At 39.0% G+C, this 288,358-nt stretch overlaps 1 protein-coding gene, 2 long non-coding RNA genes and 3 pseudogenes across 3 annotated transcripts; 3 read left to right on the forward strand and 3 right to left on the reverse strand.

Moving 5' to 3' along the window:
- Positions 1–1,924: 1,924 nt before the first annotated feature.
- LOC109452331 (uncharacterized) lies at positions 1,925–3,901 on the reverse strand. The gene is made up of 2 exons (XR_012498785.2): positions 2,701–3,901; positions 1,925–2,253 (listed from the first exon to the last, which is right to left on the reverse strand). It is a non-coding gene; the product is annotated as an uncharacterized LOC109452331 (long non-coding RNA).
- A 5,545-nt stretch (positions 3,902–9,446) lies between these two features.
- Positions 9,447–120,329, forward strand: MIB1 (MIB E3 ubiquitin protein ligase 1). The gene is made up of 21 exons (XM_019741227.3): positions 9,447–9,675; positions 35,428–35,599; positions 37,606–37,735; positions 43,468–43,572; positions 45,756–45,822; positions 47,132–47,336; positions 52,344–52,527; positions 55,809–55,953; positions 57,551–57,684; positions 60,912–61,019; positions 69,688–69,885; positions 72,369–72,520; positions 94,596–94,728; positions 97,528–97,614; positions 99,031–99,192; positions 101,430–101,611; positions 103,148–103,340; positions 107,839–107,917; positions 109,182–109,295; positions 110,560–110,660; positions 113,748–120,329. Exons 1-21 carry the CDS (start codon positions 9,447–9,449, stop codon positions 113,886–113,888), a joined length of 3,021 nt encoding a protein of 1,006 aa, XP_019596786.1. The 3' UTR covers positions 113,889–120,329.
- On the forward strand, positions 15,974–17,795 carry LOC141573159 (large ribosomal subunit protein P1 pseudogene; annotated as a pseudogene).
- On the reverse strand, positions 79,037–85,023 carry LOC109452368 (uncharacterized). The gene is made up of 3 exons (XR_002138131.3): positions 84,742–85,023; positions 84,064–84,233; positions 79,037–82,937 (listed from the first exon to the last, which is right to left on the reverse strand). It is a non-coding gene; the product is annotated as an uncharacterized LOC109452368 (long non-coding RNA).
- An 18,673-nt stretch (positions 120,330–139,002) lies between the features above and the next one.
- LOC109452336 (RNA-binding protein 3 pseudogene) lies at positions 139,003–139,465 on the forward strand (annotated as a pseudogene).
- Positions 139,466–146,956: 7,491 nt separating this feature from the next.
- On the reverse strand, positions 146,957–147,894 carry LOC109452324 (heterogeneous nuclear ribonucleoprotein A1-like; annotated as a pseudogene).
- Positions 147,895–288,358: the final 140,464 nt, after the last annotated feature.

Raw genomic sequence — 288,358 nt, forward strand, 5'->3', positions numbered from 1 at the left:
CCCTTCACATCGAACACACTTATCCCATCATTCTTGCCACTTTCTGGAGTCCTGAAAGTCCTCTTTCATGAGTGTCTTTAGTTGCGCTGTTGTGACTGCCTCAATGTTCTAAACCATTTTGACTTTGGGGAAGAGCTAGAAGAACTAGAATAAGGTGGATAAAGATACACAGTAATGTTTTTATTTGATAGAAATTGCTGTGTACCAGAAGAGATGTGTGATATGGAGCTTGTCATGGTGGAGGATGATTTACAGCACACTATAAAACACGCCTTCTCTCAATCACAGCTCACACCCAACTAACTGTACTGAACAAGTTGAAACTTGTCACACACTGTTACAAGGTTCCACATGCCACTTCCCATATTGAAGATCCCTGCCTTTTTGTTGGATGGCACTTGGCAGCAGCATTCACCGTATAATTTGATCACCGATCATAATGGAAAGGCTCTCTGTCACACACTTTGATTCTGGCATGGCGATTTCAATCAAATAAAAACATCACGATGTGTCCTCACCCACCTTATTCACTGAATCTGGCATTGTGTGACTTCTGGCTCTTTCCCAAAGTCAAAATGACCATGAAAGGTAAATGTTTTGAATCGATTCAGGACATCAAGGCAGCCATGATAGCGCAACTAAAGACACTCATGAAAGAGGACTTCCAGAACTGCTTCTGAAAGTGGCAAGAATGACTGGATAAGTGTGTTCGAAGCAAGGGGGAGTATTTTGAGGGGGGTTAATGGGTTAATGGCAATGTGTCTTTTACTGTAATAAATTTTTTTAAATTTAAGCATTCACCATATTTTTTCATCACACCTTGTATACCTAGGAGTGGACTTACTGGATCGTGTTATAATTCTTGTTCCTTTTTTTTTATTGTGCAAAACATACATGGAATTGATCATTTAACCATTTTTAGTATACAGTGTAGTGCCATTAATTACATTCAGATTGGTATGCAACCATCACCACCATCCATCTCTCTGTAACTTTTTCATTTTCCTCATAGAATATTTCAGTGAAATGTTATGTGTGGTGCATCTTGGAGGTAGAGAAGTAACGGAGAAAAGAAAGTTTGTGCAGTTTGGCACTAGGAATTATAATTGGATCCACTGCCAATTTGCATATTTATCTGCAACAGAATGCCTGAGAACACTCAAAAGGGTTCATGGTAACATGAGAAGTTGCTGGAATTTATGTTGAATGTCTGATCACATGCCAACAGGAAGAGAAAAATTGCTCTGTAAAGTCTTCCTGGGGAAAACAAAACAAAACAAAACAGATCTAAGATTTCATAAGAGTGTTGTTGCATTCTTCAAGCTCTCACTATTGGTGAATCTCACTTAGGAAGACAAAGGAAAAGAAGTGCTATTTGTTGGTTGGGATCTGAGGTGTTGGTACAAATGTTTGGGGATGATGCAAGTATGCCTTAGATCACAAAGACAGATTCTGACAGGCCAGGGTGTGTGGGAGGCTTACGTGGTCCCTACTTATGAGCAGAGTGCCTTCCAGAGGCAGGTTGGCACAGGTCAAAGATTGTGGCCCCTAACATGCTTGAATTTCTGACATTTGCCCACAGAAATGTTTTCTGTGCTCCTCAGACACAAAACCTTGGCACTTCTCAAACCTAAGTATGTTATAGTAAAAAAAAATGAACCAAGAATCATTGTATGTACAAATATTATTAATTCCTTTGTCTTACATGTGAGGCAACTGGAACCAGAGAAGTTAGGTGATTTGCTGAAGCTTATAGAGCTAGTAAGCCTCACTGTTAAGCTAGAACCAAAGTCTCCTGACTTCAGTGCTCATTTTTTCCCACCACATTGTTTCTATTCAAAAGGCTGACACTGTCTAAAATGTCAAATGACTTCCTCTAAATCTGTTTGAGAATTCAAACAATGTCAGTTTAAGCACTGCCAGATAAGTTTAACATAATCAATCATATTTATTTCCAAAACATTTTTTTCTTGTGAGAATTTATTCCACTTTCTTTGGCACTGGTTTCCTTGCTTCTATTCTTGGACCACGTGCTTTGGATAGAGCTGACATCACACCCACCTGAAGAGTGACGGAAGCCCAGGCCTATCATGACCTCAGAGTTTGATTCAAGGATAGGTAGAGGATCCATTCAGAGTCATTGTGTCACAAGGAGACCTCTGCTGAGACTGTTGGGAGAGTAGGTAACTCTTTCCTGCTGGAGCTTCTAACAGTGAGGATGAATGAAGCCAGGAGCTTTGGGCTACTTGGTGACTACAAAAGAAGCCAAGAAAAGGAAAGACAGAAATGAGAATTGGAGGAAAACTGAATCCTAAAGATGCTGTTTGAGCTCCCAAGGCAGTATACACATTAATTAGAACTTCCATTTTTTTTCAGTGATACGATCTAATAGATTTTCCCTTTTGGTTAACCCAATTTGAGTTGTTTTCTGTCCTTTGAAATAAAAAAGTTCTAACTAATATAACATTATGCTGATTATTTAGAAAAATAATTCTAGAAAGGAAGTCACTAGAGAGCAAATTTGTTAAGTAATACAATGAGTCAAGAATTGGAATTAGTTGGGATTGCTTTCAGCTTCAATTTAGAAAAACAATTGAATCTAAAAACAACTTAAACAATAAGGACATTTATAATCTCATATAAAAGTCTAGAAGCAGAGAAGCAAGGAAATTTTACCATGGAAAAGGTCCGGTTACTCACCGCACGAAAGCCAAAGCTCGAGAGGCGCGGTTGATGGAAAGAAAAGCAGGTTTTATTCCAAAATGCCAGCATTAAGGGAAGACAGTGGACTCCCTGTCATAAAGACTGCCTTCCTCTCTTAATACTGCCAAAAGGTTTTATAGGCATGCAAGGAGGGGCAGAGCAAAGGAAGGAGTAGTAGTGGGCCAGGCAACTCCAGGAAAAAGCGCTTCCTAGAGGCTGGTTTGCCCCAGGGTCAGGAGTGAATCCCATACAGATGGAAAAAACCCCTCCCAAGTTACCAGGCGTGGTGTGTACACTGGCCGGAAGTAAACAGAACCACTGAAACTGGTATGCATGGTAAATACATAGCAAACAGAATTATTAAGATTTGGTGGGGGAGGGGGGGTAAAAGAAAAAAAACTTTCAAAAATCTCAAGCCAAACCTCAATCAGATTGAATTACATCAGAAGTTTAAATTTCAAAATTAGAAGATATAGGGTCACTGTTACAGAAATACCAGGGTTGGTTAATTCATCAGTACAATAATATCATCGAGGACCCAGAATCCCTTTTATGTAAAAATTGGGGCATAGATTAGGAAAAAGGGGGACACTGAGACTTAGAATGAAGACATCTGGGTAGATTCAGACAAATCTGAGAAACTTGAATCCCCAAGTCCCTCTTAGAACCATCCCTCTCTCCCTCCCTTCTTTTTCCCTTCCTTCCTTCCAACCTCTCTCTTTCTGTCTCTCTCTCTCTCTTTAAATTCTTTTTTAAAAGTAGTTTAAGATTCATAATAAGTTGCAAAAATAACGTAGAGTTCCCATATACCCTGTGCCCAGTTTCTTCCAATAATATCTTATATAACAATAGTACTTTGTAAAAAGTAGGAAACTAACATGGGTACAAATAGTAACTCAGGTACAGACTGTATCCAGATTTTGCCAGTTTTACACATGCTCTTTTTTGGGGGTGTACAATTCTATAAAATTTTATTACGTGTGGCTCCATAGTAACTATCATTATGTCGCTGCGCCATTTGTTGTGCGCGGAGGCCTTCTCGCCGCGCCATCTTTCAGGCGGGGCGGCCTCCGGGGTCTCTGCTCCTGCTCCCCACACAAGAACGCAGGATATGGTGAGGCTGAAAAGGAACACCCACGGAGCCATAGGTAGGGGAGCCATACCACCACGGTCTCACTGGAGGCTGGGCCCACCGGACACCGACCTGCCGTCCGCTTTTCCGCCAACCGACCGACCGACGACTCTCCTCCACTCTCTAGACTCTGTTCCTCTCTCTCGGCCCTCCTCTTCCGCTCTCTTCGGCTCTGCTCAGCTCCTCGGCAATCCTTTGTAGCCGCAGCAGTTATACCAGCAGCCAATCGGCTAACCTGCCACAGCCGACGGCCAATCAGCCACAGCTGACGGCCATTCACCACCCGAGCCAGCACCTTTCCATGTGAGGCCGAGAGCCTGTAAACTACTTTCTGGGGCTCTGTCCCCACACATTACAATAGGGAATCAGAATTGTTCCATTGCCACAAGAAAGTTTTGTGTTACCCCTTAAGGGTCACATCCTTCCCTCAGCTCTACCCCCTGACAACCGATGATCTGTTCTCTATCACTATAATTTTGTTATTTCAAAATGTTATATACAGGGAATTATATAGTATGAAACCCTTTGAGATAATGCCCTTGAGATCCATCCAAGTTGTGTGCATTCAGTTTGTTCTTTTTGCTGAAGAGTAGTATTTCATTTCCCTGATCTTTCTTAGCCAACCAAAACATTCCTTTTCTCCATGTCTGAGGAGACTAGCTTTCCCTTGATTGAAGACCCTGTAGCAAATTCATCTGAAGTAGTTCCTTGTCTGATCTAGGAGAAAGTAGATTATAAATCCCCAAATTGCAAGATTTTGCAAATTTATATTGCCAGAAACCTAAGAATATGTATGGAAATGGATTCTACAAGTGCCAGAAAAAGAACAAAAAAGAACAGAACTTAACATTGGACTGGACTGCACTCATCAATATGGGAGCACTTACCAGATTTTTCAGATAGAATGTGTAGCTCAAGCAGCAGGTCAGTTGCCTGAAAAGAGGACTTCATGGCGGCTTACTTTCAGTAGGTTGAGACACCAAAACTTCCCTGGTATAGTCTCAGGGATGGAACACAAAAGCTTCAGGCGCAGGAAAAGTAGTCCCAGAGAACACTGTTTTCACTAAGACATTGAGAAATGCATTGATGAGGGGAGGGGATCACCAGCATCTTTAAAAAACTCAGGCCAGGGATCATAGTGGGAGATTTCACCACTGAAATAGGTTCCTTGATTTCAAGCCAGAGTCACAGAGGGCAGGTGTCAGGTCTTAACCCCCAGAGACTAGATAAATGCAGTTACTAAAATGGGAGCTAGGACCAGAGTGGCAGTAAGAATGTTTTAACTCACATAGATCTTCGATGGTGGCTTTTAATCAGAGTGGATTAAATAGATAGGCACCTTACTTTAGTCGTTTTTGATCTACACAATCAGAAAAACTCTAGTTCTGGTAGTCAGATGCCTTTTCTTTTGGAGGAGAGAAAGGGTGAAGGTATCTTCATATTAAGTGGAATGGTTGCATCGTGTTAGGCAGATGCATACTTTTATTTCTTTGTTATATGGAAATTTAATGACAGTAGAATGGTGCTGGGTACTCAATAGGGTAGACTATTCCTGTTACTTGTGGGAGACTAATGGGAGACCATCTGACAAGAGGAGAAGCCATTTTTTTGTTTCCCGCTTCTGTTGGAATTTCCAGCAGCTTCTGCAGTTCTAGGCACTGCAGTGGTAGAGTACGCCTGCATTCATGGAGCTCTGACTTTGGCAGTAAGTGACAATGGTAGGCAACTTTGGACTCCTGGTACCCTGCAGCATCACTGTAAGCCTGGGCTCCTGTCTTAGTGCAAAACAACAGCAGTTACAATATTAGCAGCCTCAATGGCTGTGATCATGGGTCCTAGGTAACATCGATTTCTCTTTTCCTCCTCTAGTCCTGGAGGATAGTGTTTTCCAGTAGTTATTACTCTTTTTGTTTCTGCATCCCTTCGAACACTTTGGCAAACAATTTGCTGTATTAAATTCCTTTTGTTTGACTATTTAGAGTGATCTATGTTTTCCTAAGTGAACACTAGATGATATACTTTTCTTCTTGGGCATCCAGCTAAGCTACACTTTTCCTCCCTTTCAGTTAGATGTAGCTGAATTCTAAACTATGGAATGTGACTAAGTGATATATGCCAGATATAACTCTGACTTTTAACACTCTCCAAATACTATACATTTCTATAGACTGTAAAGCAGCCACAAATTCATTTACAATAGTAAAATAGTAGATGAATACCAAAAACTACTTCATTTCTGTGGCAAGGATTTATTTCTTTTATCTTATGGTTGGAATAAAAATTGTACTAGCTTTGAATGACCCTAAATATTTCTGTACAAATGGGCAGACAAGCAAACATATGCACAAAATGACTGGGTTCTAAACATGACAGACACGTCTGACACAGTGGTCAAAGTGGGGTGTGTCTACTTTGGAGAATACCAATATAAACATCTGGGGAAGAAGAAGACGATCTACTGGAGTGAGAGAGAAACTATCAAACTTTTCCATATATTTTGTATCTTATCCTCTTATAATTTCTATTTTGAGTATGTTTTATAACATATGTAACATGGTAGTACATATATAACTTAAATATAAATAAGTACATATATTGGAAGTACATATCCCAAAATCTTGTACTGAAAGGATGTATGATCAAAAACATTTAGAGACCACTGGCAAACTATATTAATTTACAGGTCTGAAATAGTATTAGCAACATGATAGTGTTACAAATTCACAACATACAGAGGGTGCCAAAAAAATGTATACACATTTTAAGAAAGGAAAAAACTGTACTAAAATTGTAATACTCAATATATACCTATAACAAAGATGAATACAAGTCACATTTGACTTCTGCAATTATAAGAGGTGCTCAAAGTGGTTACCATCAGTGTAATTTTAACAGTTTTTCTCCTTTCTTAAAATGTGTATACATTTTTTTGGCACCCTCTGTATTTAATAAGGGGGTGGGTGAATGGATAAGAAAATGTTTAATGTGGAGAAATACATCTAGTATTAGATGGGTTATAATTTTAGCTCTATCTCTCCCTCTGTTTTACTGGACAAGTTAATCAGCCCTGACCTCATTTTTCATCTTATCAAGTATGATTGGGCTAATTTGAGGTTTTCATATTTGTGCTCAGTGTACTCCAGAGATTTTAAAGAGTTTCTGTAGAGCCCCTGTAAAGGCAGGAGGAAAGGAAGATGACAGGTAGCTTCTAGCCTTGCTATATTTCTTTATCTAGAGTATCTAGCTCCCTTTGTACAGAGTAAGAGCCGAAGGGTTGAAAAAGGGGGTAAGAGAAGAAAACCATGGGGCTAGATCACTTCTTAAGATCTTTTTCCATTTTAAGGGCAAATAAAATTTAAAGTTATTATAACTAGTCTCTGGTATTAAGAATAAAAGCCTATCTAAATATTAGATTGTATCTTAGTAAGTGTAAAACTCTAGGGTGAGATAAAACACAATTAAATACATGAAAGCCATTATTAATATACTGTTTGATGTAAAATGCAAGGTTGCACTATTAATAGTCTAACATCTCAGTTGGCCTTTACTTGACTCAACTTACTTTACAAAGTCAGTGACAAGTATAACTTCTGCAGTGGCTATATTTTTTTCTAAAATATTTTTATCAACTTATTCATTTATGTGATCAATTTAACTGGTTAATAAGGAAAGAAGGAAACCGGAAAAGATCTCAAAGAGAGAAGAAAGAGTTGGCAGAGCAGGAATACTTAACAGTGTCCTTAATTGAAAAGTTGCAGTTGAGCAGCTCTAGCAATAGCACATTACAAATTTCCAGGATGACACCTGAAACTAATAAAAAAATAATTTCCAGGATGAAAATATTTGAAACTGACTAGAAAGTTGGCTGGCTTGCTTTGAGCAAATATTTTATGTTTAGTTTCTAAAGATAGCTGTACGTCGCCTTTGAGACTCCATATTGGTATTTTCCTGTTTCATTTATATGCAAAATTGAGAACGTTTTATTTATTTCACTGTATAATTCATTGGTTACATTTTACACCCCTTTTCCACTTAATTATTCAGTTCTACTGGAGTGTTCCTGTTCCCTTGACTCTTAGAAAAAGCACCAGTATACTTACAACGCATCCGTGTTGGGCAATGAAACAATGATTTTAAATCCTATACATCACCGTGTCATTTAAGTAACAGCAGCAGCAGTTCCAATATTGGCAGCCAGAAACCACTCTTACAGTCCTCTTACTTTCCTTTCAAAGTTGTATTTTGCGATTGGGGTTGAATTATGTCGGGGGGTGTTATCAATGGGCAAGGTGCTTGTGAACTCTTTCCCCGAAGCTTGCGCTGTTTGGAGTTTACTTACTCCGCATGAAGGCAAGACACATCATCATTCAGTACCGTTTTGCTCAAATCACCCACTCTCGTTTGAAATGTTTTCAATTTACACACACAAAAATACAGGTTGCCCTTAATCTATGCCATAATGTGTCCTACTCCCCTCCCCGTTTGAAAAGACTGAAACAACACAGAATCCCAAATTCACACTTAGTACACCCAGGAACACTGGAATTTAATAAAAGACTGACCTCATAGTTATCCAGCTTCGGCAGCTGGGATCACATCTCAAGCCTCACTTCCTCCAGCCCCACCTCCAAGCCGGCCTGACAGAGTTCCTTGCCCCGCCCCTGTCCTCACATGAGCCAATGGGGCGCGCCGCACCACCGGTAGGCAACTCCAGGGAGCCGCCCCTTCATCGCCCCAGGCTGAAACTGGGCATATACCCCCACCTTTTCCCGGCCGCGCGCATGCGCACTCTCACTGGGCCCCGAAGAGACGCTTAGGGATCGATTTCTCTTTCCTTTCTTCCCGGGTCGCGCGACTCTCCAAAACCCTTTCCACCCTACTGTTGCTGAGGATCCCTCTCTTATTCTCTCAGAGAAGGTGCTGCTGCGGCCTTGGGTGTGTCAGTACCCGGATGTGGAGCCGGTCTCGCCTGGCGGGGACTCTGTGGCTGGGCGGAGCGCGGCGGCGTGCGTGGGGGCAGAGAGAAGGGGGCCCCTGGGCCGGGGCGCTCGCGGGACGCCGGGAGGTACCACCGCTGCCCACGGGGGAGGAAGCGGCCCCGGCCCTCGGGCGCCCATCCCAGAGCGAGGGGCCGGGGGAGAAAAAAGGCCAGCAGTTAAGCTTGCTCCCCGCTGCCCTCGTCGTCCCCCCCGGGCTAGCCTCCCCCGGCCCACTGCGCTCCCCGCGCTCCCCGCCGGGGGAGAGCGTGGTTTCCTGGCGGCCGTCGCTGTAGCCCGGCCGGGGAGCCCGGAGGAAGCGGAGGAGTCCCCGCCCACGACCCTCTCCCCTCTGCCCGCCCGCCGCCGCCGCCGCCGCCGCCGCCGCCTCCTCGGAGCCGCTGCGGTCCGGTCTCCAGTCTGAGCGGGGGGCGCGGCGGCGGCGGCGGCGAGGGCAGGGGAGCGGCTGTGGGCTCGGCGGGGATCGCGCCGGCGGCCCCCTGAGTTATTCCCACGTCCCCCGGGGCTCGCTGCCGCCCCCGCCGGCGCCGAGAATCCGGCCGGGGCCCAACTCCCTCACGGGCCCCCCGGCGGCAGCGGCGGCGGCAGCAGCGGAGCCCACCGCTCGGGCCCCGATGAGTAACTCCCGGAATAACCGGGTGATGGTGGAAGGGGTCGGGGCCCGAGTAGTGCGCGGCCCGGACTGGAAGTGGGGGAAGCAGGACGGCGGCGAGGGCCATGTGGGCACTGTCCGGAGCTTCGAGAGCCCGGAGGAGGTGGTGGTGGTGTGGGACAACGGCACCGCCGCCAACTACCGCTGCTCCGGGGCCTACGACCTGCGCATCCTGGACAGCGCGCCCACGGGTAAGCCACCGCCACCTGGCCCCCGGCCTGCGCGCGTGGAGGGAAGGGGCGAAGCTGGGGTGGGTGTCGGGCCGGCTGGGAGAAGCCTTTGGTGGAACGCTTCTTCCGCAGCGCCAGGCTGGAGTGAGCGAAAGGGAGAGCCAAAGGGAATTTTGTTTACCAGGTTAAATACCTAGTAAACAAAAACTTGCAGAAAAGACCCCCTTCCCCCAGTCCCCAAGGGAACTGATGGCAACACCATCACCAGGATGCTTTCAAGTCTGGAAGGCACAAAGCTCCGGGAAGACAACAGGCAGTTCCCCTCCTCCTCCTCTAGGGAAGTGATCTGGAGAGATCTGTCTAATAAGCCATTGAAATTAATCAGCCACCAAATGATAACTGTCTAAAGGGGGGCTTGCCTTGCCATATGGTGTTTAGTTGACCGGTTACAATTGCCGAGGGGCCCTTGGTACCTCAGATTTGTTGTCTTCCCCCCCTCCCCCCCCCACACAAAGACTTAGAGTTCAGTAGCCAGTGCTTCTTGGGACCCTGTGGGATGATTTTTCATCTAAATTGTTTCATTTTGTATCGCTATGGCAGTAGAGGGAAAAAGGTGTAAGCTGGTAAATCATTTCACTGTGTTAAATACTTTTTCCAAGTGGAAGATAGGCATAGGGGACACCTTATACATATTGTTTGTTAACATCTCATTTCCCATGTATAGTTATGTCAGAGACTTAACTGATTAACAGCAATGAATCAGTTTCCTTGATTCATAAAATTTCAGGGATCTGTTACTGACTCCAGAATTTTTACATAATATAAACTGAAGGCTTGCTCTCACAAAATAAAGATCTAATTTATTTTAATCAAATTAATTTTCACAGATTTATCCTTAACACTCTATACAGTAGAAAATAGTTCAAATTTAAAGTTTGATACTTGTTAGAATGTATAAATAAGATACTTATAAGGCTTTGTGATTGAGTCTGACAAAGCCTAACATCCTGAAATGGGTACATAGTTATTGTTAGCAGGAATAAAAAGGGAAATGAACACAAGCCAACTCAGTTTTTGAATAAATAATTCATAAAATTGTGTTTTTTTGCTTACTTTTTAAACATTGAAGAAGATGAATATACATGCAGGACCAAAAGAATAGATTCACGCGACAAAAAGGGGCAGCCATTGTTAACAGTTTCTTGTGTGTTCTTACACAATACTCAATTCACTGCAAGCATATATATTAATATACTGTAAATATGCTACCCGTTTAAAGTACAAATGGTAAGAAACTATTTTCTTATGCACTTTTGTTTTTTAATACATGTTGGTGACTGTTCCATGTTAGCACCTTATTCTTTCACAGCTGCATAGTCTTCCAGTAACTGGATACAGTATTTTATTTCACCAGTGCTTTTTTGATGGACATTTATATATATATATATATATATTTTTTTTTAAATAAGTAAATTTATTCTTTTTTGTTTGATGGACATTTATATTGTTTCAGATATTATTTACAATGATGCAGTGAATAAATCCTTGTACATGTGTCCTTATGCATATGTGCTGAGTACTGCTGAAGTGGAATTGCATCAAAGGGTACACATATTTAACATTTTGACAGATGTCAACTAATTGCCCTCTGAAGACATTTCAGCAATTTACACTCCAACAACACTGTATGAGGCATGTACCCGTTTCTGTAGACTCTTAAAATTTTATCATGCTAGCTCAAGCTAAAGTTTGACCACAACTCAGTAATTTGGAGGCCTCTTGGGATCAATAATTCTAGGTTTATGGGGAAATTTAAACACCTTTCCAGGGTAAAGGTAAGGTGTAACACATCCTGTACTACAGCGACTTTTTAAGGGATATTAATGTTGTCTATATGTTTTGTAGTATGGAGTATATCTGTTATATAAATAGTTTTATTATCTTATATAAAGTAGGTATTTTTCAGAGGTAACTTTTAAAATCTTAGTTTAATTTACAAGGTAATTTTGCACTTTATTTAATTTGTTGCTTTGTAGCAGTTCATCTTGTTCATCTGATTCTTTTAGTAAACATTTTAAAGGCACTTCTAAATACAGGGTGGCTAGCCTTCTTATGAAATGCTGGAACAAATTACAAACCCTTGGCTCTGGCTTTGCCCCAGGACTATCATACTACTTTCACTGTTTTTCTTTTTTCTTCAAAATGTTTAATAGTTGATGTCCACTGGCATTTTATTACATTCTCAAGATTTACTAAATATATTTATTATATACAGTACTTGATATTTATTTGCATAATAGTTAAGATAAAAAAAGTGACCTTTCATTCTGAAATAATTTTAGGCTTACCAAAAAAATGACAAAACTAGTAAAAAGAGTTCCCTTTGGCCTTTCAGCCATCTTCTTCAGATGTTAACATCTTATAAAGTATTGAAACCAGAAAAATAACATTGATGCAGTATTCTTAACTAAAATCTACATATCTTATTCAAATTTTACTAGTTGTCCCTCTAATTTCCTTGTTCTGGTCCCGGATCCAATCCAGGATCACACATTGCGTTCAGTTGTCATTCGGTCTCTTCCAATCAGTACCTCAGTCTTTCTTTGTCTTTCATGACCTTGACACTGACCAACAATTTTATAGACTACCCGTCAAATTGGGTTCGTCTAATATTTTCTCATGATTAAATTCAGATTACTTTAGGGGCAAGAATACCATAGATGTGATGTTTTGCACTAGGAAGAACGTCATATCAGGAGGTACATGCTACTCATTTCTCATTAATGAGGGTGGTAAACTTGGCTAAATCACCAATATTTTTACCCCCCATTGTTTTGGACCATCAGTGCCATGCCAGCATTAAAAACCGAAATATAGTCTTGGTATTGTTTTGAAAATACTTTTGACCCGTGAAGTACCTGAATAGACTACCCTAGGGGTTCAAGAACCACACTTTGAAAATTACTTCCCTAGATAGAATCTCTCACAGAGTATCAAGAAGCTTGTATAAGAATGTTCACAGCAGTGCTGTATGTAAAAGCAAACAATTGGAAAGAACTTAAAGGTGCATCAACAAGAGAAGGGATAAACAAACTGAATTTTTACAGAAGTGGAGTTCTATACAGAAGAGAAAAATTAATGTTAAGCCAATAAGCAAGAAAATAGTTGCTTGGAAAAGAACACCTATTGGGTTATAGTGAAAAACAGTACTGTTTATTGTTTAAGGTAGGGTTGCTATTTTGGACTGATGAGATAATTTCTTTGGTGTAGGGGGCTGTCCTGTGCGTCGTAGGCCAGCATCCCTGGCCTCTACCCACTAGTTGCAATCATGATAACCCGAAGTGTTTCCAGACATTACCAATATCCCCAGGGAGTACAATTGCCCCCGATACTCATTGGTATAGGGATATGATTGAGACTCATTGGTTTAGAGATATGTACATGTGGTAAAAGTATACTAAAAAATTAATGATAAATGCTAAATTCCAGGGAGTGGATATCTTCATGTTGAAGGAAGTAGAATGCAGTTGATAGTAGGACCCCAAGGGCTATGTCTAATTTGGTAATATTTTATGTCTTAAACTGGGTGGTGGATGCATAGGTGTTTGTTATATTTCTATGTCTTTTTGTGTGCTTGACATGTATTTCATAGTTAATTTTTAAAAGTGTAATGATATTACCAGAAAGACAACTGAGATTGTTTGAGTATTCATTTTTTGTTCCTTATACCCACATTATGTGAACAGAAAATTGATTGCTGTATGTTTGGGAATTAAGAAATGGGGTAACCTTTAAAATAAAATTCTGTGAAACTTTACTGAAAGTTAAGGATTCTGGAGTGGTTGGGTCGTTATGAATCTTTCTAATATTCCCTTATTGCATGTTGGAGATTTTGTGTCGAGGTTGTATGTGGGGTCTGTAATATTTTGGCATATAAGCTTTATTTTTTTCTCTTAAGTGACATATAAAAGTTTAAATTTATGGTCTAGGATTGTCAAACCTTGAGAGGAGGAGCATTTAGTATATATTTGAATGATACAACTCCTATCTTGTATGCAGATATATTTGGCTACTTTGTAGTCAGCAAGATGATGGTGCAAATATCAAATATATATGTTATTTCTGAATTAGTTTGGAGTTAATTTTGTGAAATCTGTAATCAAGTAGGTATAGTTGACCTCTTATCATTTAGGTACTGTTTGTATAGGATTTGGGGAGAAACATGTTTTTACTTAATGCTTGTTTTGTGGACCTTGACTACAGTGCTGTATTGTTAGCAGAGAAAGAGTGGAGATAATGAATTTGGGTTTCCTATTAAGGTTCTTTCTACTCTCTTTGGTATGGATAAGAAAAGTTAGGGGTATGGATGATTAGGTTTATTCAGAAATAGCTTCCTGTATTGTTGGTCCAGGCTGACTTGGGGGCAGTTCTTTGTACTTTTTCTTCCACCCCTAGCAAAGAGGACTTTCTGGGTGCTTCTAACAAACACCTCAGATGTTAGTACTCAGTTGAAGGTCTAAAAGTGCTCATGTTGGATACAAAAATGAAATAGATAAATAACCTTCAGCTTTTCCTTTCTGAACCCCCCTAATTCTCTTCTGATCTGTTTCTAGACCTACATGAAAAAAAGAGAATTATTAAGGAACAGAACCTTAGGAAAATGCAGGACTTGTGGGAACAATGGGGAAGACGATGCCAGACCTGCTAAGGGTGAAATGTTGTGAGATGTTTCTTACTAATGGCATCTGTAAGGAAACTTTGATTTTCCTATAGATCCTATTTTTTTTAAAAAGACTTATGTGAAATGTCTTTTCCTGTTTAATCTCCATATGCTAAAACAATGGTTTAAATTGTGAAAGTCCACCTGATTTTAATACTCCCTGTAGATTGCAGCTTGGTTGAACTCAAGAAAACTAGTAACCACATCTATTAGTACTTCTCAAACTTAAGTCAGCACAGAGATTACTTGAGGACTTTTAAAAATGCAGATTATGATTCAGTAGATATGGGATTCAGCCAGAGTAGTTCTAAGAAGCTCTCAGGTGATAGAAAGGGTGCTGGCTTGTGGACACCTTGAACAGCAGGATGCTGGGTGCCTGCTTGTCCACTGAGATGCTCAGGCTCTGTGTCTCCTTTTCTTCTGAGCTGATTCCAAGCCTTGATTGTCTCTCTGTAATAGATGTTCTCAGTTTTAGAGATTGATGTTACTGGGCAGGGCGAAGAGAAGTGTGTGTACAGCTGAAATAAAGGAACATGGAACAGCTTTTTTAATATATGTATTTGTTTGCAAATATAATGCTATCTTATTATATATTTCTGGTTCTATACTGCCGTATCCCTCTGGTTGGATTAGATATTTCTTTTTGAATGTGTTTCCAGGTAGCCACCCACCAGGGTCTCTCCTCCACTTCTTTTTTAAAAAAATTTTTTTATAGGGGATTATTGAGGAACAGTGTGTTTCTCCAGGGTCTATCAGCTCCAAGTCGTTGTCCTTCAGTCTAGTTGTGGAGGGCACAGCTCACTGGCTCATGTGGGAATCGAACCGGCAACCCTGTTGTTCAGAGCTCATGCTCTAACCAACTAAGCCATCCGGCCGCCCTCTCTTCTACCTTCTTTAATTGCTAGGTGGTGTGATTCCAATGTACTCTGTGCTTCTGTTGCCACAGGTATGCTGTGTTATAATCATCTTTTGCACTACATTATTAGTTTGAGGGTAAGAAGTGTGTGTGTGTGTGTGTGTGTGTGTGTGTGTGTGTTTTCGTTCCTTGTATCCATTTCCTAGTAAAGCCATGGCTCTGAATGAATGTTTTCTGAATAAAATGCTCTTTTCAAAGAGTTTTTCTTTTCTTTTTTTTTTTTTAAACTTCTTATTTATTTTTAAGTGTGTTTTTCCAGGACCCATCAGCTCCAAGTCAAGTAGTTGTTTCAATCTAGTTGTGGAGGGTGCAGCTCACACTGGCCCATGCAGAGATTGAACCGGCAACCCTGGTGTTACGAGCTCTAACCAACTGAATTAACTGGCTGCCCCTCAAAGAGCTTTTGACTCGTTTGTTCTGAGGTTAGATTCATTTAGATTGATATTATCCTAAAAAAGAAACTGAGTTTCAAAGAGATTAAGAAACTTGTCCAGTGACAGAGCTGGTGAATAGCAGATGTAGTGATGAACAGTCAGTTATTACTTTTCCCTATCATTCTCTCTTCCATTTATAATATAATAGTTACAAAATGATCACCATTTGTACTACTTTTCCTGAGGGAAGATTGATTAGGAAATTTAAAGAATTTATGCTAGTCTGTGTTATGGTTGTTTGATTCATTTAACGTAACACTTGTTGGACGTTAGTAGTTTTTCTGTGTGTTTTTCTGTGTGTGTGTGTGTGTGTGTGTGTGTGTGTGTATACAGTATGTAACAGATAGTTTATATAATTACACTCAGCCTCCTGTAAGAAAACATATCAGATCCCGTGAGCGATTTGCTGTCAAAGCAAGCAATTGAGCTGCAAATGAGGCTGTCAGATTCTCCAGCTGGTCAGCCTTTACTATCACAGTATTGTATTTTTACTTTACGGGGGTTCTTAATCTTTTATGTTTTTTTTGTTCCAAACAGTGGTTTAAGGTCCATCATCCTATACTCTTGAAGCCAGGCTGGGCCCTTGGCAGAAGATATGACATTGTCATATCTGCTAAACTATCAGATCTTACCCAATATCCAAATTAAAGAAATCTCACTTTGATACTCGTATATAAAGTTTCTTTTGTGAGAAAAATTAGCCCGTCAATATTTATTTTTATATGTGTGTGGTAAGGGGCAGCATAGATAATTATGTCACCTTATATGGGAGAATATTTTCAGTTAGAAGTTAGAAGCCAGCTGGCTGGCTTTTTCCTTTATCTATGAAATAAATGGATTAGATTAAATATAAATTTTCCTTCAGCTTTGCGCTATGAAGCTGGGCTGAGACTTTGCACACAATATTTCTCCTTTGCCAGCTACATCCCTGTTGGCTCTGCTAATAGGGGATGCTGGAAGGAGACTGGAAGGCTTCGGGGGAGAAGGGACTTCCTTTTTCCCGTTTTGTTTACTTTTTCTGTTGGCACCATCTCACACAGCAGGATTTCAGTATCACTATTTGATTCCAGTTTGCTGATTTCCAGAAACAGTCTTGATGTTTCCCCGTCCCCCTCAGTGACCCCAGCACCAGCTATTCACAACCCCTCTTTAAAGGTCTGGATCACAGCTCTTTGGGGCCCCTCTTTTAAGCCCCTTAGATTTTAATAATTACATTTTTCCCCCATTTTTTATTCTATTTCTAGAGGTGATGAATTGGTGTGGTTTCTGGCTCCTGACTGAACCCTGATAATATTATACAATGTGTTTATCAAGTTTTGATCTTGTTTTTCTAACCTATTTGCTAGTTAAGTAAAAAAATTTTGAGGACTTTCGGCCAATATGGTGCAGTAGGTAAACACTGTGCTAACCTCCTCTCACAACCACACCAAAATTACAACTAAACTACAGAAAAACCTTCATGAGAACTGCCTGAAGTCTAGCTCAGCCAAAGTCCTACAACTAAGGACATACAGAAGAAGCCAACTCGAGACTGGTAGCAGGGGCAGAGATGCAGAATGGGCTGGTCCTATAGCCATATGTGACCATTAAAAATTGGGAGGGATATCTTGCTTTCCTCAGATGCCGGTAAAGTGCTCAGTCCTTCTGAGGAAGCTAAGGCTGCATTGGGGAAAGGCCCTCACTTCATCTGGTGACTAGCACCGCTCGCCCAGCGCTCACCTGCACCATGGCCTCTGTCTTGGAGCTTGCTTGCATCTACTCTGCCCTCATCCTGCATGACAATGAGGCGACAGTCATGGAGAATAAGATTAATGCCCTCATTAAAGCAGTTAGTGTAAATGTTGAACCTTTCTGGCCAGGCTTGTTTGCAAAGACTTTGGCCAATGTCAACATCGGCAGCCTCATCTGCAGTGTAGGGGCTGGTGGACCAGCCCCAGCATATCTGGCGCTGTAGCAGCAGGAGGTCCTGCCCCCTCCACCACTGCTTCCCCAGCTGAGGAGAAGAAAGTGGAAACAGAAAGAAGAATCTGAGGAATCTGATGATGACATGGGTTTTGGTCTTTTTGACTAAACCTCTTTTGTAAGTAACATGTTCAATAAAAAGTTGAACTCAGGGGAAAAAAGAAAAGTCGGGATATTTTGGCAGCAGAGGTTCCCCTCCCCCAATGAGTGAGGGGTCTCAGCCCCACACCAGGCTCAGTGTCGGGGAGAGAAGTCTCCATAACTTCTGGCTGTGAAAACCAGTGGAGATCATGGCTGAGTGAGATGAGGGCGGTTGCTGTCCCAGGTGCTCCTCTTAAAGGGCCCGAGCTCAGACTTATTCACTGACAGACTCACTCACTCTGAGCTTCAGCACTGAGGCAGCATCTCAAAAGGCACCAGGGACACACAGGGAGGAACTTAATTGTCTGGCTGCAGGGCGAGTGCTGGAGGGGTAGCATTCTCCTGGCCTGAGGAGCTGGTGGAACCCTTTGTTTGTTGATCTGTCCCCGCCTCCCGGTGTGTAGATGCAGGTGGCTGCCATATCTGAGTCTCTATTAATCAGGCTAACACTGCTTACCTTGCCCTGGTGGTTCTGAGACCCTGCCCCACCCCACTTTTGGGCAAACCCAAGCTGCTTCCAGTGGCTTTTCCCTATAAACAGCATGCCTTAGCTCATGCTGTAGACTTTCCTAAAACCTCTCAAACCCAAACAAGCAGCATTCGGCGTGTCCCGTACCTCTGGCTGAGCAGCTCTAGCCCGGCCTAGTGACAGCTGGCTTTGGTTTGCAGCTAGGACTCTCAAGGCACCTCCAAGCATAGTGCAGGTGATGGCCATCCGTGGATTGCTTTGTGGCTCATGCCAGGTGGCCCTGGGCAGAGTACAGACTATGACTGAACTTGCCCTGCAGCAGGTCCTCTCCCTGGAGGCCCCGGGGCTGGCACACCTAATGGCCAGCTTCGGACCAAGCCTGGGAATCACACCACTGCCTCCAAGGATGACACACCCAAAGGGCAGACTGGGCCCGCACCAGCACCCTGCTAAAGCGATCCTGTTCTCTAGGATCAGCCCCTGCACCACAACTCCACTGTAGTCATGGCCAGCCAGCCATCACCAATAAGCCTGAGGGTCAGTCCCTCCTATTTACGTGTAAACTGCAACCAAGGCTCAACTACAACAGAAGGGCACACACCACCCACAAAAGGCACACCTGGAGCACCCAGCTCAGGTGACCAGTGAGGCTGCACCACTGGGCCCCACAAGACACTTAATACATAAGGCCACTCTACTAAGACCAGGAGACACAGCAGCCCTGCCTACTACATAGAAACAAACACAGGGAGGCAGCCAAAATGGGGAGACATGTCCCAAATGAAAGACTAGAATAAAGCTCCAGAAAAAGAACTAAAAACAAAATGGAGACAAGCAATCTACCAGACATAGAGTTCAAAAAACACTGGTTATAAGAATGCTCATGGGCTGGCCCGGTGGTTCAGGTGGTTAGAGCTCCATGCTCCTAACTCTGAAGGCTGCCTGTTTGATTCCCACATGGGCCAGTGGGCTCTCAACCACAAGGCTGCTGGTTCAACTCCTCGAGTCCCGCAAGGGATGGTGGGCTCCACCCCCTGCATCTAAGATTGAACACAGCACCTTGAGCTGAGATGCCTCCCGGGTGACTCGGTTGGAGCGCATCCTGTCAACCACAAGGTTGCCGGTTCAACTCCCGCAAGGGATGGTGGGCTGCACCCCTGCAACTAGCAATGGCAACTGGACCTGGAGCTGAAGCTGAGCTGCGCCCTCCACAACTAAGACTGAAAGGACAACAACTTGACTTGGAAAAAAAGTCCTGGAAGTACACACTATTCCCCAATAGAGTCCTGTTCCCGCCCCCCCAAAAAAAATGCAATGTTCTCAGGGAGAAATTCGGGAAAGAGATAAGAAACATAAAAATGGAGATAGAAAAACGTAAAGAACAGTAAAGAATAAAGAATACAATAACTGAAATGAAGACTAGCTTAGAGGGAATTAAGAGTATATTAGATGAAGCAGAGGATTGAATCAGCAATTTAGAAGATAAGATAGCAGAAAACATCAATCAGAACAGCAAAAAAAAAAAAATATGGACAGTTTAAGGAGCCTCTGGGACAGCATCAAGGGCACCAACATTCACATCATGTGGGTACCTGAAGGAGAAGAAAGCAAGGAATTGAAAACCTATTTGAAGAAATGATGACAGAAAATGTCCCTAACCTGGTGAAGGAAATGGATATTTAAGCCCAGGAAGTGCAGAGAGTCCTAAATAAGGTGAACCCAAAGAGGCCCACACCAAGACACATCATAATTAAAATGCCAAGAGTTAAAGACGAATGTTAAACGCAGCAAGAGAAAAGTTAGTTACCTACGAGGGAGCTTCTATAAGACTATCAGCTGATTTCTCAACACAAACTTTGCAGGCCAGAAGGGAGTGGCCTGAAATATTTGAAGTGATGAAAAGCAAAGACTTAAAACCAAGATCACTCTACCCAGCAAAGCTATCATTTAGACTCAAAGGAAGATAAAGAGCTTCCCAGACAATAAAAAGCCAGAGGAATTCACCACCAAAGCAGTACAAAGAATGTTAGAGGGACAAAAATAAATAAAAACTATGAATAATAACATGGCAATAACTACATATCTCTCAATTACTTTAAATGTAAATTGATTAAATGCTCCAATCAAAAGATGTAGGGGTAGATGAATGAATAAGAAAACAAGACCCATACGTATGCTTCCTAGAAGAGAATCACTTCAGATCGAAAGACACACAGACTGAAAGTAAAGGGATGGAAGAAGATATTTCATGAAAGTGGAAATGAGAAAAAAAGCAGGGGGGGCAATACTTTTACCAGACAAAATAGAGTTTAAAAACAAAGTCTGTAACGAGACAAAGAAGGACCCAGTAATCCTACTTCTGGGTATTTATCCGAAGAAACCCAGAAAACTACTTTGAAGGGACATGTGCATTTATATGTTCATTGAAGCATTATTTACAATAGCCAAGATGAGGCAACCTGGGTGTCCATCAATGGATGCATGGATAAAGAAGAGTTGGTACATACAGTGGAATATAACTCAGCCGTAAAAAAGAGTGAAATCATGCTATTTGCAACAACATGGATGGACCTAGAGGGTATTGTGCTGAGCATAGTAAGTCAGACAGAGAAAGACAGATGTCCTGATTTCACTCATAAGTGCAATCTAAAGAACAAAATAAGCAAATGAAACAGAAACTCATAGATACAGAGAACATTTTGATATTGCCTGATGGGAGGGGGTTGGGGAGGTGAAAAAGGGAAAGGGATTAAAAAATACAAATTGGTTGTTAAAAAGTAGTCATGGAGATGTAAGGTATAGCATAAAGAATGTAGTCAATAATGTAATAACTGGTGTCAGATGGATACTAGATTTATTTGGGTGATAGATGGGAGGGGGATTGGGGGTAGGGTGAAAAAGGTGAAGGGATTAAGTACAAATTGGTAGTTATAAAATAGTCATGAGGACTTAAAGTAAAGCATAGGGAATATAGTCAAAAATATGGTAATAACTATACATATGTTTAATACCACATGGCTACTAGACTAGTCGGGGATCATTTTTTAAATTAAATGTCTAACCACTGTGGTGTACCCTGAAATTAATGTAAAAATATTGAATGTCAACTGTAATTGAAAAATTTTAAAAGGGAGGAAAAGATGAAAGGGGCATAAGAGGTTAAAATTTCCAGGTATAAAATAAGTCTTGGGTTTGTAATACACAATATAGGAAATATAGTCAATAATATTGTGATAGTGTGGTACGGTGTCAGATTGTTGCTGCACTTATGGTGATCACTTCTTTAGGTATGTAAATGTTGAGTAACTGGTGCATGCCCAAAACTAATATATTGTATGTCAGCTATATTTTAATAAAAATCTTTAAAAAATTTTATTGAAATTTAGCCAGTAGTTTTCTGTTGTTTTGTGATGGTATTAATTTCTTACAAATGAATTGGAAGGTGTTTCACTTTTATATTTTGAATAAATAAATTCAAAATCCACTGAATTTAAAATGAAGTAAAAATTTTCTTTTAAGGATGCACATATGAGAGTTTATTGGTGATTTATAACACTTCAGCATTAGACCATATAATGATAGAAACATCTCTAAACATCTGTGGGGACAGAGTCCCAGCGAGCAGTTTCCAGGCTCTTGGCCTGGCGTGGGAGGTGCTGGCTCCGGTAGTGAATGGCCATCAGCTGTAACCGGTTAGCCAATTGGCTCCTGATGTAACTGCGGGGCTGCATTGATTGGTTGGTTGGTTGGCAGGCAGAGAAGTGAATGGTGGACTTGGATTGTGTGGCTATTACTGCGTGTGTCACACCCAGCGTCCAGTGAGACTGTAGTGGTATGACTACTCCCCTACCTATGGCTCCGTGGGTGTTCCTTTTTGGCCTAGCCATATCCTGCGTTCTTATGTGGGGAGCGGGAGCTGAAACTCCACAGGCCACCCCGCATGACAAATGCCGCAGCGAGCAGGGTCTCCCGCACGACAACATCAATTTTCAAATTGCTCATTCTAGTTTCTTTTGGACAGCATTTATGTTTTCATTTCTTGTCAGACATTGCGTTTACATGGAAGGGACAGATTAAATGAATATAATTTTAAAAAATATTCTAAGGAGTATACCACTAACCACTACTTTTCATCACATAAAAGGTGTGTGATTTTGCAACACTTTTTAAAAAAGATACAGAACTTATTTTTAATTTTGACTCTTAACTACTATGTCTCAAGATAATCAACAACCCGTTGTTTTGTATCATGATATACTCCCCAAATCCTCTTAACTAGGCACCAGAAAGCTGCCTCATGTCTTAATGTGCCAGAGGTGAGCAGTGTTAGGCCTTTATGCTCATACACTCCCACTCACCCTCACTTCACTTTGTGCTCCATATATGATGTGTAGGGAGCCACTGAGGGTGCTAGTGTTAACTAATTTACAATGAGTAAAACCTAACTTCATTCTTAGATTTTTTTAGAAAAAAGTAAATATGAGAAAATACAAGTTTTAACGGGAGTCCATAAACCTTTATTCAGAATGCTTGGGATGAAGTTTATAAACCTTTGGAGTTCAGGACCATAATATGGTATGCTTAGCACCCACTTTGAAGCCTGCAGCAGCACCTTGGCAATCAAATACATTAATATTTCTGCAGTGAAGCGTACGAATAATTATACTAAGGGGTAAGTAAAAATTACGTACTGTGTATAGCATCGTGTTCGTTCAGATCAGGTTTACCACTAAGTAAGTTTGTTGATAATTTACCAAAAAAAAAAATTTTTGGATTTTGGAATTACAGAGGAGATTGTGGATTTATATTTTCTCTTGTATTTAAATGGATCATCTGTATCGCCTGGGTCATGCACCTTGCTTTGGAAACCATTACTCTAAGTCACCCAACATGCATTTTAATGGCTTTTTAAGAACATTTCTCATTCTCCTAAACCCATTTCTTTATTTACATACTTTCATATCTCTCCACACCATTTAGCTTGTCTCTTACCATCATATCTGGATTAACAGTGGTTTAACGATCTCCTCAGATGGAACTAGGAACACAGCAACAATTTTTATCTTTGTATGCCTCTAGATTAGCTTTTTGGAGAGTAAATAGGTTTTTTGTGACGTAGTCTGGCATCTAAGTTATCTTTAAAATTTTGTTTCTGAGGGAAAATGGGTTCTGAGTTCTAAACAATTGGCTTATAAATGAACTTGTAGAACACAACCAAGATAGGGTAGAGTTTAAATTAGTGGAGAAGATAATGAACACAGCAGACAGACATTCATTTTTGGTTTTAGAATACTTTTTTAAAAAAGCATATTTACTTTTGTAGATAACTTGCTTTCTTTAGAATTAGTTTATATTCTCCAACTATACTCACAAGTATTTGGTTTCCTCGAGGGGTGGATTTATCTTTTTTTTTTTTTTAATAAGATTGAACAATTTTTTTTTTTTTTTTTAAGATTTTATTGGGGAAGAGGAACAGGACTTTATTGGGAAACAGTGTGTACTTCCAGGACTTTTCTCCAGTCAAGTTGTCCTTTTAATCTTAGTTGTGGAGGGTGCCATTCAGCTTCAAGTTGTTGTCCTTTCAGTCTTAGTTGTGGAGGGCGCAGCTCAGCTTCAGGTCCAGTTGCCGTTGCTAGTTGCAGGGGGCCGCAGCCCACCATCCCTTGTGGGAGTCGAAACCGGCAACCTTGTGGTTGAGAGGATGCGCTCCAACCAACTGAGCCATCCAGGAGCTCAGCAGCAGCTCAGCGCAAGGTGCTGTGTTCAATTTTAGTTGCAGGGGGTGGGGCCCACCATCCCTTGTGGGACTGGAGGAATTGAACTGGCAACCTTGTGGTTGAGAGCCCACTGGCCCATGTGGGAATCGAACCGACAGCCTTCGGAGTTAGGAGCATGGAGTTCTAACCGCCTGAGGCACCGGCCAGCCCTGAGCCTTAATTCTTAACCTGTAAAATGAAGTTGAAGTAAGACAAGGTATACAAACAGGTGTTTTGCTTTTAAATTGAAATAATGAGTTTTGCCTTCCTTTTATTATTGTTGAAAAGGTTAAATAAAATGTGTGAAGCACTGAGCTTGGTACTAATAAATAGTGGCTAGTATTAGTAATAATTATGTTTCATTAATTTAGTATTTCTCAAGAGTAAGGAATGTGGGATATACCAACCAGGTAGCAGTTCACCAAAGCCTCACCCTCATTAGGAGTTTTAGGGAAAGTAAGATACATACTCTAGTTGGTTAACACTCTTTTAATCTCTGTAAATATTTTGTCACATTGATTTGGGGTTAAAGTTGAATGAATCCATAAATCAGAAGTAGGATTATTTGGCTGGTTGAATGACAACAGCAAACAATTATGCCACAATAAGTAATTATATTTAAATACTGGTTAGTAACTTATAAATTATTTTTTTAGTGTTGGGCTAAATGTGCTAAAAAGTTACAGGGTTAACTAGGCACTAGTCTACTAGGGATGTTTATTTTTTATTTTGAAAAGTTAAAAAAATTATCCCATAATATTTAAATATCCAGGTACAGAAGTGATTAATAAATACCTGTAAACCATCTAGAAAGAAAGCATTAGTAATATATTTGAAATACTGTGTACTTCCCAATTTCATTCCCTTCTTTCTTCTCTGGAGGTAACCACTATCTAGAAATTATTCCCATGGGTTTCTTTACATTTATGCTATATTTTTGTATGTCTGTAAACAATCTATAGTGCTTTATTTGCAACACTTGGTATTCTTGTATAATTGAAAAATTCAGCATTGCAGTCCATGTTGAATTGTGTGGCTGTTGTTCATTTTAGTTATTCCGTTGTATACCTGATATATGTTTCCACTTTCTTGTTAATGAACAATTATGTTGTTCACTTTTGCTATTATTCAAAGTGATAATTCAGATATTCTTGTTCCATGTTGAAGTACTTTGTATAGTGAATTTCTGTAGTGAGAACTCTAGTTCTTTCAATCATCTTTTCTATCTAGAAAGTCAACATTTTACTTATATAAATCAGTGCTTTACAAATTTGAGCTATTTTCATTGGCTGTCTTGTAGTTATTGATCTTGAATAGCATGTTTTATTGTTCTCATAAAATTTTTCAACAAAGAAACTTAAGCTATGTAAATTCTCTAAGTTATTGAATTTAGGGGAGATGCCATTAAAATGCAGAGCAGATGGTCATTTGAGTATTAGTAGAATGAGTCAAAAGCTATCATTAGGTGGTTCATTTAACAGTGGCAGATGTCTTCCTAAAGCTTAGAACAAAGGGAGAGAGCAACTCTTGAGGGTAACATGGTATCTTATAGGAACAAGAAAAAGCACTAATAGATTTAGTTAGGGAATTAAGTTTTATGAAATGAAAATTTTAAGAAATAACTCTTGCCAGAGCTGAGGAAGTTTAGACTGGGAGGAAATGGTTTTAGGTGAGAATAAATTGGCTAGATGTATATAGTAAGGGGAAACAAAAAAAGCTACCAGTGTGAGAGATCAGTTAAATTTTTGGCCTTGTTTATTTAATGTGTCTTTTCTGCTGTTTTAGGTTTTCTTTAACTATCAACTTTTAAATCCAGTTAATTGCATTTTCATTAAAAATTCTGTAGCGCTCATTTTGGTAGTAGAGTGGGTTTCTTTGTTTACTTTTTCCAATTCTCAGCGTTAGTCTGTTTCACAGCTGTTCACTAGTTTTGTTGGCTTTTGAACTGTGGGAACCAAGAAAGGATTTGGATGTGGTTTTGTGTGCATTAATGGTTTTCCTGAAGTATTCTTTAAAACCATGAATTGTAAAAAGGTTTTTTTTTTTTTTTTTTTTTTTTTTTTACCAGTTGTTATTGTGTGTTTAAATGGTTCCTTTGAAAGAAAGCCTGTACTCTATGAACTCATGAATGTTATCATTATACTTTGTGGAAAATGAACATAGAAATGAAAAATAGGTAAATAGCTGAAAACTGGACTATTTTTCTTTTTGGTCAGGAGACTGGGAAACATTTTTCCTTTGCCTTTCATCAACTAACTCTCATTTGAAGAGCCACACAGATAAACCTAAATGCACAGTGGTTACCATTTGTGCAGTGCATTTTACTTTTTGTGATGACATAGGAGACCTATTTTAGACTTTGTTCAGAAGCTTAACCATGCTTGGACATTTACTATTACTGCTGTTTGATATTAATTGTGATGTTCTTGGTCCTGGTGCTTTCCTTTAGTAAGACAAATTAGACTCTAACTTCAGGTTTGTGGCAATGAGAAGTGTACTTAGATAAGGTATATATTTTCTTTCCATAATCATGGAATAGCTCAGTTAGTATAAGGGTTAAAAGAAATAAAAACTTCTAAGTAGCCCTTACGTACCCTATTGCTAAAGCAACTATCTGAAAGTTAGTTTCTGTAAATATTTACTTAGACTCCCCCATGTTTTTTGTTTGTTTTAGCTTTTATTTTAATTATAAGATATATACCAGCATGTCTGATGCTTATACTGCATATTAAATGCCCCTACTCATCCAGCTGCTTTCTAGAGTTAATACACACTCAGTGTAGAAAACTTGGAAAAGTACAAGGGGTAACCCCATCAGCACATTTTGGGGATTATATTTCTAGTTTTTCTTTGTACATGGGAGATATATATACATATACATTATGTAATTATATATATATATATACTCACACACACACATACTTTGTGTAATTTATTTACCAAAATGACATACTGTAATTCTTTGCAACCTGCTTTATAAAATAATACAGTTTACTATGTCAGTAACATTTCTTCTACAACATGGTTTAATAACTGCATAGGATTTTCCTCTATGAATTACCATAGTTTACACATAAATAACCCCATATTTTTGCCATCAGTTATGTTAAATTTTTGTTTTTATCTACTGCAGTTTACTATCTTTGGATGTACCTTTAAAAAAATTTGAAGGCAGCGTCAAAGTCTTTTAAGGCATTTGAAACATTTTGCAAGTACCTTCTATAGAGGTTGTATCGATTTTATGTTTCCCTCTTATCATTATCTGACTGGCTCTCTTGACACCATCTTCACATGCACTGACATAGTATTTTTAATCTGTGTCAGTTTGAGTGGATAAAGTAGGTATTTATTGTTTTGTGGTTTCTTTTTAAAATTATGAATTATAATATGCTTATAATAAAACTAAACAATTCAAAAGTACATAGAAGAAAAGGTGAAAAGTGCCTTCCTCTTCCCCATCTGTGTACCCCCAATCACTGTCAGCAATTTGGAGAGGGCTGTCAGGTTTTCTCTGCACATTGTGTATATGTGTGCTCACATTGTGTATGTGTGCTCGCATGCCTGTGACTTCTCGGTTTTGTGTCATGCTTAGAAAGACTACGCAAACTTATAAAATGTGCTGTTCAACTTTTTTTTCTTGCACTTTCATGATTTTCTTTTGGAATATTTAATTCTTTATCGTTATTTTTGGCATGTTGTCCTTAGGGAAGTATAATAATTTTTTATGGCAGGGTAATATTCCATTCTACATATGCGTATGTACCACAATTTCTTTATCCAGTCATCTATTGATGGGCATTTTGGTTGTTTCCATATGTTGGCTATTATAAATAGCGCTGCAGTGTACATAGGGATATATATACATCTTTTCAAATTCGTGTTTTGGATTTTCTTGGATAAGTACCCAGGAGTAGAATCGCTGGGTCATAAGGTAGTTGTATTTTTAATGTTTTGAGGAACCTCCATATTGTTTTCCATAGTTGCTGCACCAATTACAATCTCACCAACAGTGCATGGGGTTCCCTTTTCTCCACATTTTTGCCACCACTTGTTTGTTGATTTATTGATGATAGCCATTTTGACAGGTGTGAGATATCTTATTGTGGTTTTAATTTGCATTTCTCTTATGACTAGTGACATTGAGCATTTTTTCATATGTCTATTGGCCATCTGTATGTCCTCTTTGGAGAAATGTCTGTTCAGGTCCTCTGCCCATTTTTCAATTGGATTGTTTGCTTTTTGGTGTTGAGCTGTATGAGTTTTATAGATTTTGGGTATTAACCCCTTATCAGATGTATCATTGATAAATACCTTCTCTCAGTAGGATGTCTTTGTTTTGTTGATGGTTTCCTTTGCTGTGCAAAAACTTTTTAGTTTGATGTAGTCCCGTTTGTTTATTTTTTTCTTCTATTTCCTTTGAGGAGATACATCAGTAAAAATATTACTAGAGGTAATGTTTGAGAGTTTACTGCCTATGTTTTCTTCTAGGAGTTTTATAGTATTGGGTCTTAAATTCAAGTTTCATTATTTTTGCATGTATCAGTCCAGTTTTCCCAGCATTATTTATTGAATAGACTGTTTTTACTTCAGTGTATATCCTTGTTTCCTTTGTCATGGATTAAGTGACCATATATGCATGGATTTATTTCTTGGCTCTCTCTTCTGTGCCATTGATCTGTGTGTTTTTATGCTAATACCATGATGTTTTCATTACTATGGCCTTATAGTATAGCTTGGTATCAGGTAGTGTGATACCTCCAGCTTTGCTCTTCTTTCTCAAGATGGCCATGGCTATTCAGGGTCTTTTACGGTTCCATACAAACTTCAGGATTATTTGTCCTGGTTCTGTGAAAAATGCCATTGGTATTTTGATAGGGATTGCATTGAATCTATAGATTGCTTTGGGTAGTATGGACATTTTAACTATATTAATTTTTCCTTTCCACGAGCATGGTATGTGCTTCCATTTATTTATATCCTCTTTAATTTTTCTCTTAAATGTCTTATAATTTTCTAAGTACAGATCTTTTACTTCCTTGGTTGAATTTACTCCTAGGTATTTTATTTTTTTTGATGCAATTGTAAATAGGACTGTTTCTTAATTTCTTTTTCTGATAGTTTGTTATTGGTGTATAAAAATGCAACTGATTTCTGAATATTAATTTTGTGTTCTGCAACTTTACTAAATTCATGTATCAGTTCTAATAGTTTTTTTGGTGGAATCTTTGGTGTTCTCTCTATATAGTATCATGTCATCTACAAATAATGACAATTTTACTTCCTCCTTTCCAATTTGGATACCTTTTCTTTCTTTTTCTTCTCTGATTGTTGGGGCTGGGACTTCCAGTACTATGTTGAATAAATGTGGTGAAGGTGGACATTGTTGTCTTGTTCCTGATCTTAAGGGGGATGCTTTTAGTTTTTCCTTGTTGAATAAGATGTTAGCTGTAGGTTTGTCCTATGCAGCCTTTATTATGTTGATATATGTTCCTTCTGTTCCCACTTTGCTGAGGTTTTTATCATAAATGGATGCTGGATTTTGTCAAACACTTTTTCTACATTAATTGGTATGATCATATGATTTTTATTTTTCATTTTGTTTATGTGGTATACCATGTTAATTGATTTGCAGATATTGAACCAATTTTGCATACCAGGAATAAATCTCTCGATCGTGATGTATGATATTTTTAATGTATTGCTGAATTTGGTTTGCTAATATTTTGTTGAGGATTTTGCATCTATGTTCATCAGAGATAACAGCCTATAATTTTATTTTTTTGTAATGTCTCTGCTTTTGGAATCAGGGTAATGGTGGCCTTCTCATAGAATGAGCTTGGGAACCACCCCTTCTCTTGAAATTTTTGGAATAGTTTGAGAAAAAAAGGTGTTAATTTTTTTTGAATGTTTGGTAAAATTCACCTGTAAAGCTATCTGTTCCAGAACTTTTATTTGTTGGGAGCTTGTTGATTACTAATTTGATTTCGTTAGTAAAAACTGATCAGTTCAAATTTTCTGTTTCTTCTTGATTCAGCCTTGGAAGATTGTATACTTCTAGGAATTTATCCCTTTCTTTCTTCCAGATTGTCCAATTTGTTGGTGTATAATTGTTCATAGTATTTTCTTATGTTTTGTTTGTATTTCTGTGGTGTCCGTTGTCACATCTCATCTTTCATTTCTGATTTTATTTATTTGGGTCCTCTTTTTTTCTTGATGAGTCTGGTGAAAGGTTTATCAATTTTGTATGTCTTTTCAAAGAACCAGCGCTTGGTTTCATTGATCTTTTGTATTGTTTATTTCATTTATTTCTACTCTGATATGTATTATTTCCTTCCTTGTAATCATTTTAGTCTTTGTTTGCTGTTCTTTTTCCAGTTCCCTTAGGGGTAAAGTTAGATGAGATTTTTCTTGTTTCTTGAGGTAGGCCTGCATTGCTATGAATTTCCCCCTGAGGACTGCCTTTGCTGTGTCCCATAGATTTTGGGTCATTGTGTTTTCCTTTTATATTTGTGTCAAGGTGTATTTTGATTTCTTCCTTGATCTTATTGTTAATCCATTCATTATTTAGCAGCATTTTATTTAGTCTCTATGTGTCTGTGTTTTTCAGTTTTTTATTTTGTAATTGATTTCTAGTTTCATACCATTATGGTCAGAGAAGACACTTGATGTAATTTCAGTTTTCTTAAATTTATTGAGACTTGTTTTGTGGCCTCATGTGGTGTATCTTAGAAAATGTTCCATGTGCACTTGAAAAGAATGTATATTCTGTTGCTTTGGCGTGAAATGCTCTAAAAATATTGATTAAATCCATCTGGTCTACTGTGCCATTTAAGGCTTCTGTTTCCTTGTTGGTTTTCTCTCTGGAAGATCTGTCCATTGGTGTCAGTGGAGTGTTAAAAGTCCCCTACTATGATTGTGTTACTGTCGATCTCTCCCTTTATGTTCATCAATGTTTGTTTTATATATTTAGGTGTTCCTATGTTGGATGCATAGATGTTTACTAGAGTTTTGTCCTTCTGTTGTATCTGTTGTATCCCTTTATCATTATGTAATGTCTTTGTCTCTTATTATAGTCTTCGTTTTAAAGTTTATTTTATCTGATATAAATATTGCTAGCCCAGCTTTTTGTTTGTTTCCATTTGTGTGAAATACCTTTTTCCATTCCTTTGCTTTCATTCTATATGTGTCTTTTGATCTGAGGTGGGTCTCCTGTTGATAGTATATATGAACGAGTATATGGTTCTTGTTTTCTTATCCATTCAGCTATTTTATGTCTTTTGATTGGAGCATTTAATCTGATTACGTGATTATTGATAGGTATAGTTATTGCCGTTTTATTATTCATGTTATTGATCTTTTGTTTATTTGTTTTCCCCCCCTTTCTTTTAAAGGTTTTTTGTTTTTGTTTTTTTTTAATTGGGGAAGGGGAACAGGACTTTATTGGGGAACAGTGTGTACTTCTGGGACTTTTGCAAGTCAAGTTGTTGTCCTTTCAGTCTTAGTCGTGGAGGGCGCTGCTCAGTTCCAGGTCCAGTTGCCATTGCTAGTTGCAGGGGGCGCAGCCCACCATCCCTTGCAGGAGTCGAACCAGTAACCTTGTGGTTGAGAGTCCGTGCTTCAACCAACCGAACCATTTGGTCACCTGGGAGCTGAGTGGCAGCTCATTGACCTCATTCTAGTTGCGGAGGGTGCAGCTCGCTGGCCCATGTGGGAATCAAAGCGGCAGCCCCGTTGCCCAGAGCTCGCGCTCTAACCAGTTGAGCCACCCATCTGCTCCCTGCTTTTCCCCCTTCTTAAAGTAGTTCTTTTAACATTTCTTTTAATACTGGCCTGGTGGTAATGAATTCCTTTGTTTTTTTGTTGTTTGGGAAGCTCTTTATCTCTCCCTCAATTTTAAATGATAGCCTTGCTGGGTAGAGGAGTCTTGGTTGTAGGCCCTTGTTTTTCATTACTTTGACTATTTCCTGCCACTCCCTTCTGGCCTGCAAAGTTTCTGTTGAGAAATCAACTGACGGTCTTATGGGAGCTCACTTGTAAGTAACTAGTTGTCTTTCTCTTGCTACTTTTAGGATTCCCTCTTTGTCTTTAACCTTTGCCATTTTAATTATGTGTCTTGGTGTGGGCCTGTTTGAGTTTTTCCTGTTTGGGACTCTGCACTTCCTGGGCTTGTGTGTCTGTTTACTTCACCAGGTTAGGGAAGTTTTCAGTCAGTTTTTCAAGTAGGTTCTTGATTTCTTGCTCCCTCTCTTCTGGTACCCTTATGATGTGAATGTTGTTACACAAACTGTCTTCATTTTTTTTGTTTTTATTCCATTTTTCTTGTTCTGGTTGGGTGTTTTCTGCTGATTTGATCCTCTGCTTCATGTAATCTATTGTTGATTGCTTCTAGTGTATTTTTTGTTTCAGTTATTGTATTTATTTCTGACTGGTTCTTTTTTATGGTTTCTATGTCCTTCTTTATCTTTACTGTGTCTTCATTGACGATCTCACTAAGTTCCTTCAGCATTGGTATCACCAGCGTTTTAAACTGTCTCAGGTAGGTTGGTTGCCTCTATTTCATTTAGTTATTTTTCTGGAGTTTCTCTTGTTCCTTTATTTGGGACATCTTTCTTTGTTTCCTCATTGTGGCTGCCTCGCTGTGTTTGCTTTTATGTATTAGGTAGTTCTCTTATGTCTCTTAGTTTTTGCCAGGTGGCTTTATGTAGTAAGTAGGTGTCCTGTGTGGCCAGGTGGTGCAGTCTCTCTGATCATCTGTGCTTGTGTTCCAGAAGTGTCCCTTGTCTGTGTTGCGTGTATTCTCCTGTTGTGGTTGAGCTTTAATTGCTTTGGGTGCATCAGTGGATGGGTTTGACTCTCAGTCTGAGGGCTGTGAGGATTGACTATGCCCACAGAGTATGAGCTGCTGTGTGGGGGCTGACCCCTCAGATGGGGATTCACCCAAGTGGGCTCTTGAGCCTGTTGATACCACCATTTGGGTGTGCCACTTTGGAGATAATCCAGTAGTGCTCTGGTGTGGTGTGAGTCGGGCCTCTGGGTGTGTTGTTTCTTGTGCCTTTTGGGAGCGGCTCCTGTGCAGGCCAGCTTCAGCCTTGGCTGTGACTGGCCTGGCGGGGTACCTGGTAGGAGTTACAAAGCTATATGAAATTAGCTGTTGCCTGTGTTCGACCTGGAGGCATGTTGGGGTGGTCTCGCTGTTAACAGAGGTTGGCTGCTACCAGTATGGAGCCCGGGACAGCTTAGCAAAAGGCCCTGGGCCGTCTAGGCCTGTTGCCATCTGTCAGCTGCCCATAGAGCTCAGCGGCTGAAAGAGCCTCCTTCAGTGCATGGGCCTGGCTGGTTGACCCAGTGTTGACATTGTCACCAGTGATGCCACCTGATTTGTGTGGGAGGCAGGGTTCCAGGAGTCACAGGATGTGGCCAGTTGGTTTTACAATGTTAATGCAGATTCAGCTTTTGTGCTAATGAAGAGCCTGTGGCCACTCTGCAAAATGCCCCAAGGTGGTGCTGCCAGCCACACCACTTGATTTGGGCCTGAAGATCCCTGAGAGCTGCCCAAGAAGGGCTGCAATGTGAGCTGGGGTCGACTGCCTGCCACCGAAAATTTCCCAGGCCTCCGCAGGATGTCTGTTGCTGTACAAACCTCCCACAGCTTGCAGGCCAGGGCTGGCTGCCCAGGAGGCGAGGGTGCCCCAGGCAGTGCTGCTGGGTGGGTTCCAAGAGATTCACCAAAGGGGTGTACACACATGTGGATTTTACCAGCACAATCTCAGGTTTGGCCAAGTGAGGGCTCAGTGGGTGAAAGATGGTCCTCTCCTATAGGTTACATGTGGGGTGGCTCCTCACAGGGATAATGGAGGCTGTCTCTCTCTAGCCCTCGCCATGAAGCCACACTGGTCAGTCTTTCCCTGTATGTTTCTGCAGCCTCTCGAGTCACCATCCCTCTGCCGGAGCCCAGGGTGAGTGCCTGTGAATGAGTGAGTCTATGTGCAGGCCGTTTAAGCGGATGTTTGGGTTCCAGCCACCTTCTGTTTCATCAAGATGGACAGACAGAATCCCAGTTGATTTTCTCTTCCAGATGTTGTGTGGACTTGTCTTCCTGGCACAGGACTCCTGTACTTAGGAGCCCAGTGTGAGGCTGGGACACCTCATTCTTCAGGGGGTACTTCTGCTGCTGAAGTGTCCTCCCAGTACTCAACCACTACCTGTGGGTTTGGGGTCAGCCTGTTTTGCATCTCCCCACCGCCTACCAGTTTCAGTGTGGTTTTTTCTTTATGTCCTTAGTTGTAGGGGTTCAGTTCAGCTAGTCTTCAGTTGTTTCTCACGGTTGATTGTTCTATATTTCAGTTGTAATTTTCTGTGATCCTGGGAGGCAGCAGGCATAATGTTTACCTATTCCGCCATCTTGCACTGTCTAGTCCAAGTGCTTATTTTCTTTTTCTAGAGATTTTTACTTCTTATTCCTTAAGGAAAAAACAAAAAACAAAAAAAAACCAACTAAAACAAACTCAACTATAGTATATTGTTACCCTTTAAACTGAGAAATTGCTTCATAGCATGTTTCCCCGAAAATAAGACCTAGCCGGATAATCAACTCTAATGCGTCTTTTGGAGCAAAAATTAATATAAGACCGTGTCTTATGTTGTATATTATACAAGACCCAGTCTTAATATTAATCATTTTCTGAAGTTTATTGTTTATGGGGACAAAGTTGTTAATACCTAGAGATAAATGCTTAAGTTAATTGATAGTTTGTTTCTATGATATCATGAAGATAAAATTGTCTTTTCTTCTTAGTAATTATTAACTTGGAGAATAGGTTCAAATTCCTCAAAAGATTCCTGAGTGTTTGAAGTCTGAACTATCTACTTGGTGTTAAAGCAGGGGTGTCCAAACTGTGGCCCGCAATCCATTTTTTATTGGCCCACAGCAAATTCCAAAAATATATTTAGTTTACTTAAACCAGCTGAGGCAATACGTACTTCACCTTGTGAGTGGCCCGGCTGTTTGTGTATTTTACCACATATGGCCCTTGGTGAAAACGTTGAAAAAAGTTTGGATACTCCTGTGTTAAAGGATTCTTTCTTTCTCTGGATTGAACCTAGGTTTCAGTTTGTGGAGAACAGGAAAGTGCTACTGAAAAGTGTTCCTACTAATGATGAAAAGAAGGCATAGAAAATATTTAGTCTGTAATTTGTGCTTATTGAAATATTTGCAATCTGTTATCATGAAACTATGTATGGTACATTTGAAATATTATTTCCTGCTTTACTGAAACGCATTGTAAAATGCTATGCTTGTATTTTTCTCTTCAGGGAACAATATTCAAGTAAGTAATATCTGTAATTAATGTAAGCATATATTCTTGTTTTAATAGGCATCAAGCATGATGGAACCATGTGTGATACCTGCCGTCAACAACCCATCATTGGCATACGATGGAAGTGTGCAGAGTGTACAAATTATGATTTGTGCACAGTTTGTTATCATGGAGATAAACATCATTTAAGGCATCGCTTCTATAGAATTACTACACCAGGAAGTGAGCGGTATGGGAAATAATTTTTTTTTAGTTGTAATTCCTTGGTAGTATTAAATTTTTTATACTCTGCAGCCTTAGAAATAGGATTAGGAAAGCTTCTGAGAGCTTTTTAGTCAGGAGGTAGCAGATAAAAGGCTAGATATGGACCAGGCCTGCCATAGAGCAAGAAAAGAGCTCTCTGAAGATGGAACTATGCGTATTTTTCCCAGATGGTATGGGCTGTTCTTTCTCTCTTGTAGAAACTTAGTGCAGCTCAGTGTTTGGAAATGCAAGGGCAGCGCAAGAAAGACTGATTATTTTCTTTTGCTATGCCCTCTGTTTTATTAATTGCTACCACTACGGCCCATTGATTGAATCAAGAGGCATTTATTAAGACTTTGGGGTAGCTACTGGGCTTGTGCAAATTTGAAGATAAATAAAGCACAGTATTCTTTCGTAGTTTACAAGTTAAGGGACTATTTGATCAACAGTGATTATCATGTGATGTTTTGGACTCTGCGCAGAGAGATGTATTAAGTGTCTTAGGAGCAAGAGAGAGGAGTATTAACTGTGATGGGTGCAGAGTTTCAGGTAATTTTGTCTTCTCGTGTAGACATGGATGTACATAGCAGTAAGAATGTAGCCAGTCATAAGGAGGCAGCAGGAGTAGTAGAAAATGGATTTTGGTGTCATTGTGTCTCAGTTCAAATCATGGTCCTGTCATTTATTAAGCAATTTTGAACAAGTTACTTATTTTTGTCTTTTGGTTACAGTTTTTAAAGTTAGAGTATAATAAAGACATTCTAAAAGTGAATTGGATAATGAGATAAACGTAGAAAAACAAAAGAACCTCTCTCCCCCCAAATCTTCTTATGAATGAGAAGGATTGTAGAAGAACAGGGGATTGGTGGCCTTGGAGAACACAGCTGGTCCAGATAGTTGAGTTTAGACTCTTTTTCAAGGTCCGTAATCTTCTGTAGGTATGTAATACATCGAAGACAGGTTAGTGTAGGTCAAATCCAGGCCACAGATGTATTTTACTTGGCATATAAAGTGCTCTTATTTTTGAGCAATTGTTAACCTTTTGAAATCGAGTGATTTCACACAAAAATCGAAGCTTATAAATTCTTAACACACACACTCCCTCCCATCCACCCACCCACCCCAGAAGACTCAACACTGAACCTGCATTTGTTCATAGCAAGAGTTGGGTGAAACAGGAGCACCTGTACCCTTTAGACAAATCACGCTCTTGAGTTCATCAAAGTCCCTACCACTCCCTGTTGTCTTCCTAAGCCTGAGGTCAAGTGCCACTTGCCTGCCATTTGTCATTTCTGTGGTGCTGTCTTTCTTAGGCCCTCATTATATTATGTGCCTGACAGTTGTAGGGATTTGAGTTTTCCATGATTAAAGTAGTGAAGAATATGATATCCTGAAGTGGTTAGACTGGGTTCATATGTGGATTCCATTACCATGTAACGTTTGTAACCTTTGGTAAATTACTTAACACTTTTCAGACTCAGTTTCCTTCTTTGTAAAATGGGTAATATAAAGATACTTACCTCTTAAGGAATGCAACAGACTGTACGCTTCTGTAAGTGCTTGAACGTCGAAAGTCTCGGTAAACATTAGCTGTTTATATTATTCCACGTACTACTGTCATCATTGTCATCACCACCTCTGGAATGTGGAAGGTATTCCTGTAACATGCTGTATTAACCAGAACAAAGAAAAATCATTTCTGTTTTCTAAATAACCTTTTATATAATCTTATTTTAAAAAATAAATTATTGGGGCGGCTGGTTAGCTCAGTTTGTTAGAGCGTGGTGCTCTTAACAACAAGGTTGCCGGTTCAATCCCCACATGAGCCACTGTGAGCTGCGCCCTCCACAACTAGATTGAACTTGACTTGGAGCTGATGGGTCCTGAAAACACACACTTAAATAAATAAAAGTTAAAAAAAAACAATTAAAAAATAATAAATTATTGTTACCTGCTTTATATAAATTTGAAAATAAATAATTTTATTTTTAGGGTTCTGTTAGAGTCTCGTAGAAAATCTAAGAAGATTACAGCCAGAGGGATCTTTGCAGGTGCCAGAGTGGTACGAGGAGTAGACTGGCAGTGGGAAGATCAGGATGGAGGAAATGGACGTAGGGGAAAGGTAAAATTTTTTTGTCATGTGATTCTAGAATATATAGTATGTTCAGGAAATTTTATTACTACTATAATTGAATTTCTTGGCCCATTTTTTTCCTATGCAATTTTAAAAATCTTCATTTCCCTTTTTTTTGAAAGAAAAAAGATTCTTCCTGCTCTGTTGTAAATATTAGCTTTTCTTGAGAAGATTGTTGGGTAGATTTTACCTTTCTTTCCACTTTAGGCTTTGTATTGCCATTTTGTGCCCAGAATGCCTTCCTGAACATCCTGTTTGGGCCAGCCCTCCATAAGCTGTAGCTCATGCTCTCCATTTTCTTGCTATTAACATTTCCTTTAAATTTACTTGGTTTGTATTCCATTTCCTCAAGGACATTAATTTAACTCTGTTACCCTTCTTAGGTAGTGTGTAGGGCTGTCTAGGGCTCAATTATAGCAGTTATTCTGAAGTAAATTTTGTAGAGCCTGTTTCACTGGGGTGGGATAGCCAGAGACACTAGGATAAGTGGGTTGTGGTTTTATTCATTTGGGATTTTATGTTTCTTTTGCTGATTATTGATTCATTGATTCAGTCAATAAATATTGAATGTGTATATTCTGTGTTATGCTAGATGCTAGATGTACTGAAATGAGCAACATTTCACAATTGAGACTTAAATGTCAATCCTTATCAGTTACACTGTTATCTTCTTGAAGAATTGTCTTTAGCAATGAGGAATGATGATTTTAAAGTCTGTGTCATCTGAGGGACTCTTCACAGGAACTTGAAAGCCTCTTTTGTGCTACTTGGTGCTATATAGATTCTTTTGAAGTTAAGAATTTAAAATTTTTTTTCAAATAGATGTTTTCTAAATTCAGAGTATTTTATATTGATTTCATTTTAAGATATAAGGTCTAATTTTAATGTTTGGAAGCCAGAGAGATATATTTTAGCTGTTATATTTTAAGTACTTTGATATTTATCAAGGAAGCAAATTTTTGCTTTAAAAAAATTCAGTAAATATTAATTTAATACTTATTATGTGCAGGGTTGTGTTCCAAGCATCAGGGATATAGCAATAAAGAAAAGACACAAAGTTCCTATTCTCCTGAAATCTGTGTTTGAATTAGGGGAGACAGACAAAAAATGTAAATATAAATTATGTGACTGTTGGTGTTACCTGTGGATTAGCAGCATTGGTATCACCTGTCAGCTTGTTAGAAATGTAGTGGGTCCCCTTTCTCCTAGACCTTCTAAGTGAAGTTCTTCATTTTAACAAGATCCCTAAGTCATTTATATACACATTAAAGTTTGAGAAGCTCTGTGCTAAAAAGCAAAATAGGGTAGTGTGAATTTGGAAAAGGTGCCACCTCTAGATGAATGGAGTGCTATGGAGACATGCTTGGCAAAGCAATGGCAGAGAAAGGCACTTCTTTGCGGGGGAGGGGGCATAGGAATAGCCTTGCCCCAGCACATGGGATCTTGGTAAGAGGAGCTTGGGCTAGATGCCAGCCCTGCTCTCCTCATTGGTGAGTTGTTCCTTATGCAGTGAACAACTTTCACAATTACTTGTAGCAGTCCTGCATCACATGGGAATGTTTAAAATGTACAAAGTATGGTTAAACAATATGGTGAATGTTTAAATAAAAAATATTTATTACAGTAAAAGTCACATTGCCATTAATCCCCCTCAAAATACACCCCCTCACTTTGAACACACTTATCGCGTCATTCTTGCCACTTTCTGAAGCAGTTCTGGAAGTCCTCTTTTGTTATTGTCTTTAGTTGTGCTGTTGTGGCTGCCTTGATGTCCTGAATCAATGCAAAATGTTTACCTTTCATGGTCATTTTGACTTTGGGGAAGAAGTCGCATGGTGCCAGATCCAGTGGATAAGGTGGATGAGGAGACACCATAATGGTTTTATTTGACAGAAATTGCCGTATACCAGAAGTGATGTGTGATACCGAGTATGAGTGTTGTCATGATGGAGGATGATTTACAGCACACTTTAAAATACTCCATAGCTCTGAACAAGTTGAAAATGGTCACATATTGTTACTAAGATTTGATGGGCCTCTTCCTATTGAGGATCCCTGCCTTTACGTTGGATGCAGCCAGCAGCAGCATTCACCGTATGTTTTTTATCACAACGGAAAGGCTCCATGTCACACTCGCTGCGGCAATTTCTGTCAAATCAAAACCTTACAGTGTGTCCTCATCCACCTTATTCACTGGATCTGGCACCATGCGACTTCTGGCTCTTCCCCAAAGTCAAAATGACCATGAAAGGTACTGTATTTTTCCGTGTATAATGCACTTCTGTGTATAATGTGCACCCACGTTTTGGGCCCAAACTTTCAGGGAAAAAAATCTTGCGTTTTAATTTCTTAATTCAAATTTTTATTTGTTTACATTTAGGTACTTGTTTTTTGTATTATAAAGGAATTTTAGCACTTATTTTTTTTACATATTATGGTACAAGAAATTTTATGTAACAAATAATTACACCACACAAGAACAGATACAAGGTACAAGAAATTTTATGTACCAGTAACAAATTTACGATATTTATGCATCATAGAAGTCCAAGAACTCTTCGGCGTTGCAAGTTCATTGTAAGTTCAACAAAACCGATTATTGTATTTGAGGCATTATTTTGCATACAGATATCATTGTTGATTTCTACAGTTACATTTTTAACTCACAAGCATAAATAAAATAATTAAAAACATTTATATAGATACAGAATTAGTACTACCCATGTATAATGCGCACCCTTATTTTTCCCTCATAAATTTGGGCAAAAAAGTATGCGTTATACCTAGCAAAATGTGGTAAACATTTTGAATCGATTCAGGACATCGAGGCAGCCATGACAGCTCAACTAAAGACACTCACGAAAGAGGACTTCCAGAACTGCTTCAGAAAGTGGCAAGAATGATGGGATAAGTGTGTGGGAAGTCTTTTGAGGGGGGTTAATGGCAATGTGTCTTTCACTGTAATAAAATCTTTTTATTTAAACATTCATCATACTTTATGATCACATCTCGTATGTAAAGTTTAAAGAATAGAAATAAAATGAGCACTTTTCCCACTATGTAGATGAAAAAATAGAATGTTATAAGTACGTTTAAAAGCCTGTTTACCCATTCCCAGCTGTAGGCCCTCCCACCCCGATTTTTTGCTGTTATTATTTCATTGTTTTTCTTTATTGTTTCATGACTTAGTGCTATGTCCTACATTTAAGATTCAATTTTTGACAAACCAAGTAGCAAGCACATATCTAGCTATTGTAAGGATGCTGCCACTTTTAGATGAAAGCTCCCAGGAAAATATAAAACTGAATAGAGTGTCTGGATAACCTGTCTTGCTTCCCTGGGAATTTTTAAGAGTCCAGGGGTAGTCAGTGGGCAAGGTCATTAGAGAGTCCTGGGAAACATAGGGCTCAACACAGGACATCAGGCAGGGCAGACATAAGGGCCAGGTGCTGGGCACTGGGCAGGAATATGTTCAGAGGGGATGGATTACTATGTACTTTTTGCTTCTAAACTTAGCATACTATAGACCAGGGGTGTCAAAACTTTTTTCAACGTTTTTTACCAAGGGCCATATGTGGTAAAATATACAAACAGGCGGGCCACTCATTCGAGGTGAAGTACGTATTGTCTCACCTGGTTTATTTTAAGTAAGCTAAATATATTTTTGGAATTTGCTGCGGTCCACTTGACAATGGATTGCGGACCGCAGTTGGCCCACGGGCCGCAGGTTTTGACATCCCTGCTATAGACTATAGTTTAATTTATTGGGGTGACAACTGTTAGTAAAATTACATAGATTTCAGGTGTGACCCATGTATTCTTATAAACTAGTTAGATGTAGAGGCTTGATTAGGTTCAGGTTCAGTTTTATTTTGGCAAGAGTACCTCATAAGTGGTGCTGTGTACTTTCTATTGTATCACATCAGGAGTCATATAAAGTCTGATTATCGTATTAGTGATATTAAGATTAAAGATGATCAATGGATGCAGGTATGGTCAGTTTGATCCTTTATAGAGTTTCTCAGCAACCTTTTAGCTAATGGTTTTAGCAGCCATTCTGCGCAGAATTAATCAGAATTCTAAGTAGAAAATTGATAGTAGTTATTTTCTTATGTTTTCTACTTTGTTTCCTCTTCAGTAATCAAATCATATTAAAAATGAAGGAATTTCATTTAGTGATTCAGAGCTTGACTAACGAACTTGCTTATATCCCAAGTAATTTGAAACTTAGTAATTTGAAAGTTGATTAAAATAAAATTTGTAGTCTTTATTTTTAGTTAGTCAAATGCTTTTTGTCCCTCTTATAAAAATAGACATTTAGTCTAGCATTGCATTTTTTAAAACAAAGGAAGCAGAATCTGACTATTAGAATCAGAAGGAATTTTTTCCTAAAGATTGTATATTTCACTTAAGAATGTTAGAAACTTGCTTTGTAAGGTTATACAGTGGTTAGCTGTGAAAATCATAAAGCAAAGCAAGGCAATGATGGACTCTAAATTCAGGGTGGTAGTTACCTCTGTTAGGAGACAAAAGGGTGGAATTGATCAGAGGAAAAGTACTGGTAATACTCTTTCTCTTAGGCTGGTGTTCATTTTAAAATTATTTTTTAAAGTTTGCATATTTTATATTTTTCAATGTATAATTTATTTCAAAATTGAAAAGAATGGAGTCATTTACCAACAATTTGAAATATTTCTCAAATAGTTGATTAAATCTTAAACATAAAAGCTTTATCTGTACAAAAGCACCATAAAGTACGTAGCTGCCAAAACTATTCATTTATTACAGGGTTAAAAATGAAAGGGTCATTATATATCTTATTTGAAATAATAGGCCGTTTTTAAGGCCATGTTTCAAAAATTATATTTATCATCCATTCTAAATAACTATGAAGGACGGCTGATTATAAGTGTCAAGATGGAGAAAAGTAGTAAGTTGCACATGCAACTTTCCAATCTTAACTGTAGACTGGTTTACAGACTGGTTTAGTGCTCATTGTGTATCATTTTTGTGTAGTTGATTCTTGGCCCTTAAGCAATAGAAACCCCAGGTTTTTTTTTGTTTTTTTTTAAATATTCAATGAGTTTATGACTCCTCCTGGTGGCATGTGGGGCCTAGAGATTATGTCTGGGTTTCCACTGTAAGTATGATGTTGTAGCTTAGATGGCCTGCTTTGGGGGACAACTGAGGGAACTGCTGGAGGAACAAAATCAGTCACGTCTTCTTGAACATTGCCATTGAGCCTTGTGCTTGTCAAGCTTTTAGCTGACCAGGGAGCAGGTTGATCTTGAGTCATCCTGGGTATTTGGTCAAAGATTTCGGATTTTGTGTTGAATAATGAATGGGTTTAAAAGAATACAGTGTTCATAAAAGGAACTCTTTAAGAGTAAAGATTTTGTCACCCAATATATTTTAATTAAAAAAAAAGTAAAGATTTAAAATTTTGTATTGAATTGTGTATTTTCTGAGAAACTATTGTAATCACTAAGCCTCCCAATTGAAAATTTCTACAGTGGTTTTAGAAAGTACCTTATAATTCTGGAAAAATACCTCTAATTCAGTTATATATTAAAAGTGACATATTCAGCAAGTAAGTATTTTTCATTATCCTGTTGCACAGGATGATAACTTAAACTATTTTTAAGACATAAACATAATTAAAAGAACTAACCTTTCCCCTTCCCGTTTTAAAAAATTCTTTTCTTAAAAAATGCCCTTAGGTAACAGAAATCCAAGACTGGAGTGCATCAAGCCCACATAGTGCGGCATATGTTCTCTGGGATAACGGTGCTAAGAACCTTTACAGAGTGGGCTTTGAAGGCATGGTAAGTAGTAAGAACCACTGAAGAGGAAAATACTGAGTGGGTGAAGGAAGAGAAATAAAAGTAGCCCTCGTTTTTTTCTTTTGTCATCTCTTTTTGTCAGAGTACAGCCATCTGAATCATGAATATGCAATAAGATGGAAAATTTATAAAGTGAAAATTTAATAAACTTTACATTTTTACGCTTGATCTTAGCCAAAAGGCTGAGAAGCGATAAACTTTGCATTTTTACTACATTTGAACTATTTAATAGTCAATCTGATTTTACCTTCAGTTAATGTTTGGGTAACTTAGTATATATTGATTGTATGGAGCTGATTCCTTAAATGCAAGTCGGGTTTATTTACTAATACCAAAAAGATTTAGAATCATCTGTAAGGCTGCTGCTTGGCATGGACATGGAGAATAGTGTTATAATGAGGTTTTTATGGTATATTTGTATCCTAGGCTGTGGTGGCTGATAAAAATAAATTACAATAGGTGTTAAAGTTATTTTTAAGGAGATTTTTTTCCCCACTGTATTTTAAAAGTGTAGTGTTGATAATTGAAAATGATTGACCTAGAAACACTTTGAATTACTTAAGTGTTCAGGAGAATAATATGGTTTATTCAATGGATTGCCCTGTATTTCTGCTCTTCATGGATCATTGTTCAAATGATGACCTCAACTATTTAATTTATAGAGTATAATTAAATATGATATTAATGCCAATATGTGCCTTTTATATTTTTTCCATCTTGAATACATTCTTCGTTGAAAAAATTCTTTAAATTTCACTTTTTATCAATTGTTTTATGTCCCTCGTTAAGAAGGTAAAAATGTCCCGCTGTCCCTTTGCTTTAATTTATTCCATTTGTATATAAAAGCCAACCATGTGAATCTAAACAAATACTTTACTTGCTAGTATTTATAATTGTATATAGCATTGGTTTTCAATTTTTCATTATCTTCATGCCTTTCCATTTTTAAATTGTGGATATTTGTAGGATGCTGACTACTTATTAACTTGCTTCAAATGAAGCCTTACGTGCTGTATGTGCTCAGGTACTTAATATGTATTATGTATAGAAATTGGTCCCATTCTTTTTTGATGGCTGAGTAGTACTCCTTAGTATGGTTATGACATTATTTATTTAGTGAGATTTCTGTTGATAGGTATCTGGGGTTTTCTTTTCATTGTTGCAAGCAGTGTTTCAACAAGTATCCTTGTACATACCTCTCTGCACATTTATGGGTATATTTCCTTAGGATAGATTCCTAGAAGTGAAATTGTTGGGTTCAATATCACAGTAAAACAGTTTGACCATTGTGTCTTTTTTGGTGAGGCTTTAGCTAAATGTGATGCTCTAATGGCAAAGGAGTTATAAAAGATTTGGGTTTTGTGCGTGCATGGGTGTGTGTGTGTGTGTAAAGGAGCGCCTTTCCTTGATAGAATAAGTATATACTGATTAACTATTATACAAACGTACGTACATCTATCTATCTATCTATCTATCTATCTATCTATCTATCTATCTATCTATCTATCTGGTACTATTAGGCACTTTTAAGTAAACCTACTTTTTCACAGTAGCTCCCAAGGTTGTTCTTCTAAGTTTACATTTTCTTACTTTTTCATTATACGACCACTGCCTCCCAATTCAGATACTTAAATAATAATTTATTTTCTTATACAAGCTAAGTGGGAACGAACTTGAGTAAACCAAGTTATGGTGAAGTAAGGACTAAAGTTGATGTAAATAGGAAAATTAACTGGATAAGGAATCAAAAGACTGTTTGTTTCTATATCCCATAAAATTGATTAGAAAGATCAAAAGAGTTGAGTTCTTTTTTGGTGAAAGTATCTTTAAAATGGAATGTGTTATGTATGTATACTTTAAATTCTATGTATTTGTGAGAGTCCCCCCCTTTTTAGCAAGTTTCTGAAAATCTTATAATGGTAAAGATTCAGGCATTTTAATTTTGAACTTTAAAAGCAGCTGAAAGTAAATAAAGTATGACCTATCTGAAGATCAGGTTTATAGTTTTTGGTGGGTGCTTTAGAAAACAATGTTTAGTATACCTGTTAACCCAGAGCTACTCTTCCGCTGAGGGTATGTTTTGAATGAGTATTTTTGCCTATTCTAGGTACTGAGCTATACTTGAAGTTTTCAAGGGTGATTTTTCTGGTTTCTTTTCTTCTTAGTCTGATCTGAAGTGTGTGCAGGATGCCAAAGGAGGTTCTTTCTACAGAGATCACTGCCCTGTGCTAGGTGAGTTAGCAGACTAGAGAAAATTACTGAATAATGGGTCAGAGCTCATGGAATTAGAAAAACACTTAAATTGGATTTTTTAAAAAGTTAGTAACCATTAAAGCTATTTAAAGGAATACTTTTTTCGTTTTATTTTTTTTCTAAAGAATTTCATCTCTTTAAATGATTTATAGGCTGTCATATCTTGAGAATTGATATGCCATTTATGTCATAAAGTGTTTGAAACTTATCTTTTAAGCATAAACCTACAGTGTTGAAAAATTTTGTGTTAGATTATCAATTTTACATCTCTCACAATATTGTAAATGGGATCTGACAATTTAAAACTTATAAATTCCTTAGAATTTCTGTAAAATTGCCTTCTTATTACAAGAACAGCTCCAAGATTAAGGTAATATAATAAATATAATTTTGCATATCACTAAAATAAAGAACAAGTAAACCAAACCTATCTGTCATTTTACAGATTCTTTATTGTTGCCATGATGAACATTTATCACAGTCTTTTAATAAGCTTTTAGTCTCTGAATGCTTTCCCTTCTGATGTGAACTCTGTGTTCCTCTTTCCAAATCACTGGATTTGCCTGTTTGTCAAAAAGTTCTGTTTTCTTGCAGCATACCTTATTTTTAAAAAGGCGAATGTAAAAGACATACTTCTTTTTGATGAGATCATCCATTTCTCTTGCTTTCAGAAACTTTCTTGTTTTATGTCTTGCCTTCACAAGAAAAGTATAGAATCAACATACACATTTTGGCTCCCTCATCGTAGTGTTTTATGATCATGAATCCTTTATCCAAGAATTTGCTTTGAAAATAATCTAGGGAATGGACTCTGAAATATTTAAAAATATTTAGGTAAAAATCACAAAAACCATTGGTAAAAAATAGTATTAAGCACTTCAGGGAAAAAAGTAGTTTCAGGTTTCTCTTTAATTAAAGTTAGTTATTCTGGCTCTGATGCGGTGATAATTAACAAGTCACCCAGGCAGAAAAGTAAATTTTTTCAGCATCCAGAACTTTGTGTTCTGATACAGGGTTGCATAGTCTTTTACAGATTCTGCTCCTGTTCAGTCATTGTTATAAATCATCACATTATTTCAATTTTTCAGTCTGATATTTGTTTTGTTTTCTTTTTTAAAGATCTCTAGCTCTAGAATCTGTTACAGTATATTCTCAAAACATTTTAAAATAATATGATAATTAAAACTAAAAACCTAGAGCTTGTTCTTGTTTAAAAATAATGCAGTTGCATGTTGTTGCTGTGACTTTTTGTTCTCTCTCTCTTTTTAATCTACTCCCTCCTTTACAGGTGAACAGAATGGCAACAGGAATCCTGGTGGATTGCAGATTGGTGACCTGGTAAATATAGATCTTGACCTAGAAATTGTGCAGTCTTTGCAGCACGGTCATGGAGGATGGACTGATGGCATGTTTGAGACTTTGACTACAACTGGAACTGTTTGTGGCATTGATGAAGATCATGACATTGTAGTACAGTATCCAAGTGGCAATAGGTTGGTGATATTTTTTAATTTTCAATAATGTCAAATAAAGTTAGTACCGTGTTTCCCCGAAAATAAGACCTAGCTGGATTATCGGCTCTAATGTGTCTTTTGGAGCAAAAATTAATGTAAGACCTGGTCTTATTTTAATTAATATAATAATAATATAATATAATATAATATAATACTGGGTCTTATATTAATTTTTGCTCCAAAAGATGCATTAGAACCCATTGTCTGGCTAGGATTTTCGGGGAAACACGATATATAGAGTAAAGAGCTTTAAAGAAAGCAAATAATGTGATATAACCAAAGACTCTTTAAAATTAGCTCTTAGTAGATAAAAATCCAGAATATGTTGGTAAGGTGGAGGGGAACAAATAACAAGAAGAGAGAGTGAGACAGAATTTATATGAATATCTTTATGATACAATGTTTGTGCACTTTATTTTCCTACAATTATTGAGCAGAATACATTGTATCATAATTAGGTGGAAGTATAGCAAAAGTTCTGTGTTGGTAATGGACCCTGCCAATCTATCCTGAATAAAAAGGATAGAATTAAAACTCCTCTGGCCGGTATCTCCAGGGTTATCTCTTGGTAACATAGCTCTCTCTTGCCACAGACATATACACACACACTAATCCTTATCAGCAACATAGAATTGCATGAATTTTCTCACTTCTCTTCGTTTGCACATACCACTCTCTCCATGCAGAATACCCTTTCCTCCTTTTCTCCCTCTTTCTCTGGAATAACTCCTCTGCATCCTATAAATATTGAGTTTATATACTTTGGGAATCTCCTCTCTCCTTCCGCCTCCCATCATGTATACATATGTTACTCGTCTGTTTAAGTTTCCTATTATCTATTAAAATGGTTACTTATTTGATCTTGAGGTGTGAGTTTCTTGGAGGCTGGGCCTTAGCCCTAAAGGCTAAAATATATCCAACTTACTTGTATATGGTATTTTAAAGAAAAAACAGTAGTTAAATTGAATAATTGTCAAACTTTATTACTAACATCTACATAAGGAAACTCTCTGAGGATATTTAGGGGAGGGATTATATAGGGAATGAGAAAAATTAAGTTGCTTACCAAAGTATAGAATTAGTTCTAATTGTGTTCATATAACTTGATTATATCAGGGGGCGTAGAACAAGCATTTGACAAAGTCCAACACCCTTACATAAAACTCTAAATAAACTACGACCAGAAGGGAACTTCTTCAGCCTGATAAAGGGCATCTATGAAAAACCCACAGCTAACATCATACTCAATGGTGAAAAACTAAGTGCTTTTCCTTTAAGACCAGGAACAAAACAAGATTGTTCTCCCCACTTCTGTTTAATATTGCCCTAGAGAATCTAGCTGGGACAGTTAGGTAAGAAAAAGAAAAAGTCAAATCATCTCTGTTTGCAGGTAACATGATTTTATGTACAGAAAAACATAAGGAATCCACAAAACTATTAGAACTAATAAATGATTTCAGCAAAGTTACAGGATGCAAGATAAATATAGAAAAATCAGTTGTATTTCTGTACACTAGCAATGAAGAACCTAAAAATGAAATTAAGAACACAATTCCATTTACAATATCATCACATAGAATAAAATACTTAAGAATAAATTTAGCCCCAAAAGTACAAGATTTGTACACTGAAAATTGTAAAACATTTTAAAGGAAATTAAAGAAGTCCTAAATAAATGGAAATACATCTCATGTTTATGGATGGGAAGATTTAATATTGTTTAGATGGTGTATTAGTTTCCTAGTGTTGCCATAACACATTTCCATAAATGGGTAGCTTAAAACAGCAGAAAGTTATTCTTTCACAATTCTGGAGACTAGAAGTCTAAAGGAAAGGTTTTGGCAAGATTGGGTTCTATTGGGGGGCTCAAAGGGAGAATCTGTTCTATTCCTTTTTCCTACCTTCTGGTGGTTGCTGGCAGTTTTTGGTGTGCCCTGGCTTTTGTAGATGCTTTTCTCTGTCTCTGTCTTCACTGGCCTTCTCTCCTGTGAATCTGTGTATCTTTGTGTCTTCATTTGACCTTTTTTTCTCCCTGAGTACAAATTTTATTTTAAAATGCACTCAAATCAATTTCTAGTCAAGTTCAGACAGTTCTAGGGAGATCATTTGAGACTGAGAGCCACATAAATAATCCCTCAGTCAAGCCATGTTTTTGTCAAGCCATTATTGGTAGCTTAACAATCCATGAGCAAAGAACCTTGAGGAGACAGAAGGAAGCTAGCTGAACTCATGGAAATTCTAAAATCTTTTACATAGAAAATAATCAAAAGCTATTTTCACATGACTTTATAAGGATACCAATCATTGGATTTAGGGGACTACCCTAACCAGTATGACCTCATTTTAACTTGATTAAATCTGTAAAGACCCTATTTCTAAATATGGTCACATTCAGAGATATCAGGGATTGGGATGTCAACGTATCTTTTTGGGGGATGTAATCTAACGTATAACAGATGGCAATATTCACCAAACTAATCAACAGATTCAGCATGATCCCTATCAAAATTCTAGTGCCTTTTTTATAGAAATTGGTGGACTGATCCTAAAATTCATATAGAAATTCAAGGGATCCAGAATAGCCAAATCAGTTTGAAAGAGAACAGTTTGGAGGACTTACATTTTCTTATTTCAAAATTTACCACAAAGCTACAGTAACCACTGTATTACTCGCATAAGGATGGACATGTAGATTGATGGACTAGAATTGAGAGTCTAGAAACAAGCCCTTGCATATAAGGTCAGTTGATTTTTGACAAGGGTCCAGCACAGTTCAATAGAAGAAAGAATAGTTTTTTCAACAAATGGTGCTGACAGTATATACAAACATCAAACCATTATGTTGTACACCTAAAGCTACTATAATGTTTAATGTCAATTATACCTTAATTAAAAAATAAAGCTACAATTAAAAAACGATGTTGAATCAACTGGATATCAACATGCAAAAGAATGAAATTGACCCCTGCTAAACACCGTATGAAATATTAAGTCAAAGTGGGTCACAGATCTAAATTTAAGAGCTAAAACTATAAAACTCTTAGAACAAAACAGGCATAAATTTTCATGACATTGGTTTAGACAGCGGTTTCTTAGGTATGACCCCCAAAGCAGAAACAACCAAAGAAAATGAATAAATTGGACTTCATCAAAAAAAAAAACTTCTATGTTTCAAAGGAAACTATCAAGAAAATAAAAAGACAACCCATGCAATGGGAGAAAATATTTTCAAATCATATGTCTGATTAGGAACTTGTATCTTACCACTCAATAAAAAAAAAAAGTAACCCAATTGAAAAATGGGCAAAGGATTTGAATAGATATTTTCCCAAAGAAGATACAGAGATGACCAATAAGCTCACTGTATTGTCTGCTAGGGCTGCCATAACAAAATACCACAGACTGGGTTGCTTAAACCACAGAAATTTGTTGTCTTGCAGTTCTGAAGGATGAAAGTCTCAGATCAAGGTGCCCTCAGGGTTGGTTTCTGGTGTGACCACTTCCTGGCTTGTAGACGGCTGCCTTCTCACTGTGTCCTCACATGGCCTTTTCTCTGTGCATGCTCAGAGAGCGAAATCTCTGGTACCTCTTCCTATTCTTATGAGGTCTCCGATCCTATTAGATTAGCATCCTATCCTTATGACCTCATTTAACCTTAATTATCTCCTTAAAAGCCCTGTCTCCAAATACAGTCACATTAGGACTTCAACATATGAATTTTGGAGGGACACAATTCATTCTATACATACACCTATGAAAAGAGCCTCAACATTAGTAGTTGAAAATAAGCAAATCCATCAAAACAGAAAGTGTACAACTGGTTGTTAGAGGCTAGGGAGGGGTTAAATGCAGAGTGACTGCTAGTCATTATGGGGTATCTTTCTGCGGTAATGACAATGAAATGAGATCTACCAAGATGCATTCTTTGAGAAAAAAGAAGTCACAGAATGATATAATGATCCCATTTATGAAAAAGAAAACAACTATCTACATTATAACCATCACTTAGTATATAGATAGAAAATCTGCAAAGATACACAATGGAGTATTATGGTGATTTCTAGTGGGATGGGGAATCGTGATCTGCTGTGTTTGTATAAAATGGAACTTGCACTTGTAAACAAAAATTCCCAATCTGAAGTACGGAAAGAGGAGAAAACTTTTATTCAGGTGAAGAGTTTGTAAACAAACTCTTTGAAAATGCAGCCTCTGGTGGAAATCAAAAGTGGGCTCTACACAGACAAAGGGCAGGCTGTCTTTTATAGAGAAAGTTCCACTCTGGTTCTAGATTTGTCCGTTTTGATGCAAATAATGGATCCAAATTACACAGTTTTGATTGGTCCAAATGGCATGGTACCGATTGGTTGGAATAGTGTGTTCTAATAGGTCATTGTGAAGTAGCTCTGATTGGTTGGTATAGATGTAAATGAGGATATAGCTGCACAGCTCTGATTGGATGGGGCAGGTCTAAATCTAGTGGTTGAAAGATGGTACTAGGAACTCCTTAATGAGGGTTGACTCAGAAGGCAGGAACACAGTGCAGGAGACTGGTAGCTCAGTCTGTGTCTTTTCCTTGAAATGCAGAGTGCATGAGAAGTCTCTGTCAGCGATGGCAGCTAGACTCTAGTTATGAATTTGGGCCCAGTTAACCACTAGGAGTCCTTCTTAGCAGGTATATTCCTTCTCAAGGTTCATACATTTTACATGCTTCTGAAATGTTTTAATTTTTGATGATGAATATATATTTTATAACAATTTTTTAAAATATGCAAAGGAGAATAAATCTAGACAGAAGTATATCATATTAGGGTGGTGAGATTACAATGACTTTTCCCAAATTTGTATTATAAAATTATAAAAAAGTACAGATTGTTCAGGATGTAATTGCAAAGGATTGCTCTACTTTTTTTTCCCTGTAATGCTTAACAAAAAATGTATTAAAATTAAGTAAACTTACCCATTTTGAGTTTTGGTTTTGATCTTCAGGTGGACCTTCAATCCTGCTGTTCTCACTAAAGCAAACATTGTTCGAAGTGGGGATGCTGCTCAAGGTGCAGAAGGAGGCACCTCACAATTTCAAGTGGGTGATCTAGTACAAGTTTGTTATGATCTGGAAAGAATTAAACTTCTACAAAGAGGACATGGAGAGTGGGCTGAAGCTATGCTTCCAGTAAGTTTATATAAATTAGTTTTCGACTAGGAATTATACTATGCTTATGAAGTTTTAAAAAATACTTTAGTTTTAGAAATGAAATTAGCGTAATCCTTTGAGAATTGTATTCTTTATTGGCAGGCAGGCATACTTACGCCTTTTATTTTCTAATTTATTCCAGTTAAATTAGCCAAAGAATGTCCAAAAAGGGCTACGGTTAGTATTTTTTGATAGACTCCTTAGTGGAGAATGTAATATATGGATAAGGCATTAATTGGGACTAAATACTATTATTTAAAATCAGAATATTAGGGGAGAAAGAGGATAAGGGGAAGACTATCTGAATTACTAATTTTAATATTGTTCATACTAGAGAACCAATAGACAATATATAAATATTTTTAAAAGAGGGAATAAAGGTTTGCATGTGTGTGTATATATACAGAGGGTGCCAATTAACTGTATACACATTTTAAGAAAGGAAAAAACTGTATTAAAATTGTAATACTCAATATATACTGATAACAAAAGATGAATACAAGTCACATTTGACTTCTGCAATTACAAGAAGTGCTCAAAGTGGTTACCATCAGCATAATTATGATAGTTTTTTCCTTTCTTAAAATGTGTATACATTGTTTTGGACCCTTTGTACATATGTTTATATATATGGATATTATTGTAAATATTATTAGGACAATATAGTTTAATATAAAGTTTTAACAAACTTTATTTTAAAAAGAAAATGGAAGTATTAATCATAAAGTAAAAAAGTATATATGAAAAGTGAATATGATATAGGGGGACAAAAGTAGAAGGGAGACGTTTTTGAATATGTCTTGTTTTATAGATTTGATTTGAAACCGCATACATATTTTATACAATTATAAAACAAAAGTAAATTCAAAAAGAAAACTCCTGAAAGTGGAAAATAAATAGAAACAAATGAACCTGAATGTCTTTCCTGTTGGCAAAACTATACAGAGAGGAAATTCCAAGTGATTTTTAAACACAGTAATTTGTCTTTGTATTCTTATAGGAGGAATATATACTGCAGAACTGCATGGAAAAAGAAATATTTAACAATTTTCAGAAATCTAATTGTTTATGATAGTGTTGATAGGCTTATTTTCAGATTGTTGTTTTTGTAATATGACAAAAAACAAATGAGTAGTGATAGGATAATTCTAATTCTGTTATCCCCAGGGAACTTGAGAACCAGAATGATCAGAATGAGAAAAGGAGATACAGATGTAGTATAGAGGAGGTTATGTAAAAACCTTATAGTCTTGAATTGAATTGGAAGAGTGTTTGAACTCATGATTCATTGTATCTTTTAAAACAAAATAAAAATAATACCAAAACCCTATTTCGTAGCTCTGTCCATGAACAGACCTATAAACAGTGACTGTTCCAGTAATAATAACCAACCTCAGTACCCAGATTATGATCTCGAAATAGCTTTTCCCTCTGTAAAGAACTAGGGCTCTTTGGAGAAATGGCTAATTCTAGCTCTTTGAAAGGAAGTGAACAAGATGAGCCTCATACCAGACAGCAAGGACATTATCAAAGATTTCTAGGTCATTTAAAAAGATCTAGCAGTCAACTTGAAGGGTTTCTTACTAAATATAAAGTCAGATGAACCTATTAAACTATACCAATTGGCGAAATTCAGATTATAAGAAACTTGATAGGATAAATAACCCTGTTTCTTCAACAAATAATTTGCAAAGAAAAAATATGTATAGACTTTATTTGGAACTTGATTTAAACTGAAAAAAATTATCATTTATAAGGCAATTGGGAATTTGAACACTGGCTGGTAGTTTCTGTTATTAAAAATATAGAGTTACTGGTAATTTTGGGCTGGTTGGTAATAGTATTGTAGGTACATTTTTTAAAAAGATAGAGTTTACATGATAAAATAATAAAGGAGGGGAAAATGGGTAGGGGAAAACGATTGGCCATGAGCTAGTAATTGTTAAAACTGGTTGATAGGTACATGAGGATTTAATATACTATTGTCTACTTTTGTATGTTTGAGATTTTTCCATAATGAACAGTTGAGGAAAAAACAAAGAATGTAGCCTCATAGAGCTTGAGATGATGCTGGAAAATTCCAACTGAAAATGTCTAATGAGAAGTTAAGATTGGTGTATTTTGAGGGGCAAGGAGAGGGATAAACAGGGTTAGAGAAGTATATTTTGGAGTCTTTGGAAATAAGATGATAGTCAAAGTGGATTAATTTTCAAGAAAGGAAAGTAAGAAACGAAGGAATCAAATTTGAGGAGAATGAGCAGATTTAGGGATTTGGAAAAGGAAAAGGAGCCAGTGAGTGGAGAAAGGGGTGGAACAGGCAGAAGGAATCATCCCGAAATCAAGGGAGTAGTTTCAAGAAGTTGGGGTCAGGTGCCGTGGAGAGGTCAAAAGAGAAAACAAGTCAAGGATAATTTCTTCTCTGTCTCTGTGTGAGAAAGTAGTCAGATATTGTCACTATTCTTCAGTTTTCTAGTGTTACTTACTATTCTGTTGTGCTTAAAAGAATGGGTTTTGGATCTAAGTTTTAAATGGGGCTAGTAATAGCACTTAACTTCTGGGGTTATAGTATTAGGTGAGTCAATACATATAAAGCTCTTTGAACAGCATTAGCCACATGGTAAGTGCTGCTGTTGCTGATTATTCTTTACCTAATTGCCCCTTTTATTTCATATTTAATAAGCATGTTATTTCTACACATGCTTTTGAATCAGGCACGATTCCACAAAGGATTAAAACAGATGTAAGCTTTGAACTCTTTTTGGTTTAAATATACATATTTTTTAAGAAATCAGATTTTATATTTTTAGGCTAGATGATGGATTTAGTACTACTTGAGTTAAAAGTTCTCAAGATGTTATCTTATGGGTTAAAAAAAGAAGTGTTAAAAATCAAAAATCAAAATTTTGTTAACTTTTATGAATAAGAGAGACTTATGATTTATTTTCTTATAGTCTTGTGGAAGTATTGTAGTTTTATGTATTACAATACTTTTTAATACGATGTTAGAGGGGTAATAGATTGGGGGAGGAGGGTCATCACTTTGTGAGGGGTGTCAATGTCTAACTGTTACTTTGTTTTATATACCTAAAACTATAAAGTTTGTAACTAATAAATAATCCATTTGAATATGGTTATCCTTTAAAAGTATTTTCTTTAGGAATGAATGAAGTAAAATGAATCCTTTAAACATGTAAAAACTGGTAAAAAATTTTATGTCATATACTTTGTACTTGAAAGCATGAATATAATTTTTTTTAAAGACTTTAGGTAAAGTTGGCCGTGTACAACAGATTTATTCAGACAGTGATTTAAAGGTGGAAGTTTGTGGCACATCTTGGACGTATAATCCAGCAGCAGTTTCCAAGGTAGCGTCTGCCGGATCAGCCATTAGCAACGCATCTGGTGGTATGTTGTATTTCATGCTTCTTTGAAAGTAATGTGGTTCACATTAGAACCATTGCTAATTCCCAGTCCTCATCTACAGATAATGTTGTATGTGTTCTTCGTTTTTTCCCAGATCGTGTAACTCTGCTTGAACGTTAACTACCTTTTAAACTTTTACTAAAGGTTTTTGTTCTTTCTTTTTTCATACAATGAATAACCTTTGTTCTGGCGGAGGTGTGCACTGGAAAAGTTCCATACATATGTGCTTTTTCTTGGATATATCAAGGGCTTCTCCACATCAAATCTAAGATACCTGAAATTCAACATTCTCCTCTTTAGTCAGAACTTTTGTTTTCTGCCAAAGAGCCATCACTTTCTTAGACTGTTTTATTTTCTTTTCATTATCAACATTATTGCTTGCAGATGGCTTTCTTTCTGGATATTTTTATATATCTGCCATATTTTTTCTTTTACTCTTCTATAAGCATTGTTATGCAAGCCACAACGAGTAGAAAACCACGTTGAGATGTGAATATGCTGGATGCTCAAAGTCTTTTTCCTTTTATGCTCCAGCTTTATGTACAGACTCAGTTCATTCCATAATAAATTATAAGTTACTGGTGTATATTATGATCCAGAAAAGAAGATAGAACCACAACTGTAAGTAGTAAGAAAGTAAAGGAAAACACTGAGTGACCTCCAAATTTGTTTTGTACTGCTTTCTTCCTCCTGTGCTTCTATTTCTTCTTTCCTGCTGTAATTTGCTAGTGTGCTTAAAGTTTAAATCTGGTGGTGTCTTACCTTGAGGTCAGATGGCATCAGAAAAGATTGACTATATACAAATTAAAAGAGTGAAGGGTAGTTAGTATCTTTCTCTCAAGTGGTGTAGACTTGGTGTTTGTCCTCTGCCCCACTTTGTGATTTCTTTGGTTTCCAATAAAAAGATCCAAGAATTAAAGGAGCAGAACTGGGTAGGTTCTCTACTGATGAATGCTATTTAGAAAGAATATCTTATGAAAGGACCTTTGTAAATCCCTGGTCCTTTTCTTGTTTTAGTCAAAACCAATCGGCACCTTTGAAGTATGTTGTTATCACTCAGATGTCCGTTTTCAACTGAAAATTGGTTTGTCCCTAAAAGCTTTCTCCTGAGATTATAGAGGTTGCATTGCCTTTGAATCATAATCATCGATTTGTTGATTTATTCAGAAGTCTGTAGCATTAACCTCAGAGAGTCAGTGTGCTATGCTTAAAACCTGAAAGGAAGTTTGTATCATTATGATACTTCCACTGTGATATGTTCATTTGTAATATCTTTGGTATGACTTCCAAATCTTGAATTATTTGTATGTAACTCTACTTTTTCTTTTCAAATTTTAATTTGAAATACATGAATTGGAGAAAACTGGGAATACTTAGGGACTCAAATTTCATGCAGCTTTATATGGTAGTAAATATAACTTGCATCGGTAATATCTGTTGCATGGTACAAAAATAATGTTAATGATAGAAATAGTAAAAAAGGAAAAGTATACATTATAGGCATATGAGTAATGCTTGTCTGTTAGTAGTTAAGGTTTGAGATCCTTCTATATTAGCAGCTTTATTTGATGCTTTACAGAAAGACTCTCCCAACTCTTGAAGAAATTATTTGAAACCCAAGAATCTGGTGACCTCAATGAAGAATTAGTTAAGGCTGCTGCCAATGGAGATGTTGCTAAAGTGGAAGATTTGCTAAAAAGACCAGATGTGGATGTGAGCATTTTAAAAATTATTTTGAAGCATACACTAAATTAGAATAGTATAATGAACCTTGTACTTTCACAGTTGTTTAGATTTTGCCACATTACTTCAGTAATTATGAAGACTTGGCCACATGTGCTTCATCTAGTCCTTCTTCCTTGTTTTTCTGAGAGGTATTTTAAAGAAGACACCAGCCATCATTCCTCAGCGTGCATTTCTAAAAGATACTGATATTTTCTATTTTAACAGTGTGACATTTTTCATTTTATGATTGACAAAATTTACATTTTAAGTGGTGATTGTCCTTTTGGGGAAATTCAGTAAATTTTTCTCATATAATTGTCATCTTATGTCTTTTAAATACATTTTAGTAAATTTTATAAGGAATTTTCTATCCTTTTAGAAACATTTAATCTAAACTTTATACCCTCCCCTACATATGAAAGTTGACTAGTTCATAGTTTATAACGCAGATGAATTAGAGGTCATGCACTTTGTAAATCTTAATAGTTTATGTTGTCATTTTACTATTCACATAAACCATACTTTAAATGGGCCATTTTGGTTCTCACTTTGTCATCCATTGGCTTTGCCATTGCTGTCATGCTGGCACCAATATAATGTTCAGTGCCAGCCAAGAGATTGTAAATGGAGTGGCAGTTTGAATCATTGTCACTGTGTTGTGAGGGCTTTTGTCCCCACACCTTTGTATGTAAGTATGCTAGACAGTTTGAAGATCAGATCTATAATTGTAAGGTATAAACGTCTTATTCCTATGAGCTCGTGCAGCATTTTAGATTTATTTGAGAGGTATCAATTATAGCAGCACAACATAGTGGTTTCTTGATTGGTTGTGAGATATACCACAAATAATTTATTTCAGATATTATGTTTTTGTGTTTGAAATATAGTTAGATTTTTTTATATTCAGTCAAGCAGACTTACATTTTTATTACACTTAATTTTTTCATTTAATTACTAATTTAGTTAATTTTTAATAATGTCATACATTCTAAAAATTTAAAGAGAAAAATGTTCTATAAGCTTTGTTATGAAAAATGACATCTCCCTCTCAACCTTATTTTCCCATTCTGTAGAGGCAACTATTTTCACCTCTTGAACCTCTTCCAAACAAATCTTTCATGTCGGAGCCATTCCTTAGATGTCTGGTGATCCTTGGTTGTCCATTTATCTGTAAGAGTGGTCAGTAAAAAGGCTTGTTTGGAAGCTTGTGAGCATGTGTGTACTCTGGACTTCACTATAGGGTGATCTGGTTGAATGTTTCCTATGGTTATTCCTGGGTATTGGTTGTTAGGTCTTTTCTCTTAGAATGGTCTGACTCCCCAGAAAGATCTCTTGATTCCTCTACTGGGTAAGAATCTGCCAGCCTTCTGACTTCTGATTAGGAAAGAGGGCCTGGATTTTCAGCATTCAGCATGTACATATTTACATAAAAGTTCTATTTTTAGTACTTTGACCCACCCTTAACAGTGCCTGGTTTCTATAGGGTAGGGAGACTTTTTCCGGAGAATAAATTTTCAGGTTTCTGTTAGCGTGAAGGTGGAGCAGCAGTAGTTCAGCTGTGTAGAGTAGGGAGATCCAGGGATCTAAATGCTTTTTAAACTGTTAGCCAATACTTTTGTGTTAGCACCCACCCCCACAGTATCCCCGTATTCAGGGTCATCACTTCTGAGCCTTTGGGGTTTCCTTGGTTAGAAGGGCTACTTCTAGGGTTTTTTCACAGCAGGTTTAGGTCTGCTTTCCAGTTTCCTGTAATGCTCGAATGTGTGAGCGTGTGTGTGGGGGGTAGGGGTGGGGGTGGGGGTTGTTCTGTTTTCTAATTCTAAGTATCTTTGTGGATTGAGGCTTAAAAGAAAATCAGACTTTACTCTTGTTTCAGTAAGATGTCATGAGGTAATGAAATACAACCGATCCGTTAATTAAAAAATAGTCTTACAAGGATGCACTTTCTTGTTTTAAAACTCTATTGAAGTATAGTTGTTTGCACTACAAATAATATATAAAGATGCACTATTTAAAAAGTCTCATAATACTGAAAAACAGTGGTCTCTTGCCTCATATCTACTCATTTTCCAGCTCTTTTAATGGGATTTTTACCCCTTTAGCTTTACTGTTTTCATGGCGTCTTCCTCTTGAATTTTAGATGTAAAGAATTCTTGAACATTCTCTAATTGAAGTTTTCTCCCCTCCACAAAGTTTTCTTTTTTATCCATCTCCATTTGTTTCTTCCAGAGTCATTTCTTTGTTTTTCTTGGTGACTGACTGCATTATGGTGACTGTGTGTGGAGCTTTTGGAGATCTCCAAATGCCATCATGTAGGGGTCTGCTTTCTATGGCTATTCAGATATTTGAAGGAAAAAAACCTCCTTTTTTCCTCTAGGGCCTAGATGCATGACTGCTAATATGCTCTGCCCTTGAGTTCGAGGAGTAGATTTGGAGTGTGGCCATTGCACATGAGCTGTATACTTGGGGCTTCTCTTGTTAGACCCTCTTGATGTGCTTGCATTAGCAGGTTTTGACTTGTTTCCAGGCTTTGTCTTCTTCTTTGTAAAGTCAATGAAAACTTCTCCGTCTGCTTTCTCTTTTTCAAGATGTGTTGCTTTTCTCATTTTCTAATGTTAGCTCTCCCTTTCTCCTTGTCTTTATGTTTTTTTACATTTTAAATTATTTTACTGTCTTAGTGTAGTCTCAGGAGGGATAGGATATAAACATGTATGGTCAGGCTACCATCGTGAACTATCTTTCATGGTTTTATGGATGGGAGTGTGAATGTAGTGGGATTAAGGAGTTGCACTTAGCCTTGGGTATGTTTGTGGGTAAGTTATGCATTTACACAACGTCTGAAGTGAAGAAAATGTTGGAAATCATTCCTTAGATTTAACAATCCAAATAGAAGTAACTATACAAAATTAATGTAACTAACTTCCATTCGTTCCCTCCCTCTCTCCCTTTCTTTTTATGGCTTTCCAGATTGCTAAACAGTTCTTTCATAGCTCTTTGGACAATGGAACTTTGGTTTTCTTAAAGAAAATGCCTGCATCCCTTCTTTAAATTAGAGAAAATAGTTTCTGGTGATCTGTTCTAGAATATATGGAACACCAATCTAAATTATTTCCATAAAATCATAGAATGTGCTAAATTTAAACCTATACTGTATGTATATATTGGCTCTTTCTGATTTGTGACATTCCTTCATCTTTCTTTTTTTTTTAATTTAGGTGAATGGACAATGTGCTGGTCACACAGCTATGCAAGCTGCTAGTCAGAATGGACATGTTGACATTTTGAAGTTACTGTTGAAGCAAAATGTGGATGTAGAAGCAGAGGTAACAAAACTAAGCTTGACAAATATTTTAAGTAAAAATTAATGTCCTAGCAATGGTACTTGTATATCATGAGATGGACTGTTTTCATTCTTGAAATTTTATACTCACCTAAGGCTCTGTATATTGAAAAGAAAAATTTGACAAAAGACAACTTGAAGAATTTCTCATTTTTCTGTGATCCTTCAATATTCTAGGCATAACCCCAAGTGGAGATAAGAGTTGATTTTCCATTATGGTAGGACCCCCATGCAGTTGGGACCCCAGTTGTGTTCACCTAAGGATCATACTAGGGAATTTGAGGGAAGGGGGAATATATTAATAGAGCTCAAGGAAGGGGAATATATATCATGTGGGTCAACATTTTTTCTGATTTGTGACACTCAGAGGCCTCTATTTTTTCTCACAAGAGAATCAGTATATTAGAATTTATTTAGTGTTCTTGTTTCTTGACCTTAATGTGGATCTTTGAAGATTTTACAATGCATGTTTATCACTCTGTGTATGTTTATGCTTAATTCTTACTGAAGGAAATAAATATTTTTTTTTTACTATCATTGGAATTTCACTTAAGAATGTGTATGGGTGGTGTGAAGGATGGCTTCCTTTGTTGTAGTTAACTATAACCTCATTACTTAAAAAAGATATTAGAATTACATTTGTTCATCCTAATGCAAGATTATTTGGAATAAGTCAAATTCTATCAAATTTACACCAGGCAGGATGTTACAGTTTTGTCCAAATGACACTCCCATCTGAGGAAGCTTAATAAGGACTTGGATTTCTGATGGCTGAATTGATGGACCAGCCGGTTTGTACTAATTAAAAAATTTTATAGATACACATTTGAGAAGAAAAGTCTTACATTATTTTTGCTTTTTTTTCTAATTTTATGTATTTTGAGTTATTGGACAGCTACTAAATAGCCATTGGTGTTGTAGGTGTAAATAAATCATCTTTGATGTTGGAATTTTCTTTTGCCTGTAACGAGCTTGAATTTTAAATTAACATATTAGATGTCTATAAACTATATGATAGTTTTATTAGTATAATGTCTTTATGAATGAGATTATATAATTTGATTTTGGTTTTACAGTAGTAATTTTTAAGTCACATCTTTCTTGGTTGTGAATTTAGGAACCCAGTATGTATTTTTTTGGTAATGCAAGAAAGACTTAATTTAAATTTAGTGTTGTGTAAATGGCAGGCACTTACTTTTTGTTAATTGTTTTAGTCTGGTCTGGGGAAAGGGAGTAAAATTCCCTGGTTTGAATATCCCATTTTTTTGAATCCAGAAACTACTACAGCAACAACTACTGAAGTATCAAAGCCCTTCTGATTCTAACTAATAAGGCAAGAAGCTGAAAAACCAAATTTATTTTTGCCTAATTTTTTAAAAAAGTATGCTTTCTGGTTCAGAATTTAAATACCATACTTGGCAACATAGAAAGTATCCATAAATTTGTGTTTCTAAAGACTTTTTATTCACAGAAGAGGCTGGTTGTACATGATAGGGGTGCTGCAGCCGTGGGGCTGGGAAGGAAGTTGGCACTGTTTTTCAAGAGTATGTTTCTTTTTGTCTTAATTAAACTCAAATACAAAACAAATGATTAGTTTATACTATAAACGTAGTAAGATTGGAGTTGGAGTGAGGCTCAGTAGGCTACGTATTTGTAAATAATTTATTTTTCCGTTTGAAAATTGTATCTGTTACTAGAGCAGTGAGGTACATGTGGACTCTACCATACGTCCTTATTTGGATTTCCATTCTGTGCGTTTTCTGTTTTAAAAATCATTTTAGGCAAATGTAATTTGTAGAAATAGTGTGAAAAAGTAATATTTACATATCAGGTTATATTAATAACACAATTTCCCAATTGGTAAAGGAAAAATTTCACTCAAAACTTGGGTTAACATATAAATACAATTTATCACAAAAAGTCATCAGACTCTCATTATTCTAGAATATAAGAATTAACATTGCCTATTATAAAGAGCAATATAGTTTTTTTTATAACAGTGGTTCTCAGTTGGGAGCATTTTGCCCCACAAGGGACATTTAGAAATGTCTGGAGTCATTTTTGATTGTTACAACTCAGTGGGAGTGGAGGGAGTACCACTGGCATCGAATGGGTAGAAACTAAGGATATTACTAAATATCCTACAGTGTACAGGACAGTTCCCACAACAAATAATTATCCGGCCCAAAATGTCAGTGGTGCTGATGTTGAGAAACCCTGATTTAAAAGATAGAGAAAATAATTAAGTTTGCAAGTACACTTAAATTTGTGATTCATCATTTGCCAACTTGTTTATAAAGTGACATGTCTTTATTAATTTTTTTATTATTGGAAATTTTACACATTTATGAAAGTAGAGAGAATAGTATAATGAATCCTATGTACCCCTTACTTCAGTTATTTTTCATTGCCAATTTTGTCTTATCCCTACCCCCTTACTTCTTACTCCTTCACTGAATTAAATTGAAGCAGATCCAGATGTTATTATTTCATCTGTAAATATTTTAGTATGTATCCTAACAGATAAGTGCTCTCTTTTTTTAAACTTAGTATACCTTTAACATACCTTAAGAACAGTAATAATTAACAGAATTTTTGAAAATCTAATTTTATTAAAAATTTTGAGGTTAGCTGAAGATTAAAGATAATATATGTTTCTTCTCTAGTTATCTCATTCTATAATATTTTTTTTTCATTTGCATTAGGAAGTGGGCTCAAGGTAGTATAAATCAAGGGTTGCAAACTGTAGACTGCAAGCCAAGCCAGACCTCCATTTGTATTGTTTAGTATTATTGGAACACAATACACCTATTCATTTATTTATTGTGTGTGGCTGCTTTTGTGCTATAACTGCAAAGTTAAATAGTTGCATAGTTGTGATGAGAGACCGTGTGACCTGTAAAACCTGAAATATTTACTTTCTGGCACTATCAGAAAAGTTTCCTAACCCCTAGTATAGGTGATTATTGCAGATTTTTTTCAGTTGATTTAAGCTGTTATCAAATTATTTGGTATATATCATACCTTTAGAATATGTGATAGGATACATTTTTTCCTATATTTCCTATATTTCTTTTTCTTAGGGAAAACTCAGAGAGCTGTTTTGGAAAGTTGATTGTCTCCATGTATGACCTACTGAGTATAGTAGGATTACATTCTATTTCCTCCCTAATGTACAGGTAGGGAAAGGCACTGAGGACTCTTAGATCTTACTTATGTTTCTATAGGTGAACTAATTTTGGATCCTTCAGGGACTCAGTATTTTTTTTCCTACCAGTGAGGTATAATAGTAAAGCTGTGAAGGTTTGAATGGAAGACCAGTTTAAAAAAATGTGTCCTTTACAATAAGTTTTCAGATACAGTACGAATATATACTGAAGTTATCAGGAAATTTGAGGTGGTTTTATCATTTAAGATTAATAAAAACTGTTTTGAATGGAGAGAATTAATAGTGGGGAACAATATTAGACTATTTAAAAACCCAAATTTTAACGGTATTGTTGTTGTCTAAATGATATTGGGCAAAAGTTTTAATTGGTATAAGATTCAGTTTCCTCATCTGTGATAATAACTTAAAAGGTTGGGATGTAGAGTAAAGGAAATACTTAAGGTACCATTTATAGTATACAATACTATGGGAATTTAAGGTGTTATTACCTGCGTTTGAGTGTTTTTATTAAACATATCTTTCCAGCTGGTGGACGTTAGTACAATTTCTCTAGAAATATATATTAATTCTGTCTGATTCTGCTTATCTAGTTCATGAAAACAAAACTATAGAAACGTTTTATTTAACTGTAAAACTGTGAAGGAAAGGCAAGTGGGCTTCAAGATTGGTCAATTTAAGGAAATTCTTTTCTAAAAACAACTCAGGACTTAGAATAATAACCTCCAAAATGGCTCTAGGAATTGGTGTATACAGTTCCTGGAGATGTATGTTAATTTAGGTCCTAGCCAGAGCAATTAGACAAGAAAAAGAAATGAAAGGTATCCACAGTGGACAGGAAGAAGTGAAATTATCTCTGCAGATGATATAATTTTATATGTAGAAAAACCTAAAGATTCCACAAAAATCTTTTAGAACTAATTAAGAAATTCAGCAGAGTAGCAGGATACAAAGTCAATACACAAAAGTCCATTGTACTTCCATACACTAACAGTGAACAATCTGTAGAGGATATTAAGAAAAGAACTCCATTTACAATAGCATAAAAAAAATAAAATACTTAGGAATTTATTTAACCAAGAAGGTGAAAGACATATAAAATAAAAACTACAAATTATTGCTGAAAAAAATTAAAGAGGACATAAGTAAATAGAAACATACCCTATGTACATGAATTGGCAGAATTAATAGTGTTAAAATGTTAATACTAGCCAAAGTGATGTACATATTCAGTACAATCTTTTCAAAATCCCAGTGACATTTTTTGTAGAAATAGGAAAATCCATCCTAAAAATCAGTATATCATCCCAAGGTACCCCATAGCCAAAACCATCTTGTGAAAGAACAAATTTGCAAGACTCACTCTTCCTGATTTCAAAACTTAACTACAATGCTACAGTAACCAAAACACGGTGATACTAGCATAAAGACATTCAAACCAATAAAAAAGCCCAGAAATAAACCCTTACATATATAGTCAAATAATTTTTGACAAGAGTGCCACAAACATTCAATGGGAAAAGGATAGTCTTTTCAACAAATGGTGCTGGGAAAACTGGATATCCATGTATAGAAGAATCAAGTTGGACCCTTAGCTAACATTGCATACAAAATTAACTCAAAATATATCAAAAGCGTAAATTTAAGAAATAAAATACAAAATTCTTAGGAGAAAACGTAGAGTAAAGCTCACAACAGTGGGTTTGGCAATGATTTGTTGGGTATGACACTGAGGGCATAGACAACAAAAGAAGTAGACAAATTGGACTTCATGTAAATTGAAAACTGCTGTGCACCAAAGGACATTATCAACAGTGAAAAGGCAGCCTATAGAATGGGGAAAATATTGGCCAATCATATTTCTGATAAAGGATTGATATTCCTTACATAGAGAACGATATATAGAGAACTCAAAACTCAACAATAAAAAAAACAACCAATTCAAAAATGGGCAAAGGACTTGAATAGATATTTCTCCAAAGAAGGTGTATGGATGCTCATAAGCTCATGAAAAGATACTAAACATCACAAATCATTACTAAGTAGATGCAAATTAAAACTACAATGAGATGTCGCCTCACATGCATTGAGATGGCTGCTATCAAACAAAAAAACCAACAAACTTAAGTGTTGGTGAGGGTGTGGAGAAGTTGGAACCCTTGTATACTGTTGGTAGGAATGTAAAACGGTACGGCTGCTGTGGGAAGTACTGTGGTGGTTTGTCAGAAAATTTAAAAAAGAATTACCATGTGATTCTGCAATTCCATTTCTGGGTATATACCCAAAAGAATTGAAAGCAGAGTCTTGAAGAGAGATCTGTACACCCATATTCATAGCAGCATTATTTATAATAGCTAAAACTTGGAAATAACCCAAATGTCCATTGATGTATGAATGGCTAAACAAAATGTGGTATATACACACAATGGAATATTATTCAACCTTTAAAAAGAAAATTCTGACTCATGTGCTACAGTGTAAATGAACCTTGACATTGCGCTAAGTGAAATAAGCCAGTCACAAAAAGACAAATACCGCATGATTCCACTTACATGAAGTACTTAGAGTAGTCAACAGTCATAGAGAAGAACGATGGTTTCCAGAGGCTTTGGATAGGGAGGATAGAGAGTTACTGTGTAATGTGCTTAAAGTTTTAGTTTTGCAAGGTGAAGAGGGTCCCAGAGATGGATGTTGGTGAGGGATGTACAGCAGTATGAATGTGCTTTATATCATTGAACTGTATACTTAAAAATGGTTACGATGGTAAATTTTATCTTATTTGTATTTTACAAAAAAAAAAATCATTAAAAAACATGACTTATTAAGGCACATTAAAGACTCAATGCGACACCAATTTTGGTTCTTACTAGTTACGTAGTAGGTACTGTGGTACGTCCTGGGAATAAAGATGATTAAGACGCAGTTGTAGTCCCCAAGAAGCTCACAATCAAATAAAAATGACAAATTTGGAAACCAGCAATTATACTACCATGTAGTAAGTGTGATAATAGAAGGAGAGATAAATTAATTTTGTGAGAATGAGGGGAAGTTTCATAGGAGAGGGGTTGCTTGTGCTGAGTTTTAAAGGATATCTGTTCTCAAGCCAATGAGGTGATAAATATGCATTGAAGTCTGGGGAACAGCATACGAACATACAGGGTCAAGTAAGATGATAAGTTAGAGTAAGTGGAGGCAGGGTGAGCTATGGCAATAGTTCAGGTGAGCGAGAATGAAGGCCTGAAGGCCTGAATTTATTAGTGGTAGAATTGGAGAAGAGAGAAGAGATAGGAGCATAAATTGAGTAAAAGCTATAGAACTTGGTGCTTGCATATAGGGGCTCCGGGCAAGGAAATAGGTGAGCATAACCTACAAATACTGATTTTGTTGACCTTATGATCTGTGGTTCCATCAGCTAAGATAGGGAAGACTGAAACAAGAACAGATTTTGGAGAATTAAGAGGAAAGAGGGGGGTCAAGAGGGTAGAAAGAATCAAGATCAGTTGTAGATTTAATTAGGTAACGTTTTGGAGGTCAGCAATAATTTGTCCCTCAAAACCTCATTTGGTGCCAGTATCAAAGACAGAATAATGAGATGTATGTTTTAGGTTTATTTGGAATACTTCAGATAGATTCTGAAGAAAGCAACAAAATCTGTAGGTTAAGGTCTTTGTGCAACTGAGGCTTTCTAATTTAAAAGAAAAACCTGGAAATAAAACTGTTGTTTTCCAGTATGTATATGTATTTTCCAAAATCTTTAAATTTTTATTTTTATTTCCTTTTGATATATTAGGGTTTTTAATATTTTAGTTTCTTTTTTTATTTAGATAAGGTGTTGATGGGACCTGCATAAGTGTTCCAGTAGCAGTTTTCTAATACCCCTAAATATATGTTACACTTCATAAATAATTCCTGTTTTTATTCAGTGATTGGTAGTAGATTGATGTTGCCTTTTTTAATGGAAGTAGTACCACTAGACAGACATAAAAATTGTAACAAAATGAATCCAGATTGGATGTTAGGAAGATCTTAAATCTAAAATTCTGAAATATTGAAATACACGTATGTTACTAGAGAGGTTAGTGATACACATGCACACATAAAAACAAAATTTTTAAAAGCATTTTTTTGGGGGGGCGGGAGGGGTGTTGAAATACAATGCTCAGAGGCACAAAGGTTGAATCTTAAATCTTTCATGTGGTAGTTTGCCAGTTCCTTTATGCTCAAGGTAGACAGGAGCAAAAACTCCTATCCTGGTTTAGCTGGAACATTAGTAAAGTAGAAGTATTCCTGAGTCGTAGTTTCCTACCTTTTTAGGAATGGTTATCAAATCTTTGTGGACTCCTACCTGAGCGATTTTACTTTTAATATATGCTTGAAAAAAATGTGCAAAGACCAAAAACTATTTTGAATTTAGCAACTGTTTTGAATGAACTGTTCATTTGTTTTAAATGTATTTAGTCACAACAGTATTTATTTAGCTGTGTTAACTTTGAAAAATGTAGTTCAAATAATCCTGAGTAATGGATTTTAAACCACTTGAAAAATTAGAGTCCACCAGGGGCTAGGACCATGGTTTGGGAACCACTACTCTGCAGAAGGTTTTAGAGCATGCGTACTTCTGGGTTTTAAAAATTGAGATGTAGTATGGAATAAAGACAGTACCCTCATAATACCCTTCTCTATCTGCCATCTAGCAAGGTAATGAGACTTCTTTTTTGTATGGACTATATATGTATTATCTACATGGTACAGGACATGCCATTTTTTTCCTTTCAAAAGTTGTTTCTTACATTTGAAAAAAATTGAAGCAATTCGGTCTTTCTCTACCTCTCATTTCCTCAGAAATATACCTGTTAGAGAAGGTGAGGCATACCTACTGGATTCCTCTGAAATAGTTTTAGAACTTTAAATGTATGGAATTAGGCTGGTTTGTGTTTCATTTTTATCTTGTAAGGTGGTGCTTAATATTTTTTTTTCTTCTTGAATATACAAAAAAGTGCATATTCACCGGCTAGAGACAACCAGTGTTAACAAGTTGATATAGTTCTCCCCCTTTAAGCTAATTAACATCACACTGTTTGGCATCCTTTTTTCAATCACTCAACTAATGTTAGTGTATTTTTTATGTCTTTGAAAGGTTTTTGTAAAAATTTTTAAATGGAAAAAAAAGCTTATATAGTTGCATTATTTAAGTCAGCATTTTCCTAGTGTTGGCTTACCATCATGTCTGATAAATTAGGAGTAATGAAGACTTGAACTACTTCTGAAATAACTATTGGTCCAGTATATGTCTGACATAATATATTGATCCAACTTCATCATATATCTTTGGAGTTAACTACTATTCAAGTGAATTCCTAGTTATTTTGTTGGCTTAATTCTGTGTTTTCTCACATTAATCTGGTTCTTGATGAGTTATTACAGCTTCAAGTTTTATTTTCCTTTCTGAAATATTCACTAATTAGATTTAAATGCTGCTGTTTAGGACAAAGATGGAGATAGAGCTGTTCACCATGCAGCTTTTGGAGATGAAGGTGCTGTTATAGAAGTACTACATCGAGGCAGTGCTGATTTGAATGCTCGCAACAAACGCCGACAGACACCACTTCACATTGCTGTTAATAAAGGTCATCTTCAAGTTGTGAAGACTTTATTGGACTTTGGCTGTCACCCCAGTCTTCAGGTAAAGCCTTTAAAGAAATACATTCTGTAAGTATTGCTAGGAGCCTATTAAAGGGAAGTGCTAGGTTCTATGGTAAGCATTGCTTTGTTACAGGTTTTATTCATAGTAAATGATACCAAAGGTATGGAATATAATAAAATTGGAAGCTGTTCCTTTTTAAGAAAAGCCTTTTTAAGGAAGTGTCCGTAGATCAGTTTTATATTGAAAGGTGGGGATGGGGATCTCCTGGCAAAAATATCATCATAGGAATTGATTTGATTTAACTTTATTGAACATGACAATAGGCCTCAGCTTAAAGAAGTGTAATAGGCTGCATTTCATAATAGTTACTTCATAGCTATCTAAATTAATTTAGTTGTAGATTAATTTATTTTAAGAGTCTTGGTTTAGTCATGAGTCTAGTCGTAGAAGATTTTCTGTTTTGGAATATATATAGATTTTTAGGGTTTATTTAGAGCAGGGCCTAATTTTTGACGCAAGAATCACTTAAAAAATGATTGTTCCCATCCAAAGTTTTAGCAACCAGATGAATTAAATAGGATTGGTCTCAGAGAAGCGATGAAGAACAGGAGTAATGGGACTGAGTGTTTGAGAACTGAAAGAATCAGAGATTTTGTTTTTTCAGCTAGGTGGTTATTACATACTAATATTTCTGAGGCACAGCCATTTAAGAACTGACAGGGTTTGGAACTGTTTCTAAGTGGATGGCAGGATTAGAGGATGGGGGAGGCGTTGGGAAGTGTTAATCTGTTGAATCGGAGGGAATTTATCCCTGCTGACTTTTTTTTGTCTAAAATCGGAGGAAAAATCTTTTGTTGAGAGTGAGTGGGGAGTGGTAGGTATAGAAAGGGTAATTGAGACGATTGATAAAGGTTTGGAGTAGCTACTGTGGAGGACCAAAATGCAGGACAGATCAGGGCCTATAGAAGCTTATTTCAACCCGGTTAAGAGCCCATCTCAAGTTGGAGACTATGAATTTTTAGAGGCACCAGATAGGAGGACAGAAGGTAGATTGCTGGATTGAATTTATGTTAGGAGTTTCTTATGTGGGTAGATAAATATATGCCTGGGACTGGCAAACTTTTTCTGTGAAAGGCGAGATAATGTTTTAGGCTTTCATATGATTTCTCTCACGACTATCCAGTGTTGCCATTGTAGCATGAAAGTAGCCATTTATAATACATAAATGAAAGTGTGTGGCTTTATATTACAAATAAAACTATTTACAAAAATAGGGGGTGGGCTGGATTTGGTAACTGTGGTACATGCCATAGGTTAGGATATATATGGCTTTACTGAGAATAGTCTTTATGAAACTATGAAATGAATGAAGTCTAAATTACCCATTTATACAGATGACTGATTATGAATAACGACTTACTGCTAAATTAATTGTTAATGAAGAAAGTACAAGGTATGATCAAAATACACAGTGAATGTTTAAATTAAAAAAATTTATTATAGTAAAAGACACATTGCCATTAATCTCCCTCAGAGTACTCCCCTTCACTTTGAACACACTTATCCCATCATTCTTGCTACTTTCTGAAGTAGTTCGGGAAGTCCTCTTTTGTGAGTGTCTTTAGTTGCACTGTCGTGGCTGCCTCAATGTCCTGAATCGATTCAAAACGTTTCCCTTTCACGGTCTTTTGACTTTGGGGAAGAGCCAGAAGTCACACAGTCTCAGATCCAGTGAATAAGGTGGATGAGGACACACCGTAATGTTTTTATTTGACAGAAGTTGCCATATACCAGAAGTGATCTGTGACACAGAGTGTTGTCATGATTTAGGATGAAGTAAAGACACTTAAAAAGAGGACTTTCTGAACTGCTTCAGAAAGGGGCAAGAATGATGGGATGAGTGTGTTTGAAACAAGAGGGAGTATTTTAAGGGGGATTAATGGCAGTGTGTCTTTCACTGTAATAAATTTTTTTAATTTAAACATTCACCATATCTTTTGATCATTCTTCATAATCACCTTGGTAAAAGGTAGACCGAGACTGCTAAATCTTCAACTGCAGCCAAGGTTGAGAGCCACTGACTTTTAATTCGTTGCTCTGGGGCTCTGAAACTGGTGTTTGAGTTGGAATGGAATTTCAGGGTGCAACAATTAATGGTAGGAATATGGCATAGCAGGCCATTTTAAACTAATGAATTTTTTTGGCCTGACTTTTCCACCTCATTTATTTTTGTTATTTATTAAATTATATTTGAGGGTATTTAATTTCTAGATTTTATTTTTCATTTTCTTTGGAAATCTACAGCATGTTTATTGTGTTTGCCATCTAGATTGAGTGTAAGTTTATTTACTATAATGCTGTTTCTTGCCTTCATTTATTAAATGTAACATACAGTGTGTTTTATTAATGGTTAGATATGGCTTCTGTTTTTGTTTCTTTGTTTAGTAGTTCATTATAAGTATTAATAATTACTTGTGATGATTGAAAAATAAGAAAATATCTTTAAACTTAAAAAAAAACAGGATTCTGAAGGTGATACTCCTCTTCATGATGCAATAAGTAAGAAACGTGATGATATCCTCGCAGTTCTTCTGGAAGCTGGAGCAGATGTTACCATTACAAACAATAATGGATTTAATGCTCTACACCATGCTGCACTAAGAGGAAATCCCAGGTAAAGATGTCACCTTTTACTATTTTATATGCAATTTAAAAACATTTTTCTGTTGCTGGTTCTCTTTTTTTCTGATACTGATAAAAAAATAATTTTGGTTTATTTTAATATTTTAAATCATTTTAAGGTCTGTGGAAATTACGTCTTCATTAAATGGATTACTTTTATATGATGATTTTTTTGGTCCTTAAACTAATCAAGTATTATGAAATGGCTATTTAAATATCTATTAAATATGGATATAAAGTATTAGGAATACTTGCTGTAATTCTAAAGTTTTAATTAGAATGCATTCCATTTTGAGATTTATGTTTCTTCAAAATCATTCTCAGGGTGTCCTCTAGTCCCATATTATCCATTTGCATGGTAATTAGTTTTTTAAACTGTGGCGAAATAACTACTAAGTTACCCAATTCATTATTAATAATATAATTAGATATATAAACTTCTAGTATAAATGTTCTTCAACCATTGTTATAATTACAGCTGGTCTACTGAATAAAGAAGTGTTTGCTGGTTAAAGTTTGAGAAAAACTTTTGGGAAGTCATAGAATTCATAAAATATCTGCAAAGTCCCACAGAAAAGGCAAATGCTTAACTTTACTTTAGCCTAGAACTTTTCATGAATGAATTTTTTGGCACAAATTTACCTTGAAAAACATTTTTAGAACTTTCTGCATCAGATATCTTTTGTTTATAGTTGAAGCAAGTCTATATATTTTGACTGAGGGAAATGTTCACTTTGAAGTTTATTTTTATAATTTAATCTATCCTGAATTTTAAAAAATTGAGATGTGATTGACATATAACATTGTATTGGTTCAGGTTTACAACATAATGATTCAATATATGTATATATTGCAAAACAGCATAGTTAGTAGTTACTATCCATCACCACACATAGTTACAATTTTATTTTTTTGTAATGACAACTTTTGAGATCTACTCTCTTGGCAACTTTTAAATATACAATACAGTATTATTAACTGTAGTTAATGAATTCTTATTCTTTCGTTCTATATTGCATTTTTATATCGTGTTTCCTTCTAATTTTTTGCTGTTTTTTTAGCTTCTTAGGATCACCACTAGAGGGTGAGCACAGAGAACAAAAGGATTTTATTGGTATTGCTAGTTGGCACCCCTAACAGTGGTTATATAATACAGGGTGAAATAAATGGCTATATTTTAGATTGTCTTGATTTGTTTTTTTAAATTACAAGTATTTGAACTCTTCATATTGTGAAGGAGGCAAAATAATATTATATGTTCCCTGCCTTTCAAATAGGAGACGATGATAATAGCATTTACCACTTGCCTGGCCCTGTACTAGGTGGTTTATGTGCGTTACCTCATTTAATTCTTTGAACAGTCCTTTGGGGCAGGTATTAATGTCCTGATTTTATAGATGAAGAATATGAGGCTTATAAAAGAGGTGAATTTACTTTTTCACGATCATGCAGCTGACTAGTGGAGCAGTTGGAACTTGAGCAAGGTCTGTCTGACTTTAGAATCATAGCTCTTAACCACTTTTTATTACTTCTCTGTATTGTGCTGTATATGTGAAGCAAGATTGAAACACATGGACAGTGAATGGTTTAACTAAGGATCTATTTAACATATCAATCCCCTTGCTGCCTCTTCTCTTAGGATTATCTTTTACTACTCTCTCACTAATTCTGAACTTCCAATTAGTTCTAAAATTTCATTTATTTTATAGGTCTTTCCAATCCATTCCATTCCTTCTATTTCCATTGTTGTTGACCTTATTAAGTATTTGCCGCTTTTACCTAGACTATTACAATTTCCTCCTCCTTTCCTCCCTCTTTCCGTCCCTCCCTCTGTCCCTCCTTCCCTCTTCCTTCCTTCCTTCCTTCCTTCCTTCCTTCCTTCCTTCCTTCCTTCCTTCCTTCCTTCCTTCCTTCCTTCCTTCCTTCCTTCCTTCCTTCCAATTGGGGAATATTGGGGAACAGTGTGTTTTCCCAGGGCCCATCAGCTCCAAGTCAGGTCGTTGTCCTTCAATCTAGTTGTGGAGGGTGCAACTCAGCTCCATGTCCAGTTGCCATTTTCAGGCTTAGTTGCAGCAGGCGCAGCCCACCATCCCTTGCGGGAATTGATCCAGCAACCTTGTTGTTAAGAGCTTGTGCTCTAACCAACTGAGCCATCTGGCCGCCCCTACAATATCTTTCTAATTGTTCTCCCTGATTTCAGTATTATCTGTGACTTAATTTTCATATAGTTAAACAAATTATCATTCTGAAAACATAGATCTAAGGACTCCCCTCTCCTGTTCCCAAATCTTTAGTTGATTCCTATTGTACATACAATCAAAGCTATGCACCTTGACTTGGCATTCATAACCACTTTTGGTGTGTCCTAAGCCTTTCTAACTTTATCTCCCACTAAATAAAAGCCCTCTGCCCAACTTGCCCTTCAGCTACATTATACTGCTCTTCTTTCCTAAAATTGTCTGCTTTCTTCCTGCATTTATTTAAGCATTTTATATCATCAGGATGCCCTTGTCCCCCTTCTTTATTTTAACCATCTTTTTCTCAAAGCTTCTACATCTCATCAGTGAAATTATTTTTTGTTTGCCATATACTTCCTTGTTCTGTGTTCTTATTTTATTGCACCAATAATCTGCTTTTTGCAGTCCCTTAGTATGTGCCCTTTTGTTTCTTTTTATTAAGATTGTAGGCACTCATATTCATCTGTATGTCCCCCACAATGCCTTGACTATAGTAGGGACTCAATAAATGTTATTCTTAATTTACAATCAGGACAGTGTTAGATATCACAAGAGTATATATGATCAGTTACAAAATAAATTCTGTAGAGAAACTGTTAGAAGTTGAAACAGAGCAATTACTTCAGATTAGGATGGGTAAAAAGGTTTTATGGAGGGAATGTAGGTTAAATATTAAATCATAAAGTTTAAGATAAACTGAAAATTGGAGAGTTTAGGAAATGAGTAACTTTTAAATATTTTGAATTGTTTCACTTTATTGGAAGTAGGCGTAATATATTTCATAATGCTAAGCCTATACCTGGAGGAGAAAATATACTACTTCTGGTTCTTCAATTCTTGAGCATTCCTCTGAACATTTATAACAGTGACTTCTCCCACCAGATAATTGATGTGAGGTGACATTTTTAAAAGAAGGAAAAAAAAGAAACCACTTTTCATTCTACAACAAAGTGGTACTTCAGTTAAAGCTGCCTGACATCTTCCTGTTTCCTTAAGACATTTTATGTAGTTGTGAATGTAGATTGCCATATAAAGTGTGATTTTAGTTGGACACAGACGAGTATCAGAAAGTGATATAACTTATGTATAAGTTGTAATTGCAAGTTGGGTTGTTTTGAGTTCTTTTTTTCATATCAAATTTCTTATTCCTAAAATTCTCTTTTCTTTGTACTGGCTGGTGAATGTCTTAAGATAGAAGGTACCATTTTTGGTGTACTCAGAATATAAAAAAAAGTCTTAGGCTTTAACACTTACTTGAGAAAACCCATTATAGTACATTATTATTTCCAGAACCTGATGACTTACCATTTTTTGGTAAAATATTAAATATGATTAAAAATGTGTTAACAATTTTCCCTTTCTTATAAGCATTTTATCATTTATATAACTTAATGAATCTGTTACCTTGATTTTTAATTTGTTATTTGTGATCTTTGTTTTACATTGCAGTTATACTTTAGTTTACTTCGCTTAATTGTTAGACTTCATGTATAGTCAATTTTAATTACAATTGATGGCACTTTAGTTAGTATAATTCTTAGCTATTTTTGATGTTTTTTTCTTTTATTAGAATAAATATTTTTTCTACAGTAAATTATTCACATCACTGTGAGTATAATTTAATACCAGCACAAATATTTACTTATAATTGTTTTGATTTATTATGGTTAGTAATATGGAAAAGTTTCCAAAATTTGTATGTGAATAAGTACCATTCTATTCCCTAGCTTCTCTTTTAGTTAACAATAGTCAACTTTCAGTAATAAGTCAGTAACACAGTAACACAGTACTGAGTTAATAATTACTGGATGTCCTTTCTAAAAGAAAGTGTAGGTTTCCTGATCATAAAAAATATATCTAGATGTCCTATATCTTTTAGAAATGTACTTTGAAATCTGGATTTCAATGCTGCAGGTCAGTAGAGATTCCAGATTTCAGTGCTGATCTTGACATTTCCTTATAAAACGACAGCTAAAAGAGCTGATGAGAAATGGACTTAGAAAGCATTCTTTTTTCTTTCAGAATTAGGGAAGAGAATGTTTTTGCTATGAGACACTGACTACTTTGATCATGCTTTGTAAAGTTTGGAGCATTTGAGAATGCAGTTACAGTATGTTTTACTACAGCTTTGTTTTTTTTTTTTAAGAAATCATAACTAAAGAAAGTGCTGTTTATGTGTTCTGATATTTGGTACTTACAGAGGTACCTAGAGTACCCTCATTTCCCTAGAGTTTCCTCATATTATCTTTTCTTTTTGTATATGGGTAAAATTTCAGATTTAAATGAAGGGCAGAAATTATTTCTGTTGTTAAAAGTGAAAATTAAATTTCTTTGGATTAGTGGTGTTAATCAGCACATCACTTAGGTACTTTCTGTGAGGATGTTGCATTTTTAGCTGCTTTTAAGTTTTTAGTGCTCCCTCACAGACTTGAAAATAAATTAGCCTATGCTGTGCATAGCTGGCAAAAAACAGTTGATAGGTATTTTGGAGGTACTGGTAACAATATCATAAAGTTACTTTATGTAGTGTTATTTATAATTGTTTTAATACAAATTGAATGTGAAGAAACAGTAAAATATGAGTGAACCACATGATGTGATACATTTTCAGGTTAGCGCTAAGGTATCTTCACAGGCATTTCTTATTTACTTATCTATTTATTTCCACAAGACATACAAAATCTTACTGAATATGTGAGCAACTCATATTTTCCCTGTAGAATGTTATGATACCTTTATTTAACTTTTTAAATTCTGAAATATGATCTGTTAGGTGAGACTTTGTTGAATATAGGAAGATTTAATAATTTGGACCATATCTTGGTGTTTAATAATTTTCTTATAAACTCTGAGCATGTTGAGTGCTATATATAAAAAGTAGCTGAGAACAGGTTGACGATTCTTGGGACATGTTCTAACAGTGTGAAGTCCCAGGCTGAAAGAAAATCACTGCGCTGTACACCTGAAGCTGAACAATAATGAATGTCAACTACAATTTTATATATATATAATATATATATGCATATATATATGTGTGTATATTTATATATATGTGTGTGTATGTATGTATATATATATGTGTATACATACATATATATAGTTACAGGAAGTGGAGTACATACAGCATTAGGGATAGAGACAGTGGAAATGTAATGGCTGTGTGCGATGTCAGAGGGGTAGTGGATGGGGGGAGGGGTGTTATCACTGTGTGAGGGATATAAATAATAAATGTCTAACTATTACATTGTTTTGTACACCTGAAACTAATAAAAAAAATTTTTAAAAAGCTGAGAGGCTATTAAATGATAGTATACTCACAATATGTCCATTTTCTCTCATGTTCATGCATCTACTCTCAAACATAGTGTGCCTTGTAATACATTAATATAGTTAATGTTACTGAGATTTAATTATTGTAAGAAGGCCTATTAAGTTGATAAGATTTATTTACATAGACCTTCCTTTGCCCACATTTTTTTAGGGGACGATCTTCACTTTGAAATAGAGGAGTGGTCAAGAGTTGAGGATTGTGTGACTATTTAGATTTTTAAATTACTACTTGCCATCAGTAACCCTTCATTAATTGATGAAATGTTTGTCTCTATTTTACATTATCTATTATAGAGGGATGTTTGATCACTTGTCATTTTCCTCTTCCTTCATTTTCTTTCCATTGTGAGAGAGAGGCTTGTGTATACGTTTTTGTGAAGGACAAAAAAGACAGAAAGAGTGAGGAATCATAAAATGTTATTATTAGAAGAGTTCTTCATTTTACAACTGAGGTAACAAGTATAGTGAGGTGAAACAGCTACACGAGTAAAAGATAGCAATGCTTAACATTTTCTTTCTTTTTTGGGGATTAAAAACTTTTGGTTTGGGATTGAAAAAATTAGATACTTACGGTTAAGTCTCTCCACAAAATACTCAGTATCATCATCTCCTGTTTCACCTTATGTATTAATCAGTATTCAGGTAAATAGCTGTAAAATTAAAGCTAATTCTATAGAAGGTAGTAACCCAACATTTCTAGAGTGTTATTTTATATAATGTTATATTTTTCTTTAATTTAAAAATATGTCCATGTGAACCATGGTTGTGGCATTCCCGTTATGATTTCATGTGGGTTCTAGGTGACTTTCTCAGGTGTTTTCTTCCTTTGAAGGAAGTTTTCGGTTTTTGGTTTTTTTTTTAACTTTTTGAAAATTATGCAGCATAGTCTACATTTTACTTCTTTTTCTAAAAGATAAAAAATTTAATACCAAGAGACCATAAATAAGTAAAATTATTTTATTTGAAATCTTTAAGTTATCCACATATTTTTCATAAAGCTTTTTATACACATCATTAACCACTATGGCTCTTACAAGAGGAATTAATAGTAACAAGTTACTTGATTTAAAGCACAATATGAATAATTTAAAGAAGTTGAAATTAGTTGACATGTGACTGATACTCATAAATGAAAACGTTGGCTGTCTGGTAGTAATCAATGCATAGCTACAGCTGGTTGAAGGGGACCAAATCCATTGAAGAGGCGATTTGGTTCCATTTTACCAGCTCTAGCAAAGCATTGCAGTGCTGCTAGTTTGGACTTCAAAACAGTGAACATGCGTTTTATTTGTAAAGTTATCATTATGGGCCTTTTACAAAATGTTAGCGATTCTTATATCAGTACTTCAGTCACTGAAGGCAAAATTCTCTATTTGAAGGTACTTTTCCTACTGTTGCGTGCTCTAAAAGTGCCGAAGTCTTTACCCTTTAACATGTTATTAATGCATTAAGAAATTATCAGTGTTCATCTTTGTTTTTTGACACCTTTAATTAATTCTTAAATGTAGACAATAACCTTGTTTCAAAACCAACAACATTTAAAGGAACAAATAGAACTTAATGCATTTCAGAATAATGTTTTCTATTTATCTCTAAGCAGTAGTAAGTAATAAGCTAACAGGTTGGGGAAAAGTACTGCTAGTCACACCTTTCTGCCACTGCTTTTTTTTTAGTATTATGCTTAGGTCTATGAAAGTACCTCTGCCCTTTGGTTTATAAATAGATTGCACGTGTATTCAGTGTAATGCTTGGACTTGTGTTGAAAGCAGCTACCATGCATGCCAGCTTATTTTTCTTTGTATTTGCTTATTCAGTGTTACTAATCATAGGTTAGTAATTTCACCCTTTTAAGGGTCTATTTCCTTGACTGAATTCTCTGTACAGATTGCCTAGTTACTTATCATCATCAGCTTAATAATACACTGACTATAGTCCATGAATTTGAGTATTAATATCTACCATTAAAACTCAATCCAGAAAATTTTTGTTATAATGTGATTTCAGTGTTGCATTTCAATATTGGAAAGGGATGTCTTCTGAAATATACTTACTTAAATTAAGAGTTTGAGAAATTGCAGTTTGTCTATAAGGTAAGTACTCTCAGTGAAATATAAAGAGTAAAGAAATAATTACTGTTTTGAACTAAACCGGGAGAGAAGGTCAGTACTAATTCAGGCAACATTTATATAGTTTTCATATATATTAAGCATATTCTGCATCTGTTGTTTAGTAAGTATCATGCTGCTGCTAGTGAAATTAATGTAACTATAACTTTTTCCATTATTTATTCTAATGGAAGTGAAACAGGTGTTAACTTGCCTGGACTTAAGTGCTGAAGATAGCAGTAAAACTGGCTTCTATTTTTACTAGTTATATGGGAGTTGTTTAGCAGATCCAGTTGCTCAAGTGTTCTTTTGGATGGCAGTTCAGTTTCATATACTGGCCATATCGGGGCAAGGAGAGGCCATGGAAAAAAAATAGTACAGCATTTGATAATGTCAGCATCTGTTATGCCTGTCAGAGAGACAGTTGAAATGTTTGAGTTATACCAGCGTCAGCAGATGCCCAGAGTTTAATATGTACTCAGTTAAAAATGAACAGCTGACCTAAGTGATGGATTTGACATTTTAGAGTGATTGAAAATACCCTTAGATATGCTAAGTTAAACTCGTAAGTGCTAGAATCGGTATATAATTTTACTTTATAAAATGAATAACATGTTGTTATTTTATTTTCTAAGGATTATATTATACTCTTACTACTACAACCACAATAGTCTTAGTAGCTGGGATGTTTTAAATTAATTATCAAAAACTTTTATGCCTGCAGAATAACAAATATAATTGTTCATTATAAAACATGGGTGCAGTGTAATATCTTTGAATCGTTTTATGGAGAAACTTCTACCTTGGAGGTATATATTTTCAGTTTTTAGTATTTATGGTATGTACAATTAAACTTGAATGTGCAGCTTCCCATTCCGTTTGTGGGAGATCAAGAAGAAGGGCTCTGCTTAAGTGTTAAGCTTTGAACTAATTTTTTTCTTTGAAAATACAGAATTTTAAAATCATGTTTTTATAATTGTCAATAAACATACAATAACATGCTATCTTACATAATAGCCATTCTCATTTTTTATAATCTGATAAAATGAAAATCACGTTTTGATAATTAACTATCTCATCTTAACAGAAAATTAACTATAGTTGCTAACCTTATAGCCATTTCTATTCAACTTGTGACACATAAGTTTTTAAATATTAGGCTTTTTAGATGTCTAAATATTCCCGTTGAAATAATACTTTTAGTAAGAAATGCTTAGAATATTAGTTTCTCTTTTTCTAAATCTATCATAGTAGCTAAAATAGGTGCCTCTTATAAACTGTTGTTAAGAACTTAGTTATAATTTTGTATAAAATGCAGAAAGTATTTTGATATCTCTAACGTACTGTAAATAGTATGTCTATCATGTTTATAAAAATTGAGTTGTAATTGCATAGTACCACTAAAAGAAGGTTGTTCTATCAGTGTAAATTGGTTTCTTGACGATAGTGTTTTCATTTTGTGTGTCCCCTTTGGCTAAAGCAAATTCAAGGATAATATAGATAATAAATTAATTTCTTTTAAATATTTGTCCGTCTGTTACAAATGTGCCCTGTTGACTTACAGCTGTGGTCCAGAATTTTGTCATTTTTTGTGCCTTAATCTTATGTTTTAATTTATTCTGTGTACTAACTGAGCATAAGGACCTGATAAACTTGAGAAGGACGAGGACCACTTTTCTTTGAGAGTAGAATTTTACTTAAAAGGTAGTCTTTTAAAATTATGAGTATGTCTATAGCTTTCAGAAAAGAAAACCTAAAACAGCAAACCTTGCTTCAGAAATTCCTCTAACATTAAATTATAAATTGATCAAAATATGAAGAATAGCTGTTAAAATGTAAGTGAAATCAGCTTTTGTTATAACTTGTTTTTTCTTAACAAATCAATCAACCCTACTAATGCTACATAGTTAAATTAAGATCAAATCGTGGAGACAGAAGATAGGTCATGTGTATCTCTCATTCTTTTGTGCTAGTAGTACTGTTTTGGTATTCAAATTTTAATCATGTGAGTACTTAATTTAAAAATGTAAAATTTAGTATGTTTTAAATGTAAAAGATTTAAAAGGAGTTTCATGATCATTTTAAATCTAATTCAGTAGAGCTTTTTTCTTCACAAATTATAAATCTTAGTGACAGTTTTCATCTATAAGAAGTAGGTACATTTTTATGATGTTGTTTCCAAAAGTCATCTCTTTGATTCTAGGTTAATTTACCATACGAAGGTCATTGAAAAGAAGCAAAGGCTTCTTTTAGCTGCAGTTTAGTTCCCTCTTGGTGGTTTATTACCTACCAAAAATACATACTTCTTTACATTCCATAGCATTGTATGTTCATATGGGTACATAAAGAAGTATGTACTCTGAGTAGGTATTACTAAGTTGATAGCTGTAAAAACATGAAATGCTTTATTTTCTCATTTGTTAGTAAAATGTTTAGCTTACTGATGTAGAGCAATGGTAGATCATTTGCAGAGACTATCAAAGACTAACCTTTATGAAAAATTTACCTGAAGCATTGCATTAATGCCATTTATGGTTCCTTGTTGGTGGACATACATACACTTCTAAGCAATGACTATTTATCTGTTGAAGTTTGTCCTGGTTTGGTTCCTTTTGCAACAAATTCATAGAATCAGTGGAATTTTAGAGTGTACTTCAGAAATTGGTAAGATCAGCCTAGTGTTTCTTCATAGTCTTCAGAGCAAATTTCTTCTTCTTTTGTAGTGTGCTTCTAGATCCTGCAAGTAGACAGTAATTAAATTTGGTATAGATGCTTTTTATGAACTAGGTATCTTAACTAAAAACTTAACCAATTACTCAATTAGTACTTCTTCTGATGTTGGCTCTAAAGATGAAACGACAAGAAGAAAAACCATGTTGTTTTAGAGTGTGAGTGAACTGGATTTTTAAATATGATGAGTTTTTTGTTAGTATTTTTTAAGGTCACAGATAAGAATTCATGATCATTTGAAAACTTCTTTGTCTTCATTAATTATCTGAATTTTGCACTTTGTTGCTTTTCTTTGGGTTAAATACAAATCCCAGTAGATGTATAAATACGTGATTTTAATGAGTTTTGTTTTTTTGATTCTTTAATTTTTTTTTAAATATAAAGGATAACTACCAGAACAGTTAACATGTCCAAAGTCTTACTTAAAAGAACTGAAAGGTTTTAAAACTTAGGTTTTTGCTTGATCATTTAACATGAAAAGAAATTGTAGGTGAGTTGCCTTTAATTTTTGAGGTGGTAAATGGTTAAATTAAAATAAAACTGTAAGAGATTTGGGAAAGGAGGAAAAGAAAGGCAGGGAAAGTAGAATATCTGCAGCCTGTGAGAAGAAGCTAGTGCAGCTCAGAGAGAGCAAATCAGAATGTAGCAGGAGATGGCCCAGTACGACAGCAGTTTCGGCAATGCAGCATTATAATTTCACCCTGCACATTCTAATTTATTTTTGTGGCCAGTTAAGAGTAAGTATTAAAAAGTATTTTGTGTTCTGCCAAGTTTTTTGATTGATTAAACCTTGAAATAGTTAACAGTTTTTAAAAGGTAGCATACTTTCAAAGCAGGGTGTAATTTGCTAAGGATGCAAAATCAACATTTAATCTGAAACTACAAAGACTAAATTTTTAATAATGTAAATGACAGAAATGGATTTCTACATTTTTGAGATCAAGAGTTATCTGTCATGATATTTGAGCAACATTCATTTTTACACTATATAAGCTCTACTCGAACTGTGAAATTAGGCTATGTCCAGATAGAATTTAATTTAACAATAAAAACATATATCGAGTCAATAATAGGTAAGCATGCAGAAAGCCATAAGCATCCTTAAAAGTACAGGCCTTGTGGTACTCTGTTACCTGGAAGCTTAGTGTCATTCAGCATTTGCAGCAGGAAGAGAGATAATGACCTAGAGAGTCACTTCAGCAGCAGCCATCTCATCCTGATTGTTCCTTCACTCTATCCGCTGATTCAGCACTTCTTCTCATGAGCCAGTGAAGAGGGAAATACCGTGAACACAGAACCTCACCTTTTAAGATAAATTTGAAAAACAAATGAAGAAACAAAAACAAATCAGCTATCTTTTCCCTCTCCCTTCTCTTACCCTTAAAAAAAAAAAGAAACTACAGTAAAATTGAATCAGCGTTGGCCATTTGATTTGGAATGTCATATTACCAATATTTCACAGATCTGAGTACCTTGTATCTGCTGTAAAGAAAGTTAAGTAACCAAGGAAGGTTGCTACAACGTCACAGAAAATGAACCTCACTTATTTCTCAGATGAAATACTTCAGAAGAGGGGGAAAAAGTTGCAGAGCAAGTTAATTTTATAGTCTAAAAGAGACAAAAAGCCAAAAAACAAAACACAACCTCATTCCCTCCCAAGTAACTGTAAACATTCACTCTGTTTTCCTTTGCCCACCAGAATACATTGGGTTCTTCTGACTTCTCAGGAAATATTCTGCATCTTTCTTGCTGTGAGATTTTTTTTGGGTTTTAGTTTCCAGGATTAAATGGTAGATCTGTGTTGAAGCTACCTTGTCATATCCAGAGGTCAAGTCTGCAAGCAAGGTCAGGATTTCCACATGGTCACTACAGAGGTTAACTTAAATTCTTCCCTCAGTGGCCACAGGCTAAACTGTTACAGCTTTATAGGCAGCTAAGCATTTGAAACATGCACTCCCAGGCAAACAGGCTCTCTTGTGCCTCTCTCTTCCCTGACCATATTTAGTCAACCATAGCAAAAAATAGTCTCTCAGCTGTCGATTGTCGATCCAAAAGCTGAGGAAGCCTCTATCTTGCTTTCTGCCTATTGATTGTTCATCCTGCAGTCCAAACACTGCTTTGCCATTTGTCCTGCCCTTTTTTTTTTTTTTTTTTTTTAAACACTGCCAAATAAAGCGGTCTCTCATGTTTCCACTTACATTTCCCAGATTTTCACTGAGCTTGCGCTGAGACTAGGAAAGCCTGATGCGGCTGTCACTATACTTAGAAGCACTGCAGAGAAAAAAGGAAAGAGGAAAAATATTACCCTGGCTAGTAGCAAGATAGCCTTTAGACATATGGAATAAGTGGAATTTCTCTGCTGCCAAATTATATTTCATAACCCGAATTTTTTGTTGGTGAAATATATTATGGATAATATTTTACATAGCTGAAGGTCTGAAGGGATTTTATAGTGTATCTTTAGAGCTAGTTGTAACTATACATGCTTTTTAAATTTAATAAATAATATTTGAATGGAAAATACATAGAATGGTAACTAGATCATGTATATTGAAGGTGGTGAGAGATCATTAAGGAAGAAAAGAGTAATGCGTAAATGAAATCTTGGAAATGTTATTAATACTTAAAACTTTTAATGTCAATTTTAATTAATATTTTTATGGTGCTTATGTGACAAACATTGTGTGAAATGCTTTTGAATAATCGTGTACTTTTATATTGAAACTATATATACATATATAACTATTAAAATGCATTTTATTATTAAATACTATTTCAGATGTGAAGTAGTTTTTTTCTCCCTTCTACATTGCCATTTCTCATTAATTTTTTGAAATAGCATTTAGACATGATCGTTTCACACTTCATCAGAGACTTAAATAGTCATTAACCTATCTATAACTTTGGCACATGGTGTATGTCTCAGAGGAAAAATGCTTTTGCCCTAAATTTTAATAGCATATTCACTGTAAATTTTAACATTGAAATTTATTTTATTTTTTATTTATTTTTTTTAAAGATTTTATTGGGGAAGGGGAACAGGACTTTATTGGGGGAACACTGTGTACTTCCAGGCATTTTTCCCAAGTCAAGTTGTTGTCCTTTCAAGATCTTAATTGTGGAGGGTGCCGTTCAGCTTCAAGTTGTTGTTCTTTCAGTCTTAGTTGTGGAGGGCGCAGCTCAGCTCCAGGTCCAGTTGCCATTTCTAGTTGCAGGGGGCACAGCCCACCATCCCTTGCAGGAGTTGAGCTGGCAACCCTGTGGTTGAGAGCCCACTGGCCCATGTGGGAATCGAACCGGCAGCCTTCGGAGTTAGGAGCATGGAGCTCTAACCGCCTGAGCCACTGGGCCGGCCCCCGAAATTTATTTTTTTAACCAAGGAGAAAAAAATATTATAACATCAAATCCAACAAACCTGTTGAGATAAAATTTAGGATCTTACAAACCTAAAAATGTCCAAGAGAAACCACTATACCTTGTTCTTAATTCAAATATATTCTCTTAAGTATTGATTCAGTTAAGAATCAAGAAAAACCATTATCAGTTTTGTAAGCTCATTCTTCTACAGGGGAAGTTTGTCCTGGACATTGTTTTTGTCATTCGCTTTTAATACCATGGCAGTTTAATTATTTTGGATGGCTGTTTTAAAACAGTGATAATAAAGAATGTTTCTGTAGATATTTGGCAATTTAACCATTTTGAAGCAGTGAAAGTTTTCTCCCCTCCTTTTTTCTCAGCAAACACTTACTTATATAATCTACTAAATACCAGGCACTCTTCTAAGCTTTTTTTTATTTTCATAACAAACCTATCGGACAGGATTTGTGATTCTGTGATTCTTCCCACATTTTATAGATGAAGAAGCTGAGGCATAAAACCTGCTCAAGTCACCAGCCATTCAGTTTGCTAGTGCCAGAATTTGCTCTTCACCACTATGCCATGCTGTTGCTTTGTTTTGTAATAATGAAATCAGGGAATTACCGGTCTTTGGGACTGGAGCATACACCAAAAATATAGTATGTTGCTCTCATAGCCTTGCCTCAGTATATTCAGAAAAATGATTATTCATTTGATTGTTTCATCATTCGTTCTTGTCAATAAAACTTTGAGCTCTTTATATTAGGTATACAAAGGGGATAAGATAAGTTAAATGGGGTTCCCTGCATACAGCATAGAATGAGAAATAAGGACTGACTGGTCATTTAAGAGATAATTTTAGTTGTCGTTAGTTTAAGAATGGTTAAGTATTCACCTATACAACTCTTCTGCAGCCTGTATTGTCATTGCATATCTCTTTCTCATTTTCAACTAAATTCTACTACATTACCAAATTCCTAGTTAATAAAATTAAGCTAAATTAATGAACCTTTTAATTATAGTATATGTCAAAAAAGAGTTTGTGAGTAAAAAATAAATCATCCCCAAAACAATTAAAAAACATTTAAGTAATGGCTATTCGCTGTAGTTTGTAAAAAACCATCCATATTCATTTATTAAAGTGATTACCAAGGACAACATTTGGTATATACCCTTCTAGACTTCTTGTCTGCATCCATTCAGATAGGGGTGTATATTAACCAAAAATACGTTCAGGCTCTTACATGCTAACCAACTTGTAGCATACGCAATAGTACTTCTGCCTGGGATTGATCAACTTTCTCCCTTCCTTCCTTCCTTCCTTCCTTCCTTCCTTCCTTCCTTCCTTCCTTCCTTCCTTCCTTCCTTTCTTTTTTAAGCTTTTTATTTATTTTAAGTATGTTTTTCAAGGACCCATCAGCTCCAAGTCAAATAGTTGTTTCAATCTAGTTGTAGAGGGTACAGTTCACAGAAACCCATGTAGGGATCAAACCGGCAACCCTGTTGTGATCAACTTTCTTAATAGGCTCCTTTGTGGATTTTGGACTAAGATGCTTTAACTATTATTTGAGGGGTTGTTCATTAACTTAGCAAGCATTTATTGAACACCTAATATGTGCTATAGTGCTATTTTAATGTCCTTTTACATGAAATAATACTAATACATAAGGTCTCCACAGTTTAGCTATTATGGTTTGTTTGGAAAAATGTTGTCTTTCTCTGAAGAGAGATTGCAGAGCCTGGCAGACCCTAAAAATGAACCCAGTGCCATTTGACTATTGCATACCAATGCAGACAGCTGCTTGTCCCCTCTACTTCTCAGAACTTACTTGTTCATCATTCAGCAAACGTTTGAGTATTACCATGTGCCAGGGATTATGCTAGGCTCCACTATTAGTTGTTCCGGAACTTAATGCTTCTTTGGCACTATTCGCAAATGCCTGCTTAACTGGTAGTAAGGTCTTATCTTTAAACCATCCATGTCCCTAACATCTTGGAAAACAACCAGCTTGAGAAATAAAGAAGAGTGTTTGAGCATTAGGGAAAATATCTCCATATCTCACGTACGATACTCCACAGGTGAGAGTGTATTGGCTTAATAAAATTACTGACTTATTGAACTGGTACCACTCTTATTCCCAGCAACTCTGTGGGCCTCAGTGCTTGTAGCATAACACCAGTCTTCTCTTAATTAACTAAAGTGCTGCAGCGACAGCCCACAATTGGATTTTTATGGTTATATTGTGGGTTTCTATGATATTCTACCCCATGGAAAGAAAGGAGACTAGCTGCTCAGAACTGCTTTTGATGTGAGGGTGTTGGGGACCAGGGACTGTGCTGTTTAACCTCCCCTTAGCTCACCTTACAGGCTGGGCCCAAATACTGGCTTTTTTGTTGAAGCTTTGTATTAATTTATTTTTGTTTGGTTGGTTTTTGCCAGGATGTGTGGAGTGAAGATCAGGAATTAGCATTAGTTAGTGACTTTCTTATTAAGGTAAGAGGGTTATAGGTTTCTGTTAAAATTAATATATCCAAAATCTCCAGTGTAGAAGAATTCCAAATGATTTATGTAGATACTCCATCCTCAAGGAAATGGAACATAACTTTCCACTCCTTAAGTGCAGACTGCACATAGTGACTTCCTTCCAAAGAGTGTATGTATAGTATAGTATTCTGTAGTATAGAAAGGGGGGGGGAAAGAGTAACTTTACAGTGGAGAAACTTGTCAACACTACCTCAACTGGGTGATCAAGGTCAACATCTACAGTGGTAAGTCATGTTGATGTTATGCACCCTTGATGTAACGTGATGTGATGAAATGGCACTACCTTTTTGACCTTCCTCCAAAAACTTAAAACTCCAGTGTAATCGTAGGGAAAAGCTCAGACAAATTCCATCTGAAGGACATTCTACAAAATACCTGATTAATACTCTTTAACACTGTCAAAGTCAACAAAAACAAGGAAAGTACAAGAAACTGTCACAGGCAAAAGGAATCTAAGGAGACGTGACAACTAAATGTAATGGGGTATTCTGGAACGGAAAAAGAACAGTGACTAAAAACTAAGGGAAAAAAATCAGAATGAAGTATGGACTTCAGTTAATAATAGTCAATGTTGGTTCATTAATTGTAGCAAATGTACCTTACTAATGTAAAGTGTTAACAATGAGTACCTCTCTGTAGTACTGTCTTCACAATTTTCTGTCACTAAAATGGTTCTAAAATAAAAAGTTTATTTAAAAACAGCAACAACAAAAGTTAATGTGCCCACTCCTGGCTAGTTGACAATTGACTTTTTCATTAAATTTGATTTGGGGTTATCTGCAATGTTTCTGCACAACTTATACCAGTTAATCAGGAGTTGATTTTGCTATAACCTAATTGAGTTATCAAGAAAATTTTAAGGGGCCTGCCAGGTGGCTCAGATGGTTGGAGTGCCGTGCTCCTAATGCTGAGGTCGTCGGTTTGATCCCCACATGGGCCAGTGAGCTGCACCCTTTACAGCTAAGATTGTGAACAACAGCTCTCTCTGGAGCTGTGCTGCCAGGAGCAGCCAGCAGCTGGCAGCCGGCAGCCGGCGAGAGCGCAAGGCTCATAATACCAGCATGGGCCAGGGAGCTGTGTCCTACGCAACTGGACTAAGAAACAATGCCTTGAACCAGAGTGGGGGGCAGTGGAGCAGAAGCAGCGGGGGGAAAAAAGAAAAATTTAAACTTAGTCTCATATTTTTTTAAACGTATATTAAGAAAGTATATTTTAAAATAATTTTTATCAAGACCAGTCTTATCTTAAAAAGATTTAGTTATCTTAAAGGAAGTGTTTTTTATTTGAATGCTGGTAATTTTGAATTTGTGAAAATTGTGAAATGGCCAGATTTGTGTGGAGGTGGAGAGATAGATTTTTGGAAGGGGGCTGTATTAAATGTTTAGAGGAAAAGTAGTGAAAGCCTATCTAAAGAATACTGGGATCTGTGGGAAAGAATTGTTTTAGTTTTAAAAGGGAAAATCAACAGGACAAATTGAATGTGGGAGTAAGAGGGGAAGAAAAGTTCTAGAATGATTCCCAGGTTTCTGACATGGGTGGCTGCTTAAATGATAATACGAGTAACCAAATCAAAAATAGAGGAGAAACACTGGAAGGAAGAGAAAAGGGGAATTTGTATGTAGGTTAAAGGTCTGTAATCTTAGAGTGGTCATGACACTATTATATTGAAGAGTTTTAGACTGTACTAAAACACTTTACTTATATTATCTCATTTAATTCTTACAGCAACTTTATGATATTTTATAAAGATTTCTATGGAAGTTTTGGTATTAGATAATGAATCATGGTCATTTGTTGCAGTTAGATATATGAGATAGAGATGTTATAGGTAAGAGTGTGTAGTTGGGGCTTCACAGTGCCAGAGTATGAACCTCAGCCTTATAGGTCCAGAAGTAGATTTGAGATGACTAATATTAATTAACTTGTAAGACATTGATGTATAAGTCAGAATGCCAAATTATTTACAGAAAGCAATATTATTGCTAAGTGGATTGTAATACACCAGCTAATGAGTAGATTTTTTTCCCCTGCTGTGGGAAAAAAAGAAATCTATGAAAAGCTAAATTAAAATTAGAAATTGGTGAGCAAGACTCTTGGTTGGATGATATTAATGGAGAATGTCATCAACCTGTGATAACTTTCATATAACGATGTACTGAAAACGATAGCATTCTACTGGAGCGCACATTAGAATACTGGGGTTACTTGTCAGGGAACTTTCTTTGAATAATGCTGGCAATACACTGACAAATTATTTTTCTCATTCTTTCTCTAGGCTTCATACAAACTATTCTTCACTCTTTAACCAATCATTATTTTCTAGAAAAGGACATAATTTTCATCTTTTTTATTGTAATTCCATCCCAGTGGTTATCTATTTTCTTTTTAAAATTTTTATTTTTATCCCCATTGGACTTCTGGATCTTGCCTTCTACAAATCTCTTCTTCTCTAGTTGTCTCTATGTTTTATTTACTTAATTTTCTGTTGTCTGATGTATTTACCTTATTTGCCAATATTATACTGTATCTATGGGAAATCAGAAGTTATCATTTCTCTTTAAAATCCCTTGCTAGTATTATAATAATTTACTTAATCAGTTTTAAATGAGGCATTTGGATGAACTAATGCCAAATTTCTTTCAATTTATATATATATATATATATATATATATATATATATATATATATGTAATTATATATATAATAATTACATATATATATAATTACATATATATATAATTAACCAAATAGATTGATTCTGAAACTTGCTTCCTAAAAATGTGAATTTTGCATTTTAATATTAGAACTTAATCTATTTTATAGAATGTGATCTAGAAGGGACTAAGATTGCTTTTGTCACTTCCAACAGTAGCCAAGAATTCTACATTTCCTTTGTTCTGACAGTTCAGTTATACATACTGTACTAAGGGTGGGGGGAGTAAAAGACACGAAGTAATGAGAGAGCAGAGAAGCAATATGCTTTCAAGAACTCCAATATATTTATGTTTAAATGCCTTAGTAACTTTCTGAGCCATTGGCTCTTCTTTCTGAGGGACCTCAGCTTTCCCTAGCTTGTTCATTTACGAAATGCAAGACCGGAAGAACATGGAAGTGATGGCTGCATCTCAGCAGACAGCTTAAGCTCAGAGGAGGAATCGCTCCTCTTTCCCTTTCCTGCCTTTGAGCTATTGGAGGTGTAATCTGAGAATGTTCTCCTGTAACTGGAATGGGAGATGGTGGGAAACATGGTTCCATAAAGAACTAACTTCTCAGGAATCTTTCTTTTCAATAATGTGACTTTTAAAAATGTGATGAAATTAGCATGAACCACACTTTATAATTTAAAACGTAACATATATCTTGGATACAAGGAGTAAAGTTGCAAATGAAAAAGATTTTAATGTAGTAAGCCCAGTGTTTCAACTTAAAATTATTTCTGATCAAACTAATATATACTAAACACATGTTTAAGTCAAATACTACAAAGCTTATAATGAAAGAGAACTGTCTTCTGCTTTATCCCTCTTCATCTTTGTCCCCCCACCACCAAATAATTTACAACTTAACCCTGCAATTTCTTTATCAGTTATTGACATTATTTACTGATTTCATGTCATGGAAAATAAAGATTTAAAATTGAGCATCTTCTACTACCATTTCTTTCAACATAGTTATATCACAATTTTTATATAAATAACGTGTTTACATTATTTTTAATAAAACATTTTTTTCACATGATTTCATACTTGGCATCTTTAAAAATTTCCAAAAATCATAAAACTCCTATAAATTCTATTTCTCACATGGTCGGATGTGTAGGGTAATATGTAATGTATATTAGTGTCGTGATTATGTCAAATTCAAACATTCGGTAGTATAATGTACCGTAATTTCCCCATTAAGAATCTGAGTCAAAGTCTTTATAATATCTAGTATTTTGCTTTAATCCACTGAATAATTAGGATTAGAATCTTTATAATTATTGAAAGCGAACTAAAGCAGGAAACCTTAGCTTTGTATGAGGTCCATGAATACGATTTAGAGGTTGGTAGAATCTCAAATTGTAGGTTAAGATTTTTATGTACAGTTTTTTGGGGGGTGGAGTCCATAGCTTTCTCTATAGATTCCCTAAGAAGTCTGTTACTCCTAAACAATGATTGTGACTTCAGTAAATAGCACTGAAGGATGTCTTTAAGCTGTGAGTCTCAATATACTTTGGATCATAAATCTGTTTAAAAATCTGCTAAAAGCTATAAACTTCCAAATTTGAGTACAATTTTAGAAGTTCTTTGATCCTCCAAAGCTTGTTCTGAGACTTCGTAGACTTCTACATGGGATTCGTAGACTGCCATTAAAGAAGCATGGTCTGGGCCATGTTAGGCCTTAGTCTCATTATTGTGGAGACTTACAGTTTCCTTTACACGTATTGTGCATTTTCAGACTGTTTCTCTGTGCGTTCATAATATTTCTCTATTGCAAATTTTTATCTCTCATATGTATCACCTTAGAAAAAACGATTCTAATATGTATCTTACTATTGTTTCCCTTTTATACCCTATTGTAACAATTTTAAAAGCTTTTGTTTTCTGTGTTTATTGCCTTTTTCAGGTGTGGGGAAAGATTCATTCACACACACACACATGCACACACCAATACTGCCTATGCCAAGTCCAGCACTCCTTGTAGGAAGACCAGTCATCTTAGGCCACAGTCTTAAAAAAACAAAAACAGTTAGTGGATAAATATGTTAAGGGAGACTTTTTTCCAAATTATGAATTTTCCACATAAAACATTTCTGTTAAGAAAAATTACTGATGTGTGGCAAGAAAAGTTGCTTCTAATTTTACTTTTCTTTTTTGGGGATGGGCTAGCTTTTTCTTTAAGAGGTATCATCTCTTGATAATTAGTTCCCCTGCTCTCTCATAACTATCTTTTTTGTTTTGGAAATACTTTGTTACTGCTTCTTAAATTTTAAATATTAGATTATAATGACTATTTTGTGCGTTTTGATTATCAACTGGACTTAGCACTACTAAATGATATATGTCAGATTTTTAACTCTGCAGAGTTCATGATAATCTGCCAGCTACATAAAATTTGTCTTGATTATCACCCTTTTTTTCTACTTTGATATTGTTTTACCTGGTTGTTCTTTATTAACTCTTTCATTAATATATACCATTCAAATTGAACCTAAGAGATTCCACAAAGCCAAAATTGTGTCTTTATTAGGGTATATTTCTTAACCCTTTGGTTTTTCCCCATCTCATAATGTTTCTCCTTTGTAGCACTCCCATTTTGTTTTGATTCTATTCTCCAGTTTGTTTACTTCTTAAAATAGCAAAAGGCTGTACATTTGAGATTTAGAAAATTGAATTTTTGTTCATCTCTAAGCATAATTTTCTTTAAAGAGGAATATTTTCATTTGATTTCAATTTTTAAAAATATTCAGAGGGTCCCATTGTCAAAAAATGTATATACATTTTAAGAAAGGAAAACTGTATTAAAATTGTAATACTCAATATATACCAATAACAAAAGATGAATACAAGTTACGTTTGACTTCTGCAATTACAAGAGGTGCTCAAGGTGGTTTTGAGCATCCAGACACTTCTGATTACGGCAAACTTCTGTTTAAGCAACGTTGACCTAAGTGTCCACTTGTATATGTTTTTTTTGGCACCCCCAGTATTTTCCCCCAAAAAATATTTAATTAAATATCAAATTATGTAAATATCAAAATAACATACATTTGACTTTCAGTGCAATGCGTGTTTTACTATCTAAGTTACCGAGACCGTGGATTGTGGATGAGAAGAAAGATGATGGTTATACTGCCTTGCATCTGGCTGCCCTTAATAATCATGTGGAAGTGGCTGAATTGTTGGTACATCAGGTAGGAGAAGAAGTTAAATAATTTTAGACCATTGCTATCCATTTATTTATTACTTTATCAACTATTAATACCTATTTAGTATGTTACAGTAAAATCCCATGATGATACAAATTCAGATACAGTCCATATTCAGTCTTCTGACTAACAGTGGTTCTTAAATGAAGGGAGTGTGTGTGTGTGTGTGTGTGTGTGTGTGTCTGTCTGTCTGTCTGTCTGTCTGTCTGTCTGTCTATACACATGCGTATCCCTCATGTCCAGTATTCCCTCAGTCTTCCTGGATTGGTCCAGTGAAATGAGTATCAACTAAGAGATTTCCCAGAACTGCTGCCACTGTTGTGGAAGTATCAGTCGGCTACCGGACCTAGAACCATCATCTTGAGATCTAAGCTGATGTGGCCAGTTGCCATTGGTAGCATCAGGCTGCAGCCAGGATCTGGGGATTCAGTTCATGACTACTGCTGGACCCCTGGAATCTGTGGCTGGATTAAAGCACAGGCTCACCTTAGTCATTTCATTCATCTCAGAAATAAGATGACTTTACTTTTTATGACTTTGAATTTCGGGAGAACCTATTTATTGCAGTTTTATAATGTTTTAGTATATTCAGCAAACTTTCAGAATGATTTAACTAGTGTGTACTATGTAGAAGCACTGAAGTTACCAAAGAATTATCTATGATCCCTGATTTCAAAGAACTTACAGTCAAGTTAAGAAGATGAAACAGCAGCAATATTTTGTAGATAGTACAGTATAGGTAATTAAGTCCCAAATCATAAGATAGACCCTCCATAAACTACAGAAGTTTAGATAAAGAAATAATTCAAAAGTTAAACTACCTTTCCTCTGCCATTTTAAGCCTTTATTACTAAAATTCTCTTAGAAGTATTGTTAATTACGGTAGTTCTTTTTCATCTAAAATCCAAATGACAGACCTTAAGCCAATACTGCACTGTCTTAGTTATTGTTGCTTTATAGTAAGTCTTCAAATCAGGTAGAGTAAGTCTTCAATGTTGTTCTTCTTTCTCAGACTTGTTTTAATATTCTAGAACTTTTGAATGTCGATATATATTTTATGATCAGATTATTACTATTAAAAAGTCTTTTTAGAATTTGAGTGCTCTTGCACATATTAGATTTATCTTTAAGTAATTTTTTTGATGCTATTGTAAAATATATATAAAATTCTAATTTCTAATTGTATGTTGTTAGTGTATAGAAATAGTTATTTTTCGTGTATTGACCATATATCCTGTGACGTTTGCGTAAATTACCATTGGTCATTAGGGAAACAAATTACAATCACAATGAGCTATTACTAATAACCAACTAGCATGACTAAATTTAAAAAGGCTAGAAAGACCAAGTGTTGATTAGGATGTGCCACAATTAGAATATACAATTAGAAAAACATTGCTGGTGTTTTTCAGAGCAGCCATTTTGAAAAACAATTTGTCAGTTTCTGTAAAGTTAAACATGTATTCACTATATAACCCACAATCCCACTTCTAGGTGTGTACCCAAGAGAACTGAGGACACATTTCTATGCAAATAGTTGTACTAAATATTTGTAGTTATTTATTTATAGTAGCCCCAAACTGGAAGCAAGCCTAATGTTCATCAGCCAGTTCCTGGATAAACAAATTATGGTACATCTATACAGTGAATACTTTGGAAAATCTAAATGATGGAAAAATTTGGGAAACTTAAAAAGGAAATCCCTCGCTTTCTGCACTTACGTAACAGACATGATAAGAAAACAAGCTGAGATTAGGTACTTCATGATCTCACTCAAAGAAGCATAAATAATAAACACTCCCATCTTCCAGAATATGTCATCATAGCATTACTGGAATTTCAGCTCTACTGATGCTCCAGGCAGGGCACAGTTGGGTATCTGACTTGTAATCAGAGGGCATGAATGGTTCTAAGACATAAACAGAATGGTAAAGTTCATCTTTTCAACCTGTAGCCCTTTTCTTAGTTTCATTTTTTTTTTTTTATTATGCCAGACCCTGCTAGGCAGTTTTACATGTTACATTTTTAAAACTTCACATTGACCCTGTGAAAGTAGATTGTACTATTACCATTTTGGAGCTGAGGAAATAGACATGAAATGGTACAATGCTTGCTTAAGTTCACAAAGCCCGTAAGTGACAGTGCTTGAACCTAGATCCCTTGGCACCAAGTTCAGTGCTTTTGCTTCTCAGTCCCTTTCCTCTACCCTTGGTTTCAGTTCTTACATAGTCCTTTAGCTCACCCAGGACTCTGGTGGGACAGTCTGCTCTTCCTTTAGTAAGTATTTTTATGTACTAATTAAGCATTGTCTTCTCATCCTCAAAGTTACTTTTCACTGAAGGAGGAAGAGCTCAATTATGCAGCGAGGGGAAGTGACCTTACTCGATCATTAAAATAAATCTAAATCCACTCATTAATACAACTTTTCAGGAAATATTTACAGTTAAAAAGAGCTGATTATCTCCATTGCTCTTTAATAGAGATAGAAAGGGAGCTGTTTGATTCTGTAGTGTACTTTGTCCTTTAACTGTTTTTAGATGAAGTTACCATAATGAAATTAGTTTTAAACTTGCTGTTCTAACTTCCTGTTCTGCTTCAGAAAGTTTGCTGCCTGTTTAATTCTTCCTGTATTACCTGCAACTGTTACCATATGAGAATAGTGTCCCAGCAGCTAGAGGAGAGGAAAGTGGTCAGCAGTATCCAGTGTTACTTCTCACAAAGAGTTAACAGTTTTAGTGTTTTTCACTGTTGTTAAATTTTAACTATGTAAACTTTGTTCTTCAGGGTAATGCAAACCTGGATATCCAGAACGTGAACCAACAAACGGCCCTACATCTTGCTGTTGAAAGACAGCACACCCAGATTGTGAGGGTAAAGTGTTTACTAACATGAATCTTAGTTTACAGTTGTATTTTTACCAGACAGATTCCTAGAATGTTTTGAAATTTTAAAATGCATCGTTAGATTACTCAAAAGGCATAGTTAGATGTAAAAATTATGATTTTAGGCTAATATTTTATATCAGTTTAATTTATAGTAGGGAATATTTTAAAACTCTGATATTGAAAGTCTTTATAATTTTGTTGCCAGATTTGTGAATTCCCAGAATCTTCAATCATAGAATTTCAAAATAACGCATAAATTAGTTTTTAAAAAGTACCTTCTCCCTTAATTTATACAATTGAGGCTGAATTATAATTTAAAGCTTTGGCTGGACATTTGCTGCACAGATTCCAAAAAAGCTGACATAATACATTTTTATTTGACTAATCTGGTGATTCCACAGAAAATATTTGAAACATTATCTGTTTAACATTTTTGGTAGAGCAGTGATTCTTAAAGTTTAGAGGCTGAACTAGTAGCTTCAGCACCACCTGAGACCTTAGTAGGAAAGTAAATTCTTGGGCCCCACCTCAGACCATCCAGATCAGAACCTCCAGGGATGGGAACCAGCAATTTGTGGTTTCACAAGCCCTCCAGGAAATTCTGCTGCACATTCAAATTTTGAAACATTGCCCTAGAATGATATTCTGTGTAACCTTTTGGGAAAAAAGTAAAAACAAACAAACAAATAAAAACATGTAGTTTGCCAAGACATGTATGCTTGAGATTTTTTTCTAAAACTCTTGATAGCATTTGTAGAAAGGGTTAGGAAAATTGTTAAAGCACCATAAGCAAAACCTTAAAGTTATGTTTACTTCTTAAAATATCTATTGACATATAACAATTAATGCATTTTATGTAAGAGGTTGTAGTTTAGCAGGCACTTCACATGTATTGTTAAAGTTCCTCTTGCTAAAAATTCTTCATTTATCTGTGATATTTGGACTTTTTTATGACCATCCATTTGGAGAAAATTGACCAAAGAGAATGGAACAAATAGTAACTTCTGCATGTGTGTTTAAATAATAAAATAATTACGACCATTATGATTTGGTCCTATTGGAATGGAAGTTCTATCCCACCTCACATATCTGAAATTAAAAAGAAAAAAACAACGTCCTAAATTTCCCCCCATTATCTTGATCTTAGAGTAGGTGAATTAAGCAACATATTGGTCCTCATTTCTTTTTTCTTTAATTCGATATATTTGAATAACCAGAAGTCATCACTATTTGTAAGGAGCCACAGAGGCATAGAATAGTAGCAAGCAAACACATAAAAATTATTAGCTTTAGTGGCAGCCCCTTCAGGTAGGTCGAGGGTTCACTCAGTGTTACTTTAGATATGTTGTGATTTCTTGTGGGCGGGGATACTTTAGCAAAATAAGATGTCTTTCTCTTTCAGCTTTTGGTCCGTGCAGGTGCCAAATTAGATATTCAGGATAAAGATGGGGATACTCCTTTGCATGAGGCTCTGAGGCATCACACCTTGTCTCAGCTGCGTCAGCTCCAAGATATGCAAGATGTAGGGAAGGTCGATGCTGCCTGGGAGCCATCCAAAAACACAGTGAGTAAAGATAATCTTTAATTCAGTACAAGCAGTACTCATTTCACTTATTTCCCTAATGACTACTGATAGTGAACTTTAGGTAAAGCAAGAGCTTATATTTATAGCTGATTTAACCTGTATCTGATAAAATATTTTATTAGAACTACATATGTAGAAATTTAATTTATGAACTAAATACTAGTCAGTACTAATTATATTGTTTCACATTCTTACCAAAAATGGTTTGGCTCTTTTTTTTTTTTTTTTTTAAATGATTGAATTGTACTTTTTTTTTTTTAATTGGGGAAAACTGGGGAACAGTGTGTGTTTTTCCAGGATGTCAAGTCGTTGTTTTCAATCTAGTTGTGGAGGGTGCAGCTCACTGGCCCACGTGAGACTCGAACCGGCAACCTTAGTGTGATGAGCACCGGGTTCTAACCATTGAGCGAACCAGCCACCCACTGGCGGCCCAGTTCCAAGTCAAGCTGTTTTCAATCTAGTTGTGGAGGGCACAGTTCACTGGCCCATGTGGGAATCGAACCAGCAACCTTGTTAAGAGCTTGCGCTGTAACCGACTGAGCCATTTGACCGCCCCTGGTTCTTATTCTTTAACTTTAGCCATCCAAATATGTGTCCTATGGTATCTTGTGGTTTTAATTTGCATTTCCCTAATGACTACTGATATTGAACATCTTTTCATTTGCTTGTTTGCCACCCACATGTATTTGATGAATGTCTATTCCTTTTGTTCATTATTTTGTTTAGCTGTTTTCTACTATGAAGTTTTGAGAGTTTCTTACATAATCTGAATGTAAGTTCTTTATCAGATAGATGATATGCACATATTTTCTCCCAGTCTTTTTATGCTTTTAACAGTGTTTTTGGAAGAGCAGAAGTTCTTAAATTTGATGAAGTCTATTTTACAAATTTTTCTTTTATTGTTTCTGCCTTTTGTCCTACCTGAGAAATCTTTGCCAAGCCCAAGGTCACTAAAGTTTTCTCCTGTTTGTACTACTAGAAGTTCATAAAGTTTTAGCTGTTACATTTAGATCCTCAATTAAGTTTGAGTTAATTTTTATATATACAGTATGAGATATGGATCAAAGTTCATATTTTTTGCTTGTGGGTATGCAGTTATTCCAGCAACATTTATTGAAAAGACTGTCTTTTTCTGCGGAATTACCTGTTGTACCTTTATCCAACATCAATTAACCATATGTGTGAAGTCTTTCTGGATTCCATATTGTGTTCTGTTGACCTATGTGTTTAGCTATTGATCTATGTCTTTAGCTATTTGATTCCAACACATTGTCTTGATTACTGTGGCTTTATAATAAATGTTGGAGTCAGGTAGTATAAGTCCTCCAACTTCTTATTTTCCAAAGTTGTTTGACTATTCTAACTCCATATGAATTTTAGAATCATTTTTACAAACGTAAAGGGGTTCTGAGACCAGAGTGTTTGAGAATTGCTGCCTTTCTATATGACCATGGGCAAATCTCTAACTCCTTTGTGCATCATTTTTCTCATTTTAAAATGCGGGGAAGGGAATAACTCCTTCCATAAGGTTGTAAAGATTAAATGAGTTAATTCATGGAAAGTGCTTAAAATATTTTTGTCCATTGTAGATGCTCCATAAATGTTAATTATTATGACTATTTTTAGATAAGATGTTTGAATCAATAGCTCAGATGATATCAGAACCTGCTTTGTCTCATTCTCCATTTCTTGGCTCAATTCCTAGGTAGTGGTTCTTTTCTCCACTTGTCTCACCCTTTACTGTTTCAAGTTGGTTGCTAGCAGCTCCAGAGCCAAATTGAGGAGAAAAAAAGGCACTGTTTCCTTACTATCTCAGTCAGAAGTCCTGTTCTTGCGTTTTATTAGTCTTAATTGGCCTGATTTGGGTTATGTGTCATTCTGAACTAATCACATAGATAGGTCAATATCTAATTGGTGTGAGCCATCTTTGGTCTACCTCTAAAACTGGAGAGGGGGTCAATCCTCAAACTGTATGCGTGAGAAAATTTGGGGGAATGGATATTAGGACTGCAACTCATAAATGTCCACCATATCTATATAGTCGAAGTTCTTCCCAGACATATATTTTTATATATAATACACATACATATTCATAATGCATACATACACGTACACACACACACTCACATTCACACACAGATTTATAGATATTTGGTGGTACAAATTCATAACAGATTCCTGAAGGGAAAATAATGACTCTTTTCATTTGATTTCAGTTAATAATGGGACTTGGTACTCAGGGGGCAGAGAAGAAGAGTGCAGCGTCTATTGCCTGTTTCTTGGCTGCTAATGGTGCAGACCTTAGCATTCGAAATAAAAAGGGTCAGTCACCGCTTGATCTCTGTCCTGATCCAAGTCTCTGCAAAGCACTGGCCAAGTGTCATAAAGAAAAAGTCAGGTTTGTATTATTTATTTTCATGAAACTTAATATTCTATATATAAAGTGTCATGGTGATTTCATAAGCTTCCTTGAAAATGTCTTTGTCTTTGTTCTTCCTCTGTCTTTATGTTGACCCTTTCTTCCTTAAAATTTTTCCAATAGATACCATGTCTCTTATTTTGTGTTGTGTTCTCTACATTATTAAATATGATGCTTTATGAATAATAAGGTCTAAGAAACATTTCTACACCAGTCTGACCTTCTAATACTCCTATATGTTAGAGGAATTTAAAAGAAGAAGTCTCACTAGTGAAGTTGCTGTGATTAATGTTATGTGTATTTAAAATTTTAATAAACTCTTTCAAAGAAAGACAGTTTTACTTGGTCACCAACAGGGTATATCTTACATACACACAAAATAATTCTAGCACCCTGCACAGTGCCTGATAGGCACTCAGTAAGTATACATGAAGGATTGAAAATATGAACAAATGGATGAACCAATTCCTGATGGAGGTTTCTCTAAAAATGATCATTTCACACTTGTCTTCTTTTCTAAAAGTACAATATGTCAGTTATTTTAATTATTTATGATATAACTAAATTTCTCATTATGAAATGCTATCAACATACAAAAAGGTCAATCTCATTAGTTTTTCATCCGAATGGTACTGTACAACTACAGCTGCCCCTTATACCTGGTATTTGTCATTGAACATTTCAATACAATAGTTGTCCCTTGACCTTTGTGCTCTCTTGCATCTCTTATAATTAATGTGTAGTCATGAAATGACAACTGTTTGGAATTTATGCATATAGAGATACAAGGCACTATAATTACTGCAAGAGTAACTTTATCATTGGTTGTGAGATGGAACTGCCGTGTGTGTGTGTTTCTCAAGATTGTGGTAAAAATAGAGTATGCCTTTCTATAGCAGTAGTTGGTCATATATATATATATATATATATATTTCTGCGTTTTGTATCTATATATTTATAGGTACATTCTGTCTTTCTGGAATAGAATTGTATGCTCCTTAAAGATACACTTAAAGAAACGTCGGAACAGCAGCTGCAGTGACATTTTTTCCAAAGTGCCCTGTCAGTTGTGAACTCTGATGACACTTCATCCTGTCTGCAGTTAGGGTTACCAACAGGAGCTCTAGTTAGGATTTTTGTTTTATTGCTATGCCTTCCTCAGCCGGTTTTGTATGGATAAAACAGGTTCTGTGAAACTATATTCACGTTAAGTTTTTTAACATGTGTTGTTGATTTCTTTGTTGGAAGAAGATTCACCTTTTACTTTGGGTGAGGATTTGTGTAACTTGTGATTTGAATGGTGTACCAGAAGTACGTAAAGATGCAGAGATGTATATAAGTAGAAAAATATATTACACGGTGTTTTAATACATTGATGTTAAAGCTAATTTTTTAACATAATTAAAGCTGTTTTTACATATACTAATGATGCTCTACGTGTTTTTAAAAATATGTTAATGAATTTGTAATATAAATATTCTGGTAGGCTTGATTAGAAATATTTTCTTTTATTAGTGGTCAAGTGGGTTCTCGCAGTCCTTCTATGATCAGTAATGATTCTGAAACCTTAGAAGAGTGTATGGTGTGCTCAGATATGAAGAGAGACACTCTTTTTGGCCCATGTGGACATATTGCTACCTGTTCTTTATGTTCTCCTCGAGTCAAGAAATGCCTCATCTGTAAAGAACAAGTTCAGTCAAGGACAAAGGTAATACCTTTTTTTTTAGTAACACATTTTTAATATAGTATTTTATAATTTTATTAAGTTCTTTGAAACTACAATTAATGATAAATAAGATTATGTGATGCCACGTATCTGTTTAATTTTGTTCTTCCTGAGAATGATCTAAATATAGTAATGTATAATTTATATATTTATCAAGAGACCATTTATGAGTTTCCTTCTTCATACGTAAACTATAGTAGCTAAAAATAAAACTAATCTGTTTAGCTTTCAAAGTCCCTTATAAAGATGTATTTAATTCCACTTTGTGTTCTGGTTACTTGCATATTACACCTTTTTTGAATGCATGGACTGTTTTGTAGTATATTTATCTTTGTAAAAGACCAGTGAATTTTTTTTGTAGAATGTCACACATTCTGGATTTATTTGACTGTTTTATCATGGCATTGTTTAATTTGTTTCTCTGTCCTCTGTGTTTCCTGTAAGCAGGAAGGTAGATTCGATGGCTTGATTAGAGTCAGCTTAAACATTTTTTGGCAAGAAAACTTCACAAATGATGCTGCTCATTTTGTATTGTGTCCCACCAAGAGGGAAATAAAGTCTGATCATCCTGCAATTAGTGATACAAATTCTGTATCCTCTCTGAACTTTCTATCTTGTCTGACGCCTTTTGCTTTTTGAGAAGTAGTATTCTTTTCTGGGTTTCTGGTTTCATTCTTTTTCTGTGTAACTTAGTGCTTTATCCTAATTGTACTGTCTTACTCATTTTGGTTTACTGAAATAATTGATTTTCTTTTTCCTTGTGTGTGTGTGTGTGTGTGTGTGTGTGTGTGTGTGTGTGTGTGAATGAAGTGAAATTTAAGTCTCTTGAAAATGATTTCTTAAACCAAAAGACATGTTGGTTTTCTTTGGTTTTGTTTATGTTTATACTCTTTTTCCATTCTATTATTTTTATTCTTTGTATTTTTCTCTTGGTGTTTCCTAAGCTATTCATTAGCCTTTATTAATTAGAAAGCAGCTGGTACTACTTCTCATAATAAATTCACTGGCAGTGACTTAAAAGGTGTTATCTTACCAGTGCTTCTCACATTTTCTTATGGAACCTTCTAAGACTAGATGTTTTTTATGACCCAAATGAATCTGTCTTCGGTAAAATTTTTGGCACAGGAAAAAGTACAAGAAAGTTGTTTTCGGATAGATATTGGAGTGCATGTGTAACTGCTTAATCTATCGGTAAAGGTGAGGAAGATTACCTAACAGCACTTACTGTGTGCCAGGCACTGTGTTCGCATTTTATATGCATTAAATCTGTGTCAACCTTGCTTAATAAATTAATGTGGATTATTCTACTTATTATTTGTAATTTGCTTTAGTTACCTGCTTACAAAGTAACTGTTTGGGAAAGAATCTGAAAGAATAAAAACTTAAGTCATTCTCTTGTTTTAATATTGGTCTGTGTATTCTCATGTCGTGCTAGAGATTTTTTGTTATATTAAGCCCTGTTTCAACAAACCTTTATTAAGCACTTTTTTTGTAGTTGGGACAGACATGTATATAATTTCCTGCTAAAAATTTGTGATCTCTTGGCAAACTGTGACTTAGATTAAAAGCTACTCTGCTATATAGGGTGTTGTAGGTGCTTGAAGACTAGAGTTCAGAGCCCCAGGTTGTCAAAAGCAGAGTCTCAAATACGGAATAGCCCTTATTGTCTTCTAGTCCAGCTCATATTTACAGTTGGAAAAACTAAAGCTCAAAGAAGTCCACAACAGTTGGATCTTATGCAGTTCTCCTGATTCTTCAGTCCCTGTTCTTTTTGCTGTGTTAGGATACACAGACAAAATGAAAAAGTGTCTACAAGGGAGAGTTCATGGAACAGGGAGGTAGAAGGGAAGGAATATGTTGTCATCCCTTTTTAGACCAGTTCTGAATTCCAAGAATTAGTAAGCTCTCAATTTGTTTTCTAAATTATGGAATTTTCAAACCTGTAGATAAGTACAAAAACTAACACCCACCAAAGAGGTTTTCCAGGTTGGTGGAGAGCCTTGGAAAATAAAGAAATAGTGACCCCAAGTGGTTAAAGGATAATGAACAGCTTCACTGAAGATAAAAGAAATTATAAAACTAGTATTTGAAGGAAGGGAGAATAAACAAGCATGGTCTCTTTAGCAAGTAAAGAAATATAAATTTAAAAATTATGAGTTATTGACCATTCTTGTCAAATTAGCAAAAATAAATTTTAAAAAATCCTATCCAGGAAAGTGGGAAATGGACACTCTCGCAAACACTGCTGGCAGCTGAATAAATGGGTTCACGTTTTTGAGAGACCATCCTGACAACTTATACACACAAACCTTTATAATAAACATGCTTTGATATAGCAATTCCTGTCTTGGAAATATAACCTGAGGAAAAATTCCAGAAGGGTGAAAAAGTTATAGTTATAAACTTTTCTTGTGTTTTTAATTGGGGATGGGTAAGTAAATGATTATTAGATCCATTTGCTAGATTAATTTAAACTCTTTATAAACAATTCAGGTACATAGATGATTGCCTAGGGAACCATGCACATCATTATATAGAGAGAAGAGAATTATCATGCATTGAGCACCGATTTTATATTAGACATTGAACTAAAACACTTTACACATATTAAATTTACTCTTTTTTTTATTGTCACATTTTAATCTTTGACCAGTGCATAGTGCTACAGTTCTTAAAACATTTGTGGGAAAATGCTTTTTACATACAAATGGCTAAATCAGTCAGAGTTTTACCTCCCTGACATCATTGCTCGTAAGACTTTTGTCTGTCTCTCCAGTTGGCTAACATTTGGGAGTTGCATTTCTTCTTTCATCCCAATTGTGACTGCTTTTCTGTTTAGTTTACTAGCCAACCAGATAGATAGACTGACACACCTTTGACGCTTAGGCTTGGTCCTCAGGCCTAGCCTGTCTCCTTTATGAATGGGAAAACCTTCCTTGGGAGTTAGGAAAAATTAATGTACTTACCATAGCTGTGGGTCCCTTAGCTACCTATTTCCAGGGCCTTCCTGTTTCTGCTCCCCACCCTGCCATTCTGGTGGTGTACTGCTTAGTGTTTGCAATGTGGGGACTAGATTGTTACACTGAAGGTAACCATTTCTTTCACTGTAATCTGACCTTGAATAGGACTAAAACCTGGATGTAGAATTCTAGATTTGGAAAGAACACCCTGGTCTTACTCCTAAGAGCTGTGGGAGACTGAGATTTGTTTCTTCCAACTATTTTGAATCAATTAGTCAAGTCAATGTCAAAAACTTAGCAAATGTGTTCGATTTCTTCTTCACCATTCATTCCCCACATTGTATTAGTTACCAGGTCTTCTTAACTAGTTCTCAAAACTCTTTCTACTCTTCCCTATTGCTATGTCTTAGTTCAGTTGTGCCCTCACTGTCTCATATTTAGAATTGTCCAAGGGTATATATGAATAAGGGACACCTAACTCCTCTCCCTATCTTCAGATTTGCTCTTTACTACCCTGTGAAGAAGCATTGCTCTTGATCATTCAATTTAAAACAAAACACAAAAAAAAAGCTGCAGCTCAGCAGTGTTGGGTAATTTGTTAGTATTGGAGCTGGAATTTGAGTCCAGGAATATACATACCCTGACCAACCATGTTTTACTGCTTTCTACTGTTATTGCAACTATGTAAATTCTATGCACATAGCGAGGTATAAGTTGGGAAAGTCCATAGAAAGTGTGAGTGCAATATTTGGCTGTTTAGGGGAAGTTATAGGTGAGAGGTGGTCATAAGTTTTGGGCAATAATATTAAATGACATAGATGTGGGTAAATGTGAATGTATGAAGGGAGAAGAATAGGTGAAAGATGGATCTGAAGCCAGTCAATGGGGTGAGGTAGGGATAAAAGCAGAGCCAAGTTTAAGAAATAAACATTCAAAACTCAGATTAAGTGGAGATGAAGAGGAGGTAAAATTGAGGGGCAATATGAATAGGTTGTAGACGACTTTAGGGATCAGGAAGAAAGAATAGCCCAAAACTCTGGGCTCCAGCCAGTATGGGGGAGTTGACCAAGTCCTGGAAAAGAATGTTAGGATTCCTTAGATGTGGATAAACAGAAAGATTCTCTTTGGCATTTAACAGTCTGGCTAATCTGGCTAGATTTTTATTAATACTAGAAATCTATTTTACCTCTGTCATTTGTTCTTTTTTTCTCTCAAAAGTAGTTTTTGGAAAAAAAAATTGAAGTCTACAGTCTGGTCTCGCTGACCTCAGAGTAAAGGGAGTTTTTCTGTATCATTCATTAGAACAGGTAGGAAGACTAATGTGGAGATAGGACCTGTTAAGTGGGGTATACAAAGATGTGAAATCCGGTAACCAAGAGAGTAGAAGATAGAGAAGTGTGTTAAGTTCTCGCGCCTAGAGTGTTTCCTTAGAGAGGAAATACATTTGGATACAAAAGAAACTGTTTAGTTATAGATTTCTCTGTAGATGTTCATGCTTGTGCCATACCTCTTTTTTATAGATTGAAGAATGTGTGGTATGCTCAGACAAGAAAGCAGCTGTTCTTTTTCAACCATGTGGACACATGTGTGCCTGTGAGAGTAAGTAGCCTATAAAATACTACTTCGGTATTATTATAAAAATAGAAAGTGAAACAAATTATATCCTTTTTTTTTTTTTTTTTTAACTCACAAGCAAAAGTGTTGGTGGGCCTCTAGCACCTTCCATTTCTTTCTCTGTACTAGAATGTCACCTATTTTCCTCCTTGCTCCTGAACTTTAGAGAAGATTGACTGCTGTGTTCCACTAGGTCGAATTTTTATTTCATTTATATTAGCACAAAATAATCTCTTCTCACACACAATAGAAATTTGTTTCTCAAAAAGAATGTTGAAACATTTAGTCTAGCCATTTTTCACATGTAAAAGTAGCACATTTTATTCCCTTTCTTGCATCCTTTCCCCACTACTGAACCACCACAGCAACCATTTGGGGCTATAATTTTTGACCTTCTTAATTGTTCTTAACCTCTATGTCAAGAGAACTTAATAGAAATCTTTTCTTTGTGAGGATAATATTAAAATTTAAGAGCTGTTTTAAACTTGCTTTTATAGATCCCTCTTGTGCTTTTCAAGCTTATACACTGTTCAGTATTAATATTCTCCTCTTCCCTTTACTTTTTACTTTGTCAATGAAGGATTTTAATTTTAAATAAGTTTAAATAACTGGGCCCAAGGTAAAGCATGGTGTTTTATAAAATAGTTCAGTCAATAGGTGTTGATTTTTCATATACCTGACTAACATACAAATTGTATGATACATTAATCTCATGGGCATAGATTTGCTTTAACCTTATTTTTCTCAGTCTGATATGCAGCTCCTTAATGAAAGAAAGGATCAAGGTCTTCTACTGTAACATTCTGCCACAAGTAATTCTCTGTTTACCAGAGACTGGTATAGTGGCTATTATCAACTGTCAAGAGTGCGTGTAGAAAGAGAATTCTGTCTTAAGTTAAAAGAGCTCAGGTTATTGACGTTTTCATAATGCAGGGTTAGCAAAGTTTTTCTGTATAAGGTCAAATAATAAATAATTTTGGTTTTGTGAGCCACATGGTTTCTGTAGTAACTACACTCTTTCCAACTATTCAGCTCTGCCATTTCAGTGCCCAAACAACCATGTAAATAAATGGGTGGGACTATTTTCCATTAAAACTTGATTTACAAAAATAGGCAACAGGTCAGGTTAGACCTGCAGGCTGTAGTTTATCTCAGTGTTGAATTTAAGTTCTAAGAATGAGCAGAGAAAGATAGTCCTCTTATTACTCATGTTCTTTTTTGTAAGAAATGTTCCATTGTTATTTTCCAGACTGCGCAAACCTGATGAAAAAATGTGTACAGTGCCGGGCAGTAGTTGAACGAAGAGTGCCTTTCATTATGTGTTGTGGAGGGAAAAGTTCAGAAGACGCCAGCGATGATATCTGTAAGTGGGTTTTCTTAAGCATTAGCCTTCTCATTCGGACTTCCCTGAATGTCTCTTCTCAGGTATAGCACACTGTGGCCTTGTAAAACATAAGTGTATGCTGGAATTTACAAAGGAGTAGGTAGGGTTTTGCTCATGTTACATTACAGGAAGCCTGAAATATTTTTCTAGTTTGAGATATGATTATAGAACTGTAAACAATTAGTCTTTTAAGAAACTTCCATCTTTGATATAAATAATACTACTGTATTCTTGTCGAAAGAAAATTTGCTGTTTTTAAGGTGAAGTTTAGTGTATCTTGGGGGAACACCATATTACCAATTATTTTTTCAGTTTACACAAGTATTAACCTCATTCCTTTGTCTAGCAGGTTTACATAGTGCATTTGAGTATTTTATGGAATAGTAATAATTTGGGGCAGAGTAACTATAGATAAACTGAACTATAGAACCCACTAAACAAGTGGAAAAATCAAAAGTAAATTATTTACCTTCAACCTTTTCAGTAGTATAGCTGTGTAAAAATATTTTTCATCTTTGCACCAGATATAAACTGTATATCTTTGATTTCTTTGTTCTGTATACAGATGAGGAAAACATTAGTTTAGCTACTTCTGCCAAGGGCTTTTTGTCTTTATCACCAATGGAACAGAATGAAAATCCCAGGGCTACGTTAACTAGAGTAAAACACCAAGAATCTAGAGAGTAGGAAAAGTAAAATAAAAAATTTCCCTCTATTTAGCAGACCACTGATCATGGCCTTTCTTTTGTGGAGTGCCTCATCTTAGATCAGTAACAACAAGGAGATTGGGACTAAAGGAAGAGGCTAGGTTTTTGTGTGTTCTCATAAATATCAAATAAGATTTCAGAGAATTATTGCTGCCCAAACTGGCTAAAGGCTATGCTGCTTACCTTCTTGGGTTCGTACAGTGCAGGAACAAAGAACAAGCATAATATGTATTTGTGAACTTGTCAGAGAAGCAAGTAGTACCTTGGAAAACCCAAACTCTGTGTGTAGATTATTGTGTAGCTGTGTTAAATATAATTAGAAATTAATGTGTAAACCTATTTCTTTTTGAAGATTATAAATAAAGGAGTATAACATGAATGTCACTACTGTATCTGTTGTCCACATGTGAAATCAGGTGTTTAAAGAGGATTCTAATAATAGCCTTGTGTTGTTAATTAAACAGTAATAATTTTAGAAATAAAAAATCAATGTTGTCAAAACAGTCATAACATTAAAATTTTTATCTATGTTATAGCAAGTGGAAATATCCCCGTGTTACAGAAAGACAAGGATAACACCAACGTCAACGCGGACGTGCAGAAGCTGCAGCAGCAGTTACAGGACATTAAAGAGCAGGTGGTACTGATTTCTTCATGGTAAACAATGATTCTGAGTGGCATTTCATGTTTTTCTAGAACACTGCTAGTGTTTTCTGTAGTAAGCCTGGTTAATATTAGTGTGTCACTTGTAGCATTTTGAATATTTGCAGTAGGTAAAATCTTACTGAAAGATTTACTCAGGCACTTTTCCAAAATAGGAAGCACACGAATAACCAATAAACATGATTAACCAATAACCAATACACATTAGTAATCAAGAAATGAAAATTAAAACCACTATGAGGTACCATTTGCCACCCACCAGACTGAGGGAAAAACTCAATGTTAAAAACTGTCAGTATCAAGTGTTTAGGGAGAATATGTAGCAGCCATAACTCACAATGCTGGAGGAAATGTAAGTATTTTACTAAAAAATACTTTGGAAAAATTTGTCATCCAATAAAACTTACTAGGATATTGTTTGTGGATGCAAACTTGAAAAATAATTTGCAGGTAGTATTTAAAATCAAGGATATTGATTTTCTTAACTGGGATTGCTGGGCGGGGGAATAAGAGCAGTTTCTAGAGTATTGATACTCTGTGCATTTGATCAGTTCATGAATGTTTATTAAACTGTACACTTCTGATTTGAGCACATTTCTGTATAGATGTGATACTTCAAAATACATTCACATGCGCCATAAAGTAAAGCAAGGGAAAGATAAATGCAAAATTCAGAATAGTGGTTATCAGTGAGAGGTGGATACACAGGCTTGGGGAGCATTCTGGAGGAGCTTCACAAGAAAAGGCAGTGCTTTAAACTGGGTGGTGGTCATGTTCTTTACATTGTATACATACCAACAGAAGTGCTCTTATAGCTACTCAATATTTAATAAAAGCCATAAGAAAATAAAGAAAAAAATAGCTAAAACTTGTGGGTATAGGGTAAGAAAGTCTTTTTCCCCCGCTAACCTTACCATTTGACTGAACAATCAAATCTGACTTAATTCAAAGGATTGAGCTGCCAAGTCTCTTATTTCTTTAGTTTGGCAATCACATCAGTTTTGCCATGCAGTTGTTAGAGCCATCACTCTTGTCTTTTCTGTCTGGATTTGTAAGAAAGTAACACAGTCAATGGATAGTGACCCAGGATAACTAATGACCCTCGTGAAAACTAATTTAGAATGAAATGTATATATTTATTGGGAATCTAAACAGCCATGTGAAAAGATGGAAACTGATAACTAGGCCAGTTTTTCTTCTGAAATCCAGTACCTAGTAACACTTGTAGTATAGGGAATAAAGATAAATATGGATTGACAAGTTCTTAATGTAATGTAGGAATATTAAAAAAGGAACATATTTAGTTCATTCTAGTGTAAAATAAAATGTTTTTAAATTTTTGAAGCTTCTTAGAATCTCAGTTTCTTTTCCATAAGACACTATAGAAGACATTTGCGAAAAGCATTTTATCTACTAATTATGTATTAAAATTGTTTGTATAATGAATAATGATACCCTATTCTGGATAGTAAAATAATAATTCAGCTCTACCTTTATCCAAAGTTTACTATACAAAGAAGTTTCTTCTTCCTTAAATAATCATTACCATATTTCATCACTAAAGTATTTAAACACTTAAAACAAAATTCATTTTCTGAGTGATGATGGGATTTCTTTTTTCTTAAATTAAATTTATTGCGGTGACAGTGGTTGGTAAAATTATATAGGTTTCAAGTGTACATTTCTATAATACATCATCTGTATACCACTTTGTGTGCTCACCACCCAGAGTCAGTTCTCCTTATGATGGGATTTCTTATAGGGACCCCTTCAAGGTTACCAAGAAAAAACATCTGAATAACTTTTTTTAAATTTTAACTCTCCAATCTATTACCCCAGTGTCTCTCTCTTTCTCTCTCTTTTTTTTTTTTTTGATCATCAATATTTAATGCTTCACTTTGACTCATGGATATATGTTACACCAATGTCTCTTTAACAAACAAAAATTAATTTCATGTGCTCTTATTAACTCAAAGTAACTTAACCCAGTCTTCGCAGATGTGTTTACTTTTGGAAATAAGAGTTGTTAAGTACTTACATAGAACTCTTGAAATTTTAATGGAAAAGAAACTTTTAATGGTACTCAAAAGCTGGTTTGACTTTTTAAAATAAAAAACGATTTTCTGTAGCTTCGCTTCTCAGAACTTTAAGATAGATAAGTGTGAAAATTTACTTTGGAAGGGTGGGATTAACAAGTTAGACTACGATTCCCCAATGATTTCTACATAGTTGGTAACCACACATTCATATAGGCTTTAGGTCTAGTTTATTAATTCTGGACATTCTTGTTGAACTGTTTCATTTCTATGTTACTTGGAAAAAGTATAATTCAGAATGAAATACTATAATATGTTAAGGTAGAATATGTTTTTATAAATATAAAATGTAAAATGTATTTTGTGAATGAATAAGTGGTTTCCTAGAGTGTTTCACAGAAGTATACCTGTCATACTTCTAAATTCTTCTGAGTTCATGAAGTTACATTTATTAATATGTAACTAAGGCTAATTGTTTTTAACTAAGGGGATCTACGTTGATACTAATGCAATGCAGCAAAATGTTTAAAAGCTAGAGCTCTGGGACATGTGACCCGAGTCCACATTAAGACTTACCTTGGGGAAGTTTTTAACCCCGTTAAACCTCAGTTTCCTCTTTTTTAAAGTGGGGGTGATAATAGGGCTAAGATTGTATCATACATATCTAGCATAGAGCTTGGCATGTGTTCTTAGCAACGGCTCTGTAAAGCTCCCCTTTCCCAACAGGCCTGATACATTGTGTTATTGTCATATAAGAACAGCATAGTTCCCAGAGTTGGGTAGTATTTATTTTATGTAGTGTGTGTTTTATGTAGTGCCTTTTATACTGTCCTGACAGTACAACCAATATTTCTATTTTATAGGGATGACATTTTAGCTATTTAAAAATTAAAAACTTTTAAGCAACAAAAGATTATTTGACTAAAACAAGAAAATTAATGATGTTATAGAGCTGTCACACGTTACACTTTCAAGATATAAAATGTGCCAGCACTTATTACTTTGTTTGTTATCTCACACTCCAGACAATGTGCCCTGTGTGTTTGGATCGCCTGAAGAATATGATTTTCCTTTGTGGCCATGGAACGTGCCAGCTCTGCGGAGACCGAATGAGTGAATGCCCTATTTGTCGCAAGGCTATTGAACGAAGGATTCTTTTGTATTAACAAGAAACTCAGTGTATTTTGTTAGCTAAGGTATTTGGTCATGAGCTCTTAGTAAGCTTTTAAGCTAGTTGGAGTTCTAATGAATTAATTTTTAATATCATAGTTTCTTTACTAGAGTATAATTAGACTGTAAATGTACCAGAACAAAAAACAACTCTACGAAACAGTGTTTGAAGTCGTGGGGGTTTTTGTTTGTTTTTTTAATTTGAAACATCAAATCCATGTAATTCATAGGTAATTTACTTTTGGCTTCTAAGGGGAAAAAGTAATTTAAAGATCTCCTGTTATTTTTGTTTTTATTGCATTTTCTCTTATGGTTTATGAATTTGTTAGACCTCATAAGATACACTTCCTTATGATCTGCTTTCCTTCAATTTATCATGATTTTATAAAATAGTGAGTTGACACAGGTGCTCAGAAAGTTCATGCATCAAATAAATGAAAGACGCAAGGCAAACTATTATGTCACATATGTTAAGGGAATATAGAAGAGAATTCTCTTTAAGATAACATAAAGTTATCTAAATGATTGTTTATGGATTCTTAGAGTAAATTGAAACATAGAATGAGAGAATAATGACTTCGCCTTTAGCTTATTTTCTAGATCTAAAAGGAAAAGGAAATTTGAATCAAATTGCCAGTTTCAAAATGACTGATAGTTATGAAAAGGAGAAATAAACAATCATAATAAGGAACTGAAGGGAGGAAAATTATCCAATAAAAGAGTATCTATTGACTATTAACACTTGCCTTTCTTAATTTATACACTGTTTAGTTCAGCCAGCCTTAAAAAGAAAGTGTTAGTGAAAATTGTACCTCAGTTTTCTCTATGGTTACTTATCGAGGCTTGATCTCCCCAGTAAAATGATATTCCCCTGTTTGGCCTCTGACGTTCAATTTAGCTTTCCTAATATACTGAATAGTAGTAACCCAGTGATCTGAGAAGATGAATGCATTGTCCAAAGGCAGCAATCTTTACTTCTCCATATCTATTAATTCTGACAGTGTTAGTGATTCTACCTTCATCATAGGCCTTGCTTCCACTCTCTCTCAGATAGTATGGCTTACTATAAAGAAAACAGTCTCTCTTTATACCTACAGAGGAGGATATTATGTAAACTGCCAACAGTATCTAAGATGTAGTAAATAAACCAATAATACATACTTACTTTAGAAAGAGTGACTAGGACATTTACAGAAATATGTCTGATTACCTAATCTAAATATGTAGATTTTTTTATACTCAGACTTTGACTTTAGAGCATCTAATCACTTTCTGTCTTTTGAATGGGTAATCTTACAACACCCAGAATGAATATACACATAAATAAGTGTTTTGGGGTTCATTGCTGCTAGATTACAAAAATATCAGCTGTTTACAGTAGTGTCTACTATATATTGTGTATAAACTTACTCCTAAGGGTAGTTATCATTTTTGTAGTTCCCGCCCCCCTCCCCCTTTGAATCTAATTCTTATGTCAGTTTTTCTGCTACAACAACTAACTTTGAAAGTACAATGTCTCTAGCTCTCATAACATCATACTTCTGGCTATTTAATAATTGCTGCCTTTGCAAGACCTAGTGAAAACAGTAGTGAGCTTTGCTGGCTGATTTTGTAGTCTTGGTAATTACATATCTGTGTTTAGCTTAGTAACATCATTTAGAACAGTAAAATTTTTATAAATTTACATTTGAAAATTTATATTGACTCTACTCAGTTATCTAATAATGGGCCACTGAGGCTATTTTTTAAGCCATATTTTGAAGTTATAAAAATAACATCTGACTGATGATATTCACATAAAGAGACAAATAGACTATTTTCTTTTAAGTTTGAACATGGCAAAAGTCAGAATTTTCCTTTTCTTCCATGCCATGGGCCGGCCACCCAGCTCTTTTCCAGGAGATCAGCTGGTAAGGAGGGAGCACCTGGCTGACTCAGGCATCGTGTGGCCAACCAGAGAATCATGTGGTCTAGAGCTCTACTTTACTTAAATCATTTTGATTTGTCTTCTGAGCTGCAGTGCTAAAACATATATTCCTAAAAGGAAATTTCATTCCCACCATATTAAAGTTTATTTCCAGCATATTAAAAATATAATAACTTATAAACTATTACAAAAGTCAAAGTCACCATAATTTTAGTGCTGTGTCCTTGCGGGTTTTCTGTATATGTACCACTTTGAAATTTATTTAATGAGTAGAAAAATGTTTCTCTATTCATGTTTTCAAGCACCTAAGAATTATTTTAAATTCGTTTTTGGGATTGCGAGAGCGAATAAGATTAAGAACTTAATTGTTTAAATGACTTTCCTCTAACTCTGTGAAACTGCTACCTCTAATTATATGTCTCTCAGCAGTACTTTCCCAATTAGGTATGTTTTCTTCTCAAAGCTATGTATCATCTCTTTATCTTTTGCCTCAAAGAGCTTTTACTTTTCCTATAATTATTTAAAACAACACTGGCATGCATTCATTCAAAAGCTATTTATTAGGCTTCAGGGGCTAGATATACAACATTGAAAAAAATGGTCAGCATCTTAGCACATACAGAATTTATTATGCAGCCATTGTATATTTGAAGTAACAGACAAAAAGAAGAGATCCAAAGGTATTGATAACATTTCTTGCTAATGTTTCATAAGAGTTGTCATTAAGTGGTATTTGGACTTCTTCTTTCTACCCCCTCTCTCACCACATTTTCTCCTTTATTTTTCTAAGATTGTCAGCTTTGTTACCCAAAACATACAGACAACTTACCAGATGGTGCTCTTCTAATTGTTTTTCTTCACATAATTTAACATTCTTACTGCTTATACTATATACGTATTTAATTTTATTGGGAACAAGAAGGCTTTTCAAGAGAAGTTAATTTTGTATTCGTATAGGAATATTATATTAGACAAATGCTTAGTTTAGCTGGCCGAATTATGCTTGGTTATTTGTAATTTTCAACATTGCCAATTGATCAGCTAGCTACTGAGGCCTAATTTAATTGATAATGTTGAAAATAACTTTCTTAAATTGATATTTTTGGTGTCTTTAGCCTGTAAAAACCATTTTAGCATATTGAAATGCATGCTGCTTAAGATTTGTCCAATTCAAATTTCAAAGCATGCTTCATTTTTACATGGTAGAAATATACTGTCTAGTTTATGTTACCGAATTGTTGTTCTTTGTTTATTACAAATTTTGGGCCCTTTTAGACTAGGAATTAGTTAAACTTATGAACTAGGAGAATTAATGATGGGGTAGGGTAGGGAGGAGAGTAGCGGGTTGCAGCTAGTATGAAAGAAGTCCGTGTTTCAATTAAGAGGAAAAAGGGGGATCATGTAGATTTCTTTAAAGCAGTAAGTGCAGAGAGTATATTTAATTGAATAATAAAAAGGGTCTTTCAACCCGTTTTCAGTGTAGTTTAATTGACAATTGCTTTGTAAATCACAGGCTTTCATACAGCTTGCTTAAAAAAAACATCCAAAAGGAAAAACACTTATATTCTCAGTGTCTAAAATATTTTATAGTCATAAGTTGTGTAAAAATTAAATTTTGGAATAGAATTCTTTGCATTTTTTTATTGTGGTAAAAAGACAACATGAAATTTACCATCTTAATAATTTTCAAGTATACAGTTCAGTAGTGTTAATTAAATTCATATTGTTATGAAAGAGATCATATCTTGAAAAATTGAAACTGTACCCATTAAACAACAAACCCCTTCCGCTCCTCCCCGAGTGGAATAGAATTTTGATTAAATATAAAAAGAAACACCTGAATTATTTTAATTTTTTGTGTTCGCAAGATCTAAAGTCATGGTAAACATCAAGTTACTAAAAATTTGGGGGACAACAGAATTTTTTCCCTCCCTCCCAATTATCAGTCATAATTGAGTTGGTTCTAAATGTCTGTTAATTGGAAGGGTTTGTGATTTCATTTTGAGCCAGAGGGGAGAAACACATTTTAAACATTAGAATTGGGTTAGCTTTGAATTTGTACTAAATTGGGAAGGTAAAAGATTTTTACAAATTATGTGTGCCTTGTTGAAAATGTCAGTTGTCTTGAAGTCTACTTGTAACTATTTCAAAATTTTTTTCTCAAAAAGGCAACCTAATTTTATTTGCTTGACTATTATGATAGGAATGCTTATTGATATTACTTGATAATCACATATAGCGTTGGAACTTTAACATATATAACTATAACAGTATTAATAATTATAGCTGTACTTCTTTAAAACATTAAATTTGAGGATAAACTATTCAGTGATGTCTTGTGTACATTGCTTGTCTACAGTGAGGGGAAAACTCCTTTAGATTGAGCCTCAATTTATTGATAAATGGTTAGTAGTGGGTGAAACTAGAATATAAAAATATGAACTAGATAGTGGAGCTGATGAATTAAAATTGTAAGTTGCTACATTTGCATTTTCTACCTCCTTTTCTGTCAGAGTATTACTTTTCCAGCATTTATTCATATTTGTGACTAAGGATGAGATGAAAACCCGAGATTAAAATTGAAATTTTTATTTTGTTCAGGATTTAAGCAGTAGGTACAGGACAGGTGACTTGCCACATCAATTTGGTGCCTAAATCCATAACTACAGGTTATAATTGACGTATAAAATGTGTAAGAAAGAAAATATTGCTGAATATTTTCCTTTTCCTGTAAAATCTATTTGATTTTGTTTCATAAACATAACTTCTTTCTTCTAAAAAGCAAAATGGCCTTGTAATTTTCTATAAAAAATAAACACATGTGCCATTTTGTCTGAAATCTATAATTTCAGGAAGCTAACAAAAGTTCTGACTCAGGGCTTTTTAACAGTTTAAGCAATTGTTGATTATATTTTGGAAAATCCATCTACATGATTCTTCAGTGCCTTGAAAGAATTATTAACTTGGCAACACTTACTAAAACTTTATAGGAGGCAGTCTTTAATGTGTGTGTATTATCATACACGCGTTTATAAGTTGTATTGCTCAGCGTGTGTAACAGCAATACTGTGTGTGTGCTGGGTTTGGGTAATTCTTTAAAGGAAGTTTTCTAGATTTGCACTTGATACTTGTTTTTTAAAAAACTGATTATTTATGGCCATGACACTGTTACCAGAAAAGTAATTCTATGTAAAGTCATTATGCAAAGACATGTATAAGTAGCATCTGGGAAGCGGAGATAGGGTTCAAACAGTTTAGTTTGCAAGGAAGATCTGTTTGGTAAACACAGATGGTCTTCCCCTCAAATGAAAACCTTTTGTTCAAGTGATTTGGTTTAAAAGAAAAATTTGGGGGTGGGTGGGCCCTGGGGTCACGAATTGCATGTCATTCTTATGCTAGTCTTACTTAGATTGAATCCACAAATTGTTTTTAAGTTTAGTATGCTTTGTCATTATAGATACAGTATATTTATTCAGTGATAGAAAGCAATTTAATTGACTCATGGCAGTATTTTGCTTTGTATTTTTTCCAGTGGTTTTTAGCTTTCACTTGATTAAATTTAGAGTCTTGTTTGTGAATATAGTTTTTGTATGGCAAATGATTCTTGCTTATTAGCTTCTGTTTAAAACAACAACAATGCTTAGCAAGAGCTAAGCTTTTAAAAATAAATACATTTACCCTTAATAAAACCTATGATGTAATATCATAATGCTTTCCTCTGATCTTTTGAAACTATTCTTTATAGACATATACATGAATTTTGATTCTTAAGGCATTTGAAAACAAATCTCTGTACATCAATCTTTCATTATTAAGAAGGAAATTATCATGTCTTAGAGAAACAAGGACATGTATCTCCAACTCAGTATAGGACATAGGTGTCCACATCTGGAAGGCTCTAGTTACAGTTGTTTACATTTAAGTTACCTCTATCTAAAGGGCCAAAGAAGTTTGTTGTATTTGAACACCCCACCTTCTTTCAGGATTAAGATATATTGTGAAAGTAGTCAGAATAGGATAAATTTGATAGAAAATCAATTAGTCAGGAAGACTCGACTTTTTCTATAAAAATTTATTTCTCTTCACAACTTAGGTGTAAATTTCATTTTCAAGAGGTATACATTTTAAAGCTATGATTTATTTGGCTTTGTTAGCATTTTGTGACTCAATTAGTAATTGAATGGTTTGGGGGTTATTTTTCAAATTAATAGAAGCACTTATTTGTGAAATTATTGAGAGGTTGTCTAGTTTTAGCTCAAAAGATTAAGTATGTATATCTCAGCTGTTTAAGAGGAAAATTATCTGAAACAACTTCTTAAATAGTTTATTTGAAAAAAGCATATGTATTTCAATTTCAAAATTGTGAATTTATTTTTGGATAACCTCTAACTGTATTTTTGTGTTTTTTTTTTTTTTCCTGTTGCTGTATAATTAGATACTTCATGGCAATAGTGTATTAAATTGAAACTCTGTATAGGTTTTTAAAATAAAGCCATTCTAGAAAATCTGATTTATAATTTTTTATCATTTACAGTTATCCTTCACAGAAATTAAAATTACTTGTTATTCTTACAGTTCCCAAACTTACTGACGATGAAAACTTTTAATGGTTTAAATGGTTTTCCCTTTATAACAAAACCAGTTGATCAACTCATTCTATTTTGGTAAGGACAAAAAAAATAGTACACATAATATGAAGGTACAATCTTAAGACAAGGAACAGAGACTACTCAGTGAGTCTGTGACATATCAATGAGACTGTTGGGCAGTGCTGCCTTTGCACTGGTGCTCTAATCAAGCAAAATGCATCAGGCTTTAGGTGCCCCTCTGTACCAGGTCCTTGCATTCTCGGATACAGCAACTTTCTGAGAGGCAGGTGTGGGGGCAGAGCCCCAGAAGGAAGTTTCCAGGCTCTCGGCCTCACATAGAAAGGTGTTGGCTCAGGTAGTAAATGGCCAACTGTGATTGCATGGCCATCAGCTGTGGCTAGTTGGCCGTCAGCTGTAACCAGTGAGCCATTGGCCACAATATAACTGCTGTGGCTATGCTAGGAGAGAGAGAGGAGAAGGGAGAAGAATGGGGGCTAGCAAGAAGATGGCGGCTGGGCTGGCAAACGTGGATGGCGGTTTGCGGACAGTGTGGATCCAGCCTCCAGTGAGAGTATAGTGCCGCCAGAGAGAATATAGTGGTATGACTCCCCTACCTATGGCTCCTTGTGTGTTCCTTTTTGGCCTCACCATATCCTGCATTCTTGTGTGGGGAGCGGGAGCAGAGACCCCACAGGCCGCCCCGCACGACAAATGGCGCAGCGAGCAGGGTCTCCCGCATGACAGCAGGTTTTTAAAAATCAATATAAATATTATTTCTCATATTTAAGAGTATTACCCACCCTTCCATCTCTCTGTTCTTTATTTCCATAGAACACCAGTTAATGTCTTGAGTTTGGGAAAAGCTTTTGTAGGTGAAGTTAACTTTGATTTAATAGGAAAATAGAATCAAATCCGAGAGCCTTTGATTACTGACCATGGCCAAACTATACGGAAGAAAGACTGATGTTCAGAAAGTTACATGCTCTTAACATGGATGTTTTAGTACAAAAATATTGTATTTCATATTGCTGTAACAAATCGCCATGAACATAGTGGCTTAAAACAATAGAAATTTATGACCTTACAGTTCTGGAGGTCCAAAGTTTGACATAAGTCTACCTGGGCTAAAACCAAGGTGTTGTCAGGACTGTGTTCCTTTCTGGATGCTCTTGGGGAAAATCCATTTCTTTGCTGTTTCTAGTTTGTAGAGGTGGCTCACATTCCTTGGCTCCCTTCCATCCTTCCACTGCTCCACTTTTAAGGACCCTTGTTATCAAGCATTGGGCCCACCTGGATAACCCAGGAGTCACTTTATTCCAATTTTAGTTGCTAAGCAACCTTAATTCCACCTGCAAACTTTATTCCCTTTTCTCATAACATAACATCTGTAACATAGCATAAAGTAATGTAACATATTCAGGTTCCAGGGATTAGGACATGGCCATCTTTTGAGGGGAGGTGGTGTTATTCTGCCCACCACAGGTAGAGAGGGGAATTTCGGCCTGTCTTACCAAATACCCTACATGTAGAAAAAATGTTCTCAACAGTAGATTTAAAGAACTGATAGGATTTCATTGAGGGGGTAATTTAAATCCACCAAGATTAACATAAGTGGTATGTAGGCAGTTCCTAGTTTATGAATGTGGGATGAATCGTGAAATAATTTGCTCAAAATTTTGAATGTTTCTAGAGGAAAATTAATGATATCCCTGGTTTATGAAAACACTGGTATGTTACATGCTGTTGGAAGAGTCCTGATTCTACAACCTAAGCTTATTTCCAACTTCCTTTGGGCATATTTGAATAGACAGCCAGGCGCTTCAAACCTAATATGTCCCAATCTTAAGTTGACTCTTTACAATATACTTGTGTTAATACCATTATTACCCAGTTTCTTAAACTAGAAACTTCAGTCATACCTGACTACTTCTTATCACATCTAATTATTTGCTGGATGCTGTTACTGCATGTTTGGAAACGTGTCCTAAATCCAGACCTCATTACCACTCCCACGGATTTTGTCAAGGACTCATCCGCTCCTGGGTAATTTCAGAAGCGTGGTACTTGGTCTCACTCTCAGAGCCACTTCCCACTTCAGTCTTGCCTTTGCATTAACTCAATCACAGTTATCCTTTAAAAACAAGTTTGGCTTTATGGCTTCTGGTCTTTGATCTTTCAGAGAATTGAAGCCACAGTGCAAGCCACTGCTCCAAAAACTGGGGACACAGGCAGCTACAGAGAATCACAGCTTATTGGAGCAGAAGCCCAGGAGCTGAAAGCCATGCTGGAACCAACCAGGACTAGGGTGGGAAACGCTAAACTGATTGACCAATTGCTGGACGCTCAGTGTGGACAAACTTGAGAGTTAAAAACTCTGCGGGGGTGGGGGGGGCACACTGATTTTTACCGCTAGGAAGCCTACCAGATTCTCACAGTGAAGGTCAGAGAAAATTCCCTTTGTGCTTCTGGCAGGAGGACGAATGGAAAGAGCCTTTTGGACGTGTACCCAGAGCATTCTGTTCACCTAAGTGAGGTCTGCCCTGACGGGAGACTTTTGCCAGAGCCTAGCTGACAAAATATCCAGCTCCAGCCTAAGTCCTACCTACCCCCTCACCCCCCCCATCCCCGGTCCCCCACACCCAGTAGCCTTCCTGTATCATCTAAGTGGGACAGCTACCAAGAAGCACTTGTGAAGGTGACTGACTGCTCAGGGGCAGAGGGTCACTAAAATACAGACCTGATCAGGACTATTAGAAGGCTTTCTATAGTGTCCTCCCCTTCGTCTAATTACCTCACCCAGAAATGCTGAGGGCTTCTTACTTCAAAACAGTTTGAAGTACAGGTTGGGAAAACAGGAATTGTCTCCTTCCAGTCACAGCAAAGAGTTGTTTAATTCTGAGTGGGATCGCAGGCATTTCCTACGGGAAGATAAATGAAGACTCATCCTGAGGGCTCCACTGGGGAAGGGAGGTGGTGTTCTCCGAGCCCCTTTCCACCCCGCTCTCTGTCCCCTGGAATTCTGATTGCTCAAGAGAAAACAAGCTTACTGGATGTGGGGGCAGAGCCTCAGAAAGTAGTTTCCAGGCTCTCGGCCTCACATAGACAGGTGCTGGCTCAGGTAGTAAATGGCCATCAACTGTGATTGCATGGCCATCAGCTGTGGCTAGTGGGCCGTCAGCTGTAACCAGTGAGCCATTGGCCACTAATATAACTGCTGTGGCTACGCTAGCAGAAGGAAGAGAGAGAAGAACGGGGGCTAGCAAGAAGATGGCGGCTGGGCTGGCAAGTGTGGATGGCGGTTTGCGGACAGTGTGGATCCAGCCTCCAGTGAGAGTATAGTGCCGCCAGAGAGAATATAGTGGTATGACTCCCTACCTATGGCTCCGTGGGTGTTCCTTTTTGGCCTCACCATATCCTGCGTTCTTGTATGGGGAGCGGGAGCAGAGACCCCGCAGGCCGCCCCTGCATGACACTGGACAAGAAGTGTTTTCTGTCTGTGCGTTGTCAGATTGTCATACCCGATCTTAACTGAGGAAATGGTTCACTGAAGAGAAACTATTCTCTCTTTTTAAAATATGTTCTCTATATAGGAGTGTGAAGTAACTGTCTAATGAGCATCAGGGTAGTGAGTAAATACGGCATCATTATGTTAATGATAGCAACATAACCATTTAGCACCTACTATGTGCCATGCACAGGCACTTTACAGACATTATCCAATTCAATCACTAACACTATTGAGTTTCATTTTACCTATGAGGATGGGGAGGCTCAGAGATTAAACAAATTGCTCATAGTCTTTCATTTAGTTAGTAGCTGTGCTAGGATCCAAAATTGGACTTTGTTTATCTTAACTTCCTTCTCTCCCTCCCTCCATCCCTATCTCCCCTCCTCTCTCCCTTCCCTTCTCCCTTTTTCCTTTCCCTCCTCCCTCCCAACATCCCTCCCACCTTTCCTTCCTTTTTTAAACAACCAAAGAGTGTAATCATGACATCACACACCTCCTGCCTTTGATGAGAGTTCTGATGTGTATACGGAGAAAAGCTAGTGTGAGAAGTAACTGTGAGAGTTTCATGCTGAGTGGAAAGAAACTAGGTAGTTGGTAACCTACCTCACCTTCCTGCTCCTTGAATTTTTCTCTGAAGGATTGTAGGCAAGTTCCCCAAACTGGGATTTTCATTGAGTGCACCAACCTCTCTCTTCCACGAGGGGTCAGTAAAATCCTCTTAGTGAATTAAAGGCCTGTTAACTACCTAATTATTCTCCACCTTAGCACTGGGGCAAGGGAGGATCACGCTGTTATTGAACAGACCTCTGACCTTCATATATTCTTTCTCTTGCTCACACTGCTTTATCAAGCTGAATTCATCTGTCACCTGCATTTCATCCTCACGCTACCATGTGGAGTGAAACAAATGGAATGAACACAAAGACTCAATTCATTCTTCACTTTGAAAGTGGTGTTTTAGTTAAAAATTGCTGTAGATAAAAGATGATTACAAATTATGTCTTAACATTGTATATCTTGCAATTATTGTATCTAAATAAGTATTTGGAACCAGAGATGACATGTTTAAAGCAATAATATATTTAACACTTATGAAGGGCCTTCTCAGGCACCATGGTTCATTGAACCCTAGTGGTCTGGCTCCTGAGTCCCTGTTGCTAAACACTGTAACATCCCGCATCTCTGCCAGAAAAACAGAAATCAGTGTCTTCCATGGTTCTGACAAGAGTGATTTTTCAGGTATATAAGGTACTATGGACATTCAAGAGCTGGATCAAGATTTTGTGGGGCCTGGAGTGATTTGGGATACCTTCTTTAGACAAACAATAGAAAATTACAAATACAAATGTAGACATGAAGTAAATTTTCATTTAAAATGAGAAAATAAATCACAACAAATCACAGTTAGAAGAAAGACTACAAACATCTCCAAATCCAGGGGGAAAAAACAAACACTGATTTTATTAAGGAACTCCATGACATATCTAATGCTCCCCCCTTAAAGAATGGTCCATTTTGACTAGGTGTTAATGAGAACCTAATTTTTGCCTTACCATTTACATGTCTGACAACTGGAAAAAATTTTCACAAGCCAGCTTCTGGCTTCATTGATTTCAAACCATTTTCCTCCTCCACAACCCATGTCCTTCAGGTGCCAGGTACCACTGGACAGAAGCATATTGCAATTTCCCCTTTGGCCCTGACCCTTTCTATCACAACACTAGGCAGAGAGATAAATGAGACTGTTCCTAGAAGTCATTTCTATACCAGGATGGCTTAGTGATACCTTAAGTATACACAGAAGTAACTGTAAGCCACATTGTGGGGACAGAGCCAGGAGTGCAGTTTCCAGGCTCTCGGCCTCACGTGGAAAGGTGCTGGCTCAGGTAGTACATGGCCATCAACTGTGATTGGATGGCCATCAGCTATGGCTAGTTGGCCGTCAGCTGTAACCAGTGAGCCATTGGCCACTAGTACAACTGCCGTAGCTACGCTAGCAGAAAATGGGGGCTAGCAAGGGTGGGTTGTGGATTGTAGAGAGGCGGATGCTGCCAGCGAGAGTACAGTGGTATGACTCCCCTACCTATGGCTCCGTGGGTGTTCCTTTTTGGCCTCACCATATCCTGTGTTCTTATGTGGGGAGCGGGAGCAGAGACCCCTCATGGCACCGTGCATAACACACATCAATGTTTCCAACTAAACCCCAAATAAATGTATCCTCATCTGCCTCATCTCACAAATGTGGGGCTTCCCACAAGGCCACCGGACACAGAGAAGCAAAAGAGTAAGAATGGAAACAGAAAGTAGTCTTAACTGATTGATGTTAAAATATACTGTTTTTGCCTATCTCACAAATGACGACCTATGAACACACTCCTGGGCCTTCCCAGGCCTTGGAAGGGTCTCTCTAATGGGGGGCCCTCAGCTTAAACTTCTTTACTTTAGGGTAAATCCCTCTGTGTAGATCCTTAGAAAACTAACATCCCAGCCTTCCTGACAGCTCAAAACACACAGTAAAGAAACTGTTGTAGCTTGCGGCCAACAGGGATATCTTCTCCATCTAGTGACAGGGCCTCTCCAATGGTAGGCACACAAGTCACAGGATTTCTCGATACCCCCTAATACAGTCACTGGCTTGGATAAAATGCCTTTTTTTGGGGGGGCCATGGGTTGTTGTATCAGTAAGAAAGATCACGGGACATCTCTCCATAGCACAATAGAAATGAGTATTCATCTGAGACCTTAGACTATATAGCCATCTTACGTCAATTATCTACTTTTCCCTGGACTCAGTGGTGATAAAAGCTTTGCTCATACTTTTCCGTTGGCCTAAAACCTTCTCCATCCAGCACACAACTCACATTCTGACCCCGAGCCACGGAGACTTTCCAGTAACTGCAAGGCCCCAGACCTCTTCTCTATCTGAACTACAAGTTTTAACAAACAATTCCCTCAACAAATATTTGTTAAAGTACCCATTTTGGACTAGCCTTTAGTGAAATCTTAGTGGATTGCTTACAAAGCATTTTATGTGAGTCCATCTCTGTTTAGCCAGATTATAAACAAATTGGTGACAGGGACCAGCATTTCTTGCCGGCCTATCACAGGTCTGGGCATGTCAGCACTGAATAAATACTTATTTGATTGATGCAGTTCTGTCTCCCCTTAGAGGATCAAACCTCTTGGCAGCTTCTTCTAAAGTAGATCGGAGATGCTCTAACTGGGTGGAGAAGGTAGTTATTTCTTGAAATCCTAATGGAGTTCCCCCAGCTTTGCTAACGGGCTCTTGGATACCCTGTAGCTCATATGTGAAGCAAATTTCTTCTCCTGAAGCTTTGATTTTTAACACGATGGTAGTCCAAATCTCATTATTGATTCCCCATTCCCACCCCAAATTTCTCTCTGTGGTTGTGAGGTTTGAGGGCATTTGGAACTAGAGCAAACTCAGTGCCCCCTAATGCAAGCGGTCATGCTGCATGCAGGGCCGTCCAACTTTCATTTGTCTTGATTCTGTCCTGGGAGGCAGATAGAAAAGCAGGAAGAGCAGATTCGAGGCTATCTCAACCTGGCTTCAGTGCTGGCTCTGCCCTCACAGGCTGTGGGAGCCTTTGGCCAAGGTCCCTCTCCTCCCCCAGCCCTGTTTCCTCCCATGGAAATGGGAACATTAATAGAACTCATGGCATCGGAGGCCGTGGGGTTTATATGTGCAAGGATTCTGGATGCTTTGGGAGTTTAGTTGATGAGTTTTGTTGGTGTGGGTTCTCTTTTCTGTCTCCTCAATCATGTCCCTATAGATTTCCTCCCCCAGACAAACCTCTACACTGTCTGAATTATAGCCCCAGAGCTATAATATTAAACTTTTCTTCTCTTGTCCTAACCATGGGGCTTGTATGGGGGTCCAGTAGCAGGTTTGCTATTTTTAGGAAGGAGCTCAGTTGATTTCCTTTTCTATGATGGAAGAGTGGACCCACAAGGAGAACTGGAAGTACCAAAACTTCCAGGAAGATATCCTCCCTCTGGCCCAGGGGTGGGTATCTAACACCAATGAGTAGCCTTCAGAAATAAGTAGCATTACATGATTTTCTGAAACTTAAGAAAACATATTTTACTTTGTTAATTTCACTTAGGATCTGAGCTTATGAGCCTCTGCCATTTGCTGAGTCCTTCTCTGTGTCTTAAGTCAGTGAGGATCCCTTTACCTGGGGTTAGTCAGGTAACCTCTCTGTGTCTCAGCCTCCTCATCTGTAAAATGGGAATATTCATGATCCTTGACTGGCAGAAAGTGTCAAGTAAATGTCTCCCTCAACTCTACCTTATTTTGCCAGACCAATCACTCTTGATTTCTCTCTCTCCTTCCTTTGCTCCAACCTATTAGAAAATCTTGTCACCTCTATCTTAAAGATTGTTCTAGAATCTGACCATTTCTGCATGCTTCCCACTGCCAACCAGGACCAACCAGCCTCTTTTGCCTGGGTTAGGACAATGGCCTCTTTAATTGTTTGGCCTCTACCTCATTTTTCACATTACTGCTAGAGTGATTTATTTAACGTGTAAGTCAGATTGAATGTCTCCTGTGCCTAGGACCCTTCAAAGGCTTTGCATCTCACTCAGAGCAAAAAACAGACTCTTGGGGAGGCCGGTTAGCTCAGTTGGTTAGAGCGCAGTACTCTTAACAACAAGGTTGCTGGTTGGATCCCCACATGGGCCACTGTGAGCTGCACCCTCCACAACTAGATTGAAACAACTCCTTGACTTGGAGCTGATGGGTCATAGAAAAACACACTTAAATAAATAAAAGTTTTTAAAAAACCACAGCAGACTCCTGCCATGCTTCAGCTCTACGGTGTCCTCCCTCCTCGGGCTCAGTCCCTGCCCCCACCCCAATGGCTGCAGCACATGTGCCGTCTTTCTCTTTCTGGAACATGCCAAGCAGCTTCCTACCTCAGGACCTTTGCATTTGCTGTTGGCTCCACCTGGAATGCCCTACCCATGGATATCCACAGGCTCACCCTCTCACTTCTTCCAGGCACCTACTCAAGTGTCAACTTACTAGCGAGACTTCCCCTGATAACTCCACAAACAATAGTAAATTCCATCCCTACTTACCCCAATGTGCTCACCCTATCATATTTTCTTATTTACTGTTTTTCAGCCCCCAACTGGAACAAACATCTTGTGAGGGTACGGCTTCTGCCTCTCATTCACTGTTGTTTTCTCAGTGCTCAGAACAGTGGCTTGTACACCGCAGTAGGCACTCATTCAATATATGTGGAAGGATTAGATGAAGTGAAATGACATGTGAATTGCTTCATAAAGTGAAGGGAATATATAAAAGTGAGTTGTCACTAACGCAACCATAGCCAACTGGCATTTATTGATTGTTTACTATGGTCAATCACTGTGTTACGGGTTTGCTATACATTATTATCTCATTTATTCTTCACAACAACAATGTAAAAGATATCTATCATTATGTATTCTTTTTACTCAAAGAAATTATTTTCTCAGTAACTTAGGTATTGATGAGAAAGAGGAGGGAAAGGTACCAGTTGGTTAAAACACTACAAACTCACATCTACAGTGATTTGTCATTTTTAAAAAAAACATAACATTGTGCAGTCAGCCTTATGTCTGTTTCCCCAAACCAACTTCTAGGAACTAGGTTGGGCTCTGTATGAGGACAAAACATTGGGTAAAGTGAATGATCCCCTCGAAAACATGCTGACCTCTCATTTCACTCACCCTTCTCTCCTAATCTTCTAATAACTTTATGACTGGGAAAAAAGCCAAGTAGGGAAAACCCTGCTGGCAGCCTAAGAATTCTTGATCTGAAGGGGCCTCTGAGGTCATCAGCCTGCCCCCTTCTTTTGACACAAGAGGAAATTCAGCCCTCAGGAAGGCAGTCTCCAGATGGGACGGCGTTACTTCCCTTAATGAAACTCCTTGTTCAAAATCAGAAGACGAACCATGCCCTCCCTCAACCTATCTTGAACTTGGTAAGCTACTTGATGATTTTAAGGTACAAGGGGCCACACTTGCTCTATTTTTACTGACTTCTTCCTAAAACACCCCAGGTGTTTTATTTGGATTCTTTAAAAAATATTTGGGACCCCATTATTCTCTTGAGTGATAGATACATGGGCATCTGTTCTGATGACAGCAAAATAATAGCATACTTGGCTAAATGAAGTGCTGGGGTTTCACCGTACAGTCTAGAGATACTTCTTCCAAAAACCTGCTGCCAAAAGCTATCATCACAAATCTCAAATCTCAACCTGGAGTGGAAAATATTCCTGAAAAATTTGTAAGTGGCAGGCAAGATAGCTTTGTTCAGAAGAACAGTGAAACATATTTTTGTTCCTCATTTGTGAATTATATAAGAAAGCAAGAAAGGCAGAGGGAAGACAAAGTTATAATATTAATTTCTTTTTGCATCTTCAGTTTTATTAGCACAAGCAGTCACGTTTTATTTCAAAATATGTGCTTGCCATTGTTTTCACTGAATCAATGAAAACAACTATAAAATGTACCTTAGACCTTTCCAGAATTCTTTCTGATTGTCAGAAACAGGAAAGTGTCCTAATTTCCCATGAAATGCCAGTATCAGCATAACATATTAGTACCACACGGTGCCACTCCGTTATGCATTTCCTGGGCCTCTCACTAAAATATTATTTTAACAAGACATTCCGAATGCCTCTGGTGCCAAGTAGGTTCTGCCTGCGTATTCCGTGATGATGATAAACAGCCTTCTAAGTGCATGTACTGAGTTTAAGAAACATAACACCACAGCACGTAAAATCACATGCCAGATCTCACACAGCTGCCAAATCACATCTGCCCCTATCTCTCCTGATGATTCTTCCCCAAAATATAGACCTGGCACTTTGCCCTGAATGTCAGCCAACTGGACATTAGCAGACCAGGCTAGAGAGGGAAATCCAGCTATGCGCCCCTATAAATCTCAACCAAAGCCAAATCTTGATTGTCTTGGTGTTTGTGGGTAGTGGAGGAAGGTGCCGTGAGGCGTGCGTAAGTAGAATTTGCAGATCAACTCAAGATTTATTTTAGACAATCAGAGAAAAAAAAATCCAAATTTTCTGCTTTTGAACACACCGATGAAAAGGGTAACAGGTAATAACCGTTATACTCGCAGTCTTTTTAATGAAACCAGTTTACTTTCTGGGTGAGGTGCTGATGAGAAGTAAAATAGCCAAAACATGGTGGGTACCCATGGAGAGCTGGAAAAGCAGAGGCTCAGGAGTTCTCAGACTGGGAAACAAATCTCCGGATAATTGACAGTTAACTGTGGTACTGATTTCTTTTGCGATTATCCTGGAGTTAGCTCCTACTGTATAAAGGGCGCAAGCCAGCTGCAGAGATTAAATTCTTATCCAGGGGTTCACATTAATATTTAAGTGCCTCAGGTCATATACCTTAATCCTTGAGTAAGAAATTGTGTATTTAAAAGTCAAATGCTATATACACACATGCAAGCAAATGGCCGAAACATGGCCTAGCAGGATACACAGCTAACTGCTAACAAGAGTTACATTTGGGAGGACAGGTAGAGTTGGTGGGGAGGAGGGTTGGGAGTGGGGTGAGAAGGGGCCAAAGGAGGTGCTTTTAAAAACTTCTTTGTTTACATTTTAAAATGAGAATATATTCACGTAAGAAACATAAAAATCATTATGAAAGTGAAGTGCAATTGACCTTGAACAACTTGGAGGGTAGGGGCACTGACTTCCTCCTGGTGTAGTTGAAAGTCTGAGTCTAACTTTTAACTGCACCAAACTTAACTACTAATACTTTATTGTTGACCAGAAGCCTTACTGATACCATATAGTCAATTAATGCATATGTTCTGTGTTGTATGTATTATATACTATATATATGTATTATATACTGTATACTGCATTCTTAGATAAAGTAAGCTAGAGAAAAGAAAATGTTAGGAAAATCATCATGAAGAGAAAATACATTTACAGTATTTATTGAAAAAAATCTGCATATAAATGGACCCACATTGTTCAAGGGTCAACTGAATCTAGAGGGCAGGGATGTCGTGTGTGGCCCCATGTCCCTAGCACATAAATATATTTGTGCTAACCTAACCTGAAAGGACTCTTTACAAGTTTCTTTTTGTAATTGTATTTGTCTAGCTGGGGTAATTTTATTTGCTGAGAAATAAATCATTTGCAGTATCATTTGTAATTTGACATTTATGCAATTCTTACATTGTGATACGCCTTAAAATTACCTCTTGTTTCAGTACTCTTGAAAGTAATGGGTAAGCTTCCCTCTTTTTCATAGGTAAAGAATTGCGCAAAAAGATGAAATGTATCTTTTCAAGGTCTTATAACAGCAAATAGTTAGCAAAGGATAGAAATTGTTGTTTCGTGATGTATTCTTTTTCCAAAATTCATTATGAACTGACTAATGAATAATTGTTGTAAAGCATGACAGGATCTGGGTAAGTTTTTTAATTTTCTAAATGTTCCATAATCTAAAGTAAAATTTCTTCACTAGTCAGAACTGGGGACAGATGAGTGGAGAAGTATGTTCTTCCTTTCTTCCAGGGCCTTCCAGAAAGGTTCACTGTGATCTTCTCTGGGATGCTGACTCAGGCTAGCAAAATGCACCCCCAGGAGGATGGGGTGTGGGACTGCACCAAGTGTTTACAGTAACCTCTCATGGGTGACAGAGGGTGGGTGACAATAGGCAAAGATGACTTCCATTGAGGCAAATTGATATGGCTTTTTTCTTGACAATATAGACATGGCTTCTTCTCTCTCTCACTCAGCTCAGACCCGGAATTGATATTCCAGGAGAAGAAAGAGGAAATTGAGTTGATATGTTTTCCCCTCAACTAAGCCATCTATATTTTGTTTTGGTTATGAATTAGAAGTTGAAATAATATAACACTAGAGGAGGTTATGCCAGTCAAATGAAGAAGATAGAATTTCTTCTCCTTCTCCTTCTCCTTCTCCTTCTCCTTCTCCTTCTCCTTCTCCTTCTCCTTCTCCTTCTCCTTCTCCTTCTCCTTCTCCTTCTCCTTCTCCTTCTCCTTCTCCTTCTCCTTCTCCTTCTCCTTCTCCTTCTCCTTCTCCTTCTCCTTCTTGTTGTTGCCTCATTGGAGAAAAGGAGAGAATTTTGGTGGAGAGAGGCTTTGACAGGTACAGTATAACTTATCAGGCTTTCAAGAAACTAACTGAGGTTAGCCTTAGTTCAGATATGTCAGAGCTGTCAGAGGCCAGCCCTGAAATCTGTAAGATATTACAGACTGAAAACCCAGCGAGGACGGCTGAAGGTCTCAATGGGAATTCCAACACACAAAAGAGTCTGGAGTGTCTCCATGCTCGGGCCTGACCCTTGATAATACTTGGAGTTTGCTTTTTTTGTTGTTGTTGCAGGATTACTAGTTCACTGGGTTTTTGTTCTTTTGGCTCCTAAAATTGGTCCATTGCACTTCTGGAACAATTCATCATTGTGTAGGGAGAGGCAAGGGATCAACTCTGAAGGGTCCACCCCTGTGGAGCTTGAGTAGTGGAGATTAGCAAGCAGAGCCCACACAATCCTCTACGTTAGCAGGGGAGAGAATGGATGCGTGAAAGCAGAGATCAAGTTTTCAGATGCCTTAACTTGTTAGTACCGGTGTCAGAGATGTCAGTGGAAACCAACAAATGGTAACAAAATGAACTTTCTGAAACGTGGCTTCTTTTTCAATCCTGCTCACCCCAACATGAGAGAATTATATACTCACCCAAAGAGGCAGAAAAAAATAGTTTAGTAAAAAGAAATGGGATTTAGAATTAAAACTTTGCCAAATTGACCAGTGGCCTTCAGCAATCCACTTAATCTCTTTGGCCTTTGGTCTTCCTATAGGTAAAATGGTGATGATGATGAGGAGGAGGTTATTGGAGCATCACATAGAGACACTGTAGTTTGTGATGTGAAATTCCAGTATTGGTTATTAATAGAGGCTTCAGGTGATCTACAAATTAGCACAGGATTTGTGCGATAAATGAGGGATTGTAACGTCAGTAGGTTTCCCTGAGGACTTTAATCAAAGTGAGATGATAGAAAAAAAATGCAGGCTGCAACAGAATATGGTAGGAGAAGTGTAAATGCCTAGTTGAAAGAGGCACATGTTGGTCTCCCTCTTCCCACTCCTTGCCTCAAATAGGGTCTTACACATTATAGGAGTTCTAACAAATCAAGAAATACCTACCTGTCTAATCCAGCTCTGTGTGGAGGGTAAGGGGGGAGATTTGGGTTTTTCTGGAATAAAGCTCAATGGAGAATTTTTATCTTAGAAATCCTGTGGTGTGACATGATGGGTTTATTTCCTTCCTGTTTAATATTGGCTTTCTCACAGTTGTTCCATTTCTAACTTCCCAGTTCAGTTCTCTCTTAGAAAGAGAGTCTGCACTGCGTGAGGCCATGTTTTTATTTTATTTTTTGTAATTTAAAATCTAATAATTTCTATCTGTCTGCTTGTTTCTGCTTGTTCTTTTATTCTTGTTTATCCAAAAGTCAAATTTAAGATTCCAACGTGCTGCTTTCAGGCTGATCCCTGAGAACTCACTGCTGGTTTTGTAGGGAACACAGCAAAGGTCAGGAGCTAGGAAGGACAAAGTGAAAGGGATTTACTCAGATCTGCTCTTGTTTTCTTTTCCGTGGAGTTTCACTGTAGCTTGTGTTATGAATATAGTCAGTTACACAAAGCCCTATGAAATGAGAATGTAGGTAGGCCTGCTTGTTTATGCCTAGGAAGCCATACATTTTTGAGTTTAAGATAAAAATTCTCCCTTTTTTGGGATGACTGTTCTCTTTCAGTAATACCAACAGGCTACAGAGGACATGTGAATTACACATAAAATAAAAGCAATTTGCTTTACTTTTAAATTTGCTTCTTCTTCTATTTGTCGCTAACCCAAAAATGTACACTCCACCTCCAGGATTGAAATTCTCTTCTTTGCACCATGGAAAGCCCTGCTTTTTTCTCTCAATCTGAATCCTAGCATCCTTCACAGTCCTTGCTCCAGTTCTTCCCCAACGAGGCCATCATGGACCAAACCAACTCATGGAGCTCTCGGTACAACACCTGGGACATAATAAATACTCAAAAAATCTTAACTGCTACTCTTACTGAGTATTACAAAGGATTCACAGTTTATTCATGTACCGTTCACTGACAAGTGAAACACTTCTTTTATCAATGTTCTTTCTGTGTTATTCGCTTTACCCCCGGAAAGTCTCATTTAGTTGGTAAGTGTTAGTCTCCACTTAAAAAAAACAAAAAAAACTCTTCATATAATTCTTATGTGTAGTCAGTTACTAAGCACTGATTTTTTTTTTTTAACACTCATGTCATTGTTTTCATTTCCAGTTGTAATTGTCTTCCCTCCTCCATTCACTGTAAAATTCCCAAGAGGCAGAGATTTACATTGTTTTAGGCTTTCTTGTGTCTTCCTCAGTGTCCTGCAGCCTGTGGCCACTTAGTGAGTTGAATGAAGGAGGTGAGTGTTTTGTGCCCTGAGCTACATCTCTAGGGTGAAAAATCACTTAAATGAAATGGTTAAATCAGAAACAGCTGTCTCTCCTTGATTACAGTAACACTTACATCGCAATTCCTCCGTGCCAGGCACTTTGCGCACTGACTCATTTTATCCTTACAGCAGTCTTCTCTGGTAGTTACTTTATTATCACCACCTGATGGATTTAGGACACTTGAGACTCAAAAAAGCCAGGTACTGTGCTCAAGGTGAAGCCAGGATTTTAATCCTAATCTCTGCATCAGTATTCAACAAGCACCTTGAGGGGGCCGGCAGATACCACAATACCTGCCACATAGTAGGTGTTCGATAAATATTAGCTGAAGGAAGGCATGAATAAAAATTATAATAGTCTGGACCTGGACATATTGAATTTTCATAGAGAAGAGGAAAATCTGGAAAAATAATCTAGGTTGAGTTGTATGAGGCACGGCTCCTAAGGGATAGGAGTGAGTGTCCCAGGGTCCTTCAGGTGTGTTGGTAGGGTGATGAGATATCCTGTTTGTCTGGGCCAGTCCCAGCTGATGCCTGTTGTTATTACTAATAGGGTCCTCTTTTCAAAGGCCCTATATGGATAATAATTATATCAAACTTATATCAGTACCCTAAGTTTAGAAATGGTGTCGGGCTCTCTGAGTGCCAGGGAGAGCATAAGGAAATAGCATTAGACTAACTGGTACTCGCTTGAGTCTGCTTGTTCCCCTTTTTGGTGCATGCATATTATGATGGTTCAGTCCTTGAGTGTGCAGACTGCCCCAAGTCTCTGCTCTGCAGAACGATTCCAGGATCCAGCTTCCCAGGAACTCCTGTCAGTGTGGTGCCTCAGGCAGTTGGGATTCCTGCTATTTGGCCATATTGCCCTCAACAGCACATCCATGGTCATTACAACTCACGTGCTAGTTTTGGGCTTGGAAATTACACACAGTGTACTGATGTGTGTAAGATTAGCACCCATAAAACCAGAATCCTTGCCTCAGTATTTATTAATTTTGTCTCTTTCTCACGTGTGCATGCTCTCTCTCTCACACCGCCCCTCCCCCGATAAAAATCCCTTCTTTATAGAAAATCACAAATAATATTGTGTTGTTGTGGGGATGTAGACTTATGGCAAAGTGAAGGGAAACCACTTTCCAAATATAAAATTCCATGTACATATTCAAGGGAAATTGCTGGCATGGAGTGTGTGCTGGGTGTAGTTCAAAAGACAGGTTATTATCCCAAGCCCCGTCTCTCTAGAGATGACCTTGCTTCCCCTTTACCTCCTAGGTCGAAAGAGCTTGAGTTCTTTTGCAAACTCATCTGAAGATACAAGTCCCTGAACGTCACAGGGGCCAGGTGTTTTCCATAGGACAGTGGAATTTCCCAGCTGTAAAACTTTCTTCCACTACTGTCCTGCCAAAGCTCTACACTGCTGACCTTCAGGAAGGCATCTTAAGGGTCTAAATTTGCCCTCATTGGAGGAATGTCCAATATTGGGGGTGGGGTGGGGGAGAAGAGGGGAAATTTTATTGTCATCCACGTGTTAGAGAGTATTGTGAAAACTGATATCTTAGTGATGTAGGAAATAACCTACTATATACTTCATCCTGACCTATAAGATAACCTATTGTCGTAATTAAATGTTATAAAAAAAACTGGGGGAGAGGGATATTAGGGGAATATGGGGAAAAGCTTTTATAAGGGAATTGTTTAATTTTAAACCTGAAAGACATCTGAAAGAGCTTCCAGTCCAGCAGTCTCTTCTCTTCGTTGACAAAAGCGCGACTCAGAAAAGTTACAAGCTATACCCAAGGACGGCCAGTTAGTCGGAGACGACCGGGACTAGAATCTCAGCTCAGAGTTTTCCAGAATCTCACATGAAGTGGATCTTCAGGTTGCCTCCATGGATGAATGTCTCCCTTCTCTGGTTGTGGCTGCTGAGACCAGTTCTCCACTGTTTCGCAGGATGATAGCCGCCCCCCTGCCCGCCCACCACCAAGGGCGCTGGCTTCTGCAGCCTGTGGTGGTCGCTGTGGGCTCTGGCCTGGGAAGGCTGGAGGGCAAAGGGGTGGGATTTGAAGAAGCAAGTAATGATTGGATGTGCTAGAGCGTCAAAGGAAAGGACTATAAGAATCAGACTTCAAGCTCAGTACAAACATCCGTGGCTCTCTGTTCTTTTTAGGTATGCGTATTTTTCATTCATTTATGATGCTGGTGGAGAGAAAACGAGAGCTGGCCATTCCCAAATCCTTTCAAACCGCCCCTCTGGAGTTCTCTGTGCTTGTATAATAGATGTAAATGCTAAAGGTCACTAGGGCTGAAAGTACCTTTTCGCTCCAGCCTCTTCCTCACCCCCAGGAGCCTAAGCTAGTTCTGAAGAAAGTCTCCTTCCAAGAAAACCAGGGGGAAGGGCGTGCACCCACCTACGTACCACCCCACCCTCGCCCCAAATAAACCAGCTCCTTGGCGCTTTGGATTTTTGCAGCTCCCTGCGCATAGCGGGCCTGCACTCAGGGTTTTGGGGAGGCCTCTTTTCCCGGGCGGTTGCTAAGGCCAGTGCTGACTCCAGGCCTGTTATCAGGAAGACAGTTTAAACAGGCCTTATCGCTGTGTGTTCAATCAAGGTTTATGAGGGCTGATAAAGATGTCACCTAGTTGCTCCGTGGATTCATTAAAACTATTCCCTGGTGGGACAAAATGCAAAGGGGTTTATTTTATTATTTTTTTAACAAAAATTTGGGAATAAATACATGTTCTTTTGTTAAATATGGCACTTGTGGACAAGCTCATCTGTGTAATCAAATCCATTTGTGCCAGGGAAAAGGGGGTGAGGGCAGTCCTCTCGGGTAGTTCCCCTGAGAACAATACATTAGGTCTGCCCCATACAACACTATCCTTAATATCGTAGGTTATCATAATTGCTTATTTAGTAATTCAATAAACAGCACTACCCTTGGTTTAGGTGCAGCCATAAGCCATTGTATGCTTTTAATTTTGTGTCCTTTTAATATTATGGGATCATTATAACAAAAAAGATATTTGCTTTAGTCTTTTATTTTAATAAGAGATTTCTAACTAAATGTGTTTGACATAGTCCCTCTTTCTATGAGTTTTTCCTCTTCTATTGAAAGAGAAGCAAAATAGCCCATGTCATTTTTATTCACCCATAATCGTGTATAAATAACCAGAGCTGCAGGGAGCATAAAACAAGCCTAAGAAATAGCCCCTGCTTAGAAGAGCTTTTGTGTTTTATGTGCTTTATTACTGCTTTGTCCTGAGACCTAACATAGACCCAGAGCTTGCACATAGGGTATCCTTGGTTCATTTACTATTTATTCTGTTTATTAATGCTAAGGCAGAATTGCAGAATAGAGGGTAAGAAATGTTTTAACTTGTCAGGTTCCCGCCACACTTCTAGTTCAAAAGGCGCTGTTGCTTTTTTATTTTCATTTTAAATTGTGGTAACATAAAATTTACCACCATAGCAGTTGCTCTGCTCTTTGGTGGTTGCTGTGCCTTCGGTCCTTTTACTTAATTTCCAGGACTGCCATGTCCTCTGAAGAAGGGAAGCTCTTCTTTGGAGGGCTCAACTTTAATACTGATGAGCTCTGGAAGATCACTTCAGCAGCTTCGGCCCTATTTCTGAGGTGGTCGTTGTCAAGGTCCGGGAGACTCAGCGATCCCGGGGTTTTGGCTTCATCACCTTCACCAATCCAGAACATGCCTCAGATGCCGTGAGAGCCATGAATGGAGAAGAGTCTCTGGATGGTCGCCAGATCCGTGTGGACCACGTGGGCAAATCAGCCCCGGGAAACAGAGGGGGTGGCTTTGGGGCCCATGGGCGTGGCCGCAGCTATCTAGAGGTGGTGGGGACCATGGCTATGGGAGTGGCAGGTATGACAATCGACCTGTAGGGTATGGATACGGATATGGAAGGTCCAGAGTCTATGGCGGCAGAAGCCTGTGTGGTCATGACGGCTACTCAGGAGAAAATTACAGACAGGACAACTGAGATGAGCCATGCACACCTAATGTAGGTACACAAGGAATAAAACTTCTGATCCAGATTTGTCCTTCCAAATGACTGTATTTATAAAGATTTTTGGAGCTGCACTGAAACATCTGTTTTAGTATATTGACTTCTATTTTTGAATTTAGCTTCCAAGGTAGCTTCTTGGTTTTTTTTGTTTTGTTTTGTTTTTTTAAGATTTCTGCCTTTTATTTTATTATTATTATTTTTTAAGATTTTATGGGGAAGGGGAACAGGACTTTATTGGGGAACAATGGATATTTCCAGGACTTTTTTTTAAATTGGGGAACAGTGGTGTGTTTTTTCCCCAGGATTCATCAGCTCCATCCAAGTCAAGTTGTTGTCCTTTTCAATCTTAGTTGCAGGGGCGCAGCCCACCATCTCTTGCAGGCAGGAGTTCAACTGGCAACCGTGTGTTTGAGAGCTCCTGCTCTAACCAGCTGAGCCACCGGTCCGCCCCCCCAATGCAGCTTGTTAAAAGAACTTTTAGAAAGCTCCATGTATTTTAAAAAGTTGTGGGGTTTTTTTTCTCCCATTTAAAGACAAATTCTGGAATATTTATAGAGTTTGGATATTTTTCCTTTGACCAGTTTTTTAGCTTGGGCTCTCAGAATTGGTTCTGGCAAAAAATGGCCAGACTGATTTTTAGTTTCAGAAATTATGTGTATCTAGGGGCATTAAAAACCCATATACAATGTTATCATAGTTAGGAAGCAATTTCCAAATGTAACTACAAGAAACCAATGTGATTATTTAGAGGGTTTTTTTTACCGATTATATAGAAGTTTCTTAAAAATATTTGTGAATGTCCATTTTTTTTAACACTGGAAGAAAAAATATTCTGTTATGCCTCGTAGCGTTTAGGATGTTCTTCATAGAGCAGATTAAAAAGATGAAACCTGAAAACAATCGATAGAGATCATGCTTTTTCCTTATTCTACCCAGTTTGTAAATTGGAAATAGAGTAAGATTAGAAGGGAGACTCCTGAGAAAATATTTAGTTGTGGGGTGGGCATAGACTGCCAAAAGAATAGTGACCTCAAGTTTAAAATTTGGTCAGTTTGGGACTGGTTTGGGTGTACCTCAGATACTGTGGGTTCAGTTCCAGACCACAACAGTAATAGAGCAAGTCTTTGCAAATCATAATATTTTTGCTGGTGGAAGGCCTTGCCTTCAATTTGTAAAACACATGTGTATGAAGTGCAATAAAATGAGGTATGCCTGTACATGAAACCTTGAGGTGGGGTGGCTACAGGTAAAATCCCCTAATGGCTCAAAAAAAAAAATTTACTGTCATAACCATTTTTAAGTGTACAGTTCAGTAGTGTTAGGTATATCACACTGTTGTACAACCAATCTCCAGAATTTTTTCAGTTTGCAAATCTGAAACTCAGTGCTCATTAAACAATTCCCTATCCCCCGCCCCCTCCAGCCCTTGATAGCCACCATTCTATTCTCTGTTTCTATGAGTCTGACTATTTTAGATACTTCATATAAGTGGAATCATGCAGTATTTGTCTCTCTGTGACTGGTTTATTTCACTTAACATAATATCCTCAAGGTTCATCCATGTTGTAACATGTGATGTGATTTCTATTCTTTTTAAGGCTGAATAATATCCCATGGTATGTATACACCACATTTTGCTTATCCATTCATCCACTGATGGACATGTTTGTTTCATGTTTTAGATACTGTGAATAATGCTGCTATGAACATGGGTGTACAAAATATCTGTTCATACCCTGTTTTAAATTCTTTTGGGTACACAGAAGTGGGATTGCTGAATAATATTGTAGCTCTATTTTTACTTTTTTTTTTGAGGAACCATCATACTGTTTTCCATAGCAACTGCACCACTTTACATTCTTACCAACAATGCACAAAGGCTCCAATTTCTCTACATCCTTGTCAACACTTATATTTTCTGCTTTTTGTTTTTGATAGTAGCCATCCTAATGGGTGTGAGGTGATACCTGCTATGGACTATTTGTCCTCCCCACCCTCAAATTCATATGTTGAAATCCTAATCTCAACGTGATGATATTTGGAGGTGGGAGCCTTTGAGAGGTAATCAGGTCGTGAGGGTGGAGCCCTCATGAAATGGATTAGTGCCTGTGTCATAAGAAGAGGCCTGAGAGCTAGCTCACTATCTTTCTGCCTTGTGAAGGTACTATGAGAAGGCAGCTATCTGCAACCTAGAAAAGAACATACATCGGGCTTTGTATATGCGGGCACCTTGATTTTGGGCTTCCAGCCTCCAGAACTGTCTGAGATAAACATTTGTTGTTGATAAGTCTCCCAGTCTGTGGCATTTTGTTATGCTTGCATGAGATGACTAAGACAACACATCATTGTGGTTTTGATTTGCATTTCATTAAGAATTAATGATGTTAAGCATCTTTTCATATGCTTGTTGGCCATTTGTATATCTCACCATTGCGTTTTGATATCTTCATATGTCCATACCCTCTGATAGCTCTGCTTGACCACTGAAGGAGGTTTCTAGCAGGCTATATGCAGACTTTTCCTACATTATGAAATTCTGAACATCTCTGATGTATGTTGACCATTAAACATGAGTGTCTCAGGGATAAAATTACTTATTCCTTTAATATTATTTAATTAAATGTAATACTTTAAAAAAACATGGGAAAACCTTCTCCACCACAGGGGGTCAGCCTCTATATAGAGAATTTTCTGCTCATCATAACCCACAATGCAGTACTTGGAGGTACTGAAGGGAAAAGAAACAAAATCAAATTTATAATGTGGCGGGGTGGAAAGGTAGAAGGGGAAGGGAGAAGCTGAGAAGTCAAAGGGAAGACTAGGCATGGACTGCAGGGAGAGGTGGAAAGAGGTGACTTTCAGGTTCAAACCCCAAGAAAAAGAGACCTATTCTTGGTGGGGGTGGGGGAAGGAAGTTCATGAATGTTTTCTATCAAATGGTAGCCAAATGCCACAAGGTTCTTGCATAAGATTTTCTCACTGTCTTATGCTGTATCTCCCCAGAAGCAGACACTGAAACAACGATTTGAGTCCAAATAATTTTTTTGGGAGGAGAGCTCAGGAAGCATCAGTCAGAGTGGAGAAAGGATACAGGGAAGAGGAGGAAGCCACTGCAGGGTGTGTTTGAGCAGACTACTGATGTAGGCAACTGGACTTCAGGCTCCCTGGGGCACTCTGCGAGAAAATGAAGAACCAATCTCAGAGTTACTCCCTTGAAGAGTGAGAAAGCTGAGGTACTTGTCCTCCAGCTCCCCTCCATCGTTGGCTGACAGCTGCTCCCAGGGGTGTTAGCTCCCCACAGTTTTGGGTCTGCCCTGTGAGCAGGCACAGACTGAGCATAGGACACAGCAGGAGGCACAAGCCAGAAAGCAGAGTGCATGGTGTAATGGGTACAGCACTGACAGCATCTACCACACTTGAAACTTCTACCAAATACTTCAAAAAATGTTTTATTATTTATTCATATTATTTTTATTTATTATTAATATTTTACTATATTCATCAATTCTAAGGTGGACTCCCCCTCTCCCATTTTAACACTTCCAAAATTAGAACCCACTCATGATCCACAAGACATCTTTCAATTGCTCTTGGCCAGCTGGTGGTTGTGACAGAGTTTTCCCTGCATGTGCATGAATGACCTTGGATATTATTCTTGGTGGCATGACTGGACAACTGCAATCTTCAGATGTTTCTAGTCTAAAAGGTATTAGGAACCATTTGAAGAAGTAATATTCTGGTCATTGTCTAAAAAATACCTTCCACTGATATCTTCTGGGGAGAACAAGAGAGCACCAGTATCACAACTTGCAGAATGGGTATCAGCAGCTTGGAAGAAAATTCTGGAGATTAAGGAGCTCTCATTTATTAGACTGAACCACATGCAATTGCCTTTTTTGGTCACAGTCAAATGTTAGCAATTTTATTTGATTCCTCTTATAAGAAAAGTTGCATAACTAATATTTTTGATGGGGATGGAACTATTTGCAGAAGCATGGGCAGTGATGAGTCTGAATTAAAAAGTAATCCAGAAGAGTTGGGTTCTGAATATATAAAAAAGTTTTAGGCTTAACCAATTTATTTCACTTACATATTCTTTCTTTTTATATATGACAAAGATAATATTTAAAAAAATCTTTCCAAGTAAGTCTAAAGGTACTTGCAAAAGTATAAAATAAAATTTTACATGATAATAAAGCATTGTTTCACAGTTTAATTGGTAGATTTTCTTTCTTAGTGACAAAATAATGGGACATCTTACCATCAAAAAGTGTTTCAGATTTGGTCAAATTTGATTTTTTTCTCATGGACCTCAGATGCAGAGAGTGAGGTTAATTATAATTCTCAGTTCGTGTCAAATTTTCACCAGTGATCTTTTATTTTATTATTTAATTCTTCCCTTTTATCCAGAATAACAGTATATTCTCCACTTCTATCAATTCATGCATTTATACAGGTATTTATCCTTTTTTGGTTTTAGACATTGCAAATATCTTCTCCCATTTTATCATTCTTTTAACTTTATCTATAGCATCTTTTGTTGTACAGAAATCCCAGTTTTGATGTAATTAAGTTGATTTTTCTGTCATTGTTGCCTGATTTCTTGTGTTTTTGAAGTTGTTTTTCTGTTTGTTTGTTTTTCGTTTTTTAAATTGTATTAGGGAATATTGAGGAACAGTGTGTTTCTCCAGGGCCCATCAGCTCCAAGTCGTTGTCCTTCAGTCTAGTTGTGGAAGGCGCAGCTCAACTCCAAGTCCAGTTGCTGTTTTCAACCTTAGTTGCAGGGGGTGCAGCCCACCATCCCATGTAGGAATTGAACTGGCAACCTTGTTGTTGAGAGCTCGCACTCTAACCAACTGAGCTATCCGGCAGCACCTCCAAAGCTCAGCGGCAGCTCATTGTCTTCAATCTAATTGTGGAGGGTGCAGCTTACTGGCCCATGTACATCTCCTATGTATCTCTCAGTATTTGCTGGGTGACTATATGAAGTAGGTATCCTGTGTGGTCCAGTGGCACAGTATCCCCGATCACCTCTGCTGTGTTTCAGGAGTGCTTCTTGTGTGTGTTGTGTGTATTCGCCTGTTGTAGTTGAGCCTTGATTGCTTTTGATGTATTAGTGAGTGTGATTGACTCTCAGGTTGACTGGCTGAGAGGATTGGCTACACCCACAGTTTATGAGCTGGTGTGTGATGGCTGACCCCTCAGATGGGGATTTGCCCCAGTGGACTCTTGTGCCTATTGAGATCACCCTTTGGGTGCCCTTAGCCGCTTGTGGGGCTAACTAGGTAGTACTCTGGTGTGGTCTAAAGCCAGCCTCTGGATGTGTTGTTTGTTGTGTCTCTTGGGAAGGGCTACAGTGCAGACCGATTTCAGCCTTTCCTGTGAGCAGCCCAGGGCTGCCTGGTAGGAGCTACTAAGCTCTATGTAGTTGGTTGCTGCCTATGTTGGACCTAGAGGTGTGTCCCTCTAGCTCTCATCCCTAAGCCATATAACTTAGTCTTTCCCATATGTCTCTGGCACCTCTCCAGTTGCCTTGCCTCCACAGGAGCCTAAGTGAGTGTTTATAAGTGAAAGAGTCTATGCACAGGCCCTTTAAGAAGATGTATGGGTTTCTAGCCACTTTCCCTCTCACTGGGACAGATGGACAGAGTCTTCACTGCTTTTCACTGCCAGGTGTTGTGGGGACTCCTCTTTCTGACACAGGATCCCTGGGCTGGTGAGCCCCGTGTGGAACTGGGACCTGTCCCTCTTCAGGGGTACCTCTGCCACCAAAATGTCTCTTCCAGTGTTCAACCACTACCTGTGGATTTTGGGTCAGCGTGTTTCATGTCTCTGCCCCTCCTATTAGTCTCGATGTGGCCTCTTCTTTATATCCTTAGGGATAGGGTTTAACTAGTCTTCAGCTTATTGTTGAGGTTGATTGTTCTAATTTTGATGTGATCCTGGCAAACAGCAGGCATAGCATTTACTTAATCTGCTGTCTTAGACAATCTGCCTGATAGTTAATTTAAAAATAATAATAATAAATTCTAGTGTATTTATTTTCATCATTTCTTCACATACTTCCTGCTTTTCATTAAAATAACATCTCTTCTTCTGGGACTCTTATTAGACATTGCCATGTTTTCTATCCCTGTTCTTTTAATGTGTCTTTATGCAGATGACACCATCTTACTGGCAGAAAATAGCAATGATTTGAAACAACTTCTGATGAAAGTGAAAGAAAAAAGTGTCAAAGCAGAGCTTCATTTGAACATCAAGAAGACAAAAATCATGACTATAGAGGAAATACACAACTTAAAGATAAATAATGAAGACAATAAATTGTTAAATATTTTGCTTATTTTGGTTCAGTCATCAATTCAAATGGAGACTGTAGCCAAGAAATGAAGAGACAGTTGAGACTCAGAAGAGCAGCAATGGAAGAATTAGGAAAAATCACCAAGAGTGAAGATGTGTCCTTAGAGGCCAAGGCTAAGATCATCCACACCCTTGTATTCCCAATTACTATGTATGGGTGCAAAAGTTGGACGGTGGTGAAGAAGACTCACAGGAAAAAAATTGATTCATTTGAAAAACAGTGTTGGAGGACAGCTCTGCAGAAACCCTGGACCACCAGAAAGATGAACAAGTGGGTCCTAGAAAAAAATTAAGCCTGCAACATTGCTGAAGGCAAAAATGACAAAACTGAAGTTGTTCTTCTTTGGGCATATCATGAGAAGACAGGGTTCTTTGGAAAAGACAATAATGCTAGGAAAAATAGTAGGCAGCAGGAGAAGAGGAAGACCAAATATGAAATGGATTCACTCCATGGAAGAAGCCATAAACGTGAGTCTACAAGAGCTAAGAAGGGCTGTGAGGACAGGACATTGTGGACATCACTCATTCACAGAGTCACTGGAGTCGAAGCCAACTCAATGGAATGTAACACAAACCCTTTCCTGCGGCCGACTGGAAAAGTTTCTCTATCTAATTTTGCTAATTCTTACTTCTGTTATTTTTTTTCTATCTATTGTGTTCCTTATTTCAATTTTTATGTATTTCATATTCAACTTTTCTATGTTTTTTTTTAAGACACATTTATTCAGCATCATGATCAGACTATCACATTTAGCAATCAACAACATGGGTGCAAGAAAAAAATCTACATTAAAACCCTTTGTTGGAATGCTTTACACTTTCAACAGAACAGAAACTAAAATAACCTATTATACAATTAGTCACAAGTACAGTCCTCGAGTTTTTTTGCCCATGAGTATTGTCTAAAACATGTCTTCTTTGTAGCAGCTAGGCCCTGCCACCTGTGCTTGGCTGAGTTCACAAATCTGTCATAACCTGTAGCTTCCCTGTCACTTCTCTGGCTCTCCTCTCCTGCTAAGCTTTGTTTCCTGGCAGTAATTAATGTCTTCTACCACTGCCGTAGCTACTGCAACTGGCACTGGAACCTCCACAGCCACCTTGGTTTCATGGTTTGGCAAAGTACTGGCCTCCACCACCATAGGGACCAGAGCTTCTGCCTCCAAAGTTTCTTTCATGGGTAAAAAATTTGAAGATTGATTGTTGTAATTGCCAAAATCATTGTAGCTTCAGCCACCTCCAAAATTGCTTCCATCATTACCAAATCCATGATAGCCGTCCCCACTGCCACCATATCCTCCACCACCACAACTGCCACCAAAGCCACCTCAACCACGGAAGTTTCCTCCACGACCAAAGTTGTCATTCCCACCAAAACCACCTCCTCAACCACCACTGAAGTTTCCAGAACCACTTCGACCTCTTTGACTGGATGAAGCACTGGCCATCTCTTGCTTAGATAGGGCTTTCCTTACTTCCCAGTTGTAGCGATTCACCATATGGTATTTCTGAATGACAATCTTGTCTGCAGAGTCATGGTCATCAAAGGCTACAAAATCAAAGCCTCTCTTCTTGCCACTGCCTCGGTCAGTCATGATTTCAATCACTTCAATTTCCCCATACTGTTCAAAATCATCTCTTAGGTGATGTTCTTCAGTGTCTTCTTTAATACCACCCACAAACATCTTTTTCATAGATAAGTGCACACCAGGTCTTTGAGAATCTTCTCCTGAGACAGCCTTCTTTGGTTCCACAACTCCTCCATCCACCCTGTGTGGCCTTGCCTTCATGGCTGCACCCACCTCCTCCACGGTGGCATAGGAGACAAACCCAAAGCCTCTGGAGCGCTTGCTGTTTGGGTCTCTCATCACCACCCAGTCTGTGAGCGTTCCCCATTGCTCAGAATGGCTCCTCAGACTCTCATCGGTTGTTTCAAAGCCCAAACCTCCAATGAAGAGCTTCCACAGCTGCTCCAGCTCTTTGGGAGATCTGACTTACACATGACGAGCTCGGGAGGGGAGACTTTAACGATGCTTCCTTGGCGGCGTCCACGGACAGAAAGACTTTCTGTTTTTTTCTTATGATATTTAATTCTTACTTTTTGGCTCAAATATGATCTCTTATTTCCTTATGTGTATGTATGGTGCATATTTTAAATTCTTGGTCTGTTTGTTCCAATTCTGCTTTACATGGTATGTTTAACTTACTGTTTGTTAGTTAAGAAAGTTCTCAGGTATCTCATTATTTATGCTTGTGAGTTCATGTTCATCTAAGAATAACAGTTGCTCTTTCTGGTAATGTGTTTGGTGGAAGGAATGAAGCGCAGACCCTGGACCAAGTCCCTCTATGTGAGCATTAGGGGGACGGGAGTAGTAAGCTCTAGGACAGAGAGCTCCAGGCACCATAAAACCACTGTTGATCATTCCTTTTTCAGGAATGATCTCCACCAGGCAACTCTGTTTCAGGAATTCTTCCTTAAACGCTTAGAAATAAACAGCACTGGGAGAAGCCAATTTCATTAGCTGTTAGTATTGCAGCCATAGGGGCAGTCCAGACGTGTTCTTATCAGTACCTCACTCCAGCAGGACGTTTGTGCTGCTCACATATTACTATTCTAAAATGGGGCTGCCTGGGCTATTGCTGCCAATTTCTTTGGAGGTGGATGAAACAAAATTTTGTTTTGACATATACTTATTTATGGTATATATGTATATGTGAAAAGTTCACACTTGCTTACTTCCATGAATTAAGCAATTCAGACACCTATAAATTAATATTCTTCTCCTTCCCCATCATCAGTCTCTGAAATAACTGATGTAACACTTTTCTCCCCCAAATATTCTATTATAGATGCTTCTGTCTTTCAAGTCATTATTCTAAACTTTTAAAAAAGAAAATATGATAGTCATACCTATCTGTCCAGACCAATATTTAAAAATTAATTTATTCTCTTTCCTGGGTAAATAATATTCTGTAATATGGATGTTCCATAAATTTTACTTATCAATTTCCTACTGATAGACATGCTAGTTTTTTCCAGTTTTGTAAATATAGACAATACTGCAATAAATATCCTTGGATCAGTTGCAATGGATGAAGTCCAGAAATAGTGCAAAGAATATATAACAACTTGATATATTATATTATATTGTATATTATAAAAGTAATTACAATATATATTATAAAAGTAATATTTCAATTCAGTGGGGAAAATGTGATTTATTTAATAAATAATGCTGGTATAACTAACAATTTCCATACTGGACAAAAAGTTTTATTCCTTCTTACATCATGTACAGAAATAAGCTCCAGATTAAGTGAATTATGTAAAAGAATAAAAATATTAAAAGAATACTTATATAATTTTTGGGTTAGGAAAATTTTTTAAAAGAAATTTTGGAATCCTGGAAATAATAAGAGAAAAAAAGTGAACAGATTTGAAACTATAAAAAACTTTAATGTTTTATGTCTCCAAAATTTTTTCTACATGTCATCTTAAGGTCAAATAAATGTTTAGGTCCTGGATTTTGTCTGAAGAGGACTGGTGAAATCTTGTTATTACAAAGGCTACATAACTATATCTATATATAACTATACCCAAGTATATATCTATGTAATTATATCTGATGTAGTTGTAATGGGATTTTATTCTAATGATCATGTCTCTTGAAATAACATCTTTACAATCCGGGAATTGAACAGACCCTATAAAATAATTCTTTATTGGTGATTACTGTGAGGAAAAAAATTACATCATGTACATCATACTACTTGTATTAGTAGTATGATAAAATTACATCATACTACTCTGAGTTCTAAAACATTTATATATGTGTGTACTTGTGTTGAAGTTTCTTTTAGAGGAGATTTTAAAATTTATTCAATAAATGATGTAGGTGATATGATGGTTGAAGAAAAAAATTTTTTTTTTTTTTAAGATTTTATTGGGGAAGGGGAACAGGATTTTATTGGGGAACAGTGTGTACTTCCAGGCCTTCTTTCCAAGTCAAGTTGTTGTCCCTTCATTCCTAGTTGTGGAGGGTGTTGCTCAGCTTCAAGTTGCTGTCCTTCCAGTCTCAGTCGTGGAGGGCGCAGCTCAGCTCCAGGTCTAGTTGCCGTTGCTAGTTGCAGGGGGCACAGCCCACCATCCCCTGCGGGAGTCAAACCGGCAACCTTGTGGTTGAGAGGACACGCTCCAACCAACTGAGCCATCTGGGGGGCAGCTCAGCTCAAGGTGCCATGTTCAATCTTAGTTGCAGGGGGCGGAGCCCACCATCCCTTGTGGGACTCGAGGAATTGAACTGGCAACCTTGTGGTTGAGAGCCCACTGGCCCATGTGGGAATCGAACCGGCAGCCTTTGGAGTTAGGAGCATGGAGCTCCAACCGCCTGAGCCACCGGGCCGGCCCCGGTTGAAGAAAATTTAAGAGTAAATAGAATTCTTTTGTTTGGCTTTTAGGTAACAAAATGTTTAGCTGTGGTTGGCATGCAAATATCTTTTTAAAAGGTGACTTTATTAACAGACACTAAAATTTGTTTCTTTGTTTTGGAAGATTAGTTGTTAATGGATCAACAGAAGTATTGATTTGCCCCACTGGCACAATAAAAGAGCATTTACGCTTTTAAATCTTTAGAAAGACATTTACTGCCCTAATTAACTAAGATCAATGGTTATAAATTAGAATGTTTCCTCCGAAGTTAGGTTTATAACCAGAATCTCATTTAATCAGGAACCTTAAAGATGATCTAGTTCTAGACCAATCTCATCTGTAGATGAGGACACAGAAGCCGAAGGGATTAAGTTAAATTCTTAGAGTTATGAATAGCAGAGGTGTTACTAGAAACTCCTAGCTGTTGTTATCTTGATAGTGAACCAAGCTGCCAACAATAGGTGGCAAAAAAAGACTAGTGCCAAAGGCATCGTCTCAAAGGCACTTAAATTGGGAATATAATAATTATCTCCCTAAAGATTTCCTACTGTCCTAGGAAATATTTTATGGGCCATACCCACTTCCTGATAGTTTATGTTGCTGTTTTGCAGAGTCCACTGAAAGTGGATGTCTGCAAGACAACATCCTGACTGTATATGCCCTGAGTCATTACACTTTAAATGTCAATGTTTGTGTGCATTTGGACAATTGTTGAGCGACCAGATAAGGGCAGGGAGAAGTGACTTGTAGGATTTAATCGGGCAGCACACAAGAAAGGGAGTGCTTGTTTCATACATTTGTTTTGAATTTACTTTACATAGATCATTAAATCACCTACTTATTTCTTTTTAAAAAAATATTTTATTTATTTAAGTGTGTTTTTCCAGGACCCATCAGCTCCAAGTCAAGCAGTTATTTCAATCTAGTTGCAGAGGGCGCAACTCACAGTGGCCTATGTGGGGATCGAACCGGCGACCTTGTTGTTAAGAGCACCGCGCTCTAACCACCCACCCCCTGTCTACTTATTTCAATAATATTATTTCCCTGGTAGAATGTATTTGAGCTTCTGATTCAAGGTAAATTGTGATTTATTCACTCAAGTACAAGAGGCGTAAAAATGGAAATGAGGAAGTGGAAAAGAAAGTGCACACTTTTTAGAAAAGAGACATGGCTGTGATGACTAGTGTGATGACTAGGAGGAGATGTGTGTAAGTTTGCACTGGGCCTGGGAGGAAGAATTATATGATGCACATTGGATCCCCCACAAGTTGCCCCATTCTTTCTCATAATGATATATATTGGTCAGAGGTTTTCAAATTCACATGATGTTGGGGCAAAATGATATTCTGCTGATTCATTAATATCTCTTGTATCTGCCCCTTCCTTTCTGTGCCTGCTGTTATATCTGTATTTTAGTCATTCATCAGCTCTTGCTTGGAAAATTTTGATGGTCTTCTCATTAGTCTCATGATTAGCATCATTCCTCTTCCTATTTTCTATGCTACTTCCAGTATGATAGTTCAAAAATGCAAATTGTATTCCATTACTTTCTTGTTTGAAATCTTTCAGGGCCTCCCAAATGCTTATAGGATAAGGTTTAAAATTCTCAGCCTGGTAATTAGTTCTGGCTCCTGCCTTCTTCTCTACCGTTATCTCTTGCTGCACTCCCTTGATTGGCCCCACACATCATTCAATCATTCATTCAATAACTCTTTTAAAGATTTTTATTAAAAATATAGCTAACATACAATATTATATAGTCATTCAACATTTATATACCCAAAGAAGTGATCACTATAAGTCCAGCAACCATCTGACACTACCACATTATCACAAAATTGTTGACTATATTCCCCATGCTGTACATTACATCCCCATGACTTGTTTTATATCTGGAATTTGGACCTCTTATTCCCCTTCATCTTTCTCCCCCTTTTAAAATTTATCAATTACAGTTGACATTCAATATCACTTTATATTAATTTCAGGTGTACAGCATAGTGGTTAGATGTTTATGTAATTTAAGAAGTAGTCCCCATGATTAGTCTAGCACCCACCTAGCACTATACATAGTTATTACCATATTATTGACTATGTTCCCTATGCTTTACTTTACATGCCCATGACTATTTTGTAACTACCAATTTGTACTTCTTAATCCCTTCACCTTTTCACCCTGACCCCAAACTCTTTTCATCTATCACCCCAACAAATCTAGTACCCCTCTGACACCATACATAGTTATTACAATACTGTTGACTATATCCCTTATGCTATACGCTACATTCCCATAACTACATTGTAACAACCAATTTGTACTTCTTAATCCCTTCCCCTTCTTTCAACCGTACCTCCCAACTCTCTCCCATCTGGCAAACATCAAAATGTTTTCTGTATCTATGAATTTGTTTCTGTTTTGCTTGTTAATTTTGTTCTTAGATTCCACATATAAGTGAAATCACATTGCCTCTGTCTTCCTCTGTCTGATATACCCGACTCAGCACAACACTCTCCAGGTCCATCCAAGCCACCACAGGTGGCAAAAAATTCCCTTCCATGACTGAGCAATAATCCATTGTATATATGTACCACCTCCACTTTATCCAACCTGAGAAGACACCCAGGCTGCTTCCACGTCTTGTAAACAATGCTGCAATGAACGTATAGATGTACATGTCCACTCAAAGTAGCATTTTGAGTTTCTTTGAATAAACACCCTGAAGTGTGATTACTGGTTCCTTCATTGTCTCTTCTTATAACCTTTGTTTTAATGTCTATTTTGACTGGTATAAGTATTGCTACCCAGGTTTTTTGTGGGTTTTTTTTTTTTCATTTCCACTTTCATAAAATATCTGTTTCTATCCCTTTACTTTCAGTCTGCGTGGGTCTTTCTATTTGAAGTGAGTTTCTTGTAGGCAGCATATGTAAGGGTTTTGTTTCCTTATCTATTCATCCCTCTGATATCTTTTGATTGGAACATTTAATCCATTTGCATTGAAAGTAATTGTTGATAGGTATGTAGCTATTGCCATGTCATTATTCATAATTTTGATTTTTTTTTTCAATCTTAAAGAAGTCCTTATAGGGCAGCCGGTTTTCTCAGGGGTTAGAGTGCAGTGTTCATAACACCAAGGTCACTGGTTCGATTCCCACATGGGCCAGTGAACTGCACCCTCCACAACTAGATTGAAAACAATGACTTGACCTGGAGCTGAGCTGCATCTTACACAACCAGATTGGAAAAAAACGACTTGACTTAGCACTGAGCTGCACCTCCCGACAACTAGATTGAAAACAATGACTTCACATGGAGCTGATGGGTCCTGGAAAAACACACTGTTCCCCAATTTAAAAAAATATTTTAAAAAGACCCTATAACATTTCTTGTAATACTGATTTTGGGGTGAGGAACTCTTAGCTTTTTCTTGTCTTGGAAGCTCTTTATCTGTCCTTTGACTTTAAATGGTAGCCTTGCAGGGTAGAGTCATCTTGGTTGTAGGTCCTTGAATATCTCCTGCCAATCCATTACGGCCTGCCAAGTTTCTGTTGAGAAATCAGCTGACAGTCTTATGGGAGCACCCTTATAAGTTATTAGTTGCCTTTCTCTTGCTGCTTTTAGGATTCTCTTTGTCTTAACCCTTTGCCATTTTAATTTAATGTGTCTAGGTGTGGCTCAGTTTGGGTTCATTTTATTTAGGACTCTCTGCACTTCCTGGACTTGTATGTCTATTTCTTTCAACAGGTTAGGAAAGATTTCTGTCATTATTTCTTCAGTTAGGTTCTCAATCTCCTGCTTTCTCTCTTCTCCTTCTGGTACCCCTATGATGTGAATGTTGTTGCTTGATGTTGTCCTACAGGTCTCTTAAACTATCCTCATTTCTAAAAATTATTTTTCCTTTTTTGCTCTTATGATTGGGTGTTTTCTGCTACCTTGTCTCCCAAATTGCTAATTTGATTTTCTGCTTCATCTAGTCTGCTGGTGATTCCTCCCAGTGCATTCTTCATTTCAGTTATTGTATTCTTCACTTCTTTTTTTTTTTTTTTTTTTATTCTTCACTTCTGACTGGTTCTTTTTTATGATTTCTTGTCCATTTTTATGCTTGTTATCTCTTTGTTGAAGTTCTCACTAAGTTCCTTAAACATCCTTATAACCATTATTTTGAACTCTGTCTCTAGTATGTTGCTTGCCTCCATTTTGTTTAGTTCTATTTCTGGATTTTTCTCCTGTTCATTCATTTGAGATGCATGTCTTTGTGTTCTCATTTGGGATTCCTCTCTGTGTTTGTTTCTATGTAAGTAGATCTGCTATGTCTTCCAGTCTTGGCTGGGTGGCCTTATGCAATAGGTGTTCTGTGGGGCCCAGTAGCACAGTCTCTCTGGTCACCTGAGCTGGGTGCTCCAGGGGTGTCCTTTGTGTGGGTTGTGTGTGCCCTCCTATTTATTTGAGCCTTGATTGCTATTGGCACATCAATGGGTGGGATTTACCCTTAGGATAACTGTCTGTGGGGTATTGCCACATCCACTGCTTATGGGTTGCTATGTAGGGGGCTTACCCACTGAGTAGGAGTCTCCCCAGAAGGCTCTGGTGCCTTTTGAGACCACCCTTTATGTGTACCACTTATAGGGATAATTGAGCAGTATTCTGCTGTGGTCTGAAGCCAACTTCCAAGTATGTTGGTTTTGGGGTCTCTTGGGAGGGACTCTGGTGCAGGCTAAGGTCAGCCACTGCCTGTGACTGGCTGGGGGTTACCTGGTAGGGGATACAAAGCAATCTGCCATTGTTCACTGCCTGTACTAAACCTAGCGTGGTGTGTGGAAGACACCACACTGTGAACTGAAGATATCTGCCACCAGTACCAGGCCTGGGGTAACTCTGCAAAAAGCCAGGACACCTGGAGGCCTGCTGCCACCTGCCAGCTCCTTTAAGGTTCAGCCACTGATAAAGCCTCATGTAGTATGCAAGTTGGGTGAAGCAGGGTCTCAGAGAGTTACTGAAGTAGGAACAGTGTGGTGACCAGTGCTGAGCCTGGAGTGACTCAGTAAAAGTTTCAGTGCATACTGAGGCTATTTGCCACCCACCTGGGACACACGGACTCCAATGATTTTCCAAGAAAGAGTGCAATGCAGGAGGGGCTGGTGCTCATGGAGGAAGTGCCTCCAGCGATGCACGAGTTGAGTGAGGTGGGGTCCCAGCTGAGTCAGCAAGGCAGAGCAGTGGAGCTCACCAGGCCAATAAGATTCAGATTTGGTCTGTGGGGGCAGGCTCAACACAGGAAAGATGGTACCCACCTGCTGGCTGCATGGAAGAAGGATCCTTCACTGGAAAAATGCCAACTGTCGTCAAGTCCTCCCCCTGGAAGCCACACTCCTCATTCTGCACCCCCATATGTCTCCAAGGCCCCCTGAGTCACTGTTCCTCTGCTAGAGCCCAAGGTGAGTGCCTGCAAGTGAGTGAGTCTGTGCGCGGGCTGTTTAATAAGATGTCTGGGTTTCCCCAAAGCCTTCTGTCCCACCCAAATGGTTAGAATCCCCACTGTTTTTCACAGACAGATATTGTGGGGGCTTCTTTTCCTGGCACCAGTACTCCAGGCTGGGGAGCCTGGTGTGGGAGGCTGAGGTTTCTCGCTTCTCTGGGTGGAACCTCTGTGCCCGAGATATCCCTCCTGATTCTCATCTTCCACAGGGAAGTATGGGGCTTATTCAGTGTCTCTGCCCCTCCTACCAGTCTTCACATGGCTTCTTCTTTATATTTTTAGTTATAGGACTTTTGTTCAGCCAGACTTCAGACAGTTCTCCAGGTTGATTGTTCTATAATTTAGTTGTAATTTTCATGTTTGCAGAAGGAACCAGGCACAGTATTTATCTACTGTGCCATCTTGGATCTCTCCTGATAACTCTTTATTGAGTGTCCACTATGTACCAGGAGGTGTGCAGCATCCTAGAATGTGATGGGTGCAAGAAAGTGCCCCAAAGGAGGAATGCAACTTGCCATGATCACTCATGCTGTCCAACTTTGCTGGTCTCTATCACGAATGTAGTAGAGCAAACCAACCAGGCACCCTCATATGACTAATTGTTCACCCCAAATCATAACATAGTGTAATTTGCAGTAAAAGAACCCAGTTTAACACAGTTAAAAAAAGGAAAAGACAGTCACAGACTGGGGAAAAAAATTTGCAAACCACATGTCAGAGAAAGAACTTGTATCCAGAATATGCAAAAGAGTTTCAAAACAATAATAAGAAAACAAACCAATTGAAAAATGGGCAAAAGCTTCGAACACTTTACCAAAGAAGATACACGATGACAAATGAGCACATGAAAAGATGTTCATCATTGTTAGTTATTAAGGAAGTGAAAAATTAAAACCACAATGAGACATCACATTTATTAGAATGGCTAAAATAAGAAAACAAAACAAAACAAAAGACCCTGTACCTCACCAGACAATGCCAGCTGCTGGTGAGGATGTGAAGCTACTGGAACTTTGATATGTTGCTAGGGGGATGTAAAACAGTGCAGCCTTTTTGAAAAACAGTTTTGCAGTTTCTCATAAAGTAAAACTTGTGTTTATCATACAACCCAGCAATCACACTTCTAGATATTTACCCAGGTAAGTGAAAACTTATGTTCACACCAAAACCTTTATACAAGTCTTTATCAGAGCTTGATTTGTGATTGCTCTCAACTGGGAAAAAAAGCCCCAAATGTTCTTCAATTGGTGAGTGGTTGTATAGACTGTAGTACATCCGTACCATGGAATCTTACTCAGTAAGAAAAATAAATGAACTGATATACACAACAACACTGATGGATCTCAGGTGCATTACGCTAAGTGAAAAAAGCCAGGCTTTAAAAGCTGTATACTGTATGGTTCCATTTTTATGACTTTCTGGACAAGTTAAAACTATACAGACAGAAAACAAATCAGTGGTTGCCAGAGGCTGAGAGGAGGGAGGAGTGGCTGACTACAAAGGGGCCTAGGGAGGTATTTGGGGTTGATAGAATTGTTTTATATTTTGATTATGGGAGTGGTTACCTGACTACTTGTATATACGTTTGGCAAAAGTCACAGAACTGTACACTAAGGATGGTAAATCTTAATGTCTGCAAATTATATCTCAGTGAGAAAAAAATTCTTGTTTGGATATAAGAACAAATGAGATGTATTTGTGCAATTTCAGCTTCTGGTCAGTCCCTCTCTCTGTCACTCCCATTGAGCTGTGTTGTGGAGTCGGGGAGAATCTTGGGCTGTGCAGTTGCTGTGGCTTCCGGTCCTCTCCTTCCCTGGGGGAGCAGCACATTTAGCCATCCGAGAGCACCTTTCAAAGAGAGCCCACATATTCCTATCCAACTTTGTATCCACTTTATTCTTCCTCCTTCAGGTTCCTATTGAACCTGTTGAGTAATATGATAGATAATTTATCAAATTTGAATGATAAATTAACAAGTTATCTTTTTTTTCTTTAATCCCATTAAGTCAGTAATTCAGAGGCATTTTAGGGATTACACTTAGCTTCTCTAAGCTCTTGGTTTAAAACATACTTCATTGTTCTTTCTTGGTTTTCTTTCTTTTCTCTAGGGTTTCTGGTCTTTACTGAAGATTCCAGGGGAAAATGTAGATGGAACTGATAGGAAAATTACCTATTGCTTCACTCTTCTGTCCCATTGCCAGATGCTCGTTCTGAGTTTTGCGTTGGAGATGATGGTCCTGCCTACAGCTCTTTTGGCTGCAGGGTTTAGTACACGGTTCTGAGGACATCTTGACTCCAGAGTAAGCAGCTGATTTTCTTTTTCCCTTTAATATGCTTCCTGTTTTCTGGTGTCGGGTTTGACTATACCAAGTGTTAGGAACCCAGCACTAAATGAATGAAACTATAACTCTAACATAGAGAAATACACTTTGGTTAAACAGAAACATTTCCCATATTTCCTGGGCTCTTTCTCAATTAAGATGAAAAGAGAAGAGGGCTAGTTCTTGGACGCTAAGTTATTATTTGTTGTTTGTTTTAATTTTCTTGCTTGAATCAAGTATAATTTTAATCCATTTTCTCCAAGCTGAATTTTAAAATTTCCCAAGATGCATCTGGATTCAGCTCTACTGAAACAATATAACTCCAATCTAATTCTTTCCACATCAAAATAGGACAAGATTTCTCTGTGAGAGTAAACAAGAGTATTCACTGTCCAGAGCAGCACAGAAAAGAAAGCGGAGGGGCCTCCTTCCCGCCCCCTCCCGGTTTAATGACACGCTGGTGGGGGATGGGGCAGAGGCCAAGACACAGCGTTTCCTGGAGCCCCAAGCCCTCACTGAGGCGGCTTTCGAGCCCTTTCCCTTCCTGCAATGACGGCCAGCATTCTTTCATAATTCTACAGCTGACCCTGCTGCACAGATTAATTTATTTTTCCTGAATCCAACTTGTCAAAAAATTCCAGGGCCAGGAACCTAGCTATTTCCAAATCAACCTTTCACCCTTGTGTTTCCCAGTGATGTTCTTAAGGAAGTGAGAAATACAGTTTGTTTCAGACCAGGTGACTTGACTGACCCAGGAGAGGTCCAAGTTAATTCTCTTGCAACTGCTGCCTTGAGTGGGCCCAGTCTGTGAACCAAAGTTTTCCCAACTAAGCCAGTGAGATGGCAGCTCAAAAGAAATTTGCCAAATGCTCACCTTAGTCACCCACTATCCTCTCAGTGTCAAGGCCAGCTTCATCCTATCTTTGCCAAAGAAGTTTTCTCTAAGCATTGATTTTTTGTGGTGGTGGCATGTTTCCCCTCCAACAGTTGAAGCTCTTCGTTAAATGTCTTTGGAAACCTCATGTGGTGCTCAACACTGTACCTAACACATACATTTGCTCACAAATACGTGGGCGACTGTTCTGCAGTCCTCCAGAAGTTTGGAGCTGTTTCATTCTTTTTTGGAGCACAGATAGGATTTGTTGTCAGGTAAGTGCCTTCCTGCTGTAGAGGCTCTGGTTGAAGTCTCAGGGAAGCTTGGCTGGGTGTGTCCACATTTTCAGCCTCAGTACTATGGTCTCCTTGGCTCAGTCTGAGGACCCCCCAGCAGATGAACTTAGAGCTCTGGTTTTCTTTGCCTGTTTAATTATCTGTGTCTGCCTCCCCCAGTTTCCCCACCATTTAATGGTATTGACACTGATAATGATAATGATAATGGCAACAAAAGAACTGATAGGTGGCTTAGCATAGTTTGGATTCTGCAGGCCGACCACCTAGGTTACATTCTATCTCTGCTGCTTCCTAGTTGTGTGACCCTGGGCAAGGTGCCTAACTCTGTGCCTCAGTTTCTCATTTGTGAAAAAGGGATAATAATCTCTATTTCATAGGGATGTTGTGAATTATGAGTTAATGTCTGTAAAATTTCCTGTGTTATCTATTATTATTGCTGATAATATAGCAACCGTATATTGAATACTTACTAAGTGTCAGGTACTAGTAAGAGCACCTTACATATGTGATTTTATTTAGATCTTTACAATGACCTTGTGAGATGAATATCCTTCTACCCATTTTATAGACAAGGAATCTAGGGCTCAGTAACTCACATAGCTCATTCTGCTAGTGAGTGGTAGAGCCAGGATTCAAACCCAGGGCCTCCTGCATGTGAAGCCTTGCTCTTAGGTTGCTAATACATCTTCTCATATTAAGGTTTGAATCATAAATATGGTAGATTCATTCTGGTAGCCAACTTTTTTTTAAAATCTGGATTTGAAGGGAAATGCAGACCCTTATTTTATTCTGCTTCCATATTCTCTCGCCTCCCGTCATGGGTGGTAAAATACCTTGCCAACAAAGTGGAGAGAAGTGGAAGCTGATACAGTCATATCAATCACAGCTTTTAAGCCTTTAGGATGGCTGGATGCCTCTGAGAGGCTGGCATTTGTGAAGGCTAGGCTGCCACGGCTTGAGGGAAATTTTGGATGGCAGAGGAGATTTGGTGGTTATACTTTTGTCTTTTTTACCAAATTGCTCCTATGACCGGTTAATCTAGTTGTATAGAGTTGAGGTTGCAGACATACCTGATACTCACACTTCTACCATCTCATTAGCTTATGGTATCTGACACAGGTCAGATAGATCTAGGCTTAAATGCTTCTTTTTGCCTTGTTGGGCAAACCCAGGAAGCCATTTAAACTCTCTGAACTTCTCTGAAAAGAAAATGAATGACACTTTATTGATAGGTTTTGGAGGGAATTAAAAAGTAGATATCATGGCTCCTAGTAGGTGCCCCACAAGTGATTTGTGTCTCTGGCTCCAGTCTAGAACCACAAGTGGTGGCAAGACTTTTACAATTAATAACAGAAGGATTTATTTAATATATCAGACTTAACCTTTATCACTAAATAGAAAACATTAAGTGTGTATCCTCCAGACCCACATTATAACTGAGCGCAAGCCAGTTACTTGCATGAAATACATATTTATCTTCCCAACTCCCATGTAAGATAAAGATTGTCTCCATCTTGTACATGAGAAAACTGAGGCCCAGGAAAGTAATTTGCCCAATGTCATACAGCTGGTTAGTAGGAGAGTCAGGATGGATCCTTATGACTCTAAAGCAATGCCACCTTTCTATGAAAGGGATAGCAAAAATGTCATTCATTCATTCATTTGTCAAATGTTTGTTGATCATTTGATATGTTCTTGGCACAGTTTTAGAGGCTATGTGGGAACTTATACTCTAGCTGAAGAAACAATCACACAAATATTGCAAACTTAGTAGCCTGAACTCTGCACCCCTCTTACTACAAAAAACTTGAAAATTCCTGATAAAATAAATAGAAATATTTTAAATTGTATAAATGAGCTCATAAAAATGTAAAGGAAATCCCCAAGGTCCAAAAGGATAGAAGAGGAAACTGAAAACAAAGTGGTATATATTTTAGTTGATTTTTGAGTTCTCCTGGGGAGAGGGGAGTTAGTGGTCTCCCCTAACTCTCAAACCTAGAAACATGGCTTTTAATGCCCTGGGACTGGAGGGGATCCGAGACCTGCATAAATGTGGGACACTCCAGGGGCCACACTCTCAATGAAAGTGTGGAATTGAGGAGAGGAGACAGACCCACCAGCAAAGTAAGAAATAAGGGACAATGGCCTGGAATCAGGGTGGAATAAGATGTATCCTGTGAGAACCTGTAACAATAGGTCACTCACATTGCTTTAGGGTTTAAACTGATACTCTCCATATGGTCCAGGAGTGCCTCCCCTTTTCCCCAAGCCAAATGACTAGTGAAAAACTAGTGCTTGGATGATATTAGCCCTGGGGTGCCTGGTAGAAGCAAATGCAGAAAGGATCTGGAGGGAGATACCGTCAACCCAGGCAGCACAGAATTCATATAAAGTCCCATAGAATATGAGCTAACAACCTCAAATTTCAAATCACACACACACACACACACACACACACACACACACACACACACACAGAGTAAACCATGAGCTAGCATTAGCCCACACAGAGTCTGTGGAAATTGCCACAGAGTAGCAAGAATTTGAAGACTCTGTGGGTTGAACTTTAAAGGCTGAAGTGATCTGGGGCTGTCTACAAGTGGACAAGCCAGCGTCCTCAGCATGAAGATGGGTCTACACAAAGACAAGAAGGTAGGTCTTGGCAAGTTGTGCTTAAGGATGGTAAGTGGTTAAGACTAGCAGGAGGTAAAAGTTTTGTTTAGGGGTCAATAAAGGATAACACTGAAACATTAATTTAGGCCAAGTTGTGAAGGACTTTGAATGTCTTACAGAAGGTGGAGAGGTGACATGATGAAAATTTCAAAAGAGGTCTTTCCAAAATATCTGGGGATACTTAGAAAATGCAAGGAAGGAAATAGAAAGGAGGACCAGGGTTGGTATCTGGTGGGATGAATGGCAGATTGGGAAAATGGGTAGGGGAAGGAGTAGTCTGACTTGTGAGAGTTGGAGGAAAGCATGTATGTCCCCCCTTATGGGGGAGGTCTCCCCTCCCCCCTTATTTAACCCAGAAGTTTCAAATTGTGTCCTGCAGCATTCCTCTAAAATGCCTGATGGGGGAGAGTGGTGGGTGGAGGGATATGGGAGAAAGGTGTGCTATATTATTTCATGCAATTTGGCCCTACATAAACTTTCATTTGGAAAAATAATTTTGAAGCTTTGAAAAAATAGTAGAGCTTTAAAAAATTATTTTGTTTTTTTAAAGCAAAGGAGTAAGCTAAACTCTTAAGCCAAAATGCCTTCAGCAAGAAGGTGTTGGCATGATATACTTAGTTCTCCTTGTAGAGAATCATGTACAATAAGGTGCTTAATATATTATCTTCTTTTGGGAAGAATGTGATAACAATTGGTCAGCCCCTCCAGATAATTCTGTCCAGCCTATTATCAGCTTTGAGGAATTTATCCCCACCCCTTTCGGATCCGCCATTACCATGGCAATAAATAAAGGAAACCCCCAGGCACGGGGAGACCTGCCCCCTACCTGAGGATGGATTGACATCAAAACTAGGACTATAGTTATTCCACAATATTGGTGGAGTGCAGAGTCCTGTGTTAGAGATGGCAACCTTACAGGGGTTGAGAAGGGCCCCTTTGTCTGGATGAACCATCTTTTCTCTCCTCTGCCAGGGCTGTAATTTCTGCTCTGTGGCCGGGGGAAGGCCAAGGAATTTGAACCTGAGCAGAAAAAAAAGTAGAGGGGTTTGCATGAATTTCATGCTTGGTGTGCTCTAATCCATCTTTGTTAGACCCTTGGCAGAGAAGGTGAAAAGAGCAGGGACAGGAGGAGTTGGGGTGGAGAGTTGGGTTGAAACTGCTAGAAGATGCAAATTGATAAATAAACATTAAAACAATGAAGCTCTGCTAATCCTCTGACAAAGGACAAATTGCTAATCCAACCTCCCTGCTAGGATGGCTGTCCCAGTTGAACAAAAGCGGCTTTTATAGTTTATGTTTTATTTGTAAACTGACAGCACTGGTCAGTTAATGGATTTACTCTCACCTGCCTCTGAGGGGAGGGGTGGTGGCAGGTAATCCTTTCTTTCTCCACCCGTCTCAGGGAAGTAGTCACCGGATCTGACCAGGAAAGACCTTGGAGGATGTGCCAAATTTTAGCCACTTTAGAGTAACTGCCAAATTGTTTGTCAACAATGGAGCCAGTGTTTGAAAGGGAGAGGTCTGGGGAGTGGCGAGCCTTTTCAGCTCACAGTTCATGAGAGAGGCCTTGGGTTTCCCTGCCTTTCTCCAGCCTCCTAATTCCAGGGTTTGAGGCTTTCTCAGGGAAAGGCGGTTGTCAACGCTTGTTGTTGATGGCAATTCTCTGAAAAGATAGCTGTCACCCAGGCTCCTTCCTCTGGGAGTCTCCCACTTCTCCCACTTCCCTCTGCAGGCTCATGGTGTCAACTCATTCATTATTCCAACTGATCTTCCAGAGGAGAGTCTGGCTCTGAGACCTAGCATCCACACAGACAGAGCTGGCCCCAAAGTAATCGTAATCGCCTGGGGCAAGGCACAGATAAGTCCCAATCTCCAGTGGCCTCTGGCATTCTTTACTCCCTGTTAAGTCTGCCTTCTGTCATCCCATTTCCTCCATCTCAAATGTCAAGGTGTCCTGGCCAAGCTGAAGTGCAGCTACCCAAAGGGAAAAGACAGATATTTTTTCTGAAGTAACTGCCACTCGTGGGCCACATGCTGCTACTGTTTCACGTGCAGCAATCCTGCTTGAGGGTGCACAGGCTGTTAGAATGTCAAAGGTCTTCACACTTCCAGGATTAAGGAACAGGAGAAAACACTTGAATCATTTCTAGAGATTGCTTCAGAAGCCCTAACCCATGCCCACAATAAAGCAGTGATTTCAAATACGGACTCAGAATTAACCGTGAGTGACCGGGGTGTAGCCCAGACTGGGCCTTTGAGATGGGGCCTGAGGTGGGTTTGGAGTGCTCTCCCACCATGCCAGATGTTTAAAAAAGTGACGGATGCAATACCCAGTGCCATACTTTCATTTGACAGGAGACATCAGAGCATGGACTCTTGGTTCCTGATCATCTGACTGATGTGTTAAGACTCAGGAAGAATTTTCTGTCAGTGTAGACTCAGATGCCTATTTCAATGTCTTGTCCCAGAGGCCATGGCTGGAGAGTTGGTCCCAGGGGACAAGTTTCCAGAGGTGGAGGGTGAGGGCTGACTGATTGGGGCTGAGCTGATGTCATCTTATTTGGTTTGGATCTGAGGCATAGCTCAAAAAGACCTCCCACTCTGCAAGGGATGTCCCCCTTGATCTGATGGGGAAACTGACATTAAAATGGTTCCCTGCCATGTGGAACTGAGCTAAAATGGTGGCCCCAGTTGAGAGAGAAGTCCCCAGCCTAAGCCCCAGCCCACTTCCACATAACCCCCTCCAAACCACACCTTGAGCCAATCACCAGATGACGCCTACCCCTTCCCCGACTCAAGGAAGTCCCCAACCCATAAAAACCTGCTCAAAACCTTGCTAGGGGCTCAGTCTTTTGGGAAGGATCCCGCTGAGCTCGCCGGCATAATAAAACTGTGTTCTCCTTGATCTCCGCGTGCCGCTTGAGTTTCTCGGTTCTTGCCGTTTTTCTGCAACATTTGGTTCCCTGACCAGGAAACCCAACCGCGCTGGCCACCAGTGTAGGGCGAGAGGTGGGCCCCGGAGTGACTGGGAACCCGAGAAGGGTATAGGTATGCCCCACCGATTTCAGCAGACCCCAAACCGGACCTTCCCTGGGTGACCACTGCCCGTACCTCCCCAGCTGGACCCACTGAGAGGGACCAGAGACAACCAGCCGGATCCTCCCATTGGACCAGGTAAGCCCCGGGGCCACTGTCCAAGTCAGTCCTGTCCCACGTGACAGAAGGGGAGCCTGACCACCTCCCGCTGAGTCCCACTTCCGACTCCAGTTAGGGCCATTCTGGAGGAGGGCGTCTTTCCTCCCTAAATGAGTGTGTGTGTGCTTGGTCCCCAACGGGATTCTGTGTGGATCCACAGCCTGTCGGCTATGGAACCCGAGTGAGCCCCAACGTGCATTTCTGTGGTAGCATCATAAGGCATGACGGTGATTCGCACTCTCGGGGTGCGACCTGGCCCAGGGTTTATATGGGCACACCTTAGCCAAGACACACCCTAAGTTCCCATGAGGGAAACGGCCAGGTGGGCACCTGATTGAAACCCTTCCCTTGTCCCGGGCCACCGAACATCATGGGAGGGAAACACGGGAAGCCCATGGTTCTAGACTGCACGTTAAAGAATTTCAGGAAAGGTTTCGGAGGCGACTGCGGGGTCAAAATGACCCCCAGACGTCTCCATGCTTTATATGAGCTGGAGTGGCCAGGTTTTGACGTGGGATGGCCCCCAGAAGGTACTCTTGACCTCCTCACGATTCACTGAGTCTACGTAGTTGTCACCGGGACCCCAGGACATCCAGACCAGTTCCTTAAGTTGACTCATGGTTGGAAATAGCCCGGATCCTTCCTCCTTGGGTACGGTTCTGCTCCAATAGTAAGGGACAGTCCAGGATCTACGTTTCACGGAACCCACAAGGCCCTGCCCAGAAAGACATGGCTAAGGCCATTTACCAGGGGGACCCTGACAATGAGCCGCCACCACCTCCTTACGCAACACGGCCAACGGCTGGCATGGTCCTGCCGCTTCCAGACACTCCGCTTCCAGCCTCGGCCTCCCCATGGTCCCAACCCAACCAGCCCGGAGCCCGACTTCATAGGATTAGCGGGAATCGAGTCGGACTAAAGAGGACCGGGCTCATTCGAACTCAGCCCCTGCGAGCCCATGGTTGACTTAGATGTAGGGGGCCAAACAGTGACTTTTATGGTAGATACTGAAGCAGAACACTCGGTAGTCACCACACCGGTGGCACCGCTCGGGGACCACAGAGTCACCATAATGGGAGCCAGCGGGGATCAAGCTAAGAGCCCACTGTTCTGCCAGGCTCGGACTTGTAAATTGTGAGGACACTCTGTGTCACATGAGTTCCTCTACTTACCGGACTGTTCAGTTCCTCTCCTGGGGTGCGACCTCCTTACCAAGTTAGGGGCGCAGATCTCCTTCTAACCATCAGGTCAGGCCACCATGTCACTGCAGCCTCTGGCGGAAGGATTTATTCTGTCTATCACCACCCCGAGGGAAGAAGAATGAAGGCTCTACAGGGCCGGAAGTGTAGAACAGAACCTGGAAGCATAAAGGGCCGATTTCCCGGAGGTTTGGGCTGAAGATAACCCGCCTGGGCTAGCGAAACATAAGGCCCCAGTTTTAGTGGAACTGAGACCGGAGCTTAAACCCAACGGCTACACCAATACCCCATCTCCAGGGAAGCTTGGGCAGAGATTCAAAAACACCTCGCCCATCTCAGAGCAGCAGGGATACACGTAGAGTGACAGTCGCCATGGAATACGCCCCTCCTGCCAGTAAGGAAGCCTAATGGAGAATACCAGCCAGTACAAGATTTAAGAGTAGTAAACCAAGCCACAGTCTCCCTACACCCCGTAGTTCCAAATCCGTATACTCTCCTCAGTCAGCTGCCCCTGGAGTCCAGATGGTTTACCTGCCTGGACCTGAAAGATGCATTTTTCTGCATTTAGTTGGTGCCCCAGAGCCAATCACTGCTCACCTTTAAATGGACTGAACCTGATACCGGCCGGTAGCTCCAGCTGACATGGACTCAGCTCCCACAGGGCTTCAAAAACTCCCCAACCCTCTTTGGGGGAAGTGCTAGCCTCAGGTTTAGCCACCTTCCCTCGAGAAGAATACTGCTGCACTCTATTACAATATGTGGATGATCTTCTCCTAGCCTGTGCCACCGAGACCAAGTGCCAAACCACGACACGGGTATTCCTGTTCCACTTAGCCGAGACGGGGTATAGAGTCTCCTGAAAAAAAGCCCAGCTCTGCAGAGACACCTTAGGTCAAAGACTCATAGTTAAAGTACGCCACTCGATCACCACCTTAATGAACAGTGAAGGACACCCATGGCTGTCAAATGCACAGCTGACTCAGTATCAGGGGCTACTCCTGGAAAACCCTCAGATCTCGTTAGAAAGTGTGTGTGCCCTGAACCCAGCCACTTTTTTCCAACCAAGGAAGGGGATCCAGAACATGACTGTATAGAAGTTATCAATGAGGTATACACCACGAGACCTGACCTCCGGGACAGCCCACACCCTAATCCGGACCTTACTCTGTATACTGATGTCAGCAGCTTCCTGGGGACGGAAAACGTAACACAGGGTATGCAATAACCACCACAGACGAGGTACTCGAGGCAGGGGCACTTCCATCTGATGGTCGGCCCAACGGGCAGAACTATGGTACTAATAAGAGCCCTTACTCTCTCCGAGGCCTGAAAAGTCAACATCTACACTGACTCTCGGTATGCCTTTGCTGCCGTCCATATCCATGGGGCTATACACAAAGATAGAGGCCTTCTGACCGTGGAGGGAAAAACTATTAAAAATAAACAAGAATCCTTAAGCTCCTACAAGCCATTTGGCTTCCCCAGCAGGTTGCGGTTATCCATTGTCGGGGCCACCAGAGGGGCAACGAGCCATCAGCAGTCGGGAACAGGCTCGCCGACACCACGGCCAAATCAGCGACGATGGGAAGCCTTAGTGAACTACTCTTGGTCACTGACACGACCACCACGTCCCTCCCATGGTACACAGAAGAAAAACTCAAATGGGCAAAGTCAGAAGGGGCCACTAGATTGCCACAAGGGTGGTGGCAACTACCTGATGGAAGACTCTCATCCCAGCCCTGCTAGGTCCGCAAGTAACCGCCTCACTTGTGCAAAGAACAGTCCAAAGTCACTCCATCTGAGTGGCAGGATTAGGCAGGCCAACCTCTCACCCTTTCATCCCTTTTCTCCCTGGCTTCCTGGACCTGGCACTCTTCTGGTTCTCCCTCTTCTCAGGCCCCTCTGCTCTCTGCTGCTCCTCCCTCAGCTGGCTCCTATGCATCCTTAAGGGACTTCTCAAATGGATCTTCCTCAGCGAGAAGCCTCGGGCCTAAAGTACGTTCCCTCATTCTCTCACCACATCTTGTTCTCTCTTTCTATATAACTCAATTTGTAATTAGCTTCTCTTTGTATAGGTTTATTGTCTGATTTCCCTTTCCAGACTCAACTCCATGGTGGAGACCATGTTTGTGTTGTTCAGATTCTACACCAGTGCCCAGCACCATGCTTGGCACATAGTAGGTGCTCAATAAATATTTGTTGAATGAGTGAATGGATGGATAAATGCATGCTTACAAGGTATTAGGTATGCTAAGCACCTAGTGGCATTTAGTGCTGTTTCTTACCCTTTTATGTGTCCATAGTTAAGGTTTTGAGGCTATGGTCTTAAGCTTCTCATCATCCTTGCAGCTCCTAGAGCAGCTCTCCTGATGAGGCAGGCTGGTGCAGTGTTTAGGAGGGAAGGCTCTGAGTTTAAAGTCCAGCCTTTCCACCTACTACAGCAGCTACGTCACCTTGTTTTTGCTTAATGTCTTTTTGATTGACTGGAATGTTTAGCACAATATGGTATGATAATGCTAGTATTTGGTATTTTTGTTTTATTTCTGACTTTAATTAAAATACTTTTAATATGATGTTGGCTGTATATTTAAGATATTCTTTATTGTTTAAGAGTGTCCTAGTTTTCCAAGTTGGAAACCTATTGAATAGATTTTTCATATTTATCAGAGTGAGTATTTTCTATTAAAATGTAACCTAAGTCCATGGTATTAGATTTTCTAATATTAAACCATCTGGGTTATCCTATTATAGCCTATTGGACATAATCATTTATGTAATACACTGCTTTAATTTAATTTTTCTAAGATTTCATTTAGAATTTTCTCGTGTCTGTCAGAGTGATCTTTCTAATATGAAAATATGAGCAAGTCATTTCAGAGTTCAGGTTTGCATTGTTTCCTAGACTTCATCTATACTGCATACTCGGGGACCTACTCTGCTCACTGCATTTAACAATTCTTTTACCAACTACACTCTGTGCTTAAACCATACCCAGTTGCTCCTGGTTCTTTGGATATGTCACCCTCTTTCATACCACCTTGCTTTTTCAAAAGCTGTTTTCATCATCCGAAAAGCATCCCCCATCCCCAAGTCTGCTGGCGAAGTCCTGCTCGTTCTCCAAGTCTCACCCAGAGCTCTAGCCTTCCTCCTTCTCCTCAGCACAGCACCCCATTCCTCTTCTGTGCCCTTTTAACATCCCGGTTACCTCTCAGTTACAGGACCGATCACATTGCATGCAAACTATCCCGCTAACGGGTCCTTATTATCCACCAGCCTAATGGCTTCCACACTGGGATCCAAGCACACCAGAGAGTAAGTAAGGTGGGGAGAGGGGAGAAAATGTTACAACTTCTATTTATATTGTTTATTGCCATATGTTTTATTTATATAACCATGTATTATTTAAGCATTTATTTATATAAATGTCAGTATGTTTTATTATATACGTATGTATATTTACATATATACATACTTATAACAGATCTCATATATGATAGTATATGCACATCCTATCAAATAAATTAATTTACAGAAGCTGGGTGTGTCTAATAAATTAATTTACAGAAGCTGTGTATGTCTGCTCAATTTTTTAAACTGATGAGGCAAATGATAAAGAAAAATGTTGAAGACCATTGCATGAAACAATGAGTAGAGTCTTTGAAGGTGGGTTCCTGTTTTAGCCTCAAGTTATATCCTCCATCACTATCACTATAGTTGAGACAATAGATTTGCTTGATAAATATTTGAAAGGTTGAATGAAAGAGTCTGAAAAAAGTAGATATTTGATAAGTTTTTGTACTGGAGTTTTCTTAATATAAGAGTTATAAGTACTAAATTATATAGTGATCCAATTTAACTGGTGGTTATTAAGATTGATATTTTATAAGAATAAAAATCTTCACTGTACACCTGAAGCTGAAGCTGAAGCTGAATAATAATGAATGTCAACTATAATTTTATATATATATATATATATATATATATGATCACAGGATGTGGAGTGCAGCATAGGGAATAGAGTCAATGGAATTGTAACAGCTACCTATGATGTAGGAGGGATAATAGATTGGGGGGTGGTTACCACTTTGTGAGGGGTGTAAATGTCTATCTATTACATTGATTTGTACACCTGAAACTAATAATAATAATAAAAAAGAATGAAAATCTTCAAAGGGAGAGGAAATGGACCATTGTGAATTATGGACTTCTGCATATGGCTTGGTGTTCATTTAAGCAACTGGAGCTGGTTCTTCATCAGCCTCCAGGTGTCTCTGCACATGGTTTGTGAGTTCATGGGTTTGCTGCTACATCCTTCCCCCTCTGACCTCATGATTTGTTCCCCCGTTGTCCCATCCCTGCTTCAACCTTGATGGTCCCACTGGCTCAATAGTAGGGTTGCCAGATAAAATATCAGACAACCTGAGACATTTTACAATAGGAGCCAATAGAACGGGGTGGAAAGCAGAGTTCTGAGGGGTGGACAGATCTGAGACTGCATCCTGGCTCCGCCACTCACCAGCAGTTTGAAGTTAGAACACTTGACACCTGTAGAAACGGATGATAAAATCTCCATCAAAGGTCCATGATGACGATTGGGACAGAATGTATGACAGTCCTTCACACAGTGCCTGACACATAGTGGGTGCATCAGTTAAGATACAGTCAGCAGGGACGGATGGGTGGCTCAGTTGGTTAGAGTGGGAGCTCTGGGCAACGGGGCTGCTGGTTCGATTCCCACGTGGGCCAGCGAGCTGCGCCCTCCGCAACTAGAATGAAGTCAATGAGCTGCCGCTCAGCTCCGGGGTGGCCAGATGACTCAGTTGGTTGGAGCGCGGGCTCTCAACCAGAAGGTTGCCAGTTTAACTTGTGCAAGGGACGGTGGGCTGCGCCCTCTGCAACTAACAACTGCAACTGGATCTGGAGCTGAGCTGTGCCCTCCACAACTAAGACTGAAAGGGCAACAACTTGACTTGGAAAAGTCCTGGAAGTACACACTGTTCCCCAATAAAGTCCTGTTCCCCTTCCCCAACCAAAACCTTAAAAAAAAAGGAAAGAAAAGAAAAAGATGCAGTCAGCTGTAAACAGAAAAAACCCCAACACACACTGGCCTAAATAACAAGTTTATTGCTTTATGTCACTGAAAACCCAGAGGGCAGGCTTCAGGGTTGTTTTAATCTAGTTGCCCAATCATGTCACTAAGGTCCTTCAAGATGTTGGCCTCATCCCAGGACTGCCTCCTTCCTTTTTGCAAGATGGATACCCTCACTGTGCAGGACTTTATGCTTCCTCATCACTAAAAATCCTGGGCTTCCCTCCAATGAAGCTATATTTGGTCATGTGCTGTCACACCCTGGACCAGTTGGCTTTGAAATGCCAAGTGTCGATTAGTTCAAATCTGCATTGTGTGCTTAACCCCAAGCCAATCAATGTGGCAAAAGGGCTGAAATAACAGATAGGCTGTGACCAAGCAGGGTTCATACCTTGAGCTGGTGGTGAGTAAATCCTACCTGAACTTCATACCTATAAGGGGGTGGAATTCATGCTAGCAAGATAACCACAAGATTACTGCAACAGGTGCCCAATAAATATTATTATCAGTAATGAAATTCCACATTCTGGAGAGTAAGTTTCCTTAGGGCCAATACTGAGTAGTTCTCCGCCTTAAAATAGTAACCATTGTCTTTTGAGTTCTAAGAAATATTACATTGTTTTATTCAGGTCTATCCCCTAGTCATAGATCCACATTCTTCAAGTGCTTCTCCAGTGAGTTTTAAGTGGATTTTTAGGTCATAGCTGGCTTAGGTCCAAAGCTGTCTTTTCTATCAAGGTAGTGATAGCGATGGCAGTATTTTCATCCATCTGAAGTAGAAAAAGCTGGAAAAAAATTTATAGGCCATCAGCTATTTGGATCTGCCACCCAACCTGTTATTGGGTCTTTTGTTATGTGGAATTACCCTCTGTGGGTCAATTCCATGAAATAAACATATGCATTAGATGCAAAGCATATTTGGGGCTTTGAAAGAGGATGGACATGAAGCAAACCACATGCAGTCTTTTCAGCGGATGAATGACCTATGGATGGGCCGGTTACAGTTGCCAGTTACAGCTGAACTCTGGGAAAGAGGTAGGGAGGTGGAATGAAATGGAGGGCAGCTTTTAAAATTCTCAGCCTTGCAGCTGCCACCTGAAGGTAATAACACTGCCAGTGGGAATAAAAAAGAAGTCCTTTAGCTTTGGCTTCTGCAGATCTTGCTCAAGCTCTGTGAAAGGTAATGAGCTCTTACTCTTTTTTTTTTCTTTTTATAAGACTTTCAAGTCTTTTCTGTCATGTACGTTTATCCAACAAGACTTAGTTCAGTAATGTCTCTAGAGATGTGTAGGAGACAGATTTTGAGTCGCTTGGCCGACATCTCTCACACCTCACAGGACAACATAACTTTGCCCTCTGTGGTTTTTTTTTTTTCCCACCAGGGATTTAGAAGACATGTGAGACTTGCCTGTGTTTCCTAAGAGTGAAGTTCTGGTGTTTTTTTTTTCCCCCTTTTTTTGTATTTCTTCCACCTCCCTCCATCCCACTCTGGTTCAAGCCGTTGTTTCTCAGTCTGGTTGTGCAGGACACAGCTCCCTGGCCCATGCTGGTATTATGAGCATTGTGCTCCCCCCAGCTGAGGCAGTTGGTTGCCGGTCGTCGGTCGGCCACTCACGGCAACTCTTGCCGGCTGCGGGCCACTCCCGCTGGCCACTGGCATCTCATGGCAGCACACAGTAGCCCACGGCAGCACACTGCAGCCCATGGCTGTTCACGCTGGCTGCCGGCCACCAGCTGCTTATGGTAGCACACAGTAGCCCAGGGCAGTATACAGCAGCCCATGCTGGTCACCAGCTGCTCACGGCAGCCCAGCTCCAGGGAGAGCCGTTGTTCACAATCTTAGCTGTAGATGGTGCAGCTCACTGGCCCATGTGGGAATTGAACCTGTGACCTAGGTGCTTGGAGCACAGCGCTCCAACCACCTGAGCCGCTGGGCCAGCCTGAGAGTGAAGTATTGATGAGGAGGTAACCAGGCAGTAATTTGTTCTGGAGGGAGCAGGACATTTGTGATTGTATTAGTTTCCTATTGCGGCTATAACAAATTATCAGAAACTTAGTGGCTTAAAATAACACTAATTTATTACCTTATAATTATGGACATTAGAAGTCTTCAAATTAATGTGTTGGCAGTGCTATGTTCCTTCTGGAGGCTCTAGGGGAGAATATGTTTCCTTGCCCTTTCCACTTCTAAAAATTGTCTGCATTCCTTGGCCCATGGCCCTCTCCCTGCATCTTCAAGGCCCACAGTGTAGCATCTTCAAGTCTCTCTGTCTCTTTCTCTCGATCTAATTTCTGTTTCCATCATCATCTCTCCTGTTCTGATTCTAACCTCCTGCCTCACTCTCATAAGTTTCCTTGAGATTACATCAGGACCACCCCAAAATCCAAGATAATCTCCCCATTTTAGGATCCTTAACGAAATCACATCTGCAAAGACCTTTTGCAAGGTAAGGTGACATAGTCACAGGTTTCAAGAATTACAATGTGGGTGTCTTTGGGGCCATTATTCTGTTTACCATTGTGGTCTAGTTTCTTCTTCTCTTCTGTCTGATCTTTACTTTTTTTCCTTTTAAAATTTATTTATTTAAATAGGTAATATAATCATAGGGTTCACATAAAGAAAACAATACCAAAAAAGATATGCAGATGACCAAGAAGCACATGGAAAGATGCTCAACATTATTAGTCATTAGGAAAATGCAAATCAAAACCAGGCGGTACCATTTTATACCAACTAGGACGGCTATAATAAAAAATATGGTAACTAACAAGTGTTGGTGAGGATGTGGAGAAATTGGAACCCTGGTACAACGCTGTGGGAATATAAAATGGTATAACCACTGTAAAAAACAACAGTTTGGTGGTTCTTCAGAAAGTTAAGCATATTAGGTTGGTGCAAAAGTAATTGCGGCTTTTGCAATCATTTTTAACCGTTTAAACTGCAATTAGTTTTGCACCAAACTAATAGAACTGCCATATGACACAGCAATGCCACTTCTAGATATATACTCAAAAGAATTGAGAGCAGGGATTCAAAACAGATATTTGATGTACATGAATATTTATAGCAGTATTATTCACAATAGCCAAAATGTCCATCAACAGATATGGATAAACAAAATGTGATATATCCATATAATGAAATATTATTCAGTCATAAAAAGTAATGAAGTATTGATACATGTTACAGTGTAGATGAAACTTGAAAACATCGTGCTATGTGAAAGAAGCTAGACACACAAAAAAACAGTCATTGTATGATTCCATGTATATGCAATATTGAGAATAGGTAAATCCACAGAGCTAGAAGCAGATTGGTGGTTACGAGGGTCTAGGAGCAAAGGGGAATGGAGAGTGACTGCTTAATGGGTACAGAGTTTTCTTTTGGAGTGATGAAATGTTTTGGAACTTGATAAAACTGGTGGTTGAACAACATTGTGAATGTACTAAATGCACTGAGTTGTATACGTTAAGAGTTAATTTTATGTCATATGAATTTCTTCTCAATTTAAAAAAAGCAAAGCAATAAACAAAGTATATATTTGAAAAATCTTACTCCTACTTCTATCCAACCTGCCCAGTTTTCCTGCACCCCTATAGATAACCACTTGAATTAGTTCATTGTGTATCTTACCAATGTTTATGTAAAAACAAGCAGATATGAGTTATTTTGATTGTCTCCCTCTTTTCCCACCAAAGATAGCTTGCCATATATATATATATATTTTTTTTTTTTTACTGTTTTACATCGAATAATACATCCTAGAGTTCTTTCTATATCTTTAATATTTTCACATCTGGATGATAGTCCACAGTTTAAATGTAACAGTTTAATGTAAGCATTTAATGCTAAAAATTTCCCTCTAAACACTGTATTAGTTGCATCCCACAAATTTTGATATGCTATATTTTTTATCATGCAGTTCGATACATGTAGTTTTTCGCTGAGACTTCCTCTTGACCAAAGAGTTATATAAAGTTATGCTGCTTAATTTTCAAGTATTTGGAGATTTTTCTGTTACTCGTTTCTAGTCTGATTCCATTATGATCAGAGAATACTTTGTATGACTTCAATTCTTTCCATGTTTTTCCCTTTTTAAAACCCTTCTATTTTGTAATAATTGTAGATTCCCATGGAGCAGTAAGAAATAGTACAGAGAGATCCATATACCTGTTATGGATTGAATTGTGTTCCCTTCAAAATTCACAAGTTGAAGTCCTAACCCTCAGTACCTCAGAATGTGAGATTTGGAGATTGGGTCATTGCAGAGGTAATCAAGTTAAAGTAAGGTCATTAGCGTGGTCCCTAATCCAGTATGACCCGTGTCCTTATAAAACAGAGCGAAGATGTTGTGAAGACACAGAGAGAAAACAGCCATCTACAAGCCCAAGAAGTGACTTGGAATAGATTCTTCCTCACACCTGCAAAAGGAACCAACCCTATTGACATCTTGATTTTTGACTTCATGCCTTCAGAACTAGGAGACAATAAATTTCCATTACTTAAGCCACCCATTCTGTAGTTCTTTGTTACAGCAGACTAGCAAATTACTAAACTTAATCCAGCTTCAATCAATGGTAACGTCTTGCAATCTTACATAACTATAGTTTAATCACAACAGAAAAACTGACATTGAACTAATCCATAGACTTTATTCGGATTTCACTAGTTTTACATGTACTTGAATATATGTGTGTATCTTTGTATTTAGTTTTGTGAAATTTTATCATGTAGATTCATGTGACCACTACAATAGTCAAGATAAAAAACTGCTCCATCACAAAGATCTTTTGTGCTACTCTTTTATAGCCACAGCCAGCTCTCTCCCATCCTACTCCCTAACCCTGGCTACTACTAATCTGTCTCCATCTCTATAATTTTGTCATTTCAATAGTGCTATAAATGGAATTATATGTAACCTTTAGAGATTGTCTTTATTCACACCGCATAATTTCTTTGAGACCTATCCAAGTTGTTGTATGTATCAATAGTTCATTCCTTTTACTTGCTGAGTAGTATTCCAAGGTATGAATGTACCATAATTTGCTTAAGCATTCAATGGTTGAAAGACATTTGAGTTGTTTTCAGTTTGGGGTTATTATGAATAATGCTGCTATAACCATTCATGTACACGTTTTTGTGTGGACATAAGTTTTTTCTTGTTGTTTTTGGGGGTTTTTTGCCATCTTTCTCTCTCTACTTTACCATTTTGACTGGACCCCTGGACATAAGTTTTCATTTCTCTGGGATAAATGATATATTCCTTTACTTTCATTTTTCCTATACCATTTTGTTTTAACTGAGTTTCTTATAAAACACCCATAATTTCATCATTTTAAAATTCCATTCTACCAATCTCTTTCTAATGATTTTTTTCAGACTATTTGCATTTAATGTAATTATTTATATGTTTGGATTTAAGCCTACCATTTTATTTTGTTCGTTCCCTCTGTTTTTTGTTTGTTTGTTTGTTTCTTTGTTTCCCACCCCATGCTTTCTTTGGAGATATTTGAATCTTTTTAGTATTCTATTTTTTTATTGTGTTTGTGTTTTACTATGTCTCTTTGTATAATATTTTTAGTGATTGTTCTAGGAATTACAAAATGCATCCTTACCTTTTCAAGATATTTTACCACTTCAAGAAGAATGGAGGGCCGGCCTGGTGGCTCAGGTGGTTAGAGCTCCATGTTCCTAACTCCGAAGGCTGCCGGTTCGATTCCCACATGGGCCAGTGGGCTCTCAACCACAAGGTTGCCAGTTCGATTCATCGAGTCCCGCAAGGGATGGTGGGTAGCGCCCCCTGCAACTAAGATTGAACACGGCACCTTGAGCTGAGCTGCCACTGAGCTCCTGGATGGCTCAGTTGGTTGGAGGGCATCCTCTCAACCACAAGGTTGCCGGTTCGACTCCCGCAAGGGATGGTGGGCTGCGCCCCCTGCAACTAGCAATGGCAACTGGACCTGGATCTGAGCTGCACCCTCCACAACTGAGATCGAAAGGACAACAACTTGACTTGGAAAAAAAAAAGTCCTGGAAGTACACACTGTTCCCCAATAAAGTCCTGTTCCTCTTCCCCAATAAAATCTTTAAAAAAAGAAGAAGAAGAAGAAGAAGAAGAAGAAGAAGAAGAAGAAGAAGAAGAAGAAGAAGAAGAAGAAGAAGAAGAATGGAGAGGGGGGCTCATGCTGTTGGAGCTCGGTACTCCTAACGCCGAAGGCTGCTGGTTCAATTCCCACATGGGCCAGTGGGCTCTCAACCACAGTGTTGCCGGTTAGACTCCTGCAAAGGATGGTGGGCTGTGCCCCCTGCAACTAACAACGGCAACTAACCTAGAGCTGAACTGTGCCTTCCACAACTACGATTGAAAGGACAACAAATTGACTTGGAAAAAAATCCTGGAAGTACACTGTTCCCCAATAAAGTACTGTAAAAAAAAAAAAAAAAAAAAGAAGGATGGAGAAACGTTACTACCACATAGGACCTTTACTCTCTCCGCTTCATTTTGTAGTTGTTTTATGTGTTATATTTACAAACATTGTGTCAAGCACTATTATATTTTTGGTTTTTAACCATCAAGCAGAGTTTAAAGAATTTGATAGAAGAAAGTCTATTATTTTTACCCATGTATTCACCATGTCTGCTATTCTTCCTTCATTCCTGATGTTCTAAGTTTCCATCTAGTATCATTGCCATCTGTTTGAAGAATGTAATTTTAGAACAGGTTTCCTAGCAAAAAAAAAAAGTCCATTTTCTTTGTTTTGAGAAGATCTTTATTTGACCTATGTTCCTGAAATATATTTTTGCTGGATATTGAATTCTGGGTTGACAGTTCTTTCCTTTCAGTATTTTAAAAATGCTATTCTACTTCCTTCTGGTTTCTATGATTTCTGATGAGATGTCTGCGGTTATTTGGGTCACTGTTCCCATTGCATCATTTTTTTCTGGTTGCCTGTGAAATTTTATTTTTGTCTTTAGTTCTAATTAGTTTGATTATAATACTTCTGGGAATGGATTATTTTGTTTTGTTTTCCTGTTTATGATTTGCTGAGCTCCTCAAATCTGTAGGTTTTAAGAGTTTTGCCAAATTTGGGAAGTTTTTAGTCATTATTTCTTCTTTTTTTTTCTTTTTTCTTGCACTGCACTCTTTTCTCTACTTCTGAGACTCTGATGACACAAATGTTAGGATTTTTGGTGTTGTCCCACAGGTTCCTGAGATTTGTTCATTTTTGCCACAAATCTTTGTTCTTTCTGTTTAGATTGGAGAATTTCTATTGATCTATCTTCATGTTCACTGACTCTTGCCTTTGTCATCTCCAGTCTGCCATTGAGCCCATCAATGAGTTTTAAATTACATTTATTGTATTTTTCAGTTCTAAAACTTCCATTTGATTATTTTTTAAATTTATATTTTCTATTTCTTTGATAGAACAGTCTGTCTTCCATTCATGTAAAGAAAGTTTGTCCTTACTTGTTGGAACATTTTTATAATAGCTGCTTTGAAGTCTTTGTCAGGTAATTCCAACATCTGTGTCATCTCGACATGTAAATTGAGATTTTCTTGGTTCTGTGTATGGTGAGTAATTTTGTATTACATGCTGGACATTTTGATTATGAGTCTCTGGGTTTTATTTAAATCCTATAGAAAAATGTTGATTTTTTTTACTTCAGTAAGCAATTGACCCAGTTTGGTTCAGGCTACAAGTTTTAACCATCCTTTTGTGGGTTGTGGTTTCAATGTCAGTTCCACTTTCAAAGTCTTTGCAATGCTATTCAGAACTGTCCTGCATGTGTGCCACCTGGTGGCCAGAGGGGTATGTGGATGATTGTATATCTCAGTGTATAGTTCCATCTCAGTGCTTTTGGTATACTGTTTAGGGTCAGATCCACACATGTGGATCACCACTTGGAGGTGAGCCCAGGGATTTATAAACATCATTATCAGGTCACTTTCCCAAACTCCTTCCTCTCTACAGTGTCTCCAGTACATTCTAGTTCATCAGGTCCCCTTTTCAGTCCTCCAGCCAGCAGAAAAACAAAACAACTACAAACAAAACAGGATTTCCCCCATTCTCTTGAGTATTAGGAGACCCATTTTCTCTTTCTTGAGACAGACAGAACCGGAAGATTTCTCCTGGAGCCCACTTCCAGTTTCAGGCTACCTTATGTCTAGACAGGGCAACACTGAAGCTAACAATATATGGTAAACTCACTGTTGGATCAGAGGTACTTTGAACTCTGCTCTCCCTTCCCAATCCATCTGCTACTATTTACTTTACAGAGTCCTCCAATTGCTGCTCCATGCAGTCTGCCCAGGTTTATAGCTGCACTCAGTGGGAGAGACAGGGTGGAGTACGCTTATTCCAGCTTACCTGGAACCTGGGGCTAAGTTTGGAACCACATATTTAATTTGATCAATACCCTGTTAATGGACACTTGGGCTATTCTTATTGCCTGTAAATTGTGGTGTTTCTGAGAATTCTATTATCAGTCTTCTCTTATCTCTTCATAACAGTGGTTCTTCTTCCTCTTTTTTTTTTTTAAGGAGGGCGCAGCTCAAAGTGGCCCATGCGGGGATCAAACCAGCAACCTTGGTGTTAGTAGCATCATGCTCTAACCAACTGAGCTAACCACTGCCCCAACAGTGGTTCTCAACGTGGCTTCTCATTAGAATCACCTAGTGAGATGAAAGAAAATATCTCAATGTCTAGGCTATACCCCAGACCAATTAACCAGAATCTCTGGGAGCAGGACTCAGGCAAAAGTACTTACATTTTTTTGTTTTTATATTTCATACTCCTACCCCATCCACCAATCCTCCAAACCCACCCTTCCCCAGATGCCTTATTAAGTATTTCAGACTCTCAAGTGAGACATATCAGAGTTGGCCTGAACTCAGCTTCCGAACACTTCACATTCAGCCTACTCTCCATCCTGTCAATGTAACTCAGAAATGTCTTCAAATGTGGCCCCCATCCCCATTCCCTTTAATCAAACCCATTTTATGTCTGAATTACTACATAGCCATGTCATTGGTTTCCTTCTCATTTGTCTCTCTCTCGGTAATAGCTATCACTGTTACCAAGGTATCTTCCTCAAAGAAGAATCTCATCCGGTTAATCCCTTTGTAAAACCTCTGTGAGACCTTCTTGCCCATAGTATAGAGTCTTATCTCCTGAACAAGGGACTACCTTACTTGGCCTGGACTTCTCCTAACTCCTCTCCCATCACCTGTGCACCTCTGCTCCCCCATCTCAAAGTCATACAGGCAACTCCTGAAATACTTCAGGCTCCATCATGTCTTCTCATTGTTGCTCCTACTGAAATACTTGCCGCCTACCTTGATGCCTGGTCATTAACTTTTCAGCTTTTATGAACCGACTGAAATGTTAACCACTTGCCAGTGCTTCCAAGCTGATGTCACTGCTGACCCTCTTTCTCTGGCTTTGACCATAAGTGTATGAGAGTGTATAAAAGAGGTGACAAGTGTATAAAACTCCACTGAAATTGTTTGCATGACTGTCATCCCCACTAGACCAGGAACACCTTGAGAGTGGAAACTTATTAATATTTGTCTTTCCAGGGAAGAACACAGCAACTGACTCAGAGCAGACCCTCAGTGAACATTCAAACAAATAAATGAATATATAGCAGCTGGTGGCCAAGGCAGCAGCTTTGTGAGATTAGAGAAGTGAACGAAAGAGGATAAAATATAGGTATTTAAAACTGCAAGAATGTTTACAAAATGGAATGAGATTACCAAAGTTTCTTAGCTAAAAGAGAGTAGTCTTTTCTGATTTGGGTGAAGGTATTGATACAATTTTGAAAACCATCCTGGGTGTTTTCTTTTCTGAAGGAAAAGGAGATGCCAGGAAAATTCAATAGGTTCATAATATTACATTAAAAACATAAGTTGTAAAACAGATATAAACCAAAACTCTAAGTTGCTGAGGAAATGTCTCTGATCTGAAAGGCAGCATCTTCTTGCCAAACTTGAACTCAGTTCCCAGCTTATCATTTGCTGGGTGAATTTAGACACGTTAGTTAACCTCTCTGATTCTCAATTTTCTGTATAATGGACACAATGTTTCCTACCTCATAGGATGGTTTGAGGATTGAATGAGTTAACACATATTTCTAGCATGTAGTTAATGACCAAATAAGTAGTAAGTATTATTTTTGTTTTCTGGTGGTTCAGGGACTTGAGTCAGCAGAAGTAGATGGAAAGAGACATAGGCATATTTCATTCTGTTCTTTATTGCCTCCAGCTCCTTAGAGAGAGAGCCTCTGGATTTGCAAGTCCTGAAATTCAGGGGTGGACTGACAGGTCCGTGAGCCCGCTTGGCCATTGCTCTTAGTCCGGTTGTATGACTCCTCCACTCAGACAGCCACAAAGCTGACCAAGAGCTAGCACGATCCCTTCATGCATGGAAGGACTTTATTTCTCATTGAAGTGTCCTTGACACCTGAAATAATAAAGCAATATTTTAACATACTATACCTGGACAGGCCCTATTTGCCAAGAACATTCTAAAAATATACTGTTGGGATTTTTAAAAAAACATCTCCTGCTAATTCTAAAGGTCTCTCCAAGTGCTACTTTTATGTCAACAGAAATAGCCAGACCTTGAGATGTCCATTCGAAGTATATCAAACATCCAACTACCAAGAAGGTTTACCTTCTTAGTATACAGAAATGATGATATTAGTATTGTTGTTCCTTCTGCTCCTTCTATTTTTTATTAATAAATCTCCATTGTTTACCCTGTGTGGTGATTATGTTCTCTGATAACTGTGAAAAATACTGAGTAGTTCAATAAAACAAAGCAAAACAGTCAATGTCCCTGAGCATGATTTCATTGTATCTGTCCATAATCTCTCCTCTTACTGGGCAAGTGAAAAGAACTTCATCGTGTGTGGAAAATATCTCAGTTTCAATAGGAGGAAATGAAAGGAAATAAGGAAAGAAAGAAAATCAACATCAACTGAGATGACATTTTCTATATTTTCTCATTTAATTCTCAAATAAATTCCCATTTTTTAAGTTCCCATTCTTACAGGTGAGTACACAGAGAAAAGTCTTCTTATTCCCATTTTTACAGGTAAGTAAACTGAGGCTCACAGATTAAATGACTTGACCAGGTTCACTCACCCACCAAGAGGCAAAGCTGAGATTTGAATCTAAATCAACCAACACTAAAACCAACTTTTAGTTCAGCTCCCAGGCAGCAATAGTTTTCAACTGAACCAACAGTTACTTAATTTATACCTACTTCTCATTTGCTCCTCTCCAACATCTTCTTCACCCCCTTTCCCTTCTACATGTTTCCCCTCGTGACTTTCAACTGTGTGGTAATTCCCCAACTCCTAGGCAGCAATATATCTATGGGAATTAATGGAGGACAGTCTTGAGAATACATTCAATCCATTTGCAAACTCTACTGTAATCTACATCTACGTGTGTGCAGGAGGGGGATAAGAGGGGAGGCACACATCTATATTTCAAATTAGCAAGTTAGTCATGAGTTACAACTCCATGCCAGGGATGTCTTTAGATAGGCAGACACACAGATAATCAAGGCATAGATTAACTCACTCTGCCTGTGCAGTAATTTAAAGCTCTCAGCTTATATGGCCAGTTCGTGGCGGTGAAACATTCCTACGGCATATGGTAACCTTTAGTAGAAAACTTGCAGTGAGAAGTGTGGGATCCCTATCAGACGTGCAAAGAACATGTGGTTAATATTAGAGTGTGCGTTACCCTTCAGGTCCATGGGACTCGGCCAGTTTTTTTTCTCCTTTCCCAAGACCAGCTAACGCAGGCTTCTGTGCATTAAAAACAAAAAACTGTATCCATGGGGTTCTTGAAATTGTTCCTGTTTGTTGAAATTTTTATGCTGAATTAAATCAAACAGTAGCAAAGTGCTTTAGGTTGGGAGCGAGGAGGCCAGAATCTCATCCGCATTAAGTGCCCTTGGATCAGTCATAGTGTCTCCTCAAGGATGCAAATGAAATATTTTCAAGGATCACTTCCAGCTCTGAAAAGCAGTGATTCTAATTATTAGGATCAGGAAGAGAAAAGCTCCTTGGGGTGAGTATTTGGGTTCTAGGGCTCTTCCCCAACAGTGGCTACTGATGTTTGATCTCTCTGAGGAGACAGAGACCACTAGGCAAAGCCTAGAGTTCCCCACGCCACCATACACCAGTTTCACATCCCTTCTCCAACCCTTCTTAGAAGTCCTTGAAAAAAGCCCTCCATTTTCTTCAACATTGGCCTGTGCTCCAGAGCAGGGCTACTCAAGGCACCCAAGGATGTGGTAAAAACACCCAAGGATGTTGTAAAAATACAGATTCTGGTTCCAATGGTCTGGGGTGGGGCCTGAGATTCCGGTTTTCTAATGAACTCCCAGGTGATGCCAATTCTGCCAGTCCATGGATGACACTCTGGGTAGTGTATGAGTCTGCTCGGGCTGCCATAACCAAATATCATGGACTGGGTGGCTTAGACAGCAGAAGTTTATTTTCTCACAGTTCTGGAGACTGGAAGTCCAAGATTAAGATCTTGGCAGGGTTTGGTTTCTGGTGAGAACTCTTGCCTCAGCTTTTAAATAGCTGTCTTCTCATTGGGTCCTCACATGGCCTTTTCTCTGTGTGCCCACATCCCTGGTGTCTCCCCCTCTTCTTACAAAGACACCAGTCCTATTGAATCAGAGCTCCACCCATATGAACTCATTCAACCATAATTACTTCTTTAAGGCCCTGTCTCCAAATACAGTCACACTGGGGCTTAGGGCTTCAACACACGAATTGGGCTGGCGGGGGGGTGGGGGGTGGCGGGGGGTGGGCGCACAACACAGTCTAAAACAAGTAGCAAGTGTCTAGAGTGGCTCTGGCCACAGAAATATCATGTGAATCATACATATAATTTAAAATTTCCGGTAGCCACATTAAAAAAAGTAAAAAAGAGTGAAATTAATTTTAATAATCTATTTTATTTCAATCAATATACCTAAGACATTATCATTTAAGCAATTATAATTGATATAAAATTATTGAGATTCTTAAAATACTAAATCTTTGAAACCTGGTGTGTATTTTATACTTAAAGAACATCTCAATTTGGATAGCCACATGTCTGGCACTCCATAGCTACATATAGATGATGGCGATGGTATTGGACAGTGTAGATCTAGAGTTAGTCTCTTTTTGCCTCATGAGATTCCTGACATGGGGCCTTGGAGGAGACATACACTCCAGAGGTAGATTTTAAGAAAGTATATTTGACAATTGCAGAAGATCCACTTTCACCAACTTCATATATTTGTCATGGGTCTACCCCTACTCCTCCCTAACCTCTAAGTTTTCCACCTATAACAGTATGATTGGTTTATATTCTCTAAGTTTTCCACCTAGTGATGGTTAATTTTATGAATAAACTTGGCGAGGCTATGGTGCTCAGTTGTTTGATCAAAGACCAGTCTAGCTCTTACTGTGAAGATAGTCTTTCGATGTGACTAATATTTGAATTAGTAGACTTTAAGTAAACCAGATTTCCCTCCATAATGTAGGTGAGCCTCATCCAATCAGTTGATGGCCTAAAGAGAAAAGATTAAGGTCCCCAGAAAAAGACAGAATCCTATCTCTAGACTGCCTTCGACTCAAGACTGCAACATCAACTCTTGCTGGAATTTCCAGCATGCCCTGCAGATTTCAGGCTTGCCAGCCCCCACAATTACAAGAGCCCATTCTTTAAAATAAATCTTTCTCTATGTACAATTGATCCTTAAACAACACTGATTTGAATTGTGTAGGTCCACTTATGTGCAAATTTATTTTTCAATAAATACCTACTGTTTTTGATGCATGGTTGGGAGTCTGAGGAAGCAGAGGGCCGATTATGTGCATTTTTCTATGCCATTTTATATAGTTAACTTGAGCACCCACTAATTTGGGTATCCATAGGGAGTCCTGAAACTAATCCCTTGTGGATAATGAGAGACAACTTAAGTTTTGGGGGAGTCAAAAGTTATGCTCACATTTTCAACTGCACAGGGGGTTGGCGCCCCTAACCCCTGCGTTGTTCAAGGATCAACTGTGGTTCTGTTCCTCTAGGGAAACCTAACTAAGGTAAACAGTGTTTCTCAATCTTGAATGTATACAAATCACTTGGGGATTTTGTTCAATTGCAGATTCTGACTCAGTAGTTCTGGGATGGGCCCTGAGATTCTGCATTTCTAAGTTCTCAGCTGATGCTGATGTTATTGGTCTGTGGATGATACTGTGAGTAGCAGTAGCAAGAGCATCTTCTCTGAGTTCTCAGAGCATTTGGGAATGGAGCCAGGTCTTCTCAGAACTTTCTAAAATGTAAGGAGTCCATAGTTAGTTCCTTCCTTAAGAGCAGGGATTGGCAAACATTTTCTGTAAAGGGCTAGATGGTAAATATTTTTGGTTTATGGGCCATGTCATCTTTGCTGTAGATAATCCACCTTGCCATTGTAGCAATCACAGAGAATATGTAAATGAACGAGCATGGCTGTGTTCCAATAAAACTTTATTTACAAAAACAAGATGTGAGCTGGATTTGACCCATGGGCCAAAGTTTACCAACTGTTTGTGTGTAGAATCACTTGACAGTGAGGTTCTTTGGGGCAGGGCTCTTATTCATCTTGGCAGCGTTAATACCTCATGCACAAAAGGCGTTGAATAGATGTCTAATGGGAAAAAAAGTGTATTGAATGAGGTCATTAAGACTTGCCTAGTCATAATCTGCAAAGTGCATATTCCCTGTTTCCAAGTAACTATCTTTTATTGTCTTTTCAGTTTCTGTTTCAGATAGTGAAACAAGAATGTGTCATAATTTTTATATAAATTAACTGTCTGGTACCTGCTTTCTACCTTCTAGTGTCCTATTCCTTAGGTCAGAGATGTGAAAATAAAATTTGTAAGAAAATTCACTAGTTCAGTGTGTAACCTGGAAATGTGTAATGGAATTATTGAGGCTTTAAAAACAATGGAAAAATATAGGACAAATATGCATGAAACTAATTCTTAACTTTGTGAAATAATTTACACATATAAAATTCATATGTAATATGTGTTGCATGAAAATAATACGACCACCAATGCAAGTGGTTTTTATACACTTAAAATGATTCAAATAAAATGTATTACATTTGTTTCATTTTAAATATAACACAATCTCAGTTTAGAAAATGGAATTTATAAATCTGTATAATCCCACATGCCAAGGGTCAGTAAAAGACTATGAACACTGCAGTTTGGAGTGGGATTTGAAAGCCCCATATGTTGGTGTTACTCAACTACAGGACGGTACTGTGAGGTGGCAGGTTGCTCAATGGTTATATCACCTGGGATCATCTTCCTGGAGATCAGCCGTTGCGGGTCGTGCTCCTCAGCCTACTGTCCTCTTACCAGTACAAGCTCTAAGCTCTGAGAAGTTTTGGGGAGGGCATGGGAAAAGTCAGGGCAGGCTCATGGCTCTTAACGCCATCATTTTGGATGGTGGGTTCTTAATGCCACAGTCAGGTACAGTGGGCAACATGCCAACCTCAAGACTATGGCTTCACTAACTTAACAGAAAGTTTATGCTTAGCTAAACTGAAACACTATTTTCCAAGAGCAAAGCAAGTTTGGTCTCTACGATTGCACCATATTTGCATGTAAATCCCGCATGAAATTGGCTTCCTCCCTGTCCAAATACTCCATTTCCACATATGGGGTGATGGCTGTTGATGATGGAAAAGATCTATTAGTTAATGATTATAAAGTACTTGGCTAATCAAAATGAGGGCTAAATAACCCTTTGATAAGGCCGGGCCATGGCAAGAACTGATAACCTGGGCCTCGCTGGCCCTTTGTGAGGTCTAGCCTTGGCAGGCACCCACGTGGTATGTGTTGCTTGTGTCTCTAGCAGTCCATATTGATCGGATATACCTCAAGTGCTGTGCATGATGAGAACTGTGCAGAACCCAGAATGCATACTCCTTGGCTCCTATCTGAAACCTGATCTCATTGTAATGGGGTGACCTAGCCCATCGGTCAGTTTTTACTGGTTTTTCAAATAGGCACAAGGTAGTTTGTGCATTGGATGAAAACATAATTTTATATGTTCAAAAACACTACTCATCAGATATTTATATACCCACGTTCATAGCAGCATTGTTCACAATTGCCAAAAGGTGAAAACAACCTAAATGTCCATCAACAGAGGAAAGGATAAACAAGCTGTGGTATATATGCACAATGGAGTATCATTCAGCCTTAAAAAGGAATGAAATTCCGATACATGCTACAGTATAGATGAATCTGGGAAACATTTTGCTAAATGAAATAAGCCAGAAACAAAAGGACAGATATTGTATGATTCCACTTACGTGAGGTACCTAGAATATGTGAATTCATAGAGACAGAAAGTGAAGTGGTGGTTGCCAGGGACTGAAGGGAGGGAGAATGGGGAGTTGTTCTTTAATGGGGACAGAATTTCAGTTTAGGAGGATGAAAAACTTCTGGAGATGTTATGGTTACACGACAATGTGAATGTACTTAATGCCACTGAATGGTACACTTAAAAATAGTTAAAATAGTAAATTATATGCTATGCGTATTTTACCACAATAAAAGAATGTGTACACACACACACACACACACACACACACACACACACATCTCAAAGCATTTTCTTTTATGATTTCCATCTAAAGTTAGGAAAGCCAAAGACTTTATTGTCAATTCTAGCCTCATCTTCCCTGTGCCTCTCCTAAGCTGTCTTTGACCCAGAGCACAGGAACTTAGTCAAGGGCAGGTCACCCTGACCTGGTCTCACCTGTGGCCAGAGGAAAGAGGCCAATGTCAGATGTTGGCAAAACGGGGAGGAATGGGAATGGGAATCCGTAGGACCTGGAAGGTCATAAAGAAGAAATTAATAGGAAGGTCATTCAAGAAAGATGACAGTTGGTAGACATGACCATAACAGGAGATCTTGGGAAGGATGGGAAGTGTCAGACTAGAATGAGGGCTACTCTGGGGAGGCTTTGCATACATGGTTCCAAGAAGCATGGATAAGTACAAACTCAGAATGAGGCAAGGAGGTGATTTGTGATGCTTAACATGGTTTGGTCTAGGGCAGAGCTGGAAATGGCCATTCCTGGGAGCAGTGCACTCCATGCTTCCTATTTATTTATCTCCTCTTGAATTTCGATCTATTTGCTTAAAAGAACTAGGCCTGCAGTTTCCTATGTATGAATTGGAAAATCTGTATCTGTGCATGTTGTTCTTTCTTTCCTATTCAGAAACCTCTGGAAATTTATTTCCTAATGGCTGGAGAGCAGAGCTAAAGTTATCACTTCAGTTGCCAAATGACTTGGGTAGAAATCTGAACTCGCTGTTCTGCTCTCACCGGAAGCAACACCAAACATGTAGGTGCTGAGGGCTCCTGGCAGGATGCTGTGGAAAGTGCTGGGAAGCACCTGGCACAGGGCACTGGGAATTTGCTGCTGCTGTAGGTAGTCAGGCAGGAAAGAGGAAGAATTTGACATGGGGGGTCCAACCTTCCAGACTCCCACCCCCACCCCCACCTCCAGCCCCACTCACCTCCTGGTGTCTCTGGCTGCTTAGGATTTCATGATCAGGCTTTTGCTGAACTCTATCAAAACCAACCTCTTACAGTTCTGTGTCCCTCCGGCCCCATCTCCTGGCAGGTGAAAATGAGTTGCATTTAAAATTGTTTCTCTGGAATTTCCATTTCAGGCACCAGCAAGACTTACTTAAACCACAAACAACCCAACAGAAGAATATGCAAAGACACAAGCAGACCTTTCACAGAAAAGAAAACACATGTGGACAATATACATATAAACATCTACCCAGATTCCCAGAGATCAGCAAAATGCAAATCAAGTCCTCATTTTACATCCTTTCAATTGGCAAAAATAAAAAATTCTGACAATACCAAATATTGGAGAAGATGCAGATTTAAGGAAAGGATCTCTAACATGTGGCTAGTGGGAATGTAAATTATTTTGAAAAGTTAATTGACATTTTCTAAAGTAGAACATTTGTGAACTTTATGACCGAGTTGTTCGAGTCCATGGTATATATATCAAAGAACGATTCTTGCATCACCATCATCATACAATAAAAGGCATGCACAAGAATGATCAAACACTACTGTTCACAATTACAAAAAATGGGAAACACCAAGATGAATAAATATTATATCGCAGTCAAATGTATGAACTAAGCAATATCAACTATGAACTAACAATATAAACTAAACGATAACAATGTGAAGGAATCTTAACATATTAAGAGAAGGAATAAGTTCTAAAAGATTACAGATTATAATACTCTTTTTATAATGAAAAAATAACTAAAATAAAAGTATATACTTTAAAATATACACAGAGTCAATATAAATATTTATAAAGGAGAGTGAGCATGGTGAACAGAGAATTTAGGTGGGCAAAAAGGGGGCCAGGATGAGGTCAGATGGTTAAAAAAGGGTGATTTTACAGTTCGTTGCTTTTATTTTGGGTGTAGGTTTGGAGGTGCTTATTGCATTGTTAAAAATAACTAACCAAATAACAGCAGGTGCATGAGCCAATGAAGAGAGGGTTACGAACCAGGGTAACGATTCATTCATAATCTGATACTATGCTCCTGAAGCCCCCTTACCCCCATCCCCCCAGGAAACCAAAGTCTCTCTTAGGAGTCCGCAGAACAGGGGCTCCCTCCACTGGGTGGTTTTTGCCTCCTATGGGAGTGTCTTATCACCAGGAAAGGCTCTCTTTTTGCCTGAGGATATCTGCAAATTCCACTCCTCAAGATTCACTTCTTTTTGCTTCAGGCACCTTTGCCTCTATTAACATGCAAATAGTGTTAACTGCAGGAGTAGCAAAGTATGATTTATGAGTCTTGAATGTATTTTTAGAACAATCTCCACTATCTTTCCTTGTTTATCCCTATAGATTTATTTCATTCCTTGTAACAGCTGCAGATTTATCTGCACCATAATTTATTTAACTTTATTCTTTTATTGACAGGCATTTAGATTGTTTCCAGTTTTCGCTTTTACAAAAAGATACTCAGTAAATAAAAACGCTGAAGGGAACAGTCTTATACACTTGGGTGAGTACGCTGGTAGAGTGAATTTCTAGAAGAATTGCTGAATCACAAGAAACGCAAACAGACGGTTCCCGACTTAAAAAGATGGTTCAACTTACCGTTTTTGAACTTCACAGTGGTGCTAAAGTGACATGCATTCAGTAAAAACCATACCACTGATTCTGAATTTCAGTCTTTTCCTGGCTAGTGTTCTGCGGTAAAATACTCTCTCATGATGCTGGGCAGGGAAAGTGAGCTACAGCTCCCTGTCAGCCACACACCATCATGATGGTCAACAATCGGTAGGTACTCTGCAGTGTACTGTGTTGCCAGCGTTTTTTGGATACTGTATTCAATAAATTACATGAGATAGTCAACATTGTATTATAAAATAAGCTTTGTGTTAGATGATTTTCCCCAACTGCAGGATACTGTAAGTGTTCGGAGCATGTTTAAGGTAGGCTAGGCTAAGCTATGATGTTCGTTCAGGAGGTTAGGTGTATTAAATGCATTTTAACTTAGGATATTTTCAATTTATGATGGGTTTATTGGGAGGTAACCCCATTGTAAATTGAAAAACATCTGTATTTATGTTTTGGTAGCCACTGCCAAATTGTTCCCAAAATGATTATACCTGATTTCAAACCCACAAAAAGTGTGTCATAGTGGGTGTGACTGGCTATGTTAGGAAGCCACCTTTTTATGGCTTCCTTCATTTTCCCTGCATTGGCCTGGTAGGAGGAATGGCGCTCTGGCCAAGGGCTGGGGGAAGGTAATGCTCACCTCCTGACCTTTACCTCTCCCGTCTGTGTCTTGGTTGATAAGGATCCCAGGCTCGGTGTTTCTCTTTGGCACTGTCTCCCCTGCACTTTCCTTCTGCTCTGGGTAGCCTGCAGTGCCTTAAAGGTAGGAAAGGGTGACAGCACTTCTCTTCACCTGCCTCAGGGGGATGCTCTTAGGATTTGTGAAAATCCCTGTGGAACGAAAGGTGTAAACATATATAAATCCACACTTTAAAGTACAACTCCATCAATAATGTCACACAAAATAGAATGTCACCATGTCAAATAAAAGTCTTGTCACACATTCAGTAACTTGACATCTCTCTTTTTGGATTTAGACTTCCCAAGGTTTGGTTTCAAGCCTTTCCACCTGAAGCTCACATTCATTTGTTCGGCTGTGTTTGCAGTACAAGAGCAGAAAAGAAAAAAACCTTTCCCTTTGTCCCACCTTTTACCAGTTTCATCAAGGTCCATATATCACGCTTACCATGGAGTTATACCTCTCTTAGGGTAATATTTTATTAAGATTAGGGGACAAACATCTTCAGTGTTGTCTAACCCCTGCCCAGTGGCCCCACCTGACTAACTCCACCTGCATTTTGGTGAGGTCCTAACTCCTCCTGGACCTGGTCTTCCAGCATAAGCCCCTGTGGGTTTGAAAGCAGGGATGGTGAGGGCCCATTGCCCCTCTGATTCTGGAGGCAACAGCCTGGGGCACTTGATTCTTCACTCTAGTTTTGTCCTTTCAAAATAGAGTGAATAGAAAATACTACAGTAATTTGTTTTCCTGCTAGTAAATAAAATAAAAATACCCAAAGTCAGAAAGTAGTTATGGAAGCCAGTTTTTACCACATGACCCTTAGCAAAGTTGACACACAGGCCACTGAACTGTGCAATGGCTGCTCAGAGTCCACTGGGACTCATTCATGAATGACTCCAGTTTCTGCCCTGTTGTACCATGAGCCACAGGCAGGCTGTTTTAGAGGCCAATTACAAACCAAAGGCAGGGTTTGAGAACCACATTTCTAAGCCTAGAGACCTGAGGTGACGGAGGTGAGGGATGAGGTGTTGAAGGAGATTTAAGTTATGCCTATAGATAGCTCAAATCCTTAGTTTTTCTAGTTGTAAAACAGTGTCTAGAATTGATCTAGTCTCAGGTATGACGATGGTCTTAATTAAGGTACTATGCATAAGGACTTTGAGCAGCATGGAAAAGCAGTGTGTGTTCTTTGGATATTAAATATCACCTTTATGAGCGTAAATGCCCAACATAATGCTAGAATAATCCCATAGATAACAGTAATTTAGAGTAACATTGAGAATGTAAGCTTGATAATATAACTAATTTTTACATTTAATACTGAAAGTATACAACCATAACATCACAACATTATAGTTTAAGGATTCTAACCATATATAAGTTATAAGAATATAATACTGAATTGCTTACTATGCCTCTGGTATTAGAAGGGCTTAATATGTATTGTTTCATTTAATCCACAAAGCAGTCACACTGAGATAGGCAATAAAATTTACCCATTTTACATGTCACACACATAGTAGAGGTCTATAGATATAAGTAGAGACATAATAATAATAATAATTAAAGTAAATTACATTTATTTAGTGTTTAGTATATAGGGAGCTAAACTAAGCACCTTTATACATGTTATTTCATTTATTCCTCCTAATCTTATGAGGTAGATATTATTACCCTGTGTTCTAGCTGAGAAAACTAAGATAAAGAGAAGTTAAATAATGTACCTAAGGCCACTGAACTATTAAAATGGATTTGAAACATTAACAAACACCATCATGCAGTTAATCAGCAGAAAGCCTAATTCTTCTTTTCAAGTAAAAAGAAATCATTTTATTTCAATTTCCATTTTATTCATTAATACATAAGACAAAAACACTATGCAACTGAGCATTTTATGTCGAAGGGAACTACTCTGTATCTTCAAGTGATTTATTGTAAAGTAAATCATATTGTCCCATAGGAGCCATGTTATAATGAAGGGCCTTGTTCTTGGCTGAGAATTTCACGTTAAATATACCAAACAAATGACCAAAAAATATGGTGGAAGAGAAGACCCAAACAATAAAATTACACTCCAAAGTCAAAGGATTAAAAAAAAAAAAAGATTATACAAAGTCAAAGGATTTTTGAGCTCAAAGAGGCCTCAGAGGGGGCGGCTGGATGGCTTACTTGGTTAGAGCGTGAGCTCTGAGCAGCAGGGTTGCCGGTTGGATTCCCACATGGGCCAGTGACCTGTGCCCTCCACAACTGGATTGAAGGACAACAACATGGAGCTGACAGACCCTGGAGAAACACACTGTTCCCCAATATTCCCCAATTAAAAAAAAAGATTAAAAAAAATGCACTGAAAATTACTACATTTATTAAAAAAAAAAAAGAGGCCTCAGAGACTACATATAAGTAGCTTTAAAAGTGTTTTTAAAGAAGAGGAATCCTTTTTTCAGCAAAATCTTATTAGTACCATATGTTAAACAGCTAAATAAGGAGCCAGACCATTTGTACAAGACGGGAGATTTTATACATATATAATACATATTTATAAATTATAAAATAATTTATACAAGAAAATATACATTTTGTATGTAATATTAAAATTATAATATATATACACTTGCTATGTGTAATATATATAACAAGTATATATATATATAAATAAATATTAAAATTATATATATATAAATATATATAAAAATATATATATATAAATATTAAAATTATAATATATATACACTTGCTATGTGTAATATATATATTACACATAGCAAGTGTATATATATTATAATTTTAATATTTATATATTAATATTTAATATATATATATATATATATATATATATATATATATATATATAAAATGCCTTGAGTACCTCTCAGAGAAACCAGGAAAATGGTGGCAAATGGGTCAGGATGGAGGGATTCTTACCTGTCACTCTATTCCTTTATATTGTTTGAATTTTTAAACAACAAACACACATCAATACATCAGGTGAAGCTGCTTTGTTCTTTTCTTTCTTGCTTCCTCCCCTACCCTTCCAGCTCCAGCTCCACACTGCATGCTGTAGCCCTGGGGACTGCTAGCGTGCACTGTATCCTTGAAAGCTTCCTCTTTCCTGCTACTTAACCCACTGTGAGCTGTAGGCACAGAAAACTTCACCAAGCCTTCATTACCTCATCTGGAAAGTGAAGATACAAAACTCACATGGTTATTGGGAAGATTAAAGAGGGTCTGCCTACGACAGTAGAAGTACAAGGGGAGATACATATGTAATTTCAATTTTTTTTTAATAGCCACTTTTAAAAAAACAAGAGGGATAGGTGCAATTAATTTTAATAATATATCTTATATTATCATTTCTGTGTCATCAACGTAAAAATGTCTACTAAGGTATGCTACAGTCTTTTATTTGTACTAAATTGTTGAAATCCTCTGTGCATTCTACTCTTACGGCACATCTCAAATTCATGCCAGCTTCATTTCAAGTGCTCAATAGTCACCTGGGGCTGATGACTGCCGCACAGGTCTGTAACAAGGTAGGCATACTGCCTGGATTTTAGGCCATGCTTAAGAAATACTCGGTATCATTAGTTTTGTACCTTTGCATGTGCTGTTATACCTCTCCCTTCATTGTTGAACTCTTGCTCATACCTCAAAACCCAGCCAACTGGCCTCATACCCTGGAAGGCCTTCTTGATGTACCTTATCTTAATCTTCCTCCCCTTTTTGCTCCGCTTTTTGCTATCTCTATTGTAGATATTTTACTTGTCTATCTTCATAGACTCTAAGCTCCTTAAACGTATAGATGTAAGAAACGTCCAGGCCTACAGAAAATTTGGTAAGAATTTATTTGAGCCAAAACTGATGACATATGCTGGAAAGTAAGATCTCAAATGCTTGGGAGAATAACAGTTTTGCAATTTATTTCATGCATTTGAAATTAAGGAAGGAACGAACCTAAGGAAGATTCTGGGAAATTGGATTACAGGATAGTTAAGATTATGTGTTCTCTTTGAGGGTGGTTAGCTTTAGAAGGAGGGTCTGAAAGAGAGCATTTCAAAGGTTTGTTAACCTAGATGCACAGAAACAATGGACAGGGCTTGCTTAAGGCAAAGATAAGCCTTTTACTGAAGAAGTTATATGCCTGGGGCAAGACTACCCATCGTGACCTGCCCAATTAGGAATTTATGATCAGATCGCCCTGTGACATTACTTTCCATAGGACCCCCTTTTTGGCTACAAGAGTTATAGTCCATTTTTCGTTCTTTATAACCCTGGAGCATAACTCAATACTTGGCACATGGGAGGGACTGACTAAATGTCATTTGAATGAATAAAGTGATAGAGGAATTGTATTCATGCTCCTTCCCCTTGACAGCAGGGTGGTTTTGGCTTGTTTGTTTTTCTCTCTTTTTGTTATTTAATTTTTATTTAAATACTAGTTGGCAGAGCCAGCTCCCCATTCCTTCTCAAACTGCCTCTCAAGGTCATTTCCCCAAGCTGGGCCTGTTGCAGAAAAGTCATGATAAGAAAAACAAATGTCTTAATTAAACAGTGGGCCCAGAGAGAAATCATGAGATATAAGCAGGATTACCCCAGTGCACAAATACCTTTGATGCAGTCTGTTACTTATATATTGTAAATCTTTGTCAAGTGGAAAGAGATACTGTTCAACCTGCATTTCTTTTAGGGATTTGAGCCTTGAATAAGACGTTTTGTGAAATGCTTCAGAAGAGAAGAGTGCCAAGGAGAACAGGGAGGTATTTTACTGTGAGCATTCTCTTGGGGAGCAGGCCTTTCTGCTGGGGGAGTTTGGCGGTGGGCAGAGGGCACTTCACTGGGCAGCCCCAAGGAGGGAGCAGTGGTTTAAGGAGCCGTGTTGCTGTGTCCTCTGCTCACATGTACTTTGTCATGGCTCTGCGGCCCATTTTTCACATTGTTCCTTTTCTACTCCGTTTCTAATCCAGGAGAGTGGAATTGGGTGGGGTGAGAAGGGATCCTGAGACATATTTAATCAAGGCTTATTTTTCACCTTTTGTCAAACCTGTGTGTCAAGTTTGGCTAGCGTTGTCCCTAGCGCATCCCTGTCTCCTGTAACTTTAAGGAACTGTGGAGTTTCTGCGTTTGATGTGTCTTAACTTTAACACAAAGCACACCAGGGCTGGTTAATGATCATGAACTGTCATGGCAGCCACTCTGCAAAGGTGACAGTGATGGATGGGGCCTGCAGCTCGGAGGGAGGCGGCTGGATGCAGAGGCAGAAGGTTTATTTAAGCCAAGGCTGATAATAGAGGGGCCTTCTCAGTCACTGACCAGCAGGACTTTAATGGGATAAAAGGGGAAGACAGCCCTCTTTCTACACTGTCCTCTGAAGGGACAGTTCTCACTCTCCTGATCTGGTCTACCAAATAAAAGCATTCCTTGAAGATTCAGATCTATTTGAAATCTTCTGCTGGGGGGTGGGGGGAAGCCCATTTCTGTAATCAACCTTGTCATCTTTCTTGGTTTGGCCTCATTTATCTAAAAGTCCATATTTGTCTTAGCCACTGGAAAAAGGTATCCTTAAAGAAACTATAGGGATGGGCCTGAGTAAGAATGAACTCAATCCTCTGAATCGGCTTACTTCCCTTGGGATTACCACTGAACTGTGAATAGGAGTACAGCACTTTATGTGGCCATTGGAGTTCGTTAAGTGATTGCATCTGGGAAAATAAAATATCTTAAAAAATAATTTAGTAAAGTTTTTACACTCATCTTTGTTTTGGGATTTCTTAATCATCACTCTATCTACTGCTCAAATCAGAGACAACATCCATATTTTTCTTTAGGTAAATATCAAGATATCACTCTGACATGTAAAGTTTGCCCATAATACTGTCAGACAAGCCCCAACGTTATGGGCTAGGGTTAGAAGGCCAAGCTTCCCCTTTGCCTCAGTTGTGGCTGTGCCCCATAAGTTTCATTAAAATAAGTTCTAGAAGAATGGCCTGACCACAGACCCCTCCTTTGGAAATGCCAAATTCAGATCACCCGGGACGTTTAATTTGAGGGAGAGATGCACTATCAGGGTTCACTGATAATTCTGTAGTGCGAACGCTAATACCTCATGGAGACATTTAGTTGTGTCTCCAATTGCTAAATTCAGCAGCCCATGGCCCCTACTTGTTGCTGGACAGCATAAACATCAGGTTTTGGTAAATAAACTCAGGCTATCATGCAACTGTCCCACACGCACTTAAGCTGTGACTGACAGCTTACTTGGGAGGACTTGGAGTCTAGAGCTGAAGCTTTTGGGTGCAGAGGCTCCAAGGTTCCAAGATAAACAAATCTGTCGGTGAGAGTGACCAGAGTGTTAGGTCAGTCCAAGGGTCACTTATAGGTCATCCCGCTGGGAGCTTGGTCTCTGCTTTGTGTTTATTCTTGGAGGGGAAAAGCAGGAGGGACTGGGGGCAGAGGGTTGGGTCTCCACTGGGAAAACCTTCCTGGCTTGCTCATCAGAGCTTTGGAAGTGAATCAGCACTCATTCTGCTCCAAGTAATCCAGTAAAGGGTCCGGGCGCAGGCTTGTGTTTTTTATTGGCGTTAACAAATTCTTTTGGAAATACAGATTGCAGGGTGTGCAGGGCTGGCTCCCTGGGCTGCTGACACAATCAAAGGATTTTCAGAGCCCAGAGTGATTTAATAGATTACTGTTATAAAATTGTGGCAGCCAAAATTAGAAAAGCCAATTGAAGGAATGGGAAACTTCTCCTGTTCCTATCTCTTTTTTGATCTTACCAATTTTTCTGGAAAATATTTCCTCAGTTTTATATTTCTTATCAACTCAGGGTTTTTTTTTGGCGGGGTGGGGGGTGGGGGGTGAGAATGATCCTAAAGTTACTCTTTTCCCTGTGCTTGGTTCTTTAAGATTGATAGAGAGGTGAAAGTAGGGGTAGGTGTTACGGACCTCCTTAGTTGATATTCAGCAAAGTGAAGACCCTCACCTTTCCAAGGACCCCTCTGTTTAGCCACCTTCCAAGTCTCTGTCATTTGGAGAACAGTCAGGTGCAGGAAGATGTGACATCAAACAATGGACATTTAGAGCTGATGGTATTTTTTGTTTCAAGATTGTTGATGAAAAAGACTTTAATCCACGATTCAGTTGCTTGCTCTGAAAAATAACCACATCTAATAGAAAGTCTGAAGGGTTTAGTGTCTTCAGATAAACAAGAAGCTGGAAGTACTCATAAGTAAGCTCTTGGGGCTATTGGTAGACCACTTTTAGGTAAACTCAGTTTATAAAATATATGATACATTAAAGATGCAATTGAAGGGGCGGCTGGATGGCTCAGTTGGTTAGAGCGCGAGCTCTCAACAACAAGGTTGCTGGTTCAATTCCCACATGGGATGGTGGGCTGCGCCCCCTGCGACTAAAGATTGAAAACGGCAACTGGACTTGAAGCTGAGCTGTGCCCTCCACAACTAGATTGAAGGACAATGACTTGGAGCTGATGAGCCCTGGAGAAACACACTGTTCTCCAATATTCCCCAATAAAATTAAAAAAACAAAAAAGATGCAATTGAAGATACGTGTAAATATGCCTTTATAGACACATGTAGAGAAACATGTAAAGATATAATTAAAAGAATTGAAATCCTACTGAATGTCTACGACAACAATGGAATCAAACTAGGCATCAATACCAGAAAGGTAACAGGAGACTCTCCAAACATTTGGAAACTAAACACAGAGAGGAAAGTCCTTTCAGAGAGGAAAGTCCTTTTTGGAAGACTCAAAGAAAATTTAAGAAAAAATGCATATTGAGCTGACAGAAAATGAAAATATAGCATATTAAAATATGTGAGCTACAGCTAAAGCAGTGATGAGCAGGAAATTTATAGCATTAAATCCTTACATTAGAAAGAGGGAAAGTCTCAAATTGATCATCTAAGCTCCCACCTCAAAACACTAGAAAAAGAAAATAAACTCATGGCAAGCAGAAGGCGGGAAATAATAAAGATAAAAGTAGAAAACAATAAAATTGTAAACAGAAAAATAATAGAGAAAATTAATGAAACGAACTGGTTCTTTAAAAAAGATCAATAAAATTGACAAATCTCTAGCAAGAGAGAAGATACAAATTTTCGATGTCAGGAGTAAAACAGGGCCTATCACTACATATCCTGAAGGCAAAAGAATATTGACATCATTACAGGGAAGACACAGAATCGATCCATAAGGAGCACTCTTCTAGGTCTTTTAGAGCCATGACCACTTCCCTTCCACCCCACCACCTCCTTAATGCCTAACAATGACTAATCTTTTCTTTATTTCTATAATTTTGTCATTTCCAGAATGTTATATAAATGGAATCATACAGTATATAATCTTTTGTCTTTGGGGCTTTTTCCCACTCAACATAATGCCCTTGAGATCCATCCAAGTTGTTGCGTGTGTCTTTAGTGTCTTTACTGTTAAGTAGTGTTCCATGAGATGGATGTACCACAGTTTAACCATTTACCTGTTGAAGGATAGCAGATTTCCAGTTTCAGTCTATTAAGTACAATGCCACTATAAATATCCATGTACAGGTTTTTGTGTGAACACAAGTTTTCATTTCTCTGGGATAAATGCCCAGGAATGTAATTACTGGGACATATCTTAGTTGCATATTTAGTTCTTTAAGAAACTGACAAACTGTTTTCCAGAGTGCTATACCATATTACATTCCCACCAGCAATGTATGCTGGTCTTCTGCACATCTTCACCGGCAGAAATGTTGTTGTCACTACTTTGTTTATTTAGCCATTCTGGCCGGTGTCTATGATATATCATTGTGCTTTTAATTTCCATTTTCTTAACAGCTAATGATATTGACCACCTTTTCATGTGCTTGTTGGCCATCCGTATGTTCTTTTCAGTGAAATGACTCTTCTTTTGCCCATTTTCTAATTGGATTGTTTGGTGTTTTGTACTATTGAGTATTGGGGGTTCTTTACCTATATTCTAGATACTAGTTCTTTGTTAGATATGTACTTTGCAAATATTGTGTCCCAGTCTCTAACTTGTTTTTATTTTTTTTATCCTCTTCACAGGGTTTTCCATAGAGTAAAAGATTTAATTTTAATGGCATACAGTTCATCACTTTTTATAGCTCATGTTTTGGACATCAAGTCTAGGAACTCTGCCTAGCCCTAGAACTTAAAGATTTTCTTCTATGTTTTTCTCTAAATTATTTAATATTTGAAGTCTATGATCAATTTTGACTTAATTTTTGTATAAGGTATAAGACTTAAGGTAAGGTTCATTTCTCTGCCTATGGATATCCAATTGTTCTGGCACCATTTATTGAAAAGGCTATTTTTCCTCCATTAAATTGCTTTTGAACTTTATTCAAGAATTAGTTGGATATATTTGTGTCAGTCTATGTCTGGTTTCTCTATCCTGTTCCATCAATCTATGTACCTATCTCTCTGACAATAATACACAGTCTTGATTACTTTAGCTATATAAGTCTTGAAATCAGGTAAACTGTTCTCAATTTATTCTTCTTTTTAAAAATTATTTTAGCTATGCTAGTTCCTTCGTCTTTCCATTTAAATGTTAGAATAATTAAATCTTACTGGATTTTCAATATTATATTCAATTTGGAGAGAATTGACATCTTTACCAGGTTGACTGTTATGATCCATGAGCATAGTATATCTTTCCATTTATTTAGGTATTGTCTGATTTCTTTCATCAGCATTCTGTAGCTATCAATATATAAGTCCTATACGTGTTTTGTCAGATTGCACCTATTTCTCTTTTTTTGAGTGACTATAAATGGCATTGTATTTTTTTGTTTCCATGTTTTCATTGCTAATATACTGAAATATAATGATTTGTATATGTTTATCTTGTATCCTTTGACTTTGTTGAATTCACTTATTAGTTCCAGGAGATTTTTATTTTTAGATTCCTTGAAATTTTCTATGTAGATAGTGATGTTTTCTGCTAATAGGGACAGTTTTATTTTTGTCTTTTTAATCTGTGTGCCTTTTATTTCCCTCTCTTGCCTCCTTGCACTGGATTAGTTGTATCCCACATATTTTGATATGTTATATTTTCATTTTCTTTGAGCTCCAAAAAAGGAGTTCCCTCTTTGTGTTTAGTTTCCAAATGTTTGGAGATTCTCCTGTTACCTTATTGGTATTGATTCCTAGTTTGATTCCACTGTTGTCATAGACACTCAGTAGGATTACAATAGAACTTCCAGCACTATGTTGAATAAGAGTGGACACTGCAGACATCCTTACCTGGTTCTTGATCCTAGGAGGAAAACATTCAGTCTTTCACTTAAGTCTAATGTCAGTTGTAGGTGTTTTATAAATTTTCTTTATCAGGTTGAGGAAGTTCTCCTCTATTCCTATTTTCCTGAGGGTTTTTATCAAAAATGTGTATAGAATTTTGTCAAATGTGTCATGACACAATTGATTGAAATAATCATGTAATTTTTCTTTAGCCTATTCATACAGATTACACTGACTGATTTTTCAAATATTGAACAAATCTTGCATCCCTCTAATAAATACCACTTGGTCATGGTGTATAATTATTTTCACATATTGCTGAATTCTATTTGTTAACTTTTTATTAACAATTTTTGAATTTGTATTCATGAGGAATATTGGTCTATAATTTTCTTTTTCTTTCTTTTTTTTTAAAATAAATTTTATTGGGGAATATTGAGGAACAGTGTGTTTCTTCAGGGCCCATCAGCTCTAAGTTGTTGTCCTTCAATCTAGTTGTGGAGGGCACAGCTCCAAGTCCAGTCACCATTTTCAATCTTTAATTGCAGGGAGCACAGCCCATCTTCCCATGGGGGAATCGGCAACCTTGTCGTTAAGAGCTCACGCTCTAACCAACTGAGCCATCCAGCAGCCCCTCCGGAAGCTCAGCGGCAGCTTGTTGTCTTCAATCTAGTTGTGGAGGGTGCAGCTCACTTGCCCATGTGGGAATCAAACTGGCAACCCTGTTGTTCACAGCTCGCACTCTAACCAACTGAGCCATCTGGCCACCCCTGTAATTTTCTTTTTTGTACTGTCTTTGTTTGGTTTTGGTATCAGGGTAATACTGGCTTTATAAAACAAGTTGGGAAGAGTTACCTATTCTATTTTCTGGGGGAAAAAAATATGTAGAATCGGTAATAATTCCTGTTTAAACATTTGATAGAGTTCTCCAGTGAAACCATCTGAGGCTAAAGATTTCTTTTTTTGTAGGAGGATTAGTTATGAATTCATTTCCCTTAATAATTGTAGGGCTATTTAAATTATCTGTTCTCTATTGAATGAGTTGTTTTAATATGTGTTTTTTGAAGAATTGATCATTTCATCTAAGTTGCTGCAGACATAAATTTATAGGTGTACAGTTGATTATATATTCCCTTATTTCTTGTATATTCTGGTTCCCAATATGTTCCCAATATTCTCATTGCATATTGTGCTGTAGTTTTGCAAGATGCTATCATTGAGAGAAATTGGGTAGAGGGTACATAGGATCTCTTTGTATACTTCCTTACAATTACAGGTGAATTTACAATTGTCTTAAAAGTTAAATTGAAAATATTTTTCAGTGTTATCAGGATTTATAGTCTAATACCTTTAAATTATGAGCTTGCCTGGTATACATATGTTTTAAGTAGCTAATCATATTAATTTTTAAAACGTCTACTTTATTTAAGGAGTGTTCTGGAATGAAATGTAGTATAAAGTGACCTCAACTTTCATTCTCACCAAAACCGCATGTATATCTGTCCCATTTGTTCTATTATAAAACCTCTCACCCACTCCCTCAAGCATTCATTTTTTTCATTCATACATGTATGGTATGCAGACCTGAGCAAGGTTTGGAGCCACACAGTGGCCCATCTTGGTGTAAAGCCATTAACTCAGAATTTCTCTACCTGGGTTCACGGGTCTCAGATATCATAGAAGAGAAATGCTGAAGTCCGAATTAGATTCCTTTGTGAAAGACACTTCCAGAGTGTCTGTTTTGGGGCTTTTGAAAAACCTATTTCAGAATTTGCAACCGAAAGAAGGTACAAAAACTCAGACAGGCTTTTGTAGGTGAAATATGACAGTCTTGTATCCAGGTAGCTCTGGTGTCTCCCAAGGTGTCACTGTTCAGGTCAATGGGCTTTTCAAATCACATGCAAAATGAAGAAGCCCCTACTTTTCTCCGATAAGGTTTTGTAAACAATGACTATTTAACTCCATAAATATAAGTGAAATGTAAAGAACAGATAGATGGAGATTTTGTTTTTCTCTCAATCCTATCCAAAATGGGTCTGCCAACACCCACATTCAATCCCAAGGATTCTTAATTGAGGTTCCTGAGTAAGTCTGGCACCGTCTGAAATTGTGTGCCATATTTTGGTATATGTACATTTTTCTGGAGCAAGAGAGTTAAGAGATTCTCTAAGTCGGTGACTCACAAAATGTAAGAACGCATATTTTAATGGATGAAGGATCAAAGAGAAGTAGCAAGAACTAGAAATATGTGGGGAAGAGCCTGAACATAGTGAGACTGCAGAGCTGGTTCCCATCTCCACTGATGGCAGTCGTCCAAGGACTGACTCAAATAGCTCCTCCCCTGAGAAGCTTTCTCCAATCAGCTTACCTCCGCTCATCCAGAAGTCATCTCTTCTCTGAATCCCAGCGTCTTTGTTTGCTCCTCTCTTAAGATACTTAACCACTTTCTATCATATGTGAGAGTCTAGACTTCACTTTGGTTCCTGCTCCCTGTACTATTATGGTGTTGATCTAAGTAGATAATCTATAAATATTTGTTGGGTGATAAATGAATTGTAGACGATACCCATCAAACTGTCAGTTGATCCTGACAGGTTTGGTGGCAGCCCTTGCAGAAATGGCCTGGAGAGACCTGGAGATCAGACTGATAGATTCTTTTTCTTTTAAACATGCCAACAAGAAATGTAAGGTGTTGGGCACTGACTGGGATTTCATAGGATGTGGTTTGCCTAGTGGGGAGGGTGCAATCAGTCCTTCTACAGGGACATGTGAATCTCCTAGATCCAGCCTACCCGCAGAATTGGAAACTGCACCTTTTCCTGCCCCAGTTTTCTTATTTGGGAAATACTTAAAAAACAAAAACAAAAACAAAAAAAAACACCCACTGACTCCCTGATTTCACATTCTCCGTAGGGTAAGTCTAGTCTTTGAAGGAAGGGTGGGAGTAGAGAGAGGGACTCAGTGGAATTTGCCCCAACCTCCCACAGCATTGCCTCCAGCCTTTGTCTTGCATTCTTGGCTTTTGAAGAAGGGAGGCAACCTCTCTCTTATCTGGGATTGCCTGCTTAAACAAATGCAGCGTGGAGGTATTGTCCTTTGGAAACTTGGCCTGGGACACTTTACCAAGTGTCTGCAAACATTTAGACACGTAAAACTGCCCACTGTGAATGTAGAACCATTGTCTCTGCTCTGGCTAGTCTTGCCTGAAAGTGGCTTGGGGTGGGGGGGAACGTGGTAAGAGTGGGCCCAAGGGATTCCCTCAGCTGGGGCTCTGGGCTGGGGAATTGCGCTGCTGTTTGTTTAAACAACCGGAGTGTAATTGGGATTGTTTGAGATGCCCAAGATGTTTGCGAAAGTGGGGGAAGGGAGACGGCTTGCTGCGGGAGAGAGTCACACGCAGGGACTTTGACGGGTGTCTGGCTGGGTGGTTGTCAACTTCCTGATTGCAAAGCCAGTGGGAAAGGGTGGTCCTTCCGGCTTGATGTGGGCACGTCAGGACCTGGGTCAATAGGTCGGACCACGTAGTCTATAAAATATCAAAGTTAGCTCTTGAAGGGTGGATAGGATATGAGGAATATGAAACTTAAAACCAATGATCTCTTTTTTATCTGTAAAAACCCAAGAACAGCACAAACACATAGATATTTAGTTTTCAAATCTTGTTTTTTAAAATCCCACATAAAGAGTTGTAATGACCAACCCAGGTTTCAGCAAGGATAGGTAAGAATGCTGGGTGTGAAATTCCTTCAGAGTACTTATATCGTTCCTCAGAACACAGAGGGGCAATTAGGAAATATTCAGTAGGTCGATAGGAAAAATTAGTCCGTTTTTTATTGTAGAGATCATACCCTTTCCTTTGACCTGCGGAAAAGGACAGAGAGTGTTAAAAAAAATGAGAAGAATTTGGGAATAATAGAAGGAATCTCGGTAATGCTGGGCCTGGCCAGTGCCGCCCTGAGTGATCAGTCCTCACGTGAACCAGATTCTTCATCAGAGGCATTTGGATGAGGAGGAGACTCCAAAACCAGGTGTGACTACTAATAGAGAGGCTTACCTACCACAGGAAAGGTTTAAAAACAGCATGGGGCTCCCATTGCATGGCAGGCCCCAACATATTTTATTTTATCACCACTATAAACCTATGACATGGATTTGTAGAAAAATAGATGTGGCTCAGGGGGTAAAATTAACTTGCCCAGACCACAAAGAATGAAGTGGTGAAACCTAAATTTGAATTAAGATCCTTCTGTTTTAAGACCCATCCTCTTTCCATTACGCCATACTCAAACTACCCTCACCCAAAATAAGGAAAATGTGGAATTCATCACTGTGCAACTTAAAAAACAAACACCTCTTTTGATATGTTAATGAACATCACACATACAGGTCTTCGGCTAAATAAACAGCATTAAGGAAAGGATAGAAATGTTAATATCTGTAAGACCTACTGAAGTTCTGATTATTTGTGGGCAGAGTCCTTGGTATCTTAATTTTAAAATGGCTATTGGTTTCTGAGAGATTGCCCCTTATATTTCCTTAAAATGAAGTTGTAGTCAAGTATTTTGTACCAGACTTGTGGAGCAACGACTCACAGGATGCAATGCTCTTTCACTGTTAATTGCATCACAGGATGCAAGGTTCTTTCGCTGTTAATGTGAATATCTCTGTAATATGAAAATGGCTTTGCAAAGTTAAAAAAATTCATAAGAGTATTTGGATGACTACTTTTAAACCTTTCAGGAGGAAGGGCTTTATATACTTCCTGAGAAGCTCAGTTTTGTGCAGACTTTAAGGTTGGCTACTTTTGTTGCTCTGGGTGGCGTGTATTACTTCATGCGTACAGTGAACCATAGAGCAAACAGTGCTGTCGTGGGCAACACAGAGCAGTCACTGTTTTTATTCCATTTGGTAACTATTCTCCTAGTCTTTGAGGGCTTCTTAAGCTATGAGCCAAAGAGCTTTTCAAAATCAGACCATGACCACCATGCTTGTTTCAGTGAAAACTGGTAGCTTCTTCTAGCACTTCAGCTCTTTGACACCGGAAAGCTGCCTGGCTCCAAACATTTTACAAGGAAAGGTCTCTGCTAAGTCAAGGGAATATTTACAATATGGATAAAAGTAAACATGGCAAGGCTGGCAGTAGGGTACTGGAGAGTCAGACAGTATCTTTTTTTCTTTTAAAAATGTTTTTTTTTATTTTTATTGGGGAATATTGGGGAACGATGTGTTTCTCCAGGGCCCATTAGCTCCAAGTCGTTGTCCTTCAATCTAGTTGTGGAGGGCGCAGCTCAATTCCAAGTCCCAAAGCCGTTTTCAGTCTTAGTTGCAGGGGGTGCAACCCACCATCCCATGTGGGAATTGAACCGGCAACCGTGTTGTTGAGAGCTTGCGCTCTAACCAACTGAGCCATCCGGCCACCTGTCTGGCAGCTCAGTGGCAGCTCGTTGACTTCAATCTAATTGTAGAGGGTGCAGCTCACTGGCCCATGTGGGAATCGAACCGGCAACCCTGTTGTTCAGAGCTCGTGCTCTAACCGACTTAGCCATCTAGCCGCCCCAACAGTATCTTTTTATCAATCTGTCAAGTTCATAGATAGTGTGGAAGGTGAGTCTTGGGGACATAGAAGGGACTGTGATGCTGAGAGCTGCGGTTGGGTGGACCTTGCTAGCCTCAACTCATGCCATGGAGATCACATGGACACTGGGAGTGTACTTCTCACTGGCCAAGCTGGGGATCTGAGCCGGTGATGGGTTGGGGTTTCCATTTCTCCCCCATCCCCATGAAAATGTCAAACTGATAAATTTTAGAATTATACAATACTGGTATATATATTTGCATTTTGTTGTTCTCTCTAAGGTATACAAGGATCCTTAAAGGTTAGTAAATTTTTCTTAGATTAGATGGATGTTTCTTTTCTACTCTTTTTAAAGATGTCACCTCCTCCACCAGCCCCCATCCCATCTCCCCAAATTCTAAACTCCAAACACTTGAAAGGTTTAAATTGTGTTGGTTTTAATGATGGCAATTTACAATTGACAAATACGTTGGTAATGGGCGTTCTTTCCTGTAGGTTTGTTTAGAAGTGAAAACAATGTGGCTAGTCATAAAAGTTTCTATTTATTTTAGGCTGGATAGCTCACTTGTTAGGGGGAGGGACAGAGCTTGTAGGCAGAGAATTAGATTTAGCATGACATGTATTATATGTTCTGTGGCTAAACACCAAATAGAGACTAATGTCTACATCTCAGGAAGAATAATCACCATTTTACTGGATTCAAATTTTGTTGCTGGAATCATTACAAGTTAGTTTAAATAACACTCTGTTTGTCTCATAATTATCAGTATGTGAAAATATACTACATCAGGATGACTTAGGTATCTGGCTGCAGCAACTGGGTAGATGGTTATGCCATTTTCCACAGAAAGACCCTGGGGCAAGTTTACTTGTCATGTTTCTTCCCGTTTTGATAATTTCCAAAATGTCATTCTTCTGTCATTTCTGAGCATTTCCAAAATGATCAAAACAGGAAATAGGGAGAACAGGTTGGGGTGTTAGGTGTAAGTCCTGTGCTTAAAATTGCATGTTCTGGATTCAGAGTTCATGGGTTCAAACCTCAGTTTCACCACTTACTACCTGTGTGAGCTTGGGCAAGTGGACTTAGCTTTCTGTGTTTCAGTATTCTAATATATAAAATATATATAATTATATAATTCAGTAAGCTCATATACAGTTGACCTTTGAACAAGACGAGTTTGAACTGCATCTTGAAATCCTACACATGGATTTTTTTCAATAAATATGTACAATAGTTCAAATATATTTTTCTCTTACTTATGATTTTCTTAACATTTTCTTTTTTCTAGCTTACTTTATTGTAAAACTATAGTACATAATACTTTTAACCTACCAAATATGTGTTAATCAACTGTTTATGCTATGGGTAAGGCTTCCAGTCAACAGTAGGCTATTACTAATCAAGTTTTTGGACAGTCAAAAGTTATATGTGAATTTTCAACTGCATGAGTGTCGGCACCTCTAACCCCCACGTTGTTCAAGGTTCAGCTGTGTATATAAACTCATGTGCTGAGCAGACAGTATATACTCAATAAATGAAAGCCATTTTTATTAGTAGTAGTGGTGACAGTAATACTATTTCTCCTTGGGAATAGCGCAGGGGACAGCCTAAAGAAATAATTATAGGTGTGTTACGATGGGCAAACACAGTTAGAGGGAACATGTTAGGACAAGTTCCCAAACTTTGCTTATGGCTATGAAAAAAGGGAAGCAAGAGCTTTAATTGTGGTATCTTGGAAAAAGTGGTGGGCTGGGCATGAGGGATAATGGAGGTTGATCCTGGAACTAGGAGGAGTAAATTCTCTGAGACTTAATGTCTTCATTTGTAAAATGAGGATTAAAAATACTTAAGTGACAGGGTTGTTGTGATGATAAGCAGTGTCATTATGCAAAAGTGTCTCTCTTGGATGGATATACAGGAAATGTTTGTTTTCTAAATAGAATCTGCCTTCTTACTGAATAATGAGTTACTGAAGGCATAGAGTCCTCAGAGCCTGGAGGCCAGAGCAGCCTTTGAAATCAACCGGGAAGGAGCAGGACTGCACTGCTACAGGTCACTCCCAGCCCTGCCACAGACCTTTCACTCAGGTGGCCTTTGGTCTTTGTGCTTCAGGAGCAGGAACCTCGGACTCACTTCCTTTCTGGCTTGGCCCTTTCTTCGGCCCGTTGTTCTGAGAGGCCTTGTGCTATTTGTTCATCTAATCTATTAGCAAAAAAGACAAACTGAATATTCTTTACTTGTACCCCTGCTTCATGACCCACACAGAAAAGTGTCCTGCCTGTAGTAGCTGGTTGCTCTGCCTGTCCTTGTTCCTCTCTGGCCCCTCTGGGAGGCCTTGGGCAGGAAGCAGTGGCAGGTACCTGGGGAAGGAGCCTGGTGTCTCTGCCTTTTCAGGTCTGTGTGGACTTTGCTCCTTCCCCTCTAGTGCCAGGCAGGGCCCCAGGAAGGCCCAGGGACAAGGTTGTCACTGGAGAACTTACCACCTCCTACAAAAGCCCTAGACTATTTCATCCCCTTTCCCCAGCCCTACCCCGTGGGGATATACTGGCAATGGGACAGCTGACTGAGTGTCCCCTTGACCAGCTCTGGGACCAGGATATGACTCACCAAATTGAAAATGACCTATGTGTCAGAGCCAGGCAGGTACGCAGCCACACATCACCCCACCCCTCCTCTGCACCACTGGCATCCCCATAACTAGTTCTTTTATTTATTTATTATTATTATTATTTTAAACTCAGTCCTGACTAAATGATACGATGAGAAACAATTATTATGACCAAGTTACAGATGACAGTTTTAAGGCTCAAACAGGTGTGATTCTTCCCATTTTTTACCTATTAAATGGTGAAGTCAGGGTTTCGAGCCACTTTTCCTGACTGTAGATACCCTGTCTATCACTTATTACCTTGCGTGCTGACTCTAAGTCAGTCCCCTACTGTGTTATGACAACACTCTGACCTGGTTTACAAAGACCCCAAGGTAATCAGCCTTCCACCTGGCAGGCAACTCCCCCAGATTTCTCTGCTCTGTCTCCTGGCAGGGAATCCCTCCTTCCTCTTCTCTCCTGCCTGAGAATACCCTGGGTTCACTTCCATGTTCCCTGGACCTTTGTCTGGAAGGCCATTCTCCCCATAGCTCATTGTTCCTTCAAGTCCAACCAAATCCTTCCTGCCCACCTCACCTTCCTGTCCACTTCAGCTCCTATGAACTGCTCCTTTGGGCTCTCGTGCCATCTAGTCTCCACTGAAGGCTGCCCATTGACAATCTTTTGTGTATTTGCTTCTTTATTCTCTGCCTTTTTTGTTTGATTTGTATCTTCCTGTTCCTCCCGCCCACCCTACACACATATTCCAACTAGATTATAAGGCCCCTAAAAGGCATCCAGCACTGGATTAGTTTATGACGGCTGCAGAGGTTTCTCCCTCTTGAAGAAGCAAAAGCTGCAGCCCCTTTCTCGCTGACTTAACATCCTGTTCCTGCTTTGTGAGATGGCAGTGACTCACCATTAATGATTCCTATTATTCACACTCTTACTTTCATAATTCAAATTAATTATGAAATGCCTATCTTTGTGAGGTTCCCTATGGGACTTGTTGTTAGAGAAAAAAAGGTGTTAGAGTCAATAAGTTTAATCAGTAACATAAGTGTGGAGTTCCAGGGAAAGACTTCTGGAAAGGCCTCCATGGGGCCTGCTCATAATGAAAGGAATGGGCCTCCCATGTAACACGTCCTCATACATTCTTACTCATACTTACAGATTTAATGTTTATTAAGTGCTGACAATGTGCAGGACTGAAAGTTTTCTCCTGTCATTTGTGAGTGTTTGTGTTATTGAAATGAAATGGACAATTAAATATCTTTAATATCATATGTATACATACATACACGCACACACATATATACTTTTTACATTTTCTTTTTTTTCTCTTTTTCTTTTTTGTTGGATGTAGTCAGAATGATATGGCTAGTTTCAGATCCCTCCTCTCACTCACTTTCTCTGGGACCTTTCTCTTAACATCTCTTAGCCCATTTCTCATCTAAAAGATGTGAACAATGTCTTCCTTGAAAGGATGTTGAGAAGCATACCTTAGATCAGATGTGGGGACAAGTAAGGACCATGACCATCACCGGGAAGCTTGTAGAAATGCAGAATCTCAGGTCCCACCCCAGAGCCAGGAATCAGAATCTGCATTTAACAGGATCTGCATTTAACAAGATTCCCAGAAAATTTGCATACATGTTAACGTTTTAGAATCTCTGTCCTCAAAGAATGAATACAATAGTCCCCCGCCCTTATCCCCAGTTTTCCTTCCTTGGTTTCAATTACCCGCAGTGACTGGTAGTCACCTGTGGTCTGAAAATATTAAATGGAAAATTTCAGAAATAAACAATTCATGCATTTTAAATTGTGCACTGTTCTGAATAGCATGATGAAATTTCATGCTGTCTCATTCTGTCCTGCTCCATCCCACCTGGGATGTGAATTATTCCTTTGTCCAGGATATCCATGCTGTATGTACAGTACAATAAGATATTTTGAGGGGGAGAGAGAGAGAGAGAGAGAGAGAGAGCGCACGCGACCACATTCATATAGCTTTTGTTACAGTATATTGTAATAACTGTTCTTTTTTATTATTAGTTATTGTTGTTAATCTCTTACTGTGCCTAATTTGTAAATTAAACTTTATCATAGATATGTATGTATAGGAAAAAACATAGCATATGTAGGGTTTGGTACTATCCATGGTTTCAGGCATCCACTGCAGATCTAGGATTGTATCCCTCTTGGATAAGGGGTACTAGTGTAATCAGTGTATAGTTCTATGTGGAGAGGATAAGAGCAGCAGCTTGCATTTGTAGAGTTCTTTTCAGCCTTTTTAAAGTGACCTTGGACTCAGAGAGGTGTTGCTGGTTGGAACTGGGTCTTGATAATAATCAGAGTAATAGCCATTAGGACTTGGTGGCAGATGGAATGTCAGGTGGGCCTGGGCGTGGGTATGGCAGAGTGAGGAGGGGAAATCGTGGATTGTTGGCAGAGGGAAAAAGTTGGAAGGGCAGGAGGGTAATGAGAAGGGGTGGGAGGAAGAGTTCTTTGAAGGCTTTGGGAGCAAAGGGAAGAGAGACACAGACAGAAGTGAGTCCATTTACATAGAATTTGCTAGAGCAAAACTTTTATAAAACTCACAATAGCTTTATGTATTAAACTTGATCCAATATAATATATTCGCATACACAGCAGATCATAATAAAACAAAATTATGATCATTTTAGAATGATAGATGTTGAAGCTGACAGAAAATTTTAGGGATCATCACTGGTCTAATCTTTTTGGCCCCTGAAGCCCAGCTGGTTTTAGTATCTCACATCTGCTACTCACGGTGTGATCCAGTTAAATAATCTCCTCTCACTGAACCTTTTTTCTAAGCTGTGAAATGGGAAAATAAAAGTACCTGAGTTCCTAGGTTGTTGTGAGGGTGATAGGTGGAAAGTACCTAACACAGGCCTGATCCCAATTAAAGAACATATGTGCTTTTATCATAGCTAATGACTCACCGGAGGTAGAGAGTAGAAAATCATTATCAATACGTACTACTCCTATTAATAAATATTAAGACAGTAAGTTTGAGATTCAAGGAGTTGCATACATTTCTTGTTGATACCAGTCTGGATAATGGTGATGATTATAATAACAAAACAAAAAAAAGATCAACAACAACAACAACAATAATTATAAAGTAATACATAACAACCGCAGCTAACATTAATTGGGTATTTGTTATATACCAGCCATTAAGTAAAGCACTTCACTTGGATTATCTCGTTTGATTCTTCAAGCATATATGATATTTATAGTACAACCTCCAGTTTACAGATGAAGAAACTGAGACTTAGAGCGATTAGTAATTGGCCCAAAGCCAGAGCTTGTAAATAGAGCTGGAATTTGAATGCAGACCAAGTGGCTCCATAAATTGTTTTCTTAACCACTATATTAGTTCCCATGCTAAAAAAGAAAAAAAGGAAAAAAAGAAAAAGTTTTTTTCCTTTTGGTGACAACATACATGCTGTTTGTTTTCCGGCCTGATTCTCTGATATATTTTAAAGAAAATGCATTGCTGCAGGATGAAGAAGAGAGAGCAGCTTGAAGAGAGAAGAAAGGAGATGAATATGTGTTGACCCCACTGGGTGCTAGGTCAGTCACTGGTATGAGCTCACTGATGCTCATGGTTCTCTGTGAATGTGACCTACATATTCAGAGAGGGCACAGCTACGGCTCAGAGAGGTTTAGTCACTTGTCCAACTTTACAAGTTCATAAGTGAAGGAGCTGGGATTTCAGCCTGAGACCAAAGCCCAGGCTAGCTCAGAAAAGACCTGGATTCGTGACTTGTATTTTACCTAAAGGGAATTCACACTCTTCCCAATTTCCCAAAGTCCCTAAAACCTGGTTCCACTTTCAAACTCCTCTAGCATACCGTCTTCAAACAGTTTGAAGAAACAACCCCTAGAATTGTCTGAAACCTCATCCTGGAAGGGCACATAAAGGCTCCTTTCTAGAAGTATTTTATTTTTGACTTTTGGTTTGTCCATTTCCAATAATTTCAAGTAGTTTACAAATACACAACTGAACAGAGAATGGGAAATTGAGATAGGGAAAAAAAGTTTAGGTAAATAATAAGGTTAGTTGCTAAAATATCTGCCAAAAGTCCCTGGATCAGGTAGGGTGGGCTTTAAGGCATCTTTAATTGAACTAGAATATTTATTACTCCCAGAGGAACTATAGGCAGAAATATCCAAGTAGCTTCCAGTGGGATCCCTCACAAATTCACAGGTCATGTGAATTACTATAGGAAATGGGGGCTATGTCAAGGCATATTCTGGCCTTAAAGCTGAAGTCTAGGATGGGGGCCAGACCCTTCCTTAGCTTGTCTGGCAGGTCTCATGATGAGATGAGGATTTGGCTGACGGGCCATAGGCCTCAAATTCTGTAGCAATTCTTAAGTTCTTACCTCCTTTTCTCTTTGCTACCAGTTGTATGTGATGTTTCACTAAAACACCTTTTCGTCACAATGTGCTCTCTCCAGTGACTTTGCACGCCATTCCACTGGAGGGGGAAGCCCTGCTCTTCCTAGGTTGCACAAAGCCTCCATCTCCAAAAAGATGGAACTCGCAAGTTCTGGGCAAAGGGCCCCGCCTTAGAGTTTCTCTCATTTTATGGCTATCAGAAAAATAGGGTGGGAATCAGCCTACATCACCTGGACTCCACCTTGTGTCAACAGCCCTCACAAACAGAGGGGCCCAGCAGCAGCCTTTTACACGGCCTGGTACTGTACACTAGAACCAACTAGCACGCTCAACAGAAAGGAAAACAAGTGCTGGCCCTGTTCTGATGGTAGACCGATAACGCTTGCCCCTCCAGTCAGGGCACCATTGTTCTCTCCCTCTGCACCTTCTTTCGTCCATTCTAAGCAACCCTGATAAGTCTGTGCCTGGGGCAGGCTTGTGTTTGAGTTGGGGTTTTCAAACCCATTACTCAAAGGGAGGACGTGGACTTGCTCTGGGAAGGGCGAACTCTGGTCTTAAAGAGTAGGAGAGAATAAAGATGATTTATGATTAACTAAGTGTCTACACTGTTGAGTTTGGTCTCACTGACCGCTGTTTGAGTCACGGCTTCTTTGTGTGATTGGTGTGTCTCCATTGAGGTGTGAGTTGAGAGTGACCACAGAGAAAGTCTGACAAGAAATTAACCAAGCATGAGCATTAGGGCAACCCTGCATATTTTCACTAGGTGAAGGGTGAGGGGCTCTTTGATTTGACAGGGACCCATTAAGCACATATAATACCTGAATTGGTATAATTGGGTTAGATCATGTGGGTGTTGATGGAGATATAGGGAAACTTACTTGTAAAAGTGTTTGAGTGAGGATGATATCCAGCTTAACTCTCTCCACAATCAAAGCTTTGGGCTCCTTTATAAACTTTCACTAGGATTGAAGAAATGACAAAAAATGTGTTTTTCCTGGTACCAGCTGGTATTAGGGCAACAAGCAGTGGGAGCAAACAGAAGGGTGGTAGTGGGCTATGTAATGTGCCAAGTGCCTTCAGACTCTTACTGTGGGGACAGAGCCAGGAGTGCAGTTTCCAGGCTCTCGGTCTCACGTAAAGGTGCTGGCTCAGGTAGTAAATGGCCATCAACTGTGATTACATGGCCATCAGCTGTGGCTAGTTGGAAGTCAGCTGTAACCAGTGAGCCATTGGCCACTAATATAACTGCCGTGGCTACAGTAGCAGAAAATGGGGGCGAGCAAGAAGATGGTGGCTGGCAAGCGCGGATTGTAGTTAGCACAGCGGAGTGCGGGTTGTGGATTGCAGAGAAGTGGACGGCAGGTTGCAGATTGTGTGGATCCTGCTTCCTGTGTCTCCAACCCAGCCGCCAGCGAGACTATAGTGGTATGACTCCCCTACCTATGGCTCCGTGGGTGTTCCTTTTTGGCCTCACCATGTCCTGCGTTCTTATGTGGGGAGCGGGACCAGAGACCCCGCATGACACCCTGTGTCATGTGGGGGACCCTGCTCACTGCGCCATTTGTCATGCGGGGAGGCTAGCGGGGTCTCTGCTCCCGCTCCCCCAAGAGAACGCAAGATATGGCGAGGCCAAAAAGGAACACCCATGGAGCCATAGATAGGGGAGTCATACCACTATATTCTCTCTGGCGGCACTATACCCTTACTGGAGGCTGGATCCACACTGTCCGCAAACCGCCATCCACGCTTGCCAGCCCAGCCGCCATCTTCTTGCTAGCCCCCATTCTCTCTCTCTCTGCTAGCCTAGCCACAGCAGTTATATTAGTGGCCAATGGCTCACTGGTTACAGCTGACGGCCAACTAGCCAGAGCTGATGGCCATTCAATCACAGTTGATGGCCATTTACTACCTGAGCCAGTACCTGTCTATGTGAGGCCGAGAGCCTGGAAACTACTTTCTGGGGCTCTGCCCCCACACCCTGCATGACACTTACATATTTTCTTCTGTTTTGCTCTTATAGAGGATGTCGAAGTCAAAAGAATTAATTTTCCTCCAGAATTGGCAAAAGAGTAAAATGTGTGAGCAGATTTAAAAAGCCAAAGTATTACACAAAAAGAAGGCAGTATTATTTCATTTGGTGCTCACCACAACTCTGTGAGAATGACACATCAGATATTACTGTCCTCCTTTCCAAAAAATGAAGGCTCAGGGAAACGAGGGTGCCCATCCAGAGTCACACAGCTGAAAGGAGCTGAGCTGGGAGCAGGACCCAGCTCTCTGAAGGGCACGGTTCCCAGTATTCTTCCTAATGGAAGGGTCAGCCTGGTCAGCATGGCAATAATATAAAATTTATGAATTTGTCTTAAATCATCCTTTACTCTTTAAGAAATTAAATGGGCTTTTTTTCCAAATTAAAAATCCCTGATGTGGAAACATCCTACACATGAGAAACACCAGCTTTATTCTCCCACTGGAGTACCCCAGACAAGAAGTATTTCCTGAGTGGGCGTGTTCTGCTCCAACACATGGTGTGTGTGTGTGTGTGTGTGTGTGTGTGTGTGTGTGTGTGTGTAAAACTTTCTCCCAAGTTTCAAGTTCTAAGATTCAGAATACCTTTAGCCCTATAAACACTTTTACAAGTTAAATTCCTTTTGTAATTTTACTTTAAGGGTAAATTATCATTGCCGTAAATCCAGTTACAATATTATATATTTTTCATTGCAAATGCACACACGATACTTACACATTTTATTAAATAGGCTTTATGAGTTAGTATAGGGACCTAATCTCCTATTGTAACACTGTTTCTATTACAAGAAATTTTATAGGTTCCAGGAAAGCCAACTTACACAATTTAAGAACACCTACCAATTATTGACACAAGTCTGTACTGACTGTACTGCTGTCTCTGAAGACAAACATTCCTTATTACAAATTTTTTTGGTACCTAAGGGTATTATTGGGCTGGAGGGTGCTAAAATTTATGGTAAAAGATGGGTAACAGGAAAACACATCAAATGTAAAAACAAATGGAAGAGTCCAAACTTCTTGAAGCCTTGTTCCTGATTATTCTAAACTAGTCTCTTGCCTTCTGTACTCTTGGCATCCTCTCTTCTAATCTGCCAGCATGTTAGACGTCAACCCTGAGGCCTCTCTGGTCTGTGGTCCTGCATATCCTAAAAGTGAAGAGAAGAAGAAAAGACTTTTGACAAGTCTTGTGTGTTAGAAATCTTAATGTTCTAGGAGCTCAGAAGCCATCTTATCAGGACATGACTTCTCACTTCCCAATCTACCTGGTGACCCCCGGCCTCTGTGTGAACTCTCCCAGCCCTTGCACTAGTAGTGAGTCAAGGTCGCACTCATGAAATATTAATTGATGGAGATTAATCTTTATTTTTGAATCCTATCAACACTGTTATTTTCTTATATTCTGTTGTGCAGACTGCGTTTAGAATATAGGAATCAAATTTGTGTAGTTGTTCGCATTTGACTTGAAACAATAAATGTATGAGTTATTGTTCAGCCAGCTCACTTTAAACCTGGATCCATCTTTCCATCAGAATTTTCCCTTCTGCTTTCTTTGTTAGCCCCCTCCCCCATTGTGATCCCTGTCTTCCTTTTGCAAATATTTTTACTGTTACTTGTGGGCCAAAAGCCTATTAATTAGGAGCTGGTCTGTAAGCCCCATTGGGATCTTGTTTGGACTCTGCTTGTGAAGCATTTTCATTCTAGTTGATTCATTATATGGCCAGGGGCCAATGGTTCAGTTTTGCTGTAGCCTTTCATGAAGAAGCCTGAGCATGGGACCAGAGAGCTCTGCTGGCTTTTGGCTCTACTGACCCTTACTAATGTGTTTGTAAATCTTTTGAGCTCTGTAAGCAGCCCAGCTCACTAGATCGCTTAAGCACAGACCTGGCAATCAGCCACTCTCAAGTACGTATTCTAATATTCTTCATCCTGATTTGACTATATTCATTTATAAAATGCTTATTAATATTAATTCCTTCCTAAGGTCCCTAGTCAGGCATTTTCCTGTTGAGCCATTCTTTGGGGTCTATGCGTATGTAGAGTAACTTCACTCTCATCTTACAAATCTGGCATTTCTGGGTCTCTCCTATCCAACTTCAACCCAGTTCTCCTGTTTTCATGCTTCTATATTTTGTTCTAGCCAAAAAGGACTTCACACTATTTCTTAAAACTTCTCTCCTTTTGGGCTCAAAATCTTGCCACTCTGGGATTGGGAGCTTCTAACTTATTGTCCAATAAATGCCTTTTAGATCCACAGGCTGTTGGAGACAGAAGGAACCTGGAGGATCAGAAAAGGCTCAAGGAGGTCAGGTGGATGTTCTAGGACAGCAGGTTACCCACCTCAGATTTCTCACTGCTGTCAGGGATTTTCTTAGGACAGCACAACAAACTGCTTTGGGATATAGTCTTACCAGTACTCTGTGTTTTCTTCTTTTGTGTATGTGTCTAATCCTCCCTGCCATTGTGCTATGAGTCAAGACAGTCTATGCTTTTATTTGAAAACAATGACTCTTAAAAGAAAAACAAAATATTTCCTCTCCAGAGAAGGTCAGATCTTTAAAGTAGGAATGAAGTGAATACAATATTTATAAAACTGAATACAATATTTATAAAACCATTGGTGATGAAGGGTGAAAGGGCCTTTAAACCAACACTCAATAATGGAAAAACCAATGAAAATGTTCTTAAGAAAAGAAACTGGCCAATTTGTCTTTCTTTGTGGATCTCACATTTTTTTGCTCAAACAGCTTGTCTTCCATCTATAGTTACATTGGAAACTGTAACATAAAGATGGCAGAACAATGAATGATTTTTTTAGCTTTATCAAACACTTGTTTTACTTGTCAATAGATTTCCATGTTACTTTGTTTTTGAGGATTACATCTATATCATTAAGAACAACTTTACTGATGAGCATTTTAGAGGGTGATTCCATACTGATTAAATTGCTAGTTAAACTACTTTACCAGGCCCTCACACAACAGTTTTAGATGCAGCCCATGACCAACGAAAGAGACAGAAAAAGGCATGAATTCACAGAAGTTGTAAAATCAATTTACAGATGATGGACATTAAAGTGGATTGAGTATTTGTAAAGGAACTTCATGGCAACTGCATCCCATGTGCCCTGATTGGCATCATTAGTCTCTTATTCTGGCCTGTTTTGGTACCACACCAGATTGGCAATGAGCATTTATTATAAAGGTATTTATGAATGTGCAAGGCTATTCTATTTTTATTTTTTAAAGATTTTTATTAAAATATCTCTAACATACAATGTTATATTACTTTCAGGTATATATTATAGTCATTCAATATTTATATACCTAAAGAAGTGATCACCATGATAAATACAGCAACCATCTGACACCGTACTATGCTATCACCATATTATTGACTACATTCCCCATTTGTACATTACATTCCCATGAATTATTTGTTTTATACCTGGAAATTTGGAACTCTTATTCCCCTTCCAACTTCCCCCCCTTTTTAAATTTTCAATTACAGTTGACATTCAATATTTTTTTATATTAATTTCAGGTATACAGCATAGTGGTTAGACATTTATATAATTTAAGAAATGATCCCTCTGAGTAGTCTAGTACTCACCTGGCATAGTTATTACCATATTATTGACTGTGTTTCCTCTGCTTTATTTTACATCTCCATGACTATTTTATAACTATTAGTTTGTACTTCTTAATCCCTTCACATTTTTCACCTTGTCCCCCAACCCCCTTCCATCTATCACCCCAACAAAACCAGTACTCATCTGACACCATGCATAGTTATTACAATATTACTGACTATTCTTTATGCTATACTCCACATCCCCACAATTACTGTGTAACAACCAGTTTGTACTTCTTAATCCCTTTCCATTTTTTACTCACCCCCAACCCCCTCTCATCTTGCAACCATCAGTATGTTCTCTGTATCTATGAGTTTGTTTCTGTTTTGTTTGTTTATTTTGTTCTTTAGATTCCACATATAAGTGAAATCACATTGCATCTGTCTGACATACTCCAGTCAGTTCAGTACCCTCCAGATCCATCCATGCTGCTGCAGATGGCAAGAACCCATTCCCTTCCATGGCTGAGCAATAATATTGCATTGTATATATGTACCATCTCATCTTTATCCATTCTTCCATCAACAGACACCCAGGCTGCCTCCACATCTTGGCCATTGTAAACAATGCTGCAATGAATATATGGATGCATACATCCCCTGAAAGTAGCCTTTGGGTTTCTTCAGATAAATACCCTGAAGTGGGATTCCTGGGTCCTTCTTTGTCTCTATTGTAGCCTTTGTTTTAAAGTTTATCTTGTCTGGTATAAGTATTGCTACTCAAGTTTTTTTTTTCATTTCCATTTTCATGATATATCTTTTTCCATCCATTTACTTTCCATCTGTGTGTGTCTTTTAATCTGAAGTGAGTCTCTTGCAGGCAGCATATGTAAGGATTTTGTTTTCTTAATAATTCATCCCTCCTATTCTTTTTTTTTTTTTTTTTGAGTGGAGCATTTAATCCATTTACACTGAAGTAATTGGTAATAGATATGTAGCTACTTGTAATACTGGTTTGGTGATGATGAACTCCTTTAGCCTTTTCTTGTCTGGGAAGCTCTTTATCTGTCCTTTGATTCTAAATGATAGCTTTGCTGGATAGAGTAATCTTAGTCGTAGGTCCTTGCTTTTCATTATGTTGACCAATCCCTTCTGGTCTGCAAAGTTTCTGTTGAGAAATCAACTGACAATCTTATGAAGGCTCATTTATAAGTTACTAGCTGCCTTTCTCTTGCTGCTTTTAGGATTTTCTCTTTGTCTTTAACCTTTGCCATTCTAATTATGATGTGTTTTTGGGTTCATCTTGTTTGGGACTCTGCACTTCCTGGACTTGTATGTCTATTTCCTTTGCCAGGTTAGGAAAGTTTTCAGTCATTATTTCTTCAAAAAGTTCTCAATCCCTTTCTTTCTCTCTTCTCCTTCTAGTACACCTATGATGCAGATATTGTTACATTTGATGTTGTCTTGGAGGTCTCTTAAACTATCCTCATTATTTTGGATTCTTTTTTCTTTTTGCTGTTCTGATTTGGTGTTTTATACTACCTTGTCTTCCAAATCGCTGATTTGATTCTCTGCTTCATATAGTCTGCTGGTGATTCCTTCTAGTGCATTCCTCATTTCAGTTATTGTATTCTTCACTTCTGACTGGTTCTTTTTTAATGATTTCTATGTACTTTTTTATGCTTGCAATCTCTTTGTTAAGGTTCTCACTAAGTTCCTTGAGCATCCTTATAACCACTGTTTTGCACTCTGGTAGGTTGTTTGCCTCCATTTTATTTGGTTCTGTTTCTGGAGTTTTCTCCTCTTCTTATATTTGGGATGTATTTCTTTGTTTTCTAATTTTGGTTACTTCTCGTTTTGTTTCTATGTCTTAGGTAGATCTGCTATGTCTCCCAGTATTGGCCGGGTGGCCATATGTAGTAGGTACCCTGTGGGGCCCAGTGGTTCAGTCTCCCTGTTCACCTGAACCGGGTGATCCAGGGGTGTCCTTTGTGTGGGTTGTGTGTGCCCTCCTGTTTATTTGAGCCTTGATTACTATTGACACATCAGTAGGTGGGATTGACCCTCAGACTGATTGGCTGTTGGGGTTTGGCCACCTCCATATCTTACAGGCTGCTGTGCAGGTGGCTTACCAAACTGAGTGGGATTCTGGTGCCTGTTGAGACTGCCCTTCAGGTCTGCCACTTGTGGGACTAATTGGATGGTGTTCTACTGTGGTCTGAAGCCAACTCCAAGTATATTGGTTTTGGGGCCTCTTGCAAGGGGCTTCAGTGCAGGCCCAGGTCATGCACTGCCTGTAATTGAATGGGGACTACCAGGTAGGAGCTACAAAGCAATCTGCAGTTGTTCACTGCCTGTACGAAACCTGGAGGTGTGTGGCAGACACCACACTGCGAACCGAGGACGGCTGCCACCAGCACTGGACCTGGGATAGCTCTGCAAAAAGCAGGACACCCCGAGGCCTGTTGCCACCTGCCAGCTCCCTTAAGGTTCAGTCCCTGATAAAGCCTTGGGCAGTACATGAGTTGGGTAAGGCAGGGTCTCAGGAAGTCACTAGAGTGGGAAGAGTTGTGGTCAAGTGGTTAATGTAGACTCTGGTTTGGTGCCAGTGCTGAACCTGGAGCTACTGAACAAAAGTCTCAGAGCACACCGAAGCCAGCTGCCACCTGCCTGGGTCCTGCAGACTCCAGTAGTTTTCCAAGAAAAAGTACAATTTGGTCGGAGCTGGTTGCTTTCAGAGAAAGTGACTGGTGTTGGACAAGTTGGGTGGAGCAGTGTCTCAGGAAGGAACTGTGCACCAATCAGAGTCAGATTTGGCCTGTGTAGGGGAGGGCTCAACACATTAAAGATAGCACCTGCCTGCAGACTGCATGGGAGATGGACTCCACACAGGAAAAATGGCGACTGTCCTCCAGCCCTTGCTTAGCAGCCACACACCTCAGTCTGCCCCCCAATAGGCCTCCGACGTCCCCCAAGTTACTGTCCTTCCTCCAGAGTCTAATGTAAGTGCCTGTGAGATAGTCTGTGCATGGGCCCTTTAAGAGGATATCTGGGTTTCCCATAGCCTTCCATCCCACTCAAATAGTTGGAATCCCCACTGTTTTTCACAGATAGATATTATGGGGTCTCCTCTTCCTGGCACAAGTGCTCTGGGCTGGGGAGGCTGGTGTGGGGCTGGCATCTCTTGCTCCTCCAGGAGGAACCTCTGTGGCCAAGATGTTTCTCCCGGTTCTCATCTGCCACAACAAGGTTTGGTGTTAGCCAGTTTCCTGTCTCTGTCCCTTCTACCGGTCTTGATGTGGCTTCTTTTTCATATCCTTAGTTATAAAACTTCTGTTCAGCCAGATTTCAGATGGTTCTCCAGGTTTTGTTCTATAATTTAGTTGTAATTTTAATGTGTTCACAGAAGGAAGCAGGCACAGTGTCTATCTACTCCACCATCTTGGATCTCTTACAAGGTTATTCTTAGTTGGACTATATGAAGTAGCAAAGCTTAAAAAAAATCTAGATGTCCATTGATAAGTGTCTAGTTAAACAGATCATGGTACATCCACACAGTAAAATATCATGCAGTTGTTAAAGAAAAAAAGGCAAATATTCTTATATTGATATGAAAATTTTCCAAGATATATTGTTTAGTTACACAAAAAGCAAGATGTTGATCAATGAGTATAGCAGGTGATCTTCTGTGTAAAACACACCAAGTAGTAGATATTTGTGTATATTTATGTGTACATAGAATATTTCAGAATACTCTTCAGAAAGAAAACACAATAAACTGATACTGATAACTGGTTGTTTGGGGGAGGAAAATTGAAAGAGTAGAGGGTTAGGGAGACATTTTCCAGTGGGAACCTTTTTGTATGGGTAGCAGACTAGTTGTGTGTCAACTTGGCTGGGCTGAACTTTGTTTCCTAGAATTCCTTTTCTGTACGTTCCAGTTAGAGCAGGCCCCAAAAGAGATTACTGCATGAGCTTTGGAGGGTAGACATGAAGCAGAAGTTATTTCGTAGTTCAGAACATTGTTGTTTATCTTTATCTGTCCTTGTTGGTGTAGGACAGCACCCAGACCTGCCATGGCTTACCTTCCCTTGGTTCCTTTTTCAGCTTTTCTGACTTCTGGGTCAACTCTGAATCCCGTGTTTAACTGCACAATGAAGGCACAGTTTCTCCTGCAGGACACCAGCATCAGAGGCAGTGAGGATTGTCACATGTTTCAGTCCATCTACATGGATTCTAGCCAGACTTTACTCTTGGGCTAGCCATTTTTCCAAGTGCCATCTTTCTGGAGTTTTAACTGAATGCTTGGCGTATTCAGTGAGATATCTGTAGTCTGGCTGCTTAGAACTCCAATTCTCCCAGCACTGTTTTATCTCCAGAATCAATCTGTTCAGCTCACATGCCCCCTAGAACAGTTGTCTGCTGTATCTCACAGTATCTCACTCTGTGTCTATATGACTTAGTATTTAGCTGAAGACTCAAGAAGATCCATTTGCAGATTTATGGAACTTCCTCTCTGCATAGTTACCCTTCCATGCAAATTCTATTTGCCTCAGCAGCCCTGTATTCCCATCTGTTTCTTTCACCCAGAAAGGCTGTTGCTTTATATTTGGCTCTACTTCCCTTTGCCTTAGTTTGGAAGGTATTCCCAGTAAAAAAACTGGGATGAATGTGGGACTAACTTTGTCTATTTCCCGTCTCTCAAGGAACACATCGTTTTGCTATTTTTTGATGCCTAAAAGAGTTGCTTCACATATTTTGTTTAGTTTTATAGTTGTTTAAGGTTATAGAGTAAGTACAAAACTTATTATTCAGTTGTGGTCAAACTGGAAGTTTGTCTCTTATATTTGTATTTCTAAATAATATGGGTATACTCAATTCATCAATTTTAGAAATTAATTACTTGCTTCCTATTATGGAATAATAGCTCATTTAAACTCTTAACTTCCTCTCCTTATTCTCATAATATAATTCAATCTTAATTCTGATTATATTCATATTCAGATTTTCATTACAAATCCTGTTCATGGCTAAACCAATTGTGCAGTCTGATCACTTTCCTGTTCAAGTTTTGTTTTTCTTGAAGTAAATAGTGATTGGTTTATTTTATCTACTTAGTTTTCTTTAAATGTCTAAGTTTCCCCCATCCACCAATAGCTCCTTTACTTTTAAGTGTAAGTGCCTCTCAATAATGTTTCCTACTGGGGCTTTTTACTTACTGCTTCAATCTGAAATGGTTGCTCAGTTGGCCTGTGGTTATACAGCTGATATCATGGAATGCCCCTTCACTCTCATCCTAGGAAATCCTTTTCTTCTCTGCTGCATTCCCTGCTTGCTGGATCTATTTCGCTCTCTTTTGATTTACTTCTTCATTTTGTGGATTATATTCTCCAGTATCTTCCTGAGAAAGGATACATAGGGAGTACATTTTTTTCAGTCTCTTTAAATATTTAAAATATGTCTTTATCCTACTTTCACACTTGATTGATGTTTGACTGGGTATAAAATTTCAAGTAGAAAATAATTTCATACTCAGAATTTTGAGGATATTACCTCATTATCTTCTAGCATTCAATGATGGTGTTGAAAAAGTTTGATTCCATTCTCACACATGATCCCTTAAGTGAGACCTATAGTTCCTCTCTGGAAGCTTTTAGAGTCTTCTATTCATTTACTTATGAAGTTTGGTGATGTTGTGTATTGTTGTAGGTCATTCTTCATTCTTTGTGCTTGGCACTAGACTTTTTAATCCAGAGACTTACGTCCTTCAAATTTTCTTATATTATTTCTTTGTTAATTTCCTCTTTTCCTGTAGTAGTTTGCTAGGGCTTTCATAACAAAATACCACAGATTGGATGGCTTAAACAATAGAAATTTATTTTTTCACAGTTCTGGGGGCTAGAAGTTCAAAATCAAGGTATTGATTTGTTTGGTGTCTTCCGAAGCCTCTCTCCTTGACTTGTAAGTGGCTGCCTTCTCACTGTGCCCTCTGTGCATGTGCATCCCAGGTGTCTCTTCCTGTTCTTCCAAGGACACTAGTCATATTGGATTAGGGCTCTAACCTAATGGCCTCATTTAACTTAATCACTTCTTTAAGATCTTATCTCTAAATATAATTACATTCTAAAATACCAGCGTTGGAACTTCAACATAAGAATATTAAGGAAATATGATTCAGCCCATAAGATACACACACACACACACACACACACACACACACACAGAGAGAGAGAGTCTGGAATTCCTTGTATTTGGAACTAGAAGTTAGATAGAGCCTCTTTTGTTTGACTTCTCCAGAGAACAACTCTCTTGTTTTATTACAGGGAAATATCAGTACAGGACTGGCGATGCTGAGGAGTAACTGCCTCACTGTGCAGTGTACAGGTGGGTCACTGACTGCTTCTTACACAGACTTTCACACAATCCCTTTGTGTTCAGCACAACTCTCTGATCACTATCTACCCTATAACTGCTGCCTCTAATACTTGAACATTTTGGGGGTTTTGCAAAATTAATGGGATCGGTGCCTACTCCATACACCATACCCTGCAAAATGCTTACGTTTGACTTTTGTCTTTTGTGCTGAGTCACTTACCATTTCCCCATCAACTTTTGCTCTTCTTATGTGTTTTTTTGTGGTTACAGATCTTTTAGTTTATTTGAATTTCTAATTTTGGGTTTAGTTTCTTATTTTCTTTGCTTCAGAATTTTAGAAAATTATTTTGAGAAGGGAAGCAAATGGGAACGTCTGTCTTCTGCCATCTTGGAATCAAAGTTTTGAAATTGATAGCTTTCTCCCCCTTCCCTTCCTTCCCTTCCTTACCAACCCCCCACCCCATCCCACCCAGAATCTCAAAATACTGGAGATTATTCATATTTCTCAGTTCTTTATTGTTTATGCAAGGCCTCTGTCTTTACATTTCTGCAGCACAGTGACAGAAACTAAAAAGAAAAAAAAAAAAGAAATTAGCCAACACATAAATATCCAATTACAGAAATGAACACAATGGAGAAAATGATCATGATGCTGTGAATGAGAGTAAAAGGGGGAGTTGGGCAAGTATTTAGAGAGGGTGGCCAGGGAAGTCTTCTTTGAAGAAATGTCACTGATGCTAAGACTTGAAAAGGAGTTGGTCCTCTGAAGAGGAGGAAAGGGTGTTTGAAGAACTGAAAGGAGCCAGTACAGCTGGAGTGTGGTAGACAGAGAGGAGCGTGGCTCCCAGGAGATGGCAGAGATGGGGAGGGGCCAGTCATACAAGGTCTTTTAAGCCAGCTAACAACTTGAGATTTTATCTGAAGTGCAGTGGAAAGCCATTGGTGTAGGGAGGGAAGGGGAGAGGTTCAAGCATAAGAGTGATGTAGTTTCTGTAGTCATAGCTTTTAAAACATTATTGTATATGCTGTATGTAAAACATATCGTGGACACAGGTAGAAGCCGAAGTAGGGGATATAGTCAGGGGCCCAGCTGCAGTTAGATGGTGGCTTTGGCTCGAGGAGGGCAGCAGTGATGATGGAAAGAAGTAGATGGATCAGGGTTTATTTTGGAGGTAGACTAGACAGGATTTGAGAAGGATTGGATGTGAGAAGTGAGGAAGAAGAATACAGGAATTTGTAGGCAGTATGCATGGGAGCCTGTAACCACCTCCCCCAGACCCCACAACTTGCATTTGAGTTGTGGTGTTTCTTTGTATTATCTTCTGAAGTGGCCGTTCTGGGATAGGTCCACACACGTGTGCTGAGGGAGTGGGCGTGCTCTGAGTGCTGTCAGGAAATGAAATTTTTGAAAAGAATTCTGCGCTTATTTCAGGATATTGCTCCCAGGTTGGGGGGGGGGGAGATGATAAATAAAATGATGATAATGATGATAATAATAATAATAACAGCTAGCATTTGAGTGCTTATTATGTACCAGGCACACGCCACACCCTATGAAATGTCCAGTATCTTGTCCTAAGTCACACAGGTAGCAAGTGGACAAGGCAGGCTGTGACCTCAGGCAGCCTGACTCTAGAATCTACTGTGTTTCCAATTCTGCTATTTAATTAGCTCTGACTGTAGGCAGATGAATCTTGCTAGAAATTGCCATTGAGTATTCTTTTTGGATGTGGAACTGGTAAGGTCAAGTTCAGATATAATCAGTATTGAGACAGACCTTAGAATTTCAGAACCAAAATGAAAAATAACCACCACCATTAACATTACCAACAACCAAACAACAACAAAAGCCTGAAAATTGAAAAGGGCCTACCTACCCTGGATGGCCTCAGAAGTGAGGATCCTTGTCAAAAGCCCGAGGTTCCCACTGGCTCCTCCTGAGTTGGACAAATCACTCACCTCATCTCACATAACTTTGGCTCATGCACTCCTGCCAGGAACTGGGATGAAGATGAGTCAGCTTCTAAGCCTTCAGCTGAGAGCTAATCATTAACTGGCCTGATTTCTACCCCTCCTGGGCCTTAGCTCCCACCCCAGCTCAGACACAGGACAGTCTGGGACACCAGCAACCTTGGAGATGGCAAGGCTGTACGTTTTTAATTACAGGGAGACACCCTTATCTCCGGCGTTCCTTTTCACCATTAATTTACACCTTCCTTATCTTTTCCATCTATTGTCTCTTTGCAATGCCCAGCAGTGCTCCTGCGCTGTCACTGTGCTTCTGAGTGTAGGCACGCCTGTCCCTCAGCTGACCCCTCAGGGAGCCTCATTTGTCTCCCTGCCAGCACTCTCTACTCCTGACCCTGTCCAGGCTCTCTTTGATCTACCCCTGCTCCCCTCTGCCTTCACCTAGAGTTCTCCTTTCTCTTTTTCAGCTGAGGTGCTTGCCCATTCCAGGAATTCTCCTGACTCCAAGAGACAGTGTTTCTGGGAGCAGGGCCCCTTTGTCTCTCCAAAAGGATGGGAAGGTGAGAAAGAGAGGTAGTCATTTGCATAGCCAGAGGTATGGGTCTTGAGAACACAGAAGATGTGGGTCCCCTGGGTCCCTAATCAGAAGAAAAGGGGGTCAGAGCAGTGAGGCAGGCAGCTTTAACTCACTCCTTCCACAAGCAAGCATGCATGGGGCACCTACTATGTGCCAGATGCTGTGTGATGTGGCCTAGATATGAAACTGGAGAGAAGACCTGGTCTGCTGGCTGATCAACTCTTTCCTAACCCTGGGCTCTGAGAATTGGTGAGGCAGGAGAAGGAACTTGGCCTTGGCAGGCAGAAAGTTGCATGGGCACCCAAATGTTCACCTCTGATGGGGGCTGTCCTATAAAGGAGCCCACAGCCAGATGCCCAGTTGTTGTTGTTTTTCCCCCCCCCTGATTTCACTTTGTTTTGGTCTGAGCTAACCCTCAAGTCATCCTGTTAACCTGACCTGTTTCCAGCCTGCTTCAAAGTGTAACTGTTGAAGTCTGTAGGGATTTCCATGCCTCTCTTTTTCTCTAGGTGTCTCTTCAGTCCAGGATTTCTCCCCAAAATGCCAGTGCTGAGCTGATCCTGGGCATCCTGCCACCTACAGCAAATAGAAAAAGAAAGTGTGCCCTTACTGTCGCCACCAATGTTTGCTGTGGCCTGCAGGGGAGGGGCCGACACTGGCAGGGTGAGCACACCTGCTTGATGGAGGGAACCCTCCAGTGCCCAGGGTGGGGGCCAGTCGGACTGCCTTGCTGGGTGCCTAAGGAGAGCCAGGCACTGCCAAGGCTGATGAGGCCTCTGGGCAGCTCTTTATAGTATTCAAGTGTTGATTTTCAGGTCAAAAGCTTGAGACTTAAACAAACCAAAACAAAATAACAAAAACCAGAGAGTGAGGGAGGTGTGGGCCTTCGAAAAGCCTTTCATTTCTTCTGTGTGAACTGGGGCCATGGGAAGGTTTGGAGCATAGGAGTGACATGGTCTGACTTAAATTTTAAAAGAACTGCTCCAGCTGTTGTTGGAGAATACAGTGGAAGTGGGGGTGAGTGGGAGCTAGGCGCCACCCGGGAGGCCGTTGCTATAATGTGGGGGATGATAATGGCTTGGACTTGGTGGTGACCATGGACGTGATAAGAAGGCATGAGATTCTGGATATAGGGTCGAGTTGGCAGGGTTTCTGATGCGTTGGCTGTGAGGTATAAGAGAAAGAGAGGAGTAAGTAATGACTTCAGGGCTTGGCCTGAGAAACTGGAAGAATGGAATAGCCATTTGCTGAGAAGGTGAAGATATAAAATCATCTCATGCACAAAGTCTGCCTCCCCTTCTGATTCTACAGCAGCTGCACACACGAAGGAGTGGAAGGGAAGAAAGCCGCCTTTGGCACCTGGCATGTGGGGCCTCACATGTTGTCAGCAGGCAATGTGGAAGCAATGGAAACAAGTGTAAAAGAACAGAAAAGGAGAGCAAATATTTGTCTAATGGTATCTGAGCCGATCTTAGGCTTCTGAGGACCAAGTGGTTCTAATAATTTGGGACGGGACAAGGGGTCAAGGAAATGTTGGGGTCAGCATGAGCATCCATGTGGACTCTCATTTGGCATTGTGTCTCTCTAATTTCATTTGAAAAATTGTAGAACTGTGACGATAATAATGCCTACGAGCAAGAACATACCACAACAATGTTGTAAAGATAAATAAAGTGCTTGATATGAACGTTTCAAAACAAATTCTAGGATAGGTGCTATATAAAAGCAAGGTATTATTCCAGAAAAAAAACAAAACAGAAAACATAACAAAAAAACCCCACCTTAGTTAGCCAGCTTCCCTTTTTCAGCAATCCCAGCTATTTGAACTATGCTTGATGACAAAGAAGTCAGCAAAGAAAGGACATCCACTAAAGCTCAAGGCCTTTACAGACTGGAGAGCTTCACAGATTCTCACTTGGAGCCTAGGAACTCTTAGTTAAAAACATTTGTAACTGCTTTTGAGTGTCTGGTATATGAGGCCAGAGCAGTACAGAAGAGTGGTTAACAGCGTGCGATCTGAATTGGGACTGCATGACCACTTCTATTGTCTCCAGATGTGTTTAGAAGGGCACGCTAATTTCTGTCTCTAAGCCTCTGTGTTCTTATCTGTAAGTGGGGATAATAATAGGACCTGCTTCATAGGGAACTTATAAGGATTAAATGAAGAAATATTTCGGAAGTGCTTAGCACAGTGCCAGGTACATGGTAACTACCAATTAAATAGCTATTAAGATTGGCATTATTATTATTAATCAATATCAGTAGCAAAGTAGGTGCTAAGACTAGAATGCTAAAAGCAGTTTTTAAAAGTTACAGCCTATTTGAAACTTATGTAGTTTTGTTGACCATTGTCACCCCAATACAATAAAAAAAGGAACAAAAATAAAAATAAAAGTTATAGCCTAGCATTGAGGGAAAGATGCAAAAAAAAAAATTATTAAAAATCAAGCATAAAATTAAAAAATAATAAATTCGGTGTCAGTGTAAAGGAAAGCAGCTCGATGCACTTTAATAGCACTTGAAGGCATCATGTTATACAATGTTGATGTATAGTCATTATATAATTAATACTACCCTGAGTTATTGAAATATTGTTCAGCACACTCTATTTTACTAGGCAGGGAAGAGGCAGCACACTCTATTTGAGAAGACATAATTTAGCTAAAGCAAAATTTTTGTGCAGGCAATTGTGTAGAACAGATTATAAACTAATAATGCCAAATAAAAGATGCTTTGATTTGAAAATTTCCAAGGATTTCCCCAGTAATGAGTTGAAAAATTATTTACCTGTGGGATGTGATTGTTTTTGGAAAAATACATTTAGAGTACATCATAATCTCCTTATATACAAGCCAGTGAAGTCTCATGTTCTAAATATGTCAGGTACATAATCATAAAACCTTTACACTGTGGGTTTCCAATTTGATGGCTAGAATGAACGGAAGTATATAGTAAACAATCTTCTTGGGGTGTAAGTCAGAGATGGAACTGGTTAGAGGCAGTAGGTTTCCATGCATATTTACAACACACACACGCACACACATACCCATCGCACGACATTTATTGAGAGATCCAGATGTCTGCAAGGGGGTATGGCATAGAATACTTACAATACAGAACTTAGATCCTTCGAGCCTCTCCCCGTCCTCACCTGGTACAGCTCTTTCCTATTATCTGAGCAGACAGACCTTTGGCTTCTGAGGGCCAAGTGGTCCCTCTACTTTGGGTTCTTTGGCTCGTTTCTTGCTCTTAGTTTATTCCAATAATTTCCTTTTGGTTCCTAAGGAAAGTCACCCGTTTGACTTTCCTAAGCAAGTCACCCTTTGGGCTCTGACAACACAAACAATAGCAGTTTGGTTCTTTGGTGGATAGCGGGGGTGGCTCTTATAATCCCCAGCTCCTAAGATAGAATTTGGTCCATAAACAGGCACTCCATAAATGTTTGTTGAATGGGATTGGATTAGCTTGGCTGAGAATTAGCAGTGATGCTTCACTTCCTGAGCCACCTGGGTTCATATCGCCCAGAGTGCCTTAGCCTAGACAGCAGGACTGGCCCTGCAGACAGCCTTATCCTCAGCCGCTGAGGGGGCCAGGCTGGCCGACTCTTCCTCCTATGGACACCGGGCTTGGCATTGGGGAGTGTCCAGCCGGGCCCTGCTTGAAGGCTGCCAGATCGGGCTGAGCACATGTGGATTGCCCTTAAGCAGCATTTTCCCAAGGTTTGGCTGTGCTAATTATTCCTTCCCCTGCTGGTGTTAAAAGCTTGGACTCGAAAATGAAATCAAGGGAGGGGGTGTGGAAGGGCAGAGGGAAAGGAAAGGAGTTAATAAGCAGAACAAGGTCACCCATCTGTTGCTGCTGTCCACACTCCTTATCTATGACGCCACCAGCCTCAAGGTTCCCTCTTTTCATTAAAACAGTTGAATCACCTAAAATGATAAAATTAGCTAAATTCCGGCCTTCTGCCTTAGACATAACAGAGCTTGCTTTGATACTGAGGCTGCCCTGATGGAATGAGGCAGCCCTGAAGTAGGAAAGGAACCCCAACTGCTGGTGGGGGGCTAGTGGGATGGGCCAGCACCAAGTCTCCTGCATACCATTTCAGGGTTGGTGGCAGTTCTCCCACCTGGGCAGGCAGATGTGCATGTCTACAAGGTTCTGTTTCCTGGGCAGGTGAGAGACAGACCTGCCGACTCCAGCTCTGTGACAGGGCTGTGAGAATACCTCATCATTCCACGCCTCTGCAGGGGAGAAGGAATGAGCTGCCCAGGCTCCTCGAAGCCAGGAAGCCAGAATATTTAAGGTCCACTCTCTTAGTAACTTTAAAGTATATGATACAGCACTGTTAATTATAATCACCATACTGTACATTAGATGCCCAGAACTTATGTATCTTATGACTGGAAGTTTGTAACTGTTGATCAACACCTTCCTGTTTCCTCCACCCTCATCCCCTAGTAACCATCACTCTCCTCTCTTGTTTCTGTGAGTTCTCCTTTTTTAGATTCCACAGATAAGTGACGTCATACAATATTTGTTTTTCTCTGTCTGACTTATTTCACTTAGCAGAATACCCTCAAGGTCCATCCATGTTGTTGCAAAAGACAGGATTTAATATGCCATAAGACAGAAGGAAATCTGTTTTTTAAGATTAATTTTTATTTTTCAATTATAATTTACATTCAATATTATTTTATATTAATTTCATGTGTACAGCATAGTGGTTAGACATTTATATGATTTACAAAGTGATCCCAACAATAAGTCTATTACCCACCTGGCACTATACTTAGTTACTAGAATATTATTGACTACATTCCCTAGGCTGTACTTTACATTCCTGTGACTATTTTGTAACTACCAATTTGTACTTTTTAATCCCGTCACCTTTGTTTTTGCCCAGCCCCCCTACTGTCTCCCATCTGGCAACCATCAGTTTTTCTCTATATCTGAGTCTGTTTCTGTTTTGTTGGTTAGTTTATTTTGTTCTGTAGATTCCACATATAAGTGAAATTGTATGACATTTGACATACAGTCTGACATATTTCACTTAGCATAAGACCCTTGAGGTCCACTCATGTTGTTGCAAATGATAATATTTCATTCTTTGTTTTAACGGCCAAGTAATATTCCATCGTATATATGTACCACCTCTTCTTTATCCAGTCGTCTATGATGGGAACTTGGATTGCTTCTGTATCTTGGCTATTGTAAATAGTGCTACAATGAATATAGGGGTGCATATATCTTTTTGAATTAGTGTTTTGGATTTCTTCAGATAAATACCCAGAAGTGGAATTGCTGGGTCATAAGGTAGTTCTATATTTAATTTTTTGAGGAAACTCCATACTATTTTCCATAGTGGCTGCGCCAATTTGCAATCCCACCAACAATGCATGAGGGTTCCTTTTTCCCCACATCCTCAACAACACTTGTTGTTTGTTGACTTATTGATGATAGCCATTCTGACAGGTGTGAGATATTTCATTATGGTTTTAATTTGCATTTCTCTGATGATTAGTGATGTTGAGCATCTTTTCATATGTCCATTGGCCATCTGTATGTCCTCTTTGATGAAATGTCTAGTCAGGTCCTCTGCCCAATTTTTAGTTAGATTGTTTGGTTATTTTAGTGTTGAGTTGTATGAGTACTTTATAAATTTTGGATATTAACCCCTTATCAGGTATATCATTGGCGACTATCTTCTCCCATTCAGTAGGTTGTCTTTTTGTTTTGTTGGTGGTTTCTTTTGCTGTGTGAAAAGTTTTTAGTTTGATGTAGTCCCATTGTTTACTTTTTCTTTTGTTTCCATTGCCCAAAAAGATATATCAGAAAAAAAATTACTAAGAGCAATGTCAGGGAGTTTACTGCCTCTTCCAGGAGTCTTACGGTTTCAGGTTGTACATTTAAATCTTTAATCCATTTTGAGTTAATTCTTGTATATGGAGTAAGAAGATGGTTCAGTTTCATCTTTTGCATGTATCCATCCAGTTTTCCCAACACCATTTATTGAATAGACTGTCTTTACCTCACTGTATATTTTTGCCTCCTTTGTCCTAGATGAATTGACCATGTAGGCATAGGTCTATTTCTGGGCTCTCTATTCTGTTCCATTGATCTAAGGTGTCTGTTTTTATGCTATTTTGATTACTACAGCCTTGTAATATAGGTTGATATTTGGTAGAATGATACCTCCACCTTTGTTCTTTCTCAAGATTGCTGTGGCTATTTGGAGTCTTTTGTGGTTCCATATAAATTTTAGGATTATTTGTTCTAGTTCTGTGAAAAATGTCATTGGTATTTTGATAGGAATTACATTGAATCTATAGATTGTTTTAGGTAGTATGGATATTTAATGATGTTAATTCTTCCTATCCATGAGCATGGTATATGCTTCCATTTATTTGTATCTTGTTTGATTTCTTTCTTCAATTTATTTTTTATTTTTTATTGGGAGATATTGGGGAACAGTGTGTTTCTCCAGAGCCCATCAGCTCCAAGTAGTTGTCCTTCAATCTAGTTGTAGAGGGTGCAGCTCAGCTCTAAGTCCAGTCGCTGTTTTCAACCTTAGTTGCAGGGGGTGCAGCCCACCATCCCATGAAGGAATTGAACTGGCAACCTTGTTGTTGAGAGCTCGTGCTCTAATCAACTGAGCCACCCAGCTACCCCCTTCAATGTTTTATAATTTTCTAAGTACAGGTCTTTTATTTTCTTGGTTAAATTTGTCTCTAGGAATTTTTTTTTTTGGATGCAATTTTAAATGGGATTGTTTTCTTAATTTCTCTTTTTGATAGTTTGTTATTTGTGTATAAATATGCAGCCAATTTCTGAATATTGGTATTGTATCCTACTTTACTTAATTCATTTATCAGTTCTAAGTTTTTTGGTGGAATCTTTAGGATTCTCTCTATATACTATCATGTCATCTGCAAATAATGCCAGTTTTACTTCTAAGAAATCCAGTTTTTAATTTAATGATACATCTTGGTGATCATGTTAAATCAGTAGCTGTAGATCTGCCTCATTCTTTTTAAACAATGAGTGCATGATAGTCTATTACATGAACATACCAGGCCTCTATCAATTTACAAATACATATAATCTTCTGCTATGGCCAAACTTGTGATTATAAATATCATTGTACATACTTCTTGAAGCGTGTGTGTGTCACTATACCTGTAGTCCTACATTTCCCAACATCTTAATTAGCAACTTGAGTGCAAATATAGAAGGCACATTTTTCAATTTTGCTGAAAGGGAGAGCTAGTACAACTAGTGGGCAGAATTCCATGTATGTCTCCTCTACACACACACACACACACACACACACACACACACACACACTGGGGGTGCCAAAAACATGTATAGAAGTGGACACTTTGGTCAACATTGCTCAAGCAGTAGTTCGCCATAATCAGAAGTGTCTAGACACTGATGGTAACCACTTTGAACACCTTTTGTAACTGCAGAAGTCAAGCATGACTTGTATTCATCTTTTGCTATCGGTATATGTTGAATATTACAATTTTAATACAGTTTTCCTTTCTTAAAATATGTATACATTTTTTGGCACTCCGTGTGTGTGTGTGTATAATATATAATATGTATATTATATATATATATATATATATATATATATATATATATATATATATATAATTTGAGTACCTACTTGGGATCTATCAGTGAGTAAAACCAACCAAGATCCCTGCCTTCATGGAGGTGATAAGCTAGCAAGGGAAGAGAGACAACAATAACATATTAAATAAGGAAGTTCCATAGTATGTCAGAAAGAGATAAGTGCTATGGAAAAGGAGGAAAATGTAGAACAGGGTAAGGGGGAATCTAGAGTCTTGGGGCAGGGGATGACTTTGAAGGTCTCCAAGTTTCATTACAGACTTTTGTGATTTAAACATGGCACATAAAGGCCAAGGACACACTTCAGTTGGATTGAATAGAATTCAAAAGAATGAAAAGTTTTCTATCTGGCTTGGCCTGCAGACTCTCACTGTCTTAACCACTTTCCTCTCACAGCAGCAGTGATATTGCCATGGGAGTCTGGAACATCTTTCAAAATCTTTCCCAAAGTCTGTCAACACTAACACGGGTGCTTTACCGGGAGAGCAAGACCTAATGCTGCCAGATCTGAGATTGCCCGTGGTGAGGTGATAAGGTGATAATGTGAGGGACTCTATCAGAACATGGAAGAACTCTTCCTGAGATGGAATTGAACAGTCACCTCATGCTCCTGCCTCATGATTCTTCACCTTAAGACCAAGATGCTATAGGGGGCAAGGAAAAGTGTCAGAATGCATCTCCCCACTCTTTGTTCCCATAGTCTCTTACCTTGTGGGTCCCACTACCTTTTGAGAACCAAGAAACATGCGGGCCTCTCCTCTGAGCAGATCTCCAGGCACACACATGCAAACTTTGCCAGCAAAGACGGCAGTCACATACCAGGGGTCCATCTGTTGGCCTCAGTTGAAAACCCAGGCTGTTGTGATAACTATTTCCTCTGACTTGCACTGTTCATATTTGCACAATGGATTGAAAATTTTTTGACAATGCGCATCAGTTTTAATACATCTTAGTATGTATCTGCCTGGCCTCAATGCAGTTGCTGGCACATTCTAGAAGCTTATTGTATATTCGTTTAATTGAAACCTCAGCTACAGGGACAGCTGCTTTCTTGTTGACATAGAGAAACTGGGCTTGCGTGTTTTTTCTCAAATGGAATTAATATACCTCAAAGGGAGAAAAATACAGATCTGTAGTCGAAAACAACATGCCTCAGGTGGGGGCACACACAACAATAATGCTTTTGCTTTTGCCCTTCCAGATGCAGGCTAAGTATGAGGAAATACGACACACAACAGATCTATAACAAGGTGATCTTTAGATTTTTCTTTTTTTCTTTTGCCCCAACCCTGAGCTGTGGCACTTGAATAATCCTGGTTCCGGAGAGCAGACTACTGTAATGATAATCCAGGAAGTAAATTGCCCTTTGAAAAGCAAGGAAGAAACCAATCGACCAAGTATTTATTTATATTTAATGCTCCAGGGCTTCTGTTTCCAGCTTTGAAGAGTTCCTGGCAAACGCTTCTTGAAGTCATTAATCCTAGGGGCAAATCTAAATGTCTTGGAGGCTGCTCCTGGCCCTTGGAGCCTGGCACACTGTGTTTATAACCTGTGGGCTTTCCATAAAGACAGGAACAGGAGGAGGGAGACGCTGATGGTGGTGAAAAAATGAGAAGCAGCTTTATTTTGAATCTGTGCTGGAATCTTTGGTCAGAAATGAATTGTCCAGAATTGATTGATGTGTTTTTTTGCAAATGGGGATGACCTGCCCACATCCTTCTGCCCTGCAGTAGGGCACCCACCCATTGATTCTCCACTCCTGCCTTCCCCTAGCTCATGTCTGGGGATCCTTGTTGCCTGACATCAGCTCTGGTCCACCTCAGGGTGACTGGCTCTAAAAGCACCTACTTTTTTTTTTTTTTTTTTTTTTGGAATATGCAAGCAATCTTTGTTCATGATATAAAATTTAGAAATGTCAAATAAGCAAAAAAAAACAAACAGAAGAAATCCTACATGATTCTCCCCCTCGAAGATCGTCATGCTTCCTACATTTTATTTATTTATACATACACACATATAAACAAAAAGTGTTATTCTATACATATTATCTTATAGGCTGTTTTTTTCACTTTAATATTTTATGGTAGATCAGTAAATATATACCAAGAACATTGTGTTTAATGGCTGCATAGCATATCATTGTATGACTGTACAAAATATATTTAGCCAGTTCTCCTAATTGGTAATTTAATAGCTACGTTTGTTTGCTAGGCTGCTATAACAAAGTACCACAGACTGGGTGACTTAAACACCAGGAATTTATTTTCTCACAGTTCTGGAGGTTAGAAGTCCAAAATAAAGGTGTCTGCAGGGTTGGTTTCTTCTGCGGGCTCTCTCCTTGGTTTATATTAGGTTGGTGCAAAGTAATTATGGTTTAAAGTTAAAAATAATGGCAAAAACCGCACTTACTTTTGCACCAACCTAATACTTGGCTGCTTTCTCCCTGTGTCCTCCCGTGGTCTTCCCTCTGTACTTATCTGCATCCAAATTTCCTCTTCTTATAAAGACTCCAGTCATATTGGATTTAAGCCCATCCTAATGACCTTGTTTTAATTTACCTACCTCTTTAAAGATCCTACATCAAATACAGTCACGTTCTGATGTACTGGGAGTTATGACTTTAATAGTTGAATTTTGAGGGACACAGTTCAGCTCATAACATAGCTAATATTTTTACAAGGCTTACTGTGGGCAAGGAACTGTGCTGATTGCTTTATGTATGTCATCTTATTTAATCCTTTAACAATCCTAAGGTGATACTATCATTGTTACCTCCACTTAACAGCTAATGGAACTGTGGCATAGAGAGGTGCGGTAACTACTTACACAGCTAGTAAGTAGTAGAGTTGTATTCAAATCAGCGGTTTATCTTGATTCTGTGCTCTAGGCATTTTGATACCTTTATAAAGTATCACCCTTGTAAGTTACCATTTTTGCTATTATTCCTATACACTTGTCTGATTAATTCCCTAGGATAAAATTTCAGGGTGAATGTGTTTTAGCTGTTTTAGTGCTTTTAATACAAATTGCCTTCCAAATGCCTGTACCCATTTACATTTCCAACAGCAGTGTACAAGAGGGACTGTAAAAACACCTCTTGGTTTTTGGGTCCAAATCTGTGTATGTGTATATGTGTGTGTGTGACACACATGCATATCTGAGGTTTCATAAAATGGTTGACTGAGATGAGGCACAAAGGGTGAGGAATGAGCTATAATGGGGCTGTTGGAGTTCATCTCTTCGCCGTCCATTCTCCCTTTGTCCATCTTGTGGTACAAACAAGTGTATAAAACTCTGACTGTTTCAAATGATGTGGGCAGTTTGGTGAACAATGTACATAAACACATTATCTTGGAAATGAAAAGGAAAATCCCATAAAAGTGCTTTTTGATGTATTTTTTCCCCTTAAGTCAGGTTTTTTTGAGATATATACTTTACAATACAGTAAAATTCACCTCTTTTATTTATGGTTCCATGAATTTTGATAAATATATGCAGTTGTGTAACCACCACTACAATCAAGATATAGGACATTTCTATCAGTCTTAAAAGTTCCTTTGTGCCCTTTTGTCACTAATCCCTCATCCCCAGCCCTTGGCAACTACTGATCTATCTTTTGTCCTATAGTTTTGGGTCACATGGTAAGTGTATGGCTAACTTTATAAGAAGCTACCAAACTATTTTCCAAAGTGGCTGTGCCATTTTGTATTTCCACCTTCAATGTGTGAGAGTTCCAGTTGCTTTGCATTCTCACTAGTACTTCATATTGGCAATTTTCTTTTTTCTCTCCTTTCCTCTCTCTTTAGTTTAGCCTTTCAAGTAGGTGTGCAGTGCTAGTTCACTGTGGTTTTAATTTGCATTTCCCTAATGACTACTAATGTTGAACATCTTTTAATGTTCTCATTTGCCGACCATATATCATCTTTGGTGAAGTGTATCTTCAAATATTTTGTCCATTTTTAAATCACATTGTTTGTTTTCTTTTTATGGAGTTGCAAGTGTTCTTTATATATTTTGGATACCAATTCTTTGTCACCTGTGTCTTTTGCAAATATTTTCTCCCAGTCTGTGACTTGTCTTTTAATTTTCTTAACACATCTTTGGAAGAGAAAGCATTTTAATTTTTGATAACGGCCAATCTATGCACTTTTAAAAAGAAACTGTTTGTGCTCTTTAAGTCTTACCTAAGAATTTTTTTGCCTAACTCAAGGTCACAAAGATTTTCTCCTATGTTTTCTTCTAGAAGTTTTGTAGTTTTAGGTTTCATGCTTAGGTGTACGATCCTTTTCAAGTTAATTTTTGTATATGTTGCAAGTTATGGGTTAAGGTTCTTTTTTTTTCTTTTTGTTTATGGATATGCGATGGTTTCAGCTCTACCTGTTGAAACATAAATGCATCTTATGACTTCTGATACTCAATAAATCAGTAAAGAATGTGAATGATTTTTGTTGTCGTCCAGAGGTCTGAAGGTGGCTTCTGAAGGGCTCTAGCTTCACAGAAACCGTCTTGAGCCCACCTCCATTCCTCTTGCTAACTGGTGTTACCTGAAGGAGCTGAGAGGGAGGACCCCCATAGAGCACCTTTCAGAGTCATAAAAGATGGCACCTGGGAGTGAGCAATGTTTGGGGTTCTGAGGGCCAGTGTGGCAACCAGTGGTAGTGTTAGGGATGAGTGAGAACTGCATTGGCATCCTGAGTGACATGTTATCTTCATGCCAGATTCGGGGTCCTGGAAACAAGTATTTGGGGCTCTTTCTTGTGAAAGATACACCTGAAAACAGTCTTCTGTGTGGCATAACATGAGAAGGGTTCAGTGGGTCTGGGACCCTCCCTCTGATGTGAGGGAAACCGCATTGTAGGATCCACTGGCACCACAGAGATGTACTTTGCATGCTCCCTAGATTCACAAACAAATCTGCTCTTCCTGTTCAGATGAGGACGCTGGGGCTGAGAGAGGCTGAGGCACTTGCAGCAAGTGACTTCCGGTGGCCCTGGTTTTGTTTCCTGCTGTCTTGAATATCCAGGTGCCTCCCAGGCCCTCCATTGGTGTGACTCTCAGCTCTTCAAATTCATCATGTCCAAACCAGAATTCCTTCTTTCCCTCCCGCCCTCCATCTCCTCATTTCAAACTGTTTTCCATCTTGGGTCTCCTTTCTTGGTAATGTTTCACCAACTACCCCATTACTCAAACAGGAACCAGGGGTGCCCCTAGACACACTGCTGCCCTTCACCTCCTATGCCAGCCCAGTCACTAGGTTCAGTCATGTCTTACTTCTGAACACCTCTTAAATGTGTGCCTTCCTTTTTGTCCCGTCCTAGTATTCACTTGGTTCAGAAAGTCTACATCTATCATGTGGACATTTGGAATGTCCTCCCAGCTGGCCTACCTTTTCCCCAATCTTCTTTAACCAAGCTATTGTCTGCATAGCCAAAGTCATCTCTCCAGAATTCAGTCTTGATAGTGTCACTCCTCAGCTTAAAACTCCTTCATGGCTCCACGTTGCCTCCCTGATAAAGGTCAAACTGTTCAGCCTGGCACCCTGGTCTCTGTGTAGGCTTGAGCCACATGCCCCCTTGTCCCTTGTACATTAGCAATAAAGAGCTCTTATTATATGTCTGCTTTTCTCCTATATGACAGCAATCTCACTGTAACAATTTGTTTACACACCTGTCTTCCTTACTGGACTGCAAAGTGCTGGAGGGCAGGGTTTATATTTTGCTTGTTGTAGCGTACTGCACAGGGCCTGGCACAGTCATTTATTTGACAAACATTTGTTTAATGTCCACCGTCACTTGTCAAATTTATAGCATATATTAGAATGTGATATTGTCCCTTTGCCAGAATCTCATAATTTTAACTGGAGATTAGGAGTGCCACATTTTAGGACAGTACTGAATACTGACCACTTTGGAGTTGTTTTCCAAAGTGAAGGATGGCTGTAAATTAAAATGCCAACATCTGAAACTCTCTGGTGGGAATAATCCTGTCTCATGCTCAATTGTCCATTATGCTTTCTGGAAAATGTGGTAGCTTGAGTGACAGGGCTTTGTGGGGCTACTTTCAGGCTTCTTTGGGAGAAGGATGAAGAGATAGGTGGTGAATAGACACTGTCATACCTTCTGCCTTTGTACGCGCCAAGCCTGTGGCCTGCTGTGTGCTTTCCTGTGCCCTTGACTTGGTGTGTTCTGCATGCATCTTTGTCTCGTGTGTGTTTATGTATGTGTTTGTGCGTGCATGTATGTGCTCGTGTGTATACATGTGTATGTGCATCTTTATTGTGTGTTCACATGTGGGTTTATGTGTATATGTATTTGTGTCCGTGTGTTTTCTGTGTGTGTGTACACACGCTCACATGTATGCATTTACTCTCCATGAGCCTGCACAAATGTCTCCTCATCCATGGAATTTCCCAACTCCTCCAGGAAGAATCAGTCTCTTGTTACCATACCTTTTTTACAGGACAGTTCACATTGTCAAGATTATCTGTTTTTGTGTTTTTTCACATAACTTTGGGTCCCCAAAGCACACAGATTACATTTTCTTTTTCTTGATAGGTGACCCCCACCCTAACACAGTGCTTGGCATAAATATGCCTGAATCAATATATAAATTTTAGTATTAGAGGCTCTTCCTCCCTCCCTCCCTCACTCACTCTATCCATCCATCCAATCAGCCTCCACTGGGCTGGTATCTGTTTTTCCTAAACTACTTCCCCCCAGTATAGGGACTTAACAGACAAAAATCATTCCTGGGGACTGTGCCAAGCCTAAAGTTTCAGCCCCTGTCTTGAGCATCACCAATGCCCCACATTCCTTCCTGAACACTGCTTCAGGTTGTTCCCCCCCACCCCCAACCTTTCCTTTTTTTAGAATACCCTTGTCTATCATTTTATTTGAATTTCCCCTGTATAAAAGTCTGGTATGCTCTGAGGGGTGGCCTTTTGGAGACGGATCATTGAAACTTTCAAAGACGTACCTCCCTATGGTGTCCATGGTTCCATGTTGAGAACAAATCTCATTGATAGTATCTTTTTTTCAGCAACATCATCTCTTCCTTAAAAATAACCAGGCATTTAAGAGGAAGAAAGACTGAGTAAGACAGAAATCTGGGGTAAAATGAGGCAATTTTGAGAACCAAGAGAAAAGGAGATCCTGAGGCCAAAAGTAGGGCAAAGCAAGAATGGGGCGTCCTCGCTGCTTAGAGGACACCAGAGGCAGAGATTCCAGTAGATTGCTAGCGAAGTTCCCACTCTTGCTTACTGTCATCCCTTCCCATCTCTCCTGATTCCATTCATCCCCTACTCATCTCTCAGGACAGAGTCAGTGTGCCATTTCCTTTCCCCTTGCCACTAACTCCTTCATCCTGCCTGTCACCATTCTGTCACCATTTTGTCTTTTGCTTCTTCAAACTATCTCTATGATCACCCCTTTCTTTTCCACTCCATCACTTTACATCCCGGAGGCTGATTTCTCTCCTCTACAATCCGTTCTGCATATGGCCACAGTCCAGTGCTCCAAAAACACATCTTTAATGACATCCCTCCCCAGTTAAAGAAATGTAAGTGCCCTCAAAGCCCTTCGGTGCCCTGTATATGTGTTTCTTACTCCACACTGAAAGAAACCCTTCACTGCAATTTATGGAGCTGTCTCCAATCTCAGGCAGCCTCCCCCCTCCAAAAATGCCCCCCACTGCCTGGGGTCATCCTTTCTCTTCTTCTCATATCTGCATCCTACCATCTGCTAACAAATAAGCCAAACAACCCATCCTCGTATCTCCTTCTTGCTGCGGAATGCCACCATCTTGTTGCTAGTTAAAATTGTATTGCTTTTCACCAAAAGCCTTTGCAAAATTCACAGAGCCATGGGATCTGTAACAAAAATGTCAAAGACCAAAATGGACCCAACTTACAGCAAATTTTTAAGTGCAGAGATGGTAGGGTTGTTTCAAATGATCCCATAGATGTTAGTTTTACCACTCCCCCCAATCTGTCTGCTGCTGCTGGAGGGTCCTCGGTCTCCCACAGAGTGTTACTCAGGTGGGCTCTAGGTGACACTTACTAACCACATATTTATTGATTTATTCATTCTGTCTTCGACAAACATTTATTTACTGCCTACAGAGAACTCCCAAGTAGACTTACTTCTCTGCTCAAATGACACCAAAATTCAATGAAAGGCACCTAGCCCTGAAAGAGAACTTAGACAAACTCAAGCAGCCTGAGAACAGGTTTCTCTACCTTCAGCTCACCTTGAGCAGTAGCCAAGCTCAGCACGTTGGGAACGCACACGGAAAGCACACTTGCCGCATGCTATTTGTTCAGCAATAACCTTCCTGAAGCACATATCTGTTGGTGAGAACTCGGCCTGAAAAAGTCAACAGAAGGCTACTGGCTGCTTCTTCAGGAGCGCTGGGTTGCTAGTGCTCTGAACGCAGATTCAGAACTTGCTGTTCTTGGTTTAGCAATGTCACAGCACAGGGAGTCTTGGCTCACCTCTCCCTCTCACAGGCCTGTGGTCAGGAGTTGTGCTAACTGCAGCAGCTTCCTTGAAGGAGGGAGTTTGTGAGCCCATTTCTAGAAGTGGCCTCATCCAGATGCTGCTTTGAGGCTGGTTCTCGCCTATCTATCTGGCTGGAGCTCCCTGGGAAGAAGCCAGAAGCCAAATCTGAGTGGACCAGTGGACAAGTGGACTCTGAGGGCCACAGGGTAGCTACTGAGGCAAAGTAAAAAACTAGGGGGGATATTCATTGGCAACAGAAATACAAATGTATCTTCAGTTCAGTTTTAAAGCCTGGTCAATGATTATATATTTTTATTATTCACTTGGTAAAAATTCAGAGAGAGAAAGAGAGAAGTCTGTCCAAGTTTTTTTGTGGCTATGTCAGTACATTTGAAATTTCTGGCTTCTGGGCTGGGCTCAAAGCAGGGAGGACAGTTGGGAGGCCTAAGGTTTGCATGTCTGTAAGAGGGTCTGCTGGAGCAGAAAGTTCGAAGCCAGAGGGAGTTGCAGCCCGACAAGGTAATTCTCCCAGCCTCCAGATGACAAAGGTTGCATTTACACCTGGCCAGGAGGTTTAATCATCTACCATTTCCAAACACAGCAGGCTAACAACCGGCTGGGCTGAAAATCATAAATTAAAAAAAAAAAAAATCACCAACAAGAGACAACAAGAGGAAGGAGGGAAGAAGTGGGTCAATGTGTGTGCTCCAGAGAGCGCTGGGTGGGGGTCCTGGGTAGAGGCCCTAGGTAAGGGGTCACCAGATGACAGGCCCTGGATGGGAGACTCTGAATGGGGAACTTTGTGAAAGCCCTGGGTGAAGGGCCTTGGGTGGGGGGGCTTGAGGAGGGCCCAGGGTGAGAGGCTGAGCCAGCGTTCTCCAGAAAAGCACGAGCAGCCCAGTTGCCACGAGCCTATGAGAAAATGGCCACCTGTGGACATGGGCTATCTTTTTTTTACCATGGCTGTGAAGAAAGAAGTTTCTGCTGCAAAGATTTTCTCTTGGGGCCTTGCAGAGGGGCCTGCGCCCTGTTCCTCGTTCTCATATGCCTTCTTGTTAGAGGAGGCCAAGCTGTCTTTTTGTCATGAGACCAGGCAGTCTGGCATAGGGGTGCATGCTCCCCACTTGTGCCAGATTTCTGGGTTCAAATCCCAGCTCCATCACTCACTTGTGGCTTTGGGCAAATAACTTCAGCTCTCTCAGCCTCGGTTTCCCCACCTGTAAAATGTGGATGGTAACAGTCCCTACTTCATAGAGTATTGTCACAGTTAAATGCTACAATATGTCGTATTGTTAATCCATGGAAAAATGTAATTCAGGGGGCCCAATGGTCAACTTTAGCTGTAGATTCATGGTGTCTGAGCTCGATAAATGTGTCAAATGACAATGAATTTACAGGTAGGAGAGACTTGGAGGTGCTACTGTCCATAGGTATCCATGGGTAGGGGTTGATTTTTTATACATTGCTTTGAACACACCAAGAGAGCCATAGATCCTCATTGATGAATAGGATCTTCATAATAAAGTTTTTATTGCAGGAGAAAGATCAATCTTTTAGGTAATTAGCAATAAATATTACTGAATGTCTGCCATATACAAGACACTCTGGACAATGAAGGGGACGCAGCAGAATTAGATCCAGGCCCTCCTCCCTCAATAAATTTACCGTCTTGATAGGGGACAAGACATGTAAATAGATAACTAACAACTCAAGATAACATATGTCAAATGCCAAATGAGTTGTATTATAGAACGAATGTATTTGTGCCTTATCTCTCACTCCATGAAGACAGAAACCACATTTGTCTTGCTCACAAGGATATTCCCTCTGCCCACATCTGCATTATAGCTAAGACTTTTGAATATTTACCATGGCCCAGGTAGGCAATGTTCTAAGCCCTTTCTAGGCATCAAGTCCTTTAAGCTTATACTGTGGGTTATTATGAAGATACTATCAACAATCCCATTTTCAAGATGAGGAATGAAAAGCTTGCTCAAAGTCACCTGAGTCCATTCATTGACCATATCAATGTGAGGCACATACTGGGAACCCATCCCCCTGCTGCCCTCTCCCTGTGCCTGACGCAGAGGATAGAAAAATGCGTTGATAGGTGCCCACCAGTGTTCCAGATACTGTGCTAGGCACTTTACGTGGACTACCTCACCTCATCTTCATAAAATTCCATTGAAGAGGGTATTGTGATTTCATGTTATGGAAGAGGGGCTCAGAAAAGCCAAGGACACACCCAGGTTACCAGCACCCACAGTTACTGCAAGGGGTGCTGCCTGAATCTATTCCTGTGCCAAGGACTGACCCGGACAGGGACAAATGTTTAGAGTTCAGAGGACTGGGGTGATGAAACAAGTCTTTTTCAGAAGGATCGTGCCCACTGGATTCAGAGGAAGGAGCCCGATTCAGTTAGGCAGGGGATGTGTAAGAGAGCTGGAAATAGGGCGGGAAGGCTGCATGGAAGTTTTGTGGCGGGCTTGTATCAGCAGGCTGGCTGGAGTGAATGATATGTGCAAGAAGATAGTGGCTGGGACAATGAGAAAGGCAGATCAGGGACAGATAATAAAAGGCCTTGCATACCAGGCAAAGGAGGGGAGACCCCGGAGGGATAGACTCCACAGCAATAAGCTGGCCACGTACTGAGTGCTTAATGTTTCTGTATCTCTAGCTGGGTCCAAACATTTGATAAGCCTGGCATAGCCTTTAATTTCTTCAATTGAATTACATAACATCTTTAATCAAGGTCACTGGAAAATTACACAAAACGTTTACTTCATATGGCATGGGAAAATTTAAAAGGCTTGCAGAAAGATGCCAATGTCCCTCCCTCCTTCCCTCCCTCTTTCCCTCCCTCCCTTCCTTCTTTTTGTACTTTTGAGTTAATGAAGTCATACTGCCTTATTATTGAGGAGATAGAATAGGCAATGAGCCTCAAAGTGTGGACTTGTTGTAAGGTAATAAGAGACCTTAAGTCTTCTGGCAACTGTTCATTTCAGTGCCTGGTGCCCTGGGATTCCAGACCCATAGTTCTCTCTACCACCGTCACTAGTTGGGGCTTCCAACTGTGTGTGTGACCTTTGACATAGCTCCTTACCACTCCGTTTCTTTTAGCTCCTGTGGAAAAGAGGATCCTAACGGTTCTGCTCTCTTTGCTCACACAAGCGTGGTGATGAATAAGGTGGTGTTTGCTGAAGGCCAATGGGAACCTAGACATCACACAAGCACCTCGAGATGATTCTAGGTAGAACCCAGATGGTGCTGGTGTTTCTCTATTTGCTCTGACTACAAAGGCAGACTCTCGTTCAACACCCAGACCCCTCTCTTTGTCTACTATAGTGAAGCCAGGATTGGAAATGGAAGTGGGGGGAGGATGGTGGTGTGACAGAGGAAGTAGACACCAAGATTGTTTCTTGCTTTTGTAGGTGTTTCTTATTTTATTTGCTGTGTATTCTGGGCATCTGGAAAGTTTTAAAAATTTATGTAACTTCAGTATCTTATAACTTACACTTTGATGAAAAGTATATAAATTTTGCCAAGATTAAAGGTCAGAAGATGAAGGCACAGATATTTAGCTCTCTAATTTAGTATATACATCTTTATATTTCTTTTTCATTAATTTTGGGAAAACACATTTTTTAAGGCAAAAAGACAAAAATAGCTTCTGAAAACTATCAAAAAATGATTGTTAAAAGGCCCATTGTAGCTAATGTAGAATCTTCTCTCATTTGTTCTAAGCCTTAGAGAAGTAAGATCTGAGCTATACATGGTGTTAATTGTGGGTCATGTGGCATTTAGAATGGAGGAGCAGACTCGTCTGAAAATATGTTTGGGATTTTCCTCAAAACGCTACATATTTTCCAAATGAATATTTAAAAACCTTTGATTTAAGCAAGCCAGCCTTCTTGTTTTCCTGTCATCTATGGAGATTCAAACTAAGTTGGCCACCCACTGATATGAATCTGTAAATAGTCTAAATCCTCCCTTTGAACACACTGGTCCCTAACTTGCTATCTTATGAAAATGTTTGGGAGATGACAACATCAGAGGGCTCAGAAGACATGAGTGTGTCTGCCCTTTGCTAAGGAGACCTGGAAGGCTAGAGGTCTCTTGGAGAGGAAGGGAGCTCCAGGAAACTGCAGACCACAAAATATGCTTGCAGAGAATCTAGACTCCCTGAGCTCTTCCTGTCACTGAGTGTATGTATGTGTGTGGTGTGTGTGATGTGGTGTGGTATGTGCGGTGTGTGGCTGGTGTATGTGTGGTGTGTGGTTATGTACGGTGTGTGTGTTTGTGGTGTGTACGTGTGTGGTGTGGTATGGTATGTGTGTGGTATGTATGTATGCTGTGTGTGTGTGTGTGTGTGTGTGTGTGTGTGTGTGTGTTTGTGTGTGTGTGGTGTGTATGGGCCATGGTGTGTGTATGTGGTGTGTGTGTGGTATGTGGTGTAGTGTATATGGTGTGTGTGGTGTGTGTGGTATGTATGTGTGGTGTGTAGTGTGGGTGTGGTATGTGTGGTATGCAAAATAACCTCTCTAAGGCTCAGTTACCTCAACTGAAAATAGGCACAATAGGACCTGTTGTTAAAGTAGATGATCCAAGGAAACCGCTTGGTGCTGGATTTGACACTAATAAGTACTCAGGTTGTTATTATCATCATTACCCACGATTGAGGAAGCCCTGAGTCCAAAAGGAGTTAGTAGAGACCTACATGTGCACATGTTGCTCCCTCCTCTGGGAGATGAAAAATGATTTTATTTTTTTAATCAAGCACATGCTGGGTCATCTATTTTCCCTGTAAATTCTCTTTACACGCTGACTAGTTCCTTCTTGAGCTTATCTCTATTTCTCCAAGACAGAATCTCCTTACTCAGATTCACAGTTCGCTGGGGACATTTTCTATCTTCCAAGTGCCTGCAGGCAACATTTTGCCCATTGTTAGGTCACTACACCAAGTAGATTGCCTTTTTCCAGTATCTTATAGCAGTTTCCTCACTGCATTTCTAGTGCAGTTGGTTCACTAACAATTTCCTTATGCTTTTCCGGCTTTGCCCTCCACCTGGCCCTAAAACCAAGGCCATGTGTTTTAGGTTATTTATGGCAACACCTCACTTCTAGTACCAACTTCTATATCATTCGTTTATTGCTGCATCACAAACCTCCCCAAAATGTAGTGGTTTTAAGTGATAACCATCTATTTGCTGACAATTCTTTGGGTCAGCAATATGGACTAGGCTCAACTGGGCAGTTCTTCTGTTGGTCTCCCCTGGGGTTGCTCATATGAGTGCAGTCAGATGGCCGGTAGGCTGGGATTAGCCAATCTTATGGCCTCATTCACATGCCTGGGAATGGTGTTGGCTAGCAGCTGGGCCTCTCTCTCCCCATAGTCTCTCATCCCCAAAGAGGCTAGCCTGGGCTACTTCAGAGGGACAGCATTGCAGGAGGGAGCAAGAGTGGAAGCTGAAAGGCATCTCAAGGCCTGAGCCCAGAAGTTGTACAATGTGACTTCTGCTGCATTCTATTGGTCAAAGCAAGTCATAAGGCTGGCTGATTCAAGGGGTAGGAAAACACACTTCACCTCTCACTGGGAGGAGTAGCAAAGTCACATTACAAAGGGTTGTGTGAACAGGGATGGAGAAATTGTCTCAGCCATGTTTGCAAATAATCTACCACAACCATAGTCTTGAACAAGGCCCATCTTTCCCGCTCATAATTCTACACAGCACATAAAATATTATTTCTCCTCATATTTATTAAACTGTACACTATTATCTGAGCTGCTTCCACCCCATTTCCTTATTCAATTCCCCATTGGTTGCCCAGGCTAAAACTATTCAGGTATCAACTTAAAGCCAAAACCCCTTTGTGTCTCTCCCCATTCCACACCTTTCTCATGAAAAGCCAATAAAAAGGTGAGGCCTCGCTGTAGTAAATTCTCTCTCAGGTGCTCCTGTCCATTTTTCTCAAGAGACTCCACACACAAGTCACTGTTTAACTTCCCAGGTATTATATTTTACTGTCTGATGCCTTAGTCATTTCCAGGATCCTGGGAATAAAGTGGGGAGTAGGTTATTATCCCTGACATACTCCTGAGTCTGTGGCGTAGTTAAACAGAAAACCAGCCACTCCTGACTCCACACTGCCTCTCTTATTCAAGTTAGCATGTGAATAAAATGTTGTATTCAAATGTTGCTTCAACGTTTCATGGGTATTCTGATAATTACAATTTGTTCAGTCAACCAATTGTTAGTAAAGTTGGTTTAGTAAAGCTGTTTCCTGAAGGTGTAAAAATAAATTATTCGTGATGTTTAAAAATATTTATTAGAAAACCCTCTTCCATAAAAACTGAATGATTTCAAACCTTTAGAAGTAACAAGAAATCTACTGGGAAATTTGGAGCATTACAAGGGAATAATGAAAAAATTGTCCTGTTTGACTAAACATTAAGCTATTTTGTAATTTTCCTCCCCAAAAAAACACACACTTTCCACCCAAAACCTTATCTATAATACTGAGTCTTTCTATGTACCCTGACTGTCCTTGGTACACATTCCCAGCTGCTTTTTGTGATCCAAATGTCTGTTTACTTCCAGAAGAAACAAACAAAAGGAAACACTGAAAGGTGCCTCCTTCAACAATTGACCTTCACAAACATTTTGACTCCCTCAGTTCAGCGTCTCTTTATTAAGAACCAGTTGGAATATATCTGATAAGGGGTTAATATCACAAATTTATAAAAAACTCACTCAACTCAACTCCAAAAAAACAAACAACCCAATTAAAAAATGGGCAGAGGACATGAAGAGACATTTTTCTAAAAAGGACACACAGATGGCAAACAGACATATGAAGAAATGTTCAACCTCACTAACCATTAGAGAAATGCAAATAAAAACCACAATGAGATACCACCTCACCCCAGTCAGGATGGCTATCATCAATAAATCAACAAACAACAAGTGCTGGCGTGGATGCGGAGAAAAGGGAACGCTGGTGCACTGTTGGTGGGAATGCAGATTGGTGCAGCCACTATGGAAAACAGTTTGGAGATATCTCAAAAATCTGAAAATGGAACTACCTTATGATCCAGCAATCCCACTCCTAGGTATCTATCCGGAGAAATCCAAAACTCCAATTCAAAAATCTTTATGCACTCCTATGTTTATTGCAGCACTATATACAATAGCCAAGACCTGGAAACAACCGAAATGCCCATCAGTAGATGACTGGATTAAGAAACTGTGGTACATTTATACAATGGAGTATTACGCAGCCATAAAGAAGAAAGAAATCTTACCATTTGCAACAACATGGATGGACCTAGAGAACATTATGTTAAGTGAAATAAGTCAGAAAGAGAAAGACAAATACCATATGATCTCACTTATATGCGGAATCTAAAGAAAAGAATAAGTGAATGAACTAATCAGAAACAGTTTTGGAAACATGGAGGAAAAACAGAGGGTTGCTAGAGGGGCGGGGGGGTGGGGATAAGGGGAAGGTGAGAGGTTTTGGGAACGTACAGAGGGATAGTGGATGGGGGGAGGGGGGTTCACACAGTGTGAGGGATATAAATGATAAATGTCTAAGTTTTGCTTTGTCTTGTGCACCTGAAACTAATTAAAAAAAAAAAAAGAACCAGTTGGATACCCAAACTCTATAAAGGGCCATGGAGGAGGCAACAGGAGTGAGAACAATTAGGAAACAGCCCTTGTGTGCGACTTTTACAAGCAATCTCAGAACTCTACGAAGCAAAGCAACTTGATTTCCCATAGGCATGAGTTAACGTCTAACATTCCCCCGGGATCTGCACTGTGTGTATGAGGCAACATGATATATAGTGGTTAAAGTCTGGACTCAGAGCCAAGCCTGACTGCCTGGATTTGAATCTGGGATCATGATTTACTAGCTCTGTATCTTTGAGCAAGTTGTTGGTTGAACCTCTCTGTGTTTCAGTTTCTTCATCTGTGAAACGGCAATAATAATAATAATACGTCTCTCTTTGGGTTATTGTGAGGATTATTTGATTAGAAGCATGGTTGGTATTCATAAATGTTGTATGGATAAATTCATTAAGAATAAGAAGAAATTTTAAAAAACTTCTTTGATGGGTCTGTGAATACAAAGAGAACATTAATACGTTAAAATATCCAATCAACAAACTATAAAAACGATCCTGAAAGTATAGAATAGTATTAAATGTCAACTATAATTTTTAAAAAATAATCAGGGATAAAGCATAGGAAATATAGTCAATAATATTGTAATAACTATGTACACTATTAGATGCGTAATAGACTTACTGGGTTATCACTTTGTGAGGTATATAAATGTCTGATCATTATGTTGTTGTGTTGTTTTGTATTCCTGAAACTAATTAAAAAAGGGAGAAAAAAATCCAATCAATCTAAAGAGGTGTTGTAAAGAGGGGCTTTATTTCCTAGTGAGTGTTTTTGCTGAGAAAAACTCCTGTTTTCTGGGCTGTAAGATAATAAGTATAAAAGAGTATGCATAATATATAATATTTTAGGGCCCTCCTTGGGGAAAGAGCCCTTATTATTCCTTTTTCTCAGGCATTCTCACTCTCCCAAGTCCATTCTCCCAAGGGAGACAATACCACTAGTTTTTAAGGGGAGGGGTTTTGGAGTGAGATACACATGTGCCATCACTCGGGCTCTGTGACCTTTGAGTTGGTCTCAGTTTCCTCATCTGTAAAATGGGTATGGGGTTTAATGTGAGGATTAGAAGGGACAAACAAGTAAAGCGCTTAACACTAGGCTCTCCAAAAATTATTATTATTACTGTTTTCCCTAATCCTAAATCATATTATTCAGACTGAAGGTCTATGAAAGCAGGGACTTTATCTCGCTCCTCTTTCAGGCCCCTACAAAGGTCATTTATGATAATCAGCAAGTGATAGTTGTTGATAATATAATGATGATTGATGCTAGATATTCTGGAATTTTTGTGGAGGACCAATAAAAAACCAAGAAAAATCCTGGCCTGGAACATCCCAGAAGATCCATTCCGAGGCCAAAAGAGAGGTGGAGATATGGAGTAAGACTGCTTTCCATATCCAAAAATTTCTTTGGTCAAGAGCCCCATTCTTGATCAAAGGGAGCTATTTATTACCTGATTCATTTTACTGTTGAAAAATTGGCTCTGTGATATTATATTTCAAGTTAATTTTTTCAAGATCCCATTTTCTACTTTTATGTGAATAATAGTGTTAATAAATGAACTCAACCAAAAACAAACTCATAAAAAACAAAAACAAACAAATTGGCTTTGCCACTGAGTTGCTGGGAAAATCATATACCTTCCTTTGGGTCCTGGTTTCCTCATTTAAAGTTATCATGAAAGTTCTTTTTACATCTAAGATGGTTGGGGAAGGTCCCAGATGGAACCGGTTCCAGCCAGGTCATCCTCCACTCAATGCTGGAAAGGAAACCAAACAGCCAAAATGAGGAACTTCCTTTCAACAAATATCTTGTAATTATGCTGATTTTTAAGCCACATAATCAGTCTAAAACAAATCCCATCTCAATGGAATTTATAAAAGGATTAGGAAATGGAGAAAATGGGGGCATGTTAGCAAGCCCATTTGATTTAATTTAAGCCCATTTCCCTTCATCCTTTACTATTTTTTAACTGGATAGGGTGGAGAACACAATTCATTGGCTTCGATGCCTGTATTTAATTTTCTCTATTCCTGGCTGGCTAGTATCTGACCTACTTTTAAGGGGTTCATCCCTTCAGTCATGATATTGAAGAAACATGAATAAAGAATCTCTCTGGGAGTGGCCTGAGCAACAAGAAAAACCCTGGTTAAGAAAAGACAAGGACTCTTTTAGTTTCAATCTGGAAAAAGAATGTCTGTCCCTGACTCACGATTGTAGCTGTGGCCTCGAATCTAAAAGCATTTTCTGCTTTGCTCTCTTGTTTTACTTTTGTAGATCACTGCACATGCCAAATAATCAATCTGTGTCAAATGAAATTTCACTCAAACAGATTACCGTTGAGGTGAGTTCATATGAGTTTTGTCGTCGTGGGTTATGAGCAGATTAAATATATTAACCGGGGCTGCTGTCAATTTATCCAGTGTCAGCCACATCAAAATCTCTTCTCTGAGATTTGGCCAAACTCTGGGTTATGTTGTCCTGTACAAAAATAAGGCACTTTGAAAAGGATGATGTCCAGCTTTTCATCTTCAACTTTTGATTTTAACCAAGGAGGTGAGAAGATAGGAAGTTAATTAATTTTAAAATGGTACAGACATTTGTGTAGCTCTTCAGATGTTTAAGAATCCACCCATCCATGAAATAAATGTATCCTTACGACAGTTCTCCTATGAAGGTCCTATGAGTCTTTTTCAGATAGTAACTGATTTCTGCATACTTTACAATTTTTAAACTGCAACTTGAATTCTCTCAGTAATTTAGTAATTTTAGTGTTCTCATTACAATTTTAAAATAAGCAAAGTGTGATTTGAAGTTTCAGTGGCTTCCCCAAGGTTTGTGGCTGCCCTGTGTCAATCTGCTGTGGACCCCAGCTCTCAATCGCAGCCCACGGGCCGACAGCAAGGTGCTCCGACTCTGGACAATATCAAGTCAACTCTGGAACAGCTTCTGAACCTCAGAACCTCAACTCCACTCTCTACTATAAATCTACTGAGGCCTTTATCGAAGTGCTTACCTCATAATCTGTTAATTGCTTGTTGGCCGGCCTGTCTCCACTCTGTTAGTGAAATTAGGGCAGGAACTCTCTCCATCTTTGTTTCTCTAATGCCCAGAATAGTGTCTGACACATATGGGAACTTGATAAATGTCTGTCAAGAAACAAATAAACAAACAAATTCACCTCACTAGGCAGATTCCAAAACTTATAAAATACTTTACAAATATTACAATTTTTGCACTTAAATATTTTAACGTAAATTTGAATTTTGCTGCTCCTGATAAGGAGAATTAAGAGGGTTTGTATACGAAACCACTTATTTTTCCTTAGACAAATGTTATCCATTCACTCTGATCTAAGTCTTGGAATCTTATCAATCAACAAATATTTGAGTATCTACTATGTACAAGACACTGTGCTAGGCGCTATGGGGGATCAAAGAAGTACAAGAGGTGAGCCCTTCTCCTGGGGAATTTATAACTTTGTGGAAGGATTGGCTTTTCTTTGTCCACTCAAAGGTCTTTCCATGGAGTTTATAGTACAAATAATAGTCACACGGTGGGAAGAACCACGACAGACTGAATGTGAGGATGTTTTCAGAAAGCTGTGCAACTGTCCATTTAGGGTCTATTTCTATATCCTCAGCTATGGCTGGTTAGGGAGATGAGCTTATCCTTTAGAAGTTAATTCTCCAGATAAATAAAAGGGACACTGCAGAAGCCTACATGTTACAAAGTGCAGGAGATGGGAAGTATGGGTAATTGTAACCCTTTCATCTTCAAGGAGAGGAAAAAAAAAATATTGCGTGGGTCCAGGACAAACAAGCCATAAATTTCAGGCTTGAGCCCCACTAGAGCTGCTTCCTAAATACAGCCCAAATCAGCGCTATCAGGACTGAACCACTCTCGAGTCACACTGCATGAAAGAGGAGGAGTACTTCTCTACAGCCAATGTCAGCCCTCAAGCTTCCAGGGGCTGGTCTCCTCTCTTCTGACTCCAGCTGAAACTCTCAGGGGTTCCAATATTGGGAAGTGACAAAGAAGTAGAAAACCAATGGTGGCAGCCAAGGACACCTTAAAAACTAGGGAGAATGGGATCCTCCTGGAGCCAGAACTCATTAGTTGTAAACCTCCTGGAGCCAGATGAGGGAAGTGAGCAGATTTCTTTGGGGTTGGGTTCTGTTGTTTATACTTAAGTGTTTGGTCTTAGAAGACCAAAATGGGCCTGTAAAGTTCTTGTCATTAGAGATTACAAAGAGAATTACTTTGGTGTAACCAGACACATCTTCTGTTTCTCTTTAATTTCTTTGTAATGTCTTAACTTTTCTATTCTGAAGTAACAGAAGTGATGTATGTGGTTTTGTGGGCTCAGACCCTATATGTCTTTTAAACAATGAGGGCTGACATTTATTAAGTGCTTACAACTGTGAGGCTCTGTGTGGTGGGTATTATTATTATCGCCATCCCCATTTTATAAATGGGAAAACTGAGACAATAACAAATTCAGCAAAGCTGGTAAGTGGTGAATTTGAACCTAGGCTGTGAGTCTCGAGAATCTGCCCACTTAACACTAAGGTATAGTGACTCTTAATTGTATATAGGGCAGGCTCATATGCATACGAAAGGAAAAATCAAACCGTGCAGTAAAAGATTCTTTCTGAAGATGTCCTTGGAGATTCCGATTCTGAGGGCACAAAGCCAAAGGGATTAGTAGACACTTCTTATCCTGCTTGTTTCAGTCCAAGATATCAGAAGGACATTCAGACCACATCCCCAGTTGGAACCTGCCTAACAAGCTCATGGAAAAGTGGAGATTGTTTCAAATGGGACTGAAAGTGCACTGGGGTGTTGTGTGTGGTGGTGGAAGTGAAGGCAACTGAGGGGATGAGATAAATAATGCTGGTGGATATAAACTATGGAATTTTGTCCTGCATTTAGAAGTAAGAAATTTGATATAGATGCATCAAATGTATTTTATTTTTTTCCTCTTTTGTAAGTGTCTATTATTTTTTTTCAGTTTATTTATTTATTTATTTTTTAAACATTTTTTATTAGTTTCAGGTGCACATAACAGTGTAATAGTTAGACATTTACCATTTATATCCTTCACACAGTGACAACCTCCCTCCCCCATCCACTACCCCTCTGACATCACACACAGACATTACATTTCCACTGTCTCTATTCCTAATGCTGTACTCTGCTTCTTGTAACTATATATATATATATACATATAGAGATAGATAGATAGATAGATAGATACAAGTAACTATATATATATTTTATATCTATATAAAATTGTAGTTGACATTCATTATTGTTCAGCTTCAGCTTCAGGTATACAGTGCTGTGATCAAACGACTGGATTAAGAAACTGTGGTACAAATGTATTTTAAAAGCACAGTGTTAGTCGAAACAATGAGAAACAGAACAAGGTCTCCAGATACTCTATCATGAAGGTAAATTAAAAATATGTACACAAAACAGCACAATGTATTTTACAACGATACATATCCTTGGAAATGTATGACTGGGGAAGGATTGGGAATGAGAATCTGAAAAAAAAAATCAATAAAAAAGAGGGGGGAAAACAGTCTGGAAGTGACATGGTCCTCACTGGGAATGTGGATGGTAAGTTGTTAAATGTCATGTCATTCATTTATTCACTCACTTGTTCACCTAACGAATACAGTATTCATGGCCACGGGGTAAGAAGCTGATGGCACCAGGGAAAGTGCAAAGGCTCTGGGATCAGGGAGACTGGAGTTTCAATCCGGGTTCCATGTGTATTTGGAGGATTGCCTTTGGTAACTTCTCTGAGGACTCAGTTTCCTAGGCTGCAAAATGGAAATAACACCTAATTCATACGGTTGATGTGAACAATATATGTAAAGCTCCTTGCATGCAGTCCTTGACCTAGACTACATAGAACAAGCCCGTGGTAAATAGCAACTGCTAATTATGCTGTACTGGTGATTGAAACAAAGAAAGTCCCATGGGCTGGTGGAAGAGATAATCTGAGACAAATCTGCACAAAAACTTTAATTATTGACATTAGTGCTGCAAAGGAAAAGGTATAGGGAGCTCTGAGATCATTTTAAAAGTGCCCACCTCATACGAGGGACTTATTGTTAAGACTTTAGAGATGTTTAAGGTACTGAGTAACAATGTCAAATGGAGGGGACCAGCCATAAGCACTTACTAACAGTGTTCACAAACACCCTCAATGCCAGTGGGCGTGATGATGCCAGGCATCAAGTGCGTGCTTGCTGAGGGCCAGCTGGGTCCGAGCGGGGCAGAGGTCTCAGAAAGGTTGGAGGGAGCTGGGGTAGTCTGTGGGCTGAGAGGAGGGGAGGAGGGTGGAGGCAAGCGTGGATAGAGTTTAGTGCTGGAGGGAGGGATGTGTAGAGTATGCTGGGGACTAGGAGTAGACCCCAAGGCCAGAAAAAGAGGTTTTGTTCAACCCTGGCCCCTTTGGATAAATATAAGAATGTCATACCCTCCCCACCCCCACAAACTACTGGAGATACTGATCTACACCTTTGAATTTGGCCAGTCCCTGGTTATCTTCTGTGGAGCTCCATTAGCCAAGATTTTATCGAGTTTTTCTTTCTGTAATTTACATTGGGACAGAAGTAGGCATTTGTTTTCATTTTCCACATGTAAAATTATCATAAGAACTATGCTTTTCAAGCTACACCCACCCCTCCCTGGAAGTTTTGAACCTCCCCCTCCCTACCGCGGTTTACCCCCAGCCTTGGCCTCTGATTTCCCCTAGAACATTGATTGCACAACAAGTAGTGTGGGTGAGCAGGCAGAGATAGGTTAGGGCAAGATAAGAGGGCCTTAAATGTTGCTAGTGTCCCTGCTACTGTCATTGTAACTATCCCACCTGAGGCACAAGTTCTTCTTACGTCAGGTGGGTAGAAGAGGGTCATTTAGGGGCACACAGGAGGGAAGTGAGCCCTCCTCTGTGGGACACCCTTCTGCAAGCCTGGGAGGAGGTAGCCTGATATATAAAAAGACTTGGTTTGGTCAGCCCCAAGGCTGGGGAGTTGGGAGTTTCCGTAGATCTACTGTGTTTCTCTGAAAATAAGACCTAGCCAGACCATCAGCTCTAATGTGTCTTTTGCAGCAAAAATTAATATAAGACCCAGTCTTATTTTACTATAATATAAGACTGGGTCTTATATAATATAATAAATATAATATAATACCAGGTCTTATATTAATTTTTGCTCCAAAAGATGCATTGTAGCTGATGGTCTGGCTAGGTCTTATTTCGGGGGAAACATGGTATCTCTGAGCCCACTAGTTTTTCTCATCCCAGAAAACCAGAAGAAAATAATTCTTCCTATTCTGCAAGCTCCAAAAATCTCATTCCCTTAAGACGAGCTCAACTTATTGTCTTTAATTCTAACTTGGGGTTTCTAGGTAGTACTAGGTGGGAGTGGGGGGGGAGGGAGTTCTCAAAGTCATTTTAATATTACAAATGGCAAAACAAAATTATGGCATTGACTCAGGATAAGATGCATAGGCTAAAGAAACTCAGGTCCTTTGTTTTGAGCTAGAATTGCATCTACTTAGTGTGGTGATACTAGTTGTGCTGATTGCAAAGATGTGTTACTTGATAAATGCAGTTTGTTTGGTAGACAGGATCTTTAGTACACAGAATCCATGGAATAATAATAATGATGATGATAATGATGATGAAAGAGGTAGTAGTTGAGCAAATATTGGGGTCCCTGCTCTAAAAGGTTTGTTGAATAATTGAGAGGAGAATCAAATTCTGCTAAGTGAGAGGGAATAAGGATATGGAAGAGTGGCATAAGCCTGGCAGAGCTGCCTTCTACCCATGAAAGCACCATGGTCAAGACCACCGACTCTGAGAGAGAAGAAAGTGAGACAGAGGTGTTCTGCCACTCGTTTCTGATTGTCTCTGAGTGGCAGTCACCAGTTGCAATCAACCTTAAGATGTTCTGAGTCTTCATCAGGCTTCCTATCCACATTTGGCATTAGTTGGTACCTAACTGTTGATGCATGAGCAGTACTGTATTTGCAAGGACAACCTAAGCAGCCTGACACCCACCTCCTTTCCCTGCCCCCACCCTACTCCAGCCCAGGGACTGCACGTTTGGGTTAGCTCTGTGTTGGTGTTTAATCTCATTCAATTTTGATAATAGGAATGACTCTGTTCATCCACCCATTTTCCCATCCATTAATTCAACAAATATTCTTCTTGCAAGGTGTTATGGGGACTGTGGGGGTCTCCATCTCTGAACCCAAGGTCTGTGAAGCGGATGATTCCCTAAACGTTGCAATACCAGCTCAAGGGTGGCAATGGGAATGATGATTCTAACACAAAACTTCAATGGTGAACTGTAGTTAGCTAGTGTTTGGCCCGGTGGTTGGAAGCCTCTTAAGCACAACCGGCTAAGAGAGGAGCCAGTCTGAAATGAGCAAACATCTGTGGTTCTGGGAGGCGCAGTCTATAACCAGGACTAGATTCAAAGAAGCAGTCTGGGCAGGGTCAGGCTGAGACAATGGTCTCTCCCAGAGGTACACCTCCCTATAGCGTCTGCTTACACACCTGGATGTGGGCTTCTCCCACTCTATTTTAGAAAGTGGATCAAGTATGGATTGAAAGTGGGTCCTGAGTAAAAAATTTGTACACGTATGCTTTTCTGAGCTGTAGGTGTCCTAGTAAGTAGTACTCAGAGGACGAGAAATCCAAGGACCCTTCAACATCTAGCCTTTGTCCCTTAAAAACCCCAAAGTCCAGGTAATAGAGCTCCTGACAGGTGTTGCCTGCCAACCGGGCAGTTGCCTGCACTGTTGGAAGGGTCAGAGGCAGGCTTCCTGGTGTCAGCTAACCCAAGTGCTTTCCAAAAGGCAGTGAGGGAGTGAATGTCGGTGCACTTGACTGAGCACAAATCCCTGCGTTCTCTCAGCCTTAGCCAATGGTCCAGCGCCAACTGGAGGCTGATAGAAATGTACTGCTGTTGGGTGAGGAGGAAGGAAAACAGGGGCCCCATTGAGGACCTACCAAGCTAGCTCCCACTTTGGCACCTAAAACGGTCAATTTTAGCTGATCAGGTTTATTTTGCAACTTGGTTATGTGATTCCTAAGCATTACCTCTTATCTCCAAACAGAGGTGTGAAAACAGAACCAACTTGGCACAGACTGGCTGCCTGAAGGAGGGTCTTTGTGTGAGGCGCAAAGCTCCTAGGGTGGAAAAGGACACAGGATGCTGCCAGGTCGGCCCCCTGCCTCAACTCACCTATTTTGCTTCCCTTCATTCCAGTGAGACTAGACACAGGTCCACGTGCATAAAAAAGTGGCCCCTGTACAGGGGAGAGATGATACTTGTGCCATGATGTGGGGCTTTGGCCTCTGCCTGGGGTGAACCTGCAGCCCAAAATGAACTACTCAAATAGCTCGTGGATGTTTCCCAAATGTGTAGTGAGGCTCACGCACAAAAATGCAGCCGGTACTACTCACCGCCTCTCGGGAGTGAGGAGCAAGATGGCGCCGCGCCAGCAACCTCACAAAGCAGCGTTGTTAATGCTCCTTTAGATGCTCCTGCGTGGCTTCAGCGGAGCAGCGGCGGATCTGTTTACGCTGACTGGCTCCTATTGACTCTTCTGGGGGAGGGGAACTACAATGCTGGCCTCTGTGAGTCTCTGGAGCGTGTTGGGAGTGCTTGGCCAATGGTGGGGGTGTCCTGTGATCCTGCTTGGTTGGTGTGATACTGAATTACACCCCTGGAGGGTGAGCTCATTCCTGGGCCTCAGAAAACAAGTTTCTGACTAGGTTTGGGGAAGAGGGAAAACTTCAGGCATGAGATTTGTTGAGAAGCCCATTGTCTCCTTGCGGTGAGTCCAGGGCAGTGTTTCTCAGAGTTGGATCCCTGGAAAACTGGGGGCCCGACAGTTCATCCAAAACATATGTGACAGTGAGATCTGTGGGGCTGAAACACATCGTTCTCCAGAATCACTTTAATCGCAGCAATGGTCTCGTTGCTGAGAAACTTCAGCAGTTGTTTTGCTGTCGTTTTTGTTTCCCCCTGCCTGGAAGGCTGTGGGCATTTCAGGCCCTTTGTCCTACTAAAGGGATTACAAATCGAGTAAAGGGAAGCCATCAGGTAGATCAGGAGGTAAGGCCTCAGGTCGGAGAAGACCCGAGGCCAGTCCCTGACTGCAAATAGCCAAGTCAGATTTGAATCTCCTTCCACTTTCTTCCAGGGACCAGCCTCACCCTGGGGCTCTGCCCTCCCTGTTACATTCTTACAAGACTTTCTTTCAGCAGACTGAGGGATCCATTACAGCTCCTCATTGATCAGGCTTCATCAAGGGCAGTGCACTACATTAGTAAAATCAGTGTATTTACCAGTGACCTAAAATGTACGTTTTCAAGAAACTCTTTATCCTTCACATCTCTACCCTTTGGTCCCCCACTTCCCAGTCCAATAAGACATGAAATTCACACTGCTCTTCTGCCTTGACAGCTGTCCTTCCCAGGTCCCTATATGTACAACCTGTGACATCTTAGCCCACTTCCTCATCTTTAGATGGGCTTCCCTCAATCCATTCTCCACACCATAGCCAGAGTTTCCTAAAATGGAAGTCTGCATGTCATTCCCCAGCTTAAAAGGTTTAATAGTTTCATATAGTTTGGGGGAGAGGATGAAAAACCCTTATATGGCATTCAGAGTTCTTAACAATCTGGCCCCTTCCTCCCTCACTTTTTTCTTATCCCATGTCACTTGCACGCCAGATTTCTTCAAGTCTGTTCTGCAACATACCTCTGGTTGTGTCACACCTTCCTGCAGCCTCCGGAGGAATGTTCTACTGGGGCCAGATCTGCCTTTTATTCCAGATTGTGAACAAATGAGGGCAGGCATGATATCTTATTTCTATCTCCAGCACCTTACAGAGGTGGCAAAATGCAAGTGCTTAGAAATTGTTTGCTGGGTCATTTTAAATAGAAATCTTCCCAATATGTGTTATGTACCCTCTTAAACAAAGTGTTCTTGACAATATTAACTATTTTTGGCGAGCTCCATTGTTTTCCTGGAGAGACTTCTTGATCACAACTGTGCCTAGGTATTGTGGAGAGAGTGTTGGGCCTAGAGTCCTTTTGCTCCAGACCTGGAAAGGACAGAGAAGCATTTTCAGAGGGCACTTTTGTATGAACTAACAGCTTTTAAAAATGAGTTTGACCAAAGAATTCCACTTCTAGGATTCTATCTCATGGAAGTGCAGTTCTTGGGAACAATAACTACCACTTACAAAGTTTGTTGTGTCAGTACTGGGCAAAATGCTTTATAAATATTCCTCCACCTAAGTTCATAATTAAATTTTCTCCATAAAAACCTATAGATTTTTTTTTTTAAATTTGCTTTGGCTTTTTTCCCCGACACAAAAATCAATGCTCACAGATAATAGGGGATAAAGGCAAGTCTGGCTGAAACCAAATTTCATACACATCACACTACACCACCTAACATCACTAACCACAGAGGATAGTGAGTGAATGAACAGTGTCCAGTTACTGTAGCCATGATCTTGTGGGAATTCAGGGGTTTTTAGGAGACCTCTGTTTGAAGATGCCTCCATAACACAAAGAGGCAGTGCAGTGTAATGGAAAGAGCACAGACCTTGAAGGCTGACAGATTTGGATTAAATTGTGATTCTAACTTGATAACAGTGAGGGCGAGTGCCTTTCTGAGCCTCAGTGTTGTCATCTATAAAATAGAACAATAGTGTGAATCTCACAGGGCTATGGTGAAGAATAAAGGAGCTGGTGAACGTAAAGTACAAAGTCGTGCTTGGCAGATAGGAAGAGGGCATTGGCAGTGTTCCATGCTCCAATAATAACGAACAAGTTTGTTACAGAGCACCAGAGTTTCCTCAGCCTTTTCACTTGCCGTATCCCATTTGATCCTCACAGGAGCCATCAAACTTTCTCCCTATCCCTTCAATAACCCTGCTTCAGGCTACAGTTGATTACACTCAAGTCTCTGCTTCCTCGCTTCCATTTCAAACTCAAACCGCTGGAATCTGGTTTGGACCCACCACTCAGCTGCAACGGCTCTGACCAAGGTCACCTATAGCCTGCTTGGGGCAAAATCAGTGAGATACTTTTCTGTCCCTATCTTACCTTGACTTCACAATGAACATTCTTCCTTTAGCGTCGGGGTCTCACTCTCTCATGGTTTTTTTTCTGCCTGTCCAGTTGCTGCTTCAACGTCTCCTTCAAGGTCTTCTCTTCAGTTCTATCCGCTTACGTGCTTTTGTTTCTTGGTGTCTGTCCTAGACTTGACTCTGATGAATTCTGGTTTCTTAGTATTTCCAAAACCGCTGATTTCTCTTCACCCAGCAGCCGGAGCAATCTTCAGATCTGAGCGTATCATTCTCTACTCCATCAAACCTGCCTTCTGCTCTTAGAATAAAGACCACACTCTCCACTAAGAATGGCCAGGAGGTCCTGCCTTCAGGCTATTGACTACATTTGAAGCCTCATCTTGCCCATGTGCCCCTCATGCCCGGGGCCCTCCAGGCCTTTTCACATGTGCTTTCTTTTGCTACAACCCTCCCCCCCACTGCTCCTCACACCCAGCCCTTCTGCTTCAGCCGCTCCCCTCCATAACTTTGCCAAACGAACATTCAGTCTTAGTTTAAATATCACTTCCTCAGGAAGCCTTTTCTTACCAGAAGAAAGACCCACACCAGATGGGATCCCCTTGGTTATATGTTTTGGAATGCTGTATCTCTCCTTCCTAGCACTTATCCTAAGTGTAATTAATCATTTGTGTTGTCATTTGTTTATTTTTTAAAATAATTCCCCCCAAAATGTAGACTCTCTGAAAGTACTTCCCATCAGTCTTAGGCACACTCAGTCCCTGCCGAACCCAGTGCCTACAAGTGCTCAGTCAACCCCGGTTGGTCAAATGAATGGATCCGTGTGGATGCTGCCAGTTCTCTCCTCCCTGGCTGGCTGCTGCTGTCCCTCCCTCCAGCCTCCATCTATCCTCCAAACCACAGTGATCTTTTGAAACACAAACCTTGATCATATCGTTTCCCTCCTTCAAGACCTTTGCTGGCCTCCCATTGCCCAAGATAAAGTTTAGACTTTACTTTGCTTCTCTTCCCAGTCTCGTTTTTTAAAAATAAGCTCATTCTTGGAATTCTATGTTCTGTCACATTTAACCGAACTGCTTATAGTTTCTATAATTGGTCATCCATCCCCTCTGTCCTCTGTCAGGTTTCATATGCCTTAGCTCAGCATCCTCACCCTAACCCATTTCTCTGGCTACGTGGCCTCCCAAGCCTGGTTGGGATGTGTCTCCTGTGTGCCCCAGTTAAATCCTGTGCTACCCCAATCACAGGAGAAGATCAATGTCTGTCTGCATGGCTGTCTTCTCCACCGGTGGGTAAATTCCTGAGGGCAGGTCCAAGACTTCCTCAGCGCTGTGTTCTCAAACACCTGAAACACAAAGTCTGGTACATGTTCAGTACATTTGCTGAATGAAGACTTAACCTGATTTGTATAGTGTGTGGCTCATAAATTAGGCCTGATATAACTTGAAAGGTTGGCCCTGCCTCCCTTAGACCAGATAAAGACATCGGTTTCTCCAGAATACTGAGGAAGAGCCACTCAAAATAGTATTCCTGCTCTTTATGCATTATTTGGTGGTGTGTAGGGTGGTGAATGAGAGAAGAAAAACTTTTTTTGGGGGGGGGAAGGGGAACAGGATTTTATTGGGATACAGTGTGTACTTCCAGGACTTTTTTTCCAAGTCAAGTTGTTGTCATTTCAATCTTAGTTGTGGAGGGCGCAGCTCAGCTCCAGGTCCAGTTGCCGTTGCTAGTTGCAGAGGGTGCTGCCCACCATCCCTTGCGGGACTCAAGGAATCGAACTGGCAACCATCTGGTTGAGAGCCCGCGCTCCAACCAACTGAGCCATCTGAGAGGCAGCTCAGCTCAAGGTGCCGTGTTCAATCTTAGTTGCAGGGGGCCGAGCCCACCATCCCTTGCGGGATTCGGAGGAGTTGAACCGGCAACCTTGTGGTTGAGAGCCCACTGGCCCATGTGGGAATCGAACCAGCAGCCTTCGGAGTTAGGAGCACGGAGCTCCAACCACCTGAGCCACTGGGCCAGCCCTGAAAGAGAATTTTTTATGCTACTCTTCTCTCTAGTTCTCCTCTACTGCCTGCTATTTCTTCTTTTGCTAAAATAAAATAAAATATCTTGGGGCACACAGGTGGCTCAGTTGGTTAGAGTGTGAGCTCTGAACAATAGTGTTGCTGGTTTGATTCCCACATGGGCTAGTGAGCTGCACCCTCCACAACTAGATTGAAGACAATGAGCTGCTGCTGAGCTTTTGAGGGGTGGCCAGATGGCTCAGGTGGTTAGAACGTGAGCTCTCAGCAACAAGGTTGCTGGTTCAATTCCCACATGGGATGGTGGGCTGTGCCCCCACAACTAAGACTGAAAACGGTGACTGGACTTGGAGCTGAGCTGCACTCTCCACAACTAGATTGAAGGACAACGACATGGAGCTGATGGGCCCTGGAGAAACACACTGTTCCCCAATATTCCCCAATAAGATAAAATATCTTTCTGCATTTTCTCTTTGCTCTCCTTACTTCTTGTGAGTGTTGGTTGGAAGGATTTGTAGGGAAAAGTGGTGAAATATACCATGCAATCACCAATGCAGGACTTTGTCTAGGGTTGAGATGTATAAAGCAGCTTCTCCTTTTGTTTTCTGTCCTAGACAACTTGGAAGAGCTGTGTCTGTGGAAAAGCATGCTTTCAATGCTTGGGGACTGGATCATGGGCACCAAGGCCTGCTAACACCTAGGTGGCCCCAACTCTGCAGGTTCTGCCCCTCCCTGTTCACCTCCTATGCCCAACTTCCCCAAACAGTGCAGCTCATTCTTCCTCCAAAGTCCTTCCCATGCTCCTGCTCCATAGAAATAGTTATCAACCCAGGCTGTGCATTAGAATCACCAGGCTTCTAAGAATACAGGACTTTCCCTACATCATTTGAATACGAATTTCTGAATGGGCTTGGGCATGAGTAATTCTGAAAGCTTCCTAGGTGATTCTAATGTGCAGCCAGTGCTGAGAACCACCACCCTAGGCTTTTGCTGGTTTGCCTAAGACCTGATGGAAGGTCCTCTCTGCCCGACCCAGAATCCTGCCTAAGAGGTGCTGCTTACTTCCTAACTTCTTTTGCAAAGCACCCACATCCAAATGGTCCTCTTATGTGACCCTGGAGGACATTCTATTTGGACCACTCTCTTGATAGCTCTTTATGTTTATTTGTGATGATGTCCCCTTCTAGACTATCAGCTTCAAGAGGACACTTGTTAGCATAGATCAGAATGGATAAGAGCATTGTATGTTGTTTTGTTTTGTTTTGTTTTTATTGGGGAAGGGGAACAGAACTTTTTTTTATTGGGAAACAGTGTGTACTTCCAGGACTTTTTTTGAAGTCAAGTTGTTGTCCTTTCAATCTTAGTTGTGGAGGGTGCCGTTCAGCTTCAGGTTGTTGTCCTTTCAGTCTTAGTTGTGGAAGGCACAACTCAACTCCTGGTCCAGTTGCCATTGCTAGTTTCAGGGGGCACTGCCCACCATCCCTTGTGGGACTTGAGCCGGCAACTTTGTGGTTGAGAGCCCGTGCTCCAACCAACTGAGCCATCCGGGAGACAGCTCAGTTCAAGGTGCCGTTTTCAATCTTAGTTGCAGGGGGCAGAGCCCACCATCCATTGTGGGACTCGAGGAGTTGAACCAGCAGCCTTGTGGTTGAGAGCCCACTGGCCCATGTGGGAATCGAAACGGCAGTCTTTGGAGTTAGGAGCATGGAGTTCCAACCACCTGAGCCACTGGGCCGGCCCCGCATTGTATGTTTTTAATAACTATTAATTAGATTGAATTCAATGGAAACCTCAGCTGCTTTTGGATTCCCATGGGTTGTGAAGGAGTTAGATCCTCCCTTTCCTCATCCATGCTAGTCCAAGAGACTGCCGTGATTATTTTTCTATTTTGCCCTGATAATTCATCCTTTGTGACATGGGCCACATTGACTGCAGTAAGTCCAGTTTGGCTCAAACGTTAATTACAGGACTGTTTTAGGGGACTTGAAATATACTTGGAATGGTTCAGGCCAACATAAATGAAGATACTCAAGCAGTGAACTGAACACTATTTTGCAAATAGCTTGATCAATTGATGAGTCACAAAGACTATCCTAAAAAAAAACAAAGTCCCCCAGAGTCTCAGCTGCTTTGGTGTCTGAAACTTCTTTTTCAAACTCCAAGCTGCCTGTTAGAACCCCAACCAGTTTCCATAGGCCTTATTTAAATATTCCATCCCAGCAAAACACTAGCCACCCTCCCACGAACATGTACATTTTTCAGTCCCTACTATTTCCTCACTCTCATCGGTGACCTGGAATGTATTTCATGTTATCACTGAGAAAACCCTATCCACTATTCAAGGTCAAATTTAAATGTCAGCTGCTCGATGTTCCCAGCCAGAAGTAATCCCCATGTCTCCTGTGCTTCTAAAATACTTATTTTCTTTCCATTTAATTACTCATTCGTTCTGTAAATATGTGCCAGGTTCACTTAGCCATCGTCGTATTCTATACTGTATTATAATTATTTTTGTTTTATCTTCTTGAGGGCTATAGCTGAATCTTGTCCTTTTTCCTCTCTTCCCTCTACCCACCACTGTAAGAACAAAGCTTTTCATAGGGTCACGTGGAATAATGTAGTTGACTGAATTGGGTCTTGTTAACAATATTCTTGGTAATGTGAACAGGGCACACATTTTCTTCTGGATGTAAATAAAGGTATCTATTTTGAACTATCAATGATCTGTAAGTCATGACATCTATGGAAGTTTGGGCAATGACTTTAGAATGAAGAGAAGTCTCCCGTTTGGGTTTGTCACACGGTGCCATTAAATTCTTCCAACTGGGTATATAATGGATAAGAAATGCCTTCTTCAGTTGCTTCCTTGGCAGTGAGGACCTGAGGAGTTTGGCAACTGAACTATGACGACTTCATCACCATCCTGCCTCCAATGGCTCCATTTACTTTGTGTGATTCCCATGTGGCTGTTTCCTGCCAGGGTCGCTGCTCTGTGTGAATGTCAGCGGACGTTTTGCTCTAAGTCACTGGAGCGTTCTGTGAGCATGTGCACGAGTGCAGCGTAAATATAGACACTCACAAATCTGTTCCTGGGACAGCCGAAATTCACCTGACCACTACTGCCAAACATCTCACTTGGGTTTCGTCTGTGTGTCTTTCACTTCACCTTTTGCTGGCCATCAGAAGCTTCTCTAGCAAGGTGTAAGCTTTCCCAGTGACCAAGTGAGAGCTGCTATCGGGTTTCTTGATCGCTAGATTGAGATTTTTTTTTAATTCTTAAGAAAGATGACTAAACGCACTTTTCTAAAAGGCTAGACATAAATTCCATGCTAACATGAATTTCAAGTTTAGAACACAACTAACTCCCAAACCCAGCATCCATTACAAGGTCTGTCCCAAGTTTACAAGGGCAGGTCTGTATTTCTGCTTCACAACTTGGAGAATGCTTTCAAGCTGGGAAAAATGAAAGACTGCTGTATGGAAAGGCAGCCTCTGGGAAAAACGAAATGCTGTTGAATGGAAGGGCGGCCTTCAGGTGACTTCATGCAAAATGTAGTTTCTGTGGGGAACAGTTTTTACAAAGTCAAAATGAATTGGTGTGTTAGTACAAAGATTTTTTTCTTCCTTGTACAAATGATCAAGGAAAATGGATTTTAAAAATGTAAACACACTCTTGTAGTATTTACAGCTTCTCTAATATAGGGGGACAAAGGTCTCAGAGTTTAAAGTAAAAAGCAGGAACAGGAAGATAACACTTCTTTTACAGTTTGATTGTAATCTAAATATAACAGGAAAGTCACTCTCTACATAAAGCACCGTGATGGATAAATATCTGGGTGAGATTATAGGGTCTTTTTTCATTTTTCCTTACGGTTTCTTTCCTATAAGTTTTCTTTGTCTTTGAGAAAGGCCTTTAGTGATGAAGACAAATAGTGGCTGAGTGAAAAGCCATTGTTGGGCTTTGCTGATAGAGGGCTTTGGGGAAACGATTTGTTGGGGCAGAGAAGCTAATAGATTAAATGTGAGACCGCAAAGATCACCCAGTTCAATTCTTCATTTTACAACAGGTGTATGGTCTGAGGAAGCACGAAACCTCATGTCTTGAAATTTCAGTGTCATGAGTCCTCTGTGTCATAATACGGAAGCAAAACACTTATTTTTCTACCAAACTGGTGGTCTAATGGAAATCCCCTTAGGGAAGAAATCTTTAAATTATCTGCATAATGACCTCTATTCTCGTTGGTAGTAAAGTCAGTTGCTGATAGAAAGTTTGTTGTCGGGGAAGGTTGTTATTCCCCCCAGGCATCTAGTTTAACATTTAGTGAATTTGGGCTGTGCTGGGTCTCACTCTATTATTGATCCTGCAGAGGTGTCCATACCTTTAGGTTTTGCTCCCTGCCCCCTAGTTGTCCAAGGTCTCACCCCCTAGGAGAGCATTTGGTGAGCATTGTGGGGCTGGTGGTACAGCAGGGACCCTGAGAGCAGTGTTGATGACACTGTCTTTCCCTGTGCTCATAGCACAGGTCTGTGGGCTCACAGGCTCAGTGTGAAAGTCCGACTTCTGCTCTGCTTCACTCTGTGGCTACTGACAACGTTTGGCTCTGTCCACTGGTACCAGCTGTGGGCCTCAGCTTCTGTTAATGCTGCCTGCAAGGGGGTCTCCTCTGAGGAGGATGAGACCCTTGCAGGCTCAGGAAGCCAGTGGTGAGTTGGGCCATGCTCTCCCTCTAGGGAGAGGGACCCAGCCATCCTCCTAACTCCTTGCCTGGATTTTTTGTAGCAATTCTTTCATAGCTGCTTCTTAGTCTTCCTGTCCCCAGCTCTTGGATGACAGTGACCATGTCTCATTTATCTCTGAATCCCTGTGTTTAACCAGGGTGGGTATTTAATAAATGTTTGTTGCAAGATGTGATGCTAAATGGCCATTTGAGTATGTTTAAAAAACAAAACAAAAACATGCCTTTCATTTCAATCATTTAAGAGCAATCATTGAGCCCATCCTATGGCGGTGTAAGAGTAGTGCTGGACATGCAGTCATTGCTCTCTAAGGATGTCCGGTTAACTAATAGGACAGATGGTAACTAATATGACAGCAACGCAATCACAATGTGCTCACCAGTGGACTCATGATGGTGACTAGACTCTCATCTTTACCAGAAGGGCATTGGGAGAGAGTCAACGGCTTCAATGTCATCTCAGATATTGTTTTTGCCATTAATAAAGTTCAGTGGGCATTAGGTGATGTGTAGGAGAAAAGTAATGGTTGATCTAGTCATTCTTGTGTTAACCACCCATTTGTTCATATATTCTCTGTGTATCTCAAAGAGTTTCTCCCTGCAGGGGAGAGAAAGACTCAGAGCTTTCAAATAAAATTTCTTGGTGTCTCAGACACTCTTTTCCAAGGTTTTCTTTTGGTTATGAATACACTGACTTGTCTCTTGCATCCTTCTCTATTAACAATCTTCAAGAAATTGTTTGGATACGAGTTTATGTCCTCCTGGAGAAACTGCCCTTTATAAGGGAGGCGTTGTATGACACCGGAAAACAAAACATGTTCTGAGCCCCAAATATATTCTGTTTTACCTAAGCAAATAAGCAAATGATATAAAGTATGTTTTAGAAAATGCACCCCACTGCCTCTCCAAAATATTACTGGGTGGAGGGCAAATTCTGCCCTTGCCTTGCTGGCTAGGAGGGAGATAGACTCAGGCAGGGTGACAGGGGGTGGGGGGCTGGGGGGGCTTTATTTGTTCAGCAACCAATGCCAGACCATGCTCGTGACCGTCCAAAACGCGGCTGTGAATAGCAAGTGTATCACAAGGGTTCTCAAATAGGAAAGTGGAGTTGGAACAAAGAGCCAGGCACCAGACAGACTTCCTCTGTTAAAGATTATCCAGTGTGTCACCTGGGTGCCAACATTCCCATAAACCCCAGCAGCTCTGTCTCACCTAGAGAAACTTAACGGCTTTGAAACCCTGCCCAGGACTAGTAGCATTCCATGAGACGACCTCATCGTAGGGGAATGGACTTTATCTCGAAGACTGTGTGTTTGCTTTAAAGATGCTGAACCATGCTCAACAATTATCAGATTTCCAAAATTAAACCTGATCTCTTGTTATAATTATGTATCATACAATTTTATCTAGAGGAATATATCAACAAGGGGAGTGTAAATCTCTCTGGATTGGCCTTTAAATGAATCTGCAGGCTCATTTCCAGTTCAGGGGAAACACAGAGAGGAAGATTTCTCTTTTGGGGAAGGCTGTAACCAGAACCAGTGCCTGGCCAGATAGGTCAGAAAAGGCTTCCTCCCAACATCTGTCCCACATTCCTCCTTCTAGAGCCTAATTCTTCTGGAAAGAAGGATTTCTAGGTTCATGATTTTTGATAAAGAAAATTGATTTCTCTTTTTCCTTTGCCTAGGCCAATAGAAGCCAGTCACGGGCAGTAACTCCGTTGAACTTTTAGGGAGGCCAGACCCCTCAGCACCCATCCTCTACTCTTGTTTGTTCAGTTCCTTTAGCACAGACTCCCAGGGGCTTCCAACCACTGGGTTGGTTCTGAGAAGGGAATGGCCTACCTCCCATATTGAATTTTGTTCTCATTGCTCCACTTGCCCCAAGGTGCTTACCAATCCTAAGGGCTAATCCATGAAAACCATTAAAGAATATATATAACACTACAGTATTCAAAATGAACATGGGCGGCCCATGGGTGCTAAATGGTCTGAAAGGCTTTATGGAGAGAGTTGATCCTTGACCTTGGCCTTCAAGGATGAGTAGGGTTTGGATGGGCAAAGAAGGGATGTTCTGGCTGAGGGAAATGTCATGTCATCAGTAGATAGCAGGTACATGCTCATTTTATAGACATAGATCCTTTGTGCCATTTTGTAGAAACGTGGCAGAGCTGAGTGGTTTCAAAAATAGAACTAAAGTTGTCCTTCTGGAACTGAGCAGCAGGTCTTGGGTAAGAGCTGGATTAGAGGATCATAGAGGTGCTTTCCAGCTCTAAAACACATGGTACCTTCCAGATACAACATTGTGAATGGGCACTGAGCACCTGAGGTCACTCACCTTTCTTTAGCTGAGGCCACTTATTACAGGTGGCAGCAAAGACTGCAGGGTCAGCTAAGAAGACATTCTAACTCTATTCTTACAAGCTTGAGCTATTTTGGATACGTGACTTAAACACTTTACAAAATGGGAATAATGATACCCTCTTTCCAGAGTTAATTTGCAGGAAAACATGAGGTAATGTATAAAATGCCAGGGGCTCCATAAATGTTAGTTTCCTTTTTTCCTTCCTGTTTCGCTCCTCTGGAGGGATTTTTCTTCTCCTCCCTTTTATTTTGCCTGGCTGGAACTTCCTTTCTCACCTCCCCCCACCCACCCAAATTATCCCTGGGCTCCATTTGAAGGACCCAAGTGTGTGTACGGAAAGATTAAGCTGTCCTTCTTATAAAGGAGAATGTATTCAAAATGGGGCACATCAAAAGTGAATGTAGGTGACAAATGTTTATATTTGGAAAGTGCTTCTGCTTTGATCCTGGTTTCTATTTTTTGAGAGCTTGACAAATGTGCCCTGTGGGCCTTGGCTTCAAACATCTTCAGTCAGCAGAGCACTTTAGAGGAGGTGAAACTCATTTGATCCTGCACTTGCTGTTCCTCCCAGTCCGGGAGATCCGCTGTGGCAGAATAGGCCTCCTCTTGTCTCCCAGGCGGCGCACCGCCCAGAGCCAGCGTGGCTGCCGCCGAGGGGCCACCCACTTCCCTCAAGTCCAGCTCTTAGGGCTGCAAATGCCAGAGGCAGTGGAAGCCGTCCCTGGCTCCCCTCTCTAGAGGCTCTGGAGTGCACTTGGCCGTCGCGAATGGTTCCTCGACTCCCCTGTCTTCCTTCATCCTCCATGAGGTCACACCGAATTTTTGCTGAAAAACCTCTGACCCACTCCTTGGGAAGGTGACAAAGGTGATTTCCCAAGGGGAAATTTTTCAGGGGTGGCCATGAAGGATACGGAATTCAGGTGACCACCTCCAGAGAATTAGCTACTGAGCTGATTTTTCCAGGGTTTCTTAGACCTCTTGGAAGAAATATCTTGACAGCTTTAAAAAACATTAGAAAAAACCCACCACGTTGCACCTAATTCTTGCTGGTAGCTTATAAAATGTCTCCGTGTGTGAGGTGATTCAGCACGACTTATGCTGGGTTTTGATGCTCCAGTCACGAGGAAGCTGTGGCCAGCTCTGCAGGCCTGCTCATCCACAGAGCGGTTGCTTTTAGTCCACACCAATTAAGAAATTGATCCCACTTTTGGATCTTTGAACTGAAAATAGGACAGAAGGCCACTGAGATGGTATCCCCTATTCCTGCCAGGGTAAGTGTCCAACCAGCCCAGACAGAACCCACCCTGAGTATTTCCAACAGAGGGACTTCAGTGCCAGGATTTGGTTATGTAGGTAAAAGAATGACTGAGAAGCCAAACAGGACAGTGAGGCGGCCAAGAAGTTAGCTACAGCAGGAAGCCACCACCACCTCATGCTGGACAGGTAACACAAGGAGGTGGCACTACTTGAGTGTAAGGACTGAGGTCATCCGACGGACGCTGGAGCCACAGCAGGTCCATCTTGCACAAGCTGGAGCTGGAGGAGAGGCCTCCTCTATCGGCAGAAAAGTGGGGACACAAATGCTCTTCCTCCTCCCCATTTCCCACTAGAACCTCTCATTGGCTCCTGTTGATCCCAAACAGAAGCCAAGTGAGGCAAATCCTGGGAAACACAGGCTGCAGGCATCAGCCACTCTCCCCCACCCTTAAGATTTAAAGCAGAGCAGAGGAGAGTGAGAAGGTTCTCTGGCGCCCAGATCTATCAACCTGCTTTGGGACTTCCTCCTTCTCTGAAAACCACAAAGCTCTAGGAGGAGGGGTAGAAGGCCAGAGTCCTGGACAGAGAATGGTATGAAATTCTGCCAGGCCTGTGCTAAGTGCAGACAGAGCCACACTCCTGTGGGGGCTGCTCACCAGCCACCAATGTTCTCACAGAAACACTCATCCCTAAATAACTTCTGGAGCTCCCTCACCAGTGACAAGGATCCATGCCTCTGTTCTCAGAATGGCTGGCTTAGGCAGGTGGCATTTCCAAGAATGCTCTGGCTGGGATTAGCAAGTTATGAATTCCCCAGGGGGGTCACTGAGAAATGTGACTCTTGCATGCCTTGATAACTAAGAGGTACAATTATTTGGCTTCTTATGGTAAATACTGGGTTGTGGTGACATTTTGGGTATGAGGACAGGGTAGATTCTTGGAATCTGTAGTCTAGTCTACATTTCTTATTTGATGACCTTTTTTTTGGATATAACTTTACAGACACTGCCTGCTTTCTTATCGAGATGTGTCCTGTGTGTGATGTGTGAGAATATATTTATTGAAAGGTTGGGAGGGGGCATAGGTTGCCAAGCAACTCCCTGGAAATACAGGGCTACAGAATTTATATGTCTGGGTCACCTTGGGAAAGATATTCTGCTCCCTTGGGCCTTGGTTCTCTCTCTGCGGCAAATGGGAATTATAGATGTTTCCTAATACCCCTGCCACCCTGAAACGTGCCTCTCAAATACACACTTTTTGATGGTGTTTAACAGTAACACATTTCTCCCCCTTATTTGTAAATATATATTCACTGTAGGAAGTTTGGAAAACAGAAATATTTAAGGAAGAAAAGAAAAAATTGCTGATGATTCCATAACCCCAAAATAACCATTGATAATAATTTTTACACAATTGAGTACATATTTTAAAATGGGCCCATATTACATATATATATATATATATATATATATATATATATACACACACACACACACACACACACACACACTTGTAGTTACATACTTTTTCATTGAATATTCAGTGGAAATGGATATGAGTATTTTATTTTTATTAAAAAACATTTTTAAAATCAACGAATAACATCCTAGTGAAATGTATGCACTGTATTTTGTTTAGTTATTCCTTATTATTAGATGTTTATACTGTTTCCAGTTTTTCTGTTATAATTATACTGTGATCAATATTCTTCCCATAAATTTAGAATTCAGTACTTCTAAAAATATAAATACAGATAAGAGGTGTTGAACTATGAAGAAGGAAATATTTGTCAAAAAAATGATAAAGATCAGTATTCTTAATATATAAAAGAACAAGAGCTCTTCATACATCATTATGAAAATCACGATTGCCTTAATGGGAAAATGGACAGGGACATGAAAGAATTATCCAGTACCAGTAAATACATGAAAGATGTTCAAAATCACTGGTAATCAAGAGACACAAAGACAACAGCATGACCTTGTTTTTGCTTGTAAAATTGGTAAAGATAAAAGCAAAATAGAAAATGTAATACTGGTGATATTAATAGTAATGATGCAGGTAAGAAATGTATCAGGTTCATAATATTCCTTGTGGAAAAGTAAGTTGATATGCCCTTTTGGTTTTTAGAGAGATTTTGCTTATTCCTTTATTAGTCAATAATTATCAAGTCCCTACTATAGCCAAACATGTTTTTAGGTGCTGGGAATCATATGAAAATATGCAGGATATAGGCTCAATCCTTACGAAAATTATGATCAAGTAAGAGAGATCACAGACATTCAAATAAAGATAATACAAGGTAAAAGCGTTGGATTTGGAATCAGGAGATTGGGGTTCTAATCTTGGCTTTGGCCTTTCATTAGCTGGCACTTTGGAAAAGTAATTTTACGATCTTGGGCTTTATTTTTTTCACCTGCAAAATAGGTTGTAAAATAATTAAATGAAACCAGAGATCTCAAAATATTTTGTAGATTGCTCATGTTTTTCATATGTAAAGCTGGTATCTCTATGATTTCAAAAGAAGTCATTATTTCCTGTTAGGGAGATTTTTGAAGACTGATGGAAGAGGAGAAATCATCCTAAGTGATTTTTGTGTGTGTGGGAGGGGGAAATTTTAACATTATGAGATTGTAGAGAAAGCATGGGTAAAGTGCTTGGAACTGAATAAGCAAAATTGGGAAGGTGGAAGACGGTAAGGGAAGTTTAGGACCCTGCGAGTATAAGGTATTTGGCTGAGGTATGAGAGACCTATGGAGAGTTGAGATAACCCTGGGGAAGCTGGATTGGGAGCTAATTGTGAACGAGCCTTGATACTAGGCCAAAGCGTCTGGACTTTGTTCTGCAGATAATCAGAACTACAGAGATTTTTTTTTAAGCAAAGGAGTTACTGAGAGAAAGGTTAATGCCTAGAACAGGAACAAAATGACAGGTGAACCCAGTACACAGATCTTGGTTTTTAATACCATTCTCTAGTAAAGGGAACAAGAGCTGCTAAGGCTGGGTCAGGGAACTATAAGTTAAGCCTGAAGCATCTTGTAGTGCTGGAAAGTAAAAAACTGCTAAAATAAAACAAAAGGATGGGGCATGTGGAAGAGACACAGGAAACAACCTGAAAGAGCTCCCAATGGCCAAAACTGGAACAATTTGAGCAATAAAATAAATAATGTAGTACTGTATTATAACCTAAAGTATAAAATAAATATCCACAAGTCTATATTGATATAAATAAATGAAGGGAGAAGAGGCAAATCTTTTCCATAGAAGAATTCCAAATAATTTACGTAGATACTCCTCCTGCTAGGAGGTGGAGCTAAATTCCCCTCCTGACCCCTCCCCCTCTTGAGTGTTGGCTGTGGTTAGTGACTCGCCTCCAAAGGCTAGAATATGGCGAGAAAGAGGGGGGGGGGGTAACTTTACAGTAGAGGAATCTGGCAGACACTGCCTTGGCTTAGTGATCAAGGTCAATATCCTCAGTGCTAAGTTATGTTGATAGCATGTACCCTCAATGTGATGTGATGTGAAGGACACTTCACCTCTGTGGTGTTACCCATAACCTCTAACCATCTAACCATATAAAATTATCAGATAGACCCAAATTGAGGTACATTCAACAAAATACTTCATCGGTACTCTGCAAACTGACAAACAAGAAAGGGCTGCAAACCTGTCACAGACCAGAGGAAACTAAAGAGACATGACAACTAAATGCAGTGTGGTATCCTGGATGGGATCCTGGAACAGAGATAGGATATTAGAGGAAAAGCTAATGAAATCAGAATAAAGCATGGAGTTTAGTTGATAGTAATGTACCAATGTTGATTTTGTAGTTGTGACAAAAGTACCACTGTAACAGAGGATGTTAACAATAGGAGAACTGGGTCAGGAGTATATCAAAAATCTTTGTCTGGCCTTTGCAACTTTTAAAATAAGTTTAATACCATTTTAAAGTAAAAAATTTATTTTTAAAAAGTTTTTTAAAAGATGAGTGAATGCTGCACAATTTGTTGTAGAAGGTGATGAAAAATTCTATGGTAACTTTGATGAGAGACCCTCCATGGGGACAGATGTAAAGAATGAGCTCACTAGAAAGAATTTCTACCCTGGGACACCCGTTAATTTGACGCCCATCTCCCTTTATTTGATATTGGGTTTTTTTCTTTCTGTAGCTTAGAAATTTAACCTAGAAAAACACACAGACACACGTCTTAACAAAATCCCTCCAGAAATTTCAAGTAATTTTTCCTTGTTACACTTCAATACTCCTTTGATAATCATTAAAGATATAACTAGCCAAGTTTTCCTGGACCCTCATTTCCGTAACCATCTTTTCTTTTCTTTTTGGAACTGTGAGGATAAAATATGACAGGAAGGTTCCACAGGCTCAGGTTAACCCCATAGGACACTCTGTGTTACCTTCCAATCATGCTCTCCTTGAAGCCTATGATTCTTCCTTGAAATGTCCGTTTACCATTAAATTCAGGGTACATTTTGAAAAATTAAGGTAAAATAATTTCCCCCTTAATCTCACTACCCTACCACCACAACTTTTTTTTTTGTTTGTTTTGTTTTGTTTTTTAATTAGTTTCAGGTGCACAAGACAAAGCAAAACTTAGACGTTTATCATTTATATCCCTCACACTGTGTGAACCCCCCTCCCCCCATCCACTATCCCTCTGTACGTTCCCAAAACCTCTCACCTTCCCCTTATCCCCACACCCCCACCCCTCTAGCAACCCTCTGTTTTTCCTCCATGTTTCCAAAACTGTCTCTGATTAGTTCATTCACTTATTCTTTTCTTTAGATTCCGCATATAAGTGAGATCATATGGTATTTGTCTTTCTCTTTCTGACTTATTTCACTTAACATAATGTTCTCTAGGTCCATCCATGTTGTTGCAAATGGTAAGATTTCTTTCTTCTTTATGGCTGTGTAATACTCCATTGTATAAATATACCACAGTTTCTTAATCCAGTCATCTACTGATGGGCATTTCGGTTGTTTCCAGGTCTTGGCTATTGTGTATAGTGCTGCAATAAACATAGGCGTGCATAAAGATTTTTGAATTGGAGTTTTGGATTTCTCCGGATAGATACCTAGGAGTGGGATTGCTGGATCATAAGGTAGTTCCATTTTCAGATTTTTGAGATACCTCCAAACTGTTTTCCATGGTGGCTGCACCAATCTGCATTCCCACCAACAGTGCACCAGCGTTCCCTTTTCTCCGCATCCACGCCAGCACTTGTTGTTTGTTGATTTATTGATGATAGCCATCCTGACTGGGGTGAGGTGGTATCTCATTGTGGTTTTTATTTGCATTTCTCTAATGGTTAGTGAGGTTGAACATTTCTTCATATGTCTGTTTGCCATCTGTGTGTCCTTTTTAGAAAAATGTCTCTTCATGTCCTCTGCCCATTTTTTAATTGGGTTGTTTGTTTTTTTTGGAGTTGAGTTGAGTGAGTTTTTTATAAATTTGTGATATTAACCCCTTATCAGATATATCATTGGCAAATATCTTTTCCCAATCAGTAGGATCCCTTTTTGTCTTATTGATGGTTTCCTTTGCTGTGAAAAAGCTTTTTGGTTTGATGTAATCCCACATGTTTATTTTTCCTCTTACTTCCCTCGCGCGAGGGGATATATCAGTAAAAATCTTACTCCGGGTAATGTCTGTGAAGTTTCTTCCTATATTTTCTTCTAGGAATTTTATGGTTTCAGATCTTACATTTAAATCTTTAAGCCATTTTGAATTTATTTTTGTATGTGGTGTAAGGAGGTGATCCAGCTTCATCTTTTTGCATGTGTCTGTCCAAGTTTCCCAGCACCATTTATTGAATAGACTGTCTTTACCCCACCGTACATTCTTGCTTCCATTGTCATAGATTAAATGGCCACATAGGCATGGATTTATTTCTGGACTTTCTATTCTGTTCCATTGATCTATGGGTCTGTTTTTATGCCAGTACCATGCTGTTTTGATTACTGTAGCCTTGTAGTATAATTTGAAGTCAGGTATTGTTATACCTCCCACTTTGTTCTTATTTCTCAAGATTGTTGAAGATATCCGGGGTCTTTTGTTATCCCATATAAATTTTAGGATTATATGTTCTATTTCTGTGAAAAATGTCGTTGGTAGTTTGATAGGAATTGCGTTGAATATATATATTGCCTTAGGCAGTACCACCACAACTTTTAAATTTATTTATGTGTCCTGCCAACGAACCTCTGAGTCAAACTCAGAAAGTGTTACAGGCAGCAAAGAATGCGTTCGTTCTCATCACCGTTCCTCCAAGAAGAGACTTATTTCCACCATGTTAGCATTTACAGGTATTTCCTGTTTACGAGATAGCCCGTGATGAAAATTAACTTGGGGCCTTTTTTCTTTTTGAAGACACTCTTTGATAAGCACACTTTGATTTTGTCCTTCATTTTCTCATTGCTAGTGCCCTGGGCCTGAGAGACAAGACTGGCTACATAATTTGCAGAACCCAGTGCAAATGGAAATGCAGGCATCCTTATTCAAAAATTATTAAGAATTTCAGGAGAGTGGCAGCAGAGTATTGAGCCAAAGCTGGGGTCCTTCTAAACACTGGGACTTTGTGTCATGGGGTTCCCATGGTGCCCCTTGGGGCTTACTCCAGAAGAAAGTGGGAGGGGAAGAACTTTAGACCTCACCACCATCTATTGTTCATTCAGAGAGGCTAGTAGGAGTTGGAGAACCAGGGAGTTAGGCTGCACAGAACCAGGAGCTCTTTGTCCAGCAGCTCAACCTACTCATTGCGATTAGAGAGGGTGGAGGTGTTCAAGGAGGGGGACACATGATGTCCTGGAGTTAAGTTTCTGTAGATGGGTGAAAACACCTGCCTCACAACATCAGTCAGGGGATGGAGATGAAAGGCTGAACCTCACCTCCAACATGAAGACACTAAAGCTTCTTCCTCCTCCCCCAGACAGATGCTGGGACCATCTGACTCTGGCCCTCCAAGGACTTGGCCTTCAGTTCAGTTCAACAGTTTTTGAGCAGCTACCGATTGCCTGGACAGAGCTAAAAGCTAGAGGTAAACATAAATGAATGAATGAATGAATGAATGAATGAATGAATGAATGAAATAGCTAGCCTCAAGGAGATGGTCTAGTGAGGGAAGGCAGATACGTAGATAAACAATATCAGAATAAATATGTTAGATGTTTTTAAAGCCCTTCTTATTCTTCCTTGGTCTTGGCAACCTGGTACCTCTAGACCTGGTCAAACTGAAGTGACCCCCTGACTCTCCATATGTCTATGCTTAATCCTGGATGTGGTAGGTAAGAGGTACTACACAGCCCCTCACATCAGCCAGGAGAAATCCCCTCATGGGGGCAGATGGCAGGGTTCCCCAATGAAAAACCCTAATGTAGACATTTTATTTAAGTTCTGTCTAAATATATCTTAAAGGCTCTAAGTACTCATATGACTAACAACCTAACGTGACAGAGTTTTTAATGAATTAGATTTGTTTTTAAATTCATCAGTTGAGATGGTTACAGAGTTTTTAAAATATCAGAGTGAAGAATCAGATAGTAATGTGAAAAAATATTTCCCATGAATCTCTATCACAACTTTAAAGGATCTTTTAAGTATGTTCTCACAATCAAATAATACTCTGAAGTGAGTATTTTGACATTTCATATCACACAGTATCTGTAAAAAGGAACTGATGAATGATTCCACATCAATTGTTATAAATTCCGTTGGCTTACAAAGGTGACTGGCCCCACAACAGATCAGGCTGGTCATCTCTCAGGCCGCAGTACCCAAGCTGTCCCAACTTAAATTGATAATGATGATTTTTTTATTCAGTCATCATTTTGACAGTGATAAGCACACTTATAGGGACAACAGTTCAGAGGGTTTAAAAGCAGGATCACCGCTCACATGCAGAGCTTCTTCTGCCTTCATAGCGAGGGCCACTCAAGACAGTCACCTCTCTCCTCCCCTGTAGCTGTCACCATGCATTTCTCTGACCTGACTGAGGTCCATTCGATGACACAGCAAGACAGTTGAAGGCTCCAGGCCCCATCCCATCTCCTCATCCCTGTGCCAGGCTAGGTGAATGACACACACGTTGAGTCCACATGAAACACTGATTGCACAAGTAAATTAATGATTCCCATTTCTTTCTTGCAAGCAGCTTTGCAAGCACTCTTCTATTAATCTTGGAATGGCCTTGAGTTGTAGGTAGGCAGAAAAAGAGTTCATTTTGCATGAAGAAACAGGCCGAGTAAGTTAATTGAACTACTCTTAGCAACACAGTGAATTGCGATGGTGCCAGGACTGCCGACTCAGCCTCCTGCTTCTTCACTGCTCTGGCATGCAAACTGGAGCCAATGCCTTGTGTTAAAGAACCAAATTACAGGTAAACGAACAAATGTTGGCTATAAACTCTCCTGATGCAAACTGGTTAATTGTGGAATTTGCTAACTACAGTAGCATCAAAAGTATTTGACAATTTACTGTGAAACTCCCTTGAGACCACATTTTTGGAAATAAGATGTTAAAACCCCCAATGAGCTAGAGAACTACCAGCTAAAACCCAATTTATGCTTAGGTATTAAAATTTCTCTTACTACCTGCCTTCTCTCCACCTTTTTCTTTCTTCCTTTCTTTCTTTTTTTTTTTTTTTTTTTTTTGGTAAACAACACATAAATACCAGGAACAGTAACATCTAGGATTAGTAACTCAATTTTCTATGATTTAAGAAGTGTTTAAAAAGAAAAACCTGAAAGACAGTTTGAGGAAATAAAAGTGTTAACCTTATGACGAAAGAGGTCAGTGGTAGTTCTAGGTGCCTACAAAAGGGGAACTAATAAATCCTTGTTATAAGAAAAACCAAAAGGAGAACCACGCTGCGACTTTGCCCTGGAGAGCAGCAGAAAGGCCAAAGGTTGTTAAAAAAAAAAAAAAAAAAAAAAGTTAGCAGAATAAACCAGTCATCATGTACTGGGTAGAGGACAAAGAAAAGAATAAAAATCTGATGCTTAAAAGCTTTTTTCTGAAATGAAATTTGTAAGATATGAATATATATACATATATCTTCCACCAATATATATATTGGTGGTGGAAGAGGAAGTGGCAATAGAAAAATACATACAACCGAATGATCCGGAATTTTGAAAAAATCAAGGGGGCATTCCCTTCTCTGGTAGATAGTGGATAACCAGTTGCCTGGATGGGTTGAGTTGTCCATTTGCTCAGTAGAAGTAGCAGACTGTTCTAGGCCACCCTGGGAGTGAATGGCATGATTCCAAGGGGGAACCAGCAGTTCTGTGGCCGTGGGAACGTCATCATTATTTACCATTTTATTATCAGGTAACATTACAGTTCCCATCCTACAATAGGATCTAATAGCTGTGCTTTTTGTTTATGGAAAAATATTTAACATCTTTGTATTGTCAGGGTTGAAAATGAACTCTCTTTTAATCAAGGATTGAAATATAGAAAGGCCTATAAACTTTGCCATGTGGTTTGGAAGGTAAAGCTGTCCCTTCTGCCCTTCCATCTGCTCTTTTTCTTCTCACTTAGCAGATCTGCTGTCTGAGAAGAACTCAACCCAGTAGTCAGAAGGGTCCTTGCCCGACCCTCTGGGCAAAATAGAGATTTACTGATGGGCTCATTCGTGATTGCCTAAGGAGGAGAGGTCTGAAAGGAAGGCAGTTGGGAAATGTTAAACATAAAAGGTATTAGAGAAGAAAATCAGAGAGGTTTAGTGAAATATTGACTCAACTCAAGACTCAGCCAGGGCACTGACCCTTCCTTCACTCCTTTCATCTTGGAGTTGGGGGTGTATCTGGAGTGGATGTGGACACTTTTCTCAGTGGGGTCAGACTGGGGGTGGGATGTGGGAAATTAGCACCTCCCCATGCTCCTGCTTCTTCGTCCACCCCTGGTTTGCTGGCAGGTCAAGACTCAATGGGCAACAGGCTTCTCATAAAATGAAACTCAGTTCTAAGCCCATATTTTTTTAATTGAAATATAATTGACATATAACATTGCATTAGTTGTGGGTGTACAATATAATGATTTGACATATATTGCAAAATGACTATCACAATAAGTTTAGTTAACATCCATAACCACACATAGTTACAAATTCTTTTCTTTGTGACGAGAACTTTTATGATCTACTCTCTTAGCAACTTTCAAATATACAATATTATTAACTATAGTAACCATGCTGTACATTATATCCCCAGGACTCCTTCCTCTTATAACTGGAAGTCCAAGCTCATATTTGAAAACTAAGAACTCTTTCCATTCTAACCCCATATCCCTTCTCAGAGCAACTAACGACCGTTGGTACCTCTGTGGATATTTGCATGTTGGAATGTGCATGGGGGCTAGACATCACTGTGGTGGGAGGTGGGAGCCTCTTTAGGCTTGAGTCATCCTTGGCTCCAGGCTCTTCATATAATGGGGTGACCATAATTCTATTTTCAGAGCTGGTCATAGAGGCTGGAGCAGTCCCCAAAGGAAAGGAGAGTTTTTGTACGCATGACCCTAGGTAATCTTTCTTTGACTCTCTAGAGCTTTTGAAAAAGTTCATTAAAATCAAAACACTGCATCACAGTGGGTTGATACATAGGTAGATGCCTCTGGTTTCATCCTGGGCAAATTATGATGTAATCTTTTTTCCAGAATTAAAATTTTAAAATGAAGGTTCATCATATTCTTCCAACCAAATAGGGAAAATAGGGCTCCTTGAATTAGTTTAAAGTTTTTTAATCTTTTCTCTTTTTTTCGGTCTGGAGGTATGAGGTGAGATTCTGTCTCGGTAAAAGGTGTTCTTCAATTGAAAAAGTGGAACATAATGTTACAAATTCTCCCACTTCCAGGTATTTTTGACGAAGTCTTTCTGAGCTTTCTAGACTACCAAATACCAAAAACCACAAGAAGAAAACACCTCTGAACCTCTTGTTTCTTGACATTTAAGCCTACTGTCTCCTTGGGGTAATTCATGTCAGGTTACCAGTAACAGTTTGATTCAGAGGCCTGGCTTTCTTGTTGGTTTCACAGCACCTTGGGAATGAGGCTGTTGAACACATGTGCCCAAGCACCGTCATGACAGGTTGGTTTAGAGAAGCTCTTGAGCAGAAAGTTCTGATAAAAAAAAACAAAAAAACCTAGAGATTGCAATCCTCTTTTCCTTGTTGCCGAATGAGATGGGTGGGGTGGGTGGGGAAGAGGTACCCTGGTGGGAATGAACAGATCTCATGAGTAAGTTTCATTTGAACTTTAGGAATTTATTAACTTGTTATTGGGTTGAAGTTCTAACCTGAGATCTAAGAGTCTTCTTCAGCAGTATGCACGATTGCGGGGTGAATGGGGTGGGAGGGACATTAGTCATGGATTCAGTTATCAAGAAAGCTCAGAATTGAGCCAGGAACAAAGTGTGGCTCTGTATGCAAGTGTCTCCTGCTATCTGTCTGCTTGATATTCGGATTTCCCATTGTTCTTCTGGTGAGATTACACCTTCCAAAACACGACCTGATCCCCTTTTGAGTTTCTCTGTTCTCCAATTCCTCTGGAAATACGGCTTCCCAAGTGGCAGGCAGGCAGCTGTGATGTCTGGAAGCTTGCTGCCACATTCTCTTAGCTAGAAGGTGATGGAGATAACAGCAGTGGTCACCTGCCCAGCCCTGTCCTGGTAGAGCGAACCTGACTTTATTGGCTGAGGGGACAGCTGGCCAGTGTCTGGTAAGAGTATTAAGGAAGAGGGACCGTAGAGATAGAACAATCAGGTCATGCAATCTCTGGCAGTTCCTCAACTCTTCCCTTTCTTCCGCTCCGAGGGACAAAAAGGTCATCTTTTCATGGGTGAATTCTCCTCATGTGGGTCCCCAGCCCTGAACTCCCTTCACTGCAACTGCAAAGTCTCAGTGAAGATCCAGAAATGACTCTAATTTTGTAATTCTGTGACTTTTGTAGGGACTATAGCGGCGGCTTCCTTATTGACTAGTCTAGTGCTCTCGCTGTTGGAGGCGAGGGATAAAGATAACAGGATGGGAAGGAGCCTTCCAGAGCCCTGGGAACAAGCACCCATCAGCTCAGGGAAGGAAGCACACTGGGCAAAAGCCAGGGCTGTCTTCTCTGGGGCCCTGTGAGGGGCCTGGGCTAGATGAAAGGTGCCAAGTTGAAAGGGATTTCACCTTCAAGCAGAAAGCATTTAGCAGTCACCTGAACGATCATTTGGAGGAGGGGAGATATTATGCCAATTAAATCAAGACAATAGCATCTTGTTCCCCCTGCAGTGAACCCTGATAAAATTGCCAGTCCAGGGGAAGGAAAGTATTTCATTAGTGCACCTTTGAAAAAAGGATAATCCTTTCTGTATTTCCTCTCTGGGGGAGGGGTCCTTTGTTCTTGTGCCTCAGATCCACAGCTGCTCCCTCACATTTAGTTTCAGGGGAAAGAACTTGGTAGTTGGAAAAAGAAAAAAACAGTGTGATTAAATGACCAAGTTGTTAGACAGAGAAGGCCCCATGTCAGGGACTCTGATCAATAAACCAGGGGCGATACTGTGGTAATTGCATAGGAGTCTCCTGTCAGGTGAGGTCGCTCACATAGTGGAAGCACCCTCCTTCTTGGGGTTCTGGGTGAGCCATGCAGAGCTGACTGCTGCAGGGCAGACATTCTGAATATGGTGGGCATGCAGTTCTGGAGAAGACATTTTAGATTCCAGGGCCACCACTTCCCACTCTGATGACCTCACTCCAGAACAGAAAGCATAATGGGGGAAGTAATTGCTTTCACAGAATCACAAAATTTTGAGTTAGGAAGGGGTCATAAATCTTGTAAGCCAATGAACCAATGTCTCCTATTTACAGCTGAGGACACCCAGGCTAGAGTTGATGGAACAATATTCCCAAGGTGGAACTATCAGTCTACAAATGAGTCTAATGTGCTTTGCAGTACACAGGAGCTCATTCCCAAAATGTCATTGGCCCCAAGAGCATTAAAGAACAAAAGGGAAAAATAGAAACCCAGCCTGACTTAGTTCCCTGAGTCATTGCATTCTTAACACGTTGCGTACAGATCACGAGAATCTTCACCAGGGATTTAAACCCCGCCGTACGCAACATGTTAACACAACCAGGAAGTTTCAAGCATCCTTTTACAGGCTTAAAAGTTGTCAATCGTGAAGTATCTTTCACTGAGGACGAGAGGCCTCGCAGGTACAAGTGAGGAATGTCTATTTTTCAGTGTCCTGTTTCTCCAGGATCACCTTTTCTTTTAGGTGAAATGCAAAGACCT

This window comes from Rhinolophus sinicus, chromosome 4 (genome assembly GCF_057876585.1).
Source record: "Rhinolophus sinicus isolate RSI-liver-muscle chromosome 4, RSI-T2T, whole genome shotgun sequence".
Lineage (NCBI taxonomy): Eukaryota > Metazoa > Chordata > Mammalia > Chiroptera > Rhinolophidae > Rhinolophus > Rhinolophus sinicus.

Coding starts and splice junctions, on each gene's coding strand:
- MIB1 (XM_019741227.3), top strand. CDS start 9,447: ATGAGTAACTCCCGGAATAACCGGGTGATGGTGGAAGGGGTCGGGGCC. Junction 37,736..43,467: donor GAAATGGACGTAGGGGAAAG/GTAAAATTTTTT, acceptor AAATGCCCTTAG/GTAACAGAAATCCAAGACTG. Junction 57,685..60,911: donor TAAAAAGACCAGATGTGGAT/GTGAGCATTTTA, acceptor TTTTTAATTTAG/GTGAATGGACAATGTGCTGG.